The 288,358-nt window shown below is 35.1% G+C and overlaps 3 protein-coding genes across 5 annotated transcripts; 1 reads left to right on the top strand and 2 right to left on the bottom strand.

Moving 5' to 3' along the window:
* Nucleotides 1–119,323: 119,323 nt before the first annotated feature.
* Nucleotides 119,324–136,988, bottom strand: ALX1 (ALX homeobox 1). Its single transcript, XM_079305167.1, has 4 exons — nt 136,618–136,988; nt 134,175–134,479; nt 130,519–130,647; nt 119,324–119,935 (listed from the first exon to the last, which is right to left on the bottom strand). The coding sequence occupies exons 1-4, from the start codon at nt 136,847–136,849 to the stop codon at nt 119,615–119,617; spliced, it is 987 nt and encodes a 328-aa protein (XP_079161293.1). The 5' UTR covers nt 136,850–136,988; the 3' UTR covers nt 119,324–119,614.
* A 12,452-nt stretch (nt 136,989–149,440) lies between these two features.
* LRRIQ1 (leucine rich repeats and IQ motif containing 1) lies at nt 149,441–251,011 on the bottom strand. 3 transcript variants are annotated; one of them, XM_079304970.1, is made up of 27 exons: nt 250,863–251,011; nt 250,011–250,173; nt 248,891–248,987; nt 248,023–248,093; nt 246,729–246,831; nt 245,708–245,913; nt 243,775–243,849; nt 242,378–243,598; nt 241,418–241,570; nt 240,086–240,236; nt 236,038–236,231; nt 234,998–235,125; nt 228,891–228,964; nt 228,512–228,605; nt 225,635–225,811; nt 218,922–219,398; nt 216,734–216,872; nt 214,245–214,364; nt 199,061–199,150; nt 198,216–198,340; nt 197,510–197,605; nt 197,089–197,174; nt 188,873–188,974; nt 168,119–168,242; nt 166,513–166,573; nt 161,656–161,776; nt 149,441–150,446 (listed from the first exon to the last, which is right to left on the bottom strand). In XM_079304970.1, the coding sequence occupies exons 2-27, from the start codon at nt 250,137–250,139 to the stop codon at nt 150,307–150,309; spliced, it is 4,554 nt and encodes a 1,517-aa protein (XP_079161096.1). In that variant the 5' UTR covers nt 250,140–250,173; nt 250,863–251,011; the 3' UTR covers nt 149,441–150,306. The 3 variants fall into 3 exon arrangements, with proteins under 3 accessions (XP_079161096.1, XP_079161097.1, XP_079161098.1); XM_079304971.1 differs by having other exon boundaries at nt 166,516–166,573; XM_079304972.1 differs by lacking the exon at nt 241,418–241,570.
* TSPAN19 (tetraspanin 19) lies at nt 250,625–264,259 on the top strand (the record flags this gene model as incomplete). Its single annotated transcript, XM_079303110.1, is given in 9 exon segments — nt 250,625–250,763; nt 250,960–251,078; nt 255,160–255,222; nt 256,495–256,602; nt 257,818–257,856; nt 261,789–261,927; nt 263,597–263,607; nt 264,189–264,222; nt 264,225–264,259. Coding segments are annotated over 9 exon segments (687 nt in total).
* Nucleotides 264,260–288,358: the final 24,099 nt, after the last annotated feature.

Below are 288,358 nucleotides of genomic sequence, written 5' to 3'. Positions count from 1 at the left end.
GCTTTCACCAGAAGAAATCCACTTTGCCCAGCATGGGTTTGTTATTTCCATTGTAACTGGTGAGCAGAAGATGCCTACTCCTGTTTAGGCTGCTTTACCAAGCTTTTAAGAACTCTTGTGTATACATAGTTGCTTTAAGGCAGCTATGGTTTCAGCTAGTGATTTCAGCTTTTGTATAAAGATTATGGTCCAGTAACATTGCCAAGTAATAAGAGTTTCTTCCTGAACATTTTGCTCAAATAGCTTTTTACAGCCATGGTAATAGCACTAATACACCTGCTGATATTTACATTGCTTTTATGAACCTGGAAATGATTGTTTTCTTAGCATTTTACACAGAAGAGTAATAAACACTGGATGGTGCAGTATAAACAGGGAAGGTTGGTGCTGTTTATTATCTCATCTTACTTTTAAAAGGCTTTTTTGCTATGCTTATATTACTAAAGTGACGTTTTGCAATGATGTGAATTGCAAGGATTGCAATGTACTATATAGTCATCAAATATATTTAGTGGGGATCCTGTATGCACACCAGTGCTGTATAAAGTAATGAGTGAACCATAAGCAAGAAAAGAAAAAACTCTTAATTGGTTTAAAGAGTTCTTTATTCACAGGCTGGAGGTAATGCAAAAGAATTTTGCCTACTATTGCCAACCAAGAAGTGCCATTTCCAAGCAGCAACATGCAATCAAAGTTCTCTTTGCTATCTAAAGTATCACTGATAAGAGAAAGCCTAGAAGATAAGATGTTATCTGCCTTTTAAATGACTGAAGCCACAGGATGTGGATGTCATGATATTTGAGGTTTTTTTGTATCTAATTTAGTATAAGCAGTGTCCATTTTACCTTAATCATTGTTATACATAGATAGTAAAAAATCAAAAGTCTCCTTCTTACCATGTAGAATTATAAAGCACCTGACTCAAAATGGCTTTGGATTACAGTTTCCAAAAAATAACTAATGCCATGTTTTTAGATCCATTAGACAGATATTAAAACCAGAAGCTAAACCAATATGCAATTAAGTGGCATTAAAAATAGAAAGAAAATAAAAGTAAGAAGTTTTCATTCAAAAAGATTGAGTGAATGAAGCTGTTAGGACAAAATATATTTTAGAAAACCAAGAAAACCATTAAGTGACTTTTTTTTACATCAATTTCCCTTCATTTTGTCTTACTCTTTTTGTATTCAAGGTTCAGCTTAGGTCAGGTCTTCTAACTGCCAATTAAAACCTTAACTTTTTGTAAGTTCCAGGATACAGAAACCCCAGCCAAGCCTCCTTCTTTTTTAAAAAACTCTGTAGCTGCAAAGAAAAGGGCTAATACACCTAATGACTGTACTAGGATATTCTTCTACAAACAGTTTAACTGTTTTTATAATGTAGAAGATTTTTTTTGTGGAAGAGAAAATATGTGCCATTGTTTCCTTAGTACAATTATGTGATGAAATGTCATGGTATTCCATTTAAATTTTTGTTCCTTTTCATTTGAATAACTGGCATATATTAAAAATATGTAGTGCTGGTCGACACTTTCTGGAGCCATTTCTGCACAGAGGGAAAAGTTCCTTCCTGATTGGAGCTGTTAGTTTTCAGGCAATAAAGGGTTTGGTTTTGAGAGTCAAAATATATAGGAAACGTACAGTCATACAAACACCCACGAGAACAGAAAGGTCATCCACACCCTGACATTGAGTGCCATTCTCTTTGAGAAAACTACAAGAATAAGAGAGAAAGTATAGCATGGGTGGCCAATGTGAAAACTTTTGCAGCAAACTTCTTTAATGTCACAATATTTTGCATCAACGCAAGCCGGCTTCCCCTTATTCTCAGTTTGAGTTTACTTCTCACATCTAGATCCCAGGTTTAAGTTTTCATGAAGATTGTAAACCCACAGCTTTAAAAGAGCTAATATGCAACATGCGAAAGAGGAAATTGCAGTAAATTGACTTATCCACTCTACCTTAGTGTTTTTATATATCCCAGTAGAGCCTTTAGTGTAATAATAAAGTGAATGCTTGAATATTTATATTGCTAATTATTCTAACAAAAGCAAGTTGCTTAGAAGAGATTCTGTGGGCTATAATTCCATTTAATGCAGATTTATAGTCACTTACATAGAAGAAATTGCTTAGAATTCCTGCAGACTGTATGTAAATACTTTGGTGTTGGGGTTTTTTTCAGGCATAATGAACCTTTGGGATACTAAATTCCAGATGTATTTGGTGGAGTGTTTATAACCTGATGAGAAATCACTGAATAGCACATGATTTGAACAGAAGTTCTTCTCGGCCTTTTGTAGCACATAAATTAATACTTTGCTTTATCTGGAAGACTAAGCTCATTTTACAAAGATGGTAAAACTTAGCATGTTCTAATCTGATCTGTCACAATTAGCATTTACATATATTTGCAGTGCTTTTAGGATCTGTCTATAAATTTGCATTTTCCAGAAATGAGGAGAAGCATTTCTCTAGCATATAGATTGTGGCTACATGACTTCTGGAAGAGTCAGACTGAAGGGCATGAGGCATATGTTGAAGAAAAATAGTCGTATGAAACCTTATTGTATAAGAAACAGAAATTATTACATATTGGATTCTTTGCATTTCTGAATTGTACTCACTTTTCAGAATCAGAGTACTGAATATTTCTGGTTTTGAATGTCTCAATTTTGAGAATTTCTTATGTAAAATAATGCCCTCTTCTTCAAACTCTCGCAAAGCTGAATGTTAAAATAGATTATTTTATTTTATTTATTTATTTTATTTAAAATATTTGTAATTGGAATTACATCAAATACAAGCTATCATTTCAAATTGCTGCAATAGAAACATAGACTTCATTGCTTTCAAAATATCTATTTTTTATTATTGCAAAAAACCTATTAAATAAATACATATAATTTTACATAAATATTGATTGGTATTTGCACCATAGTAATACCTAAAAATTCAGTTCAGACAGATATATATAGACAGATACATGTATACATATATCTATATATATATATGTGTGTGTGTGTGTACATATATATATATATATATATATATATATATATATATATATGCATGTGTTAGAAGCTCATGACACAGTCACTGCCTAAAAAAAAGTTTAGAATTGAATATAAGGCAGGATCAGAGGCAGCAGATGAATGCAAACTTGCAGGGAAGTACAAGGATACATTATTGGTCAGCACAATAGGCAATGATCTCAACAGCCTGACTTAAAAGCTTCACATTGAAGAGATCAAACAAAAGTTATATGTGATTATTCAGCACCAGGTGACTCTTTGCACTAGAAATTTCAATAGCCTGTGGCTTGAGGAGTGTGATAAAGATCTTTAAAAAAATTTAAAATAGAGACAAAAATAAATACTTTTTAAAAAGAAAATGTTCTTTTATCTACCTTCAGATCCTTTTGATTTCTCAGCTCTTCATTTTCCTTTCCCAGTGGATGGATGGAAAAAAATTTTTCTGAATGATCCTAAGGTAACTAACACTAGGACAAAAAGATTCAAAGAAGTTATCAAGCTTTAAAATATTATATGATTAACTGTAAAAATCACAAATTTTACTGGATGCAAATGAATGTGTTTTAAAGAATGTTATCCAAACTGAATTGCCCATATGATGCAATCAATTTAATCAACATATTGTTGATCTAGGACAATTTAGGAACCTGTGTGCTGAGAAAAATACATAATCTGTTTAAGCTCTGTTCTGGCAACAGGCACCCAGATAATCAAGTGTCTGAACATTGATATTATCTCAGACTTTTCTCTACTTAAATGCAGTGATATGTATTTGTTTCCTAGACCAGGAGGGTCTTAAGTACAGAAATGTGACAAATGGGCTTTTGATCATGGATGACCATTTCATGTGTTTATAAGGTTTATTCTCTAAAGAAATAAGATTCTGCAATTAACTACCAGAACCAATAAGCCCTGCTAATTCATAGTGATTTTGTTTCATTTCAGATATATAGGCCATTCAAAGCAGGTTAAAGAACAAGATTTAGATACTAGAATAAAGCTTAGGCTGCGAAGGGGAAATTGTAATTGCAAAGTCCTGACTCACCTTCTGAGCTGGAGACACCTAATCTCTATAAGCCCTGTAACATTTGATGTTAAATCTCTTCAGTACCTATTAAGTCACTGCACGTGCCCAGAACTGTCCTGTGCTTGGCAGGCTTAAGCAGCTCAGCACTTAGATCATGTCTGAGCTCAGGTTAGATTGAGAAATTTGGAGAAGTGAAGGCTGAATCACCCCAAAACTCAATCCACTAAGCATTTCCAGAGGCCATAGAACACGGCAGGACCATGTTCTTCACAATCTAAAGTAGGCCAATTTCCAACCACAGGCAAAGAGAAGTCTTGCCCTAGTTGCTCATGCATCATGGTACATGATGGTACACTACTTGTACACATGTACAAGTACTTGTACACATGATGGTACATGGTACACTACTTACCATGGCCTATATATCTTTGAATGGCCTATATATCTTCACCCACTGAGCATGTTGGACTCCCAAATTCGGTCCCATACTTTTCCTAAAAGCTCTTAAGTGCATTCTTCCTTCAATCTTCATGTGCTACTCAGACAACAGTCTACTGAAGGGTATGAAATCTGCATGTGTCTTTTGAACAAGTCCCCAAGCAGATAAGAATGAAGGATATACTGGAAGAAGAAGTGCAGGGTAAATTTGACTTTATAGTCTCGTGGTTAGACTGCCTTGGAAGACCTTGTATCAGACTCATGCTTCCAGGAATACTTCTATATTAAGTCTTAAGAGTGTGTTTTACATTAAATATTACTTACATTTTCTGGGGTTTTTTTAATCTTACCTAGGACATCTAATATTTCAAGATCACATGGTAGAGTCCTTTCTTTTGTGCCTCATCTGTCATCAGCAATGCAATATCAGAAAATAATTTTACAGTTGCTCATAACCCATGAAACATAAGACAGACTTAAATTAACCTAAGAATTTCCTAGCACCCAGAATAGTATCTGGTGTCAAAGGACATTTACTTATTACATATTCAATTTGTTCAGCTGAGAATCTGGCCCTTCAGATAGACAACTCTGCTTAAAATCCAATTAAATAATCAACAACAAGGTTCTTCATTTTCTCAGACTTTCTATATAAATGTCTACACATGAAAATAAATCCTGACTTGACTGTAGACAAAAGCACAAAATTAAGCAGGTGAAAATACAGAAATTAATACTCTTAGTTCTCTTAGCTATCGGCAAACTGATCTATAATTCACTGGAGCTTAGTTACAGCATACTCTAATTATGTGCTTAGCTCTAAAGCCTTTAATAAAGAAAATAATTTCTTTAAATACATCTAATTAGGCAAAGTATCTGTTCTAGTTTAGCTGCTTTTGGCACCAAAATGAAAAATACTGAGAAAAACATCTTTATTTTCATGTAGGTTGCCCATTGTACTCCTGACTTTCCAATACAAATATATTTATATTTGTATAAATATAGTTATAGTTATAGTGTATAGTTATAGTTATAACTAGACCAAGTTGCACTTACAAGTTAAAAGCCTTGAAACAATAGGCAAAAAAACGTATGTGTCTCACAATAGCCACAGAACTCTGACTACCTCTTTATATCCTCAGTCCTGACAACAGTTCTGAAGCCAAAGAAATAAATTCCTTAGGACTCATGTTGGTCCTTTTCTTTCTTCTCTCAATTAAAAATATGTATCGACTCCTTCCAAAGGCCTATCACCTGCCCTTCCAAAAATCCTGTGTTGTTTTCAGTCATAACAAGAAGTCTAAGTTGTCCTAGAAATGCGAATGGCTTATTAAATCAATTAAAATTTATTTCTGACAAAATGGGTTTAGTCCCCAGTGCACACAACAGCTGAATAGTCTCTCATAATTTTTTGTCCTTGTTTGATTCTACAGAGATCATTGCAACTTAGGTATAGGTATGAGAGGTTTCATCTTGGTTAAAACTGGCTTTTTTTCAGAAATGCACTTGTATAATTGACAGCTTTAAGTTTTAAGCTTTTTAGGAAGGTCTTTTATTGTGCTCTCAGTAGAGGTACAGCACGATTGTGTTCTGATGCACAACGATATTCACAAAAAAATTGAACATAAAATTTTGAGGTAGTCTACTGAAGTTACAGACAAAGCTTCTTTCTTTTTAATGAAGTCAGGGCTTTATCTTCATTACATTATTACCCAAATTTTAGGTATAAATTAATCTAAGTAAAATATACAGCGTGACAGCTGTCCGATCATCAAGTCCAAAAAAGGAAACAAGGAAAGTTCACAGTATTCTGAAAGCTATGTTCTATGGCTCTGTTACTTAGGAGATAACACCAGTAGATGCAGCCTTATGACAAGTACCCCTTTTCTTTTTTTTCCTATGCCATATGTCCACAGTGGAAGTAGCTGAGAAAAAAAAGTCTCATTATTTGATTGACATGCATTTTAAACTACTTGTCAAAACTGTACAATTATTTAAGTAGCACGAATGTGCCAATCTCCAGATTTAAAGGAAATTTTGAACCTAACAAGTAGTAGTGTTTGTCTACTTCATGATAAGAGATTTTGTAGAAGAATCAAAAAATAAAATGAGAGTAAGAGGAAAGCTTGTTAAATTACCCACACTTTGCCTTTACATTACTGTAGGTGATACTGGGAAAGACACTAAAAAAATAAGTTGCCATATATTTTCTATTTTAAGACTCTGTTTTTTGTTTTTCTGAAGATTTGCTAAATTTATCTGGACTTGTATTTTCGCAAGAATTTTCATCAGCAGCAATTATGAACTTCTAAGAAATAAAATTTAAAAAAAAAAGAGAGAAAGAGAGGAGAAATAAGAATGTGAGTATGATGTTTAAAATTTAAGTACCTGAGAAATGTTTAATAGTTTCTCATTCTGATTTTTGGTGGTCATCCTGAAAGCTAGCACACACTCCTGTGTTAGGAGTGAGATGTGGCCAAAGCTTTCTGTGACTGTGAAGGTCCTCTGAGAAATCTCTTATACATGTTCAGCAGACACATTTTAGTCACTGACAAAAAGTATCCTATTACATAAAAAGAATACAGCTTTACAGTGGTGAGTCTTTGTCATTGAGGTAAACTGATTTTTTCACTTAACTTGTTTTATTCATATGTACCTTAGAAGACAAATAAATATAAAATATTAAATACTATGGTTAAACTTTATAGGGGAAAAATAAACTTTTAACAACAAAAATCTGTTCAGTGTTAGCCTGTAATCAGTGCAATCTTTGCTATAACATCAAGTGAGTATTATTTAGCAAATGAATATTATGTAAAACTTTAATGTTTTAAAGAACTTTAATGTCTTCTATTCTTCAGCTCTGAGAATTAGACCTTAAACCATTAACGTTCCCTATTTTTACACATAATTTTAAAGCTTTTAGTTTTCTTTCTCTATAGCCTTCAAGTAAAGATATCCCTTATGATCCAAGATTAGGGTATGTTGCAAATGAATATTAATTGATGTGCTAAAATGCAGCATTTCAACAGCTACCACACTGCATTTACTTAGAGAATCCTATCACACTCACGAAGAACACAAAAGGGAAAAATTATAAATTATAAGTTCACACAAAATTGCAGCAGTGTCCCGATTGAAATTGCTTTATAAATAATTTATAAATCTGAAACAATTCATATTCCATTTTCCTAGGAAAGCTGGCACTCCATGGCTTGGACAGGTGCACTCTTCGTTGCATTAAACCAGCTGGATGGGCAGGACCTAGAGATTGATGGTGAATGGTGACACATCCAATTGGTGACCAGTCACTAGTGATGCTCCCCAGGGTTCAGTAATGGGCCCAGCCCTGTTTAATATCTTTATTGATAATCTAGAAGAGGGGATCAATTGCACCCTCAGGAAGTTTGCAGATGACATTTGCTTGGCTGGAAGTGTTGACCTGCTGGAGGGTGGGAAAGCTCTGCAGAGGGACCTGAACAGGTTGGATCAATGGGCCAAGGCCAATTGCATAAGGTTCAATCAGGCCAAAAGTTGAGTCCTACACTTGGGTCACAACAACCCCCTGCAGAACTACAGACTGGGGGAAGAGTGGCTCAGCAGAAAGGGAACTGGGGGTACTGGTTAACAGCCAGATAAACATGTTCTAGCATGTGACCATTTGGCCAAGAAGGCCAATGGCATCCTGAACTCTTCTAGAAATACTATGGCCAGCTGTACCAGGAAAGTCATTGTTTCCCTGTACTCAGCACAAGGAAGGACACAATTTGAGTCCTGTGTCCAGTTCAGGGCCCTTCATTACAGAAAAACACTGAGGTGCTGGAGTGTCCAGAGAAGGGCAGTGGAGCTGGTGAACGGCCTGGAGACAAAGTCCTATGAGGAGCAACAGAGGGAGCTAAGCTTGTTTATCCTGGAGAAGAAGACACTCAGGGTGACATTATCACCCTCTACAAGTACCTGAAAAAGGGTTGTAGTAAAGTGAGGGACAGTCCCTTCTCCCAGGCAACAGGCAACAGGACAAGAGCAAAATGTGTCAAACTGCTCCAGGAGAGGTTCATATTGGACATCAGGGGGAATTCTGCATGGAAAGGATGGTTAAATTTTGTAATGGAGTGGCCAGGGAGGTGGTGGAATCACCATCTTTGGAGATGTTCAAGAAACAACAGGACGTGACACTGTATGTTATGGTCTAATTGTTGTGGTGGTGTTTGGTCAAAGGTTGTAATCAACGGTCTTGGAAACCTTTTCCATCCTAAATTATTCTTAGACTATGTGATTGTGTGACATCTGTAGAGTGTTGAAGAACTGAAATGTGTGTAGATAGCATGCAGGTTAGTGGGTAGTCACATGGACACTGCTTTATAGCTTTCAGAATCTAGGGATGTAATTTTACAGACGTTTTGTCCAATGGCAAAAATCTGTTATCTAGCTAGCCAGTGTAATCTTCAGTGCAGCATGGACCTTTCTTCTCTGGAGTAATAATACTATAAACCAAATCATTTACATGAAAAAGAATAGCAAATGTATATATTGCAAGTACATTCTAGTTTAAGATAAATTGCTTCTTTTGGTAAGCTACCATAATGACTTCAGAATGCCTAAAATTTGGTTGATTTGAGTTATATAAGTATTACATCTTAATTAAAACTTGATTAAAAAGCTAAATTATATTAATGGAGTTTACATTTCTGCTTTATGGGGTCCTTGACTGAAGAGTGTCTTCATCTGCAGTGATCTGTCTTGCCTGAAATAAACCTTCTTCTCTGTTCTGGTTACTTTTGACTATCAATTTAAATTTATCATTATTTCAGAGTTATTAGATCTGAACAATTTTCTACACCATTATTTCTACCAAATATTTCCTACACATTTAGCAATTTAAATTGTTAACTCAGGGATTGTTATATACTTACAAATATAAGGAATGTAATATTTTTTTATTCTAAATCTAATTCAGTAGTTTACTATCTATGCATCAATGTATACCAGACTTAAAGATTTTGAAGTAAGTCATGTAGAAATATGTGGTCTATGACTAATTTATTCACACTTCTTTTTAATCTCTCATCATAGTTAATTGTAAAGAAAATAGAAGCAGTTTCTGTTCTAATTATGCTTCTAAATGACAGAAGAAAACTGTATGTAGATATACCATTCCCAAATCTGAAAAAAAAAAGCTACCTTGGAAACATAAATTATTTCCTATCTACTGGTGGAATTAAGATTTAAGAATTACTTCCAAACTTCTGAAATAGCCATTTGTGGCTTTTATGTTGCAGCTCAAGTGTTCTTCCATCAGACTCTGCTCTGCAAAAGTGCCTTTAATGGAACAAGACTTTCTCAGAGGCAAGCTGTGAGCAGGTGTTTAGTAGTGCACCAGAAAAGGCCCAGGGAGAAGGTACACAGCAAGAAGGCAGAGTCCTAACCTTTCCTTCCTGCCATTCCAGTGTAAGGGATGTTCAACTTTCTCTAGAAATTTTATTTCAGAAAGAAGCCAAATCAGAGTCTAATGCCTTCATGTTTGTCAAGCCCCCTCTTTTCTTGCTGAGTCAGTAGACACATATGTTTAAAAAATATACCAAAAAAAAGCATTGTGGTTTCTTCTCTTCAATAGCTTGCCCTGCTTCCTCTTCCATGGTTAGATCTGAAGTATCTGAACTTTTTTTGAAACTGATGAAACTTAGGCTTGGGTGTATGATATCTGATCACTGGAATTAAGCTATGATGTTCACTCTATTTTCTGATCTGGTCAAGTTATTTATCTGGACATTAATTAAGGTTCGGGTTTTGTTAATTTCTAGATTTCTGTAATATTAAGACATCTGAATCGTCCTAGAGATCTCTATCAAGCTTCTGGATGATTGACTAGCCAATAGTAAAATATAAGAAAGCATGCAGTAGTCACTCACTAGTGCTAAGGTGCCACAAGGGAATTGGGATGCTTTAGATGGTTTTCTACTTGTAGGTTTGTTTTTTTTTTTTAATTAAATATGCTTTTTTTTTGTAACTAAAAGTAGGTACGAATAAAAAAAATGAAATTAAGAATTCCATTTATCTCAGTGAGGAAGCCTCACTGTAAAGTTGTTTCATTTTTAAATGATAAGACACTAACTGTTTGTCAGTGACTAAGACATTCAAATTCAAAATTGTCTGATTTTCAAGTCCTAGTCCAGTGAGTTAAACGCTTCAATATTTGGCTCACCATACAGATGTTTGGCATATCTGTTAATATCTATTCACCATAATTTTTAATTCATTTATAGAATATAGAGTTGGGTAATTACAATTGGGTAGACAATCTTGCTTGTGATCACTTCTATATAAAGACCAGAAATTCATTTTCCATTGTTTTTTCACATGATAAATAATAGACAATTAGAGGACATAAACAACTTATGTCTTCCCTAATAACAAATATAATTTGCAAAGTTAAGTAATCAAAGTTATGCCTTTTTTAAAAAAGGAGCCAAGTATTACATTTAAAGTCAGGCAAGAAGTTCAATTGCTTTTATTGACTATTCTAAGTACACTCTTTCAGGTGTTTATTTCATAGGAAGAATGGCTCAGTTAAAAGCCATTTCTAGCAGACATAGATAAAGAGCTAGATTGTAAAGGCCAAAGTCCAAAACAATTTGAATTTAATTATCTCTGAGTACTGCCAGAAATGTTACAGTGACCTAACATATAAACCTAGATTGCCCATGATGCAGAGCAAGATAGGAAAACATTTTTAAAACAAGAAGGGTGAAAAAATGGAGCGCATTTGTATGAATGGTATCGTAAAAAAATAAGAATGCACTGCAACACTCAGATCTGCAGATACTTCAGACATCAGCTATTTCAGCAGCTGGACTATGTCCCTCACTAGCACTGTGTGTCAAAATGTCAGTAACCTCAGCTGCAATTCTGCTTTTCTGCTGGGATTTGTCCTTCTTATCCTTTGAGGATCATAGAAACAATTCTGAGGTTTAGTGGCATCAGAAATATCAAGATATTCCCTTAAAATATAATTATGGCAAAGCCTCTGACTGGACACAAGACTTCCTGACATGTTTTCCTTTCTAGAAGTAACTTCTGAAGGCAAATATTTTCCTCCCTTTTCATGTACTTCAAAGTTTTTCTTTATACAGTCTCAAGACTATCTGAAAGATTTCTTACATTGAAACCCAGGTGTTCCTTCCACAGAAATAATTCTGAATTGACAGGATAAGGTAAACTGGATGGATTAAGTATATTGTGTTATTGTCTGAAAATTCTTGTCCTATTATTGAAGGCACTGCGTGAACATCCAGCAAATATTGGACATATTATGGAGCAGAGATCACCTCTAGGTATCAGTATTATAAAGTCTCTATTATCTGCTAAACAAATACATTAGTAACAACCTATCTGAAGAAAGGATGTAGTTCATGCAATTAATGTTTTTGCTGAGCCATCTCAGACTAATTTTCCATAAAATTTCTTCCACCTTCAAAGAAATAAATGTACTTTATTAAACAAAAAAAATCACTGGTGTTTTGCCATTGGAAATTTCTGAAGTCAAATTAAAAGTCAAATATGACAGGACCCTGAAGAAAGCTAACATTTATCTGGAAAACGAAAGGTTTTTAATCTTAACATAGATCCATCTAGCAATTGTAAAGCTGTATGCACAGACTGAAACTGAATTAATTCAGGGTCTACCACTCACTCTAGTGAAATTTCAGGTTCCTGATACCTTTAAAAAGTCAGCTATACATGTAATGCTTTTCCTCAGCTATAATAGACTACACGTGGTATCCTTCAAACAAATTTCCTTAATTGTTTGTAACAGTAATTAAATAGCAACCTAAAAATTAAATTACATCTTCAGCTGTAGGAATATTTCAGTCAAAATTATTAGCCTTTTCCTGTTTGTGAATGGCTTGAGCATCACCAATTTCTGCATGTGTCTAATTCAAGAGCACTTACCACACAATTATGCAGACAAATTCCATCTTAAGGATGGACGAATCAGTCACAATTGTCATGTATGTTGTGCTAGTTTCCTAATGATTATGGTCTGGGAGAGATGTGTCAGTGGGAACAAAAAACAGAATTAATTTTCTTCTGCTGAGAATTCCCTGGATAAATATTTGCAGTAAAATTTTCCATTTGCTAAAATTTTCCACAGCCAAAAATAATAAAATTACAATCTGGTACAATTGCTGGTATGGAAAGAGAACATTAAATGCAAAGACACGACTAAAATCATTGGTGTGCAGTGCAATGTGCAGCATACATTGTTATACATCTCTTGTTCCCTGCAGATGCTAACAGCTGAGGCACAATGTTCACTCACCTGGGAAGAAAATAGTTTTCAAAATCCTCCTGGGAATCGGAAATTCCATCCAAAGAGAGTCTGTTCTGTATAAAAGAGTGATGTGCATGTATACTAAAAATTTTAGGATGAAACCACCAAATAGTAACTGTGTTTCTATCCCTTGATACATAACATTAACTGTTCTAGAGACTGTGAGTTAATTTACGTAGATTAATAGCCTTGAGAATAAACGGGACCAATTTCATGTTTTGCTTGGATTTCTGGTTTGACTTCCAACTGTTTATGTAGCATCTCCTACTCATACAAAAGTTTCATGATTTCCAGAACCTTTGTTGAGTAAACACATGTCATTCAACCTCTAAAAAATTCTTAAGTAACAAATTTGATTCCACTTGAAGGACTAGATTTACCTTCAGATAGATAAGCTGATACTTAAATTAATCACCAAAGCTGCTGAAAACAACTTTTAGTGCTGCCTAACAACAACTGAACTCTCATTTATCAGGAGAATATCAGTAAGGAGACTATTTCAAGCTCTCCAATCCAATCTATCAATCTTTATAAGCCATTCTTTAAAGCAGGTTCTGAAATGCAGTCCTTTCTTCATTAAAATATTCTGACTACCCACCCACTCAAATGTTTCTTTCCCTCCTTACCATTCTACTTTGGTACATGAAACAAGGAAAGTACTATGTAATGGAAGTACTTGTAAATCATGGTTGAATATAGAATCCTTACACATCTGACAGCTGATAGTTATGTCACTATTCACAATGGTGGAGATGTGGGACTGGGCTCTCTATTCCAGACATCGCTGGCCTCATCATTTCTTCAGGGTTTTTTAAATACTGGTTCTCTCACTCTCACAAGATGAGATAGTCTTTTTTACAGCAACAAATTTAGCCAATGGACTCCAGGAACATTTCGTCTGGTTATAGTTTTGAATTCTTAGGTACCCAGTTTTGTAGGCATTTATGGTACTCTGGGGAAAGCTGCCTGCTCATACTGCTATAACTGCATCCTTGGTGTGAATGAAACTCCTAGTCTTATTAACTTTGTTTTGTTCCACCTAAGCTGTGTCTTTTCCTCTAAAAAGATGCCTTTTTGTCTCTCCACTGATTATTAAGGGAGTTAAAATTGGCAAAACTTTTAAATTATCCATATCAACTGGATTCCAGAAGTTGGGTAGAATGAAACCTGACCATTGTGGTTTGTTTATCAATTTGTACAAGCACTCTATAACAGGTGGTTATAACAGTTTTCAGCAGGCATGGAGCAGGGCTTACTTAATAAATGTGAGATAAAACTATCCAGTTATCTATTTTGTGAATAGAATGCATGTCAAGCATACATTCAACTTTGACTTTGAAAAGGTTTTATAAAGAGAAAGAACAGTTGGAAACTTCAATGAAAACAATCATCTTTATTGCTGGCATAAGAATAGCTCTGCTTTGCCAGGACATCATTACAAACCAAATAAGCCCAAGATTGCTCACCTGGACTCTGAATCAGAAAATTTCAGGTCTTTCAAAATTTTGCAGGAAAAGATAAACGACAGCCTACAGGCATTCACATTTTGAAACGATATATAGGGGAAAAGTCTAGGTGGTCCTGTTTTCCCCAGGAGGTGGAGATCCACTGTGATCCATACAAAAAAATAAAAGTTACTTATACCATTTAAAGTCTTACTTAAAAGGCTTTTCATTAAAGTTAATGCTGGAAGAAAACAAATAGCATGGATAATCTCATTTTCCCTTAGAACTAGGGGCCCCAAGTAATATAGCATCAAATAGGACTCTGACCCAGTAGCAGCAAGCCATGCAGATCCTCATCATAGCAGATATTCTCCATTTTGATCCTTTAAACTATTTTCTTAGGATTAAACCACTCTATACAGCCAAATATAAAAGATGTCCCCACAAGAACTTCTTGATGCACTGTTGTATAAAGGCAATGTCAAGCAGGATGTATAACCACTAGTGCTGAGCAGAAGCTGCCTGAGGGCTGTTCTTTCTTGAGGATTGAGTTGAGCTTGACCCATGGCACAGTGCTGGATGCTATCCATGCAGCACAGCACGGCACTGCCTGCCATGGCTCAGGCTGTCTGTGCTCTGGATCACTCGTTCCTCCAGGCACAGGCTTTTCTGCCAGGCAGGATCACTACAGCCTGTACTCTGAGGACCAAAAACAAGGCAAATAAGGTGATCTCAGAAAGGTATTAAAATAGGAATTTGGAAATGTATTTGGAATTGTATGTTGCAACACTGCTGTTCATTCAGTCCTCAAGTGTTACATGACTTACTGGCAAGCAAGTACTTGATGAGTCCTTATAAAAATATGATCTGGCTGGTAAAAATAGCATATAACTGAACTCTGAAGAGTATTTGTTTTCTCAGTGACAATACTTTTCCAGTGATAATGTTGAAATATACTTGTTGACAGTAGATTTAACATTCTGAATAAGCATACAGCCATGTCTAGTTTTTCACCTACTCATTCGCGTATATTTGTCATCTTCTGGAGAGTTTGTTAATGCATAGTTCCCAAGTAAATAGTGAGTCTGGAAAAGCACAATTTTCTGTGGAATTTTAACAGTTCTGTTTCTATATAAAATTCTAAAAAGAACTCATTGAAAGCATACATTGTATTGGTCTCTTGGGTGAAATTAAGTTTATCTTGGTTACAATCTTTGCTGTGAGTTCACTTAGCTGAAAGGAATGTCTATTTTTCACTCTGGTTTCATCTCCTAGAACAAAGTTATCCCCCTAATGTAGGTTTATCTTTTCTGTGTCCCTGGCTACATGTCTACATGGAAATTTCTATTTGAGTACTTTTTTTCAGTACTTTTCTATATGAATATTACTTCTTCCCCATGTCTTCCTTTCAGTTTTGTGAATTAGCTCAAATTTTCACTTTTCTGCATTTTCATGTTATAAGATATTTAATTACATGGATTGCAAAATTTATAGGGACATAAAATTATATTTGAAAAACAAAAAAATAACCAAATGTCATAAAGATAAAATTCAAGTTATAAGTCATAACACCTGAAAGATTAAATTTAGGAAGTTAATCCATGTGCCACCCACCATCAGCAAACATAAAGGTGCATGGAAAGAAACACATATCTGATGATTTTCTTTAGTTAATACTAAATTGCTCTCTTTTATCTAAACATTCTCTGTATATTGTGGGCAAAGATTTTATGCTTATGTAATGTTCACATAGTGAGGTAAAGCTGTTCAATAACTAGAAGACAATTATGGTATAAACAAGAATAGATTTTCCTAGTTCTTTAGAAATGTATGTTAGTGAAATAACAATTGTTGAACGATAAAATACTTCAGCAGGACCAGTATGTTGATATTTGAAACAAAATCTTCTTTGACACAAAAGTATTATTTTGGATTTATTAAAAAATTGAATGCTTTTCAGTCACATTGTTTCTTTTGATTTATCTGGGCGAATTATCAAGTTCAAATTCAATAGTTTCTTAATAGAACATATCAATTCTAAGAAGTATCACAGGTTCATCCAACATTTATATGCAATGAATTTAAATTCTCCTCATTAATTATGGACTCAACTGAAATAAGAAAACTTTTGTCTCTTAAAATACGTGAAAACAATGCATGTGTTCCAAACATTATGATGATAACTAGGCTTTAAATAAGCAGTAGCAATGAAGATTAAATATAGTCACTACAGATGTATGCTTATATAAGTGAAAGAACTATAACTCAGAGGGGCCAAGAGATAAAGACTTTAAATTTTTTTTTCCTTTTTGCATAAATGCAAATATATGAGTATGCTTTTATAGTCATAATTAAAGTGGAATTTATATGCTTCTCAGAAGAAAATGTTCTAAAAGAATGGCTATAAAATATCAGTCTAATCTGATATCAGTAATGTAATTATATTACAATTTTTTCTTTATCATTAACTCATTTTAGCACAAAGAAGCAACATTCAGCATCTCTTAGGTTGGTATGTGGTCTTCCAATCACTTCAGCTCTTGATCTGTGTGGTGGGTTTACCCTGTCTGGATGTCAGGTGCCCACCAAAGCTATTATATCCCCCACTTCTAAACAGGGAATAGAACAGAAAATACAATCAACAGCTATCGGGTGGAGGTAAGGACAGGGGGAGATCACTCACCCATTACCATCAGGTGCAAAACAGACTCAGCTCAGGGAAATAAATATTATTTCTTAACAATCAAATCTGAACAGGGCAATAAGAAATAAAACCAAATCTTCAAACACCTCACTGTCATCACTCCCTTCTTTCCAAGCCCAATTAATTCTCAATTTCTCTTCCTTCTCCCCTCCAGTGGTACAGAGGGATAGAGAATGGGATTTGAGATCAGTTCATCACACATCATCATGCTGCACCTTTCTCTTCACACTATTTCCCTGTTCCAGCATGGAGTGCCTCTTCTGGGAGACAGTTTTTCAGCACAGGTCCCCCACGGGCTCACAGGTCCTACCAGCCAACCTCCTCCAGCATGGAGCATACTGTCTTGTGGGTCTGCAGGCCCTGGCAGGAACCTGCTGCAGTGTGAGCTTTCCCACAGGGTCACAGCCTTTTCTGGATGCATCCTCTTGCTCTGCTTGGGGTCCTCTGAAGACTGCAGGTGTGTCCCTGCTGCATCATTGACCAGCATGGGCTGCAGGGCACAGCTGCCTCCCTCAGCATTCATCACGGGCTGCAGGGGAATCTCTGCCCTGGTACCAGGAGCACCTCCTCCCACTCCTTCTTCCCTGACCTTGGTGTCTGCAGGGCTCTTTCTTACATGCCCTCACTCCTCATTCCAGCAGTTTTTATTCCCTTCTTAAACATGTTATCCCAGAAACTCGACTGGTCTCACTGGTGTGCTTGGCCTTGGCCAGTGCTGGTTCTGTCCTGGGGTCAGCTGGCATTGTCTCTGTCAGACACAGGTGAGGCTCCCCAGACAAGGCATCCCACAGCCTGCTCTCCCCACAAACCCAACCTGGCCACACAAACCCAATACAATCTGAAATATGATCTGCTTTTCAGTTTCCTCCAGAGAAAAAGAAAAAATCACAGCGTAAAGATCAGGGTATGAGGTCAAATGCAAGAATATATGCAAGAGAAGCTGATACAAAAGCACAAAATCCCCTTTTCAAATAATTAATCCTTAATAAATGTAATATTTGGGCACTTGAAGAAAAAAAGTGGATTTCGTTTGCAAGATGCTTTTGAGAAACATCAGATGGACAAAATCTGGTGAAAGGGATATTTGACATAAAATACATGCAACTAACAGGCTAAATTGCTTTTTAAAACTAATGATAAAACACTACTTAACACTGTAATATGAATTCTGCAGTCTTTTCTCAATTTCATTATTTTCTCAGTGCAACTGACTCATTGTTTTTATAGAGTTTTATTTATCCCAAAATGACAAATATCCACCTAAATTTCAGCAGTGTAACCAGAATGACTAACTTGGTCAAATGGAATCTCACTTCAGCAGCTACCTTTGTAATAAAATTCCACTCAAAATTCTTGGCTCTGACCTGGCAAAATACAAGCAAATTTATATCAAGAGACAGTTCTAAGAGACTGTCTAATACACTGGGAAAAAAAAACATCTGCTACTTAAAAAACAGAGTATGTATTCAGTACTTAAGAGTCAAAATCCCATTTGTCTTTTACTCCCATTGGAATTACAAGCAAATCCAGGTTTATATTAACACGCATATATTTGATCAATACTTTTAAAAGAAATTTAGCTATTGATGAAGAAAAGCAAACCATAAGATGAGGCCAGTTCATCAGGTCTGCAATGGGAATAAAAACAGCACAAAAGCTAGAAAGCTATTTTTGCATTTTCAGTGCCTTTTCATATTTTCAATAAAATCTCATGGGAGTCAAAACAATAGGGTCAGTGGAAATTGAAAATGATATTTTTAAACAAGTAAGTGCCAACTTGTTGCCAATTATTTACAATAGATGATTTTCCAGTTCATGCTGCTATTTTTCTGCAATGCTGTTGAAGTTGAATTGCTTTGGACAAGCACTGCATTAATTGTCAGAATGGTTATATGTCACAATGAGGAAAAGGTAAGAAGGGAAAATGGTTGTCTAAAGTCTCCCTTTTAAATATCAGTTTTATTGTCCCCATAAAAAGCTTACTATTATACCTTTCCCCACCTTCCTAAGATATTCATTCTCAGTGGACAAACTGTGGAGCTGAAACATATTGATAAAAATTTAACTAGAATGTTCAATTTTGATGACTCAACACTTTCCTACATGGTATAACAAACATTTCCAAGTAATAGAGACAATATATGATCATGTATTCATTAGTATGGCCTCAATGCATGGTGTTACTGTGCACCTTATTTAAAATACTTAGGAAAAAAGTCTCTTCCTTTTCCCAAGATCTGCATCTTTTAGAGCATATGTCTTCATATTTTCTCAGCTCTTTGCAAGAACATTTTAGAAAGTAGCAACACGTAGTAAGTAAGAAGCAGTGTTGAGGTAATTCATTACAGTGACAGAAATTATGATGTGACCAATTCACTGTCATAGAATTCAAAAGAAGATCAGTAGTCAATTCTTCATTGCTGCACTCCTATTTTGTAACTTACTATAGGCATTAATATCACAGTATTTTCATATCACGCCTTTTGATTTCATCTTCTTTTCTTTGCTCCATTGGATTCAGTTCTCCACTGTACCAAAACTCAAAATTGGGCAATGAGGCTGTAAATGCAAACTTTTCCCTTCATTTTTCTTACATAAAAAATGAATTTTAATATTTATCACAGCTCTAATTGGTGCTAATATTTCTTCACAATAGAATAATTAATACACAAAGATTTTATGTTATCTAAATAAAAGTAAAAATGAATGTCATGAAAATGTGATAAATCATAGCCTTGTAAAGAAGATATAAGCCAGTATGGGCTCTGAAAGATCTAAAAATTTAATCCTTCAGGAATAAGACAGTGGAAGACAAGATGTTTCTTTCCAGTGTAGACAAAATATTTCTTATATTTACAGTTGGGTCCACTTGGAGAATTCTGTGATAATTCTTAAAAGTTTATTAGAACTGATAAAACCCTTCCATCATGCTAGGGATGCAGAGCTGTGTTATTTCAACAATTTTACTCGAACATTTATGCGTTGCTGATACAGTAATAACTCTACCATTATCCATGCAATATTTAATAAAAAATGTGATGATGAATCCAAAGTCATGGCGATGAATTAGATGTTTTCCTTTTCAAATTGCAGAAATAAGAGGGGGAGGAATGATTGTTGGGTAGGAGAGTTATATAAAGTTTTGTAAAACCAGTTATCTAGAAGAATGATCTGTAAAATTCACTGGGGGTTTTTTGAATAATATTCAGCTTCAACTCAATTTTTTTCCTTTTTCTTGCCAAGAATAAGCAAATTTGAGGGATTTTTACGTCGTTTCTAATTTTGCTTTGAAGAATGACTTCTGCAGCAACTTTGTGGAATATTTTAGAGTTTCCATAGAAACCAGGAGAGTAGGTACAAAAATCTTCGGAAAAATCCACAACAGGACAAGAGTTGAACAGAACCTTGATCCTGAGTGCTGGAAGAGGATCCAAAACCAACAGAAGACAAAACCTGTGCTAACCAAGACGATCTTAGTTACCAAACCATAAGAAAGACCTATATATAACAGTAAATTTCTGTTGGGTACTCTTTTTTCAGGTTTTGAATCCACATTAATTTTAACTTCACCATATTCATGTTTCTGTATCAGTTACAACGCTTCAAAAACAATGGGGAAACAAAATCTGAAATAATTTATTGTGTATAACTGCAAGTTTTCATTATACCAGTATGTAGTAGCCTCCAGCTTTAAACATCAATCACGAACATATGTACTGCTAATTTTACAATAGGTGGAGCAGCTGGAATGTTTTGTTGCTGTATTTTAAGAAGTTGATACCCAATATCTGTAAAATTACAGTTGATTTTTTTTCTTTATTGTTTTTTAAGTAAAAAGAAAAGCCATAAACAAAACAAGACACAAATAGGTACTTGACAAATCCTGTCCTGCAGCAATTACATAGTGTATTAGCAGTATGCATCTGCTGCATCTACAGGCTGGTTTTTTGCCAAGTGTTTTATTCTTGAATTCATTTGCTGTTCAAGAATGATGGCAGCAGATGGTCGAGAAGGTAACTTATTCACTGTTTAATTTGGTTCGTTTATTCTGTTGATAATTAATTCCATACCTCAGGGCCCAGTGTTTGCCCCTGTTCCCTCCATTCTCCAAGCCATTGGAGACTGTGTATTGCTCAGGAAGGCATTCTGGATTAGGGGAGCTGGTGCTTTTGGTGACATTGAGAAATCTCTCAGCTGCCTGGCTAGTGAGTTTTCTTTAAACAATTCATTCACTAGATTTTGAGTTAAGACACAATATTTCCTCCATCTCATCTCATTTTTTCATCCATTTTGTTTTGCTTTTACTGACTTTGGAAATATGTAGCCATGTCTGCTTCTTGGGTAATATGAGTTCATGTGTTTTCTGATGGTATAAGGACTTTAATCTTTTTCTTCATATAGCTTTGTGGTTTCTCTTGTTCAACAAATATTTTTAAGTTTAATATACAGGGCTAATACTGTTTGAGACGAGTTGTAAATTGAAAGGTAGAGTTTTCTCTTATATCCATTAAAATTGCTGTCACAATGCTTAATAACTTCTGTGTTCTGAGACCTGAACAAGCATTCAGGATGTCTTTGAAGAATTTGAGTCAATGCTTGAATTCTGAGATCTTAATACTCAGAATTATCTTTTTAAAAGTTGTTATACAGCTTTTCTGAAGGTTTTGAGTAGTGATTCATTACTGATAGTATTAAATTCATGTGAATTCTAGCCTGAAACCTAACAATTTCTTATCTGATTTTTTTAAACTTCCTTTTTTGATTAAATAACTGACATAAAATACTTATTACTGAAAGAAAATAAATGGAATAGTTTTAAGAAACTAAAGTAAGGTTTAATTTTATCAAGTAAATAGTATTAAATCAAATCATCTCTACCTAAATATAACCATATTGGTACAACTGCAGATATTCAGCATAATAAATTTTAAATTAAGTAATCTTGACAGTTACTGCAACTGTTGGAACATTTAATAAAAACTAAATTAGTTATGAAATAGATCAGCACTATTCTCAAAGCCACTATATCATGCTTTCTCTAAAATCCAGTGTTGTTAAGAATAGGGATTTTATTTGTGATTAACTTAGGAAAAGTCAGCATTCAGAAGCTTCACAGAAGAGCTGTTTAAATATTTTTGATGCAGTAATTTCCACTCTTGACATAAAGCCTCAAATTAAGATGCTTATGGAAAGATATTAGATTCTAATCAATTTGTGGAAGATTTATTGTTTTGTGATAGGTTACCCTAAGGATTAGCTGAAAACTTATTTTTCTTTGAAGTAAATAAAAAAAGTATACAAAAGAATTTTTGCTTCTGAAGTCTGTATTTTATCTGTAAGAAGAATTATAAGTTTTCTTTTTGTATTTAGCTCATGTTTATGGAGTAAGAAAATGCTGAAGAAAAAAAATTATATTGTGATATTACATGGATGGACCTGCAAGTGAACTCATAAAACTGTATTTCTCCCTACTAATCCCTCTTTTAGAAATTTTCCATTCTTCAAAAGCAAACAATTTTATGGCATCTAATGACAGGAAACTAAAGCCAATTAATTTTAAACATGAGCCAAGGAATAAATATGAAAATAATCTAGCTTTAAAACAATTCAATATGGATTGTGATAGGTCTTCCAATGTCATAAATATTTTATTGAAGCAGTGTGTTCTTCAGAAAGTATGTTCTAACTCAGAAAAAGAACTGATGAAAAAATCCTGTAGCCTATATTGTGTAGGAGATCAGGCTAAATTCTCACTGTGCACACATCTTTATTTGCATTCTATTAATTTTTTTTCTCCAACAAAATCTAATCAGAACTGAATTTGCCTTCAGGTTATCAGCTGGTGTTAAGGTGGCAACATCAGATTAATTCCTTTTCTTCCATATGCTATTCTTAAATGGTGTACACTAGCAAATACAATGCTGTGGGAAGTACTGCTAGCATAACTGTCATACCATTGTTGCTGCTGCTCCTCTATTCCATTTAAGCACAAACTAAGATTGGGGTCCTACTATCACCTGCTTGATCAGCAGAAAATTATTGTGTGAACCTCTTGACCCATCTCACTTCATCCCAGAACCTTCTTTCAAATTACTGTACTTATTTTCTTTGGTAGACTCAGTTTTTCTCTCACTTTGGCTGTTAGCAGAGAGAGAGAAAGGTTAAATAAAGAGATGGTCGTGAATGACTTTAAATAAAAGATATTCCTTGTCTGAAACAAGCTACTGAGAAATAAAATAGAGGATAAAATTATAATGTTGCAATAAAACCATCAATGTCAATAAGAAATACCTATATCGGACTTAGCAACCACAAAATTACTCCAAAATATTAAATTTGGAAAGGGGTTGATGGGTGTCAGTCAATGTACACCACTTTGCTTCTGCTTTTATTGTTTTGGTTTAGGAATTATGAACTGTGACAGCTTCAATATTTGCCTATCATCTCCAATAAGCACTAAAACTGAGCTAGTCTGCTATTTAGAAAATGTTTACACTGCTGTATGTCTGCAGCTAACGTCCTGCATGAGTCAAGTATTCATTTGTGTTCAAGACTCAATAATTTACAATCGAGTTTATAGCTGTCTCCTTTTTGTATTCCCGTTGCATCAAAAAACCTGAACTGTGACAAATGTAACAGAAATATTAAACAACAGCTCCCAAGGAGGGAATCACACCTACTTCTGCTCTTTTAATAAAACATATTATAAATCTTGAGTGTACCTGGAAGAAACTGTCAAGCAATATAAACTGTATCCATACTGAAGTTTAACTCAATGAAACTTTCTTTGTCATAATCAAGATTTTCTTTTGCCACTTATTTCCTTTTTGAAACTTCTCATGCAGCTTCCAAAGAAGATAGAGATGAAGTAGGATTTATGATACACCTTTCAATAATACCATTCAAGCCAACCAAGGGAGGAAGATATAAAAAGTACTTAGGAAAATGTCAGAATTTTGAAGTATACAAATGATTACTTCTTGCAGGAGCTCAGGCCTGCACAAGTTATTTAAAGAGGGAATTACTACTATCCTCTCAATAGACAAAGTTTGAAATTGTGTCAGATTTTGTGGTTCCATTGCTTGAATGGTCACATCCAAAGGGTAGTGGTGAACACCTCAAGGTCCAGATGGAGATGAGTGACAAGGGATGTTCCTCAAGGGCCAGTATTGGGACCAGTAGTTCAATATCTTCATTAATCCCATCTAGTGGCATTGATTGCACTTTCAGCAAGTTTGTACATGACACCAAGCTGAGTCATGCCGTTGACACATCTGAGGAACAGATGAGCCTGAACAAGCTCCAGAAGTGGGTCCATGGGAACCTCACAAGATTTAACAAGGTCAAGTATAATGTGCTGCACCTGGGTCAGAGCAACCCTCAGTATCACCACAGGCGGGGGAATGAATGGGTTAAGAACAGCCTTGCAATGAAGGCCTTGAGTGTGCTGGTGGAGGAGAGGCTGGGCATGACCCAGCAGAGTGAACTTACAGCCCAAAAGCCAATTGTATCCTGGCCTGCATCGAAAGCAGTGTAGGCAAGGCAGGGGATTCTACCCCTCTTCTCCTCTCTTGTGAGACCCCACCTGCAGTGCTGCATCCAGCTCTGGAGGACATGTCCTCTGGGAGGCATCCCCAGCACAGGAAGGACACGGACCTGTTGGAATGGGTCCAAAACATTAGAGGGATGGAGCACTGCTCCTGTGAGGAAAGGCTGGAGAATGGGGATTGTTCAGCCTGGAGAAGAGACTTTGTAGTGACTCTGCTGTGACTTTCCACATAAACGAAGCCTACAAGAAACACTAACAGAGACATTTTGCAAGGGCATATAACAACAGGACAATAGCAGTAATTGTTTTAAATTGAAAGAGGGTGAATTCAGATAAGATATAAAGAAGAAATCTTTTCCAAGGGTGATGCACTTGAACAGGTTAAAGAGGTGGTAGAAAACATCCAAGCTAAGGTTGGATGTGGCTCTAAGTAGCTGAAGATGTCCCTGTGCATTGCAAGGGTGTTGGACTAGCTGACCTTTATTTATTTAAATATTTATATTTAATTGAAGAATATTTAATATTTACTATTTAATATTTAATATTTTCTTTTTGAGCTTTTGATGAGTATGCTACATGTCAAAATATGGAGTTTTGCACATTCTGTGTAAGGACTAAAAATCTGGATTTGATCTGTGACAAGTTCTAGGAGAGGTTTGTATGCAGATGCAAAGTCTCATGGATGTTCAACACGAGCACGGGGTAGGCACAAACTGTGGTCTGTCCAAAACGATGTTATAGAGACATATGTACCAAGTTACACAGTGTTTAGGCTGTATCCAGAGGTCAGTGTGAGAGCAAAGCTTTATCTTTAGGTAAGGATAAACTTTATTTTCTTCTTTTCAATACTTTAGTTTACATCCTGATAATACCTATTAAAGGACACATTCTGTGACCTCTGGGAAATCAATGACTATATTTTGTTCTGATTTGTATAGCATGCTAGTCACAGCTTTAAATCTGGGCTAGAAACAACAACATTACAAACAAACATTACAACAAAAATGTCAGTTTTCAACTATCAACTGATAATGCCTCTAAATTACAGATAATGGTGAGTAGCTTTAAGAGTACTCCTAATACTACTCACATTTTTTTCTGCTATGCTTCATGTAGTACATTAGGTGAAGTCAGTTAAACTGGAAAAAGTAAGGAGCTGAAGGAAATACTGAATATCTACCTCTTTAATTCTAAAAAAAAAAAGAGTTATTAGAAAAATTATGCTCCCCAAAAAGTATTTCTGCAAGCATTAGTTTGGATTTTAAGATAAACAAGATTGTTTTTACTGTCTTAAGATTTGAAACAGTGAATGTTTAAAAGGTAAGGCTAATTTGAAAATTAATTAAACCCTTTCTTTAATGAAGTTATTTTTAAAATAATGACCTTATTTCTCCCATCCTGTTTTTAGATCTTGAAATTAGCTGTTCAGTTATATGTCAGATATATTAAGATATAATTCAAATACAATGGAGAAAAAAACTGCTACCTGGTTCCCAAAAAGAAAATATGATTCTATTCCTGGGCTTAGATCTGATTTAGATTGAGATCTAACATGTTTAACAGAGTTTCTACAGCTACCAAAAATTAAGTGCTGAGCACAAAGGTGTATTAAAGCCAAGAGAAATAGGAAAGTCCTGCTAAGATGAACAGCCATCTTGCTACTTAACGTTCTTTATATTTAACTGCAAACAAAGGAGATGGCTCAGAAAAAGTATCAGCACAGAGCATGGGTAAGTTATACTTCTGCCTGTGATCCGTGACCATTTTCAGTTCAGTGCTTCTAGTCATCTGCAGCTCTCTATGAATTCAGTAGTCCTCACCGAGTTTTTCTTCTATGAATTTATTCTGCCACTCTTTAAAGGGATTGGGACTTATGCATCTCTAATATTTGCAAAGCCACAGTAACCCTGAAGGACTATTCCCTGGAAGTAAATTCTAATTTTTCTCTTCAAAATAATGAGCATAATTTACTTTTTCTTGTAAACGTCCCTTGATTAGTGCTGAACACCACTCATGACTGGTCTCCAACACCTAGCCAGAAACAGAGTGTTGCCAGTTTTTTGTTCACAAAGGGATTCACCCATCAAAACCACTGTCTCTCCAGCTTAGAGATAAGGATGTTATGTGAGATAATGTCAGGTGCTTGGCATAAGGTAAATGACATCTGCTGCTTTTCCCTTATCTACCAATGCTGTAACCTTGTCACCAGTTTTGTCAGGTACAATTTCCCCTTAATCACCAACAACCCTTTTATTTTCTTAGCCCAGGTTCCAGGAGGAGGTGAGACTCACTGGCCTGGAATTCCCCGGGTCTTTCTATTATTCTTTGTAAAAATGAATGTTATGTTTCCATTTTTCCAGTCAGTAGGAACTTTACAAGGCTGACATGACTTCCCAAATATGATGCATAGTGGCTTAGCCACTTCATCTGTCAGTTCCCTCAGGACTTGAAGATGCATCTCATAAGGTCCCATGGAACCATTAAATATTGGAGTTCAAGATCCTTAAGACAGTGAGGAGCTATGAAGCTCTTGCAAGTTCCATGAAGGTCATCGATCACTTAAGCATTTGTTTGAATTTTATAAAATATTCATAACATATAAAACAGTATATGTACCTTCCTGAATCAGGTACTTGCTCTTCTTTCATTGTAATTTCCTATTATCATGGTCATATACATTTTCAGAAATAAGATTTTTAAAAAACAAACAAACAAAAAATTGTGCAGATAAGGTGAGTGCCACTCCAAATGTGGTGAACTGGAATGTTTGGATTTAACAATCTGCTTTTTCATAGCCATCTCTGCATTTCTCTCCAGTAAGTAAGAGGGATATTGATCACAACTGTCCTAGAGCATCTCCAGTGTGGATATTTACATATGAATGAGTCATTATAGGAATCTCTTATGGATACTAAAAAGAGAAAGGTTTGCCAGGACTCTTTACCCGACCAGTTTTAGATGTCTGACATACTGGATGAAATATTCATGTCTGGTGGAAAGGATTTGCCTGAGTAACGTTTTTAAATTAAGAACTAAGTAAAAATAAAGATAAGGAAATGGAAGAGAACAGACATGGAAAGCCTTGTCATAATCATAACATCTGAGTGCAAGCTCTAGGACAGATTTAATGACAGTAGTGAAAATACAAAGGGTAATGAAACATATTCCAGCCACAAAGGCAACAGACTTGCAACAACATTCATGTGGTTTTGACAAGAAATTTAGACTACACGTGACTCAAGTAAGGCATTTATGAGGATGTAAATGTGCCTAAATTTAGATACTGAAAACTTCCAACCTAAATAACGGGCAAGCTGGGCACCTCTCAAGATACACAACAAAATTCAGTGTTTTATTTAGGTACAGCTTATACTGCAATCTATCCTGACATGTCTACTTTTGAAAGATAGTGAATGGCATTAGAATTGCAAACCTATATTTTTCTGACAATATGAGAACAAATAATAAATGTTATAGACAAATATCTAGAGTATAATCATATAAGAAATAGTCAAAATGGATTTTAAAGAGCAAATAATATTAAACTAATCTGATTTCCTTCTTTGACAAGCTAATTTGCCTTAGGATTGCTTAAATATTCAGACTCCAGTAAATATTTAGAGTCTGCCCTATGTCAAATATTCAGAAGCTATTATAAAAATGTGAATTCATTCAAAATTGGGAAATCACTGGAAAATAGTGTTCAAAACACTCTTAGATGGTGTTCAAAACATAGTTACTGAGTAACCCTGTTAAGGGCTGTGTCTTGGAGCAGGGATTGCCTGATTTTTTTGAGATTGTACATTCCATATCATGGTGAAAAAGGCAATTCCCACAGTGGATCACTTAAACTAGATACACTGTGAGATATGGCATAATCCTTTTCTTCTGGTTAGTGATGGAAAGGCCTCCTCTGGAGCAGCACAGAAGGTTATGGATACAACAGTTAGGGAAAGTTATGGTTCAGTAAAAATGCAAAGTTCATACAAGACACCAGGGAAATAATGGTGTGATCAGAAAATGATTTAAAGCCAAGAATATATGATTAGGAAAATTGAAAAGAGATGAGTTCTCGTACTTACTAGGCAGTTGAGAGAATATGTCCTTGCACACATTTAGGGATAGAAAAGATAGATACAGGACGATCCATGTTTGTACATAAATGTCATACTGAAAAAAAGAAGAATACCTTGGGCATAACCAGAAAACAAAATCTAAAATTTCTGCACTATACTGCTACAAGGAATACTAGGTTAGACTTTCTAAATATTTCCTGCTGCCCGTAAATTTTCCTTTTTGTTATAGAAGATAAACACACATGACATCAACTGTCCTCACAGTCAGTGCAGGCATCTCTTGCATGACATCTATCTACTTAGAAGAGCTGCTAAAATTTGGCACATCCATCCCATCTTTTCTTTCTTTTTTTAGTCCCCTGGACTTTGCACTTGTTGTAATTTGATGGAAATAACTAATGGCAGCTGTGAAACTTGCTCCAGGTACTGCCTAACTAGCCTATAATGAACCCATCTGGATCATTATTCGAAAACATGTTAGTTATGGAGGTCCCTAACCTGCACTTTGCCTGCTCCACCATTAATTTACATAAATTTTCAGGATGTAATAAAAGTTTGACCAGCTTCAGTCACAAATCACTAATTTCAACCATTTCAATCAGCTTCAATCTTCTATTTTCTTGTTTGTAAAGCTAGTTTTGTGTCTGGAAACTAAGCAGTATTCTCAGTTCCAGGATGAAAAGACGACATTGCTGCTCTTTCTACTAGTATAACTCTTTAAAAAAATGTCTGTGAGCAAAGCAAAAACAAGTTTTAAAAAAGTGTTGGAACAGTTAGAAATCTGACAGTTCTAACTGTCATTTTGTTCATTTATAGTTCTAGACATTCACAGATATTCAAGACAATTAAAATGCAGTTCGTGGGGGAAAAAAATGGGATATAATTTTTTAGGATCTACTTAGCAGACTAATTCTTTTTTATAAAGGGGACAGTACCACAGTAAATTGTAAAAAACAGTGCAGTTAAACATTTATTAAAAGAAACAAAGAAGATGCAGATAATCTAGAAACAATTATGGTGACATTTTGAAACCTACATTTATAAGAAGTGGATGAGGGAAAAAAGGAAAATTCTGTTTCATTCAAGTTGGTAAGGAGAGTACAAAACTAAGTGTTTCAGTGCACCACTGGGAATTCTTTCATATCACTGTGGTATGCATTGTAAGAGATCTGTGAGGAAATAAGTGGCATAAGCACTGCAGGGAAGGAAATTCATACAAATGTGCAAGGGGAAAAATCACCTATTTTAAAATAGTGCTAATTATTTTCATGCTGTTTCTCCTTTGCTGCCTTCAGTATATGCTGCTCCTCTCTGTCCCAATTAAAGTTAATAACAGTTACATGACTTCATCTGGTGTTCCCATTTTGTATTTTACTTACACATAAGATGTTATATTTTACATGTGTAAATTTGTATTGATTACACAAAAATCCTAGCAAATACTCTGAAAAGACTTTAACTACAAGACTGATTTATTGTTCTTGTGACAAAGTTTTGGCAAGTAGCACTCATTCATTTCAGTTTTGAATTTGAACCAAAGAAATCTCACCAGTACTCAGATTTTTATCTGATGCCAGACACTGGGATAACCATGCTGATCTCTGCAACCAATTTAATTTCTGAATATAAATCTAATGGAACCAAATAAATGGGAATTTTGAATGAATTGCACTATATTTTAATCATCACTTATTATTTAAATGGTTAATGAAAAATCAGTTCCTCAAGGAGAAACAGTTTCATGCATGACTTCATTATACTTTCATTTTTTCTCACATACCAGAAATAAGACTGCTCTGCAAATAGCCTGTTAATCACCTAAACTAAATGTTAATCCTGTTAACCTACTTCCAGTGTTTAAATCTTGTTATGTTAATGTCATAGCAATAATTAAAAAAAAATTTAAAAAGATAAACCTTTTTACACTCTCAAAAATGTTTTCTAAGAGAGCTATTCATTTCTCTCAGAAAATACTGTGTATTTGCAAAACAGAAGACTGCTTTCATCTGTGTGTTTCCAGTAAATCTGAGCTTCCCCTAACCGCCTTTCTCTTTTTCCTTTCAGCTTGCAATAGGCCATCTTCCAAGAATCTGCTAACAAGTGTGAACAAAAATCAAGATCTCTCCTGAAAGTGCAGCACATGGAACAGTCCCTAAAATCAATTTCTATTGTAGTTTCAAATCATCTTTAATAGCCCAGATAAATGCAAATAAGTGCAAACAGTGTATATATGCAGGACTGTGTTAGTAGTATGCATTATGCTTTCCACAGAACTGTCAGGAATGTGAACAGTTTTTGATATTAAGTTTACAAAGTTGTTTAATAATTTCTATTCATGAGTATTGAAATAAAAAAGACTATATATGAAACACAGAACTCAGGTGCAATTTTTTTGTGAAATTAAAATTTATTCTTTGGGTTGTTAAAATTCCCTCTCCCAGTGCATTATTAATAAATTTCAGCATTTACTTAGAGTTTGTTCGAATTTTTCCAAGTGGCATGACTAGCCATAATTTATTTGGAAGCAAAATGGAGAGTCTTCTTCTGTCTCATACTAGCATATGACAGAGAAGGCAATAGTGTATTCTAGAAATAACTTCATGATTTCCATAGCAATGAAAGCTTTGGATGTACAAAACAGGCTCTATCAAACTCTGTGCAGTTTTTTTCTTTTATAAATATCTTAACTTTTTTGGTTTTTTACTCTGAGGTGTAGGAAATTAGAATCCTTAATCATTGGCTAGAATCCTTAATCATTGCTTTATGAAGGGCAGCACTGAAAATTTTAGTCTATGCTGTTCAGATAAATTAAGCTTTGTTTTGTTCTGCTTTTAGAAGTTTACATACTGTGCAAATATATTAATACAGATTAAATAGACTTTTGAAAAATGTGCACCAAGCCCACCAATTCAGATTCACCTCTCCTTTTCCAAGCAGCACTGGTTTAAACGTCTGATAATCCTGTTTGCATGGACCAAGATGCATCACATGCCCATGATGGATTGCCTTCATAACAAAATTACAAACTTAGGTACTTAGAATGAGAGAATCACATCATGGTTTGGGTTGGAAGGGACCTCTAAAGACCTTCCAGTTCAACCCTGTCATTCCTGTCTCCTAGCATGACATTGAACATTTCCAGTAATGGGCATCCCAGCTTTTATGGGAATCCTGTTTCAGTGTCTTATCACCCTCATAGTAAAGAATCTCCTTCATACTAAGCCTAAATATACACCCTTTCAGTTTATAATTGTTTGCCTCTCCCCCTGTTGCAACAGACAGTAGTAAAAGTTTTTATCCATCTTACTTATACAAACCCCCTTTTACATATTCAAAGGCCAGATAAGTTGTCGGAAACCTCTCCAGGCTGAGCAACCTGAACTCTCTCAGTCTTTCTTCACTGCAGAGATGTTCAGTCTTTCTGATCATCTGTGTCACTCTTCTGGTCCAGCTCCAATAGGTCCATGTTTTCTTGTCCTGTATCTGGATGCAGTAGTCCAGGTGACATCTCATGAGAGCAGAGAAGAAAAAAATCATCTCACCCTCCGGCCACACTTCCTTCTATGCAGTGTGGGGTATGATAGCCCTTTTGGGTTGCAACTGTATATTGCTGGCTCATGTGCAATTTTTCTGGTTACTGGTGAATGAAAAAGTCCTTTCAGTCCTTTCATTTTTCTTACTAAGGAACCAAAAAGATGAAAAATGAAATGCAGAGTCAAAACAAAATGCTTTCCAGTGCAAAATGGATTAATGGGATGGGGATGGGAATAAGATGGGGAATTTGTGCTGATTTGAAAATAGCACAATATGTGGAAGATGCACAGCACATGCATTTAGATATTTCAAAAAGGAAAAAATATTCTGCATGAAAATCAGGCCATTTCACTACACAGTACACCTTAGTGTTTGACATTCCAGCCACACACTGGGAACTTCGGAAATCTGCTAGAATGCAAAGAAATGAGCTGCAGATTTCCTTATCTTTTCTCTTTGTTTTGAAAAAGACCATAGCACTCAGTGTTAGCCAAGAATAGTCTTCCTATTTAGTGTATTCAAAAAGTGGTGATGTCGTACTGGAGAAAGACATCTGGCACAGCTTGTGGAAAGCCTATTTTGGAAGCTTAAAAAAGAAAAAAAAAAGAAGTTGTGTAATCCATGGGAAAGCTAATCTTCCTATGTGTGCTTACTTTTTGTTTCTTAGCCAGCTTTCTTATTTCTGTTCTTATGCTTCTGACAATACGTTGTAAAATGGAAACATCCCATGGAAAATTTTGAAATTTTGCACGAGTCTCACTAAGTCATTCCTTCTGAGGCTCCATAATCCACAGAACTTGTTTTGAAACTTATTACAAAGAATTCTTCTTAATTATTTTTTATTAACACACTTTAGTAATCTCTTGCAAGAAAAGTCCCATCCAAAAATACTCACAGATTTTGATTCTAAATGGAACCAGATTTTGATTATGTGTTTACACATCAAATGTTCTGAAAACTAAATACCTTCCATTTAGTGCATGAAGTAAAGGTTAGATACTGAGCTGTTAGCTTTCAGGGAGCAGTAGCTTCAGGATAGAGGCACATATGTTAAAACATGAACTAAAATAACATAGTTGCTTTACCCCTATGGGTAGCAGAGGAATTATAGCAGTCTTATGTATAGCTACTGCAGTAGATGTAACAAAACACCTAGGTGTTAACTAATCTCCTTTTACTTGGACTACCAAAGCTTCTTCAGATCTTAAGTTGTCAGTAGTATTTAATAAAAATTAATAAAAATTTCAGTGTGTTGAAAGAATATTTTAATTTGAAATTATTCTGGACTCATTTTCATAGTGGTTTAAATAATTATATTACTTCTTTAGCTTCATCTCTTGATTTTTTTTCTCTTTATTATTTTTCCCTTTTTTTTTTTCCTTTGTCCCTTATATGTTAATTTGCAGTACAATACACATGGAAGAGAAGTTGAATTACCAACAATTAACTCATTTCAAAGAGATAGCTCCACCTAGTGCCTCAGTCATACATAATTTTAAATCTATCTTTTCTTGTACAGAGTAGAACTAACAATAATTAATACTTACACTGCTGAAAAAATAAAAAATTGAGCAAACAGGTGAATGCGGCATCTTAGATACTATTCAAAAGCAATTTTAAATATATATTCTCCTTGAAGGAGCTGAATTTGCATCATCTTTTTGTGTCTAAATTTAATTCCAGGATTCTCTGATTCCTGATGCTGTTACTAGGAACAATTGCATGGAATAATCTGTTGGAGGAAAACATTCATCATCAATTTTCTAAGACATCCTATTCTGTTTTGTTTAGGAATGTTTGAAGACTTTGAGTACATGCAAGAAATTGCTCTTATATGTCCCATAAAGACTGTTCGGTAGTTATATGCAAAAGAAAACATGCCTACAAAACTTGGGTTGTGGAAATCTAATGTATTGGAGCATTGGTAATCCAACTATTACTGGTTTTGAGTATTCATTGGTTTTAAAGTGCCTGCCTATGAATTAAGTAATGGTAAAACAAATTCTTTCCCTTACATACTTGTGAATTAACTAATGGTAGAATAACTTGTTACCTCACCCTAGATTTTGCCATGGCATTTGATAGTTTGTCGAGAACTTTTTCCGGTATAATCATATTCGCTTGTGTATAAAAGCACTTTCCTGAAAACTAAAACACACAAAGAGGAATAAACAGAAAAGTTGCAATACTTATATTTCATGAGTTACTAGACCTGGGATGTCCAATACAGTATGCAAGGAAAGTGCAACAAACCCCATATTATTTAGCATACTCTTTAATCGCCTGAGGAAAGAGATAAAGAACACTTTAAATAGGTTTGCAAACAATGTTAAAGACATTGGAACAAAATTGAGAACAAGAAACAGCAAGGAGAACTAGGAAATATTAACAATGTGAAAGCATTAAGTACTGGGACTGAGAAACCAAATGAGAATCAAAATGTTGGGTAAATAATTATGTGGGACTATAATCTTAAAATAACTAACCAAGAACATTACTGTCAGGCTTAATGATGGCACTAACAGCAGATAAGTTACAGACAGGTTTGAAAATAAAAATAGAGAAGTTTTCTTAGGTCTCAGCTATAATATAAAGTACCAAGCTGTGAGAAGTGGACTTATTATTTTCTACAAACCTGTGATGATCTTGGATGTCACACTTCCTTTCGAATATACAAGCTTTGAACCCTTCCCAGTAAACAGAAACATTAGATTTTCAGAGACTTTCAAAGGTCATTGAATAAAACACATGATAAAATAGCATACTGAAAACTAACATTTTTGTCCAACTAATTTCTTAGATTGCAATCAGTAAGCTTTTCACAGCTTTGGAAGGGTGCCATAAATCAGAATTTTAATAATCTTTCAACTCAGATTTTATTTGTAAGTAATTTGTTCCAGAAATTATTTATGTGATATTTGTAAGGTTTGTAAGCAAGACATTATATACCCCAAATTATAAGTTTCTAGGAAAATTAGCCCAAAAAATTTAATGAAAAAATTTACTAATGGTATTTTATTCTAGAAAGAATAAAGATCCAGAAAATCTTTCAAAGTTAGAAAAACACTACAGAATTTATCAGTGTCAATATTTAATTTCTTAATGGGATAAATCTTGGCAGCTAAATAGAATATTCAGTCCTAGAGTACTTCCTCAATTACCTGGATAAATGCGTACATTGTCCTCAACAAAAGTCAAACTCTTGGTTGCTTTCAAAACTTATTCCATCAACCAACGGGTTTATGCGTTGAAATAATAAATGAATGCTACCAGATCATCTTCATTACATTAATCTTTTTTAGAGATATGCCTTTCTCATTTAATGCATAAATGATAAAATTATATTCACTCCAAATAGCATCATATTTTTTCCAATTATTAAAAAATTCATTTAACAAAGGTTCAAAACTAGCAAAGAATAAGAACAGCTTGTAACTGAGTTTTGTGGAAAGACTATTGATTAAATATTATTCATATTCATGTTTATATTCGTATGAGTCGATTTTAAATGCACATATTATATGTATAAGTTTACAAATATATGTATCACCTCATCACTCTCTACAACTACCTGAAAGGAGGTCTTAACGAGATGGGTGTTACCATTTTCTCTGTGGTAACAAGTGACAAGACAAGAGGAAATAGTCTGAAGTTGTTCCTGGGGAGATTTTATACTGCTTGCTAGGAAATATTTCTACACCAAAAGAGTTATCAAGCTCTGGAACATCCTCTCCAGGGAAATGATGGATTCACCACCCTTGGGGGTGTTCAAAAGATGTTTAAGTATAGTGTTTAGGTACATCATTTAGTGGTTATTTGGCTAGGTTCATGGCTGGATTCAATGCTCTTAGGGTTTTTTTCTGCCTAAATGGTTCTGTGTCTTAGGTTTTCATTAGGTAGACAACGATATTTCTACACTTGAATAGTTTACTGGCATGTAGACAAAAGCTACAGGTAAAAACATAGCCACAAGTTTTGTTCTTAGAGGAAGAAAAGAGTATTTCAAAACCTGCTGTGAAAGATGTCTAAAGGAATGACTTTTCCTTTCTAGAGGAAGACCAGACAGAAAGCTGAGAATGTGTACCAGAAATGTTCACCAGCTAGTCAAGAAATTTAAATTATGTATGCTGATTGCTGTTTTGTAATGGTAGAATTTCAGCCAGAGTGAAAGTGTAGTGTTCGTCTTCATTCCAGAGAAATATGATTTAAAGTTGAAATGCCAAAAAATACAGAATTCATTCCCACCTTTCTTAACATATTTAGTGGGAGCAACATTCTTTATAGATGTTCATACATACATATATGCATTTCTGAATTTAACTTCCCTACTCTTAGGTCCTGGACAATGATACTTGAATATTTTTCTTATAGATTAATATATTTTCCATATTTTTCTTGGATGATAATATCATCCAATGCAATCAGCTCAGCTCTCTACTACCTTTAATGAAATAAATATATTTTAAAATATTGACTGATCTAATCAGTCTCTTATCTCTCTAACGTTTTTCTTTCCATTTTGTTTTTGCCATAGTTTTGATGCCACTTAATGTCAAATCACTGCAATAGATCTTAAAAATTCTTTCCTGCTTTTTTTATATTCTTTTAAAAATGTAATCATATTTTTACTCATAATTATGGTGACAAAAATGAACTGAAAATAAACAAAATATTGAAATAACACTGGAGTGAATACGTGTTATGGGGCCTAACGTATTTGGGAAAGGAAGTTTTTCTTTGCATCAGAGTCCTTAGGGATGGCTCTGAAGACATCTGTAATTTCTTTCTCTTCTGGGAAAATTTACAAAACTTGTAACATAGTTGTTTAGACTCTAAGCAAAAATCTACTTCTCCTTCTTTGGGTCATGAGCTGGCCAAAAAGTTTTTGGAGGAATGTTCAAAAGAACAGGTCTTTGACTGTCTACCTGAAAACTGCTTATGGATGTTAGTGTCTCAAAAAAAACTTTAATTTTTGCAAAGAGCTCTAAATAATTTCATTACAGAACAGTAAGAAAAACTACTTTCATATTTTTAATAAATTATTTAATAACAATTATTTTAGTAATAATTGGATTAGAAAGAAAAAGGATAGATGAATAGTTTAATAGAATTCTGAAATGCTATAAAAATATTTTACATATTGCATTTGTTATGGTAAATGTCACTTTTAAAATCAGTCAATTCAAATTTGCAAGGTTTGCAAGATAATTCTGTACTGGTAAATTGAACTAACTTTAAAGTGCACTAAGATAATTAATGCTTGAAAAACTGATTCTAAAAATATAATCTACAAATATATTTTTTAAACTGGATAGAATATTCAAAAGCATTTATTTAAAGTCCTTATACTTTCTACAGAATTTCAAAAGATATTGTCTATCTTATTTTTCACTTTAATTAAATGTCTGAACAACACTTTATTATAATGATACTAAAGGAGAAAAAAAGTTAAAATATTTGTCAGTTATAAAAGAGAATCATTTACTGGCAAAATTTTTTATTGGATCAAGTGTTACAAAGTAAAGAAAGAAATGACAAAAAAACCACCCCTAAAACTGCAAAGCAACAATCTAAAAAGGTCATTTCATACTTGACACAATCAGTTATCAGTTGTTTTCTGTCAGTTGTCCTCAGTATTTATATCAGTTAAAACTAGAACTATGTGAAATATTTGTCCATGGACACAACTTCAGACTTATGGACTTTAGTGCATTCCAAATTAATGGGGACACAAAATCAGGTTGTCAGTGCAGAGCACAAACAGAAAATGTGATAAAAACACAAGGTATAAAACTGAAAGAAACAATAAATTATCTTATTATATAAGAGATCTATAGTTGAAGAAATATTTATATCTGAAATAAAAATGTTCTTTGACAGATTTTCAACATCTCAATCTATAGATAATACATTAAACATTGAAAAGTGTAAGTTTGCAGAAAACTATGAAAAGAAGAGAGTTGGAGCCCAAATCAGGTCAAAGTCATTGCTCATCGATATGGAATGGCCCCCTGGTCACTGCTTAACACTTCAAAAACACAGGAATATCAAAGTTGTTCTAACACCTCCATCCTTTGAGCCTCAGAGAGCCCAGAGATCCTTTGAGAACCTCAGAGATGAGAATCCTGGGGAACTGTCCTGGTTTTACCTTTTCTTTTCTGATTTTCATAAGACAGTCATTGTGGGGAAAAGGTGATGGTGTGCAGTATGTATAATGTGTACAGTAACCAAAACCATGTTTAAATTTCCCATTTTATGCAAATAAAGAGATATATAGAGAAAATCTCCTCATGCTGACATAATCTTTCTTTCACAGCTCAACAGACAACAGACATGACTTGGGAAAAGTATATGCATATTTTTGTGATTGTGTGATGTTAATCAACATGGATTTCCTGTCTTGATCTCATAATTTGAAAAACAGGTCTAAAGATGTGTAAACTGATTTTGCAATTAACTGATTTCTTTTTTCTCAGCCACTGAACTCAATTTTTCTGCTTAACAATTGGATATTAGAGAAGAGGGAAGGGAACAAGGGGAGGAAGGAAAATAGACAAAACTTTTGGAGAAATTTCACTTCTACTGCTTGATGAAATTTTGAACCATGTCTTTTGTCATTTAAAGACCCTGAATTTATTCTGAGATACTGACTATAGAACAATCCCAACTTGTCCCTAGAGTGGTTGCACTTTAGTGACAAGAAATAACTGTGGACAAAAGTAGTAAAAATGCTCATGTCTGGAGATTTTAAAGTAAACTCTTCATTTACCAAATTTAATGAAGCATACAGATTCCAATCTTTAGTCTGTATTTAAACTAAATGGGACATGGTTAACAGTAGAGGCCAGAAAATTTGCTTACTGTGGTAGCTAGGAAGCTTACTTAAGAAAATAAATATGCAGACTTACTCCATAACATAGAGAGTGAACAGGATATTTTCTTGGATGCTGGGTGAATATTTTAGATATAAAATTTTTTTAAAAAGACAAAATTGCAGTTCTTGTACTACTTCTTCAACCAAAATGGTTCAGTGAAACTTGGTCAAGTAGACAGATTTTTTGAGAAGGGTTTATGAATGACAAGAATAAACTCAATATCCTGTAACTGTTCTCTTAACACTTCATTCTGAATCACAAGCTCCTCAATCAGGAATGTCTAAGAGAGTATTAGAAAGCTTCAGAGGAGTTAAATTAATAAATTTATTTCTAGTTATGATTACTTCTGAAAAATCAGAATTTCCTTTGTTTTGTGGGAATAATGGTCCATGCTTCAAAGCTCTGCAAAGCTGAGTAACCTAAATCCAACAGAGATATTGCCACACTGTGCTGTGGGAGCTGCTGCAGTTTCTGACCACAGAGGAACAAGGGATTCAGGGAAGAGCTAACAAGCACTGCACATACAGCCTGGCCTCCAGGCCCTTCTGCACAGAGCCCTTAGACACAGGGTAAACTCACACAGAAACTTTGGCAGCAGAGGCTGTGGCACCCTCTTGGTGCTGGCAATTACACCTCGCTATATTCTCCTTATCTTCCCTTATTCAAAGAGAACATTCCCTCTGTTTTAGAACACAGAAATGTGTCAGTGTAAGAAGATTGAAAGACAGGGAGATGAGAATCTCTGCTATGGATACAGTCTGCACTTGATGTGAAGTCAGCTCTTGTATTGATGCTTTTCTCTGTTAGAAATGTTTTCTTTGATTTGCATGTTTGATTAGAGCTACAAACAAGAATGAATCACACTTTAGTATCATAGAAACCCTAGAATTTTGACACAGACATGCTTTGCTATCCTTAGCAGAATGTCTTTCAAGAAAAAGCACCATCAGTTTGGATTTTAGCCTTTCTAATAATTGTATTTGTTTATTTCTCACTAAAAACTATAAGTAATGAAAATAAAATTTAAAATGTTAAAATTATGCTATATAATATTAAAATTTAAATAACACATTATATTGTTAATTGTTTCTATATGGTTTATATATTGCAATGTATAGCAGTAGGTTGCCTGTTATTTTATTGACTTAAAGAAAAATATAGTCTAATATACTGCAACAAAACTACTAAAAAATAACAAATTACAGAAAAATGTGCTAGAGAAGAAAGATAGTGGATATCAAGTCTGTGATACTTCTATTATTCTGTACATTCTACAGAAGAATGGTCATTCTATGAAGATTTTTCTTAGAGAAATATTACAAAAGAATGTACTTTCACATATACGTGAAAAGACACAAAGAATTTTAAAAATTCTTATTTTTCTTTGTTATCTCTTCTGTTAGAAATCCAGTATCCTACTAGAACTTTACTTGACTTCATACTAATTTGGTAATATACAAATTTAAAACTGCTTTGGACATATTTCTCTCAAGTGCATACAAAAATGGATAAAAGGTCAAATGTATAAATCACTTAAGAAAAAGGCATTCCTTCACTAAGAGAGGTGTTATTAGTGAGAAGGATAAGAACATACACACTTCTGATCACAGTTTAAAGTGTGTTTTCAAGTGCCATTGCTAAGATTCAAGTTTTATAATTAAATTCCTATTAAACAAAGATGTCATCTAGTTTGCTCAGTGGTTATTTTTTTATTGATGTCTAAGACAACAGTTTATTTAAAGCCTCAGTTTTTTATAGTAAGGTATAGTTCAGATTACTAACACTTCATCCCACTAGGATCATTCCTTTGGCAAAAGGGCAACTCACTGTATGTTCAAACCTATTTTCCCTTCATATAATCTGTTTTATAACTCAGTGATATGGTTACAACACTACAATTTTTAAATTAGCTGTTTTCTTCTCTGTTTTGTTGTTTCGTTCCCCCCCCTCCCCACTCTCTTTCTTCAGTTTTCAGCTCCCTGTAGTTGTGGTCAAGCTGTCACCATGAACACGCCTCCTCTCAAAGCAAAATTTCCCGACATATATTCATGTCAGAAGAAGTAATAAATTTCCGCCTCCATAACAAATCCTTGAAAAGTGCCACTTCAATGAAGGTGAAATAAAAATACAGACTAATAAGAAGTTAACAAGCAGACAACTCAAGACATATTATTCTTTTTTATGCAGTCATGTAGTAGAGATTTTCTCTTTCTGTTTTTTTCTTTATATAAATAAAAGATATAACAAGATGCTCATATGAACTGTACCTACAGATTTAGCTTTCAATATTTTTTGAGACATGTTTCACATCTTCTGATGAGCAAAGAGATTTTATCTGGGGGTCACTGACCACAAGGCCATGGCCCATGAAACTCAGCATCTTCTGCAGCAGTGGCACTTCAGAGAGAGTGTAAAATTCTCCCTCAAATTGCTGTTTTATAGACATTAATGTAGTTCTATCTGATGTCCAGCTTCAAGAACAAAAGATTTTGGAAATATCCTGAGTGATCCTGTGAGCTATGGCAGCACCTCTGCTCTACTCTGAGGCAGATATCTCTGGTTTTCATCAAGTAGAATCCAGGAGGTAATTCAAAGAGAAATAGATTTCTTTTCCTTCAGTTTGTGGCCATCACGACTAGTTCACCATTCTGTTTCACTTCTGGGCAGCAATGAACAGTAGGAAAGAATGAGAAGATTGCTATCTAGAGATTGCAAGTTTTTTTCTGTTTGGTTTTTGTTGGTTTTTTGGGTTTTTTAATAAATTTTGTTTTGGAAACTTTTGGAAAGTTTCATGATCTGAAACTCCCTCACAGTAACTTGAAGTTTGGGTTATATAAGTTCAGAAATATGTATCAGTTTCAAAAAGATTCATACCTCCAATATTTTAGCTACAAAAACTGAGTTATCAGATTTCCTGCTGTCAGCTGCAAAATGCTCTATTTGTTTTCAAAAACTCAGGATTCTTTATAATGGTAATTTTAAAAATATTTTTCCTACACCCAAATTATCTGCAAAAGACTAGGAATTTTATAAATTAAATTATTATTTGCAACTTTGTAAGCATCTTATGACCATTACTTGGAGTTTATTTGTATTTTCTGTCTGTCTTTCCTGTTCAATTCCTTTGAATGAGAAATGAGAGAAAGGAAGAAATCAGAGTACTCTAAGAATGGAAAATACTTCAGGAGTCATAAAATATTTTTGTATTGTTTAGTTCAGTGTCTGAGACACTCTCTGTAAAATTAAGACAAATTCCTAACTAGCCACTGTAACCTAGGCAGATTACTGTGTTCAATATATGTATGAAAGGAATGTAACAGAAATCTTTTCTTTTCGCAGGCACCATATATTTGCCAAGACGGCTTATCCTATATTTTGAAGTTAAAGGTGTGGGAATGGACACATGAGTGATGAAGATATTCTTGCTTTTTCATTCAGAACCTCACAATTCTGTTCTATATGACTCCAATGACATTTTAAGCAGATGAACAGAACAGTGAATTAAAGACCAAATGCTTAGTTATCTGAGGACTTTTTTTCTTTTCTGTGATTTAAAATTCATTCTCTTCAACTGAGTCCCACATTTAAACCTTGCAGACTTTCCAAGACAATAGAAGTGCTTTGGTATAAAGAGCAAAATCATCTGAGAAAATCCACCCATATGAAAGAAGACCTCTGTTCTGAGCCTCTTGAAACCTGTTTGGATTACTGAGAGTTGGTGGCATGAAATGGATACCTGGACTTTTTGTGTTGGAAGCAACAGCCTATAATGTCTTCAACAGCAAGCCTTTTGTTTCTCATTAAGCCTATTCCCATTCTCATGTGACAGGTAAAGAAATCACTGCCTTGCACATTTTTAATTTTCATATAAAAACTTCTGTTCAAAAGATAAGTACTACATTGTCTATCTATGACTTAAAAACTGCACAACACACTGGTACTAATAACTGCACCTGATACCAGAAATATAAGCTGACTGTTGATTAATAGAAGACTTCATGAAATACCCTTATCTGAATTGCTATAGCATTGCAGAAATAGGAAATAAAGTAGATTTTCTTTGTAAATGGAGACTCTAATTTTTAGATACATTCTCTGAGTCTTATGCAATCCTCAACAAATGAATATTAGAGATCTGCGGTGTGAATAGGGAATTTCTTTCTTTCATAGAGACTATTTTTCTCAGGCTTAGGTGTTTTGCTCACTGAGGAGTAAGACAAAACAGAAATCCTACAGCTCCAGAATTTAGCACTATGTATGAATTTATGCAAGGTGTGAGAAAATCCTCATGTTATCTCTTCTCAAAAATCCAGAATATAAGAGGATAATGTCAGTTCACTTTGGACAAAGCCCACAGATAAGAGAAATATGCACATTCTTTAGGAATTTACTATAGATAGGAAATTGCTGTAGATAAAGAGTCAAAATGGAACCTTAGTCCGAATCTGGCCAAAGGCACAAGTTTAATCTTTTTGTCTATTTTGTCTTTTTTTGCTAAAACCGAAAAAACAACTTGTCCTAAAAAAGGAGCAAAATATGTGGAGAAATAAGTCTCAGTGTGAAGACTGAGATATGGTGGTCACTTTTAACTTGACTTGAGAGCTGGGAAATTAGGTTTAAACATTCCAGTGTAGATATCTGGGTGTTTAAGAAAAGTTAAGTGTTTAAGATGTCATTATCATCAAGTGAAACATATTCTGTTCCATTGATAGGGTTGGGTCAACTTGAATAGGTGCCTAATTTTGGTCAGTTTAGTATTTCCTTTAAAACTTGAATTATTGTGTTCTAGTTAAATCGATAATAAAATTTCAAAATATATTATTCTGTTTCTACAAATTATTACATTGCTATGACTCTTGAAGAACTTCCACTATTTCCCCCAGCCTTACTTATCCATCCTTGCTTTGCAGTGGGATGGGCCTCATTCTTATATGGTGTGGTACCCTAGAGCACCGTGAGAGAGTATTCAATGTTCCTGTGACTTCTGCTCTCCTCAAGTCACAGTGATGACTTTGCTTTTTCTCTGAGGCTTCCATATGGAACAGAAATCCCCAAAGTCCCTTTGTATCCTCCATCTGTGAAGGAAAACCACAAAGTTTTTTGTGAGCCTACACTAGGATGATTATGTATAATTAAACTCTTCTAATGAAGTCATATATCATGGTTAGCTCTGATGTATTTTCCAATAATATCCAAAACACTCTTTTTTAATCCAATCATTGTAGCAGAATAAATAGAAACTTTCCAAATCATTCTGCAGTAAATCCCTGTCAGGGCCCTAAAGCACACAGTTTTTTAGCTCCCTACATGGACCTCAGAGCTCCACATTTTCTTTGGTCCAGGAGCTCTATCAACACTTCGGGCTGGGCTGGCCTGAGTGCATTGCTGGTGTAACTGGATCCAGTCTTGTCATCTGATGTTAAATTTCCATTTTTCTTTCCTGAACTGATCTTGAAGCTTTCTCTGAGTTACCTTGCCTCTGTCTGATGAGGTGCCAATGGGACTGGTTGCCTCCACTGCCTTGTTCTGCTCCCCTGTGCCTTGATTTTGGGGATTACTGCCCTGCTGCTCTGGGGGCACCCTCAGCTCCCATCTCAGCTTCCCTCTGGAGTAGCCTCCCTCTGGCAGCTATGGACAGTCTCCAGGTAAACGAATCCACGTCTACCAGTATGTGTTCATAAACACAAGAAATTACTTGGAAATTTACAGAAAAATAAAATATGCATATTTTATGTACAGAAGTAGGTTAAAGACTGTGTCAGTGAATTTGGAATGTCTCTCCTTACTTCACTTTCTGAAGGCACCCACTTCATTGTCTTCACACTTCCACACCAACAATAATTTAGAAATATTCAGTTTAAAACTTTAATTACTCCTAGCTGTAATAGCAGAAATTTGTGCCTGAATTTTGAACATAAAAGTGTGGAGAGGCTATTATCAACTGCCAGACACAGCTGGCTGAATGTAAGCATGTAAGGTGACAATGATGTTTTTACTACTTTTACTATTTCTCTTGCCTAGATTCATACAACTGTCTTAGAGTTTTTACTTTTTTTTCTTTTTTTTTTTAAGAGATTGTATGCCACTACTGTACTTCAGAGTCCAACATTTTGCCATTTGGGATTTCCTTCAGTTTGCTAATATAACTTATTTGACAGGTGTTCATGTGTCACCCAGCTTTCTGCCAAATGTGGTGTTTGGTGTATCCTGCTTGTCGCTCACTTCATCTGTAGCAGAATTTAAGTTATTTGCAAGGAAAAGTGCTGGAAAAGGAAACAGCTGAGGCATTGTACAGTCAGCCAGGAAGAGTGGATAGAATAGTTACTTCTCTGTCTCATTCTCCCTACGTGGTTTTGTGACATACATGGCAGAAATGAAGTAAGAATTAAATTACTTCTGCATAAAGACCAACAAAATGTTGATTTATTATGATAATAAATTCACATAATTACTACATTCTCATGGAATACTCTGTCTGACTTAATATCAGGTAAATTATGTGATGGGAGCAGTACAAGAAATTATGCCATTGAAAATGAAGCTACCATTTTGAAACTGATAGAAGTGTGGAAGCCCAACAACATCTTTACTGTACCCTCAGATGTGGTACCCAGACCACATGGTTTTGTCTTGTCTCCTTCTTTATTTTTTTCTTTCTTTTGTTTTTTTCTCCCCGTGGTAGAGAGAGGGGAGCAGTGGCCTGGGCAGGGGTGGGTATCTGGGGCTCACTTTTTGTGGAGATTTCTGTTCATCTTTGGCTTTTAGCTGTAGCCTTGTTGGAGCCTTAAAAACTTACCTGTACACAGAGTGCTGTAACTGACCCACACAGAAACAAGAGTTAATTCAATTCAACTAGGCAATACCCCTGTATTAACTTTCAGCTACTTTTGTTGATCTTTTCCTCCTTATTTATCTCTGTGGTTTTTTTGCCCCCCTCATGCCATTCCACAATGCTGCCTCTGTTTGGGCTCTCAGGAAAGTAAGACAGACCTGCTGGATGCACTGATGCCAAGGAAATGGTTACCTTAGCAACAAAAACAAGGTGAAAGCTCTCAGAATTATTTTGCTAATCAATGTAATTTCTATTCCCAGTCTTAGACAAAGAGAAGGCAAAGGCATGAATCCACAAATTATTGTGTTACCACATCCTCTCACGTATCTTGAAAAGCTACATATCAATGTAACCAGTACACATTTCAATATTTTAAATAAGAATTCTCATTGTCTGAAAATAGTTTTTTAATTAATTTTTACCACTTTGCAACTGAAAAACTAAAAAAGCTTATAACAAGTACGTTTGTGCAGCACTCTACATTATATACAAATTGCCATGAAAAGGAAGATCACCACATCTAAGGACTGTTTTGTGCTCTATGACTAGGAATTAACACACTTTTTGGTATCAGGGTATTTTATAATTTTCAACACTAGTTATAATGAGTATTGTTTTTTTAAGGACAACATTTAAAAATTAAAAAAAAAAAAAGTCCATTTTACAGGTTTTGCAAGTGGCTATATTCTAAGAAACTATGGAGGAGATATTCCATCCTGTGCCTTTCACAAAGAACATTTATGACAGGTATGAGTTTTAAATAGGCTTCCAAAAGGCGAAAAACTAAAGAAAAAGTATTTTCCTGAGAAACCATAAGAGTTATGTATAAAACTAGGGGATTTTTTCCCTAAATTTTTTACTTATCTGTTTACTAACAGAAAAAATGATCCTTAAAAATTGCATCTTGTAAACTTGCTTATACAAGATGCCATTAGATTATAGCTGCTTACTCTGCTGCCAAAGATGAATTTGAAAGCAATGCCCATTTACTTCTTTCCTCAAGCTCTGTCAGCATGATATTTCCTCAACATATTGCTGGGTGTTCCAGAGGAAAAGCCTCCTGTTCTCAAGGCAGCAGGTGAAACATTCATACACATCTTGCCAATTGAATAACAGATGCAAAATGCATAGATTGCCTCTGCATTTCCTTTAAAGAATTTAATCCTCTGATGAAAAGGCTGATCTGATACAGATACTCTAAACTGCAGTGTTTTATGTGCTATAATATAGAATGCAGAGACACCATGTGTGGGTTTGAAGAAAAAGATCCAAAAATACCTTTGGAAAGGGAAAAAGAAAAGTACCATTCACACACACTTCAAAATAAAAAAATAAAATTTCAGAACAGAACATTTTAAAAATGAAGATGTAAATAATTTTGTTGTCTAGTGTTTTTTGCTAATTTAAAACTTGCAGAAATTTAAGTGCAATTAAAAATGTTACATTTTTTGGGTAGATTCAAAAGGTATTCTTCCAAATAGGAGTCTTAGGTCCTGTTTACTGCACCTTGTTCACACAGAAGATTTTATTAAGATAGTAATGAATCTGTTCTAGTTAGAACACAAGTCATGTTTTCTTGGAAGGTATACAATGACAATATGCCTAAAAAAATGTTTTAATATCACTTGCAAAATTCCCTCTTTGCTACAGAATTTTATTTCTTCCCTAATTTGCATTACAATTCTGTTGTTCAGGTCCCATTCAACAAAGTCTTTTTGGGAATGTTATTTTCATCATCTGCATACTGTAGGATGGAAATCAAGAATCTTCTATTAAGAAGTTAGGCAAAGGCTAAGACTGCATAACATTATCAGTATTTGTTATTGCAAGTAGTTATGAAATCAGTACATATTCCTTATACACTTATGATATGAACTAATTGGATTGTCTTGGGATATTTCTGAGGATATTAGCATTCTTGTTAAGATCACTGTTTTGCAATACAGAATCTCCTGTAATTTTCAGGCTAATGTACCTTGGGCTCATGTCCTGAAGAGTTCTCAAGAGCAGTGGATTCCTTACATATTAAATTAGATACCCTTTAATGCCACAACTAATGGGCTTCATTTATTGATAACCTTATAGTCTAGTGGTCTAAGGCTAATTTAGAACTAATCTGAAATATAAACCCCAGAAATACATCTCAGACTCACTCCTACTGCACTGCATTCCTTCTTTTGTATACACAACTTCTATATAATGTTGTATGAGAAGGCACATGTTGACCCCAATGGTGAAGTATGAACAGCTCATCAAGGGAAAAGTATAATCTCGCATCATTTTATTGATCCCATCAGACTGTGCAGGAGAAACTAAAAGAAAAATTAATCAAGACACTCTAAAATTGCCCAGAACACTATATGTTCATTGTAGTTTTTAGTTTTGTGTTGATTGATTTAGATTCATTTCAGTGATCAGGATTGAGAGCCTGATCTCAGACTAAAAATTTTGGGAAACTGCTCTAAATATTTTAATTAACTTGTCTATTTTTCCTATCAGTCTTAGATTTATATCTGGCTTTAATAGGAGGATCCTCTGTCATTTTTGTATTGCTATACTAACATCCAGAAACCCTTAAAACTTCAACAGGTATGAGACTTACTAAGTATAAAATATTACCAGAAGATGTTAACAAAACAAAACAAAACAAAACAAACAAACAAACAAGCAAAAAAATAAAAAAGAGGAAAGTTGTAAACACACATAGTTTTAAGAGAATGTGTTTCAATGAACCAGTGAATCAATGTCTAGCCACATTAAGAGAATGTGTGAGGGAATGCATTTAGGTCTGGTGAAAGTACACTACAAGTCCAAAACCACTTTGTCTTAGCACTCTCTGCATGATTCTTTGAGAGTTAGAGCTGCCAAATTGGATCAAAGTGCAGCCAAACCATTCTTTGTTTGTCCAGGTGTCATAGAGAAATCTTCCAATTTCCCTTGCTTATAGCCTGGTATTATGAAGCCATTACCCTTACAGAACTCTGATAACATTACATTTACTTTGAATGACACTAAAGAAATGCTAACTAAAATAAGATGTTCCAAATTATGTATAAAGTTGGAGTTTTTTGTTAGCAACTTACAAGATTAGTATTTTTCCTATTTTACAGAGAATTTTTGCTTTATGGCTTCCATTTTCATGACTAAGAGATGACTGAAAACTATATAGGCCCATCCCTTAAACAGCACATATGATGCAAATCTGATACTTCCAGGGATCTAAAAATGTCATCAGATATTCAGAGAAAAAGACAAATAGCCAAAATTTTCTACAGGTGTATAAGAATATATATACAGAAAGTTCAGTCATATAATAATTCTGTGTAACCCACATACAGATTATATTCCACGGTGAACATTAACATGTTTGGTGGTCAATATGCATAGATAGAAGCTAGAAATGTTTTTATCAACAATATGGCCTTGAAAAATTTCCTAGTGAAAAGCTGCATTGTTTGTAGTGCCTTGCACATCGGGATAATTCCTTTTCTGTAAAGGTGTAGAAATTGCAGAGAATTTGCCTGTAATAAGATGATGAATGCCAACAGCTGTGCTGCTGTCATAACTCTTGGTTCTTTCATGTGCACAGACATCCAGATCAACTGAGACTATGTCAAGGTACAACTACATGCCTGAGAGGATCAAAGTCTGTTTTCAGTAGAAGGAGTTCCTCCAAAGCTAAGGAAATTCAGAAACCAGGGTTTCAGTACAAATGTGATTCCTCAAATTCATTGGTTTTAAATTAAAACCTCCACTAAGAAAACACTCTACTGTCTACTTTTGCACTAATAGAGGAACTTGAAAATGATACTGAAAGCATTCATCCAAATCCTTCCATGCAAATTAGAGACCTGTGCATACTGTATTTGGGACAATCAGGTTGTGTTTGTTTGTCAGGCACTCCTAGATTCATATCATGAAATGTTGTCTATGAACCCTTGTCATTTGTAAGGTTTCAAATGAAGCACTACCAACAATAAGGCTCACTACAGATGTGTGCTTTTAAAAAGCTTTTGGATTATCCTAAATAATTTCTCACACAAAAAAATGAAACAAACAAACAAATCCCCAAACAAAAATAAAATAAACAAAACATATAAATTAATCTGAGACTATATTTTCCCCTGTTTGTTTGGGATTTTTTGGGTTTGATTTTTTTCCTTGTTTCTCTTTGGTTTATTTTGCTTTGGGGGACGTTTTGCATTTAGAAGACTTCCGACTTTTGAAAGTAATACATGCTTTTTGAGAAATAATACTGAGTGTACCACTAATTGCAGTTGGGCAGTCTCAAGACTGATTGGCATTGCTTTGTTTCAAATAATTGATTCCTTGTTGAGAGAGTTCCCAAGGGGATATTGTTTTAACTGGTATAGATTTTCAGGGAGTGATAATGGTTACATGGAAGATGGCATACATACAAGAGCAAGAGAAAGATTCAGAGAATTGACTAAGCGAAATGTCATAAGAGCAACACAGATAATGGGAGAGGAAAAGCAGAGAGATGGATTTCGATACCATCTTGCAGATAGCACCCAGTACAGCAAAGCACATTGTACAGAAAAATAGGAGCTGATGTTGCCATAGTTAAAGAGAGCAGTGATCACATTAAGCATACAGGACATTTTTTAAATCTGCCTTGTTACTTTCATGTAAACAGATCACTTGATCAGGACAGATACAGCAGTGATGGCTTTTCTGAAAATAAAATCCACTTTTTGTTCTCTTCAAAAGATAGCTCTTTAGGAAGACACAATTACTCTTTGAAAAAGTACTCTTTGGCAGAAATAAAAATAAGGGCTAACTTCACATAAACAAGCTTTCCTGTTCTGCGGACAAGAGAGGATTTCCTTAGATAGATTGAAAAGGCTTATAATTTTTTAGACCACTTCGTGATCCCACTCTTGATGGCTCACTAGATGGCGAGCACAGCCCGGCAGAGTCCAGCCCAGCCCAACAGAGCCCAGCCCAGCCCAGCCCTGCCCAGCCCCACAGTGACAGACCTGGTCACACCAGTGGGCAGGGCCTGACAGCAGGCTCTGCTCTTAGGAGGGCATCAGGTCCTCTGTGAGACATCTATGTGACAACTTTAAAAACAGCTGCCTGAAATTGGAGTATGTATTTGACAGACAGTGACTCAAAGCAATCTGTATTGTTTTCCAAGCATGAGGAGCCCTTTTGTTTTATCAGAGTAGTTCTTAGTTTTCACTTAGCTGTAAAAACTGCTTAGACTCCTGGCACTTTTAGTGTGCATATAAAACTATTCTTTTCCTCTTGGTCTCATGATGATAGTGTTTGTAAATGTATTTCTAAGTATTAAACTTGGTGAGAAACTGTGGAGCTACCCTCAGAGGCAGAGTCCAGATAATGCATGAAACTACTTTGTTTTATTGTGAAGTGTGTTGCTATTATAGGTATAGACTTCAGCTCAGCAAAACACTGACCCATAGGCATAAAGGTCTTGCAGAATCAAAAACATTAGAGAAAAAGAGAGGTGAGTGAACAGCTGAACAAGGTGTTCTGTTACCCCTCATTGAGTATTCTTTTATCTCTTTCCAATCATGTGGCAAAAAGCTACTAAGAAATTTATAGTTAAACAAAATTTTCATTTTCTGACTGAAAACTCTTGGACCAGTTTGCTTTCAGCCTAAGAGCATGGTACAAATATTCGGGATATGACCTCTCTTGGAGCCTTTTATATCAAAGTCAATTGTTTCCATTATATTTTATCTGAAAGTACTTTTGACATGGTTCACTGGCAAGTGTGGTTTGGCAGGCCTATGAAGGCCACATCTACATTATTCTGTTAAAAGGCCCCAAACACCTGATACTAATTTCCTTAGCTATCCACACCATCTAAATTTTGGCAGCTGTTACACTGAAGACAAAACCTTGGGGCTGCTTGGCTCCAAAGCATTACAGACATCTTTCTTCAGGGATTATTGATCAGAATATTCACTATCTGTGCAATATGGTTAGCCTTGAAGATCAGTGAAAGGTTATGGAGAAAAAGATAAAAGACATATATTCTCAGGACAAGGTGGAAACAACTGCTTTCATGAGACAGAGGAGAAAACTTCTGAGGGTTGAAATAAAAATGCTGCAAGTGGTGCTCAGAAAGTAAATTACTGTATAACATATGCCGATGTGTGACCACAAGGAACCATGGCTTACAAAGAAGAGCAAGGGAGGAGAAAAGCAGCAGTGAAAGAGCTGGCACATTTGCTCACCTGTGGCTGAACATCCTTTCATTGCTGTTATATGACCAGGAAGCAGAAAACTTTCTATGACTGCATCATGCCATCCATCTATGATCAAGCAAAGATCACTACCCAAAATCAGAGAGCTAGGGTTACAAAATTTGACAACACTGTACTTTCATCTTTAGAGGAGACTCCCTTGACTCATCGTCAGATAGCCTCAGGATGAGAAACAGAAGTGAGGTGTAACCAGGCTTCTTTTACCCCAGCAGTGAGTCATAGGTCTTTACTGAAGTTCATTCTTTCTCATTAACTAGACAAGGAAGAAAGAATTTTACTCTCTCTGTTCAGAAATGCATCCTTGAGAGAAGGAGCACAGCTGTTGCCTTTGCCAAAGGCAAGAATCCTGTGGAACAGTTCAGCACTTGGACAAAGGCCAGATAACTCACAAAATATCTTCACAGAAGTGCCAAGAAACAATCCCATTGATTGCACTTGTATAAAATGTCTGATCAGTCTATAAATTCTGTACACCTCGTAACACCAGTCATAGCTACTGTTAAGTGCACCTGGTTACTACCAATAAGAACATATTATTCTGATGTGTGATACTGCCTTCTGATTTTGGCATCAAGGAATTTGCAAGAAATTATAAATCTTAAGTTTCATTGCCTGCTATGAAACTTAAGAGGCTTCTGCTCTAGCATCAAATCTTTCTTTATTTGTTTACAGACAATTTTATATATGGTATATTAACCTAAATTCTACAAAAATGGACTTCTGAAGCTAGAATTTTCTGTTATAGCAAGAATTCTTAGTAGTCTCATTTGTTCTTACAAACTGGCAGAAGCTTTCAAGGCAGAACCCTCCATAGTCTTACAAAAAGCAGTTTTAAGCTTTTGCTCAGAGATATTATGATTTAAATATTCCAGACTGATGCTAAGCAGTTGGCACAGAACACTGCATTGGTGTCCATATGAAGCTGAGGGTTGATGGAGATTTCTCTAGAGGAATACACTTGTTAGCCTAAATCACTATATTTCTTCCTTGTAAAAAGGAAGAATATATATATGTATATATAGGGGCAAAGGATAAATGCCTTGGTTGTTTGCTTCTATTCTTTTAGTATATTCGCAGGAGGGCTGAATTAAAACAAAGGGAAGATTGTTGAGGACTACATCTGGTAGTGGTGCATCTATTTGAGATTGAGATACAGATGAGCTCGGGATGGGAGCCCAAGACAAGAAGCTCTGAATTCTCAACACTTTGGTTAACAAAGGGCATGAAGAGGATGGTGCCAGCCAGGTGGATGGACACTGGGAGACACAGCAGGAAAGGAGGCCTCAGGAGGAAAAGTGAGACTTTTGCCTAGGTAGACTGTGAGGAGTTCCTTTGTGGGGGTTTCTCCTTGGAGGCACCAGTCCAGGCTGGTTTTGTGTTACTGCACTGTGAATAAATGCCTTTATGGAATGAGGCATCTCAGCATTTGCTGTGGGAAACCTGGGGTTAAACCAGTCCCGAAATCTGATCTGAGTGTGAGTGGGGTGTGCAGGGCACCCGTGGGCTCACTGGAGCTGTGGAGGAGCTTTGGTCCCAGCAGTGAAAGTCTCTGGTACTGGGAGTGTGACTGACAGAGAATCTCGTGAATGGTCAGGCTGCTTCTATCCCCTCACTCTGAAGACCGAGTTCTCACTGAAGTCTAACAAAAACTCAGACATGACTTCCACCCTGTATTTATTTATTTTCTAGTACCATAGTCTAGCATACATATTTTTGTTGGAGAGAAAAGCATCAAAATAACTTAAAAAATGAAAAATGAAATTATTTATTTTAGTATTTGTACAAGTTGCCAGATAATGGCTATATAGTACTCTTTAGAAGCCTAAATTTTATCTTTTTTTTGCAACTTCTAGCATAATTTGGATAAAATTTGTGCTCAGTCTTCTTGTTAACCTAAAGAAAATTCTCATAACCCCTTTTTAGTCTAGGGTTATTTGTAGCTTTGTGTTCCCATTTCCTTGTCATTAGTATGGATTGCATGGTATTTTGAAGGTCACTGGATTTTCAAATAACTGAAACGCCAGACTCGTAGCTTTGAAAGTCCTAATGCTTACAAATTTCCAGCAGTGATCTGCCTTCTAAGCTGAAAGTCTAGCTGATTATACCCTTAACAGTGCATTTAATCTAAAGTATTTGGATCTCCAATCCAACCAAAATCAAGTTGGGTTGTTTTCAGAGGAACTGTTCAAGTACAGTTCGTGCTGATTGTGTTTCCCTTGATCTTGGTCAACCCTGACTATAAAGTCTGTTAGCAGAGTAATCTGATACCCTGACACAAGGTAAGTACATGTGGAGGGTAAGGATCCTTTCAAAGAAATTTAAGGATCACCTCAAGCTGGCAACACTTGCTCTTCATCGGTAGAAAGAGAAAAAAAAGAGATAACTTATAGTTTTAATCAAAACTAGAAAAATTTTATTTGTTCTATCAAACCACTAATGAACATATTCTCAGCCCAATGTTGAAGGTTTCACCAGGAAGGTGAATTTTTTCTGCACCACGTTATGCATGCTCAAAATCAGAAGTTCTGCTTGGCCATCCTTTAAGACAGATGCCCACAGCAGCTTCTGAAAGCCTCAGTATGTACACCCAAAGTATATATAAAACCCCAACAGAGCAGGCTGTGGTCTTTTTTTGGGTGGTTGGAGAGAGAGGCGACCAATTTCAGAACAGATATTCAGCCTCAGATATTCCAGATAGTAATCCTGACCCACTGGGTATTACTGACATTTCCAGCATAACCTTTTTTTTTCATTACCTTTTTTTTCCTTTTTATTTTTTTCTCCTCTTTTTTCCATGTCTGGTTTGCTCACATTACTATTAGTCTATGTGAACACATCTGGAGTGTTCAAATAAATTTTAGTTTTGTACCCTTAATCTTTTACAGTTTATTCACCTTCAATATAAACAGCCAAAAAAAAGAGATAATGTGGGATGGAAAGGCCAGATTAATGTTTTCATTAATTTTTTTTCTCTTTCTGAATTTCCTAATTTAATCAAAATTTCTCAGCAAAGAATCAAACCACAAACATTTTCTTTGTGTTTTGTAATTACAGTCTAACCAGGATTTGAATGTAGAGAAAGTTTTCCAAAAACCTCTTTTTAATTTTTTTTTTTTTTGTATCATACACTGGAGAAATTATTGATAGACATCCAGAATAACAAAAAATTAACTAATAGCCAATTAACTAGAACCAACTGGTGTCTAGACTTCTGATTATGCCATTAGGCATTATTGTGTGGGAGAATATTAACTAAAACAGAAGAAAGGAATAAGAATAAAAACAAATAAAATGAATACTTTAGGAATGGTGGTCAGGCAGGAATTGGTTTTAAATTTTTCCTTAAGTATATAGCCTGTGAAAAATACTTTCTTTAAAAAATAAAATACATGGTTATTGGCTGCCTTCTTTTCAAATATTTTTTCCTCTGGGATATAGCCACAGGCCATTTAGGTGACAATCAGATCCATCTGCAACTGTTCTAGGGGACGGGAGAATGCTGTAAATTCTGCCTATGAGTCACCTAGGACTTCCATAAGTTTTTGCTCCATTGAAGTCAGGTAAAATACTTTTTCCTATAGCAACTGTTCTACCAATGTTTGAAACCCATCCTTTCTTCCCCCCCAAAAAAAAAATTCAATGAAGACTTCAGTCTTCCAGAGAGGTTCTTTTATTTAATTCTTTTCATGACCACTAGAAAGAAATCTTAAAATCCACTTACATCCTTTCTTAGAAACAGGTTGTTGGGCTTTTTGTTGATTTTGGTCAGGGTTTTTTTGGTAAGCCCCTTCCAGTCTGTTCTGCTATTCATTGGTATGTAGGCATCAGTCTGAGGACCTTAGGGCTAGGTGGGGCTTTCTTCAGTGGTTAAAAACAAATATGATTATCCCATTGCATCATTCTGGAATAAATACAAAATCTCTGATCTAAGAAACCTTTTACTGAGATTTCCAAGACCGCTGTTGTTGCCGTATGGTGACACCCAGTGGAGGAAAGGAACATTCCAGCTTTAAAAATTATTTATTATGCATATATCTGAGCTTTTGAAATATAAAATGTGCTAGAGCTGTGTAAACTGTTTTATATAAAATACATATCCACAAGAAACTTCTGTTCTTATGGATTTTGATTGAAAGCAAAAATATGACCAGTGTCAGCCCAAGGTATTTTATGGTTTCCACTTTTGGTAGAAATAGAGTTAGAGCACAGATCAAACTGAAAAATAGTTGCTTCCTCCTCCAAAGACCAGGGGACAGAATAATAATTTTGTCTAAAACTGTTGTAAATCTAGCAATAATAATTTGGTTCTACCTGAAAAAGAAGCATGCTCAATTCCAGCAGCCAGAATTACTGGCAACGTAAACCTCTGCAGAAATCTGAATCTCCTGCACAAAAAAAAAGAAAAAAAGACAAAAGGAAAAAAATAAAAAAAAGAAAAAAAAAAGAAAAAAGGTAAAAAATAAAAAGTCCAGTAATCCCTCTTCAGATGAGACTAGCCAAAGAATTTTTCAAATGTTTCTTTTTATTTTCAAATTTTTCTATTTCCAAAGTGCTTTAGTAAGCCTTCTGTTGAAAAATTGCATCTAATTTAATATTCATATAATGAGAATTTTCCAGTTCTTTACAGGAAACTGTGCTGTCTTTTGTTTAACTGTGCTGTCTTTTGTCTTTTGTCACCAACAAGTTGTGTGAAATCAATGTGATCATAATATGCCATTCAGTGAGACAGAGACACAACTGCATAAAGTACTAGTATCTACTATAGATGTATTTTCTGTTTGTAATTTTAATTTACTAAATTATGCATCTTTCTTATGCTGCACTAAAGTTTCATTAAATGTGCATTTTCACAAAACAAGACCAGTAATGCCAGCAAAGAATTTCCACTGCAGCTTGCTGCAGTAGTTCCAATGCCTCTGCTCTTTAATTTATGTTATAATGAAGCTTATTTTACTTAGCTTAAGCCAGGAGAAACTTATTTTTAATTTTAGCAGTGAACATAAAAGCACAATGAACAGTGCTTAAGGTGCTTAAGATGCAAAAAGGTGGGGAGCTGATAAAGATTCTGGTTTGAAGAGATCCCTCAGACAAGTTATTTTGCTACTTCTCTGATCTCATGGTTTCTTTGTCTTGGCAACATCTCTCCTGAATACTGTTGTGAAAATTATTTTTAACTTAGCTACCACATTCCAAAAATTCTTCTGTGAGGAATAATGGTTGGTATGACTGTGTAGTCACAAGGGAGTTCAACTGCTAAGAGGTTATCTAAGACTTACAAGAACAATTACATTGCTTTTGTTGGCTGTGCATGAACATGGGCTTTGCGTTAACTACAGAGCTCACACAAACTGTTTTCATACTGCTAAGGTAGTCAGGATTTGAGTACATTAAATAATATTAAGCACATCTAAGCATGAATATGAGTGCCTAAAACTATCCCCTTGGAGAAGCTGCTGGCTCTGAGTGTAAACTGGCTTGGATGACATGGGAGACACTGAGATATTTGGTGTGAGAACAGAACAAGTATAACATACATAAGAGGATTGGCTTCATTTCGTTTGTGCGGCACTAGCACCCTCTCATCTGATTCCATGCTGCCAAGAAACTTTCTGTCAGAGAAACTGAGTACTTGGTCTTGGGGAAAATATATTTCCACCATAAGAGATTCTATTAAACGGAAGAGAAATATGTTTTTCCTTCAAAGATGTGGAAGAGAAAAGGGATACAACTAGAGATCAAGGATGTAGTCTCTACTGTCAGGAAGCAGAGCTCCTAGTCTCATCAGTCCTTCAGGACAAACCACATGTCCAGAGTCTTCAAAAGCTCCTTTGTAGTGGTTTTCTCACAGGCTGAGGAGAGAAAGAAAGATGCTACAGAGCTCATTCCTTTCCAAGCCTGGCCTAGTATCTGGTTCTGGGATCACCATCCCTGGATCCTACAGCAATATATTTACTTCTTGTGGAGTGTTTTGAAGACAGGTGCTAAACAAGGTCTGTTTTCGACTGTTGCATAGTCTTAACTCAGTGGGGCCCTGAGGGTTCAGCATGTCTGTAAATCAGGCCATTCTGTTTTTAAATTGCAGTTCTGTCAGAAAGCTCTTTGCACACTCGTAATTCAAAAACTTCTTTCCCAAACCAAAATTATGCTGGGGAACTGGATGATTCATGGGACTTGGAATTGAATATGAAGCCTTTCATCTCTAGATCACAAGTTCAAATATGCCCTGGGTCACTAAAACTTTGCCATGTACTCACTTTTTAATGCTGTAAAATTCAATGCATACACGAATGACAGATTTCTTTCTTGAGGACTATGGTGAAATTGCACCAGGAGGGAAAAGAACCCACACTGAGATAAAGTTCAATTGCTTTGCTGGAAAAATCCACATGTGTATATGTGTTATTTACATTTTAATTATTTTCTTTATTTTCTCTTTTGTTTCATTTTTCCAGCAAAGATAAATGAAACTGTCTTGGGAATCAAAAAAATGTATACATCCCTATCTAAGTTATAATAGAAGTTACAGCATGAAGTTTCCTCAGCTTTGTAGACAGTGTGGTGAAATAGCATCAGAGAGTCTGACCAAAAGAGACCTGACAAACCACAGCAGTTAAATTCAGTTAAGGCTGTGTTACTTTTCTCTTATGTGTGGGATATTTTTCTGTGGTTGGGATTTTTTAATCTTGGATGGAATAAAAATGAAACATGGAAGTTTATTTATTGCAGTTGTTCATAATTTCAGATATTTTTAAAATTTATTTACGCATATCAATCCTTGCAGAGTACTTTTGTGAAGGTAAATCATTATAGATGCATTTCTTTCAGTTCTCCTTTTCTAAAACACTGAAAAAGGGAATGAAGATCTAAGATGGAGAACAAGAAGTCAGGACACAAAATTTATGATCTCATTCAACTTCAAGACGTTATCAGTCTGGAGGAGAAATTTAATCTTGAACATAAATTGCATTTCCTAAAAAAACATAATCTTGCCTTAAGACACCAAATGCACTGATTACAGAGAATGTCTGTGTTTACACATTTGTACAGACCATGCTGACTGTATTAGTGTCCTAGGAAACAAACTATGTGCAGCATACAGACCTGCTCCAAGCACTAAGCAGAAAAAGAAAAAGAAATTTTGAAATCAGACCCTCTGATCTCTAAATCCTTTCAAATTCCTGAAGCACATTAGCTTTACTACTGCATGATGTGTGCGGTAGTATTTCCCCTAATGAAATCTGACTAAAAGTTTAAATGAGTTTAATGCATGAAATATATAAATAAAATGTGGCCTTGATTAAATTTAGACTTGATACATAACTTAAATGGGTAGCACAAGAGCAACTTCAGTATCATGTGTCCACGCTATTTTTGGCTACACTTTGTCAAAAAAGGAATGAATTTTAGCATTCCACATACCTAGCAAAGAAAAGGCAATATAGAAGAGAAGAGCATATAAAGAGACGCTGAATATAAACAGTAAGCTACAATTCAGTTAAAAAACAGATCCTTTTCCCCCCTTTTATTTTAAAAATATCTAGAAGGGGTTGCTATGTCAAAATGGATGATGTAATGTTTCTCCACCCACTTTATAATAAAGTCTGTCTAGGGCTGTCTATGACATCCAGATGACAAATTTTGTCCAAACATCTCTAGAAGTAGTACCAGTATAAGCTTTGTCATATTACCTCACTAATGTGTCTGAACCATGACCTGTAGGACTCCATTCATGGGGAAGAAGATATTTCACCTTCTGTATCCACTAAATCTTTGTCTTCTTTCCAACATCAAAATCAGGTTATCCATGCAGTCTTTTGTCTGTCAACTCATGCAATTTTACATTGGTTCCAAGGAAGGTGCTGCTTCACTGTTATACCTGAAGCCTCAGTGGCACCACTACTGCTGATTTACACCCAGCTAAGATACTGCACCCAAAATTCCTCAGACAATTTTGTGTCTTAAGAAAATCTGTATTGCCAATTTAACTCCACAATTCCCATCTCATTTATTAACTTTATATTTAGGTTATAATCAGCATCAAATTTCCATGAAAGAAAATACCTCAAGGGAAGGAGAACAGGATTCTCTGGGAAGGGGAAAAAGGTATCAACACTAATGTATATTTTCTGTTTGTCATGCAGATATTTGGCAATCACAGTCTCATATTTGGGAGTCCTTTACTGCTCTTGTGAAAGTCTTACACCAGAACTTGTTTTTCTCAGCAAGTTTCCTTGTGGTCTCCACCAATTGTGGACACAGAATCCAATTCTTGCTCACACCAGTTCTCTGTTTGCCCTGTAGACAAACACTGGTTTTCTGTAAGAGACTCATTTCTGAAATCAGTAGAACTGAACCTGTGAATAGCACTTGCTACTCACTGAGGACCATGGAAATATTTAGAAGCAAATGTTACCTGCCTAAAGCAACATTGCAAATTTTTTTCCAAATGGGTCATTGAAGGTATTTTTTACTTTGTTTAGGATCTTTGCTGTAGGCCTTGAACCCTGCAGACAGTGAAAATGCAGAGAGCAATTCCCTAATGATGGTAGACTTCACCAGCAGGAAAGTGAACTCATGTGCAGATGACTGAGGCAGTTCCCAGACACAGGTCACAAAGGCAGCAGATAAAAGGGGTGATCCTGTGTCCTACAATAGTGTCAAGTCAAAACCCCTCAGACAATCCCTTGAGGAGGAGGAATCCATGGTAGTATGCCATCTTCTGCATTCTTACATTCAGCAGCACAAGAATAATTGAAGGAGATTTGAATTTTTTTTTTCTTTAAAATCTGAAGTACTGTCCTTCTATGCACTAGTTCCAGTAGGGTACATTAGAAGAAATACACAAGAAATTGCACATACACACAAGGCTGCCCTTTAAAATTTTACTTCTTTTCAATAACAAAAGGTTCTTAAAACTAGAAATATTCCTAACACCTTTAGAGAGGTGTAGCTTTATAATAAAGCTTTACCTTAAAAAAAAGTGCATGCCCTAAACAGCTTGATCTTTTCTTTTTTTTTTTTTTTTTTTTTAAAGCTCACTTTGGATTCTGCCACTTCTGAAACGATGAACACTGTAAAATTGGATTTGAAACTACAGCATTAAATGCTTAAAATCTGATCCTTCTGTTGGGACCTGGGATAAATTAAACTGATGTACATTATTTTTAAAGAAAGGAAAATATGGGAAGCGGGTTTTGAAGCCTGAAGGCAGAGAACAAAACAAGTTATGCAGGTGATATAAACCATCTTATTTTCATTTTTAAAATACTTTTCTGCTTCCCTATGGTTACTTAGACTGGAAATAATTGTCTAGAAGATACATTTTGATATGATACCTAAAATGCTTTATATATATGTGATATGAAATGACAGCAACTTAGCTACCGACTAAAATGCACCTTTTTTCCCTCTACATTTTTTGAAGTAGTAGAGTGCTAGTAAAGGATGCTAGTCTTATGGAGATTTACCTAGTACAAGTAGGTTGGTAAATGAATTAGGTGAGGCATTTGAAAATACTTCTCATGCAACTAAATTAAACACAGGATAAAATTAGCTGGGATTTGAATCCAAATTTCAAAACTTTAAACCAAAATGTTTTTTTAAATCCCATATTACACTGCCTGTAATAATTTTCTTGATGAAATATTTGAAGGCAAATTTTTGATTATCAGCAACTCTATGAAAAAATTATTAAATTATTTTCAGCATTAATATTTAGAACTATCAAAACAGTGAAGAATAAGGCAGAACCAGGTTTTCTGGAGCTCTTCATCCCTTATTCCAAATTAACCATCTAGTCTACAAAAATTAATTCAACAAAGAAAAAAAAACTTTCTTCACAGATACTATTCAGATATTCAGGATGACTTTAGAATTTTTAATAAATTCAACATCATTTCTCCTCCTTAGAACAGGAGACAGAAAAATAGATTGTCAAATTGGCATCAGTTGCTTTGCAAAAGAGCTATGAAAATGCCCATTCTTCTGCCTAGATTCTCTTGCAACTATGAATGGTTTAATATTTCCTGGCAACCCCTGTAAGGCAGTTGCAAATCCCTTCAATGTGCAGGATCCACTGAATATAGCAATTCATAAGCACAGATGATGCACATCTCACCCATTTCACCATGCTCTTTATGGTGAATTTTTTCACATTTTGAAGCCTCATCATGCCCTAGCCAATGGAAATTGTTCATAACCAGAAAGTCTTGAGAAGAGCAAAAGATAGAGCACTCAATGAGGCTGTTACTGCTTAGAGGTATGCTAGCAACTGAGAAAATCAATAGCTTTTAGGTATCTAAAAAGCCAAAAATAGGTCAGAGAACATGTAAGACTAGCTGTAGGCTGCAAATTTTTCTAACCCTGTAGGACCATAGGTGAAACAGATCAGTATTCAGATGGTGAATGTCTAAGGATTGTGAAGTGGGACATAATGCATCAGTTTTGTACAAAGATAGCAGAGTCAGAGATGTTCTGGCTCTTACTGATCCATGGAAAATGGTTTGTGCTCCCAGCCTGATCTCAATTCCACAGTCAACAGGATTAGTGGTTTTAGCACCACTTTTCTACCTCAGATTTACCAGAACTGAATGAGATTAAGGCAATCTTGGAAGGAAGAGAGAGGAGAGAGGAAGGTGGGTGAATGGCCAGGGTCAGTAGCCTGGCACAAGGCTGAATAAGGTGTAATAGTCACTTCCTTTGGCTGGTGCTGTTGCTCTGATCTCAATTACCTAATAAAAAATCTATTTAAATAATATGATCTCCAATGAAAATTCATAGCTATAAAGATATATTTTCCATCACATTTTTATAAAATCCAAACATACTTTATACAACAGAAGTCAGAAAATTAATTTATAAAAAAGTTTTCAATTTTTTTCTTTTAAAAACAAGGTTAAAAAGAACATTCCCCAAAGAATTACCACTTTGCTTGTTTTATATTGCTGTATCTAAACACCAGAATATAAGTGAATTGTGTGTGGTTTTTAACATTTGTCCACGCTTTCAATAATCACTGAAGTCATTTTTGCCTGCAGCTATTTCTGGTAGTTCTATAATCTTTGGGAAGGCAAACAGCTGTGAAAGGCCTTTTGAAATGTTTCTAAATTTCTATCATTAAGAAGTGCTGTGTATTTTCATTTTATACAGAAGAAAATTATCATTCCCTCCAGCCTTCTCTTTTTCTTCAGAAACCCTTTGGAGTAACAGCAATTTAAAAGGCAATTAATAAAATCTAAGATAATCTATAAATCAAAACAAAAAACCCACACTGTGTCTTTGCTGAAAAATAATGTAGGAGATGTGAAATTTCCTACTTTGTCAATCTTCTTTTTGAAGGTCAAAACTGCAAAGCAACAGAATCATGTTATTGCTCTTGGCTTTGCACATGCCCAACAGAAAAATCTTACCTCATGGGCAACTGCCACCCTATCTAGACTTTCATGGATGTAAAGAGAAAAATTAGGGTTTAATTTAAAAAAAAAATGCTTAGTATTTATATTCCATAGGAAACTCCACAAAATGACTTGCCGTGCTGCCATTTGTCACATCTTATTATCTGGCTACACTATGGTAACTTACAGCAAGGATGTGGCTAACAGTAACCACATGTAATGCTACACCAAGTACCATCTTGTCTGCTAAGGAAATTTAACAAGGCATGGTTTCCAGATATCAAGACCCTTTTTGTAATTGCAGATTTTAGTGGCTGGAAGACAAAAGTGGGGAGCCTTTAAACCATCAACAATCATCTTTTGTGCTTCAAAGGGTTCACTGCTTCTAAGTCTCATGTCCATATATGCAATCTGTTTGATATGGCAAATTTACAGTTAAAAGTGGAAGGAAATGTGAAACCTGATCTTGCCTTTCTGCTCATTGAAATCAATGGGCAAACCTGTGCACTTTACTGAAAGAACAGGATCCCATCAGCCTTAAATCTAGCTGGCCTGTAAACCTGAAGTAGACATTGTTGTTTCAGGTCTTGGAATCCTGTAGGTGATTGATATGATATGATATGATATGATATGATATATGATATGAACCCACTATAAACAATACATGATTCCAAAGTGAGAAAGATCCTCATATCAATTAAATTTCCATTAGCACTAAGGATCATCCAGTCCTTATATTAGCTACTGTTCCATAAATACAGAGCAAAGATATGATTAAGCATCCTAAATAGCTAAAGTCCCCCCAGCCTCTGTCTTAATTAATACGAAACTTGCTTCTTAGACCCTAAATATAATCAGGAGGATAATTTTTCTAGGTACTGTTAAAATTGCTATACTTTTTTGACAGAGTTAAACCATTTCTTATTGATGTGGAGAGGGTACTAAAAAGACATCTCGTAGAGAATGTGAAGATACATTATAGATGATTGGCATCTTGAGAATGAAATTGCATCTAAACAGTTACTATTAACTCCTATTCACAATTTCCTTTTATACATACAGTTTTTCCTGAATATAAAAACAGACTAGTTTTGTTATAAACCTTATCTTTTTTGCAACGCATGAAGTAATGAGTTTCACTGAAACCAGTTCAATTTCACACATATAAGCCAAGGAGAGTGGCACCAGTAATTGCTCCTATTTTCAGGCTTTACAGTGATTCAGATTCCTAGACTTGTGTAATATTTGTCTCACCAAAAGTATCACACATACTGCAGATGTGACTTCAAACTTATATAGAGATAATTAGTACACTTCTTAAAGCCTTTCTGGCCTGTTCCTTGTATAATTACATTTGGTATTGCTGGAAATCTCAAAAAGTTAGAGCTTAGAAAATGAAATTTTGAAACTAAATCCACAAATCGGGGATTTGAGTTTTCAGAACATAAAATAATTCAGTTACAATGTTCTTATGCCACCACCATCACTCATCTCAGCCAGTGCAGCATTTCCAGAACATAAGTGACTCAATTTCACTCATGTTCCTTCCTGATTCCTAAGAGAAAAAAAAATTTGCTTTCTTCCCACTCTGTTAATCCATAAAAATATTGACTACATTAATAACATGGACATAATTGTCTCTTTTGGAAATTTCTGCCCCATTCTGCTTTAGGCAATTCAGAAAGTTATCAACATTTTTGAGTACCTGTAATCCCTCAGCTAATCAGTTTTCAGTTTATTTAAATAATGCATACAAAGAAGGAAAAGCTAAAATAGATCAAAGCTGTACTAGGTGAAGGGATACTTTGGTAGGTGTATAAATGGCATGACTGACTTAATGTGCCCAAAATTTCCTTTCTACATATTTAGAAAATTATTTCTTCCTCTCTTGGACATCAGCTTCTCTTTTGAAGTCATGCTTTATTTGCTTTTTCTTCCTAAGCTCCTATAATTTAATAGAGGACAGCAGAGAATACTTTAATCTTTGGATTATGTTGCATAATTTATGTTGCATGAGGAGCATATTAATTTATGTTGTCGTCACTATTTGGTACACTGGGTCTGGTTCTGCCTGATGTGGATTAAAGTTTAGTTTTGAAGTATTTCAGAGAGCTCTTCACAGACCTCTGGTAGATTTTCTGGCTTTTATCCTAACTTTGCAAAAATTCTTAGTCCTATTCCCAGAAAACTATCTCCTGTGATGCCATTTTGTTTTTGTACCAGTTGTGTCTGGGAAACAATTAATATTCTTCAGAGCAGCATGTATGCTGTTATGTTCTAGATTTTTTTGCAAACAGTTAACACACCTCAGTTTCAGGTACAGCTGAGCAGTGCTCACACAGCTTTAAGGGCCTTCCTGCCCCCTATGCTGCCCCACCAGTGGCTGGGTGTGCACAAGGAGTTGGGAGGGGACACAGCCAGGACAGCTGACCATGACCAATCTCACATGATATTGTGCCTAGCAATAAAAGCTGAGAGAAAGAGGGAATGAAACAATTATAGCATTTGTTTTCCCCAGAAACCAATAGCATGACAGAACCTTGTTTCCCTGGAGGTGACTGAACATCCCTCTTGATGAAGGTGGTGTGTGAATTCCATATCTTGTTTTACTTGTGGATGTAGCTTTTGCGTTATCTATTAAGCTTTTTCTCAACTGATGAATTTCCTCCTTCTGCCTTCCAGTTCTCTCCTCCATTCTGCTATGGGGCAAGTGAGCAGATGGATGCATGGAGCTTGTCTGCCTAACAGTGATGACCCACAGCAGTTAATACATTTGATGGCCATGCAACTAAGATAAAAATAAAATAGCTCATGAATGGTATAAGTGCATCTATCTTGAGCTGAGGCTTCTCCCAAGTATAGTAAAAGATTTCCATCGTAACATTTATGCTTTACTGAAATAACATTTTTCCAAAGTGACAAAACTTGCAAAGTGTAGAAGCTCAACCAGTTAGCCAAGGGCACAGCCTCTATCATGAAAGATTCATGAAAGATTCATTCTGTCATGAAAGATTCAAGTTGATGCACCAGGTATTACTCAAGTGCTTTGAGCTGAGTTCTCTAAGATGTTCCATGTAGGGACTCTACATGCTTTAATAAAGGCAACCTATTGTTTCTTCTGTATCCTAAAGGAGAGGGAACACATCACCACTACTATGGAACACATGAAATTCCAGATGAATGTCAATCGATGGTTTAACTTCTAGGAAAAATATAAGTGTGAATTCAGTAAGGTCTTCCTGGCCCCACCCTGCCTGCATGCAATAGATCAGCAGTAGTCTTCTTTATTTATTTCATTCATCAGCATGTTAACCATTGCAGTATTTACAATACAAAGAGATTGCTTTTCAAATCATGTCACTCTGCATTACATTCTGGAGTTGTACCTTAATTATGTTCAGATTCAGATTTCAGGAGAAGATAATGCAAATGAATAGAAATTGTAGAATTTTTAAGGTCACCAGATCATTGATTTGAGCAGAAAGCACTTCACCTTTCTGTAATGTCTATATATGTCATTATTGTTCATAAATATAATTGAAAGTATTAGATTGCTAATAATTTATTTAACCTATTTACATTGCATGGAAGTAAATTTTCAGTAATTCAAAACAGAAGATATTATATCTGTCAAACTGCATTTCTGTATTAATTAAGGTTTTCCATTGTTTTTTTAGTGCAGGATAATTGATGGAAATTGAGGAACTGACAAAACAGAGGAAAGAAATCTGATAACATCAGTAAGTTTCAGTAGTCTCAAATCTTATTCCTCTGTAAACTTCAGTGATCTATTGAAAAAGAATCTTATGTATGACTAAATTTGGAGATTAATTGCTTATTCTGACAGAAGTACAAGTTTAGTACTATATTGGACTTACTAAATATTATATTTTTAAAATGAAATCATAAATTGTAAATAGTGAAAAACATGTCACAAGCTGTTGCCTAAATAATAAGAGCTTGGAAAGACATTTCTGAGATGGAAATTCTCTGGGACTTCATGTTTCTTGCAATCTGCTAAGGCTGGATATCTGGAGTAGCTAATCTAAGGTCAGATTTCTTTCTCTTACTTGTCTTGCTTTTATCTAAAGTAAGGTGAACTAATTTCATTAGTAAATTGAACTAATATGTAAACCCTTGTAGTTGTGTAGAGTCAAAACTGAGAATTCCCAACATACACTGGAATTTTCAGTCAGTATATCTATTTCTGTTATTGAGAAGAAGTATTTGAATTATTCTGTGCTACCAAAAGACATCTTTCCATACAATATAAACTTCTTTCTACACAGTATAAAATTATTTTCATATGCAAATAATTTTTATCGAGGTGGTCAACCAAAGCCTGGAAGAAAGGAAAAAGTACCATTGCATGTTTTTATTTGGGATTTTCTGTGACATAAATCATAATATCAGTAGAAAGCTCTTCTTGCTTGGACATGTTTTGTTTGGTAAGGCAAAAAGGAAGTTAAGCTCCTCTTAAATGCTGTTAATTAGAAACAGGGACATTACAAGAAAGGATAAATTAAGAATTCAAATGAGTAAGAAGTCCCAAACAAGCCTATGCAGTTTTTGTTTATCCAACAATACTTTAAATAGGAATCTGACACCATCAGTGTTACATTTCACCAGTTATCTGATAAACCAAAACAAGAGACACATTGACACACTGGGTAGTCCTGTCAGTCACTGCTAACTAGTATACAAATAGCTCCACAGGATATCCAGACTATTCAGATATATGGTTTAATCTGGTGGGAAGGAAACAGTTTTTAAATTAATCTTTTAAACATGTATTTTTAAAGATACATTTCAGTCCATTAAGTTAGACCTCAAATTTAAGTCTGAATAGATAACTGAAATTTTTCTAACCAAATTTTAATAATACACAGATATCCACACAACTTTTGTTTTGGTTTAAATTTCAGAAGTGGCTTTCCAGGAAAAATAAGTCAGCAGAAAAAAATCCAGAAGGGGAAATCAACCCTTCTACCTACGCTTCTTGGGAGAAAAGGAAAAAAACAAACAAAAAGAAAAGAATGAAAGAAAAAGGGGGAGCTGTTTAGTGGTGTGAATGGATCTCGAATGCTGTTACCAAATGGAACTGTAGAGGAAAGGCATTACATGTAAGATGACAGCATGTCCACAGGGAAATAACTAAACTCGTTAAATTCTTTTCAAAGTGAACCTTGAACTTTCATGGTTCCCTTTTTGCTCTGTATTGTAACCTTCTTGGTTTATTGGATGCTCTTACATCTATTGTCCTTCATCCACTGAACTTTTTTGTTGTTTTTTTGCTGTTTAATTTAGTAATTGTATGAATTATTTTGGGTTTGGCCCTCAGTGTTTCTGGATAGTAACAAAGATCTTTTAAAAGGAATTTTGGGTGTGGATTGTTTTTTTTCAAGGAAAGCTTGGAACTCTTATTAAGCAACTATTGCTTAATCAAAATTAAAAACCAAAATTAGCCCTAATAAAAACTTAATGGTATCCAGAAATCAAAAATTTTCAGACTCTATAGTTAAGTAAATGTTAGGGAAGAAAATGAGTAAATTAATTTCAAAACTACCCCCTTAATTTGCATTTGTCATATTTAGTCAACAAATTGAAAATAAGGTACTTTGCACTGACATTAGCATTTAGGTTTTTAACTTGTCTTTTTTTTTAACATATCTTGACAAAACCTTCTGTCACAAAAATTTCCCATTGATATAATTCAGATCATAGAAAGAAGAATACAGACTGGATTATGAGGGATATTTTTTGCTTTTTACAGATATATATATATATATATATATATACATATATATGTCATCATCTAACCTTTCAGAGAGTAGATCCACATGACACAAAGCACCAGTAGGTGCTTGACATTATCACATTTGCCATTTTTAGCATCTATGCCTCTTCAGCAGTGAGGGGTTCTAGCTATAAGTGAGGAAGGAAAACAATGATCTGAAGTAAAAATCTTAATAAATACAGGAGAAGGATATTAACATCTCTGTGAGATTTTTTTTATTTAATCTATAAATTTTTATTTAAAACAGAAATGGTATAAAATTTTTCATAAAAACTTTAAACTAGCTTTTCTATGAGCTCTGAAGATAAAAATTTTGCATAAATTAAGAAATTTTGTTAGACCAACTTTCATTGTCCTGTAATATCTGAGTCTAATGAAGCTAATGAGTGGTTTTGAGAAAAAAGTGGTCATTCATAATGTATCTTTTATTAAATTTTATTTTCATTGAAACCAAAAAATCTCAAAACATTACTGTTTTCCATATCTTCCCAGTAAAACTTTAGAAATAATATTGTAATTTTAGTAATTTTTATGTCCTGAATGTTAAAATATACTTTATTTATTCATTTACACTAACAGAAATACAAAATTTAGCTCTTTATAATTCCAAAAGCTTACTCAATTTTCTATGCAATACAGGATATTGAGTTTACTGAGAATAATAAAATCTTCTTTAAACTGTGTTTCCCCAGGTTTATTTCCCCAGGTAAAACTAAATTATTTTTCTTTTTCTTTTGTTTCTTTAAATGCAGCAATATTGCAAGTCTTTCTTGAGAATTGGTTAGATAAATGGTTAGATAAATAGAAGCAATTAAAATCTCTTCCTCTTCTCTGAACAACATTTAGTTTCTCATTAGATCAAAAAAGCAATAATTAGAATTCTATATCTAATTTAGATTTCAGCCCTTCAAATCCCGTGGTCCATTGCTTCCTTCTCCTCCATTATGGTGTTAAGTAGCAATAATTACACTAAAAGTCTGCTTGCAAATTCCACAGGGCATTACCCATAGCATATGGTTTTGAGTTTGAGTAGACTGTTCCCTCGTTTCAAATGGAGTGCTATATGGTATGAATTTAGAGCAAATATTGCCGCCTCAAGACGAAATATATCTATCATTTATAGCTAGAAATTGCATAAAGACCCTTTCCATAATACATTTTTTATTATTCTGTAAGAGAGAGTAGTAATTTCACAGTCTAATAAAACAGCAATGATATTCCTCACATATGCATGACCCAACAATGCTGAACATGTCTTTTCCTGGCATCAGCTGAAATCAATTTAAATCTCTCATTAACAAGAACACCACCACAAACCAAATCCATAATGTTAAAAATTGGTTTTCTAGCAAAAAAATATATTTTCTTGCCCAGTCATAATTGATATTCCTAGCCTTTTTTTTTTTTTTATTTGAATCAATTTAATAACTAATTATTGCTCTGGAACTTATTGATTATGTAGGTTTTTCATAACCAAACTATAAAAACCCTACAAATATTGGTTTTAATCAGAGCCATATTTTATCTACTTTTCTATTCTTCAAGTTTCAATAACACATGCATTGGAAAGGAATGTGGATGTTTATTGAAACAAGAAGTTTTGTTGCTTTAGTGTTTTCACCTTGAGGCATCTTGATTGTTCTGGTATTACAAGCTAAAATTGGTCATAGGACAATGTTGGTTGCCCCAAGAGAACATGAGAACAAAGAGGCAAATCACAGATTCTGCACTGTGGTCTGAACATGGGTGATCACTGCAGTCACAGTCAGTGCTGGCCCATGAATCTGCAGAGCACAGCATCAATATTGTTTTCACTCAGATCAGTTAAATGTCATACAGGCTGATACATGAGAATGTGTGAAGGTCAGCAGTGTTTTGGAAGTCAACGAACTGGATAATAGCTGGGGAGAAGAAAAAAATCCTAGTTGAAATTTTACTAGGAAAGGCCTGGAGACTTGTAGCACAACCAGGCACAGTAAATCTTCAATTGCTTTGGGTTACAGTAGTGTTCAATATACTGAAATTAGAAATATAGAAACCGTGTGCAAACAATTGTGTATCTTTACAACTCTGTTACATCACACTTTATCTTCCCAATCCAATTCTTTCAAAACTGGCTAGTCAACTGTTGGGTAGATGTATCATAATTTTGCTTGAGGGGGTGAGGAAGGAAAGATCAGAAAAGTGCATTGTGAAGTCTTGCATCAGAGTTGAAGGGAAAGAGTGCTGACATTTTAACAAAAATATCTTTTGTCCAGAGTCCTTAGAAGTTGGAAAGCAGTCAGCAGGAAAAAATGGACCTAATTGCTTTATCACCCTCGGAAGATTGAGATGACCTCACTGAAGTTAATTCATTGGAATGGTAGAAAACCATGAAGAATAAACCTTGAAAAAGCATTTTTTCTTCAAAATTTCCAGTGTAACACTATAATTTGGGCAGAGATGTTAATAACATGAAAAGAGCTTCTGCCATATTATCTGCAGTCTTTTCAAAAGCTATATTAAGCCATTTCTCTAGGAACTTGATTCATCTAATTGAGATCTTTCATTATGCAAATCAGTGGAGACAGGCAGGAACAGCTCAAATTCATTCTATCAGAAAGTAGAGCTGTAGTCTCAAATAAGTCAGACAAATCCTGCCTTACAAGTTCTGGTTTTAATCCACTAGTTAGTATGGTGTTTAATATAGTTAACTCAGGTAAAGAAATCGGCTAGGTGCCCACAGCCCCCAACACACTCTCTTTTAGGAGGCCACAGTATGTTTCGGTGATTTGTATGCATATAAAGGAAATCATTCTTATTTCTTTTTCCTCTTTGCTCTGCAGTCTGTGCACAAGAAAGGAGCAAGAGAGACACCTAGGATGATACCTTGTCTCAAAGCTGATAATGAAATGGAAAGTCCATTCTTGTTTCCCTGATTAAGTTTTCTAGCTAAATCATGCTCCCATATCTATTGTAAACATTCTAAACCTCTATCACTTTGGTATAGTTTTACTAGGAGTTATCTTTAAATGCTCACAGGAGAACATTTCTATTACTCTTGGAAAGTGGCTTTGGGCTGAAATGGAGACTCTCCTTCCATGTTTCTCCATAAATTTCAAAGGAATTTTTAATGCATCAGCAATGCAGCAGTGAATATTTTGTCTGCTGTTAATTGCCCACATTTTTATAACTACCACATGACTTGTTTGACAGATCATCTGCTTTACTGAGGGTATAAAAGGAATGTGTTATTTAATAAGTTTGTTGCATTCATTTCTGATGTGTAAAATTTGCTTATTACAAAAGAGAAAATAAATATGAACTGAGAATTGAAAAGTCTCATTTTAAAGTCACATGTTGTTTAATTCTGGAACTCATACAATACTAGTTATGAGTATGAGTAAATATACTTACTGCTACACAAATATTTTAAAATCCTTAAGTAATGGGGTTTAAGACAATGGGCTTGAAGCATTGTATGAATTTTAATTCAAAGTGTTTGATACTTAGAAGCTAGATTTACCTTAGCCCTACAAAAAAAATCTTAATTCAATTAGCTCATCAACCAAGCCCAACCTATGAAGTTCTTTTGGACAGATGTGCTACTTAATTACATTCTGATTTACTATATTAACTTGATATCAGGTACTGTAACAAAGATCTTAAGCTATTTTTTAATTAAATGGAAAAATATGCAGACATGAAATTGGTATTGTAGATCAGATCTGTTTAATTTAACTTCTTGGCTTTGTCACATCATTTTCCTTCTTTGAAGCATGCTGAGTATGTGTAGTTTTCCTTCTATAACAGGGGTGATTCCTAATAGAGTGAGGGAGATGGCTTTTGGACTGTTTCTTCCCTCAGCTCTGTCTGTCTTCACATCATCACATTTCCAGGAAGAAGAATTGGCTGAAAAATGACTCTGAGTAAGCCCTGCTTAGTGCTTTTTCAGTGTAAAACTTAAAAGTGACATTATGGTATCAGGCAGCTGCTTTTTTTTTTTTTTTTTTTTTTGTCTTTTTTTTTTCCCTCCCCGCCAGATGCAAGGGCAGTGATATGAAACTGAAAGAAACCACAGCTCAATCGTCTGCCTTCCACTTAATTTTTCATACAAATTTAAGGTCAGGTTGTGGCCTAGTAACCAGTGAGGTGTATGTAACATTAGAACAGTAATACTCTGAAACTGATTATGAAGAGAAGCCAGGAAGAATGGACAGGAGCCTGCTCTTGGTTAAACTAAAACTAGACCAACTCTTTTACTGTATGAAGCAATGGACCTCTTCCGATTTTTACTATTGATAAGAAAATTCAGAATCCATCAGTGGATAACAGTGACACAGTTATGTTACACTTTCAAGAAAATGATCTTTTATATTCATGTGTATGTATTTCATATACTTTGCATATTATATATGTTATGTGTATAAAAGACATATCCTCATGTATCTGAGCATCTCAATGTGACATTGCTGCATATTTCTGACTAGGTAATAAAATAATTGCTTATACTAGAAAACATGTTATTTACACAAACAAAAGTATCAGTAGAGCAAGGCTTTGAAAGCTTCTATTGGTTTTTACCTTTATTTGTTAATTACAATACCTCCTTGTGCTGGTTCCTTGTGAAAACATTTACACCTCTACTATTTAAGAAAATATATATGTTAGGGCAAAATATTCTTGCAGGCAATTTTTTCAGACTTTTTTATATTGTTAAATTTAAAATTTTTAAGTGGGTAAAAAAAATGAAAAAGTAGAACATATTGCAGGACGCATTTGGATTTCTGTTAAATCAGTTCAGAAAAATCTTCAGATTAAAGCAGAGAACATTTAAATAGAATAATCTCTAATGCAATATTTACTGACTTTTCCACTCCTTTATTCACCATATCTTGAATAAAATTTATTTTACATTACTGCCTGTTTACAATACCATTTAAGGTAAATGAAACCCTAAAAGGTCAAAGCAGACCTCAAAAAAGGGACCTTGATAATATGCAAGATAAATTTCTAACTGAGTAAGAGTCTCATATTTATTCCAGCCAGTTGCAGCAAGGTTCAGTCGACAGAAAAAATTTACAATGAAGTTAAAGACAGTGAAAAAAATAACCAGCTGGAAAAGTACCATGACTTTCTAGTGAGGTCTCTAAATGAGTGTTCTGAAGGCAGAAAACTGCCAGTGTTAGATAACATTCATTCCCCTCTCAATGGTCAAAGCAATAGTGGTTTTATTGCAACCATATTCTCCAGTTTGCCTTAGCAAAACCTCAGCGTTGCTGAAATAATTTTGAATTTTGCCATTAATTTTTCTGAGGTTTTCAGTTCCCCTTTTAGGCTTTTAGTACAGTGGGAATGTTGTTGACATTCATGAAAGGTGAAGATATCAGTGAAAAAAAATAACCCTTACATTGCAGAAATTCAATAAAATAATGCATCACAGATGAACAGAATAGCTTAAAAAGAGTGAATTTCCTGTTTAGATATTAAAGGAAGATCTAACATTTTGAGCACTTTAAGCAATACTGCATATAAATTTTGTAAGGGTATAGTACATTCAGCTTGTGAAAGTAGTGTATTTTATGTGAAAATAAAAAAGTCCTGACAAGCAATAGCTCACTAATATTTTCAAATGTACTATTGCTGTTGCACACTTTGTTTCAGTTCTACTTGATAACTTTCTTGTTCATCACTGAACATCCAAGAATGCAACCAAAAAATTGCATCTGTTGCTTGTAATTTTCTCAATCAAACTCTAAACTCTTTCCTTAACATTTTCAACAATTCTAGCATGTGGTACTTGAGATAATCCTGAACCCAGTATGTTTTCCTGATGGCTAGATTTGCCTGTCACTAGTGTTTGCTTACCAGCAGTATCATATGAATGAGGTGAATTTTCATTGGAAGAAGCATATTGAAAACGTGTGTGTATTCTGCTTTGTTAAATCTGTGTAAAGTTCCTCCCCCTCCCAATGCAATAGTTTTTACTTTCTTTTAATCTTGCAAAGAAATGTAAAAATGGAATAGCTGACCCCATGTTCAAAGTCGTTGTCAGAGACAATGAAGTCATAGGCTTCTGTTTTTAATAATGTCTTGCAAAACACAAAGCATCATTAATCAAATTCAGAGGATAAAAGACACACAGATTTCCTAGTCTCAAACTTTTCTGAAGCACTGAAGATTTCAGTGTTGTAGATTCACACAGATAACATCCCTCTGCACAGAAAATGAAATCAGCAAAGGAAATGTGAAACAAAACCAGTTTTATTCCAGTATACAAAAACTGAGACTGTCTTTTATGCAAAACAAAATAGACTAGAATGGCTATTCTGCAATAGCAGTTCAACAATAGAAGACTTCTGTAAATCAATTCTCTTATTCCCCCTTTTGGGATGGATTCAGTTAAACTACACCTAGGAACATAAATAAGAATGTCTATAAGAAATAAGACAGATAACAATCATACATTATAATCATATATTAACTTTCTTACTTCCTTCCCAAATGTATCCACTGCCAGTCCTGTGTTTTATTGAGTTTAGATGAATGGCAGAAGCAAAATTGGCTTACAAATTCCTCTAAATATTACTGGCCTATCCAACGGTCCAGACTTTCATATCATGCTGAATTCTGCAAAATCCAATTACTTTAAAATTGGAATCACTTTTGCCTGGAAAAGTCTTAGTTCATCTGCACATTAAGACCACAGGAAAATAATTTTGCTCTAAATGGAGGGAAGTGCAATAATACAGTTGAAATTTGGCCCTTTCCAACACAGTGTGTGCCAAGCTGGAAAGAAAAAGTAGTCATGATGATGTGTTTAGAGATGTTCGTTCAACGAGGTGTTTGAGAATAGGCTTCACTCTGGCTTAAGTTTAAACATGTGCTTAAAATGCTATGGTAAGTTAGGACTATGTTAATGTGCATGCAAACTGACAATAAGAAAGGAAATGTATAATACATGCATAATATATGCTATGTTTGCATTTTTCTGATAAGTGAGAAAGAGAAGACTCTAACTTGCCTACAGTTACAGATCATGCTGTCCCAGACAGAGGGAGGAACAACTAGTCTCAGTGTAGTCTGCAGGGTGAAGTTCAGCCTCTGTGAAAGCCATGTGAGATTTAACACTGATTTGAGAGCAACCAAGATTTCGCTTTCAGAGTGACACCACTTTGCAATAAGATAGATTTATTCAATGAAAGATTTCTCCCCACTTGAGACAGCTAGAGAATGCAGTGTAATGCTTTCAGAGAAATTGGGTGGAATGGAGAGGACGGTCGCTGGAAGTCATCAACAAAGTGGTGAAATAATCGCTATCAGTTTTTGTAGGAAAAAGCCTCAGAGACATTTCCACAAATTAAATGTTCCCACCCCATCTGCCAGAAACTGAGACCTCAACACTCTCAGTTCAGCACTCAGCGGATCCCATAGACACCAGTGCTCCAACATCCACTCACTGTTAGAGTTGCCTGTCTAATCCAGCTTTTGGGATTGTCTTTATGTACTGAAGTAGTCAATGAACAATATGATCTATTACTAGGTCAATTTGCACTATAGCATCATCTCAAGGTACTATACATCATTTGACGTAATAGATAAATTGACAGATTTGTAAGACATCCAAGGTTATATCTGGAAGAAACAACCAATGATATGTTATCAATAAGATAGTTGCACCACTCCTAAAAAGAGGGATGAAATGTAAAAAACACAGATCATCATTCTATCTTGTCTAGGTAACAATTTTTTTAAACTAAGACACATAGAGTTTTTTGTCACAAACTCTCCTTTCTCACTGAATAAATGAAAATTAAAATCATTTTGCAGGATTACAGAGTCAAACTGGTAATGATGAGATCTTCATATGTGATCCAGATTCAACAGCAGACTCTGGGTTTTCAAAAAAGAGAAGAAATCTGCTTGTGAAAGGTGAGTTTCTGGGGACCTCAGAATGTGCATGGATGTATAAAGGAACTGAATAAACAGGGTGACTAAAATGGGGATGGGAAATTAAACTGTAACACTGTCACTTATTCTCAAGTGCTTATTTTCTGGAATTTCAAAAAGTTCTTAGGGCATACAGCAAATTGCTTCTAAGTCAGAATATCAGTTTTCATTTGGGAAGTGGGGATTTTTGAAGAGAGATGGGGGTTGGAGTAGTTTTGCTTACATTTGATTTTTGTTAATTTTATTAAAAACTCTGGAAAAATCTCTTTCCATTTTATCCAAAGAAACATTTTGCTCTTACATTTTTTGACTAATTCACCATGCAGGAGGCCATTTCTTTGTTTCTTGTATTTTAGCCCATGACCAACCTTGTGATTTTATGTGCCTTGGTACCAAAGTGCTCAACATCACTTCAATGGCAAATACCAACTCATATGAAATCATGTAAGTCATACCAAGCCATACCAAGACTGAAAATCATTGATCACAATTTATCATAACAATTACATCCCTGTGGGATAAGTAACACATCCCAGTGTGTATGTGAATATAATAGCATTTTGCATTTGTCCAGACACTTGTGCATGAGGTGTTGCATAAACAAGGCCAAAGACTTGGCCTTGTACAGTAAATGTACAGTCTAATTTAAAAAGTGAATATGAACCAGTTTTCTATACTGGGATCCAACAGTTCTGCAAGAAAAAGTGTTGATTATTCATGGATTGCCCTTAATCAATGTTTTATTCCTTCCTGATTGTATTGGATTTCTTTGAGTCTTTTAAACGACAAAGATGACAAAAAAAGGTTGGATTTAAGCTAAACTACGAGTATTTATATAATCAAAGCACAAATGAAGAGTTCATGGCAGGATTTTTTTCTTGGTTATCATCTTTAAATTACAGCTTTTTTTCATAAAGTTATATTACAGCAAGCCCAAATAATAAGGGTAATATCATGATGTATTTGTGAAATCTTTTTCATCCAAATTAATTTAAATAACAGCATCTGTAAAATGAGAACCGCAGAACAAATAAACACTCTCCTCCCTCCCCAAAAATAAAAAAAAAATTTAAAAAAGCTAAAAAATAAAACCCAAAAAACCCCTCCATACTTCACCTGGAAGGATGTGATAATGGCTCTCTAGTCAAAGCATTGGAAATACAGAGATGACTTTGTGAATGTGGAGCAATAGGGTTGTCACTCACAATATCATCATATTTTTAAGGAGGGATTGTGAAAGGGAGTGAGATCACAAAATCTCATTGCTTCCCTAAACTGAAGTACTATTTTCATTTCATTTTCCACTTCCCAAACACTGAAAGTAACTGAGATTCAGTTCATGAACAGTATATTCCAATATGTCCTAATCTTGTCTAGAATTGACACAGCCTACAGTCTGTTCATTAGGGACAACACCTGACTTTACTAGTAGAGTGAAAAAGCAACTAGAGTGAATACCTCTGAAGTTTCAGAGAAGTTTAGCTTCTTTTGAGGTTACCTGCACTTTCGTTTTTCACTTAATAAAAAAGCATGTTTCTATACAATGTTTGTGCAGGTTTACTGGATATAAATGTGGCAGAGTTGTTTTCTTAACACATGGCACAAAGGTCAGCTTTAGTCCATTACCTTTTTTTTATGGATGCTTGATTACTGCTTGCTGATTTGTTTAACCTTGAACCACATAAATCAGTAAATCTTTCTGAGAACTGAATCATTTAGTAATGCAATGTTGAACATCTGTCTCTACAAAAACTGTAAGTTTATTTTATAAAGAGGTAATTCAACATAGCTAATAAATATGATTTCGTGCCTTTTACTTTTCAGCTGCTTCCAGATTCTAGAGTGTAATGAATTAGTAACTCTTGAAACCCATTGTAAGGGAATAAGCCACTAAATGCAAGCAATATTTCTTACTAATAGACTTCTACCTTACAGAATTATTAGGATATATTTTTATCTTGGGGGCTAAATATTTGAGGCTCTGAGTTGTGTTGTACTGACACTGCTTCTAGCTGGTATAAATATAAATGCCCATATTAACTACAGTGAACTTTATTTCCACAGCTGATATTTATCACTACAGCTGTTTTTGAATATCAGTTTGCTCTATACCCTCATACCATTAATTAAATCCCAGATTTCCTAAAGAAACATGATAATAGATGAGAAATAAATAGCAAGTGAAAGACCACAAGTGGAAAGGTTGTCCAGACTTTTATAATCAGGAGAGAGGAGCAACCACATCCAAACTGTGAAACATTACTTCACAGGGGTGGTACTTGAAACAAGCTGATAAATCCTGCTGTGAAATCCCTTTTCATTCTTCAGATGGTAAGAGACAAGAATGACTCCTCCAGATCTACCCCAGGGCCTGAAATGTGGCCAACAAAAGTTAGATAATGTGGATTTCTCAGTCTGTGTTGAGAATCCACCACCTTCAACTCAGTGTTGAAAAAGTGTAACTTCATTGGAAGCGGGGAGAGGAACAAGAATTATTTTACTTTGCCTCAGTCCTCTAGCCTTAACATTCAGTTTTTTACTCAGGTTTATTCTACAAAATGCATTTGTTTTACATGTAAATATCCTTTAAATATGAGAAGAATAATTCCAAACATTATTCTTAACTTTTTTCTAGCCCCATTTGGAGACTACTTTTGAAGTATGACGGCATTTCTAAGGAATTTTGTAATTTCTCATTATATTATTTTAGGTGTCAGTGTTTGGTCTTGGCTGGGTTAATGCACTTAGCCATGCCATGCCTGCCAACATTCAGGAGCATTAACCTGAATTTGCTGTCTTTGTTTTCCCAGGGGTGAGATATCAATTAGATGCTTTCTAGTCAGAATAAGAGGGCGATTTAAGGCATTAACACTTCCTTTCCAAAGTGGGAGCACCTGCTGAGTGCTCAGTGGTAAACGTGAAATGGAGAAAAACCTCAAAATATTTGCTGGGTAGATACTTTGGGTATCTACCTATCCTGGCCTGTCCATTAGGCTTAGCTGCAATTAGAGTGTGAGTAGCTATCACTGTCCTTAATTCGCTAAGAAAACATGAATTCTAATTAGCTTCAGCCAAAATTAGAAGTCTCCCCAGAGGGATTCTAGGTCCACGTGGAAGTTCCCAGTGGGATACAGCCTGAACATCCTCCAGCCTCGTAGCAGGAGATGTTGAAGCCTTATAGCAGGGTGGAGACAGAGCTTTATTAGAAACATCTCCTTTAACCCACTGCTGTGTCTTCAGCACCACAAATAACAGCACATGGAGTGCATTTTTTTATAAATTCTGGGTTTGGCTTGTAAAAAATCCAAAGGATATTTTATGTTAATAGCAACATTATGGAGCCTGTCTTCTCAAGATTTACTGATGCCTTACATGGCAAAATTCCCATGGTCTTGGGTAGGTGATTTGCCTTTGAAAACTGGGCAAATTAGTTACTCAAATGACTAATTTAAATTTTCAGATTATCCATAAAAACATTCTCACTGCATTATTCTAAACTATTTTGAGGGGTGGTTATGAACAACCGATGGGTTTTTATTCTTAAGATGTTCACAGTTTATTTCTTGGTCTGAACTGCACAAAAGCACTACTCGAGGTTTTGTGATGTGATTGTCATGCTAATTTGATAACAGCATCTCTGTTCATTTTTGAGTCCCTACCCTGCTTTCCTGTGAAAAATGCCTTAACAAAAAATTCTGAGTTTGAGTCTAGGTGTGTTTTACCAAAGAATGCTGAAGTCTGTCATTGCCTGGGATTTTTAGTGATTTAATGGTTCTCTGAATTCAATTATTCAGCTGATGTAGTATTTTATCCTAGTTTTGGAATTAAACTGTTTTCCTTTTTTGGGGAAGTCCAGAACTCTTCTCTTAATTTTTAATTTGGAAGTATCAGAGAAGAGATCTGAGTGCAGGGGGGGTCCATGGTGAGGTCCATGTATTTAAATTCTTGGGACCACAGAGAGGACATCAGGCACTTGCATTCCCCATCCCAAGTCACTTCTGCCTTGGAAGGACAAGAAGAAAGTATGTAAAAAAAGGAGAGGAGAATACTGGAAGCAAGCTAAAGAGTGAAGGAGATGGGAAGGGCAGTGAATTGGCTTAAAGATTGCACTTTGTGCTATGACTGCTTGGTATTTGTTCTGTCATCTTCAAAAGAAGTTTTACGCAAATTCTTCACTCTCTTCTTAAATGTCAGTTGTTGCAAGTTTAGCAAATAATTTAAATCTCCATCTAGTCTTCTTAGCTATCCTATTAAACTATTTCTGTCTCTCAATTTCTTCCATAACTGCTGTTTTATGTGTTCCTCCTAGTTTCACAGACATGTGATGGCAAAATCACCTGCTGTATTTCCACATTCCTCCCACTCCAGTTATTTTCTTTGTTTTGGCTCTCCTCAAAACTTGGATTCTATTAATTCAATACATCTCTTAACCTAGGCCAATCACCCACATAATGATCAAGATCTTTTGCTTTTAATATGGGACCTCAGAGGTAAGGCAAAACAAAGGATGGGAGCTTTTTTTCCAACATAATAAATACCTGATAACAAACTGAACTTAGTGTTAAAGAGCAAATAGAGAGAGAAAGTTATGAATCAATGATCTGTGGTTTTCCAGAACCAGCGTTGGTCTCTAGCTTTTTATCCTAGTCCATGTAACATTTTTAGAAATATTTAGTCCATGAAGACTGACAGTACTATAAAAATAATAATTAATAATAATAATAATAATGCAAAATTATAAAAGGGAAAAGTTCTAGAAAACTACAAAGAGCAATGAACTAGATAACCTATCAAGCCCCTGCCAGATCTAGTTTATTCTGTAAAATAGTAAACAGAAAAAATAATTTAAAAGCAAAAATTCAAGGAAGTGGTCAATATCTTTTGAAGTCAAATGCTCTATGAGTTGTCAATCTAGACACTAAGAAAATTATTTGCTGCTGAACCTTTCAAAACTGACCAGCAGCAATTGTCAATAGTTTGTAGGGAAAGATCAATGTTGTACCAGCCAAGGAGAAGGAGAAAATTAATTGTTTTCTTACTACTCCCTCTTTTTGATTTGGACAGAGACTTTGATGTAACTCAGTGTTTGGAATGCTTAAGGTAGTCTAGGCAGAGATGGATGAATGAGGAAAGCAAAGGTGGATGATAAATGCAATTTATTTCCTGACCACATATGTGGTACATACTTCTTTGGGATCAGTCTGGCAGTGCCCTAGGTATTTACTATTCATCAGTTTGCTCTATCAGATGACTGTAGTTTTGTTTTCATTCTCCTGTTAGTAAAATTAGAGACTAGTCAAATCTGTAGGTAGTATTCCGGGCTTCCGGGCTTCTATATAATTTAGCAATTGTGCTATGACAATTAAAACTTTTGCAGAATTCATATAAATATTCACTCAAGTAATGTTTTTAACTTGGTGAACAATATCAGTTGTTTCAAAACAAAGGAAAACTCAAGTATGTTCTGCTTTTGGGTAGAAAGAACTGATGAGATTGTCTTGATCAAAAACCAGGAAAAGAAAGTGCATCATTAACTCTGGACCCTCTCTTTCAAGCCATTCTCATTCCTTATTTAAGATGCATAACTGCATAGCCTGCCCTTTATGCAGGGTGCCTTTACTGTCAGGAATGCAACTGGCTACAGAAGTTCTATATTGGTTCTTTGAGGGCCTGCAGAATTCAAGGTAAAATGTACAATAAGCTGTAAAGTGACCAGCATCCATTAAATGTTATGGGAAAACAACAGGATTATGTGCATGAGCAACACCAGAAATTAGTTTTTCATGGATGGAAAATAGTTCCCCAGGGGCAAGAGAAGCTAAACAATATAGAAAAAAATACAGTAATTCTGGAATAAGAATGCATAACCAAATCATTTCCTTACATGTATTTTTGTTCGAACCTAATTCATGTTTTGAAGGACTGCCAAAATAGTCCAACTTCTCTCTGTAAAGTTCTGTGTGACTCTTTTTGGAGTGGGTGTGGAAAAGGGAGTCAAATGAGGCATGCTATCAGGTAACATATATAGTTTACAGTGTTTTGAAATTGTGGTACCTTTATCTGACTAATGGAATTTTGCCAAGTATTGACATGAAAAGAAGGAGGAATTTAAATAAGATTGTCTCCTAGCCTGCCAGAGGATGGTTCTTTATAAGCTCACCCCAAACCTTCAACCCCAGTATTTTCCTTGAAAAATATTTTGGCTTCTCTCCATCTAAAACTTTTACTGATCCACTGTACTTGGCACATTAATTTTTTCTGATTATTTTGGCAGCCATTAGACTTTGCCTAAACATACCATAGGGAAAAAACAAAGAAAGAAAACATGAATATGCTTGACATGGGATAATTTGTTCCATTACTTTTGTATTAGTGATAGTAGGTTCCACTTCATTTACAACAAAACATGTGTAAGAAAAATTATGAAAAAGAGATTATTTTTAGTAAAATCTTACCATCTACTTGCTGTTAGATGCTAAGAGTAGTTGTTCCAAGCTCTAGTATTCACATCACTAATAGTCTACACAAAATTAATAAAGTTTCCCCGGCATTGAAAGGAGAACTTGAGCCTGAAAGAGACCTCAGGACAAGTCTGTTTGGCTCTTAATTTTCAGGTTTGTCTCACAGGAAGAGACCTCTCGTGGCAGGCACATGAACCACCATCCTGCAAGAATCTTGCAACTAGAAAAAGTGGATTTTAGTCAAGCCAAGTACAAAAGGAAATAAGGCCCAAGTAGGGAAAAATGTTAAAAAAATTTCACAGTATTTTTATAATATCTCTTGTTTTAACAATAGAATGCCATGCAAAAGAAGTAAATAATAATTAGGTGAAAATCTGGGGTGAGAGGAATGGGGAAGAAAAGAGCAAATTTGGTGAAAACTATCTGAAATTTCCACTGAACTAACTAACTTGCCCTATAGCAAGATTTAACAATTTTGTGTTTCTTAGTCATTGCCAGTGGGTTTGGGATACAGTGCTTTAGTCAACAAATTCTAAAGGAGGCTTTATGCCAGAGCTGGGCTGGTAATCCCTCCACAGCAGCCATTCTGAATCCATGTAGTATAAGGCACCTCTTGTGCATCCTGCTGATGCACATGAAACACATAAAACAAGATAAGACCAAGCAAGTAAAAGCAGTTTAAACAAAGCAATCTTTTGCTTGTGGCCTGACTTCAAACTGCCTTATTCAAATAAAGAAATTGCTGTTTAAACACCATCAGTGGAGGAAACAATCAAATATATCCTGAAACATGATAAAAATAAAACACATTACAGCATGTCAAATTACTTCAACACCCATCATTTTCAGCCAGTAGAAGACAGAGTATTGTTTATGTGTGTTTCTAAAATTGGTGTTAATACCAGTTTTATGTTATTCACTGAGAAAATAACTACTTTGGCCAAATTCTGTTAAAACCAATTCCTCCATCTTTGAAGCAATTCTCTTGCCAACAGAAGTTCTAAGTAGAAATTCCACAGTTTAGCCAACTAAGAGCTTTTCTTAGAGAAACCACTGCTTATAATGCATTTCTCAGCAATGTCACTTGTAAATTTAGATGGAAGCCAGAAAGTATGAATGAGATCTCAGAATAGCCAGTAGCCCTCAAGGTTAGAGAAATTTTCCTGAAGAGCCAGGTTTATGCATTTTTTGAAACTTAATATTCTAGAGAAAAACACAGACTGAGTGATGACTTTGATGTGAAGCCTTTCCCTCTTGCCCAGCATATTACTTCACCCTGGCTTAGTGAGTTGCTCGGTCTTTAAAGTACTCCCATTGAAACTATTTCGCCCTCATTAAATATTCATTAACTGGTTTTTGGAGAACTCCATGCCATACAGCAGACATATTCATTGCTCTGAACCACATAATGTTAGACCATGGACATTAATGAATGTGCTACAACTCAGGTGGGTGTTTACTGGCTTTCTCTCCCCTTCTTTACTTTGGAACTTCTCTTTTTTGACATCTCTTCAGGTGGAACAAGAGAAAAAAAAACAAAAAAAAAAAAAACAAAAACAAAAAAAAAAAACCCAAAAAACAACTAACCAACAACAAAATACCTATGATTAAAACCTTGGAGTATTTGTGTCATTTTTCATTCTTTTCCATTGAGCTGCAGCAAATGCCATCCAAGTTCATTCCCTATTCTAGGGAAGAATGGCAAAAAATTAGAAAGTGTATTATTCCATCCTTTTGATGATTTCTCAGCAGCTTCTGACATTCAAATTATTTTCAGACAAAGACAATAAGCTAATGACTGGTTTATGCATAATAGTCAATTTCCTGAGTTTTCCATGTTTTCATTACTGTGAAGCTGCAGGAAGATATTTCTTTCTGAGTATTGGTTCTAGTGTATCCAGATTTGATAGGAGTGCTCTTATTTCATAAGAGCTGTCCTCTAGGCAGGCCTACCAGGATGTATAGGTGACAGAAATTCTGTATCATGACTCCTGGTGTACATCTGTGAGCATGATCACCTCTGTGTCGGAAATGCTGTTTAAGCTCTGCAAACAGCCAGCAGCAGAAACACAGACAACCAAAGTCAGCCAGGGCAACAAAACTGAGGTGAACTTCAAGTACCTGAAATTTGGGCTTAGGGAACTAAACAGTGAAATTGTTGCCTTTGCTATTTTATGGCTGTAGCTGCTGCATTACTTACTCACTTTATAAAATATTACCCTGAATCTTTAATCAGGGTCTCCAGATATTACTGGAATATAAATGAACCCAAATTATTTTGGTGTGTATTAATTCTCAGAGAGGGTAGCCAAAAAGCAGTCATTTTTTTTAGTGCTCTGCCAGTACTGTGGGGGGTTTTTTTGTGGTTTAGGGTGGTTTTCTCTCTCTTTTCTGCTGAGTTTCTCAAATGAAATAAGAAGAAAAGTTATGTGACTGTGATAAGCACTTCTATACTCTGACTGTGGACTATGCAGTGTGTCTCACTATAACAAAATGTGAAGAACTAACCCTTTAAAAAATGAGATTATAAGTGATGTCTTGCTCTAGGAAAATAAACACTAAACAAAGCTTTTGGAGATATTTCCCATGAAGTTTTTGTGGATAATTATCAGCACCCTTAAGAGAGCCAAAATATAAAATCTTGGAAAGGTACATATATTTCATGTTACCAAATTTACTTTGATGTCTCAATAGGAAATACAATTAACATAACTCAACTTATGAATCATCTTTCAAGTTGTTTATACTTATTTCTTCCTACTCTTTTTTTTTCCCTCTAATTATTTATTCAATATTCCCACAGAGATGTAGAGGAGGGGGAAAGAATTATTTATATAATAGAAACCACATACTGCATAATGAAACATTTCATAAATAGCATACACACTCTTGTCCTTCATAAGTGTTCACAAAGAATGGTTTTAGCCTCCATAAGGCAGGTTTATCCAAAGTAAACAATGTCCTTCTCGAGGAGTGTTATGTTGACATGTTTGTGAAAAATGCACGCAGTATGCAGGAGAGACATTGCCCTGGATTACAAAAAAAAGCCAGTAAAGATGGATATTTTTATAAGAGATGAAGAAAATGGTTGCATTGAGAATATAATTCACAGTAAGCTTATTAAATGGAAATCTTTATCTTTAAGAAAAAAATGCAACATGTTGCTATTAATCTTTATTTTAAAAGGGGGTACTATAATAGCATTATGATAAGTGAACTGCTTTAATTCATTGTAGAACCAGTTGGGAATTTTTCAAAGAAACTTTTTTTTTTTTTCCATATCCATGCTTCTCATTGAGAGCTAAATCACATAATTCTACACAGTGATTCACTCTGTCATGCAGGTGAATCTGTAAAGATTCTAAATAAATATCTGTAAAGATATTTATCTTCATCTTGTTTCTCTGGTAAACCCTTTTATTCCATAGTGGCTCACTTGCCCAACAGTCATGGTCAGTGTGTTTGGAAGCAAATTCTTATTTAGGAGATAATTTCTTTCTCAGGATAACTATTACTCTGCAATTATTAAATGCAAAATCTTTGAGGAAAGTAATAATTCTATCTGAAAAGCTATAAGTTAAGAATTTATTAGATTTTTTCACATTTGAAAAATGCATCTTTTGAATGAAAATGCTCCACAGAATTGTTGATTTTGTAAAATTAAATATCAAAATCATGCAAAATATAAAAATAGTTCTGTCAAAATATGGTCCCTGTTTTCAGGACCATTTTTTTCCTCTTTGAGTGATCTCTATGTTCTTTGTTGGGATGGAACATTCTAGACAAATTCAAGTAAAATGTTTTCACTGAACAAAAACAAAACTTACCCGATCCTAGCCATTTCATTTGTAGACTATATATAATTTTTGAGATGGGGCTTCACAGATCTGCACTTTGTACCTTGTTTTCTGCAGTTACGCACAGGCAGTGAACATGTGCTCACAACTCCTGGTTCTGTGCAGTCCTCAGCTAACAGCAGCTCTCCATGCTGGGACAAATTCAGTTGTGAAGTCCTTGCCCTCACTTGCATCCTAGAATTCCCCTGAAATGCCCTTTCTGAACTCACTCTCTAGCAAACAGCCACAGAGTACTCCAAAACTGCAAGTGATCTGGAAAATCAGGCATCCTGGGATGTGATTTGTATAATTTCATTCTATGCATCATTTGAGTAAATTATTATGATGCTACAATTGTTAATTTATTTCTAGGCTAAAGATCTGGTCAGACAGTTCCTTAAAATTAGCGCGCAAAAATTTTATCAGTTTCTTATGCCACTAATTTTCTATTTCATAGAATGTTTAGTCTATTATTTAAGAACTTTGCACATCTTTGAGAAAATCTAGGCATTTGGAGATGCCACTCTCTTAGATATTAAATTTTTTCAAACATAGATTTTCTTTCTACTATTTTTTTTCTATAACTATATATATTTAGTAAGTTTATAGTGAGAGATCTCTTGAGACATGTAAGAAATACACTTCATGAGATGAATTGGCATAGTTCAAATGAAGAGAAACAAATGTCCCGAGGAGAAACTTTTGGAATAGGATCAGAATCCAACCACAGGTTGTTTGGAACAAACTCCTAATTATGATGGGCTTTATAATTTATCATGGTATTAATTACTATAATTTACTGTCAGAGTACAAACCTGAGAAAAAACTAATACATTTACGTAATTACAAAATTTAAAAAATATTATGAATCTCCAAAAGGATGGAATAAAAGGGTTTGGGTTTTTTAACCTAGTCTCTTCATTGCACACAGCATCAGACTTGTTCCCTTGTGCAGGTCACCATGGAAAAGGATTGCACAAAGGAAAGACCTTCACAATGGTTTCTTCTTTGTTTCATGTATAAAAAAGTTAAGATTTCTCAAAGGAATTAAAAGCATGAGAAGCCCATCTGTTAGACAGAAATCCTTATGGTGCCATCCACATGGGAATGAATTACACTTGATACAAATAACCATAAAGCTGTTGTAATTAACAAAATCTTTAGTCAAAATAAAAAGTGAAAATATTCACTTGCTAGATTATGTTTTTACAAGATGCAATTTAGAATAACTTCATATAACATAGCATAAGACTTTGATTTCAACAATGCTTTTGATTCTTTTCATTGAAATCTCACCTCACTAAGTTTATTAAAAAAAAATAAAGACTCATATCACCTAGTTGAAAGTTAATTTGTTGAATTCTTTTGGGATTTAATACCTTCCTCAGCCATATTTCGGAAAGATATCATGTAATGCTAACATCCAATGGATGGACCTTCAAGAAATGATGATTCAATGTACCATGATGGATGTACTACCCCATGGACATCACTTTTCATGGTTTTATATTTCAAAATGTAAGGGCTTTTAGAAAAAAAAAAGTATTTCTCAAGTCAAGTATGTTTCCTTAATAATTTTGTGTAATTGCCTGGGAGAGAAACTCAAAAATTAGCTTCAGGGTTTTTTTATTTTTGAAATTTAAAATCTATCCAAACTTAAAAAAAAAAAATCAAAGTACTGTTATGAAGTGTTGTCATAATGGTTTTCATTTACAGCCAAATGCCCTTTCAAGCTTTGTTTATTACTTTTAAAATCTCCCAAATTGATTGTTTGCTTGTGTGCATACGTAGGAATTTCTGTATATCGTTTGGAGGTGTTTTCTGCAGGGGAAGGTTAAACGTTTCCAACATTTTCATGAACTACCATCAGATGTCTTCCAGATCACTACTGGTTCCCAGAGCACAGATTGAAGAATACTGTGTTAAAGGAGACATTTCCTTTTCCCATTGACTGGGGAGGGATTCTGAGGGGATTTGGCACCCCAGGCTAAGGTTAACCTTTGTGAGCACCATCTGTAGTTTAATTTTAGTCACATATTTTGGGGGATGGTGTTATGTGATCACAAATGATTAACATTCATGGGTAGGCACTCCTTAAGCAAACAGGGCTCCTTCTAAGAAAGAAATATAACACAGGGGGCCAGTGAAAGCTGTTATATAATACTTGCACCAATATTAAGACCTTATTGTGGTCCTTGTGAGACCACAGGTAAAAGTGGCAAAGATGACTGGCTAAGGCTGGGAAATTACAACATTTTCTCTTTGGGTATAAGAAATACTGTTTGGTCTGTGCTCTTGAACCTCTTACATTTAGCTTTTGGAGGCTCCCTGGGCATCCCCAGACCTTTCAGAGGGGCTGCACTAGGGAGCTTGGCTGTGAACAGAACTACATTTTAGCAAATGAGTTGTCATGTTTCTGATAAAAAAGTGTTATCATAATGACTACTTTACAGTAGGTCTGCTGGGTATTTCCCACAGATAGGGATATTGTATTGTAATTAAGCAATTAGGCTTAATTATTGTAATTATGGCTTTCAGGAGCTTACAATAATTTTCCAGAAAGCTTCCATCTACTGTACTAGTGCTAGCTCTCAAACCAGTAGGATGGGGAGCTAGACCAAGTACATCTGAATAAATAGAAGCTACTAGAAGAAATCTTCCTGCTCTTTTCACAAATGCTCTAGAAAAGCTTCAAAAGTACAATAGCAGAGCTGGAATCGTATTCAGCTCAGTAAAAGTCTCACAGGCCACCAATTATTGTATTAAAATTCAATATCATTTGAAGAAGGAAGTAAAAATGTTAAATTAGGTCTGAGAAGAGGTAAAATTCACTATTCACATGGGACTTCTCTCCATGAAGTGGAAGGTAATCCTCTTTTTGCACATGGAGTGGGTTTATTTTGTATCCAGAAAAGAGAACCACTTAAAACCCCAGCATGATATGAATAAGTGGTCAACAGTTGGCATGTATAACATATTTAATTTTTCTTTCAACATTCCCCCTTTCCCGCACCCTGGGTTTTTATGCTAGGTTCTGAAATACTCAAACACTTACTCTGCTGTTTCAAATTCTCACTTCATCTAGTCAGTAGCCAAGAAGCCTGATGTGAACTACCAATATGAAAATTTCAAATGAAACAATGGGTTTGAACTGTGTTTCCATCTCTGTTAAAGCACTAGGGGTAAAATGCATTTTTGTACTTGTGACAGATTTTTGTTACAAAAAATAAAAACTTGTGTTTTCATAGGCGGTATAGTATGCGATGTGCAAAGATGTATATACCATCTACTTCACAAAACATAAAAAAAATAATACTTCCTGTGTATGAATGCACAAATGAAATTAATCCTTAACTGACAATATCCATACATAATATGTGAGCATGTAGCCAACATACAGCATAATATAACAAATGACATAATGTATAGCATACAAATCATTTTTATATTTTTATATTAATAGGCTTGACATATTCAAAGTTGTCTAAAAGGAAAAGGAACAGAAAAAAACTTTCATTAGTTGCAGAGCTCACCCTAAAGATATATGAGGAGGATAGGTATGAAGTGTTGAAGTACAATTCTGCCAGAGTTTATCAGGGTTCAAGTCCTGACTGACAAAAACAGAAAGAAGAGACAAGCCCAACTGGGCTTCAAGATTCTTAACCAACAACACTGCACTGCTGAAGCTTAGAAAGATTGAGTCATCCTCTACAACTCACTAAGGAAATACCATGTTTGATAATGAACATTAAAGCAGGTAAAAGACGAAAAAACAAATATGATCTTTTGAACTTTTCAGCAAAATACCTGATTGCTCCTGGGCTGCTGTTTCTTTTCATAATGACTTCTGTTTTTAGAGGCTGCCTCATCTCTACCCTGTCCAGCTAACATGTCAGCAGCAAGACTGATGGAGCAGGTTATCTGTGGCCTATACGGTCAACATAGCATACTCTTTGTATATATCATCTGACACTATATTTTGCATTTCTCTGAAATCTGGGAATGTGCTATACCATAGTTTCAAGACACATCATATGAGAAAAGTCAATAAATAACTAGAGAACAAATCATTATTATTTAAACTATCTCAGACTATCTAAAATTTCTAAAATACAAAACAAAACAACCCAGAGTAAACTGTAAAATATTAGCTAATGTATATGTTTGTAATATAAATGCAAATGGCATATCTGAAGGGCTTCTGAGCAATTAAAATAATGGAAAGTTTTATTGTGAGACAATGACAAGAAGGGAAGTGCTATCATTCTGGCTCAGCTCATAGGGAGTCTGAAGCCCTGAAACCAAAGGAAAAAGGCAAGTCAGCCTGTAATATTACTTCCATAATTGCTTTTATATGTACCAAAGCCACATGCTGTTCCATTGACATTATATCATACTCAAAGGTGTTTCATTAGAGTATAAGAGCTTCCATCTATGAGACACTATTTTCCTAGCTTTAAACACGTGTGCAAGGTTTGCATGCAGGCGTAGGCTTACTGGTCTTCTTGGTACAATTCATACTGGCCAGGATGGGGTCCTGAGCAGGGATGTTTTCTCCTGCGGGTACTTTTTGAATATATTTTATGCATGCTGCAACAATTCCCATCTCCACACCATTTTCTTCATGTATTTATAGCAAAGGAGTGAAGATGTGGTTGATTTTGTTTGCTCCAGGTAGGAGAAAAGATTTCATTCAGATGATGGGAAAAGAAAAATATTTCTACCCAGCTTTTCCTCAGTTAATGTCATTTTGGTTCATGTGTGCACATTCAAACTCTATCAATAAACAGATGAAGAAAAGCAATGATTAAGTATTTGTGAAACAGAAAGCAGACATTTGAAGGAGTCATTAAAGACAAAGACAATTAGTCAGACTGAAAAAACAAAACATTGAGATATGTATGTCTAGCCTAGATACACACAGTAGCTGCAGTCTGGAAGTATTTATCCTTGGATTACTTTTTTATCTATTAATAACATTTGAAAAATTATTCTTATCCTAAGTTATTTTCATAAGGCAAATGTGAAAATGTAAAAACTTGCACAGAGTCTCAAATGCAAATAGGAGCTTTGGATTGTACTTGAAGAACCCTCCATATGTTGCATTCTCTGGAATAAGGCAGCTCCTAAGAAATAATATTTCTTAAAATTAAGAAAGAAATCCTCTTGTCCATTCTAAACAATAGATTAATTGCACATTTATTTTATTTTCTTTGCTGAAATTAGCAGTATCTAGAGATGAACAGCATTTAAATAGAACAATAACCTAAAATGCTGTACCCTAAAAAGGCATTCATAGCTCAATCCAATGCCCATTAAAAACAACCAGCATCCTCTCACTCATCTGATTGCATTTTGAATCAGAGCCCTAGCCAAAAAAGTGCAAAATCATGCAGAGCTAACTGCTAGTAGATTATTTTCTTTTTAACTGAATCATATGAAACTGCATGATCAGATTGACAGTGAGAGTATAATAATGAGTGGTGAGGGAGAAAATCCCAGAAGAGTACATAATGTGGCAAGTCAAGTTCTTTAGAAGATCAAAACCAAAGGAAAGTGCATAAATCAATAGGCAGCCTTGGTTTCAGCTCTGGCTGTTAATGCAGGTTTTATTGCAACTCCTTGCTGTGACTTTCAATAAAATAAAAAAAATCTGCTGAATTATCAGCAGTATTTGATACACTGGCCCCAGTACAGAGCACCTTCTGAAAGAAATGTGATCACCCCTGAGCAATTTGAACCATTGAATCTTTTACTGCATTTTAAAAGACAAATACGTTCTATGTAATTCAATCATTTCTCCACTTCTTTCTTTTCCCTTTTTTCCATTTTTTCTGTCTCCTTTAGTGTCAGAGTTTAAAATGTTATTGGTTCCTAAATCAAAAACATACATATTGTTCATAAGATAGGACACATAAGAGGAAGCCTGCAGATGCAGAACAGTAGCAATATGAAATATATAGCTTTTGCATTAATATTGAGATTTTAACTTCTTAACCATTCTTTCTATAAACCCATTATCAATATAATAATGAAAATGAGGTAGAAAAGTGTGCTTTTCAACATCTTTGAGGGAAGGAAAGTGTTCTGTTAACCTGAGTATGTTTCCAATCTATTTTTCTGGTAAATTGTCCTCTGCTTTTGCATCTGTAGCCTCCATAGAAAGATACCTTCTTTTTCCTGTGTGAGCAACCTGAACAGAACAGAATATCATCCTTATGGAAATCTTTGGTGCTTCTTGAGGAACAGACAAAAGAAACACTTACTCATCATAAAGCAGCCGTGGTTTATAAATGCATAAGCCCATTCCAGCACCATGGGAGACACAGAAAAGCACTGTCAGCCCTCAAGTGGCCCTTCAGCTTTTTGCTGTATGTGGTCATCTGTCAGCTTCTCAACAGTGCTAGAGTTAAAAAGCAGGACCAGCAGCAGCCTGAATTTGATGGCAAGTCCTGTGAAATGTGTATTATCTTTATTTAGAGATGCAACATTACTAAATCCTGAGGAAGCTGGTAGTTGTTTGGAATATTTGACCAAACTGATGTAGTGCAATGTGTCCCTGTCCATGTGTCAGGGGGGTTGGAACTGGGTGATCTCTAAGGTCCCTTCCAAACCAAACCTTTCTATGATTCCACCATTTACAAGTGGACCTAATAAATACACAGAGGTAAATCTCTCCAAAAATGCATCTTTAACTGTAATGAGTAACCACCAATAAAACTCTTTGAGAAAATTTCCTCTTCTAGCAGCTTTGGGATTTTTTTATGTGTAGACTAGTATGTGCAATTAAATGCAAGGCTAGGATAGGTAAGAGAGTTAAGAGAAGGCCAAGAGCCAACAAGGTTGTTTTGCTGATTTATCGAGGGAATCATAGCAGCTAACAACAGCCAGCAGGAAAATAGATGCACACAGCAATTCAGTAGTGAAAGCTACCTCAGATGTAGCTGTTTTTCTTCAATGAGCAGGATGAGTTTAATACAACTTTTACAAACCAGAAGGCTAGAGTTTACAGCTGTAGTAAATGACACTTTGAAATAATATGCACTGGTGAGACAAACATGAGTTTGTCCAGTAACTCTGCTCTCACTGCTACAGCCTAAATTAAACCATGTTATTGTTACAGGATGATTTAGCCTTCCTGATCTGGAGAGCTGTTACTGGTTTTCATTTAAAGAAGTTGCTAGGAGAAAGACACAAGTGGAAGATTGCTTGAGAGAAGTGAATGGTGTGAGCCAAGTGTTTTTTAGCAGTGTACACGCATTTTATGAGCTGGGGTTAGAACTTGGATCGAAAATCATAGCTATATACTCTGAAATAAAGACTGATGCATAATGTTGCATAGCTTAAACACCTGGATTTTGGCTTGAAATTGGGCTATAACAGTAAACATTTTTCAACAGGGTGCTAGGTCAAAGAGATATAAGTAGGGAAAATACCTGATTAGACAGCACCTATTCTGTTTAGGAAAGAGATTTTTTTGAGGAGATGGGACCTGTTTGATGGGTTTTTGTTCTCAAACAGAAAAAACAATCAAAGATAATTCACTCTATAATTTCTCTTTCTCCAGATGGAATAAAAAAAAATCTATTTGTGCAGTCTTGTAATCTTAAGAGAAGATAAAAGAATACATGTGTTATTCATAATGGTAACCAAACTAACATATTGCAAAAAAAATCTTCAAGACCTTCAATTAAGTGATAATTAAAATACTTATTAACACACCTCTAAAACAGTGTAAAATCCCATTTTATTCAGAATGGGAGACATTTAAAAAGACATAGAAATACAGTTGTTATAACTGTGACAATCCCAAAAAAAGAAAGAATTGTGAACCTCAACTTTTCCAAAAATTATCAGTTAATCAAATAAAATTCCCTTTCTCACATTTTTGTTTCATCATTACATTGAAGTAACTACTCATGTATCAGAATTTTTCTGATATCAAAATACTTGAGAAATCCTCTTTTAATCATGATATAAAACCAGAGATCATATCATCACATCTGTTGGAAACAGGAACTGTCAGAAAATCCTAATATAGTCCTAAAAATGCTTGTCAGGCAGAAGTCTGATGAAACAAACTTTAGGGACAATTCAAATTTTGAAATCAGCATAAAAGTGGTTTTGGCTCTGGTGACATTTCATGTTCTGTATCTCCACTCAATTAATATACAAAATGTTTGGCTTATTTTAAAAAAGTAGTTGGTATAAAACTATAACTGTCGTTTCTTTCTTTTAACTTGTTTGGGTGCCAAGGTGTAAGTTGTTTTACTGCAATGAATGAAGCTCTTTAATTGAATAATTGCAGTTCAAATTTTACAAACAAGTTAGTTTACATAATTACCTTGCAAAGCTCCTTCAGAATGCAAGGTGAAAAACAGCAAGTATTCCTGATGTCAACTTAAAGTAGAAAAGCATGACAAACATTAAAATGCAAATAAGTGTGTTCAACTTCTAAAGCAAAGGGAAATTTTTTTGTAACTACAGTGATCCCATAGAAAAGCTCATGTAGAAAATGCAGTAGCTTACGTTTACTTAGGGATTCAGGTGAACTTAAGTTCCAGTTTCATTGCTTAATCAAAACCTGCTTTTTATGAGGTGATTATTTTTTCAGCACAGGATAAAACCATTACCTAACATATCTACCATACATCAAGCACTAAGAATAACAGCATTTCATTTAACTGATATGTTCATTTTAGTCCAAATACTTGAGTAATGAATAATTATGAATTTATAAGTCTCCTACCACAACAAAATGTTACTGCACATGATTAAACCAGTAATTAATTTCCTTCCAGTTTAGTTGCACACTCCCACACCACACATGGATGCACAACAAATTAGACAATGTTTCCAGTGGTTATAAATGGGAAACCTTCAGCATTTTTTTTTTTTATTGTGACTAAAATAAAACAATCCTGTTTAACACAATTAAAAATATATAGTTCTGTTACTTCTCATGACATTTGAATTACTGGAGACATTCTGCTTTCCTCTTCTAATGAGGTGCATTAGTCAAGAGCTAAAGGACCTTTGACCCTAGGATCAAGTGCTTACCCTGCAGGGACTGAGCTCAGTATATGGGATTATGGGTTGACAGGAGGCAGCTGGAAGAAATACCTAAGAATTCACACTTAAAAGTAATCCCTGAAAATTGAATGTAGGTATGTGGAAATAACAATTATGTTCTCTAGTGAAGTTCTCTAGTGAAAAGCCTTATAAAAACTTAACTAGGGTTCTGGGACCCCATCAATAGCTGTCCCAGTGAATGAAACAATCAAGCATGTTTAACACTACACTCAACAGGGACTTAAGTTTTTGTGAATGAGCTTAACGTCCAGTTGATTTTATTGCTGACTCTTTTCCTCTGCTAATGATGTCCTGTGTTGCATACTAGTAAAATGTCACAGGATTTACCCATTATCTGATAGGGGAAAACCCAATGGTTTATTTGTAAAGGTTTTTCAGAAGAAAGTGGTGGCAAATGCTTATAACTCCTTGAGACACACAGATTGACGGATATGTGGCAGAATAAGAACATGGCTTAAATTTTCTGTGCATGAGAGATAAATTATTTCTAAAAAGTGCTGGTATTTTGTATATTTCATAATTTCAATTTAAAAAATCAATAAAATCTAGCTACCTTTTTTGGAGGTTTTTTTCTGTCTTTTTACACTAATTCCTGTTTTATGACTAGAAATATACCATTTAAAAACATTTAATATAATGTCTGACTAGATTCCAGCAAGATTCTAGTTTCTTATGGACTGATAAAGTAAAAACATCAAATTAACATATTTTTGGGCCAAATTAAAAGATATTAATGACAAAAAATCTTTGAAGAGTTTTAAATTTCTCAAGAGTTTGATTAGAATAAGCATGTGATTTCTATTAAATTTTCAAGAAAAAAAAATTTCCTCTGGGGAAAGAAACTCTTAAGATCTCTAGTCCTTACACAAGTTGAAATAAGATGCCTCTGTCTGCATCTTGAAACTAATACAATCTTTCATATCTTTTTTTTTTTTTTTTTTTTCATTTTTCAGTTTGGACATCAATGCCATGGCGTGACATTTTATTTGTTTCCAGTGAACTAATCTGAGGCTTTTGCTCCTGTTCTGTACTTGGAAATTCTCACACTGCTTCAGAATACATTAATTGCTAAAGGTATTAGGAAGTCTAAAGTGTAGCCACACAAGACAGAAACATTTCTTTGTTGTCCCTCTGTTCCAACATGGAGGTGAGCAGGCTGCAGATGACTTTCTTCTCTGACAGGCTCTCCTGCACTGGGACAGTTTTTCATGCTAAAGGACAAAGCAATAAATCCTGCCTGAGCAACTACTACCTAAAGAACTTACCACAAAATGAATATAGTTAATTTGGTAGATTGTATGTCTACTTACCTTAATGGTCCATTTACATATAGGTTAACTCAAATTTGAATCAGACTCTTTACAAAATAAAATTACATTACTGATATCCAAAAGTCACCAAAGGTCCTGGGAAGGTCCTTTAGGGACTACACAGCCTTAATCTTCCCTCCAGTTTCTGGGGGAAGAGATGGTGCAAAACCAATCTTTCTGATCAAGGTAGCCAGAATTTACAGGCAAAAGTTTGCTTTCTTGCCAACACATTTTGTTCTTTTGTGTTCAATTGCTGCATGGCTGATGTGAGCATGAGGTTATCTTGACAGCCTCACTGAATGTTCAGATGTGAATGCCATGAATTAGTTTATCATGGAAGAGTACATCATTTTTCAGATATTGTATATAATTTGGAGCTGCCATTTTAAAAAATCAACTGTTTTAAAAACACAATCAGGATTTTGCCACAAATGATAGATTACTATCTAAAGCTAAGTGAACTTGTTCTGTGAGAATCCTTTAAGATCAACAGCTGCCTGGCTGTCTGGCTTACATTGGCTAAAGAAAACTAAATATAAATATATATTGTTCATTATTATAATTGCAAGCAAAGGAAGCAAATCTATCCCTCTTTCTGAAAAACAAAATAAATTTGTGGCAAGGAGCAGATTTATTTACAATTGCAGCAATCACAAGGATAGTAATAAAATAAATTCTGTAAACAGTGCAATTATTCTGTTTATTGTAAACTTGACATTGCATTTGGAATGAACTCCTGAGAGAGTTCCCTTCCCTTCCACAGCTAGTGAGATGGATTTTTCTGCACACAAAATGAAAGTCTCTGTCTTTGTGTAGTGCATGTGTTGTTGGGTGTGGGTGGGAGTACTTCAGTTCCTGGTACAGAAACTAGTGGGTTAAAGCGCAATGAATTTAAACTGACCAAACAAAATACTCCACAGAAGAAATTCATCGAATAGTTAAATTTAATCTGTAAAATAAGACAATTTCAGGTAAATTTTTTAGTCAAAATAAACATCAAAAATGTGGGATATTTAAAGCATTGACTGAATGAGTATTGAGGCAACCCATTTTTCTTTAGTTGCACCTATATAAATACTGGAGTGTGTAAAAAAAAAAACCCAAGAAAGAGTGATAGAAAGAAGAAAAGCATGATAATAAGTACAAATTATCTTTATTGTGCTCTCGGTGTGTGAGGCACAGATGGACCAACTCTGCTCAAGAAACAATCATAAATTCATAAATTTTAACATATTGAAAAGAAAGGTAAATGGCCATTTCATCCATCCTTCAGCGTTCTCCTCTGAGATATTACATGTTTCTCTTTGGGTTTCCTGCAGCTTTGCATGGGATTCTGATGATAATCAGTGTGAAGGGACTATAGCTGCAGGATCACTTAATGGAATGAATAACCCAGAATTATTTCAGATTTCTTTAGTTTAAAGTGGCTAACAGCAGCCCAGAGGAAGTCAGCATAAGCCACTCATGTTGCCAGAAACCCACTTTGACCCTGAAGCAGAAGTGCATGAGCTTTTCTACAGCAATCCAATATCTACCAAGGATCAAAATATTAGCAATGCAGGAACATTGTGGGGGAATTTCTAGGTTATTATTTTGTGGTTTGATAGTCCAAGTATCTTGAGCAATTACACATGTATATTAAAAATATATTTTTGTCTCTGCCACCAACTCAAAGACAAGAACCATTAGACACATTTTTAAAATATTTAAAAAAATATTTTGCCTGATAGCTTTCAAAATGATGCTTCTAAATATTTAAAAATACATACAAATATATTCATGAATTAAACTCTGCCACTTCTCCTTTTCATTTCTTCTTTTGGTAAACAGATGTGTATATCTTAAACTAAGACATCATCTCTGTTGATTAGCATGATTGCAATAAGTCACTTAATAGAAACTCATCTACTGACTGGTCCAAAACTTGTAACCTCCAGAGTTATAGCAGCTTTTAGGAGTGTATTCAAGAATCCATCACATCTGTAAGAAAATTGCTCCAGTTGCTATTTGTCTTGTTAAAAACATTTTTATTTCTAGCTAGTGAAATAGAATGTGTGAAATAGTGATGGCTGCAACTTGCTCAATTATGCTCAAGGCAATGAAATGTTATGGGTGTCAGTTAAAAAACATGACTGTATTGCTATCCTCAGCAGCTACATCTCTTTGTTTGTTTATCACCAGTTGCAAGATTGAGCTCTTTGAGTGCAAAAGCTTTAGAACAAGAACATTCCTCTTCTATATGAGACCAAGAAGAAAAGAACCCTAATCCCAGCTTCACTGCTCTATGATAAATAAATAATAAAAATACATTCACAACAGGAGTGAGGAATAATGAGAGACAATTAAATACTTCAGCAATATTGGAAAACTAAAGAGAGAGACACCAACTACTTTGTGCTTTACCTTGGCATTCTATATGTGCTTGAAAATTGTTTCCTCTGTAAATATAAATGAATCAATTTTACTTCAGTTTTTCATGATTTCTCCCCCCTTGGTTTGCCTTTTAGGACTGATGTAAGTGCAGCTGCGGTTTTTTAAGAGGTGTTTATGCCATTTCTTGGACACAGCTCATCCATCACTCTCTGCTCAGATACAGCAAGAATTCAAAATGCAGCCTGACTGGCACAGGCTTTTGCCTTTCATGAAGTGGCTTGGCTGGACCTGGAGCATCAGTGTGTCACCAACAGTGAATTCTGGGATGAATGTTGTGGTTTCTCCCATCTTCCAGAACACGTCAAAGATCAGAAATGCTAATGTTTACTTATGGTGTAGTGAAACCAGAGGTTCATGCTGGAATAACACCGCTTCATATGCACCACAGGTCATATAGGGGCTCTGTTCCAGGTGCCATCTTTGGTACAAAATATTTTTCTTTGCTCAAACTTATTGTTTCTAATTCTTCCAAAGATAACAGCTTTTGCAAACATATAAACTGTTTTTCTATAATATAGGAGATCATGTCTCTAATTAAATCCTAGGTTCAGATATTTAATAAAAAGTATATGTTATCAGTTGTTTCCATCTGCTGCTTGACAAGTCAACCAAGTGTGTCCAGAGTGGTGTCTCTGACTGGTTTAATTTTATCAACTCCTGCTTTATGCTGATTGGAAGCTACAGTTTTAGTTTGTATCTAAAATGGCAATTCACGAAAGCATCCCTTCACCTTTGTGAAGTATGAATTTGGTACCACATATATCTGCACATTTCAAACTATCAGCAAGAGGAGACAAATTCTGAAGCTATGGGATATTAAAATTAACCTAAAAGCATCCCCCAATAAACACTACATTTCATGCCTGCATGCTTCATGGCAAGAAAAAGGCAAATTTTACCTGTATTTCCTCCTCTCTTTCTAACCTAGGTTAACATCAGTAGTGAGAAAGACAAAAATAAACAGTAACTAAAAATCAGTTAAGCTATCAGTTAACAATATGGAATTCAAAAATACAATTTTCAACAATAATTTGAGATAATTGCAATGATAACATAGTTTAAAATAAAAAGGACCAAAAAAAAAGGAAAAATCAGTCTTAAGTTAGGTCACCATCTAATAACTAGTGGGAAGCTTAATGGGTGTACCAGACATAAGTCAAGGGAAGTGGACGCCTCAGACTGTTTTTCTAGGGGTGGAATTTCAAGTTTAGTTCAGTACTGGATGTGCTTTCTTTCACCTCTGCTCACAAAGGTGGCAATTTCATAAGCACTCCATTTAGAAATTAGATTGTTGATGCAGCTTCATGTTTTAAACTTACATACTGAGCCTCAAGTTCTCTAGGAAAAACGTGGATGGCAGTCTTAAATAGAAGAATATAATATAATTTTTTTTAATCAGAACTCAGAGCAAGTAAATGTAAATTAGAGATGAACAAGTGCTACAAGATTTTCTGGTCTCTAGCAAGTCTGTTGAAGTCTCTTGAGTCTGTTGAAGCTCAGATCAAGAAGTCTGGACTTCCAAATGTAACCCTAAGTGCTCCAGCGTAATTCCAGGGTACTAATAAATATACTTGTCACACAGGAAGTATCTGAACAAAACCTTCTATCTAGATAAGACTAATTAGAAATAATAGCAATATTTATGAAAAAGTCATTAAAATAAGTTCGAAAAAAATCTAGAATGCTGCTTAGTTATGTGTCATTTACCTTATTGTGGTCTTACCACAGAATAAGTGTGGGATAGTGTTTCCTGCATTCATACGAGCAAAGCTGGTGTGCTTTACACTTCTGGTGTGAACCAGACATTAAGAGGCACTCTAAAGAAAAGAAAAAAAAAGAGTGGAATTTTTTTTTTTTTTCTGAGTGATCAATTAAGTTTAAAGTAATCAACTGACTTTACATCAAAGAAATATTTTGTATTGTGTGACCATGGTGCTTTTTATCCAAGAGCTCAGAAAGCTGGATTTATTATATAATCAAAGTGTAGAGCTTGAGGAGAGAGCTCTGAGAAGCAGGCCTAGCATGCCTCTTCCCCATCTGTTATCTCTGAACCAAAGCACTGCAGATGATGATAGTTGTTTCATTCCTGAGCACTAAATGTGTGGTAATACCTTGAAGAATTGTTTCAACAGAATATCTTGCCAAGCGGTTTTTGCATCATCTAAGTTAAGCAGTGCAATCCACCTTCTCTTGTTCACAAAGTTACAAGCTTTGAAAAATGTCCTAACAGAAAAAAAAGGGAAAGAGGTAGCAGATATTTTATAATGTTCAAAGAAAGAACACCCATAAAAGAAGAGGCTACTACAAAGCTGATTCAGCTATAAATCTGCAAGTAATAACATAACAATTAATTTCAGGGCTTGACAACAAATCATTCTAAGTAGAGAAGAACTGCAAAACCTTTTGCATTTGGCCTGTGGAAAACAATTTAAGCATATAGAATAACAGAGATGACACAGAAGAAGAATTAATTAACATATTAGGATTCAAGGGAGGTTTTTCTTTGATTTCAGGATTTAATCTTGTCTGTTCTGTATATATCTTACAAATATATAAAAAGAGCATTGAAAACTTCAAGGATATTCTATTCCATGTTCCTGAATTTAAGACTTTTAAAATTTGTTTCTAGGTTGCAATAGAATAAATCTGTGACCTATTTAATATTTGGCACTAAATTATGTTAGTACTTAGACAATTTCTTTTTAAAAGAAAAGGTAATCACAAACCAGAATATGCCTATGTTTTGATTAAGTTTAGTTACAAATATTCGGCTTTGATTGCTCTTGTCTCCAATTGCTTTATGTCACTTTCTACATAAAGTTTCAGAATATTTCTAAATTTTGGAGAAATGCTGAGTTATAGCCATATCTTGTCTATCTTAGGATTTAAAATTTAACAGAAGCATGTGTGTTCGTCCTATAGTATGGAAATGGTTTAACACCATGATTTCACTATACATGCCACTTCAATTTGTTACCCAGCAAAAACCTTTCTGTAATCCAACCCAGAATGGCCAGCATTCAGCCAATTTATCAGTGGATGGTTTTGGGGGGTTTTTTGGGTGTTTGGTTTTTTACATTGTCAAATGTAGATATTTTATATTCTTATATATAAATATAGTATATACATATATATATATATGCATATGTATATGCATATAAATCCATTACTTATGGCAGCAGGTCTGCAACAAGTACTACTGTGTTTTCTGTTGCCTATATCTGGGAAACAGGAGTGTGAAGTTACACAATCAGTTGAGAATGAAGCACTAGATGCCTTTCCTGGCACTGGTAGCTGGGCATGTCACTTGCCATGGTTATGGGTCAGAAAGACAGGAACTGAATTGTCTGAGACTTAGCTGGATGCATCGATGTGAACTCTGAAATTACAGATCTCTCCAGCATTTCCCTTAGTTCCAGCCAACTGTGAGACAACTTGGAGTGAACCAGGTTGGGCAATTTTGATTTACTGTCTGCCAAAGCTATGTTTCTTTATATGGACTTGATCCTATGGGACTTCTTTTTCCTTTTAGTGTTGCTTTCACGTTTTGGGGGTTGATTCATGAAAAGGTATTTTATGAAGATGGATAGAATCAAAAGACTCTTGTTCCCTTCTCTCTTGTTCCCTTTTTTCCTTTATCCTTATCTTTCTTTATTGGCCTTTTATCTTAGAGGTTTTATTACATGTTAGCTAGATTTTTGCTTCTAAATAAATACCTTTTTAAGAAGTATGAAAAGAAATTTATTTTTATTTACTGTACTGGCAATTATTTACTGTCTAAGCCTATATCCTCTCCCTTACATCTCTTCACATAGATTGCTGATTTCATTCAATCAAATTAGAAAAGTTGCATTTGATTCTCTCTGTTCCAGTTAAGTTGTATTTAACACATAGACTTCAGGGAAAAAAATGTTATTTAGAAGTTATTACTGTTTCTTCTGATCATCTGAGCACAGCTTGGGGCCTGCCTGCCCAAGACATAAATTAAAATAGTCTGAAGATCTGTGTGGAGCTGACAGTAGTAACCTTAAATAGCTTCCTCCACTGTTGTTGCAAAAGAGAGACAGCCTCCTTGATCAGCTTTGTGTTGACTAGAGAGTCACCTTACTTCAAAGGCATGGTAAGATTGCAGTAAATCACTGCAGCAGCTGAAAGGAGGTGTATGAAAAGACATACTTGCAAATTTTATTAAGCTGTACCTTCTATAATTATTGTTACACATGCATGCTACTCAGTATAACTATCTGAATCACAATTTCAGGGAGGAAAACCTTTCTAGTTTGTAATGATGTCTAGATTTGTTCATCTGGATTCCTGGTTTATGATTTTCTTGCAGTATATATCATCTACTATATGACTGGTACCCAACTACAACTAGAACTTTAACTGTGTGGGTACATTTATTTTCCTTGAAACAGACAGAGATCCTCTTTCTCCCACCTTTCTTCATCAAACTGAGATTTCTGAGCAAAGAAAGCAGGGAAAAAAGTCATGGTAAGACCTAAGGGTATCTACAGTTTTGGCATAAGACAACGTTTCTTTCTGAGAACAATAAACTATTGTTCCTGACCCAGTGCTGGAACCCTAGCCTCTTGTCTGCTATGTGTCTTCTGTACTTGGTTCTACTAGCACATTTTTTAACCTTTGACTAGCTTCCCCTAGCTGGGAAACTGAAGATATACAAACAAAGAGAGGCTGGATAATCAAATTTATAGCTGTAGTGCATAATTTTGAATATTCAGCCCACATATAAAAGGTTAAATTTCACCTGTCCTTAGGTGAGGTGGTAGTTTTTCTAAGACACCTCTCTTTTGCTGTGAGACACTGACAAGTGTATGTTAATGTTTGCAGGGACTCTGAGAGGTAAGGAGTCATAAAATGAATCCAGGAAAATAATAATGTCGTGTGCACTATTGCAAGAGTCAAAGCACAAGATCAAAGGCTCAGGAAAAAACAAAGTTTGACAAAAAAGAATCAGTTGGGAGTAAGGGTCACAGCCAAACAGGAAGAAAAGAATAAAGAGCAGAAGAAAACATCTGCAAGCCTTGCTTGTGGGGAGGGAGAAGGAAGTAGGAAGAGGGAGGAACCTTTCCACATACTTGCCCTCAGAGGTTTGCATATTTTTGAGTACTCCAAATTGTTTGAACCTGATTTATAAAATAGTTAAAATAGTTGCATTTCAGAGATAATGAACATCACAGATGACCTCTCCAGAGGGTTTTCCCATCCCCTCTATGGACAGGGGAGAGAACTTGCTCAACACAAGAACATAAAGACCCTTAGGAGCTTTAAACACCTAAGTCTCAAAACTTTTGTGGGATATGTTATATATGTGCAGAGCTGTGAAAATCTCCTTATTTCCTTTCTACTTTCTCATCTCAATCTATGTGTGTGGCTCCAAAAAATAGAGAGGGCAGGACCACAAAAGAGAGATCCAGAGAAGGCACATTCATTTGGAGTGAACAGCACCAGACTTGTTCTTACACCTGGCAGAGGTTTGGAGTTGTAAGCTCTAACCTGGACAATGGCTGAGCACTCAGATAGGGACAGTACAGAATTCACCTTGTTGCCTTACTGCCCATAATCATCCTGGGATGGGCTGCAGAAAGCCACTGTTAACCTAGGGACACTTTAATTGATACCAGTCACTCTTGCAACCACCTTTCAATCTCATGACTAAAAGCCAGAAAGATATCTTCTGCTTAGTAAATCAGTGGTGAGGCTTCAATAGAACCATTGCTTTCATAAAGCTAACTTCAGATAAGCAAGGCCAACTTTCCTAGGCTTCCTCCACAGCCAGTGATGTGAAAAATACTGGTTAGGAGTTTTCTGTAATATCTATGTTTAGTGTCTGAGGAGACTCACACTTTCCACTAATATGAAAGTTTCCTGTGCAGAAATACTCTTTTTATCCATATAGAATATTGCTGCTTCCTTATCTTGCCACACTCATTTCCTGCAAAAGAGATTAGTAGCAGTAGATTAGTACGTCTCTGTGCCATGTCTCCAACCATCACAGAAGTTAAAAGGTATTACATAACTTATCTTTTACTCTTTGCATTTGGTCATGCATCAGGAAAACATCCTTTACATGTGTTCTCACTCACAAGGAGTTAGGATAGACAGAAAATCTTTAGCAGGTAGAAATAGGGCAGAAAATAACATCCATTAAAGGAATCATTCTTAAGACTCCCTCTTGCATGGTTGATTTGTTTTTACAGGCATTTTTTGCAACTTCTAATATTTACATGGATATATTTTTGTTCAGTTGCTCCTGAGATAATACTGTACTTCTATTTATGACTAATGTGATATTTTAAATAGTGCCATTTACTCATCAAAGACCTGGTTCTGCAGTATTCTCACTCCTATACATTTTTGGACTAGTTTAATTCCTCACTATATGAGCTCTCTGCAATGTAAATGCTCATAACTGCTTTCAACAACTTCCATTGTTTTGTAAAAAAAGGTGAAAGAGTAAAACTAGGAGATGATCTTTCAAAGATGTGAAATTAAACACAAAATAAGAAAGATCTTTTCTTCAGGCTCTGACTCAGACTTATGAAACCTGTTTTTCATCCAACACGCCATAAATGGGTGTTAGATGTGGTCATCAAAGTAATAATGGAAGAGTAAACTACCCTATGAAATTAGGGAGCAGTTTTTCCCAAACTGGGACTGATGAACTTTTTTGAGAAACAATAAAAAAATGTTTTGTACTGGGAAAGACTGAAAAGTGAAACAGATTTGTCATGGGCAGTGGAAGACTTTTAACCCCTTGAAATCTTCAGTTTGGTGACTACACATCATGTCTTAGACCGAATTTTTTTGGACCCAGAAACAATTTGATTTTTTTAGTGTGTTGACATTGTCTAAGGGCCAAATTCCCACCCAGATGCTCAGTGACTCCCCATCCCAGCACAAAGTGAGGAGAAACCAGGATTAGAAAGCTTGCACATGGAGATAAAGACAGGTAGATCACCTACCAATTACTGTGCTGGGCAAAACTGTTTCAGCTTGGGGAAGACTAATTTTAAATTTAAAATTTTGTATTTAAAATAGAGTAGGGTAGTGACAAGCAAAAACAAACATCAAAACAACTTTCCTCCCCAGTCTCCCAGGCTCAACTTTGCTCCTTCACTCCCAACTCCTGTACAAACCCCAGCAGTGACACAGGATGAGTGAGGAGAGGAGGGTCAATATGTAATAACTCCTCTCTTCTCCTCCTGGTCCAGAATGGATTCTCTGCATGAGTTTTATTTCCATCAGTATCTCTGCCCAGTTCACTGCCCATCTTGCAATGGATAGCTGTTCTGGTGCCCAGAGAATCTCCACATCCATGCCCTCCTTCTCCTTTTCCTCTGGTCTTGGTGTTCCCTCAATTGTTCCTCAGTCTTTTGACACCTCCTCCTCCTCTCTCTGCCTGAGAGTTTTGCCTTTTCCCAAGTGTTTTTTCCAGACACCACCAGTTTCACTGCTGGGCTCAGCTGGGCTGTGGGAAGGGTTTGGCACAAGGCAGATGCTGCCCTGCCCCTGCAGAGGTCTCCTCTGCAGCCCCCACTGCCAGAAGCTGCATGTCTGCGCACAGCACAGGTTTTAACATGAGGAGCAGGCTAAATCAAAATCCAATGGCTGGTACTCAAGTTTGAGAATCAGCACTATGACATGAAAATTTAGTCTTTGTTAATAATATGCACCAAGTGTTCTCATCAAAGCAAGTTCCAACTACCAGTGAGTCACTGCTTCCATCTAGAACTTAAACTGCTTGCACCACTGATCTGAGACCTCAGGTGGAGTACAGAGAGGATGTTTTCTAATTCCACCTTGGAAAATCTTATTTGTATTATTTATTTAGAAAGGTGAGAGGATAATACATATTATGTATCTGTGGAACAACTTAGAAGAAATGATAACTGGGAACTTTACTTAAAATTCAAAGAAAAGGTAAAATAATAAATCATGACTACTAAAGTTAACAGAAGATCTGTTGTGTTCTGTGATGTGCAAAAGCAATGTGTTCTATATAAATAAAGTACTTAAAATCTTAGCCATCTGACAGTATATATTTCATGTAATTCTTCCCTTTCCACCATATTTAGCATACTATTTTTTTTTTTAATCTGTTTGTCGGTCAAAGCTGGATGAAAAGGATCTCCTCAGGAGATACTTCTGCAATAATAATGGAATCAAGTATTGCTTCCCAATGGCTCCTCAACTTTGCAGAAGGGCAGCTGATAAATAACTAAGCAGATCCAGAGAGATGTAAATTGCTTCTCCTCCAGGATGAACATGAAAAAATATAAAACCTGTGTTACTTAATATGTTTCTACTGTGATTTTCCCAGTACCAATATATTTGCAACTGGAGTTTGGTACTAGTAAAAGCTAGATACTGGCAGCACTTATGTGGTAAACACTGAAAGGAAGAAGTCTTTGAGTATGAATCCCATATGACACAGCATCAGCAACAACAAAAAATGCACACACTTAAGTGGAAAAATATGTTTCACAATTCATGAAAACTGTATCAAGACTGCAAGCTGAAAAAGGTGTAGACCAATGAAAAGAAGGATGTAGCTGAGAAAATTGAATCAGCATAGCATTAAAGACAATTAGTTTATGACAGACAGGTAGTTGAATAGATGGAGAATATCAAATGGGAAGTGAATAGGGAAGTTTTCTTCAGAATGAGAACTAAAAGTGAGGAAACAGAGGAAGTCATAAATCTGGTGACCTACAAAAATAATTTTACATAGCTGTTACTGCCAATCATTCTGCATAAAATTATGGACAGTTCCTGCTTTGTGATGTCATAAACTGAACATTCAGGAAAATAAATGGCACTCCATCATATTTGTACAAAACCATATTATCCTACGAAACCAACTTAAAGGACTAATTTTTGGGTTAGACACATCATTGCATGGGAGGGCTTAAATACCACATCAGGGCAGTGTAAAAGGAGCATTTAAGTTGCCATGCAACAACTTTGCTAACAACCATGAAATAGAAACAATAGTTGAGAGCCAGCTTGCATATCAGCTAAAGGAAAGCAGAGTTGTATAAAGCCTGAAGAGTTAAAGCAAGCTTGATTTTTCTTTGACATACTAAAGGAATGCAACAGAACTATTTTATATAAAAACAAAGAGCTCTAAAGTCAAACTGGAAAGTAGCAGCAACACTTTAAATATGCATATTGGATGCCAAAAAGGAATGGAGGTGGAGAAGTTAAAATAAATAAAATGTCTTCTGTAGAGAGCTATTGCAGTTTATAAAATTCTTGCCTGTGACAACTTCCCAGGGACCCCCATCTGAATACTGACACACAGAATAAATGGGAAATAGCCCTTAGTATCCTGGTCTGTGATTTACAGCAAAATCAATAAAACTAAAAGACAATAGAAATGTGATTACTCTACTAATCCACAGGACCAAATTCAGAAGCCAAATATCCTCTTTGTAAACATCCTAATAAATTTTCAGGCAGATCAAAACTGGGAGGGTTGATGTCAGGATGAATTAGCTTTTGGAGAAATTTCGAGACCTTTCACTAAGTGTCACCCATCTTGGATGCTTACTGTCTGGTGCTAAAGTGAAGAGAGGGACAGATTTGTTTATGTTTCATTTAAGCAGATAATAAACCATGTTTTCTTCTTTTAAAAAGAGATAAATTTCTTCCCAGGGCAATAAAAATTCTCTGTGAACTTTGATCTTCCTCTTAGAGAGTGTAAACAGATGCATGCTTATAAAAATGTGAGTCAAGACAGAGTTATACAGTAGTACTCTGTCACTGGTTCTTTGCTACAATCTTTCTTTTTTTCGGTAAATTATATATTTTCAGTATATGTATGCTTGGTTACAGTTCCTTACACTTCTCTAAATCAGAGTGGAGAAGTGATTATAAAGTAGGAAACTAACATCAGAACTGTGTGCCTAATCTCCATCTTTGACTCAGGAACTCCTCTCATACACACACATAGAGGTGCCTGAATAATGAATGATTGATACAAGAAGCAAACAAGTGGCCTTTTCTTTTTTCTCAACCTAACAGCAGAAGACCTTGAGAACTTGACCTACAGGAAAATAAAGCATAAATCTGCTATGAACATATGCAATATAATGCCTTTTAAGGACTTGGGAAATTCTTTTCATTGCTCTGACCTCAAGAAGGTCAGAATTGTTATCTCCTGGCAATGAAGCACAGACTGGCAATGGAACAAGTCTGTGGTCTTGGGTTTGAACGATAAAGAGCTTCTATGATGAAGCAGACAAGATTTGGCCAACAGGTTTCTCCTAAGCTAAAATATGTATCAAGCTTCTGGCTACTCATATAAGTCTTGTTAATTAGGGAGTCTCCTGAAAATTTTGGGAAATTTCATGGCTTGAAGGGCTCCTCCCATACTCTATTAAATTTCTAATATGAGAAGACCTCCTTCTCACTGTCATCGACCCTATGATTCTAAGGCAATACCAACAAAGAATAAAATAAAATATGAACACTTATGCAGACTTATTTCTGTAGTCTTTGAAGGAAGTAATTGCATCTGCAACTACATCTCTGTTTGGATATATGCCACAGGAAAAGTGAGACAAAAAAACCTGGACATTCTGGTCAGTTCCCTTCTCCAAATGCACCATGATTCTCTTTTTGTAAACATAAAGGAGATCATAATAGCTCTGCTAGCATGATATAGATGCAGAGGTAAGTCCCAGAAGTCATAGTATTTTTTTTAAATTGTACTTTTATTTTACATATCTAATGAGTCTTTTCTTCACTTTATCTCTGTGGCCTTGGACTGGCGCAGAGTATTCTCTTTCCATAAAGCTGGATTATCTGAGTGTCTGAATGTATCTGAATGTCCTAATTTTCTCTTCCTTTTTTATGATCACTGGACAGAACAAAAATATTTGAGCCACTGCATTTTTGCTACCACTAATAGATTATTCTCACTTAAAAAGTATATGTGGCACAGAGTTGGGAGAAGGAGAAATAAAATTCCTACCTGCAGTTTAAATATCCTGTCAAAGGAAGAAATGTTATTGGTATTAGTAGAAGTATAATCTGATCTAAATAACTCTGTAGCAAACTATTGACTCTTTATATTCCTTTTCTGATGCTGGAAATAAAATAGACCCACGCTGAATTGCTTTTGTTATTCTGCTAGTGTTCTGATAGGTAGATATCATTCAGTTTTATATTGGACACTATTATACAAACAACCACATAACAATGGCACATTGAAGTATAAATATGTTCTTTGATACATATCTAAACTTGAAATGAAGATAAAACTTGGGCAGTAATCAGCAACTTTTAACAAGAATGAGAAAGCAAGGTGGGTAGACATATTTCTGCACAGCCTCTAGGGAGGGAAGTAACCCTATGCTATCCAGTGTTTCTAGGTACATCTGTGATATCTCTCAGCACTCTATATTTCAGGAAGTCAGCCTGTTTATGAAGTTATTGTAAGGTAGCAGCGGGCATAAGTAAAACACTGCTAATATAGTACTTGGCCAAAAGTAGCCTCCCCTGTAGGAGTTTGTTTATAAATTGCTTTGGTCCACTTGACAAGGTCAAATCCATTCTCTTAATGATGAATCTCATCTGTTCTGGTGCAGAAAGAAATGTTTTCTTTCACTTCTACGTGTGGTAAGAGCTCATTCATCTCTGTATGTTCTAAAGCAAAATCTAGCTACATCAGAGAGAGAAGGAGTATTCAGAGGGCAACTGATGGCCAGGAAGATATATTGAATTCACTTTCCTGGGACAGACATTCAAATGGTAACAAGTGATAGAAAACAGCTCTATATTTCAGCATGATGTGTGCTCTCTCTCTCTTATGATTAAACCCCCTGTGGGCCATCTGCATTTAATGGGTTAGAACTACTTTGTAGCTGGAGTTTTTTCCTTCCATGGCTCTTATTTATTTGAGATGAGACCAAACTGCACTCTAAAAGTGCAGCATGTAGGAAACACTGCCAAAAGAATGAGAACAAAAAGGCAAATTTATGAGCCAGTGTTGTTTTAAGCATTTAACAGTATAAATAGAAAGTGTAGATAAATGTGGACATGTAAGTGACTCTGTTTATCTCAGTTACATTGTTTTGCCTTTAATTCCAGAAGAGAATTAGTCCAATTAGTTCATACACTTAAAAGGATTAAAGCGTCTGCACTAATGATTTAGCATATGCATAGACGTGTTTTCACACTTAAACTAACAGTCCTCTTTAGTATACATCTCCCTAAAAACAAAAAGCATTGCTCAGTCTGTTCTTGTCTCTCTAATTCTGTAAAAAACATCAGGCACAAATACAGAAAACATTGTATCAAATCAGATGTAAACCACAGATTTAATAATTTCCATATTTTAAAAATAGCTGAATGGGCTACCTTAACAAAAAAAAAAAAATCATATAAACTAAATAAGTAATGTTGTTCCAGGACAATTCAATTTAGCATAATAAATCTATTAAGTGTTTATTAGGGATCATATCCTACTCCCAAGTGAGATCACTGGCAAAATTTCTGTTAACTTCAATTAGGATTTGATCATAAGGAGGTTTTTGAGTAAAGAAAATTTTATTCCTTCTTGCCAACACTGAGTTTTCTGGCTCTAAATATTCAATAAACTCCCGGCCAATGAGTGTATTTTCCTCTTTGCTCATTGTATATACTACTTAAGCATTTGCTAAATAATACCCACTAACTCTGATCTCTATCCCAGACCTTTTTCTAAAAGACCTCCAAAATCATTTAACATTTTATTTACCCTATGTGTTTAAGTAATATCTGACAGGTTTTTCCATATATAAATATGTATTTCATTATATACTAAAATGTTTATAACAAGTAATGAAGAAAATCATTCTAAGTACACTGGAAGCAGAGTTGTTCCTCCAATATCACTTTGAAATTAACATATTTTATAGCGTTATTGTCCATTAAAGATCTCAGCTGTTTTCCATTTTTAATGATTAAACCAAAATTATTTCTGTAAACACACCTGAGTAAATAGAGTCTTACAAAGATTATTTCTGTCTGTCTTGGAGTATGCTGTTTGACAAAGTTTCATTTTAACGATGGCTTTTTCTTCTTATATGGACAAAAATATTGTGAAAGTGTTAACTAGGACTTTATCCCACGTACAAGCAGTTTGTTAATTGTAATCACACTGTATTCAGACAAAACCAAGCAAATTAAAGAGTTTTAACAAAAAAAAAACCCTTTAGACAACTTGGTCATTCTTCTCCATATCAATAACTAACAGCGCAGTAATAGGATCAAAAATCAAACCTCTTGCAATTACTGGATTAAAGCAGAAGACTTTGTCTCACTGTAATGATGGTGAGACTAAAGTAAATTGCAATTAGCACATATAAATGGATTTTCTCAGGGGAGTGCAAGTCAGAGAGGATCAAGTGTATTTCAATTATTTTTCATAATTAAAGCATTCAGCTTCTGAGAGATGAAGAAGACAACTATTAGAATATGGAAGGTTGCTATAGTTAGAACTAGAGCATAGAAAAGCATTCTTGTAACAGCATCTTGTGAACCATCAATTTCCACTCTATAGGCCAGTCAGAAATTATGACTTTTGACCTGATCCTATAATCTACACTTTTTGAAATTATGTTTTTCATGCTAACATCAATTACTTTAACCAATATTATTTCCTATACATTGATGTATTTATTAGTCTAGTTCACTAGTTATTCCTTTGGGACTGATCACTGTTATGAAGCTGGGCAGTTAGAATCAAGCTGAAGTTGAGCTGTTGTCATGTGTAGACTGTTTGAAAAGATTTGATGAGGAATTATGTAATTTTTATGCTGTTATTTAAACATATTAAAAATAATTGGCAAGAGCAGGCCAAAATCTCAAATCCATTTTATGTGGTAGTGTTGTTATATATTCCTTCATTTTCATGCCACAGCCATATCCAGAGAATTTCTGTACTTCAGTAATTTTATGAAGTCACTGTTTCAACCATCGCTGTGCTTTTGCTTCAATGTTCTGTCCTCTTGTTACCTCAAAAATGCAGGAAAAAAAAACCCCTTGAAATTCATTATTAGAGATTCTTCTCCACAAAACTACTCTTAATTTCACAGTATATATTTATTGCCAATGACAATCATACACCTACCAACCCCAGCTCTTCAAGACTTACTCTTGATTCTTCATATCCTTCCTTAAACCCATTCTGGAAAGGTGGCAATAAAATTAGCCTTATGCTGCCAGGTCCTGGTGAGATTCAGGAGGAGGGGTTTAGGCATAGAAGGAAAGGAGGGTTCCCCCCTTACTCCGGTATTGTACTCTGACTCTCCTGCCAGAAGATTATTCTGTCCCCAGCCATCATACTCCCATTCACTGCACACTACCTCAACATTCTAATGCCAGACAAATCTAAAAAGATCGCTGCAGATGAATAAGGAGTATGCATTCTGGGAATGTGAGAGCCACTTCTTTTTTGGCTATGAAAGTGATGGGGAAATGTGTTGGTTTTTGGCTGGTGTAGAGTTAACTTTCTTTACAGTGGCTGCTGTGGCTCTGTGTTTTGGATTTGTGCTGAACAGAGTTGATAACACAGAGATGGTTTTCTTATTATTGAGCAATGCTTGCATGTAGCCAAGGCCTTTTTGGCTTTTCATACTGCTACCTTGGCATGGGAGTTGGAGCCCTGGGAGCTTGGGAGGAGACACAGCCTGGACAGGTAACCCCAACTGACCAAGGGATATACCATACAATACAGCATCGTGCTCAGTATATAAGGTGGGGGGACAAGAAGGGGGACATTTGAAGTGATGGTGTTTGTCTTCTGAAGTCATTGTTACTGTGATGGGGCCCTGCTCTCCCAGAGATGGCTGAACACCTGGCTGCTAATGGGAAGAAGTGAATTATTTCCTTGTTTTGCTTTGCTTGTGTGCGTGGCATTTGCTTTCCCTATTAAACTGTCTTTATCTCAACCCACGAGTTTTCCAGCTTTCACCCTTCCAGTTCTCTCCACAATCTCTCTTATGTGGGAGTGAGGAAACAGCTGCGTGGGGCTTGGCTGCTGGCTGGGGTTAAACTACTACAGGGAACAAATACTTGCTACAGAAGGAACTTCCCCTGAAAATATTTTCAAACTAAGAAAAATAAGTGGTTTTAATGGATTCTAACTTTGATCAGACTGATTTAACTCTGATTTTGAAATAGCAGAAGTATTTAAAAATTTATCAATAAAACAACCTTTGTAATTTTGGAAAACAACACCTGTAATATTTTTTTGTTTGCAAAACAAAATAACTTACTTATATCATGCTAAGCTGTCTTATTATTAAATGCACAATATAGGTCTTATTTGTTAAATTTTATACTTCAGGGTGTTACCATAAAGTTCATAGTCAAAATAAAATACCTTTAACATACTGAACTGATTTTTTTCAACACTTCATTGTACAAAATATTATGACAGTGAAGAAGTGAAATGAGAAATATAGTTCATTTCCACTTATTCTTAGCAACAGAAGATGCTTTCATTGATATGCTCCGATGGTATGTAACACTGTTAAACTGCAGGTAGAAATAATTTTTGTCAAACTTTTCTGACCATCTTGGTCATAAGAAGACTGTATCTTGCTAAATGCAGTGTTGTCCATCACCTATGAGTCTGTGAAAATCATAACACAAAGAAGTTTACATTTCATAGGTAAATTTACATTTGTTCAGAAATTTGTTAAAATGCAGGCTTAATATTTTCAAAATGTTGACGAATCAATCACAGGAGAAAACTCAGTTCATCAATAATTGGAACAATATTTCACTTTCTCTTTTAACAGGATAGGGACTCTTTGCCCAGAAGTTCTATAAATTTACTTTGCAGCATAGCATGATGATCACATATCTCAAACATTAGTTAACATGCTTGGCAGGAGGGCTATGTAAATCACCTCTTTTTGTTTTTAGTGCATTTTCCACATGTTCAAGAAGCAGTGAAAAGATTAGTTGCTCAAGAGAAAAAATTATTAAGTGATAAAATCAAAGCACAAGAACACAAGTCCTGTCAAATGTGGGAGTATAATCCAGTAGAAAATAAAATAATTTCCATTTCATAGAAACTCACTAAAGTTATTTACATATATTGAAATGTCTCTTTTCTAGAATTTTCAAAAAAAAAAAAGAACACTACAAATAACCCTGTTGATTCTATTTGCACTATTTGTGGAATAAGGAGCTACTCATCTTGGTTAAAAAATCTGAGTCTGGCCTTCAGCCAGCACGGGCCAGATTCTGCCATCCTTATAGAGCTGAATAGTACCTTAAGCTGGGCCTGATTATGAGCCGATCACTCATGTTGTGCTGAGGGGCTTTTTTTCTGCATGAATGGGACCATTGTGAATAAACATTTACAAGTGATTCACAATTTGGCCTATGTGAGTGGTCTCACTGCCATCAATGCAACTACTCACGGAGTAAAGCACTACTAAATAAAACTGGCAGAATGTGACCCTGTTGTAGTACTTGACATCTAACACGAAGATACTTTTTCATTAGCTGAATGAAACGCTGCAACCAACAGGCTATCATTCATTCTTCGAGACGAGGCTGATGCAAGATCATGACAAGCTTAATGCAGGCCTGCAACTTATCACACCTCAGGTTTAATGAGTGGTTGAATACCTATTTATTTAATGTAGAAAGTTGTGCTAGCAACAAGTAACAAAAAAAATTTCCATTGCTAGATTTGAGGATGAAGAATTAATTAGAATTGCATCCCTTTCACTTAATTAAAATCAGCAGGAAGATGACATGGGCTTTTATTTTCCCCTTTGATTTTGGAAGCTTCAAACATCTGAAATTGTTGCAATATTTTGAAAACGGGTATTTATTGTGTAATAAATTTGCAGTTACAATAAATTCCTCAGAATTGTTGCATTTTACTCCTGACACAAAAAACATTGTACAAACTATTTTGGGGGGATTTCAGAAGAAAACAATAGCAAATTCTGCTATGAAAATAAATAAATTGAAAGAGTCAACAACAAAATGGATCGGAGATTACCAGCTAAACTTTTCCTACTTTGTCCACTAATGAAACCCTAACAAAAAGTTCTGTGCATCACTTTGGCATGTTCTAAATATTGTACCTTAAAAAATAATTATGTGAAAACTGAATAAAATATAACAAAAAAAAAATTAACTGAAAACAGTTTGCTAAAAAATCCCTTGTATTTCCGCCACTTTCATCCTTCTGCATGCAGCAAAAGTATCTATACAAAACTAATGCCTCTACCTGTACCAATAAAATTCTTTTTTTTTCCTTCATTGCTTTAAATTATAAGCTTAGTTTTACTGCTGTATAAACAGACCATAAAAAATGAAAAAGATAACTTCTGGCCAGAATACTCTTTTCCAGGTCCTCAGGCCAAAATAGAAGCTAATTTTTAAAAGGAGAATCAAATCAGGAAACCACAAATTGGAGTATATGTATGTGTTAAAATTTGAGTTTATTGCTAGTGGAAAATAGGACAATTTTCCTTTCAGCTGTGTAAGACTCTGCTGTAAAAATCCCATTTTCAGTTGATCCTGATGGTTTCAAAGTCAAGTTTGTTTATTTCCTTGAAAAGCTACAGAATGAGTCCATCTCCTATTTTTGTTTCAAGTTTAGCCCTCCTGAGTGGGAGAAAAGCTGGGGATTCCTGTGTGTTTGTTTTTGTGAGTACTGGTAGTTCTGCAGTTGCTGTTGTGAAATCTGCTTCCTGATCTTCCCTTTTTCCCCCATGCTCTCTCTGTTCCTAACTAATGGCCAGAGAGAAAAGCAAGAATGAGCAGGGGGTGCCCCGAGAGTTGTATCCTGTTCTAATCACAGCCATGCAAGTCCTTCTTTATTTCAATTAATTTACTTTGCCTTTATGAACCTGAGAGTCTGTTGCTTTCAAAGAGGCTGACATTTCACTCATCTGAAGGAGCTTGGAATGTGACAGGGGAAAGGGAGGAGAAGTAAATCAAAGCAGATATCAATTCTCCAGATGTAAAGTATTTTTCTTCTCCTCTATTTTTTTTCCACCAAAAATGTCAGAAAGTCTGCTGACATTTTAATTCCTTTGTGATAGGCTGGGAGCTGAGAGCCAAATCCTGCTGCCATTGCAGTCAAAAAGATTTTTCTTATATACTTTAAAGGTAGCAAACTAGTCTTACACTCTGGAAAGCATATAAGCAAAGTTTCAACAAAATATAACTAAAATAAAATGAACAGTACTCTAATATAATCTTAAAAACAGTTACAAACTGAAACTGACAAGCTCTGTTGGGCTTTTTTTTTGCTTCAAATTGACCACAAAGTAGCAAAACCCAATAAAATTGACTGTACTGGAAGTAAGACCCCAATGTTTTGTTATTTGGGGTTTCTCCCTAATCTGTATTCTGTTAGAAGTGTAGGAGTACTATTCTATGTTGTCTTTTAGTCGCCTAAGCTTCATGACACCCTATCAATAACAGTTAAGATTTAATTTAAATACTCTAGCTGGCACATAATCTGTGCACATCTTTGGAAACTCTGTTAAACACTGTGATCCTACTTTTAGTGTTATATTTGACCCCAAAAATCTCATTATCCTTAATAGAAACACACTCAAGACCATAAGATAAAGTAGGATCTTCTGCTCTGATTTCATTAGTTGTTCATTGGTATAAATTCAATAAGCTCAACATACATTTAGCAAAACAGCAGAGCTGGCTTAGAGCAGCAGCTCAGTGCTGAGAGAACTCAGTCTACAAATTCTACTGACAACATGAATGGTCATATATTTCCTTCTTTGCATGGTGTGCTTAGAGATTTACATCATGGGTTTAGTATAATAAATTTATTATCTTTTACCAAGTTGTTCCTTTATGAAGTATTCATTTGTAAAGCACAATTTTTTATACAGGACTGCTAAAAAACATAGAGTAGACACATTTGCTTAGTAGTTTTATTTTTTTTCTTTTTCAGATTCTATAATCATATTTCATCAACTGTTACAACAAAACATATATAAAAAGCAAAACAAAGAGGGCTTGTTGAGCTTGATGCATGGTAAATCTATTTGGTTTATTCTCAGTTTATTTTTAAATATTATATTGCATTTCTTTAAGCAGACATCGTGTATATTGTGATTTCTAGCATTCCACACACAGCAGCTTATTTTTGTTCCCTTTAAATATGGGAAATAAAAATGGTTTTAGTTTGCTTTAAAAAAAAAAAAAAGAAAAAAAAAAAGAAATTGAGAGAGGGTATTGCTATATTACATGGCCCAAGAAATATTGGCAGCATGCTCTTTGGCTTTCATCCGTAGAACTGCAATGCTGGAGGACCTTCTTTCAAACTCTGGCTTGGTTTCAAAAGCATGTCCATTGGTTGCCCCAGAAAGCAACGAGTCAGTGAAAAAATTATTGAGGGGCATGTGGCTGAATTGATTCTGGTGGTTTGAAAAGCCTGTGTAGCCAGAATCTGTCCGGGGTGAATGGGAGTAAGGTGTCATACAGGAGGACGTATCTCGTGGCAGCATGCAGGAGGTAACCACAGAACCACTGGCCGCATTCCCTGCCCACAGATTGTTCTGAATCTGGAACATATAACATGAATACAATTAAACTTAGAGAGTTCATCTTTTGTTTTCTACAAGGCTTGGTTTGCTTTATTCACACATAATTAGTTCTCCTCTGAAACAAGCAAGAAGCATTTAGCAAGTTCTCTGCAACCATATTAGAAAATTGTGTGAAGAGATCACGAGTCAAAATAAGAGATTGTTCTCTTAAGAGCAAGGGCTGATGAGTCATGTTCCTTGCTTTGTCATCCATTTGTTCTGTAACTCCATATATGATGTCTAGTGTTGAACTCCAGGATGCCATCAGCCCAGCCAGTCAATAAAGTGAATGGAAACACACAACCGACATCAGAGAAAAGGTGTCAAGACTACAAGAACACAGATTGTTTTCAACATAAAATGCTTCTTCTCATTAGAAAAGGGTGAACAAAAGAAACCAATTCAGATTTCTCAAGCGACAAAGCCCAACAACTATTTGAAAAATTTAATAATGAGAAGCCTTGCATAATTGCTTTAAAACAAATGAAACCCTAAAACACAGGAATTACTAATAATACATTCAAGACTTTGTCTTAAATTCGTTTCAAAGATAGATTTGACATAAAATTTCTTTTCAAGATTTTTTATGTGAAATAATAGTTTGAGGGCATTTCTGTTTCAGCATCCAGCCTTAAGCTGCATTGTCCATCCCTGGAAAACATTGCATGACAGACTAGGAAACAAACTTTGTGGTTGCCAGCAATGTCTGGACTGACCATGTATTCAAGCTTTGATGTATAATCTTTTCTATACTTGGCAGTCATTTAAAGCTTCATTCTGAGTCTCAGGCCTTCTACCATCTATGTATTGATGCTATTTATGGATAGGTATTTTTCACTTGTTTGTTACTAGATGAACAGACAGGAACATTTTTAAGACTTAAGACAAGTCAGCTCTTGTTGTTATCTCAGACTGCATGGTCTTTCATCCCTGCTCTAGTCACTTTGATTTGATCAAACTTCACACTCAGCAGCTGCCCTTCTGTTTTTCAAAACTCTCTACTCTCTCTCTACCAGTACTACATGAATATGATATAATTTCTGACATACTCAGATTTCCTCAGTCATTCCTCATTTGAACACACCATTATATAATATACAGCTTTATATGTCTTCCCCACTTTTATCTATATATCTTTCCTGAATGCTGATTATTTTTAATGTACAAATAACATCAGGCAAGACATTTTTAGCCCTCATTCACAGTACAGATCTTGTCAGCCAGCAACTATATCCTTTCCTATTTGTTTTCCTTTGCTAAATTTGTCTTCACTCTAAACATCTGTTGTCTGTTCAGTGTATCCTTGCCCTGATGCACTGCGATTGAGCCCACGTGTCTTTGTTCTCTGTAGCATGTTGGAGCAACTCAATTACTCTTCAGCTAGCACTGAAAAGTGAATTCCCACTTCAAACTTCATATTACATTCACATGCCAAATCCACAGACAAAGGAATTTTGACTTTAAGATAGAAAGGTTATCTCTCTAGCTGAGTGATATTTTCCTGTCAAAGTAGAGGTCAGGGGAAGTAATGAATTATGACAGACACACACATATGCACACACAGAATGAAAACATGTTTCTAAGGCTGATGAGTTGTGTTTTCTCCCATTGTCCTATCACTTTGCAACAGCACATACCAAACCACCAACAAGCTAAAGCGATAAATTATGGTTCACTGAACTCATCTAGCTGAGATCTAGTGCAGATAGGAAGGATGAAATAGTCTTATTTTAAAAGTTAATATTTTAAACAGTTGTATTGGCAAGGTCATCAGGAGCTGGCAAACTAATCTGTGCTCCTTGGGAATTCCAGCAGGAAAAAAATAATCCAATAGATGCCCCATTTTGGTTTCCTGCAAAAGCCTGGGGGCAAATCACGATAGAAATACCTCTCCCCAAACTCAGGGTCTGCTCAGCTTGTTTACACAGACATGCATGAGTGCAGTTATAGCTGCACACTGTAGTGGTTTTTGTTGGCCAATCTGAGATTTCCTGGCCAATGGGCAGGACACTCATGGGCATGCCTTTCCACGCATACACATACACCCACATGGCTGGGGGCACTTCAGGCTTCTGCTCCTGCATATTTTAGGGGGTCTGCTGGGAGGCAATGGAGGGAGTAAAGAGTCTGAGGAAGGATGTGGAAGACCTTTCGTCCTTCTTGTGGGCCTCCTGAAGTCTGTATGAGGAAATCTAAAAAACGTTTCAGAACTTTCCAGTTGCCTTCTCCCATAATCACTTCTCAGAAGACTCAAACTTCAGCCCATGGGAGACTCTAGTTTGATATGATTCCCAGCTGCCTTATTACTCCTTAATTAACCTACCTGAGCCAGCTTTCCCCTGGGAGAAACTTGTTGATCTACACAGTGTCAAATACACGACCTGTTTCTGAAGGATGCCATAATCTCCAAATCTAACTTCCATGCAACAAATTCTTATTTATCTGACTTACTGAAATTTATTTCTAAGAAATCCTATACCAAATGCTGCAGTCACCCAGGCAGCACAGATATAATTATGGGGGGAATTTAAAATAAAATTAAATACAAACATGAATAAGTTTGCCTTTAATACAGTAATGATGGGAAGTCTTCAAAAGGTTCAGAGGCTCAGCTAGAAAGTGCCCATTAACCTATGTGGTCTGGAGAAATCACAAAATCATTCTTTCTTCCCTTATTTTGAGTAATTTGGTTTGCAGTAAACTATGTTTAGTAGCACCAATTTTCCTGATATTTTTATCCCAGACAAATCTCTTTCAATTTAGGTTCAGTGAGATTGCACAGGTGTAAACAAGAACAGAATTCAGCCGCAAATCCTAAAATATGTCAATGTCTTTTTAAGGAAATATATGGACAAGCTATTAATTTCTAAAACTTTTAAAGGAGTGCCCTAAGTTTCTTCCTTAGATAAAGGAATCCAAATTATGAAACTTAGCTTTAGGAATGCCACAAGACTCCAGGAAAGCTTTACATCTTCTCTCATGAGGCAGTTATGCTTTCCAAAATAATGTTTCAATCATATCAATTTTCTATTCATTTTAGTTGGTTGAGTGACTTCACATTTGCTATTAAATTTTAATATCTTTACAAGGATTTACAACATAAATATCTTGTAGTGAAATTTAGGTGCAGAAGGTATCCCTGTATTAAAAATAAATACAGTAATGTTTCACAATGAGTCAAAATGATCAGACCTTCTTCTGGTATGTTAGAAGGAAAAGCAACATTATGTACATGAATTTAAAGAAAATATTTTTCCTCTTAAAATCTTGTGTGATCCATGAACTATATAAAAGGCAATTCAGAGACTGTGAATGAGGCCATACATACAGCACATCTCTGGTTTCTGTTAACATCACAAACAACATGAGCTTTGCTCTTGTGGTTACCATGAAATTACCAGAGCCCTTCAATATATTTACCTACTGTATGTTTTATACACACATACACATGCACACACCCCCTTCCTGATAGAAAAAGAAATAGGATTTCATAGCTGTGACAAGAACATAACTGGAGAATTATGGTTGTTAACATGGTTATGATATAATTTCCTAGGCACATGACCTTCTGTTAGACACTGCAGAGGAAAACGAGCTGAGGTAATTGGTCATCCCACTTGGTGTCATTGCTTTTTTTCTATTAAACTTTCAACTCCCTGAGCTTCAGCCTTTTTATGTGGCATCTGGAGAAATCACATAAATTCAAAAATCAAATTTTTCTGGGTGTTTTACTATCACTTCCCTAGCTTTATTCGCCTATCACCAAACTCTTGGCTCATGTTATTTCAGTCACCTGCTTATCTAGACTAGAGACTGTCTCCAGCAGACACCCCTGTGAACATACACAGCTTCTATTTGAGTGCACTTATTTTAGTGCTTCATATGGGAAAAAAAATTCTAATATTTTAAGATCTCTAGATATCAAGAGATGTTATTGTTATATAGATGCTATATCTGCTGAATGTTATTATAATTACTGTAGTAAGTAATTGGAAACTACACATTTATTCTGTGAAAACAAGAGTGACACTAAATGAAGTTAAGAATTTATGTAATTATAGAAAACATGTGAATGTCAGACTGATTTGCTAAACTTTTGTCACTGCTCTCCTTGCACTGCCAGAAAATATCAAATCTCTGCTAGCACAAGGAGCAACTTTTGGGGAATTAAATAGCTGTTAAATTGCTCAAAACTACTAGTTCATAACTTGTATCTGTTGTCGATCTAGTCCATCAGCACAATTAATTTGGTCTGTAACTTTTCATATTTTTTTTTATCTAAAGAGTGCCTCTTTAGAATATCTGGTAGAAATACTGGTAGAAATTTGCCTGTACTTCTTAAGTTTGTAGATTCTCAGAATAATTTAAATGGATAAGAGCCTCTGGGATTATTTTTCTAAACCCTTGCTTGCAGCTACTCTCGAATTTAGACAAGGTTACTCAAGCCCCATCCAGCCATGTTTTGAGTGGCTCCAGCTGCAGGGGGTCACTAATTTCTAAGGGCAACTTGTCCCAGTGCTTCACCTCTCTCGCTGTATCTTTACATTTATATCTAGACAGAACCTCTCAGTGTTTAATTTGTGATTATTTTGTAGGAGCTGCTGGACAAGTGCACATGGAAGATCACCTGTACTGCATTGGGCTCATGTATGAGATGCAGCACACAATTTTCAGATTAAATTAAATGCTAATTAGCACGTTAGTGAGAGGTTTAATGACACAGATGTAAAATATGTGATAGATGCCTTCAGTCCACATTTGGCTTACACATGGTGAACAAAATAAAAATCTGACCACTAGATTCCTCTCTTAAACAAGTTTGCTAAGCTTCAAAATAATGTAGGATTTGAAAAGTCATCAAGCTTTCATTCTTGTATGAGATGTTTTATAAACTGTAAATTCTCCCTACTGCAAATTCAAAGCCATTTACCATATGGGTTAATTATATTTCAACTCTATGATGCAGTTAAAAGACAATACTTCATACTTTGAAAAATACTACTAAAAATTGCGTGTATCTTAGAAAAAAAAAAAAAAAAAAAAAAAAAAAAAAAAAAAATTTTCCATATAATTAAGTCCCAGCAAAGCCATTCACACTTAAAGAAATACATGTTTCACAAAAAAAAAAAAAAAAAATAAACAAACACATAGCAACAAACTGAATGTTGAGAGTATGAGAAGGCCCACATACAGTGGTGGTTTATTATTTTATTACCAAGAAAAAATAGAAGTGCAGTGCATGTGCTACTCTGTGTGGAACAGACACCACCCTGAAAGATTCACTCTTGTTGGAAGATCAGCCACAGCAAGGCAAGTGAGCACTTATGCAGCAAGACACACACCATGAAGGTGGTGGCTCCATGCTGCCACAGCTAGACAGAGTGAGTGTGTGATAAACCTTCTTTGAAACTAGCTCAGATATGTCTGCCACATCTACTCATGCTTAATCAGTGCACCCATACCGTTAATGAACCATTGTGATTAACTGTCATTTATATGTCTTCTACAGTTAAAAGAAATTTTAAGTCATATAACATGTGGTGTCTAATACATTCCATATGAACACTTAATTGGAGCATGTAACTTTGATTATTGCTAATGAGGATTAGCCATATGTACTGAGGCTAGAGCAAACTATAATGATGATCCAAGGACTTAGTACTTAACACGTGTATGCTGATACCACTTCTACATCTTTGACTGCCAACACATCATGTGATGCCATGCTGTTCAACATATTAATTTGATTTATCTTTCTGGTGGATAGAATGCAAACTTCAGCCTCTTCCTTCTATTTCTGAGATTTCAAAATTTTCCTTTCTTTCTACACCTTCTATATCGTTCCTGTTCCCATAATTTTGAACAGCTTTTGTTGTCTTAGGATTTCCATCTGCACTAGGTTGGGTTTTTTCTGCTAAAACAAAAAATTAAATTCTATCCTACCCAAGTCTTTCCTGCATTTTCAAGAAAATTTTTAAAGCACCTAAACATTTTATATACTATAATAAGAGGAAAGGTAGAGTGGAGTGACAAAATTAATCCTTTTAAAAGAACTTCAAAGAAAAAACACAATAAATGAACATGACTCAAAGAACAAGTAAGAAGGAGGAAAGATGTAAAGCAAGGAAGGAGCCTAGGTGAGAGAAAAATGTTGACCTTTTTTGTCTGCTTTTCAATGATGCAATGTTTATTTGCATACTGATGCATTTTTTATAAAGATAATATCTTTATCCATTTATCAATTTATCAATTTATCAATTTGATTCATACAGGGAAAGCTGGAAGTCTGTATGATAATAGCATAGGCTCTTGTGTGTAAATAAGGAGGAGGTAAAATGAAATTTTGTCTCAGGTTTTCTTGTTAGTTCTCATAATGATCATTGAATCTGATGAGATCAAATACTCTTTGTAACAAGAGCCTTCCCACTAACACAGGATGTCAGGAGTCAGATAAAGACAAATAAGGTAAGAGAAGAACAAAGCTAAAGAGGCTTTTTATCCTTCCTTTTTCAACATATCATTTATATATCTGTGTAAGATAACTACAGATGACTACATCTGAACCAAGTATCAGAATAAAAAAATATTTAGAGATCATCTTACCTATTTTTACACCTTATGTTTTAGGAATAAAAAATTTAATTGATCAGATTTTTGACAGCTGTAAAGGGAGCGCATATCTGGAATAAAAGTCCCTTGGGATAAGTTTCCTAAATACAAATGTCTAATACTTATCTGACCATGGCTGCCTAAAATGAAGAATGGATCCTTCTTTTAAGTCCTTTTCATCAACAGTTCAACAGTGCCTCCGATAACCAGAGACATTTTAAGTAACATTCTAAACTGTATTTAAATGACTGAATTAAGTATTGCTTGTTTACTAATTCACTCTGGTGGAATGAAATCAACTTCCCCATGAAAGAAAGTTTTCTCATTTCCCCACTGATGTTAAGATGTTCCACCCTCACTTTCACATCAGTTGGATATTGCTAGTTAAGCTAAAACTGTCTAGGATATGTGTTTTCCTGAGTACACTTAAGATGACTTAGACCACAATGTGTTGCATCTGCAAGAGAACCTTGAAATTCAAACACTGAAACTAATGAAACTGAGAACTTGTAGCAAAATGAATGAAAATTACTCTGCATAAAATTTTCCTAGAAAAACCTTATTTTCAGCATATTGTTGTTAAAGCCTTGAAAAAAAAAATCCGAATAACAGATAATTGTTCTAGAATATGGTACAAACTGCCCTCCTAGGTAACCCAGGTTTTGACAGTATAATTAATGGAAAATGCATGCCGAATTTGGCCAGTTTAGGAGATATTCAATTTCTTGGCAGGTAGACAAGAAATTTAAAAAAAAAAAAGCAATATATGTAAAAATATTAAAGGTTAGACTGACAGAGCAATGCAAAGAATTATTATCTACAAAAAAAAATCTAAATTTTTATTATTGTGAAGATGTGGAATTTAATAGCAAAATTAGACTGGATTACAGAGACAGGTGTTGGACCAGACCACCTTCAGACGTCACTCCCACCTCAACTTTTCTCTGATTCAGAGACAACCTTCTGTCTGAAATGGAAAAAACCTTTCAGGTTTATTAACACAATGCATAGCAGCATTAAATTCTTAATTTGTATTTGATGAAGGTAATTGCTGAAGAGAATTTAGCAGAAGCCTCCAGGACATCCTCTGTTGACTCTAAGAGACTGATGCTTCTGCTGGAATGGCACATAGATGTGTTTTCTCAACATATCCATGGCTGGACTCAAAACAGAAATCTGCAGGCTGCAAATCCTTATAATGCACACCAGAAATTCATACTTGTTCCTTCTCTTTCTGCCATAAAGCTGCAAACTTCTCAGCTTGATTTCATCATTTTTCAACATTCAACCATTTTTTTTCCCACAACAGGGAGTGTGTTTTTCTCCGTGTTGATTCTTAAATAAGATCTAGTGATCCGTATTCCACAATCCACATGAGAAACTATTTATTTAAAAATAAGGCAAAGTTTGTCTAATATTTTTCTATTTCATTGTCACAAGAGAGGTGCCTGTGGTGGTGGTGGTATGGGAATAAAAGTAAAAGAAAAAAGGATATTTGTTTTACTTTCTTACATTAACTACAATGAAATAAAGGAATTGTTGGGGAAATCAATTTATAACATTAAAATGAAGCACATTTAAATATCTTTTCTGCCTGAGTTGCAGGATAAATTGATGAATTTATCGCAAGCCAGGCACAATATATTTATTTTCTGTAAGTTAAACACTTAATGGACATCTAGTTCAAAATATTTTAATGCAATGATGTTAGTAGTCACTGTGTTTTTAAAACAGATTTTCATTAACTCAGGCATTCTCACTGGAGTCTGTGGTTGTAGGTGAGCACGTCACGTTGCTTGTAAATGAGTATATGTTTTGTATTTTTACACGTCTTAGAGATAATTGATCTAAGATTAGAGGACCAGCATTTGCATTTCATCTTCTGGTTTTCAGAATCTATTAATTAGTGATGAAAGTATTTGTCAGGCTGAAGCTTAGTTGTGTCATATGTCTAGCAGAAATTTTTTGACAAAAATATAAACAGAAATGCAGTGAATTAGTCTTTCTAACAATCTGAAAGTACAGAATAAAAAATTTATGGGCTTAGAATTTTATAGAAAATATTATCATATAGATTTAAAATGTGGGATTTTTGAAGAACATTAATTTTAGGACAATAATTTTAAGCACTTACCAATTACTTATATTATTCCATTATCTTATACTAATGAAAATTTTGTCACTTAGGAAAATGCGTAAATGGAATCCTACTAAAAATGCAAGATAAGCCAGCAGACACAAATTTAGTCTAGAAATCCCAGTTTCAGCACTGTTCCTTGTATCACTTATTGCTACCAGAAAGTCAGAAAGACCTTCAAAGGAGAGTTGACCACCTTGAATGAGATCTTTGAATGAACGCATATCTATGTTTTCGTGAATCTATCTGGGGCTACCTAAGATTGTGTCCACCTACCTAAACACAGACATACAGTGGTTGATAATGCAATCTGGGTTATTGCCCTGCTACATTTTAAAATAAAACTGGGCAGACTTACACACCAGCTCAAGTGATTGTGTCCATGTTCTGAGTTGCTGGAACACAAGCCAGCTCTGGCCAAGACACCAAATGTAGTAATACACAACCTCTTCAGAGGTAAAGCACATTAAACTGAGTATATTGCACAGGAGTCAAAGACCCCTGGTTTGTAGCTAACCACATTCATAGAATCATAGAATCACCAAGGTTGGAAAAGACCTCCATGATCAGATCAAACACTGCCATACCAACTAAAGCACAGCACTAATTGCTATTTCCAGTCAATTCTTGAACTCTTCCTGGGATGGTGACTCCACCATTCCAATGCTTAACCACCATTTCAATGAAAAAATTATTCCTGAGCCTCCCCTGGCTCAGCTTGAGGTTGTGTCCTCCTGACCTGTCACTTGTTCCCTGGAAGGAGAGACCAAGGCCCACCTAGCTACAATCTCATTTCATGCAGCTGTAGAGAGTGGTAAGGTCTCCCTTGCACCCCCTTTTCTCCAGGCAAAAAAGCCCAGCTCCCACAGCTGCTCCTCATATTACTTGTGCTCCAGTCCCTCAATGTCCTTCTCATAGTGAGGGGCCCAGAATTGGACACAGGGTTTGAAGTGTGGCCTCACCAGTGCCAAGCACAGAGGGACAATCACAGCTATGGTAGGGCAGGATGCCATTGGGCTTCTTGACCACCTGAGCACATGCTGGCTCATGTTCAGGTGCAGTCAGCCAGTACCCATGGGCCCTTCTCTGCTGGGTCACTTTCCAGCCACTCTTCCCTGACCCTGAGGAATACTTCATTCTGCCAATTTAGAGCATGACCAAAGCAAGCCCACATAGAAAATGAGCATATTCTTAAGGTTGGCAGAGACCCTGCTACCTAATGAAGCTGAAGAGTACAAGAACACCAGTAGTTGAAGGGAACCATGCAAGATTTCTTGCTTTGCAAGGTTCTTTTTTTAATTAATTATGTGGTAAAAGCAATATGAAGCTGGAGACATGGAAAAAATGGCTCCAGAACAAAAATATCCAATGTGCTAAAACAAGCAAAGAGACAAACAAAAGCAAAGAGTGAGGCAAAGCAGTAAACCAAAGGACTGGAGAACAGAGACAGAAGATTACAACCTTATTATGCAGTATACATTACTATTTACTAATAGGGAACTGAAAAGGAAAAAAAATAAATTAAACCAACTGCAACTGTTTGAGAGTGCTGTTCTCTCCCTGTGCCTCTCTCCCCCAGCAATATACATTCAGTTCTGATTCTACATGGCTATATTACAGTTTCATGCTAGTAGGAAACTTTTCTATTTAATGGTCTGTTGAGATCCATAAAGAAATGGTGCATATTTAACACATCAAACAGAAGCTCTGTAGAGATCAGATAGCTCATACCTCATCTTAGTAAAGTATACAAAAACAGAGTTATTAAGATAGCTGCCAAAGGTAGAACCAAAGTACAGCTTGGTCTTTACCATACCTGAGGGTAGCTGTCAGTCCTTGGAAGAACAGATATATCATAGGTGGCAGCAAAGTGGCTTTTAGCTTGCTGGATCTGACCATAACGTTCTCTTTTTCTCCATTTTGCTCTTCGATTCTGGAACCAAACCTAAAGTATACAAGCAAAGATTCATCAGGGTAAGCAAAATTATATACTGTGCAAAGGGTTTTAAGAAAATAAGAGATTTTGGACAGTGGCTATGAAAATTTCTGTTTATTTACAAAAGAGAAGTTTCTCCACCTAAAAATTAATTTTTTAATGTTTCAGTCTTGTAAATGTCACATCTGCTTAACTTATTGCTGGCTATTTTAAACATACATATTGTTTAATTTATATTATCTAAAAAAACAAACAAAAAACCTGAAAAAGATCAGTCTCTAGCAAGTAAAGAAACATTCTCTTAAATTCCCATGCCCGCTGACTTGCTATGACTACCCATAATCTGCCTCCTAGAGGTGTCCATAGTCTTTATCAAGTGCAGTAATAAAAAGGCAGGAAAAATTGGCACAGTAGTCTGCACAGCAGGAAAGGTTCCTATAAGGAAGGCTAAAAGGCCAGGAAGATAATAAAAAGTCACCATGTCACAGGCAGTTTTTGAACTGTTGTGAATTTTTTTTCATATTGGTGTTAGGTGATATCTGTTTCTTATAAAGGAAGACAAAATAATTGCACTTTAGACTATGGAATAATTTTAGATTTTATGCTTAAATTTCTTTATACTCTTTGGTCTGTTCTACAATATTTTGAGTGTCAAGTATTATATCAAAAACCCATTATACACCCATTTCTTTCTGTTACTGATAACTGGCATTGTCCCATGGTCTTAATAATTTATTTTTGTCTTTAACTTTAGTTTGGACTGGTTAGGAATTATCCTGATGAATTAGGATTACTTAGAAAAATAACGCTGTGTAAGAGTAATATACAACTAGTCATTATTGTTCTGGTGTAAGTGAGTTCTCTGAGACTTTTTTAAGAAGTCACACTTTTAACTGAACCATTATTTGTTTTAAAGGAAACAATGGCATTGGTTAGTTGTCCTCTAAATTGATCATTACTTCAATTTGATATGTGCATACATGAATGGTATTTTTTTATAGATAGTTGCTTCCTTTTTATAGATATTTAAGGGATATTTTCTGGTTCTGTATTGTGGGATATTTAAAATAACACTGTTTAGTTTATAATTTCATTCTTGCATTGATCTTTGGAGAACTCAACTGTCTTTTGATACTGCTTAAGCAATCAAAGCATAATTTTGCTCATTTTGATTCCCAAAGAATCAAAATGGCAGATATAGTATGTGCAATCTTTTAAAAGATTCAGCAACCAAAGCAAGGCTCATGAATATAACTCCTCATATATTGTTAGGGACCTTGGTGGCAAATTTGTGTTATTTATGATGCCTGAGGCTCAGCAAAAAGAAAAGGGAAGGCAACAAAAAATCTGTCTCCACAGGAGGCATCAAGGACATGATAAGGAAATTTATTCATGAATTCCTTTCCTTGGAAAAAGACCTTGACAATCTTCTTAAAATGGGCACCAATTACTGAACTGACATGCAGCAGGAAAGAGAACAACTTAGATAAATTAGGTTCAGGTTGGCTCTCTCTGCATGTGCACAGGACAAATATTAAATTGGATGTTGATGAAATGGTGGTGAAGGGAACTGTGGGTAAGGTATCCAGCTGATCACTCTGCTACACTAAATCAAACAATTTGCTTGAATTCATAGAAGTAAATGAGAAAAGGCACATATTTTTTTCCTTTGACAATCCCCCAAAATGTTTCTGTTTACACCACTTTACTAGAAACTTACTCTTGGCAGAGATAAAGTAACCATTTGCCTCCACAAAGCAATGTAGAAATCTGCTGCTTGTTATCCTTGAATTGCCAGATGCTTGCCTTTAATGACGTAAGGCCTTGCAAATTGCTTAATCTTGTGATGGAATACTCTTGCTACTCTGGACAGAAATGATCAACATGTTCTTTCATATTTAGCATATGAGAAATGCAAGTAATCTTATAAGAAAAGTAAGAACATATTTAAATGAAATAGAAATAAATACTCTATGAGAGTCTGATGTAGACATAATTTTTTCATTTATTGACTTCTTTTTAATACTCTTACCACGTGAAGCCTCTAAATCTTAGAAAAAAGATGTGATAAAAAGTCAGATTACACACCTCAGTTCAATATTCCCCTACTTGTTCTCACTATTAATTTGTTCTTGAAGTAATTATCTTTATTCCAGAATTATGTATTTCTTAAAACAATGTTTTAACATTATGCTACCCTCTTGTTTTTAAGTCAAGACTTAATCCCAATGAATAGAAGTCATACTCAGAAAGCTGCACCAAATTCAGGAGATGGATTGTGCAGAGCCTAAAGAGTTAAAAGCCACCGAAACAAATTCCACTGACATTGCTGATATCACATCGATGTAACTGAACAGTTTTGGACTCTGCTTTCTGATGACAACAGCAAATGTGATGTCTGCTTGAATATACATGAAAAGAACACTTCTTTATAAAATTAATTAGCTGACTTTCTTTCCGAAAGTGTTTCTGATTTAATTTCAGTTTGTATGCATGTGCACTGACGTCTTTTTCTTTATATGCATGTGTGAGTATGTGTTTAATTACAAGTTGTGAAGTTGTTATCATATTCAAGTCACTAAATTAAAAAAATTAATCCCAGTCTGTAAGAATCAACAGGACTGTTATTCTCTAAGTTGAAATAATGATTATTACCAGAAGAGGGAAGATATCTAAAATTAAGATAAGCTTGCAAATTGTGGCTCACACCCTTTCCTAACAGAACATCTCTAAGCAATGTAAAGGCTGAATTCCCTGGATATTTAGCTTCTTTTCTTACCATAACAGAGAAGCCATAAATATTATTGAGATTACTATATGAGCATGTACTGAATAAATCATATATGTACACAGTTAAATAATGTGCTAAGCGGTCACCGGTATGTTTTGTTCCAAAAATTAGAATAACATTTTTCATCAGTTGTAAATATTTTAACACCAGAAATTGTACCTCCTAATTTTGTGATTTCTGAGATCATTCCATACAGAAAAGATGAAAGGATTATGCCCTTGTTTTATAAGGGCATAAAACACACACATACACATATCTATGTAAATATAGGTGCATATTTATAAATATATTTACACATATTCGTGTATGTGCAGATTCACTTTTTGGATAGAAACAAGGAATTTGGTTGCTTTTTTGGACTGTAATTTGCCATAACACACAGAGAATCCTGTGCATCTGAGTTCTGCACTGTCATCAGTCTGAACGCAACAAGTCTTTAGTGGGATCTCTACACGCAACAATTTATGTTTTCACTGCCTAGAATTCTACAAGAGATCAAGATAGCTTTACTATTGATGTTGTTTTCTCATCCTTTAAACAAGTGTTCAGACCTGCAACACAAGCTATTTAAAAAAATAACAAGTTATTTTAGCACTACAGCATAACAGCTCATGTTCGTAAAGAAATGAGGCAAAACGAGCTGTTTACTTTAGCTTTACAGGCTTTTGTACAATCCCCAAGACTGTAATTTACTCATTCCTACCCTGCACAATTTGTCACAGAAATGCTGGAATCTGGTTCCTACCTGGACTCTGGCCTCAGTGAGCTCTGTTCTCAGAGCTAGTTGTTCTCTTACATAGACGTCAGGGTAGTGAGTTTTCTGGAATACTTTCTCCAGTTCCTCCAGCTGCAAACTGGTGAAAGTTGTCCTGTGTCTCCTCTTCTTACTGCTGGAGACATTGCTGTCACATTTATCACCAAGTTCATCCAGGTCCCCCTTCTCCTGCAGCCCTTTCACTGGAGACATCCTGAGATTGTTGCAATTGTCCATGGGCCTGCTCAGCTCTGTGTGAAGAGGCTGTCCTTCCACTTTAGTAATCCCGTAGTTCACTGTGTACAAGGTGGGTTAACAGCTGGTTAGTAAATGATCAAGGGGGAAGGAGAGGTGTTTAGATTCAGGAGTTCATATAAAACAGTTTCACAGAGAACAAGAGTCCATCGTGGCAGTGTTCTTTCTACAGCAGCTCATTGAAGAGGAATTTGAAATATTAACTACAGACAGAATGAAAGTGCTAAATCACATTGAATTTTAAATGAGAATTATATGTGAAATAATCGTCTGAAAACTTAAGGAGTAAGGAGACTCTGCAAGAGACTTGAATATTTTCACTCTGCTGCTACTGCTGCTAAAGTAGTTAACAATCCATGAAATCAGCATCAACTCGAGTTGTACAGATAAGGAATCTTAGCACAAAACAGATTTTCATAGAAGAGGCACAAAGCTATTGGCAAATGTGTCTTTAAACTTGGGAGCAAATGTAAAAGCCTCTATTTCTATAAAAATACAAACTAACAGTGAAATAAATTTAATAGCTGTAAACTGACAAATCAAGAAGCAAATGAAATCAAAAATTAAATTCATTTTTAAATTCAATAAATTCCATATATATTCTTTTGGATTTATAAAGTGGAATTGTTTCCAATGAGGTTTGTTATGGTTACAAAATACAGGGCATTACTGCAAAATGTTAACTTATTAAAAGAAATAATTTAATAAACTTTGTAAAAGGATTGCAGGAACTACTTGTCTTTAGGTAAAACTTGAGTGGTAGAGATAAGAAATATTTCGCAGCAGCTTCTTAATAAGAAATGAAAACATTTCCTACTTTTCAATATTTTTATTTATCAGACATTACTGGAAAAGTAATAAGTCAAATAATTCAATTATTTTTTCTTTTCTAAGGAAAAGGTGGGAAAAAAGATTTAAATTCTATAGAAATTAAAACTTATAAACATGCTATGTAACATAATGAACTGGCTTTGAATTTTTATCACGTTCTCAGTAATTTCTTTTCTTTCAATTCGAGCTGGTTGTAATGAAACACAATTTTTAGATACTTACCATCAACATACACAGATAGGAAATGCCCCAAAGCCCTCGGGGCACACAATAAATTAGCTAATTAAGAAAAAATTCCAATGTATAAATCAATTTTATATAGGTTTTTCTTTTTTAAATTACGCTTGAAGAAATCTATCAATATATCTCACATTTTTTTCATACAAATAAAAGAACTTTCTCAAAAAAAAAAGAAATACTTCAATGACTACATGAAATCAAAAAGCATATGATATTGTTAGTCTTATTGCAGCTGATCTTAACCATGTTTTCCAAGTTTTATAGAAAATATATTTTTTTTTTCTGTAGCGATTTTCATCACTGGAATAATAAGAAAGATTTTAAATGTTTAAAAAGAAAATACTCCACATCGTCCTTGCCCATAAGATAGAAACTTTTAGTACTTGATAAAAAGTTTAATACTATGCATTGGTTGACCGACGTGGTTTTCAGAAGAATCACTTTTACGCATCGTTTGGCAACACGGCAAAGAGCCCGGCTACCGTGGCAGGGCGATATTTGGGGGAAGCAAGGATGACCGAGCGACTTTCCGTTCGCTGCCTGGCTCGGGAGAGCGGCCGTGCCCGGTCCCTCGGACCCCGGTCCCGGCGATGCTTTTCCCGGGATTTTGCCGGGTGAAAACGCCGCGGCTCGCAGCGGGGGCGGCCGGAGGGCGGACAGGGGGTTCCGGGGCTGAACAGGGTGAGCCGGGAGGTAGCGGGGGGCGGCCGTGCCCCGGACACCCTCCGGGACCCGCCGGCTCTCGGTGCCCCGGGCGGGCTGTGCCGGAGTGCCGGAGCTGCGCTCTCGGCCGGCCCGGACACGGCCGGGAAAGGTGGGGAAGGCAGCAGCTGAAGGGCTGCACTGAAAGGAAAAGAGCTCTTCAAAGGAAGCGCTTGCCTTCTCCAGGAATTTTTAATAATAGTAGTGGTAGTGGTATTATAGCAGTAGTAGCAGTATTATAGCAGTAGTATTGTTACTATTTTTGTTATTTTACTACGACCTGACAGCCCCTCGCATGCCCACATCGGAAGGCTGCACAGCTGCCTTTGGTCTCCTTGGGCGGGAGAATCCCTGCCCTCCCCCGTACATCTCCAGGACGGGGAATAACCCCGAGATGACGACTCACCGTTGTTGTCCTGGCAGGGTGATGTCCTCTCCAGCCTCACATGATGCTCAGCTCTTTGCAGAGGGTTGAAGGCCTGTACACATTTGCTGCCTGACGTTTTGCTATAAAAGGACTCATTGTCCAAAGTTTCCATAACGTGCTCCAAACTGCCTCCTGCTCCCATATAAAAGTCACTGTTCTTGCTCGGCTGGCTCTTCAGGGCAAACTTCTCGCTCAGAAAATCCATAATCATCTAAGGCTGCTTGAGACAGCGGCTGGACTGTGAGCAAGGGAGGGAGAGCGAGTGGATGGGAGGGAAGGAAGGAGGGAGGAAGAGGCGTTCAGTGCTTAGGGAGCTGTTTTGCCTCTGAGCCTTTGATTTGTCTTGTCTTGAAAGGGGAACCCGAAGTTGCTCTTATATCTTGAAGCTCAGCAGGGCTTCTTGTGCAACCTCCCATTTCTAATGAATATGAAAATAAGCAAGCAGTCTAACTCCACCCCAGGTCCCCCAAGACCTAATCCCAACACAGGAGGGAGTTCCAGGCCCGTTTTCGACAGACAGATCTGTTTCAGACAGACACACACAAGCATTCGGGGAGGGTGAGGGGAGAAAGGGAGGGAGGGGAGGGAGGATAAATAAAAAGGACATTTCCCCTCTGCAACCTATTCTCATTTCTCCAGGGATCCTGGAAGGAGTAATCCCTCGCTTCCCTCCCTCTCCCCCCAGCTCCCTGAGAGGCTTAGAGCGAGGTAATTTCAGGGGCACATACCCTCAAGTAAAGGATCTTCTTTAATCGATTTGACTGATACGTCGGTAGCTGAAGTCCTGTTCTCTGAAGCTGTAAAATTAAGAACCGGTGTTCCTTCTTTATTAATCAGCTCAGAATTTTGTCCTAGAGTTAAACAGAGGAAGAAATATTGTAGGCAGTTGTTTGTGTAGAGGGAATGGAAAACAGAGAAACTTTAAACTAGAACTCTCTCACATCAGAAACTGGCCTAAAAGAGAATTTGTCTGCTATGAAACAGATCTCAATCAGTCTGCCTCTGCGTGTATGGGGTTGGGGAGCTGTGTGTGCCTGTGCAAAGTGGTTTAAATGGACCTATATTTTAAATCTCCTGAAATATTAGCATTTAAAAACAATACTGTTTCTAAACGAAAGTTGTTTTGCTTCGAATTTTTTTTTTTTTTTTTTTAAGTCTTCGGTAGTAAAGAGAAATGAGCCATATTTGCACACATTCCTATGGATATTGGGAATGCGGGTTGTTTTCGCCAAAAGTGTGAGCTTTGAAGTGTTGAATTCCTTGGTCCTTTCGCACATTGATAAGATTAAAAATAAAGGCGACAGAGATAGCGGAGTATTTCGAAAAGGCACGAATTACAGAAAAGACCTTCCGTGTTTCCTCGCGAAAGGAGTACTCGGTGAAGTGAAGTAAAGCAAAGCCGAGATGGCAGTCACTCTAGATGAGGATTTCGGCACCGTGGGCCCGCGCTTGTCTTTTCTGCTGGGGGTATTTTCGAACCCAATTCGGTGGGTCCTTCCCCCGCCGGGGCGGGGAGGGGAGAAGAAGCGCGGCTTTAATGAGTGGCTGAAGTACCGGTGCAACCCTGGTCAGTCGGGGCTGTGGAGCTGCTTAGAGACCTTTCCTGTGAACCCAGTCAAAGGTGAAGGGAAGGCCAGTTCGGGTCCAGCATATTTCCAGGCAGGCAGCTTCCCTTCCTTCTTCAGCTGGTCTCTATCTTGATATTTCGCGGGTAGATGGATGTTTTTTTCAGCTACCACTGTCGAGTAGCTGTGGGCACCATCCGCCACACGCACAATCTGCCCTTCCCTATCATCTGTTAGGACCGGGCTGCTACCCCCACATATCTGTCCCATTTCCCAGCGTTATCTGCTGCCATCACCGAGCCGGGGCTGCGGGAGGCTCGGAGCCCCGTCGTGACAGAGCACAGAGGTGGTGCTCGGGTACTTGGGGTGGGAACTTGGGGTTTTTTTGTGGTGTGGGGGTGTCGCTTTGGCGGGGAGCGAGAGGTGGAAGATGTTTCCGTAATCCCCAGGGAGACGAGAAATCGAAGGGGAGCGGAGGACGAGAAGTGCCCGCGGTGAGCGGCCAGGTGCCGTGTGCCCAGCTCGCTGCCTGCCCCGGGAGACGGGCTGGAACCTGCCCCAGGGGCCGCTTCAAGGGCAGGTTCCATCCCCGTATTTCTCACGAAAAACGACACGTTTTCTCCTTGCACCTTCTGGAACAACGTCTACTCCGGACCCCGGGAAATAGATCTTCTCCCTCCCCCCGCATCTCCGTGCGCTGGCACTTCGGCAGCGTGTTTATAACTGTGCCTTAAAAGCACTAAATGCCTTGGGGAAGGGAAAAAAAAAAGCAGGGGGGCACGGGGGGAAGTGAGACAGAGACAAGGAGAGAGAGGGAGAGGGAAAAAATAGAGTTCTAGATGTCTTTTAAATGAAAGACACGTGCAAAGTTTTTGCAGCCTGCAATCCACTTTTATCCCAATAAATGTCCCTCTCTAAAGACAGCTATTAAACTCCAGGAAAACCGAGGAGAAGGAGCATCTCCTGTGACCATAAACCCCCCAAGAATTTCCAGGGTGGCTGGAGGGAGCGCGGCTTCCTCCGTGGGATGCTCGTGTCCCGCTGGCGAAGAGGAGCCGCGGCGGCGGCAGCGCTCGCTCCCCGCCGAGCGGATCCGCACCCCGGCACCCCGGCACCCCGGCAGCCCCTCCACCCTTCCGTCCCGGGAGGATCGGGCCATCCCGGCTGACCCGCGGGGCCGTGGAAGCGCCGGCCTCCTCGGGGGACCGAGCTGGGGACGGGCTGCGGCGCTCTCTGTGGTCTTTACCACTGCTCCTCGGAGAAAACACGACCCTCCTGCAGCATCTTCGCCCCAGCGAGGACTTCTCTCTCATATCGCCCCGTCTTTGCGAAGCTCTCCCCGCCGAGATTAGCGCCAACATTTATATATATGTGAATATATATACTTAAAATATCTGAGTATTAAATACGGAGTGCGATACCAACTCTGACCGGGTCTTAAAATCCGTCCTTCCTCAACAGGAAATAATAAATAAATAAATAAATAAAAATCAGAGTGATTCCACATCACCGTTAGCTCCAGGGACCAAATTCTGCTCTCATTTACCTCTGTGCAACTCAGCGGACTTCAAAGGAAAGGAGAGATGTAACCTAGGGGAGAATTGGCGCCAAGTATGGCATTCGTTCTCCTTAAAAGCTTGAAAAGAGAAATCTGACTTCAGCGGGCTAAAACCATTTGAGAGGGGTTGGACAGACCCCGGGGGAGAAGGCGGCAAAGAGAAAAAAATTCTGTGCTGAGGTGAGACAGCTTTGAAAAGCATCTTTCTTCAGGGACCTACTCCCTCCGCCAGGCAGCCCCATTATTAAGAGCTGCATGCAGATGTGCCGCTGTGTTTCCAGAGATGGAGTATCTCCCAAACCTTCTGTGAAAGGGTGTTATGTGTGATGGAGAGACGTTTCGTGGCCAGAGGTGGTGTGAAGGAGCTCGCCCCTGCAGTGCATAGGAGCTCCTTGGGGGAAGCCTGTCCACTGGGACGAGCCGGGCGTGCACACGGCGGGATGCTCCGCGGTACCGGGGCTCTCCTGCGGGGACAGCAGGCTGCCTTATCCCCGCCGTCCTGGCATTTCTTCCCTTCCTGACACCAGAAGTTACAGACCAAGCGTAGGAACGAGGATCCCACATCAATTTCAAACGTCTCGCTGCCGAACAGTCAAAGAATTTGGGAAGAGAAATGTGCGACTGCGGTTCGGACCTCCGTTTCGGGGTCTGCAGCCGCTGCTGCTCGTGATGGCAGTTTCCAGCCGAAACACGGCTACTGCATGTTGAAGGCATCTCCTCACACCCTTGCATTTGTTTAAATAAAGTGAGAACGGCAGCAATACGGGCGATGATCTCCCTTTCAAAAGTCCAGGAATCCCTATCCTCTACCGTCCCTCCTCCCCATTTCTAATATCGGTTTTTAACTATGGATGGTAGCACAGAAAAAAGATGTTTACTTTTAAAATTTTTTACACCAGCACTTCTCTTCCCTCCATAAGAGTTAGAGCAAAAATTTATTTAAGGATTGAATGGGAGGAAATTCCTGCTACCTGTGACTCGGGTAAACGAATTTTGGGAATACTACTCAATTCCTTCTACACACTCCAGTTGTCTGGGAGATGGAAGGTGAAGCTATGAAGATAAGGGCTGGATGTTCCCGCGGGAGGGCTGGCCCCGCAGTGAGGGGCAGCTGAGGGATGGTTATAGGGGAAGAAGGGAAGCATATATGTTTTCTTGAATGGGATCAAGCACCTCAATACCCGCCGGGTCGGAAAGTGGGGAGAGTGTGTGAAAAAAGAAGAGAACTGTCTATCTTGAAAAACAGGTGCTCAAATGGTTCAGTATTTCCACAAGCCTTCTGGTCGCTTTGCTGAGGCTTTACCTAGGAGTTCACTTCATATTCAGACACGGCGATTTTTTTGCATGAGAAGGGCATGAGCTCCAGAGAGACCCTCTGAGAAATTAGCCTCTGCCACTCGGTTCTGGGAACTGATCTGACGTGCGGAAGCAAAAATAGGTGTAAAAAGACACTCTGTGACTCGCTCCATATCTCTCTCCCAGTGGAACGTGGCGAATTGCAAGTTACAATCCAAAATCTAGCTTGGCTGAGTAATAATTTTCCAGACATCCTGTTTATGAGAAGAATCATGTGAAATATTCTTATTGCCAGCAAAAAGAAGTGCATTACTCTCAAAGAACACTGAAAGAAATTGAGTTTTGCAGACTGTTGGATTTCCTCTTTTTTTTTTTTTTTTTTTTTTTTTTTTTTTTGGTTGGGGGGGTCGTTGGTTTTTTGGTGGGGTTTTTTTTGTGTATGTGAAGCATCATTATTTTAATCCCTGAAAATAAAGATTGTGTTTCGGATTTCCGCAGCCAGGCTGCAGAAGGTCCCAACCCAAGCCCCCTTTTAACGAACTTTCTTCCGAACAGGCAGGTTTTGTTCACCTGAGCAAACACAAATCGGATCTAGTGTACATGGATGGCTTTAAGATTTTCCGTTTGGAGAGGAAATGTTTAATGGACAGTGTTTGGAGTGATTTTACCAAAAATCTGGGATCTTTAGCTTCAGAGATCAGTGAAAGTGTAGGAGCAAATCGGCTACACCTCTACTCCGTAAAATTCTGCCCCTCTCACCTCGCACAGGGAAAGTGGTGTCACCTCTTATTAGGCTGGGCCCGAGCCTGGAGCTTTTCCCACTTCCCCAGCCAGGCTCGAGGTTCAGACGCTACCAGGTCTAGTCCCCAGAACAGTCCGAACGTAACGACAGCAACCATTTCACGGTTCCTGGAGTTTGGCGCTTTGACAGTACCTCAGCTGCTCGGGAGATGTCCTGTATGACACCTGCACAGACAATAATGAAGATTCCATTCCATGTGCCTTAAAGGCATAATCAGGGGACAGGCAAGAAATTAGGTGAATGGGGAAGTTAGTCCATTAAGAGCAGGATTGCTGTCAGGGCTGGGCAAACCTCAGCAATTTCCTTCTTGCAACAGGTAGTGATGCTTCTTAAACGTTTTTTTTTTTTTTTTTTTTTTTTTTTCTTTCTTAAACTTTTTTTTTTTTTTTTTTAACTCAAAATTGAATGAGATAATATTTAGTGTGTTGATTTAATCTTAGCCCCATAGGAAATCTCAGCAGAGATGCTCTATAAAAGCATTAATCTCTTATCTTGATCTAGTTCAAATTATAATGAATCCTACTTACATATGTGTTATAAAAACAAATCCTACACGAATTTAATCTATGCTTTATCGGACTGCTATTGTAGCCCTTTATCAAGTTTAGAAAGGATTTGAAAGTTGGGTGGTGGGACTCAGCCCCGTGTAGTTTGGAACCACCAGAAAGAAGAGATTTACTCCTAAAGATGCTTCCCAGGTCCGATATACATATTTTTTTCCCCTCCACTCCCCCGCCGCCGCCGCACATGGAGCAAGAGTAGGATCTGGCTTCTGGATGTTGGGCAAGGCGAGCACAGAGTCGCTCTGTGCGCAGCCCGGGGCAGGCGCTGTCCCCCCGCCCTCACCGGGGGACAAAGCTCCTGGCGGCTTCGGCCGAGCCGGGCTCCAGCAGCCCGAGCGGCTCCTCAGAAGCCAAATCCTCGCTCCCTCCCCCTCTGCCAAGCTTTCCAACAAATTATAGACATATTCGCCAAGCAAAAGACAAACACCGTTCTTCATATCACGGAAACAGACGCCTTAGGAGAAAAATCTAGACAAGAAAAAGCACGCTGTTAGGTTTCTACGGGTGAACATTTGCTTCTCCTCCCACCCTTACCCTTGGAATTTATTTCCAAGTGGCGGGCCATCCCCCAGAGGAGCCGATAGTGAGTTTTTAGTGCACAATTCTGTCCAAATTATCCCTTTTGCTCTCCCATCGCGAAGGACGCTGGGCTGGAGGGCACTGAGCATTAGCGTACCTATGCAAGGGAGAAAATTAAAAGCAAAGCATTCCTTCCCAGCCTTCCCCGATGGCAGTTTGATTGGTCCTAGGACAATTCCGAAAATACAAGGGCTACATTACCGGAGCGAACCGAGGCTCTGAATGTACCGAGAGGCCTGGAGAGTGTGTGGGGGGCTGCCTTGTCATCTCAGATGAATTGATTTCTTCTAAGGCATGAAATATGGGTCGACATTGTGGTTTCTAAGCACGAAGGTAAAGGAAGGTGTGAGACAGAATGGGCAGGGTCTGAGAAATAGATCCCTGTTCAGGTTGGAGGTACTAACAAATGGATGCATTGAGCTGCTTTGACAAGGACTGCCGGTTTTCAAGGCTACCTCATTTGAAATAACCCTTGCTTTTTTTTTCTTTTTTTTGCATTTTTCCCCCCAATGCGATGTATGCTAGATGAGATTAAAAATGTGTAATTCAGCGATGCTGAAAGCCACAGAGCAATTTTATTCAGGTCTTTCAGCACCGCCTCTGTACAGTCTCAGCCTTATTTTGTCATTTGCTGAGAGCTGCCTGTATCTTTTGAAACGCTAGCCTGCATTAAGGAGCATCTATCCCCGAGCCTTTACACTCTCTGCCCTTCCTCCCAGGAAAAGCTAGATGGATGCAAAAAAGAACTTAGTGGTTAACCGATATGATGCTAATATTTCATCCGCGGGCCTCCTTCTCCTCCTTCCCTCCCCCCTTTTAAAACTTCAACTCTTGGAAAAACAACATATTTTAAGCTTTCCACACAAATATTGATATTGGCAAATAAAGCCAGCCCCCAGCCTTTGGTAAGAGACAGTCTTCTTTTTGTTTCTATCCAGCGCAATCCAAATTAATCCACTGTATTACAAATTGCCTCGAAATATTTTACTTTTCCTGACAAAACCCATACCCGACATATGTCACCACAAGAGACATTTTTCCTAGTTCGTTTGTGTGCTGGCTCTTTCTAGGGTGTATCAGGCAGCGATGGGCAGTGAGGTGATGACATGACCCAGCAGGAAATTCTCTTATTTCTGTTTGCGTTTGTGCTGTGGCAAGGCACAAAATGCTTCATGTTATCAAGTAATCAGGTAAAGCCAGAACTAAGCTAGCTTGAATCTTTGCCCGCCTCCTGTTCGCAGAGCAGGAGGTGCCAACCAGGTGAAAGCAGGTCCCCTACTTCGACCATTTGCCACCACAGCCAGCGCATCTCAAGCATCTGAGCTTAAGCCGGCACACGGCCAGACTGACATTGCACAAAAGGCAACTTCCCGAGTCATTACCTGAAATTAAAAGCGAATGAAAACGGCACAAACATGATGGGGCTATGCAAAATGCAGCTCTTTGCTATTGTTTTTGTTTTGTTTGTTTGATGCTTTTTAAAAATTTATTTTCGGTCAAATGTCGCATAGAAATCCATGGGGCTGGACCCGCACTGGAGAGTGAAGCTGTTGCTGGTGGAATGGAAGGCAGGGTCTGTGCCGGCTTCCCGGACACAGCCCCTCGGTGTCGCTCCGGAGCGGGGCTCACGCAGCCGCACCTCTCACGCAACCTGAAAATTAAAAAGCAGACTGCGAGGCAAGAGAAAGCCACCAGAAACTGCCACTTCTTGAGATTGCAAGGCCGATATTTTTATTCCCTTATCGCCTAGTTGTGTTTTTCTAATCCCGCAACAATCCTTCTTTTCATGTACAGGACAGCATCGTCTAAAGAAAAACTGTTGGAGAACTGTATTAAATCGCACGAATAGTTACGGATTAGACAAACGAGCCAAGTTTACGGCTGACCCGTTCTCTTGCAATGAATAACCTCTCTAACCTCTCTTACCCGGTAATGGTGACAAAACCCACACAATTTGGACAGGACAGTCCTCATCTCGTGATGGGAATGTAGCCTGAATATATAGCTCACTTCATTTGTGTACTTTTTTTTTTTTTTTTTTTTTTTGTAATTAGAACACGGCTGACAAGCACAAAAAATTGTGCCGATTTGAAATATAGACATTTATCTTTTATTAGAATTTGTCTATTTATAGGACTATGGCTTAAAAAGCTGTCTCCCGTCTCAGGATATATGTGAAACACCTTGGCTATGATTCAACTACTTGGTAGTGCTTATTTGCATTCAGGATTGAAGTAGTGCCTCGCAAAAAAAAAAAAAAAAAAAAAAAAAAAAAAAAATTGCTGATCTTTGATTTCTTTCTATAAGTGTAATTTAACAAATGAATAAGTTAGGAATAAAGAAAACCCGATCCTTAGCTATTAGAAAACATGTTATTTGTCACTTATTAACTTTGTGAAAACGGCATTTGTTGTTACCCTGTCTTACCCACGAAAAATGCTCTTACCTGCTTTATTGATAAAAGTTATCAATTAGCTCAGTTAGAAGTAATTTTATATCTTCTTAGGTATTTGGCTTATTTAATGTTTTACAAAAATAATAAAAAAAGGCCCCATATAAGTAGCAATCAATCAACTAAGAAACTAAGAAAAGGTTACTAACTCCAAACAAATCTATTTAACATTCGAATGAAGAGCAGGGGAGGAATAAATGGTAGTCCTTGGCAGCTCGTTAGGTACTAACCTATTGTGTAGACATCTTTGACCAGAATAACGGAGGAAGTGCTCATAGAAGATAATCCACTTGTCTAAATGACCTGTAAACAACAACGTAGCTCATAATGTCATTAATTTCTAGTCCTTGTAAGGATGGTCAGTCTGGGGAAGTTAGACAATATTTCCATTAAAAATCTCTTTGCAAATCCACTCCCTGTTCATTTAGCATAATGGAACTTCATGAACATCTCTCCAATGGGTATTTTATTCCTCACAAACCTTCAGCACAACTTGGTACCAGAAGGCACCAGAAAATGCCTTCAGGATGTATCCAAGGGCATGTGATCAGCATTTTTCTGTCCATCATCTCCCTTGAAAACTAAGGGAGTAGTTCTCCATGAGACCTAACTCTACTTTATGTGTACTGTTACTTGCAGGCCATGCCTGTCTCTTTCCCTATACTTGGTATATTTTCTTGACTTCATGTGAAAAGAGAGATGTCCCATTCCTATTTAACCATACCTACATCCGTGACCAGCTGACATCATATCTATATAGAAATAGATATATGAAAATATATGCAAAAGTATGTATGAAAGCGTATATGAATGTATAGATGCACATTTCTCACACAGGATAAAAACTACAGCAACTGACACAGACTAATATTCAAACACAACTGTTTCACAACTTCTATAACAGTTATTTTTTTCCACTTATGACTGTAGAAAGAAATAAACAAAACATTAAAACCCCAAGTCGCTGGGGGTTGGTTTCTTTGGTTGTTTTTTTTTTTTTTTTCTCCAGCTAATACAGCTAAGTACAAACTGCTTGGAACTCAGATGTAACATCAGGCAATTCAATATTTTATAATATAATTAAGAGTTCTATTACTGCTTTTTCTGGGCCATGTGGTAATAGCTACTTTTCATGTGTTTTTCTGACAAAAGAAAAGCATATTAAGATTGCACAGTATCCCAGAATATTAGTCTGGCTTCCCTGAATGCTAATAGAAGGAATTTCAGTATGCATCTGTATTCAGTATGTATGTAAGGAAAGACTGTACCTTTAGAAGCATCCATTGCTGTTATCATGAGAATCCGAACTTAACATCAAAGTGATATTGATCCAATATATTCCTCATTGTGCTTCTAACAACTGTAATGGAATATCAAGAGACAGTTTTGCAACCATGTGTCTGAGGCCAGATTTGGATGTTGCCTGTGGCAATTTTTTAAAAAAATATCAACACTATATGCAGTGGACATGCCTTTAATAAATGCATGTTCAGATACTAGGATGATTAATGATTAAAGATAGTGATTTACTAAGTTAACGTGTAACACCAACTCACCCTGCACTAAAGCAATGTCTATGTCTACATTGGCTATTTACATATCTGTTAAGACACAAAATGCCTTTGTGCAATTACCGTTTGGGTCAGCATGGGTACTGTGTCTGAAGTAGGCAAATCTGCCCTTTATTCAGCGAGAAATATTTCCTCATAGACTTTTGTCATCCAAGTGTGGGTGATCTGACATTAGCACCTCATTAACATGCAGACTATGCCTTTTGGGGAGGTTTGTTTTTTTGTTTTTTTCCTGCTGCTTCCATCAAGTATTTTTCCTGATGCCCCGATTGAAACAACAGAGGGTTTAAAGAACTACTGAGCACACTTTCAAGTAAGTAGCACAGGAAAAGACAGTCCAGGGATCTGTTCAGGAGAGCTTGTAGAAAGTTCTTCAATCTGCTTTGGCGAGTAACATCCATCAACAGTTCAACGCATAAATGCATCTCGTTTTCTTCTTTGTTTCAAATGCATGCTTTTATACATTCGAGTATCAAGCTTCATACATACAAGGAATAGTTCTTAAAAGAGTTCACAGGTACAAAGTCCCTCCTCCTTTATGTTAAAGGATCTTCAGGGAACGGAAAAAAGGGTGGAGGAGATGATGCTAACTAGCCTGGGAGAAGCCTGAAGGACTGCAAAGGCAGCAGTGCATCCAGGAATGCAGTTCCAGAGTTCTCTGATGTAAGTTTTACTGGACTGTCGCTGACTCACTGCCACTCCAGCACCAGAACAGATTGACAGAGAAACTTACTTTTAAGAATATGTACTTGTCCTAAATGGAAATTACTGCATCAGGGGGTGGTGTGGAGGGGACAAGGAAAAGTGGGGGGAAAAAAGAAAACAAAAAACCCAACAAAATGAAAAATAGAGAACTAAAAGAAAAGAAAAAACACGAAAGACACACCCCCCCCAAAAAAAAACTGCTTGCAAAGTAGGGCTTGAAAAATTCGTGTAATAAATATCCACCAGGGGTATTACCTGTGTTACCTCTGACCTTATGTACTCTGTGATGTGACTGAACACCAAGGCATCTTGGTTACTTCACCTTACCTCTGAATGCAACAAAGATCTTTCTGCTAGCTTGAACAGAAGTTGCACCTTGCACGTTTATCAAAACACAGATAAACAGTATTTTGAACACTGCAATTCTGAGAAAAATGTGTTGGATACAATAAGATCTCATCTTGTTACACATTGTGTTGTTATGTAATGAGGATAGCAACATGTTTTGGCAAATTTTATACCTTAATTTATGTTGGGTATATTACTTAACTTATGTAGATTAAGCATATTATGAACCTAAAAGGCCCATCAGTGAATATTGCCACTCCAACTTATAACTTAGCAAATTGCATATTAAAAAGCTACTATTTATTTTTGCAAAATAAAAGGATTTGAAAATGTTGCCAAACTATATTATTTAGGCTGGGAGGTATTTCTCATTCAGAAACACCCTGAAAACAAAGAGATTAGGTACAATAATTTTTATACAGCAGACTTTTTTTTATATGTAGATGTAGATACAGATGATACAGATATAGAAAGAAGCATAAAATCTGAAATATTCCTTATTTATAGCTTTGGTGATGTGCAGTGTATTATGGATACTCTAGACAAATAGAAGGGACAACCTGCAAGAAGAGTTAATCTATTAACCTCTTGATTTTGTGTTTTGATTTCCAGTTAATACCTGTAACAGTGGCTACACACACTACAGCTGTAGGGGCAGACATTTTTAAATAAGGAAGTTTTTCTGACAAAACTTATAACCTTGATGTTAAAAGCATAATCAGAAAAGCTCCAGTATTTGTTGGTAACATTTAAAAGTCATTATATTGCAGACCCTGAAATCAATCTGAACAATAACTTCATGCATTTGGAAACTAACCAGGTAAGATAAACATCTACTGACGTTTTACACCCTTTTGACAACCACACCATTTCTATAGTTAGGTCAAGCAACCATAATTCTCTAGAAAGGCAAAGAAATCTTTTCTGAAATAGGGTGCACTGACTTTTCTATGGCAAAGTGATAATAAAAACAGGACAGTGGTTTAAACAAGCAAAATTATTTACTGAAGGTTTTCCATGAGATCGGCCATCTTTTTATCTGAAAATGAATGCAAGCATTCACAAAAATGAAGATAAATGCTTTTAACCCATAGTTAGATATGTTAGCTAAAAAACACTTTACAAAATAGCACAACATATTAATTTAAGTACATTGTAAAAGCAGCCTCAATGCAAGAATTCATGTTCTTTACTGACTGACGTTTCAAGCCCCATTACCCTTTCCACCTCTTTCTGCACTTACAGGGGGCTGTAACTTACAAAAACATACAAGGAAATACCAAAGATAGCCTTTTTTAGATTAGCAACTTATACTCTCAAAGTGGAAGACATTAAAATAATATTAGGCCTTGAAATCAAGGAACATTTTCTGTCCTATATGCTGATGGATAAAGAATTGACTAGAAGTAATGAATTAGATACCCATGAAGAGTTGAAACAGTATTTCTTTTTCTCTAGACTTCCTTGCACTACAAAACATTTACACATGGGTCTGAAGGAGCCTGTCAATGTAATAAAATTAAGTTGGGTTAATAGTGACAAAGAGATCTAATTTTACATTATCACAGAACAAAACAAGAACCTTTTCTCTATTTTTCTAGAATCCTGTAGGAAACAGAAGTATTTGAAAATATAAAACCATAACAGGTTGCTTTATCATATTATGACAAGAATTTATGATGAAAGATGTCAAGCACTACTCATATTCCTAATAAAAGGTTATTTACTAGTTCAGTAAAATATTCTAAACAGACTTTCTACGATTTGCATTGCTGGCTATAACTGCACACAACATAGTTTGCAAGCATGTATTTTATTTTGTGAGAAAATGAGAATTCAGTGTTTCAATATGTGACATAGATAACATGAACCCTTATTACATTTGGACTTCTCATGCAGTTCTTACAAGCAAGTCTAAACCTAGTCACTGCACAACAAATCTTGTAGAGTTAATCAGTTCTGCATTATATACCACATGAACATACAAGCAATTGAAAACACAAACTATGATAACTTACTGACAGGTATAAAATACTTTGACCAAAAAATCCCACAAATCCAAACCACTGTAACCATGTATAATAAAATAAGTCAAAAGCAGTTAACTGAAACTGGTTTATTGGTAATAAATGAAAATCCAACAATTGATATTCAGAAGTTTAAAAAGAAACAGGTCTCCATATGCTCTCCGTGTTTGATTAAATCAACTAGTTAAGGAATCTCCAATATTCAGCTAATATTTTTAAACTTTTGCCTTTTTTTGCCTGCTCCCCATCCTCCGCTTAGCTGCACTGGATGGTCTCGAAATGATATTCGTTCTCTATGAGATGGACCCAAGCATGATTTTTCTGGAGTAGAAATATTATTTTCTAAACAACAAAACAGACATAAAATTAAAAACCAACCAACCAAAACTCCCCTAAATTTCACTGTACCATATTCTTTTAAAGACAATAATATTTCTAGGTCTAATCTGACAGAACACAATTTTTATAGTTATGTATGGCTCACTATTTAAAAGTAATATGAGTATTTTCACAAGGTAGTCCTTTAAAAAAAAATAAATTCCTTATCCAAAAAGATGGTAAAATTACTAACCAAAATTACCATACTTTTATAAGTGCCATTATCTGTCCATTTTGAACTTAACACTTACAGAGTTACTCAGCGTTTGACACAGAAACTCATCCTTGAAGTGGATGAAGAACCTGTTCGATCTAATTAATAAGTTTTTGTGATTGTATTAGACCAAATAAAAGTGAGATTTCTTCAAAGCTCAGAAATATTTAAACTTAGATGCTGGATGGTGCCACAGAAAAATTTAAGAACACATATGAATATGTGAAACATCCACTTTCATTGTCATGCACACAGATACTTGAGTAATTTAGGCAATAGTTTCCAAAAAACTCTTCAGACCATTATTTAAATAAAATAACCAGTAGAAGCAACCAAAGGTACAATATCTATTTAACATAAATGAACACTTAACACCTGATATTTTTCTTTGGCCTCTGTAAGAAAGAAAACATCTGTGGAAGACAACCCAAACTTTGCAAGAGAGTGATATACTGTTCACAATACAGTAGTTCATGCTGTGTATATATATATATATATTTAACATACTAGCTTATCAAACAATTTTATGAACAACTCTTTGCCGCTTACCAATGGAAAACAGAGTGACAAAAAAGTAGAACATCATTCTATGTACCAATATATAAAACACAGCTATATACTCAAAGACTAAGAGTTTTTTTGCTTTCTCAAGGATGCTTTCCTGTAGCCGGCTAGATCTAAATGTCAGGAGGTTTTCCCAGCCTACAGTTCCCTTTCTTATGAATTCTTAAATTATTGTGAATGTATGTTGCTAAACAGTTCTCTCTTTGGGCAACCAAGAGCTTTCAAGTATTTTTAACATTGTCTCCATTCATCTTCTTATGGCTCTACTGATGTAGTAAATTGTTTTATTTTCTTTTTCTTAAAATATATAATTAACTCTAGATGTATCTCCTAAAGATTTAAAATTCTAATATTTTGCCTTTACAGCATTCCCAGTTTCCTTGCCTTTGGATTATTTTATTTAACACCTCAAATAGTAGCAGATATCTCTGGTACAGAAAGGCTTTTGTTAAAGAGCAAAGAAAATATTTAATCAGGCTGTAAACTTCCCATCAATTATTTTGCTTGGGAACCATAACATATTCACTGAAGACTGAAACCCTCAAATTAGTACATTAAGTGGTTAATTAGTGAAACTTCAAAATAAATCTAACATGGTAATTATATTTTTAAAATTGCATGCCTTTAATTTAAAGAATTATTTTATGAAATTGAAAACTTTAAACAAAAAAATTGTCTGGAATTTTTTTGTTAAAATAAAAGCAAAAAGGAAATAGCTATTGCATATTTAAAGTGGAAAACAAAACTGGAGCTAACATATGCTTTTTCTGAGCACTCATCTTCAACATGGTATCCACAATAAAAGTAAACAAGACATATTATTTTTTTCCTATATTTTGACAAAAATTACATTTTATTACATTATTTTTAAAATAGAATAAAAACAGATAGTAGAAAGAGCCTATCTATAATGAGTTTGAAAACTAGTCTAGTAGTGATAGAGATAATATAGGAAGACAGTCAGTCAACCTAATCCTAACTGTCTGATCTGAATTATTTCTGGACTAACCTCACTTATTTATGAACCTATGTGCACTGCTAAATAGTATTTTCATGATGGATTTCAGTAATCTGTATATGTAGGTTTTTTGCCTCTCCACATGTAATTATATACAATATATTGGAAGGAATATGTTGTCCTTAAATGAGTATGCAATATGTGGTATTATTCCATTTAAAAATCCTAAAGACCTCCTGTATGCAGGTTTAACAAATCAGAGTCTCTCCCAAAGTCTAATAGTCACAGGTCTCTTTTTTTTTTAATCTAGTCTCATCAGACTTCATAGCATCTGCTTTAAACTTTATTATACAATTGTGACCTAGACAAACTGAATTGAAGCACAGATTAACTTTGTATTCTTTCTTTCCATGCTTTACACAGTTCTCAGCTCTATTCAGCCAAAGAAAACAAAGCCATAAAGAGAATGATCAACTAATTTGGAATGAAATATCTCCAGATGGATTTGTTGTAATTCACTGCAAATCATTCCTTTTGCATGTCCCATCTTTCCATTTTTGAAATGGGTATAATTATGTTTGCACTTCTGATAAAGCACTTCTGATATCTACCAAATACTGCTAAGGGATGGGTATTATTATCAATGTTGCTGTTCCAGTTATTGGTCTAACTGGAGTGATGAAAGACAGAGTTGGCATGGAGAACCAACAGCCTATTCCCTGAAGAAGAATTCTCAAGGACAGATAAACACAGCAAAGTGCAGTTTGCTTACTCGTATTCAGATCACAGTTATTTCTCAGATGTTACATCAGTGGCTATTGCAACTGCTAGTGGTTTAAATATTTTTAATGACTAAAAAATGGTGTCCTAAAGCAAAGAAATCTCCTTTATAATGAAGGTATTAGTTAAATATGAGATAGAGTTTTGCTGCAGCTCTTTATCCTAAAGGGTAATGCAAGACCAAACAGAAAGATTAATTAAAACAAAAGAACAGAATCACAGATTCATGAAGGCTGGAAAGAACTTCTAAGATAATAGAGTCCAACCATTAACTCAGCACTGCCTAGTTCATCACTAAACCATGTCTCTAAGCATTAATCCACTTGTTTTTTGAACATTTTCAGGGATGATGATTCCACCATTTCTCTGCTCAGCCTGTTCTAATGCTTGACCATTTCTTCTGTAGAAAATTTTTTCCTAATATCTAATCCAATAATGATAATCCAATAATGAATGGAATGCGTTGAAAATATAGGACTTACTTGATTGATCATACATATGCCCACAAATTACTATGCTTACTTTTAATAGTAAGCTATTCCAATGAAATCTAGGTATGAGTATTTCACATGTGCTCAAATAAGAGCAGCTTTGCACTTAAGTGTAATGTAAGCATCTAGGTAGAATCTTGCAATAAATAAATAAATAATAAAAAAGCACATAAACAAAGAAACCCTCAGTGACTTTGCTGTCAATACCTGTGTTTACAACATATTTTCTGATTCTGATTTTCAAACAGGCAATTTTCTTTCTTCAGAAATATTCAATAAGGACATCTCCATTAGGAAATGGTTAGAATTTTGTCAAAATCAAGGGAATGAGAGAAGACAAGAGAGTCTGGTAAAGGATGACAATGGCACTTTGAATTAATAGACTGAACCTAGAAATTCTCCTTAAAAACACAGTCTTGTTAAAAAAAAAAACAATAAAAAAAACCATAAACCAGGAAACAACCCCAAGTTTGCGAAAACCTGTAAAACATATAAAAATGAATCCTTATTATATTCTTTCCTTACATTTATTGACTTGGGGTTTCTTTTGAGGGACCTTACAAATTTCTCTGATAGCATTACTAATGATATGAACAGTTTTTTATGGCATGCTTGGATTTGCATTATCTCCAATTTCCCCTAAACTGCAATGTGCCCTGCAAATGAATGGTTTACATACTAGCATATGAGTGACTCAAAATGCTACTGTCATAATTTCTTAAACAGTAAAATAAAGGTGACATTTACAGTTATCTTGCTATAAAGAGGCATATATTTCACTAATAAGCATACATACACACTCAGGTATGCACATGTGCATTTGTGATTTATGAATAATTGTAAGCATAATCACAATACTTTTATTTCATGTTATGTTCCTTAAGTGTATTTCTAGTGGGCCTTGCTGAAAGGCAACAACAGAAAGATCCATACAGTTTCAAGAAACTGTCTTTAGTATCTTTACTAAATAGAATTAGGTATATATTAAGTGCAAACTAACATGTTTACTAAAGATAAATTGGAACAATTACATTAGGTTTACTATATACAGTACTGATATTTTTGACAACAACTATTATTATTATTACCATTACTTGTACTAGAATTAAATAGAACCTGGCAAGTATATTAAGTATAATTTAACATGGTACATAGTTATTTTAATAGCTACTGATGCGGGAACAAAGCTTAGCCAAGAAAACAATTTAATTTCTCCTATACTAAAGCAGGCTCTAACACTTATTTACTGTGCATTCATTTACTTGTAGCAATTTAATATATGAAGCTTCAGTACGGTCTGAGAGACTTTCAAATGCCGGTATATATCAAAAAATATTTTGAGTATGTGCTGAAAGCTTGTCTTGGGGTAATGTCACAAGCTCCTATTTCTAAGCAGTCACTTTTTTGGTTGTTTAATCTGTTTTCTGCTATCCATTTGTTCTGGTCTTTTTTTTGTTAAAGCCTGGGTCTTTTAACAAATGTCAAGGTTTACATATCCACTGTTTTGATAAGTAATGCAATATGTAAAATGCTTTGAATGAAATTCTTGGTGTCCAAGAAGAAAAGCTCTGTTAAAAAGGTTATGATAGAAATTTTATGATGCATAGTAGACGTCATAGGGCATTTATCGATCCACCTAACATTGTGAGTCTGGAGATATAATTTATTACAAAGTCCTTACCATATTGTATTACTTAAAAGCAAATACAGCATAAGAAGGCATGGAGAAAAAAACCTCAACATTTGAATGAAAGTGACCAGAACGAATCCTCAGCAGCAAAGCATTTACATCAATTTAAGCTCTGGAAAGAAGGTAGGTTCAGTAGGTCTGTGAAAAAGGTAAATGCTGCAATATCAGAAAAGTTAACATTTTAATAATGTTACTTATGGCTATATTGAATTTGGATTTTTTTTTTGTAGTTGCACTGTTTGCATAACAATATTTATTGTGCTGCAATTATACATTCTATTTTTAATTTTAAAAATTCCATTTAAATAGCATTGAAAAGTCTGAGGATCAATTTATATGAAATACCTCATGATATGTAAAGATCATATGTATCTCCTTTTTGTATTGAAATGCAAAGAAAGAAAACATCATGATTAATTTTTTTAAAAAGTAAATGGTGAATTTTGTTTGTAAATGGTGAATTTTGTTTGTAAATCTGCATGACTTCATGTTGGTAGGACTAGACACTTCTAAAATTTTATAGAAATTATGAACTTAAATTTCTTTGTTTATCAAACACTGATGCTCTTCTAACTAGATCATGCTAACAATTACATACTTGAATAATCTGAACTCTAAAATGTGACTCAGTCATATGGAGTTGAAAAAGAAAACCATTTACAAGAATATATTATAATAATTTATTAGTTACCATTCCACACAGTTAAACATAATAAACTTTGTGCTCCAAATGCATTCCTGTAAAATACAACTCTTTTCTAACTACAGAGGAGACTTTCAGCACCACTGCTTAATAAAGCTCAATATTTATTTTGTGTCTCATCTTCTTATCTATTTCCCCTATTTTGACCATTTAGGATGAAATCTGAGTGTCTGCCTGAAATTTTGCAAAAGGTTGGTCACTTCTAAGAAAATATGTAAAATATTTATGCTGCCCTTTGCAGAGGAGACTTGAAATATACTTAATAATAGAACCTTCTTTTTAGGATATGTCCAAATTTAGATCAAGTATATATGAATTGAAGTTTTTCCATGATAAGAGAAGGAATTCTTGATCTTTTGGGTTTTTCCACTAAAATACCAGTCAGTATGGAGACATGCTTCACCACTATAATATATGGAGCTAAGCAAGGCTACTCCTAGAGATAATGTTGAAGATCATGCTAAGTCAGGGAACTTAAAAGCCTGCTTGTTTCATGCTGTCTGTGGCAGATGGAGAATAACTACAGGAACCATGAAGAGCATAAGAATCAAAACTCCTATAGGATGAACACTGAGAGAAGAGAAAGGGCTGCAACTAAAATCCAAGAGAGAAATGAGACTGACTCAGAATCAAGGTGAGAGAAACTAAAGCTTACTTGGTAAACAATGCTCTGGCACACTTGGCACAAGAGACTAGAATGACTTGACAAAGTCCCTGACACATAGCAGGCAGAAAAACATAAGGAAGAAGAAAACTGTAAATTGGCAAAGGGGAACAGTATAAGAATAAAGAAGATGGACTACAGGGCACTAGCTGGTTCCTAACTCTCAGAATTAACAAAAGTAAAAGAAGTGAAAATACAGGTAATAATAAGAAAGAACACAAAGAGTAAGTACATTAAGAGACTGGACTCAAGATCTGCCTATACAGTACACTAAACCAAGCCATATTTGGAGGAGGTCCAAACTAGAAGATGATGAATCTGAGGAATACTGTCAGGAATAATCTGGATTCAGAAAGAAACAGAGAGCGAGAAGAAAAAAGTAATCGGACCAGGATCTGTAAAAACGAGCAGAAGACTGACGGTGTATGTGGGAAGAAACAGTGGATGGGAGAAGAAGGTTAAGCTGCAGTAAATTGGAGGACAGAAACAAGAACCATTCACAGTAAAATAAAGGATTATGGAACACAGGTGTGGAAAAAACAGCAATGAAAAAGATACAAACTGGAATGAAAAAAGCAAGGAAAGAAAGAGTGCCTTGGGGAAGAAAATATTATGGACACATCTTTACCATCCAGTGTAACAATCTGAAGTAGCCCAACATAAATTACTGGACCTTTCAGTGCACTGACTTGAGAAATATTTTTTAATTTACTTAACAAAGATCCCATGGCAAAGGAAACCTAAAATTGTTATTATTGACTCAAATAATAAGACAGAAATCCTTATAGTTGGTCTAATGGTTCCATGGTTCTAAGTGGATATCAAAGTGAACTACAAGCCAATGTCTTGAAATGGAATTTCTTTTTTAAGCTGGTTTCTCTTCAAAAAAGCCCTTACTGAAGAACTCCCAAACCCTAGTAGAAGAGTATGAGGCTGCAAAATTAAGCAATTAAAATTTAGAATATGCCTCTGTACATCTGTTCTTGAATTATTTTCATAACTGGAAACACAGATGATGAAATTGCATGACATCATGTATCATTTTTTTCTCCCTAGCCTGTTAAATTCAATGAAAGCAAATTCTACATGCCTTTTAAAATCTGCATTTAGGTAGCTTTTTAATATGCAACCTTAAAGTGAATTAAGCAGCATCTTGTAAGATGTCATTCTGTAGTCTGTTCAAAAAGATTAGGTATATGTTGTTTGATTGTTAACAAATACATAGAAAAAAATGTATGTATGAAAAAAATATGCACAAGAAACTGCTTGGTAAAATATGAGCAAATCCACAGAGAGCTTAAAAATGAGTTGCTTACTACACAGAGAGAGTTTACAAATCCTAAATGAAAGACAGCAGTCCTTGACCTAAAATATACAGACAATAGTGATGTTAAGAACAAAGAAACAGGAAAGCAGGAATTTTTTGAGGTGAAGCTTCACCATACACTGCTTATAACAAAGTTGAAAGGTTTCTAACAGCTCTCATTATGCAAGAAAGGGAGGCAAAGAAAATCAAGGTGTGGATTCTGTCAAGAGCAAAAATAATTGAGTAAGGATTAAAAAGAAAGTGAAATAGAAGTTACAGTGTTATTTTTCTGAGTTGGAAGAGTTTTCACTATAAGAAAGGCATAATTAAACTTCATTAATTTATTTTCACTGACTAGCAGAATATAAAGTTTGCATTTACTGGAGAACTAGAACTGATAAATGTTTGTTAGTGGAGCTATACACTAAATGGGTCAATTTTTTGAACTAAGGGTAATAAAGGAATGACAAGGCTAAGGTTCTAATTTATTTAATTTTTTTTCCTGGAAAGCAGTTTTATGGATATCAAAGGCTTCCTGAAAAGCTCGAATTCAGGGAAGAGAAGAATTAAGAATTCTGGGCAGTATTTTAAATAATAATTAGAGGCACAGCTCCCATTGCATTTCACTTTCAAGTTTGGTCAGGAAATTGCAGTACCCAAGGCAAATATAATGAAAATAAAGTCTAAATTTGCAGAGAAAAGAAAACCACAAAATTGTGATGACAGTTAAGACAATGCAAATGCATAGAAGACTTATCTATATGTCCAACATTGGTTGGCTAGAAACAGATTAATATGAGAGAAGGTAGTTGAAAGTAATAGCCTACTCACAAATTGGATATTAGGATATACAAAAAAAGGTACTTTCTACGTAGGTATAAAAAATTCTTAACTTCTAAGTCTTGCAAAATATTTCTATGCCCATCTCACAACTCAATGCTGACTACAGTACTAGTGCTCAAGAAACTATTAAAACAAAAAATACAATCAGAAATTCACACCGATGTTTTGTGGAGTCAATCAAAATTATGAAGAATGGTTAGATAACCCTGCCCCCCAACCAGCCCCACCCAAAAAAAATAAGCTCGAGAAATAGAAAAGAAAAAATAGTTACTAGTGAGCAAAAAGTAATACCTATGAAGGAATACTATATTCCTCTAGAACATAATATAAGTATGTTCTTAGATCATAATGTACTGGCCATTAACAGAAGTAAAGTTCTGAATTATACAGACAATGGCGACTCTTTCTTTAGGCTATACATTTTTTTGAAACATTTGGTCAATTTAATGAACAGTTAGTTTTCCCTTTGAACATGTAACAGGGAAGCAAATCAAATACTTTAAAGTAAACAAATGCTTTGCTTAAACTGAGATATACTATGTTAAAAGCATTCCTTTTATTACTTAGTTAATTTAGCTTTGTCAAGGAACAGAATTAAGTTAGTTTAGGATTAATGCATCTCATCCAAATTTTTCAGAAAAAATCAGGAATTCTGCCTTTTAAGAAAACTTAAAATTGTTTAATCCAGAATTCAAAGAACCTCCCTTTGGAAAAAAAAGGTCTATAGAAAAGGTATATAAAAGTTAGGAAGTTCACAAGAATATTTCTTAAAATCTTGACTTAGCTTTCTAGAATCCCCTGTGAATTAAGAGATAATAACTTTGAAGTGTTATATGTCTTTCTTAACAAAGACATAATAATTCATACATTTCCCTATATATAAAAAAAGTATTTTATTTCAGTTTCACATGAATTTAAGAGGGTTTTTTAGTAAATATATTTAAGAATCCATTATTTTGTATTTCTAGACTTCAATTTTCAGCCTGTAACATCTCAACAATTTATTGATACAATTTCTAAATTACAAGTTATATATAAGGAACATGCATGATACTCCCAAATAACAGCATTTGATTCCTAAGAATAATTGAATTTTGAGGAACAACCATAACTATGAATGCTGGAAAGTGAACTCAGTAATATTTATTAATCACTGCTTGTCAAATCATTGAGGTTGAGATCTCATGAAAAAATGGTACAAAAACTTGATATAAGAATTTATTGAAATTACAGCACCTCTAAGGCCACAGCATCTTTATAATAACCTGCAATACAACTGCAGGTTAACTCAAAGGGAATACACCTACTAAATCACTGAAACATTTCCTAGGCATCTTAATTTAATATTTCAGAAGACAAAACCAAGAGAGATTATTGAACAAGAAAGCATTTTATAACAAATATATTCTCAGTAAAGGCAAATTTATAATGTTTTCAGATTAAAGATATCAGAGGGCTAATGATTTATTCTGATAATTGAAAAGCAACAGTCTTTGGCAAACAGAAAAACTGTAATAAACATGTTTCTATACTGCATGTGAACTGTACAAAGGTGACAGTAATGTTTGGTTTTATATATCATAAATGATATAATTGAATGTAACATTGCTGTTTAATTTCTTAAATCCGTGATGATAAAATTTATATAGACACATATGCAGAAACAAATTTTAAAAGACATAAGACCTGGGCTTTTTTTCCTTAGTTCCTGGACTACTGAAATAAGAACGAATACATGGTATGGTGTAGTAGATGTATATTTTCTGAAAGTATACCTATATTAGCAAACATTGTAAACTCTCTTTCTCCCTTTACCCCTGCCCCTTCTTTTATAAGATGGCAGGCACAAAGACAGAATTATGTTCTTTCTCCATTGGTACAATCAACTTAGACTGTGATGATAAATTTTCAGTAATCTAATTTTAGGAATGTAAATCAAATTGATAAACATAAATATATTGGATAATTATTATTTTTTTACCTATGAGCAGTAATGTAAATAAATCTTCATTCTAAAGCCTTTACAAAGTATGTCAGAAAAATAGAGATTTCAAGTATTTTCACGTTTTCCTTGAATTTTAATTTTTTTTATTGAATTCAGCATATACGAAAACATAATCAAAAAGTAAATCCAGCAATTAATATATAAAATCATATTAAATATCTGATTTCTATTTTGACAACATTTCAAGAAACTTCATTACTTAAAAAGTTTTAGGAATTTTGATAATTTTGCCAAAGTCATTTAATACAGCTTATATCTTCTGTAATGTGCTTTTGGGAGTTTATGTTTTTATTTATTTGAAAAAGCATTGTACACAAATACAAAAATATACTATGTCATATTATCAGAAATATATTACCATTTCTTCAGTAATATTACACAAAAAAAGGCATGAAACTTAAAATTCTACAATTTTCATGGCATTAAAAAAATTTTTTTCTATGCATAGATTCTTTTGTTACCTTCTACAGTACTAGAGTTGTAAAAAAATAAGGCTTTTAGAGGGTCTTGTACTACTGAGCTGTAATAAGTTCAGTAGGATCATATTCTACAGTATAACTGGTAATCAACATGACAGAAATCTGTGCCTTGATTTGTGATATGTATTCTGGTGCTCAGGTAACAAAACATGCATTTTTCAAAGCTCTTTTGGAAAAAAAAATAAAAGGAAGGTTAAGAAAACCTTTTTCATACTTTAGGAAAAAAAAAAATCTCAGAACTTAGACATGAGAAGACCTACAGTACATCACAGAGAACTTCCCATTAAAATCACAAGAGGTAAGTCTATCAATATTAAAGTTTTTAAACAGAACTGCAGTAAATGTGTGAAAAGGCTTTAGATGAAAAAGAAACAGAAAGATAAGCAGTATATGTTATTAAGGATTCCAAGCATGCTCAGTTCTACCTAGCATTTTAGTGATCTTTAATACTGATATTGAAAAGCACCATAACTTACTTGAGGATCTTGCTGAGTGTCTGTGTGGTGGCTTATTTTTTTCTCTGTTCTCAGTCAAAGCACTTCCACTGGTCATGGAAACAAGGTCTAAATCCATGTCTTCTCTGCTTACAGGGCTTGCCTGGAAGCAGTGGGAGAGAATGTACACAATCATGAAACAAAATATAACATTTTCTGAATGTAGCTCACATTACTCCAAATAAACAAACAGGGTCTGTCAAACAACCTTCTTCAAAATGATACCACAATCCTTTTTTGTTGCCTAGGCTGAACAAATGCACTATGTCAAAGCATTTTTGTAAATAAGAGCCGATCTTAAAATTGTGGTTTGTGATCTGAGTCAATGCAACAACAAAAGAAAACATTTTAGTACAGTAATTTTGAAGAAAATCAATCTTGCAGAGGGCTGATGAAACCTTAAACAGCTTAAGATCATTTACTGACCAGTCTATAATTTAAGTTATAATTGAATGTCAGAGATGTCATATTGGATTATTTCCTGCAATATTTATGTTTTATCCAGGACACGTATCACTTCAATCAGACATGGGCCCAGTGAGTAATTTAATCTTTTAGGTTTTTGCTAATTAACCATAACCATCAGACAGCATTTTAATTATACTTTAGGCAAGAGTATTATACTAATTATAAACTTTTAACATCCAGTGGTGGTATGTTTTGGCATGAGGCATGTTACCTGAAAATCGTATTTCATTTTAGCAATGCTGTTTTGGGAACATGTAGGGCAAAGTTTAAAAACCAACCTGGAAGACACCACCCACTGTAAATTGCAGATTGTCATTTTTGCAGAAACAACTTCACATTTACTGAAGAATGTAATGAAAAGCTATTCAGCACCAAAAGCAGCCTCTAACAATAGCTAGATGCTAAGGACCAGTAACAATGATGGGGAAAAATCAGACACTGCTGATGAACAGTCTACAAAATCTCCAGCGTAGATTCAGTCAGCTGGAAGTTCTGAATATAAGGATAGTCTTTGGACCTTCAGAAGTGAGGTCCAGAAAAGCAGATTAAGTCTTTCCTCTCTCTGGGCTGAAGAGCTAGATGTCTTTCAGAAGCTAGGTGTCTAACTTGGTATTTATTTTTAACAGAAAAACAAACAAAACTACGGAAAAGGAAAGACCCTGCTAGTGGTAAAGTCACTAAACTTTTGCCTAACACTGCAGTAGCAAGACTGCTCAATCAGGAATGTAGAGACTGGGTCTCAACTCCTTCCTCAGGGGGCTAAAGCCCACAGCTCCCTTTTTCTCAGGAAAGTGCTGTTACTGTGAAGAGTCAGGCCATTCTGGAGGAGACGATTTCCAGACTTCCTGTTCAAACTACCTCACTGTACCAAAAGCAGCACTGCACCAATGCAGACAGGCTTTGTAGTCCAGTTTAACTTAGAGAACTCAGATGAAATGGAGACCTGTTTCATTTCCTTGTCTTTACTCAGTCACTGTTTAATGTAAAATTCATTTAAAAGTCCATGCATTTTCAAACCAAAAGCTCCAAAGATACCGAGATTTTACACTCTTCCTTAGTGATTGCAAACCCTTTGTGTCTGCACAGAAACTTTATCCCTTGCTGTCTGATGCTTACCTTTCATATGTTTAATGATGGGGAATTTAAATATTTGCTTTGCACAGCTAGTCTTTATTATTGCTGTTAACATCAACATTTTATTTTCTCTTCCATAGCAGTGCAAAGAAACTTGAAAAAAAATTGTTTCACCCTATCAATTATTTCTATTTTTCTGGCCTTAATATTTACAGTTTCTTTAAGCTTGTGAGAGCTTCCTATATTCCAAACTTTTTAAACTGAAAGCTTTTAGTCTTTCATTAGTAGAAATAATGCAATGATTGTCATGCTCAAAGAGACTCAAACCAGTATAATTGATCATTCTTATTTCTATCTCACCTGTTTCAACACACAACAAAAGTTTTTAAAAATGTTTTTCTCAATTCCTAGAGATCCAGCAGGCCAGAGAATTTTATACAGAAAGCCTTCCCATGGTAATATTATCCAATGCCTACCATCATAGAAACTAAGGATTCATCGTTTTGCAGAAAACAGTATTAGGGTTATATTCTAGATTTTAATAAGGCTGTCTTGATCTCTGATATAAAATATTTGTTACTTTATTTCAAATAAAGATAAGTGTTTTCACCCAATTACAGTCAGAGTAATATTTAACATAATTGTGTTTTGTTAATCACTGGAGCAAATTTATTTTTGACTTTTTAAAGAAGCAAATTAAAACCTTCCCTTTTTGGTTTATGATTTAAAATCAAAATTTGGGAGTAATTTAAGATTCTAGCACAGTTTTTCACAGACTGTAGTACTGGACTTCTATCTGTAGTGATCACCATAGTTAACTCTTCAGAATTTCGGTCATTTTTTTATTACCACACACCTTTCTTGCTAATTGAAAATTAGTATCAATCAGGAGGAACCTTTTCCTTGAACACAGCTTTGCATCTGAATCTTTGTCTATTTCTAGGTAGAATTATGAAGATGTTCTGTAACCTTCAGAGATAAAAGGTGCTTTTGAATTCAAGTTACATCTAAATGATTGAAGATACTAATCAATAATGAAGGGGTTAACCCTGTAAATAATTTAAACTTCATACAAGATGAATCAGGAAGTCCATCCTACCTACTATTCCATGAAATAATATTAATTTAAAATAGTTTAAACTATAAGTCATCATGACTTCCAAAGCACTTCTATGGTATTACTAGTGAGAAAAAACCATCAAAATGACCAAGATTGACATAATAAGGTCTTTGATTTACTGCAGGTTGCTACAAAGGAATAATCCCCAGTGAGAAGACTTTATTATGCAACCATTGAAATGCAATTTTGTATCCATGAAAAAGAAAGTCTTAAATTAGTGGAATGTGCACAAACATAATTTAGAAAAGTATATGAAACTTGCAGAATGCAGGCTTTGGAATACATAAAAAGCAGGGATTGTCTAGCACATCAGAAAACTTCATGTTCAAGTATAGGGCATAGGAAAAAAACTACTGGAAATGTCCAGGAATGCTTTCCTCTTCTAATGCTTGCTCTCTCTTGCTCTTTGCTTTTAACATATATTTTCCACTTTTTTTCAGTTTACAAGAATTTTTTTTTTTTATAATGATTGCAGCTGTTAACTTGATTTTTATGATTTCATAGCTTTTAAATAATCTCCTGTGCCAAAGCAGTAGGAGTATGCTCACATTTCAACCTTTAAGAGAGAACTCATATAAATTTTAAAACCAAAATTCTCCAGCCATCTGTTTGTACAAACCACATTATTATTACACTGCCTGTATAGTACTGCTCTCTGCATTAGAAATATGTTTTATTCTATTTTCTTATTTTTGAGCCCTCTATTGCATTTTTCTCTGTATTTCATTCATGTGGAACAGCTATGTTATTATGTGGCACAAGCTGTGACAATTCCATAACTTTGCCAGTCATGTGGGCACACCACACAGTACTACTGTGGGATTGCAGCAGTATTTTGTGGACAGAACTGCTTAGTGTAAATAACATACAATCTACCTATATGCTCATATGCTTACCAGTAATTACATAACATGCTATTTAGATAACATTATTAAATTATGATTTGCTCAAATTACTGTTTTAGACTCCACCTAACAAATAACTATTGGTGCTGCCACAATCAAACCCTACAGCAGTCATTTGGTTCATGATTTCAGCCTTTTAAATTTTAGAAGAACCTAAGAATTGGACACACTTGCCAGAGAAAAATATTTGACAAAATCTGCTTTAAGGAAAACAGAAATAGTAACATGTAAGTCTTAAAAGCATTTTTTTCAAAGGTGAAATATATTCATTTCCAAAACATGCAAATTGTTGTGAAGCTGAAGAAGGAAGAAGCTAAAAAGCGGCTCAGAGAACAAAATGAGGCATATGACACATCATCTAACTAGGAAATAGCTTTTATGCAATATTTTACATCATGTATATGAGTATAAAACACTAATTCTGCCTAAATAATAAATATTTGCCCTGTTTTTTAAATTGTACAAAATGTTATCAATAAGAACATTGCTAATTTGGCATTAAAATGTAAAGACTATATATATAGAAATTGAATGAATATATATTGGCCTGTAGGCAACACAAATGCTTGCTATTAGAGGAATTTTTGGGTATCTCTGACACAACCTATTTTGTAAATCTTCAAATTGTTAAATTGCTCATATTTCCCCCTCCTGCCAACTAACATGACTACCTGTTTCAATAAATCAAATTTTTTAGAATACAGTGAAAGAAGTCAATCATGAAAAGAGCAGAGAGTTATTTAAGACCTAAAAAAATATTAGCAAGAAGTTGTAGGAATAAGTCTGACTTCATGCAATGTTTTCAATAATGTCACCATATTAATATGCAATTCCAACTCACTATATTTCAACAAATGACATTGAAAGCATATTAGAATGATTTAGATATGTTATATACAGGATTTGAGAATATTTAAATTTGTTCAATTGATAAGAATACACATTTTCAGTAAAAAACGTAGTTGGTACTGCACCATATTTCATTTTATCAACTTTTTTTGAAAATGCAGGATTAGTAGCTTTAAAAAGCACACATTAGCATTTGATGTCAAAAACAAACTCAGTGTCAGATTGTGAAGCTAGAACCCAATGCACCTGCATGGGGTTTTGTGTTACAATATTTTCTTCTGATCTCCACCATGGCATGACTTGATCGCCAAACAGAGATAACACTACAGAATTATATTAATTAAAAAACCTCATGTTTTTACACCAGGTATGGATTGGAAACACCTGAATTCTGCAAAATCCCACAAAGAAACAGGCTCTTACCACAAGTTGTACTTGTCTATTGTCACACACCGCAGGATCTAGCTCAGGCAAAAAACGACAGCTGGGAAAATATAGAATAGAAATCTCAGTAACTCCCACTGGGCTCACTAATATACCTGGTCTGAATCTTTTCAGGAAACAATCCTGCTTAATTATTAAAAATAATTCCATGATTAAGATGTATTATAGAAATTAATATTAACTGACAAAATATCAGAGCAATTACTATTATTTTTTTGTAGTTGATTTAAAAAAATAATTAGTAATTGTTTATTCACATGATAGAACATTAAGCTAAACTATTGTAACAAGCATGCCTTTTTGTATGTGTTGACATAAATTATAGAAAAGCCAGTTTTCATATTGCTTTTTATAGAAATAAAATTTTTTTAAATTGAATAAATATATCAGCTATTCCAAATTGTCTACCAATGAAGTTTGAATGGAGAACAGTTGGGCTTTTGGCAAATTAAAAAATTATATCATAATCCTTTCAAAAGTCAGCAAAAATTCTAGGGCATAGCATACACTTGCAGGCGAAGCACAAGAGAATTTAAGAAAATTCTTTTATAAATTTTTGTGTCTTCCTGCTTTCAAGCATCATTAAATGTTGTATTCCAGTGTTTTCATTCAAATTAAGAGTCATGGACGTTATCTTAAACAAACACTTTGAGTATTTATCTATTATGGATAATGACTGAAAGGTAAATATTACTGCAAAGCCAGATAAATATTTCCTAAGGAACATGTTTTTCATATCGTTTCTACAGTCATTGATACAAGTAGGATATGTGGCATGTTTTTCTGCACAAGACAGAACAATTTGCAGCCCATTTAATAATAAATACATTTTTAATGAAAATAATGATAAAATTAATATACTAAACCCATTGTTTGCCTGCTGACTCTTTGTTTGGTTTTCTTAGAGATGCTTGGCATTGTGTCTACTAGTGACTTCATTAAGATACTAAAGCCTTATATTGACTTTATGACCAAAATACACTTACAGTGTCTTAATATTTATTTAGGTAATATGAACCTTTCCCTTAATTGTATTGAAATTTTACCTGTTTAATAACCAAAACTGAATATAGAAGGAACATGTTTATAACATTTTAGTTCAGTGTGTATAAAGATGTAAACTCTGGGTTTATGTTTTGAAGACAAAATATAAATACACACTATTTAGTTTAAAAAAGTATTTTTTTACTTCCTTAATTAAATCTGACAATATAGCTAATATTACATTTGATTTAATTACATAAAACCATAATATATATCAATAACATTATAAAGCATATGATGAACAAGCACCTTTTTCTACACTCTCTACAGTCTAAAATCCATTGCATTGCTAAAGTAAGACTAAACAGTTATTTATTATAAGACTGTGAACATTTTATAATTTCAATTTAAATGTGGAAGAAATATCTATACAATCACTACTAAGCCAGTTCTAAAGGGTGCCATATTTGGGACATGGAAATATGGTGTACTGTCTGCTAGCTGCAAAGTCATGTTTGTTTTAGAACCATTAACTTAGGTTTCACTTTACAAGACAAATTTAAAATAAAAAAAAAATCTAATTTAAAGGCGATGACCTCACCACTTTGAATTTCTGGAACTGGCTGCTTCATAATCCAAAAGCTGTGCATGAAGCCATTGGTATGTGAAGTCTTTTTTCTGTAAGTTCTCATCTAAAGCAGTATCCAGCAGAGAAATTTTTTTACCTGGGGAGGAAGAGAGATACCCCTGTCTTTCATCATTATTTTAAAATACATTTTCTTTAAGATTTCCTAGATAAACTTGGAACCCATGGCTTCTTGGAAAAGAAAAAAAGGCAATTACTTCATTTTCATGCAGAGTCCAACTATTTAAGATTTCTTCAGATATATTTAAGAAATACTTTTATATTAGTTTTAATATTATAGTTTGTTTTCTCTTTTGGGTTGTAATACCAGCCTTCTGAATAAATTTATTTTATTTGAAAATAAATCTATCCTTTGTTTTGAAATTAATATAGAAGTATATATTATCCATAAATTGCTTGTCATAGCTGTCATGAATGTTGCTTATTGTGCTATCTCCATAATTACAAATATACAGTCATTTATACTTACAATTCTACTTAGTAATCTATAACCTTAAAAAAACCAAATCACCATCACATGCAAGAGTCAACACATGCAAATCTTATTACTTTTATCTGTCTTTTACTGATATGATCTATTAAGACATTTAAGACATTTTAATGGTAATTTCTGATTTGGATTCCAAGGCAATTGCATCTATGATACTATTTTTCAGAAATGGATTTTTTGGATGATAAAATACATCTAAAGATAGAGAATAAAACAGTAACATTATGGGGGGGAACAAAAGTAAAATTCTGGAGATCCTACGGTTTTCAGACCATTCTGCTGAATAACAGACATGTTTAGAAGCATCTGGAAGAGGATGCCAGAATTGGAAGAGCTTTTAGAGGAGCCATCATTATTGCAAGGAGACATTCATGGATTAGAATAATTTTTTATTTTCTACTCTCATACATCAACTTTATAGGTAATATCTTTTTAGCACCTTCAACTCAGGGCTTTTATGAGACATTTGAGAACCTTTTTCCTTTTTTTTTTTGGTACAAATGTGTTTTTGCTTTTGATGTCACTTCAGATAACACTGAGTTATCATCCTGTTGCTAATTATTCCTTTTATTTTTCTTACAAAGATTCATTTTTCCTCACTGATAGATGAATATGGCAGCTACTAGAAAGAAGGTTGTTATTAAACTGCAAGAACACTTGAACCAGCAAAGATCACTTAACATTCAAGTCCGTTTGCTTATTATGGGTGATTTAACTTTCAGTAAGTTCAAAGGGATGGCAGGGGGTGGGGATGGAGGTATCAGAAGTGCCATAGTTTTCATTTATATTTTGACACTATAAACTGAAGTTACAGGATATTCACACCAATTCACCTTTTAAGGGGTTTGATACATTACCCGCAGTATTTTTTTAACTTATCATTTACTTTGCATAAAAGTGCAAAATATATCTCCTCACTGGCATTTTACCTAGCCTTGCCATGAGCTCATTGCTTTCAAATTTCAGCTCTAAGATATTAAAGTATCAAAGCTGCTTATTTCATAGTCTGAATGCAAATGCTTTTTGTTTATTTGTCTTAGTATAGGGAATCTCTCTTCAAAACAAATCCATTCCTTAGGCTGAATGTGTTCAAGGCAAGGTCCTGGTCCAGAGTATAAAGTTATATATGCCTTGCTATTCACTAACAGACTAGAAATTAGGTAGAAGAATTTATACTTAGTTGATGTAAAAAACTCTTATTTACATCCTTTGGAAGCCAGAAAATGAAAATCTTGGATCGACAGTCATTGTATCTATGCAAATAAGGGTGCAAGGGCTGACTAAAAAAGTCAAGCAGTGAATTACCTAATCAGTAGGTAAAATATTAAAAGACTGATAATTACACTGTTCATAAGCTTCCTTTATTAAAGTGTGAACTATTTCTAAATTTATGATATTGCCTTCCTGGTTCAGGAGTACAATTATCTAAGCTCTATATTTTGAAGATTTTTAGGTTCCAAGTCCATAACTACACTGGTATCCTTACAGCTCTTAATTTGAAGACAGATGATGATTTGTAACAAGAGTAAGACACATTGGGAGCAACTTCATAAGAGCTTCATTTCATCTGGAGATTAAGCCTTCCACGTATGTTCTCCAATGAGGAATAATCTCCCAAGAAGACATATTTCATTTTTTTTCTTATCTGTATTTACAGAAAAGTAGTCCCAATGTTACCGTCTTTCTAACGATAAATATGTTTTGCAATTAAAATTATTTGTATTATTTATGCATTCACTAAAGTGTTTTTATCTTTTCTTTTATTAAAAGAGAAATCAATATAGGGGATAGACCAGTATCAGAAGTTCATGCCTCAGTTTGTACATCAGCGATGGTTGAAAGAAGATGAATGTAAAATAAGCTATAATAAAGCTTACAAAAATATCAATTCTTTTAACTTGGCAATTAATTTTCCAAAATTATTTTTAACAAATTTTCTTTGTTTCAGTTTCAATTTTTGATTTATATTTGAAGAACTACTGGTTTAATTTAATAAACTTTTATTTTAATTTATTCTTATTTTCATGATGATTATTGAAACTTGACTGAAACAAAAATGTCACCAAGATAAAAGTGCAAACAATAGGATTTTCTTCCTGAAAATTATATATGTTATTACATAGAATATTCTTGTTCATATTAGTGTTAACAGGGTTTTTTTTTTTCTCAAATGGGGAGATGATCTTCAATAATTTGTTTATAATGTTGCAAAAACCTATTCTATTCTCTTATTTGGAACATACTGATATCCTTTATTTTTAAAAGTAATATCTAGCTTTTTAATTCTTACAAAAAACCTATGTTATGAATTAAAACCCTGCATTATCACTTTTCTATTCCACTTATGAACATCATTCATTTAAGAATCTGGTGTACCAGTATAATTAACATGCATTTGCTGGTAGCTTTCTTAAATAAGGGTCCTATGTTTTTTAGAAACCTGGACCTGATTTTGTAGAAGTATTAACACTCACAGAAGTTCCAAAGAGCTGCAAGCTTTTTCCATCTTTGAAATGGATCAGACCCATAATCTTTAATTGCTAAATGCAGACAAGTCTAAGACTATCAAAGAAAATAGAAATACATCAAAGAAGGCATCAAAACCCAAATTAATTTCAGAGGTATTTAAAGTATCATACTCTCATTAGATTATCATTCTGAGACTTCAATCTTTTTGACCTTTTTTTTTTTTACATGACACAGATGTTAATAATTTAAGACTGGAATTGTCTTACACTTGGCATTAATACAGTAATGATTTTTAGGTGTTGCCAAATAATCCACAGAGATACTGTGCACTTGGGACAGATACAATGCAGCAGTCGGGGCCACCTACTGGCAATTTCCTACAAAATTTGAGCATCTAAATAGGGAGAACTTAGAAAAGCCCTAGCGTCTGAAATATCTTTGGAACTGCATGTTATAGGAAAGTAACAATTCTTTTCTGGGCCACCAAAATCCACAAGCAAACCTGTAAGACCCTGAACTTTGAAGAATGTCACCCTTCACCAGTCAAATCTGTGTGCTCTGACACAGTACGACTCACGTTCAGTTTAAAAAATGGATGTGACTATTCACTTCAAATTAGACTATCTCTGGGTAATGTGTTATGTGAGCAAAAGAAGAAAAACAAAGAAAACATGAACTGCTTCAGGTGAAGTGTCCTAAATTCTACATGGAGCCAGTTTTCTTTCTTTCTTTCTTTCTTTCTTTCTTTCTTTCTTTCTTTCTTTCTTTCTTTCTTTCTTTCTTTCTTTCTTTCTTTCTTTCTTTCTTTCTTTCTTTCTTTCTTTCTTTCTTTTCTTTCTTTCTTTCTTTCTTTCTTCTTTCTTTCTTTCTTCTTTCTTCTTTCTTTCTTTCTTTCTTTCTTTCTTTCTTTCTTTCTTTCTTTCTTTCTTTCTTCTTCTTTTCTTTCTTTCTTTCTTTCTTTCTTTCTTTCTTTCTTTCTTTCTTTCTTTCTTTCTTTCTTTCTTTCTTTCTTTCTTTCTTTCTTTCTTTCTTTCTTTCTTTCTTTCTTTCTTTCTTTCTTTCTTTCTTTCTTTCTTTCTTTCTTTCTTTCTTTCTTTCTTTCTTTCTTTCTTTCTTTCTTCTTTCTTTCTTCTTTCTTTCTTCTTTCTTTCTTTCTTTCTTTCTTTCTTTCTTTCTTTCTTCTTTCTTTCTTTCTTTCTTCTCTCTTTCTCTCTTTCTTTCTTTCTTTCTTTCTTTCTTTCTTTCCTTCCTTCCTTCCTTCCTTCCTTCCTTCCTTCCTTCCTTCCTTCCTTCCTTCCTTCCTTCCTTTGCGATACACGGATCTTGTGCCCTCAGCTGTAGCTGTCACTGTTAAAAGAGGATTGAAATACAGCCAAGGGAATAGCTTGGCATGTGGAAGCAGGAGATTCAAATCTTATCATGATAAGGAGTACTTGAAACCCATGTTCCCCAGTGCTAGGACAAGAGCTGTTAACAAGCCAGCATAGAAAAGGAAGGAGGATGGTTACACAATGCCTGCATTCAGGGTGAACTCAAGTTGGAAAACACCAACCCTGGGTATTGTAAATGACAGTTGTTCCACTCTTCATCAATTCATATGCAAGAAGATGCTCAAGAACACTTGATTCAATACAGTAATTTTTTTTCCAAATCTATTTGTTGATGAGGGGAAGTTAAAAGTTCTAATTTAATATTTCATGATTCTTAATAAATATATAGAGAAGCTTGCACTGTACTTAACCTTTAAAATCTTGTGTTTAGAAAGTTATTTAAATCACTTCAAACCTTGCTTCATAGGGAGTGCAATACAAATAAAAGACTAAGAAACCTAAGACTACAGTGTGAAAGAAGGGCTAGGAAATTCTTCATCATTCTAAGTTTTCCTCCCCTGAATAACAAAAAAAATCTGTGACCAGAGTTAATTTTCTCAATATGTATTCTGAAATCAGTGCTCTTAAGATAGGAATAAAGCAGCTGAACTTGGGTATAAAATTATTGCTTATGCTATTAATATATTTTTCTTCTCTGTCAGTATTGTGGCATAAATTACAGGTCAGAAAATACATATAATATGTGTGTAAGTATGTGTATGAATGCAGAAAATAAAATAAAAATTCTTATTGAAAATTAAAATTATTTACCCTGTGAAGTTTTATAATTTCTATCCTCTTCTACACAGTTATATAATGTGTGCATTACACATTTATAAATTGGCTTGAAATCCCAAATCTAAAATCCAACTTATGTCATTTTTTCACATGTTACAACAACAACAACAAGACTTATTTCTGACATATCTGTACAATAAACACAGAGCAGAAAGTAAGAATTATATTATTTGTTCTTGCTCTTAAGGCAAAAAAGTGAAGCATTTGGAAACAGATAGGAAAAAATTACAAGCTTCACTGCCCTTCAGCCCCAAAACCCATCTGTGTACTAGAAAGTAAGAGAAATGAGAGGAATTTCTTTTCTTCTACAGAGAACTCAAAACATTTGTCAAAAGTACTTTGTCAGGAGTGACTAAATACTGCCATCCATTACATAGCAATCACAAGAGGCTCCAAATTGTTTTGGAAAAAGAATGGCATTTAGAGTGGTCTTTAGCATGCTTACAGGTATTTTGTGAATACATTTATAGTAGAAATATATATGTGACTTCCAGACAGTTGGCAGCAGCACGTGGCAGAAATTGGTAGAGTTCTTATTACGTAAAGCACCCCCATATAAGTTTATCTACAACCTAGGTCAGGAATTTTCAGATAATGGGGTACATACATTTCCACCTTAAAATACCTCCTTTTGAAAGTTAGTTAATTTTTTAGTTAATTTTAGAAGGTATTTTTTCATCTGAGTGACTTCTGACTATATTGACTTCCATCTCTAGGACCAGAAGGAATGAAATAAAAACATTTATAGTAGTGTCTCAGTGAGTTTACGGCTGAATAAAAAATGAAATAGAATTGCATTAAAAGAATACTATCTCAGGTTATGACTGCATAATTTTTGATGCTTAAAAATGCTTTATCAAATACTTCATCAATTATCAATCAATAAGGAGTTTTGAACATGAGAGTGTTCATCAACGTACAAGAGAATGTCTTTCAAAAATTTAAAAGTAGCTAGTGAAAGGAAAAAAAATATTTTAGGGTTTTTCCCCTAAAAATTGAGCCCTTTTTTCTTTCTACCAGGTATTTTGTATTTCTTCAAACTACAAATTAGGCTTACTATATTACTATTTGATCTCCAAAACTCCTTTTCTTCTCAAATGTCTTCACCAATTATTTAGTGCATTTCAGCAGTTATCATATTTCAGACTGTGCTTTCTGTGTTCTCTCTCTGATGTCTTATTATTAGATTATGCAAAAGCTGCATCCTTTAGTTGAGATTCCTAAACCACTGAAAAAGTACAAACTTCAGCTTTTCAATTCAAGGAAAATAGGATTTCATACCTGTACCTTCCCATTATTTTCTATTTTGCTTCTTATTCCTGCCCCTGCAGAATATACTACTACTATTTATCTGTCCCCAGCTTACTGTATAAACTCAACATTCTCTTTTTCCTACATTGAGGCTAATCTCTTATTTCACCGTCAATGGCATAATTTTAAAACACATAAAGTTATTTCTATCTACTCATATTCCAGTAGTATCAAAGAACTTCTTCCAGTATCTCCTGATTACTTAACTTCTTCTATTGCAACCCTCTGATCATACAAATACATTGCAAACTACTGTACTAAAATGCTCACGTCTCCTACTCCTCTTGGAACATGGTACATTTCCACTTGAATTGCTTCACAAGGTTCATTTTCCTAGCACTGACATCAAGACATCATTAAAGACTCTTCCTTCCAATTTGATCAACTCTTGCAACTTTTATAGGCTGCTATCACTTCCTGTACTGCTCCATTTACATTAAATACAATTCCTTATAATTTTCTTTGCAACAAACAGCAGTTTCATATTGTGATATTTCCTAGGACATTTGACAATTTTCTGCATGGATGCATACACCTAAAAAACTATCTCACCTGGTATGTACAGGAAGCTGCCACAAAAGCTACTGTACATTTCAAGGTTTTTTTTACTAATTTATGACTGTTCAAATATGGAATTGCTTTATGTTTGAAGCTGATTCTTAAAAAAACCCCCAAAAAACCCAAAACATCCCTTCCAAAACCGAAAATGAACAAACTACAGAGGTGATACTCTATCCAGAAGCAGAGTTCCTGATGTAAACTACTTCTACCTGCAATCAGCATGCTTCAGATCCACCCAGCTGTTTGCATTTCCAAAAGAACATAAAAGACTTTATGGTGCTATACCATACTTTCACTTCATTCTTTTGTGTTCTGTTGTCTATAGAGTACCTGCTTCATCCACTCTGCAAATTTCAATAGCACTGCTGAGAAGTGAATCTGGAGTATGGCCAAGAGTTGCCAAGAGTTTGGATAGTCAAGGCTCTTGAAGAACCAAAGACATCAAGAAGAGTAAAAAATATTTTTGAAATAGTATGTTCAGCATTTCAGAGCTCAGTTATCCATCAGTAAGTGTAAGATATAAATAAGATGGAGGTAGATTGACCCTATTTTGTTTATCCTTAGTGCCTACACACAAATTTCAACTCTGCCTACTACACACCCTGTCTCTGGTTTTTCTCATAAACTTTGGGATTTACTAAACCCCCTAATGATAGATGTTCTCTACTGAACAGAGAAATTTTGACTGTTGATGAGAAAAATAAGACATGCATTACATAAAACCCCATTTTTTATAGAATATTTTGATAGATTTTATTTCTATCCATTCCCACTTCTTAAAAAGAAATAACCGAAGCAATCATGAACTTTAACAGAAGTGTTTAGTTGTGCAGTGATGAAACTGTGTTTCCAAGCAAGGAGAGATATCAGTTTATATGTAGTTCAAACCAGAGGAATATCTTTCTCTAAATTCAATAAACCAAGTAAAATTATTTAAGACATAAGATCCTCCAAAGGAATTCTCAAAATAACAAGTACAAAGAAACATTTTGTAGGAGTGCAGGAGGTCTAACTACTATGTTGTTCACTATAAAGAGGGCAAACTCTACACAACACAATCAATTTTATTGAGTGTGACAACCATTAAGGTAGGTTTTGTTTGTAGTGAAGAACTTAAAAGTACAAGAAAGGGACTGAAAAATTCAAACCCAACAAAACTTTTGTAAAAATAAAAATTGTAGGCTTATATGTGACAAGAAGATACATATGCTAAGTATTACAAGCAACAAAAAACCATCATTACTCAGGAACAGCATGAATTTAGTCAGTAAAGCTGACTTACATCACATTAATAATTATCTCATACTTTTTATGAAAAATTAAAATGTAATTTTGCACCACAGCTTCAGAATTTTTATTTAAAAAAAGTCTTTATTATGCTTATTCTTAAGAATACACATTTTTTCTAGAAAGTTATCTGAATAATAGAAGAACTTGTTTTAAGAACTCATCAATGCATATGATGTGCCCAACCACCATGCAGTTTCTGGCTTAATTTCTGATGTTGACTTGAAATACCTATTGGTATTTGATGAACATACTGTGCAACAATTCACAGCTCTGTCAGCACAGTAATGTGAAGCAGCAGAACTATTCTCCATTGTCAAATACACACATAAAGTCTACACTGAGTGCAAAGCTGCTGTTTAATTTACTTCATAGCAAAACCAAGAGGTAACACTGAAGATCAGGCCTATCATTATGCCAAACATTGTGTAAACAAGACTTGATTTAATGCTCATTGAATTAAATGGAAAAAAGTCTCAGATACTTTTTGTTAAGACTCTACATCTAAAATTAGTTAATCCCTAATTGTGTGTATTCTTATATATTTATATCCAGCTGAAAAACAACCATAAATACTAAACTTATGAGTGTCTGTAAATAAACACAGACATAAAAGTACTAATTTTTTTATTGAGTTATATTTAATTGGTTGATACATCATGGAAGACAATAAACAATGTGAAATTCCAGGGTCTTGTAGATCCATTAAAAAAAATCAACCTTCCATTTGTTAAGAAGGTCAGGCAAAAAAAAGCAAAAGAAAACCACAATTTGCTTATGAGTTGCCCCAGGTTAATTCTCAATATATATGTCACAAAGAACTTAGCATTTGTATAGATTTCTTCATTAATTACACTGAGATTTCCAGCTGGTAAACACCTGAAAACTAACAGGAATCAAAACACTGTATATAATTATAGAGAAATCAACATACAAATTCAAGTGTATCCCCAGGTACGGAACTGACTTAATTACATTGATTTTGGATCAGTTATAGTCACAATGGCACAAGTTTTCTCTATCCATGCAGAGAAAGTTTGAATTATTTACCTACTGAATGAAGAAATCAGTTGAAAAAGGAATAAATTAGCCCTGACTCCTCCTGTTCTTTTACAGAATTTTGTTTAGATCTTTATTCAAATTATTTTTTAGTGGGAAGATGAACACAAACCCCCCAGTTCTATTTCTGAACATAATTTAACTATCCCTAATCTTGAGTTTAAACAGTTTATGCTTATTGTAGGTGTGTTTAAATTAGTTTCTTTTTCTTAAACTTTTCATCTAAATAACTCTCCTACTCACTGACTTTAAATATTTATTGCTAAAAACATACATACAAAATTTGTTTCAAAAGGAGAAAACAACCTAAATACCATGATGACTCCAAATAGGTGAAGTTGCCTCATATGCATTCTGTTTATATTTGCAACAGCTTTTAAGACAGCCATAACTAATTAATTTAAAAGTGTAATTTGTTTTACCAGTTGTCTAACAACAGGTTAAAACAGTTGTTCACTTGTAACTTTGCTTGTTTGCAGCTATGATCTAATCTCCTGCCAATAGCACAGGAATTTACAGAGCATTAAGGTCTGATCCAGAAAGGAGTGAAATCTCATAAATTTCAATTAGTTAGGCAAACTCTCACTTAAGATTAAAGAAATTCAGTAGCTAATCTTATATTATTTACTCCAGAAGAAGGAAGCAGATGACTATTCTGTGATTTTTAAAACCTTAGAGACTAAATTGAGTTATTGAAATTGCATAATCTTACATGAATTCATCTACCAAAAAAAAAAAAAAAAAACCAACCAAAAAAAAAGAAAGGGAAAAAAAAAAGAAAAAAAGAAAAAAAAAAAAAAAAAAAAAAAAAAGCCAAACCGAGATTTCACTTGATTTTACTTCACTGTAAACTGTCATGAAGAAGAAGGAATAGAATTTCTTAGCCAAGTTTGAGTGTAATAAGAAAATACCCACTTTCTGCCTTATATAAAACTTGTTTTAAAAGAAAGATCCTAATATAAATTTCATATAAAATCAAGAATTCTAAGAAAAATTAAACTGATTGAAAAGGTTAACAGGATTCTTTAAAGCACATGAAGAAAAAAAGTATTAAATGACAATATTTACAAAAAAATTTAATATAACTACAAAAGTAAGCCCAAAGGATTATTTTGTTCAGCAAGATTTTTCTGCTCTTTTCAAACAATAATATTTTTTTTAGAAGCACTAAGTTATGGGTGCTGATACAGAGGCTAGAAAAATGGGTCCATATCTTCAGTAAGAATACAGAAAATGCATGTAAGTAAATACATAAACTTTTCAGTAGCTTGTATCACAGTTCTTGAGACTTTCTTTCAATCTTTAAACTTCTCCATATTCTCGTTCAGTAAATGCATCAAGGGGTACTAAAACTGGAGAAATGTCTGAATAGCATCATCACCCTCAAGGCATCCAGGTCTCAGAACAGACTCTTCTTCAGCATTCTGGCTAGAAAAGGAGGAAAACAGGAGAAAAGAATGCAATGATGTAGCAAAATAGTCACTAAACCCAACATAACTTATTTTCAATTGCATTTAAAATGCCTTAGTTCTACTCACCTTATCCTGGATTCCAAACAGATTCTTCAGCTTTCACCTGACTGGTCACTGCACCTTACAGTGCTCTGGGTGCTCATCAATACTGTCTTGTGTGACTGTACTAATTATACAATGAGAAAAAGGGATTGCCCCTAATATTTCTACAATGAACAAATACACTGTATGGGAAGTCACAAAAATATACAACACTTTTATAGGGGAAATAAGATTAGGAAGTAAGAAATCAGTATGATGCATGGATAGCATGCATGCTTAGTAATTTAGTGAAAGAGTACTATCTGTACAAAGGTAAAAAACCCAAAAGTCCCAAGCAGCCACAAATGTGAAAGAAATAACTTCTAAAATTTATTCCAAGAAAGATTTTATAAACATTTGCATTTGCAATAAATGAAAGACGTTAGAAAGAGAATTTCCAATACAGTGCACACAACTCACATGGTATGATGACAGCCTATGCAGTGTTTTAGCATATGTAGGCCAGACTACAAGCAGAGTCTGACAAAACCTAAGAAAGCAGACCTGGCTAAGAGTCAGGAGTCACGCTTATTAAACTGAACTCTCAGGGGTATCATGCAATCAGAGGTCACAATCGAGGCAACAGAAGCAATGTCACGATATCAGAGAAAGGGCCAATTCAGACCTGCTCCCCGACAGGCAGCGAGGTCACGGCTTGCGGCAAATAACTGTATTAAAAGGGAATATTCTCTGCACACTTTTAGAACTGTCATCTGAACAAACAAAGCCAGGTCATTGGTAGGTTAAATCAGAACTTTCAGGCGTACCGGCACATAGCTTCCTTTCTTTTTACATTTACTGCTAATTTCTCAATTACAAAATATACATCAGGCACTAAAGCAAATACTCAGTAAATTTAACTTAAAAATACACAGTAGAGTTTAAATCCCTCCTTTTTAAAAGTCACATTCTATCTCTCACAGGAGATATCACTGGTCTCTTCATAAAGTGAAAACTGCTGAGCTTGCTTCTTATCAGAAAACAAAAAGCATGCACGTTTTAGAGAAATGTCTTTCCACAGTCAGGGTCTTAGCAAGCCTGGTACTCAGTGAGCATTTAGGAACCATTACGAATAACTACTATTTTGAATTAAAATAGTGGTTATTCACAATGTACTGTGAAAGTGAAGATATTTTGTCTGGGTACTTAGATTTCTTTATCTCATTATCTGGGCTAGTTTATCTACAACATTCTATAAATGGGCTAATTTATGAAGTTACATCCATGTTGGATTGGGAAACTGACAATAAACCTGCAAAGAGAGAGCAATTCTAGAATGTTATGTGAATGAAATAGTATTCAAAATTACTATCTTGAAATGCAGCCTTTATTACCAATATGAGAAAAAATATATAACTGCAGAATTCAGTATTTCTACCTTTTTTATACTCACATGCCAGGTAAAATATCTGCAGTGCACACATCAAACTAGCACAAATTTACAAATTTCCAGAAATTGTTAACATGTTTTGATAAGAATTGAACTGCAAAGTTAAGAAATAGGAAAAATTTACATTACAGAAATAACACACCATAAAAGCTACACAGTTATCATTGCATGATTGTACATTCTTATTAAAATACTTGAGTTACTTGGAATTCCTTGTAAAATTATGTAGCTCTACCAAGTATTCAATTCTGGATTACATGAAATAAAAGCTAGAGAAATTTGCTATAAGAGTTAGTACTGAGCAGCATAAAATTTTAGATTCCTCTATTTTAATTTTAGAGTGTTGTTTTAATATTTTGCTCAAAAAATGTATCTGAACATCAACATTATTAGTTATAAAAACATAAAGATATTTAAATGTGTTTTTAGTATTAAACTTGTGAAAATGGTGTCTTTGAAATGCTGTCGATCTCTGAGCTCATTGATAATAGTAATTCTCCATAACACTACAGTTCCCATTACAGAATATGAAAAAAAGAAATGTCTATAAAACTAATTTTAATAAATAATATTTTCAAAATTGATTAAAAGCTCTGATGTGAAGGCCTTCTTTTACTTCATCTCTGAAAGTGCTTAGAATAATGCAATTATTAAAATCTATAGCTACAGGAAATATTCCTTTAATTGTGATTTAGAACGTATGGATTCCAACTGAAGCAAGATTTGTACCTATAAAATATTTTTAAGACTATCTTATATTCCCTATTCATATCATCATACCAAATGGAAATTCTTTTCAAGAGGAACATTTGTGCAATGTAGCATTTGTGGCACTTTTACAGGCACAGAGTCTATGCCCTATATTTAAAAGCCATTTGCATAATAATATGATTTTAGTGCTTGAAACACACATTTTGGAAAGCACTTTAAATATATCTGATATGCACTTTTAATGGCCTCTTCATTAGCAATTGTTTTTTGAAGTGCAAAAAAAATGCATTTGGTATTGTTCAGTGAAAGTAAAGCAAATAAACAAACTACCCCAATATTGACCACAGTCCCCAGGCATCCAAACAAGACTGCAACAAATGCAATAATTACTTTTAACAGGACATGCTAAATACAAGTTTTGTAACACTTTATTTAAACGAACTTAGCCAAACCTATTCTTCCTTACCCCTCCAACCCAAATCATTTGGACTTAACTTGTTGCTAAAATTATCTGTCTTTTGCACTCTAAGACCTGGGTCATGACCTTACTTAGGGACAGGAAATAGTTACCAGGTCACTGAATGGTCAAATGAAAAAGGATTTGAAATGCTTCGGTACTCAGGGATCTATTCATCCAAAATGATTGCCTTATGCAGTATTAAAAGCTGAAGATCTGAATGTGGAATCAACTTGTTTATATTTACACTGGCTGAGATGCAGATATCACACTAAAAAGATTTTGGACATAAGATATCAAGAAAAGAAAAAAAAAAAAGAAAAAATTGAAGGAGATGAAAATAAAATTATCTGAGCTATTATATCACATTATTCAAGAAGGAGAAAAAGTAGTTCTCAACCTGTGATGACATTTTGGGTGAAATCTCTCTCCTACTGAAGTCATCACTGCTAGTTACAAGAAAAGAATAATAAGATTTTTTTTCCTTGTGCACAATCCCTTTTACTTTGATAAAAACCAGCAAATTAGTATCACACAGAATCACAGAATTATGGAAGTGCAGGTAACCACCTACACATCATATAAAATCCTAGTTTTGAAAGTTTATTGGAACAAACAAACATACTCTCTAGCTTAGAGACCGCATCCATATTGATGCACTAATAAAATCCTTATGCCACCACAAATTACAACAGTCTGCAAAATAGCAGAGTCTAAGACAAAGTACACAGGCAGGTGAAATATGTGGTCAGAAACCTTGAAAATATGAATACAGGAACCCTGACGACTAGAAACACAATAAGAACTCATAATATAGTGGTATGTATCTATGGCAAGTATCTCTTGTCCAGGAACTTCAGGCAAATAGGGTTTTTTTGGTAGGTTTTTTGGGTTTTTTTAATTTGCTTGTTTGTTTTTGAGGGGGTGAAGTTCGGGTTTTTTTGGTTGTTTTTGGGTTTTTTTGGCATTTGAATGTGAAAAGAAAGAATATTAATAAAAATCTAGTATTTCTAGATAATTTATAAATACTCAGACACGGAAGTGCACTCCATAAATGCACGCAAATTATTTTTTACATATTTATTTTTAAACATAATTTCAGGATTGCTTCAATCCATGAATACAGAAAAAACCCTACACTATCATTGACAGACAGGAGGCCAGAAAATGAGGCACAGATTTTATTTTTCGGTTTTATTTTATAATAAGAAACTGGACCAGTAGAACTATGTAACCAAAGCTGAGTGCGTGCACTGTAAGGCCCCTGCAGTCCTTTACAAGTTTTCAGCGCACCGCTGCTGTGAACTGGGTTTGCACTCTGCCAGCAGAGCAGCTCTGACCCATGGAGAGCACTCCTTCAGATCAACACTGCCTCAGGCTTTGCTGCTTTCTCCAAGAAGTCTTACATTTCAGGCATCAAGTTGAATTTCTTCTGGAGATGATTAACCCAAACCCATGACAGATTTTTTCCAAGATATCCAACTCCTTATGTTTATTTTATCCTGGCTCTTTTTGGATGTACTGGACACAAGTAACCTACTCATTTTACATGTTGAAGGGCTGGTGGAGAGCCATTAATTCCTTAAAATGAGAAAATATTTCAATGCAAGAGTTCTGTTGTGCGAGCTCAAACTAAATAATAAGAAACAAAGCCATAGAATTATGATTTTAAAAGATAGACCCCCTTCTGCACTGCAAGTTTCTGTAACACATTTTCATTACATTTCAGGAGAGATCTTACATTCTCTGAAAATGCATTATTTTGTCATTTTTGTCAGTGCTGTATGGATTACAAACTGCTTCCCTAATGTGGCATACAAATTTAGAGCCTGGGAGATATGTAATAGTTACACTTTACTGTAAACATGGCAATTCAACTTGTAGAACTGCAGGAAGGCCAGATTTCAAATGTGTTTATTAATCCTTTTGGACAACAGATGACAGACAACTTACTTTAGAAATGCATGTTTACAAACACTGTGATTCCTGGGAGCTGACGCCATTAATATTTCTCCATTAAAACTAGCTAATTTCTAAAAGATGAAAACAACTAACACAAACTATCACTTATAGTTCAATGTCCTTTTAAATGCCTCTTAAATTAAAAAAATAACAAAATATTTAAAGCCCATATAAAGATGAATATTAGCATCCCAGCCTCAGTACCTTCTCTTAACTGTCATGTAGATGTGGTTTGTCAAGCATCAGTGATTTGAATCAATATGAATTCCACAAAATATCATACATTGTTTTTTTCAAAATTTATTAATATTTTATAATATGGAAAGTCTAAGAAACTATGTTGATCAAGTGCAACAATATTTTAATGAACTCACAGAACTAATAGCTAACCTTAAATTCCAACTTTGTCACATTTGCACTTCCAATTATCACTAGTAATAATAATCTATAAGAAAGTTTTGCAATAACTTTCGCTTGAAGCTATAAGGAGTTTCATAATTAGGAACTATTAGAAGGCTGGAAAAGAGATGACCAAGTGGATTCCTTGATATTTATCTTCCAATTGTATGATAAAGTCACAAGCTCACTTTACTTCTTATTCTTGAAAAATAAATGTTATTTCTACTGACAATTTCAACGGAAATAAATAAATATTGGCATAATTAAAAGTCACTTGAGAAAGCATAATCTATTAATTATCAAATTTGTTTTGCTGAAATCGGTCTTAACACTATACCCATTACATTTTTCTTGGTCACCATGAGCATAAAATGGCAGGAAATACAGTACTTCCAATTAGAACGACAGGTTCCCAAACTACAGCAAACGTATCTTGCCAACACAACCCAGGGCACTTTTAATATACTTAAATTCCCAGGCACAAATCATATTCACATTTTTAGGTGAAGTCACATTGCACCGTTTTCACTTTGAAGTGTATGTTATAGATGTGTCACTAATGGATATGGATATGATTAAAAATAAATATACCATATATGCCAATAAATCACCTAACCTTCAAAATTAAATAGAGCACAGTCTATGGAATTCTGTGAAATAAAGTGAATCATAGTCAAATAATACTTAGATAGTTTGAATGGATTTTCAGCTGAGCTACTGCATTCTTCCAACTAGCTCTACAGATTAGAATTCAGCTTCCCATTCCACTGAAAAAATTATTTGGACAATCCACCAAAACCATTGAGGAAACTGGATTAAAGAGGACCCAAAAAGACACACACTGTTTGCAAAGTTTGTAGCAAAAAAAAAATGTGCTTGGCCTTAGGGCTCATTCTTTAGTTTTCAGCTGCTATACTGGGACTAAGTATTCACACTGTTGGCTAGAAAAGTATCCTTCCTCTATGCAAATGAAATTACAGATCCTGTAATTATGGACCCACAGATGGCAGAGATGCTCTGCTACATGTTCAGCCAGGACTAATTGGAACTTCCCAAGAGGAGTCAAGGATAGATTTTTCCTTCAGTTCCTGATGTACTTTACCCAAAACAGTCAAGACTATTTTACATTAAATTAACAACTGAAATAGCCTCCAGACAAAAAGAGGACAAGCAGTCATAAAGCCTTCTAAAAAATATGCTTTGATGCAAAATAGGAAATTATGACAATTATCTGTGTGCCTTACAAAGTTTCCAAAATTTTGAGATCTTTGAAATTTCACCATCTTCAAGCCACAAAAATATTTCCAAGAATACTCACTGAACCGCAATATTCATTAAAGAAGGCATATTTTGTTTGTCAGCTACCTGACACTAAATGAAACTCAACAACCATGATGGAAGCATAACCTTATCTCACCAAAGAAAGTAGTGTACTATACACAGTCCCAGGAAATGTCCAGCCAATCATCAGGAGTACATCAAGTCAGGCTTTCATCTGTTTTCAGGTTTTTGATCAGGGTATAATTTGTTATGAGAAACAGTAAATACATATTTATACTTGCATATTCTATGGCTTGCTTTACAACCTACTCAAGTTAACATCACAATTCAAGCATCAAGATTCAAGCATATTTTTATTTAACTAATAGTTTTAATGTATCTATAATACAATGACCGCATGCATTAAATTAATTTCAAAGAAACTGAAACTGCATCTGACAGAAAATGTTAAGATCACAAAATGCATGCTGATACTAGTAATTATACCAGAGATTAATTGTTCATAATTTACTTCCTTTTCAAAATATACAAATAAAAAGTTGTAAGTGCTACATGTATTGAATTATTATACCTTATACTCATGCTTATATATTTGTGTGAATACAGACATATGAACTGGATGTAAATGTATTGACACACATAGATACATATAAAGCAATGCATTGAAATATGTGTTCATGGTTTGCGCCTTCACATACTGCTTGTATTTTAAATGGTAAACTTTTGTCTGTGAGAGCAATATTTCCTCATGTTTTTGGCATGGTGTGTATATTACAAAGGGATTTATTTCTGACTAGCTTCTGTTTGCTTTGATTCAAATGTGAAATTATGGTCCCCAGTCAGGACTTGCCTAACATCAGTGAGTAAAGCATGATGACTCATCCAAAATTTAATAAAAAATTATTAATAAATTTTGAATACTTATGAATAAATAACTCAAGTTTTGTAAATGTATTTTCCTACAACATGCATGTAAACTTAGAGATGTGTGCATTATCCTATGGGATTATAGTTATGCACAATATTTCAAAATTTGTTATCAGCATATTGCATATCAGGTTATCAAAACTTTTGTAGCAAGAAAATAAGAAGGCAAAATATGACAGAATGATAATCTCAGGAAAACAAAAGCATCAGATATTAGCCTTATTTATTTGCACTATTTTTATATCTCTTATGCTTTTATTAGTTTTTGTCTTCTTTGGGGTCTTACACACATGAAACCATAATGAAGACAAAAGACATTCATCATACATTTTAACTAGATTTCTTCTTAAATATTCATTACCATGATATGTTCCAGTTTGAAAATCTAAAACTGTTCTAATTGTTTCACTTCCTAGGGCATCCCCTTTCAAAAGTAGTGATTCTGTTATTTAACAGATAACACGTGTGTACTTGCTGTTTTGTTGTTGACATTGACTTCTACCCTCCATTTTCCAATTTAAAGAAATAAAGAAGAAATATATAGAATATGCTTTTTTTTTTTTTTCTTTTTTTTTTTCCTTTTAATTAGTTGTTTATGAAGAAGATGGAGGTCTGGAATTCAAATTTTCTACCCAAGGACTACTACAAGTCTGTGAAAGTAAAAGGACTTGAATGGAGGAAGTTTATTTCCATCATGCAAAGGACAGGTCTGGGTTCTATCCACTTAAAATACAACAACCACAAGATTTATGGATACAGAGTGAAAACATTCCACCTTCTTGCTACACAAAGAACTCCAATGACAGAACAGAACCAAATAGATCTATTGCAGGCAAAAGAGGAAGAAACACTTAAAAGGTAAGAGGGGAAATGGGAAACTAGAGAAGGCATCTCTGATAACACCACTCTGTGAAGTTATTATGCAGGTGCAAAGTGTTACTAATTCTAAATTTAGAAACTCCTAGTTTTGTCTGATGATACCTCATATACATATAAACAAATGCTCTCTGTTGCACTCTCTTCCTAATTCACAACCTAGAATTTTCTGGGCATAATGTCTGAAGTAGCAATGCACATGGTAGGAGGACAAATTTATATTCTGGTCAAGCAGAATAGTATTCCTTGTCTTCTTGAAGGCTCAGCAGAATGCATGTGAGCAGTCACGAGTGGTGAAAAAAAGTTTCTGTTTATTAGCTTGCTAGAAGAGTAAAATGGTCCTTGAAGTGAAAGATAATTAAGAGCACCACCACTACACTTGCTTTTTGATATCCAATCTGCCTTGGTACCTTCTCTCCATAATTTCAAAAAGTAATCTCAGTAATATTTAGAATGTGTACATCGGCTTTTCAAAACAAAGGGAAATGTTTTCAGGCAGGAACAAATAAACTGGTGGCTGGAAAGCTAGGCTAAACCTACACTGACTTTAGGGTACTGAACTTGTAATCAGGCTTATCTCTGACATGGTTTTGAACATTCCTACTATTTTTTCTGTTCTTGGACATTCACTTTTTCATAGGCAGCCTGTATATCCTGTTTCCTCACAATATGATGCATTCTGACCTTTATAAGCATATGCCACAGAGACATAGATGAGATACTGTGAATGCTCATCCAGGTGCAGTACACACAGACTTTCCATAGTCGAGCTAATTCACACTTGGATCTAAGGCAAATAATAGTGCAAAAAAATTTCCTCTTCAGAATTCACCAAGAATTGCTTCCAAACAAATTTGAGCATGGACTCAGGAATGTGAGGCAAATCTAGGCTTCCATACAGCTAAGTTAATTGACTGAATTGCAATTCACATACACTCAGATTTATTTCACACCTGTTTCTGATATGTTCTAATTTTTATCCTCGTACAGTGAATGATAATACAGCATAATTTATAATTTTACTTTGTGAAACTGTGAATGGATCAAATAGCATACCACTATGTCTTTGAAAAAGATAAAAAGTTAGAGGTGACAACTTTCTGAGTACACTATTGACTTGCAAAAAGAACCAAAACAATATAAAAACAATGTTTCTGGAGATAATTGTCTTCTTACAACAACGGCACTTTAAATAGACTTGACCTTATTTTAATTGTACAGAAACCAAGGAGTGTTTTAGCATGAATTTCAACAGCAAAAGTGATACATCAGTATTTAAATTTTTGTGAAATATTTATGAAAAAAATTTAATATTTGCATGCTGAATCTTCTTTCCTTGCCTTCGACAAATGGTGGATTTCTGGGGAATATTTGTGAAAGTACTTTCCGAAAAACATGTTAACAATATTTAGGAATTAATGTCTAGCTTCAGAAAAGGTGGCAATTAAATGAAAAATTTGAAGTGATGTTTCTTTTATGAAGTTTTATTCCAGTACTTTGCATTTTATACCTCTCTGACATGTTGCGACATTTTTCATTATAAAGATTTAGTAATAACATAATAAATAAATAAATTAGGCTCCATCTCCATACAAATTAAGCTCTAGGAGAACCTCCTGCTCTCTGCAATGAATTAAAATTGAAATGTTCCACTGCTGCACTGCTTGAGATACCCAGGAACAGATAAGCTCCTTAAACTTTTGCCATTTTCTATTTGTGCATATTGTTTTATATTTTGAGTAGGCCTGTTTAAAAGACATTGCAAAATATATAAGCTTATATGCATAAAATGAAATACTTATTCATACCTTCAAAGTAACCAGCACTTATAGGCTGTGTCTTCCCTGGTGGTTTCACAGAAAGATGTTTATTTTCATTGTTTTTGAACAACGCCAGGCGCACAGCTGGGTCTAGATGACAAGAACAAGTTAAAATCAAAGGTCAGACCTGGCTCATTCATTCCTTCAAGCAGTTTTTCACCTTTTAGCCACTTAATAAATAAAAATGCCTTTAAAAGTAGGTTTTATATTCACAAAGGATTACACTTTCAAAAATAAACCCATATAAATACACATGCAACTGAGAGTAAAAGTCATTGTTTTGCAGTTTTAACACTGTTGATCTTTCAGCTCACCTCCAAATTAAAAATAAACTCTGAAGCATGTATTTGCAAGAAAATATTTTTTAAAAATCTAGATTTTAAGCTTGAAATTAAAGCAGAAATATTAACAGTATACATATCAAGCAGTGTTTCTAAAAGCTTTGGGTCAGAATCATTCAGCATTCTATATCAAGACATTTACACCTAAAAAATGTTAACAGGAGACAGCTTATTTTTTGACTCTGCACTTGTAGATAATAAGCAAGTCTTCTTCCATCTTCCATCCTAACTGAAATTAAAAAATACCCCAGAAGTCTATATGTTGAAGTGTGAAATCTTAATTAGTTTCTTAACTGCTACTTTTAAAAGCTTGCAAAGAAGTAAAGATGAGCAGATAATTGTATATAAATCTATATAAGACATGTTTGTAGACTGGAAAAAAAAACAAACAAAACCCAAAACTTAAATTAACAAAAGCTAAACTGCAAAACCCCATGCAGATCAGGAGAGGTGATTTTCACATGTTATTGACAGTATGAAGGAAGAATTTTTTGCTTGACACAGGAGCAAAGTAAGAGTTTAAGGGAAACAGTGCTTTAGAAGGAATATGAAAATTCTGGGCACAACACAGAATAAACCAGTGGTAATACTAAAAAAAAAAATAAAAAAATTAGGGACAGAAAAGAATGTAGAAACAAAAGCAGATAGACAATTATGAGCAAAGTATAGAGAGTTTTGTAGGTATGCCATGGAGTATGGTAACATGGGTAACAGAATGTCAAAGAAAAGATAAAAGAGATATGTTTGACACAGTAAAGAACACAGTAGCCCAAACAGATATATCCACTCTCAGGAATATGTGAGGCAAAGGCAGAAGAAGCTTGTCTACAACAATTACTAAAAACTGTCAAAAAAGGGTAGAAATTAGTATCAAGGAGAAAAAAAGCATTGGAGCTCATCAAGAAAGTAAAAATGGCAAGGGAAGGATCTAGATTTTCTCAAATAATGTGCATGTAGCAAAAATGAGTATATGAGACACTGCCAGAACAGACAGAGCAAGAAAACAGGTTATGGAAAGATTCTAAGAGTATTCAGACTGAATAAATTGAAATTACCAGTTACATCTGGTGCTTCATTTTGAGTCCGTTACATGATCTCATTATTGTTTATTGAGAGAGTTTATAAGACCATGACAGTACTGCAGCTAATAGCTTTTTTTGTTTGTCGGTTTTCTTATTTCTGAATGACCACAATGTCCTGTTAAGGTGGTGGGCAACTTCTTATGAATTTTAACAACAATTTGAAAACTTGGTTTTGACTAGCCCTCTACAGTTGTGGTAGACACTTCAATTACAAACTAATAGAACGCAAAGGGATCCTAAGAGCTCAGTTTTTCCCAGAGAGCAGGAAGATCAAGTACAAGCCTGGAGAAGATCTCTAATGGGATGTGGCACTCTAAGAGATAACGCAGAGTTCTTGGTCAGTCCATACTGCAGCAGTACTTGATTGACAAAATGTGCTTAATGGTACTAATCTCTCACAAAGCAGCAAATTTGACTAATGAAGAAATCGTGGCAAGTAGGGAGGGAATAAATTAGACCATGCTTTCTTTACAAAGAAGAATCAACAATACCTTACAATTTGTTATCTCAAATCGGCTAAGAGCCTCTCTCGTGGTTGTAGGATGATTATAGCTTTCAGATTAACCTAGAAGATGTAATATTTAAAGTAATTTTGACTCACTTTTACTAGCTAAATTCAATAAAACTATCCAAGAAGCAAAATAAATAATTAATAGTTCCATTAGTTTCAAAGGGATATTAGAATGATTCTGACAATGAGATAATTTTATTCACAAACTTTTGTCAGGTTTGTAGATTCTTTCACTCTGTATAAATGGATAAAGTAGCCTTCCAACTAAGAAAAAACGTGCACAAAATGTGCACAAAGATGTCAGCAGCAAAGTCTTCCATGAACTGAGAAGGGCAAATAATGGAAATTGCTCTTCTAAGAGATTTCCATCAGAAGATTTATCTTTGAATCTTTGCAAAATAACTTAAAGAATCTATATGGATTTAACAGTGCCAGACTATTTGAATTTGTACCTACCTGGCTCACCTCAACCATTGCCTACAGCTCTTCTGTTATTAAAAATTAGTCCTTTTCTTTATCTAGTCCCAAATGTAGGCAATATTACATAGATTACTTCATAATACTAGTGCTTTTCAGTCTCTGAGTGAGCTAGGGAAATGAACTGCATGTATGCTTTGATGACAAGCAATCAAATGTTTTAGATTTCATATAGAGAACTGTGAAAGAATCCAACAGTTCAAAATCATAAAAATATCTTCCTGGATTCTGGCATACTCATTTAAACGTGGTTTATCAGATGCTAATCTGTGCTCTCAATCTAGAAGTCAGGGAGGTAATCTAATGTACATTCCTTGGCTGCCTCCAAATATAGAAGTTAAGTTGGACAAACACAAGATACCTTATGGAAACAATATGGAAGGAGTAGTTACTGCCTGATTGGACACCACATTCTTAAACTTCTCATTAATATGTCAAACTGAAAAATTAAAATTTTTGCTATCCATTTGTGTTGTGCAGCACCTGTAATTAGGAAAATATAAACATAACCTTACAGCTTTAACGAGATAATAAGACAAAGCTGTACACAGCAACAGATGCTTATCTGGAATATCATTTTGAAAAAAGACCAGATTTTTTTCTCACAGTGGCATAGCAATTAAAACTCCAACTTATCCATGGCTGGAGTTCCCAGAAGATTCTTCTAGGTAGAATTGACAATCACAACAAAAGTAGCTTTTTTCTGTTACTAAGAAAATATAGATCAATGGACATTCATGTAATGTGCAATAAGGACTAATAATATGTCCCAAATTTTTATTCTGACAGCTAAGCCGGATTATCTGTTTTGGGGTGGTGCATGTGCATTTGAGGAAGGTGGGTTGAGTTTTTTACTGTTTTTTATTTAATTTTTTAACTAGTATTGCATTGCTGTCTAAAAATTCTAAACTTGAACTACAAATATTTGCTGACGTCTATGAAATATCTTTATTATTGTGTTCTGATTCTAGTGATCAAGGTCCATTTCAGCTGCTTTTACCTTTTAAATTTTTCTTTTCCTACTTATGTGGCATCAAGTATAGAACCATAGAATCATAGAACCATTAAGGCTGGAAAAGACCTCCAAAATCATTAAGTACAACGTTTGACCAACCACCATGTCAACTACAGCAGAGCACTAAGTGCCATATCCAGTAATTTTCTGAACTCTTCCAGGAACGATGACTCTACCATCTCCCTAGGCAATCTTTTCCCATGCTTAACTACACTTTCAATGAAAAAAAATCTTGCTGATGTCCAACCTGAACCTCTCCTGGCACTGCTTGAGGCCATTTCCTCCTGTTCTGATGCTGGTTGCCTGGGAGTATAGACCAACCCTCAGCGGGCTACAGCCTCCTTTCAGGGAGTTGTACAGAATAATAAGTTCTCCCTAAGGTTCCTTTTCTCCAGGCTAAACAACCCCAGCTCCTTCAGCCACTCCTCACAGGACTTGCGCTCCAGACCCTTCTCCAGCCTTGTTGCCCTTCTCTGGGCATTCTCCAGCACCTCAGTGTCTTTCTTGCAGTCATGGCCCAGAACCAGACACAGCACTCGAGGTGTGGCCTCACCAGCCAAGGACAGGGGGACAATCCCTGCCCTGCTCCTGCTGCCACACTATTGCTGATCCAGGCCAGGATGCCTTTGGCCTTCTTGGCCTCCTGGGCACACACTGGCTCATGTTCAGCCACTGTCACCAGCATCCCCAGCTACTTTTCCTTTGGGCTGTTCTCCAGCCACTGTTTCCTAAACCTGCAATGCTGCCTGGAGTTGTTGTGATCCAAGTGCAGGACCCAGCACTTCACCTTGCAGAATCTCATGTAATTGGCATTGGCCCATCAATCCAGCCTATTCAGATTCCTCTGCAGAGCCTTCCTGAGCTCTAGCAGATCAACTTAGGATCATCTGCAAGTTTATTGAGGGTGCATTCAATTTCGCTCCCTGCACCCCCACCCCCATCATCTATTAAGAGATGAACAGGTCCAGCCCCAATAGGGAGCTCTGGAAACCCCACTAGCAACCAGCTGCCAACTGATGGAGCACCATTCACTACTGCTCTGTGAGTCTGACCATCCAGCCAGTTTTTAATCCAGCATAGAGTGCACCTGTCCAAGCCACCTTCTCCAGCAGAATGCTGTAGAAGGAAGTATCAAAGGCTTTACTGAAGCCCAAGTACACAACATCCACAACCTTTCCCTTATCCAGCAGGTGAGTCATCAGTTCATAAAATGAGATCAGATTGGTCAAAGCAGGACCTGCTTTTTCTAAACCTGTGCTGGCTGGGCCTGATCCACTGACAAGAGAACTTTTTTCTTGAGAGGAAAAGGTTAAACAAGAAGTTATAGACCAGTGTAGGAGAGACAAGCTTCCAGCCATCTTAAAAGAAAAAGAATTTAACTGAGATGCTAATATAAAATCCACAGGATGAGGGAAATTCCAAGTTAAGCAAGTTGGTGCTATTGTGCCAAGACATCTTTAGGAAGCTAAGACTGTTATGAGTCACAGCCACTTAAACATAGTGAGGTGCAATAACGTCTGCTGTATTTAGATTCTGAATAAGAATTTCTATAGAATATTATGTACCCAGGTCAACAGGAATATTTCTGACTTTATGCCAGTTTTACTTGGCTGCAAATTTTCTGGTGTCTTGCCCAAATTTTTTGTATTATCTTACTGTACAGTAAAAAATTGTTGAAGCAGACACAGCATACATATCATATCATTAAAATGCAGACCACAATTTTCTTTAACTACATAAACAAGCAGAATAACAGAAGTGGATTATAAATAAATAAAGTGGATTATTAATAAATAACAGAAGTGGATTAGAGCATACAGGCCTTAAGGCCATTAGTTGGTGGGACTGGTCTGCTGCAATATAAGCCTTGCCTGAATCACTCCCTATTATAAGGCCATGCTACTTTAAGCTCTCTCTCCCTTGCAATACAAGCCTCAGTATTCAGTGTACTTGATAGTATTTTCCATATTTTTTTCTTTACTGAGAAGATATGTGGGCAGACATATGAGGTAAGATACTTCTCAGTTACTTCTACATATCTAGAGTTTAACTTTGTACTTCAGCAAGTCACTCTAGATTTTGTGTCCAGGCAATGGAGAACTGTAAGTGCTTTTACAGTGAGACTCAAGTAGCCTCTTTTTGAATTATGCTTTAAGAGGAAATTTCTTTCCATAAAAGAATGAAGATGACTAATTCAGACTTCCATAATTATCAAATGGATATCATCACTGTTGCACTAGTAGAAGACAAATGTTTTATATGGAAAATAAAAAGGAATAAATTTCCACACCTGAGTAAATTAAGGATCAAGGCTGTTCAGTGCTGTCCAGTCCAGGTTCCAACCCAGCAGACATCTTGACAATATTAAAGATCAGTTGTATAACTCTCTGAATGCAAGCTGATTTAACACTGTATTTGTGAATCTCAGGTCTAAGGGAGAGGACTTTGACAGCATATGGAACCAGATAGTTTGTTCCAAAGAGATCTATCAGTACCTTATCATTACCTGCAAATAATGAGATCCTTACACAGAATGATCAACAGGATATAAAAGATGTTTGGGATAATGCTGCAATCTCAGCACAAAAGCAATAGGTTTAATGTGAAGAGTTTATAATTTCTTTGAATCTAGAATCTTTAGAGTTGCTGTTGCTTTGCATTTTCTCAAAGCTTAAAATTTTGCTTCTAAGTCAGATGTGTAACTATATATAACATTGAAAATTGCTTCTTTATAATTCCCACTTCTAAGTGGCTGCTGATTACTTATTTTCTGGTGGATATGAATGTTTATCACAAACAAAATTATTTTCTTGTACTTAGCATACTTAAAACTACTTTAAATTAGAAGGAAACAGTTGCAATTCTAACACCAAAGACCTGGAAATCCAAAAGAAAGAAGAGAAATAGTAGTGCTAAAACTAAATTCTGCAACTTTCCATATGCAGTATCACTAAGTACAAGATAAATGAACCTCATTTACGTGGAGATGAAGGCAATAGGATGGTAACTTCCATGGGACCATTGAAAGACAATGTTGACATATATTTATTCAGATGAATTTAAATGTGCTTTTGAATATTAGAAGGAATAAAACCTCTCTTGTAGTTCCTGCTGACCAAGAAAGGACTGGCTGTCAGTGTGCTGTATGAGAAAGAGTAGTCAGCTTGATAACCTTTTTACTGAAAAGGGATCATTTTTGGTACTGGAAACTGGTTTCTGTTCATCTGAAAAAAACCCCCGTGATTGTAATGACTGACAGAGAAATCCATATAGGCAAATTATATATACAGGTTATTTTTTTGCTTGATGTAATAGTCAGAAAGACAAAAAAAAAAAATCTATATGAGGTAGTGTCAAGAGGAGAAAATTTGAAACTATAAAAACATTGGGCAAAAGTTTTTTCAATTTTTTTTGAATTAGAAATGTACTTTGAGAATATTCCAAGCATTACATTAAAAAGCTCAACAACCATACATCATATTGAATAATCTGAACAAAGTGAACATAAACATATCCAAGAAATCCATTAGAACTACAACAAAAATAGGATAGCAAATTTGATATGCTCAATCAGACATCTATGACTGGATTAATTACTAACATAAGACAGACAGCATATGGAGAAAAGAAGATATAAGCTAATAAGTTTTATTCATTGAAAAATTATACAGAGGTCAAAAAATGGAATATATATATATATATATATATATATGTAAACTTTAGCTGCATGCCAGATACTCATTACTTCTTTATGTTTTTAATGAGGTAACATAGCAGTACCATAGAAAGCTATGAAGATTTCAATATAATAACTTCAATTTCTTATCCATATACTCTAATTTCCACAAAGCATGGTTTGCTGATTACCTGTCTTTTTGTCACCTACTCCTTTTATTATTTTTAGATATTTTTTGTCATATTTAGTCTTAGTCATAGGCATGGTATTTAAAGTAGAAAAAATATACAAAAAAAAGCTTTTCCTACATATATCTGTAGACTGATTTTTTCTCTTCAAAGAGCAAATACTTTTCAATATTTTCAACACTTAATACAGAAGAGTTTTGCGAAGTTATGCAGAAGAGTGTAGCTTGTGATGCAAAATATAAGTAAATAAAGGTGCATTTTCTAAAGACCATTTAGGTCTTTATTAAGTCCTATTGTCAACTAGGGTCTTAAATGTTTAAATGTTTCTTGTACTATCAGTATTTGACTAATATGTTTATTAATATATACCAGCAACATTTCTATTAACATATCATATCAACAATTAATGGTTCTGAGAAAGGTTTATTGACATTAGAAGTACCTGAGAAGAACCAGAATACAACTGGATGAGAAGCTGGATAAGTTTTATCTATTATCACAGTAAATACATAATTTAAAAAAAATTAATTATTTACTTCCATATATATCAAACTGTTGTTTTCATAAATAGTTCTCGCATAAGTCAAAAATTTTAACCTAAGATTTTCCCATGAAGAAAAAACAAGAAGCACAAAATGCAGAAATACAAATTCCACATCTAGAAAATGAGATACATGAACTGAAGAAATAAAATTTCTGTTTACCATAGCAGTCATATACTCAACTTCAAAATCCAGTAGAATGGTTTTTAAAATCTAAATATGTTGGTTTAAAATGAGTTGTTTTTACTGCATCACACTTCACCTTTGTTCAAATGAATATTTAATATGCAAACAAAGCTTTTAAAAGATAAATACTATTTTAAGAATGGAAAAATTACATCAATATAACCATTATTTTAAGAGCTGACTTACCTAAACTTTTATTATAGCATTTTTTAGGTTTCATTTTATGGGCCCTCTTCAGCATTAGCTGTGCAGTAGAAATATCCTTAAAGCCCCTAAGGGAAGAAAATAACTTACTAAATATTTCACGTGTATTATGTTACACCAGCTGCATATTATTGTATAATACACTTTTTGAAAAGAATACTGGTGTGTAGTACTGATCCATAGTATGAAAATTTCTGAGTTACAGAGATAGCTGCAATTCTTAACATTACATTATTGCAACTTATTAAGATAGTTTCCCAGACAAAAAAATAATTACAATAATTTTTAATTTGGTAGAAAACAGATTCTTCAAAAATGGAAGTTAAAAAAGCAAGCAAAAACAGCCAATCATATTATACCTATTTTTTGGAAGTCATTGTGTAAATAAAAGAGCTTAACATACCATTCTTCTGATATTTTCTCTTCTTTTTCAGACATAAATAAAAATTCCTTTTTTTCTTTCCAGTTAGAAAGCTGCAACATTGTTTCCTTCCCTGACCTGGAAACAAAGTATAAGAGCAGTATTGAAAGGTATATAAGTAAGAAAGGGTCTGGGTTTATACTATTTTGCAGCTTTTGTTATACTGCAACTTGTTTGTGCCTTTTGAAGGTACTTTTGAAGCTCGAATATAATACTAAAAAAAATAAAAATCCATTTTAATACTCCATGAAGGTTTTATCTTGGAGAATAATAAAAGTCTGCCATCAATTTGAAATGTTTACATTTCAATTACTTGAGGCATATTTCAGTCCTTTCACAGAATGCAGCTGTTTAAGAAATCCCTTTTAATCTTTATCTAGTCTTAAAGATCTCTATTTCAACATCTATTTTAAAACATATACAAAAAATAGAAGTTTTATGATTTATAGCCAAACTAAATAAATAAAACAACACATATATATTCTTATATTTCTAATTATGGTAGTCAATGAAAAATAACAACTGAATTGAATATATTTGGTTTTAGGAAGTAAATATATTTTAACTCCATTAATATCACATTAACCAAAAGTGGCAAAAGCATCAGAAAATAGCCTCTTCTCCTTTTCATTTTTTTGTCAAATTCAAATAAACTAAATACAATTTAAAACAATATAATTTAACTTACCTTCTATGAAAATGGATTTTTTCTGCAGAGTATGCATGTGGTCTGTTAGCACACTGACAAACTTCTTGTGGTGCTAATGGCAAACTATTTGAAAGTCCTCTGGAATCTGAAGGCCCAAAAGACTTCTAAGAGAAAGAAAAGGAATGCAGCTAATTGTCCCTGTAAGTTTGAGTTTAAAATATACAGGAAAACCTGCACCAGGTTTTGCAGAGTTTATCACTATAAATGAGAGGATTCTTAATGGTGATATGCCCATTACAGACCTCACTTTCAACTGACTGAATAGGACACAAAGGTGACTTTAGTTACACTTAACATCCCCAAATATAATAAATTGTACATTTATAAGACTCCTTTCTTTCTCCTAATTGTAGGAAACAAAACATTAGTAATACTACGCTTGCAATAAGAAGACAAAACCCCACAAACACAAAAAGCCAAAACTTCAAAGTTTATCAAATATCTAGCAGACATTAGAGTTCGATGACCTTTAGCTGTTTTGAAAACATTCAGCTGTTGTCATATAATGCAGATCTTAGAAATTTTAAAGTAGTTTGTCAACTAGTAATTTTTAATCCATTGCCAAATGTGCAGATGAAGCACATCATCTTTTTTTCTGCTACTGTGAAGTAAAGTGTTGAAATAAATCCAAAATAAAGAAAAAAATAAGCAAATGAAAGAAAATCTAAAAGAAAAATTGCATCTGGAGATGAGGAGGAAGTCTGAGACTTCTAAAAGTAATTGTGTTTTTAAGTCACTAAATTGTCGTATTAATCACCCCAGAATAGCATATCCTTAAGGAATGAATAAAGACTGAAGACTAAGTTGTTTCTGTGACATGTTACCTTTGGCCAGTGCAGCTGGTTTGAGAGCAGGAGTGTTTTTGAAGGGAAACGGGTGGAATCTAGAGTTAGCCATTCCTTCTCTAATGCAGCCTGCATGAATGAGCAAAGTCAAACAGTGCACTGATAAAATCAGTTTAGTTTTCATAACTCTTGCAAACTCTCTTTTAAATTGTCCTACATACTTTGTACACCTTTTCAAGCTGTATATCAGAACTGCCACCTGCAGAACAACCACACTCAAAGCACCTCTGGAGATGCTGTTTTATTTTAAACAAATCAGATCAACAGTACTTGAGGGTTGTGGAGGTCCTTTTAGGATTTTGGTTTTGCATAGGATGCAAACCCTCTTTCTCAAATTCCTGTATTTTATTCCAACATTTTCAGTAAATCCAAGTTATTATAAAAGAATGCCAAACTTTGAAAAAATACAGACCTAAAATACTTAAAGACATAAGGAACATGAAGAGCTTTCTGTTCTTTTTTTGACTAACAGAATTTTATGTCCAGATGTAGGTGTCTGATTCTGTCAAACTTGATTTTGTTGAACTGGCGAGTAATTTCCACTGAAATGTGGGACTAAAAAAGTAAATTCTATACAATGCCACACACTTCAATTACATAGTTTTATTTCTGATGTAATGGATTAAATGAGGAACTAAAATAATGGTTGGAATGAAGAATTATGATAGAATTTGTTACCAACTGGTTTCCTTAGCATTTTAAGATAGAATTCAGTTTTCTTTAATAAAAACAAACTCTAGACTATGTTTCAAACCTATATGACTTGTTTTTCTTCTAGGTCCTTGAGGCTTTTTACCATGTCATTTCAATATATTCTGATAAGAAAGAGAGTCAAATCATGACCACACAGTAAGCAAATATCACTGAAGAATTTGGCTTGACTTACAGGGCTCAGTCATTCAGGTTCTTCTTCAACAGTAAAGAGCCTGGGGTTCATTCTTTTGAAAACGTCTGCTTTAAAAAACTGAACTATCTTTTCACCATTCGTAAAATATTTCAGATTGTACTGATTTCTGACCCTGAGAGATGATCCCAAGTTTGGATACCTTACTCTGTAATTTGTGTAAAGAGGACTTTGTGTGGCCTTAGATTGGTGAACAAGATCTTCCAAGGCCTTTGAAATTCTGAGAGACAAAAGAATCATATTCCAGGTATTTTGAAAGGCTAGTTCAGGCACTGGTCACACAGTTTGGTGGCTCTAAAATCACTCTTTTTGCATCCATTCTGACCAAGCTTTGAAAAATAATGCTTGATTTTATTTTCATGTATTAAAATGGATGAATTCTTATATCTGATTGATTCCCTCCTTCTGGAAATCCCTGTTATTTGATAACAGTGTGTTTTGGGTTTCACTCCTTTATTTAATAAATCTGTAAAAATTCTATGCCCTCATTATTAACAGATAACTACTCTTCCCCTCCTCAACATTTCAATTCATGTCAAATATATTAAATTATCCATTTTATTATACCTCCTCTCTTGGGTAGTTGCATTGTTAAGAAATCTATGTAAATAAACTGCAGAGGCATGCAACAAATAAAATATATCACTTTCTTTAACTTTTACAGTTATCTGCAATCCACTAATTTACCTCTCTTCAGTGATATGATTATTCTTATGCTGATAACCACTGAGTGGTTTATTCACACAATTTTCATTTAAAAAAAATCCACTCCAAAAAGCAGACTGCAGCAAACCAAATCCCAAAGGTGATCAGTTGAAATATGTGACATCCATACAATTTGAACATAGAAGACTGACAAGTTTGTATCTTAGCAGAGACAAAGCTACAACAATTCAAGTTTTACAATTGCCTGGGCAGAAAGGTTAAAAAGAAAAGCTATGATAAAGTAAAACATTTGACTAAAAACTTCCAGTAAAAATAGGTATTGTTCCTCTTTGTGCTCTTTAAATTTACTTCTCAATTGCACTATGCAAATAATATTTTTAATTTTTCAGATAAGAATTTTTCACTTATTTTTCAAGACTAGGCATATAATCCAATCAACAGTGTTGGTATATGCAGGTATAAGAAAATAGCAAATTTTAGAAATTTTTCTTCCTCCTCTATTTGCAAAAGAATACAGGTGGGAGAGACGTAGATTTCCACTTCTTGTACAATTTATACATCAGTAAACTTAATCTGTGTGTACAATGATGTGTCCCTTATTTACCTGAGTACTTAAATGTCTTACAATAGCAGTGAATATTATCCAAGCTCTAATGTCAGATTTCAGGGCCAAGCCTCCATGCTGGCTAGTTGAAGTTTTACCTCTCTAATGAAATAGTTTGTAAAAGAAAACAAACAAACAAACAAACAAAAACCCCCAAACCAAACAAATCCCCCAAGCAAACAAAATATCAAAACAGAACAAAAATCCCCATGAGAAATAACACCCCAAATGTGTAGCCAATTTTTTTGGAACAAGAATCACTTAGGAGTACACTGATTGAATCCTTTTGCTTTATAGTTGTACCACAACCCAATTAAAGTTCATTACTCTTAACATTTTTGTTGAAACTTTTCTCACTAATATTTTCCTAGCCCAATGTTTGCCATTTATTAACTTAGTACTACTAGTGGTTTTATTTATTTTGTAGCCTATAAAATGTATTTCAATATTCTAAATGTTGAAAAGAAATACCAGTAATAATAAAAAAGTATGAACCAAAGTTATAAATATGCACAACAACAACAACAACAAAAAAAAGACAACTGATTTACCATTAAGTGCCTCTTTTACTCTTATGAATGTACAGCATATCATAAAAATATACCACACTGATGTTTGCTTTGTCCACAAAAATAAACACATAATTGATTTTCAAACACTCCCTTCCACTATGTTTGCCTGGACATTTTCACAGCACTAAGCTCAAGGAATTTCTGCATACATCTTCCCTATAAACAGTCCTAATGAAAAGTCTATCAAAGATTTACCAACATTTAAGGCTTAAAACTAAATCTGCTTATACTGATATTGTTCACTAAGATTAAAAAACAAACTGAGATGAATTACAAAGCAATTAAAATGACAGTTTTTGATTGCATGGTCTACACAAACAGCTATAGGTGTGCTATATTTATATTTATTTCTTAAGTCAAATTAAGTAATTTCCTAAATACTGAGGTATACAATGTGGCTTTACATATTTGTGCAAATCACATAGTTGATTTTATACATATCAGTTTATCTGAAGATATCTTTTATGCTTTCGTACCCTCCATACTTTATTTCTAGTGTTTTTTTCAAAAAGTCTGCATTAATAACTTTGTTTCAAGTTTTACAAACACAAAACATACATAGACCTTTCTAATCTTTGTTGCATCTGTTTTTTTGTTAACCCATCTGGAACAAATATTTTAATTTTCAAACACAACACAATTATCCATGGTACCACTCTTCAGGAAGAAGGAAGTGTGAACCTATTTGATGTTAAGAGTTTTCTTTCTAAATTTTAATAATGAAACTTTCATATTATTAGTTATTTACATTTATCCATTAGGATCAAGAATTTTTTATCCTGATTCACAATGCATTTTTGTCCTTTGAGACACTACTACTGCAGGGTTCCTCCTTTGATTGTGTAGCTCATTAATAAACTCTAGAGACTTGGGGATTTTTTTTTTTGTGGCATATTATATTTTTCATTTTGTTCCTCCTTCATTTTTCAAGTATTTACTCAACTGCTTCCCTTGCAAAATGTAATGACTGTTTACATCAAGCATCAAACTTCTGTAGGCTCAGAAACAGAATCCAAACCAACAAGGAGCAAAGTTATTGAGAATGGTTCTGCTAATTGGGTCTGGATGAGCTGCTGAAAAGTCTTAGTTGCAAATGTTATTTACACAGTCTAATCCTAGACATCTTTTATATGCTCTGGATTACATTCTGGAGCTAAATAATCTTTTATAATAGATCATGACTATACATGTAATTAGGGCTGTTCTGAGTCACATTTACACCATGAACAAAAACTAGTTCTCAGGACAGTGTCAAACTTACACTCAGCTTTGAAGTGCTTCTACAAGTAACTGTCCAAACTGTGAATAACACCATCACATCTTGCCTTTCATCTCCCTGAGATCAAGGAGGATCACAAGAGCATAATCGAAACCAAACCAATTCCTGAAACTGTACTATGGCTTGAAGCAGAGGATGCAAAAAGGCATTAACAATACAGGCTGAAAAGAAAGGCCAGCATTTGACATGTAACTGTTCTGGTCAGAGCAAATATCCATCTACATCAGTACTCTGCTTCCAGAAGAGTTCAGTAGCAGCTGCTTATGGAGAGAATGCAAAAAGCTGGACATGATGAGGACAATCCTTCCTTTAGTACATTCTTTTAGACCTTGGAAACTGGTAGTTTAAGGACCTTCTGCCAAAATCTAGGGAAATATTCCTCACCCTAAACCAGTAATCTAATTTCTAACAACAAATGCAACTATCTAGTCAGCATGTTTGCCATGTCATCTCTATGTCAATCTACAAAGAATGACAATCATGTATACGACTCAGGATGTAACTGCTGAAGTGGTGGAGATTAACTCCAAAAGGACATCATGTTGGATGCCACGGGAGGTTTCCAAGCGTGGTGAACCTCAGAATCACCACCTAAGAAAACAGTAAAAGTATCTTTGAAAATCAGACAAAAATCGCTCCTCGTATTTCCTTTCTTCTTTCACCCCCTCATTGACTCACTGTTTTCAGGACAGCAATGGTTTAGTCAGGAAAAAAAAATCATTGATATCTAAGTGCATTTATTTATATGGTATTTTAAGATAAAAACAAGTAATCTACCCAAAAATATAGAAAAGCAGAAGAAAGCTAATGTCCAAAACACACTGTTAACTAAGAGTAATGACTGGCTTCTGATCATTACAACCTAACAGGAAGAATGGCAAGAGAAAAATAAAAAGGATCTTCTATTAGAAACAGTATTTCCACATTAGAATTTCATAGAAATAGTGTGTAGAATCCTCTGCTTTGAAAAAAGATTCACCTTCATCCAGTTCACCTGCCTGGTTTTAGACAACAAGTTTTCCTGTATTTCTGCTCCCCTCTGTGAGGCCATTAGTATCATCCCAAGGAGGAATAACCAATTTTCAACCAGATGTTACAAAGTATCTGGCCTCTCCATTCGGTTTGTTTTCAATGAGAATACCATGTAATTAAACAAATAAATTAATCAGAATCAATATTTCCATTAGTCTTCTCTATAGAATAAACATTTTAATAAAGTTCTTTAGGCTAGTGATGTCCTTAATTCTACTTTTTTTTGTGAGTGTTTTTAAATAATGCAGTTAAAGTCTTGTTTACTGAAAGACAATAAAAAAGGTAAAAGCAAAGACAAGAGAAAGGCAGAACCCTCAACACCATTCCATGACTATTTTAAATAAGCTTACAAAAATTCTTTTGGGGCAACACATTCCAGACGAAGAACTGCTTTTCCTGATGTTAAACATCCTGTAGGTTAGATACTTGCTTAGGCTAGGAGGAGGCGTGGTGAGGCAGAAGGATCTTATACTGAAGGTTAACCCTCTGGATACTCACAGCCAGCCCACTGAACTGTCTTTCATCTGGCAGAAAGCCGTAACTTTTTCTCTTGGTTCCTGGCAAACATATTTCACTCTGTAAGATATTTCACTTAAATATCACGCTAGACCAGGACAATGTATTATATTTCTTTTAAAACTAAATTTATTTCTGCCAAGGCCTGAGTATTTGCTGGGAATTTCTTCTCTTAAATTCTAAATAAGTTTTTAAAAATTTCTTAAGAAATCACAAATTTTTAGCTCTTATAACTGAAACAGAAGAACCAGACTGCTTTTCTATGCTCTTTTGTATATTGTTGATAGACTGTGATTGAAAACTTCCTTTGAAATTAAAGATCTGAATATATTTGTGTATTTAGCTTTTTCTTTCATCCAGTCCTTTGAGGAATCAGATTACTCTATGGACTAGTTTTTCTGTGAAACTCAAGTTCATGTGTAAAGCTTAGTTCAATGTTAGGACGCTGAACAGCAGTTCAAATCCAGACTTTAGAAATAACTTCCAAAGCTAAAAAAAAGGTCAGATACGAACATCCTCAACTGAATCTTCTATTAGCTGCAATATTATTCCACTTAGGGTACTACAAAAATTCAATCTAAAAGCTCCCATTCACAAAAGCATTTAACAATATTATAAAAAAAAATGCAAAATCTTTTAAATTAGCTTAGAGGACATACATTTTACAGAAAATATATCTCCGAACTTCAAGCAGTAGGAAAAATAGTCCTTTTCTCTGAGTTTGTCTTCCAGTATTTTCCACTTATTTTATGTGCTAAAAATAAATAGGTTAGCACCCTAATAAAGGTTATTTTAACCTTTGGCAATGCTTCTCTTTCAACCTTGTCTTTATAAAAGACAATATATATACATTAGAAATCTGGATACAGCTGCATTCTTATGACTGTTAAAACCAAACAAAGTTTCAAGCCAAAAAAAGTAGCGAGTATCACATGAATTCCAGGGAAACACTGCAATGATTAATTGACCTCAGGAGATTTTATAGACTTCAAAAAACTGGTTAATTACTAGAGTACATTCTTGTAGGAAAATAAGAGGACAAGAAGAGTCAATTTCTAAGGAGGATGTATTAATGATTACTGGAAAAATCACATTCTGTTAACAAAAACATTGAAGAAAATTTTATTGTAGAATGCGTTCTCCAAATGTAATTTTTCCTAACTTTTTAATAAGCTTGAAAAACTAGCTGTTCTCTAAAATTCTAATGCATATATATATATATATATATATATATTTACATTTAATGCATGTACCAATGTGTTTACTCTACACAAACGGAAATAAATGAGAAGCCATTGTGAAAAATTAAATTAACAATGAAAATTTCGAGGAACACAAAAGATTTTGTTCAAATAAAAGGTTGAATCTCTATATACATAATTAAATCTCAAAAAGTCTGAATCTTATTGTAGTTCATGTCCATCATTCATGACCTATGTGACCTAAACTTTTCTAAATTGCATTTTCGTCTTACACCTGACAGTGTTCAAAGGAAGCTCTGTGTCCTTTCTTTGAACACAGGAATAAAAACTAAAGATGGGTATATGGTAACCTCAAATTCAGAGATTAGACATGATTCAAGTAAGCATCAGAAATGTACACCTGAAAAGTCTTTTGAGATATAAATCCCCACCCATCTCAATAAGCATCAAGCTCTTGGAACCTTCAAGCCCCCGTCTCAAAATGAGTCTAAGACCCCAGATATTTCCCCACTAAAATAAACAAGAACCTTCAGGACTTCTCTCTGACTCTGGCACATGACAGAAATTTTTGCTGCTCTGTCTCTATAAACCTTTTCCCAAGCTTTTATACTTCCATGAAAACAAAGAAACAAAACTTTCAAGAGGCAATGAATTAAAAACTTTTAAAAAAAACAGCCAACAAACCCCTCAACCCTATCTCTTAAATACTGTGAATTCAAAGAATTTTGAAGGAACATAACCCAAAATGTTCAGCTTAGATAATGAATACTAAAACACAATAGAAAAGAAAGCTGTGCTTCAGCTTGCAGTTTTGTCTAAGGAAGGGAAGTAATACAGAAGCACAGGGTAATAAAAAAATAGACTAGTCCCAAGTTTGTAGTCATTTAACCTTTAACATGTTTCAAAGTTCAGGTCACATGAAAGTTTAGATTCAATTTCAAGACAACTTTTCCTTTTCGCTTGAAGTCCCTATTTCGGGAACAAGAACAAAAAAGGATTTGGAAGCTAAAGAGCAAAGAAGGGCTAAGTTATAAACATAGATTTTAGATTAGATTAACAAACATCTAATTACACTACAAAATCCTTCATTCTAAAGAGGTACATCTAAATCATCTCTCAGATTCCCTTATACTGTCCTCCTTATATGTCTGTAGCACCGTCTCTTGTATTTGAAATAAAATATCCACAAATGAATCTGCAAGTTGAAATTTGTTCATTCATAACTGTATTCTCAAGAGCTTAAATCTTTAGGGACATGTAATGATTCTTTGGGATCTTTACCTGGTTTATGAAATGATCAGTAGCTACTCCTATATCCATATTTAAAAAAAAAAGGTTTTAAGTATTTTTCATACCAAAAAATTACTAGACTGAGTAGTAGGACAGTTTTTATCATTTAGGACTCCTTAGCACACTCTATTCTGGACAAACTAGACAGAAACCTAAATAGTTCTCAGCTAAATTAAGACTGTATTATAGCATATGAGGTGTTTGGTGTTTTTTACCATTGTTTGTTTACACTGTTAGAAACTAAAGCACTGCATGAAATGTCCATTATGACTGCACATCCCTTTCTGTGGGACTGCTTCCTAGCAAGTCAGACCCTAGCCAGCAGTATTGCTCATGTACTGGACTTTGCACTTGTTTTTGAACATTATGAAGCTCTGGTCAGCCTGTCTATCTGGCCTGTGCAGATTGCTCTAAAGAACACTCTGATCCTGAAGCATGGCAACCACTGCCCTCAATGTAGTGTCACCTGCACACTTGAGATGGCATTCTGTTCCATCATACAGGTAGCTTATGAATTTTTTTACTGTTTTGGTCCCCCTACCATCCATGATGGGCTCCATTAATTGCTGTTCACCAGTAAAAATGTGCAATTTTGCACCACAAAACACAACTATTTGAGCCTGATAGTGAAGTCAATTTGCCAATGACCTCATTGTATACTTTTCCAGCCCATACTGCAATAACTTTTGGAATAAGACTCTGGGAGACAGTCAACTGCTTTGCTAAAATAAAGGCATGCAATATGCACTGTACTCCCCTTATTTCATAATGCCAGTCACCTTTTGACAGAAAACAATGAAGGTGATGAGTCCTTGGTAAACCCAGGCTAAATTTTCACAATTACCTTTTTTCATGGGTTTAGAAATGGTTTCTGAATGTATTTACTCCAAGCATTCCCAGAAAGTGAGATAATGTTGATGGCTTCTAGTTCCCTGGAACTTCTTCAGTTTTCTGAAGATGAGTGCAATCTCTGCTCTTTTCCAGTCACCAGCAACCTCCCCATTTGCTGTGATCTTTCGAAGATGATAGAGTAACCTCAAAATGATATCAAGCAGCTTGTTAAACCCCCTTGGATGCATCCTATGTATTCCTTTGGACTTGCATATGTCCAGGGGGGTTAAGTTGTGCTGCAATTGGATAACATCTTCCTTCTTCTAAACCCAAAGGATTTCAAGCTCCAGGCAATGAGACATGCAGAGAGTTAAGTGTAGAGGATCACAGAAGCTGACATCTCACATTCCTCTTTGGTTCCTCCATAAGAAATGCAATTTAACTCAATAACAATATTCAGTGAATCAATGGCTTATTTTCACAGAGCACAGACAAATCAAATAGGTAAGCTCCAGAAATCTGTAAATAGGGACTATTACAAAATCTTTTTTAATGGAAATCAATGTATGTGGACATGTTAAATATTAGGCATTTAACAAGATATTTTAAACATAATCTATATCTATACCAAAACAGTTTCAACATTACATAAAAATTAAAGAACTTAGGGAAGATCTATTCAATGATAAAAGATCCTTAGCTCAGCTTTTAAGACACTGCAGATGGAGATGTACTTATTGAGAAGAACCTATGACTGTATTATTGCTTCCATTTATAATGACACTTTTGGCTTAGAACAATTCTCCTTTGAGGCTACAGTAGTGAGTAGAAACTTCAAAGAACTAAAGCTTTTTTTTTTTCCACTTACATATGTTTTTCCATTGCTTGCCTTGCTTATTCAATTTTGATGGTTCTCTTTAGAAATACAAGAATAGGAATAATAATTAATGATATCACTATTCTTTGGTACGTCATAGAAGCTAAATGTAATTAAGAAAGGCACTACACCATTTGCAACATATAGGTTCCAAATTATACCTGTAGTTCCATACATCCCTAGTAGGCTTTCCTTAGGGAAGTATTTGTTTGAATCTGACTATTTAACCACGAACTGGGTAGAGACAAGTGATGAAGACAGGTTTTGTTTAAAAATTAACAGCATTTCAGGTGGTAGGAAGAACTGAGATCTCATGGTGGAAGACCAGAAAGCAACCAGAGCACATTGTTCATGAGCTGTGAAGCTGGAGTGTTAGTGACAGCTTTTAGTAGCTATGATTGTGTTATCTGAGACAACTAGAAAATTACACTATCAGCACTGCTGAAAAAAATAGAAGTTTTATACACCTGCAGATGCCACAGACTATAAAAGGCATGCAATCCACTAACACAGCAGCTGAAGCAACAGGAACATATCAAGTGATTATTGATAAACACTCAAGAAAACAGATTGATCCTCCAATACATTGCTTAGGAGAGAGTTTTTTCCTCCTTTTTAAAAGAAGGGTACGGATCTAATGAAATTTTCAACAGACACTTTTTTGCTCTTCTAAAACACTGTAACTTTACCTGAAATTTGATTAAAAAAGGATCATATTCTTTGCAGTATACAATACAGAATGCCTGAATGCTGATCTGACATTTTTAAGCAATTACAGGAGCTAGGCATACATAAGAGTGTCAAGATACAAGAAATATTATGGGGATCTTCTAATCCATGGGCTACACTTATTTCCTGGCACCAGCCAGAAAACAGGAATCACTGTCACAAGCTCACAATCATAAGCTCCAGTCTGAGACAAACCACATTATGGAGGATTATCAGAAAAGAAAACAAAACACATCATATGGGTCTAGTTTGGACATATGATAAGAAAATAAAAGATGGGAGACATGAGGAAATTATTTTTTTCTAATTACTGTTTACTTATTAAGAGTTAGCACACATGAGGTAGTTCTTACTCTTCCCACTCCTCAGAAAAGAAAAAATGAGAAGAAAGAAAAATGAAACAGCTACCTACTGTGGAAAATAAGTAAAAATTAGGAATGGCTATGTGTCTGAGTGTGGAGAATATGCAAAAAAAAAAAAAAAAAAAAAAAAAAAAAAAAAAAAGAAAAAAGAAAAATCCTGAACAATAATTTCAAAAGCTGTCAAAAAGAATAGAATTTAAAAAATCTATATAATCAAGCTCAGAAAAAGAGCAACACTGTAGGCAACAGTATTATCTCTCTTGATGAACAAAGCAGCGATGGATTTCTATTTTGAAATAATATGACTAAAGTGATTCAAATTAAATTAAAAATGAAGTTTGAAAATCAGAGTACTTACTTGGTGTGCCATGTAATCATCAATACTGATATTTCTCTTTATGAAAATAAGATATTCAGTGTAGGAAAACAGTAATTTAATCAGCGGTCATTGCTCAGGGTAAAGAATTGTCTAAAAACTCATCATATTTAATTTATTCAGCTTTCTGACACCTTGGCAAGTTTAGACTTTTGCATTTGGCTCACATCATATTTACATTCAAGAAAACAATAACACTGATATTTAGTAGAAGTAAGAAGTAAGAGCTGTGTCAAGCAAATGTGCTGTCAGATTTCATCCACCAGAGGTAAAGTGAGCTCTGCCTTGTAGATCATTTGCTACATGGATGGACTGCTGATGAAAGGTTGCCTTAAGATCAGCCTTCTGGAGCATGTAGGCTGGAATTCTCCAAAGTCCACATGAAAGACGTGAAGATATCACTAAATACCAAGCTCATACTTTGTGAAACATCTGTTGGCCAGATCTTTCATGTCATCTGGGACAGCCTGTTTGACACTGCACAATCAAACACACACAAAACAATACTGCCATCATTGCCTCTGAATGGCTTCAGCAATGTATGGGACCTGATATGAATACAAGAAGGTATCAGCAATGGTTTGGGTGAAATGACTAGTTTTCATGATATTGTTAGAATGATAAAGCCCATTAGTCTACTCCATTGCATGCAATCCATTTTCCATGTGATATGGTGTTTAACTTGTACTAAAAATATACTATTGTTCAATGGGCATAAATGAAGGGAAGACCTTTATCAAAGACTAGGGTTTCCCCTATGCTGCTTCACAGACTCACCTTCCATGGAACACTGGGTACATTGAGTTTATAATGAAGATGTTAAACTTTTTTTTGGTGAAGACTGATGCCTAATGACTTTTTGCACTGTGATATTTACAAAAGGTTTAGATAGGTGCTTTCTCAGTAATGATTTTGTAGAATGTTACATAACTGAATAAAATCATGACTGAAACCTACACAACACAAAATAGTGAACTATTCAAAAAAGCTTTTAGACAAGACAAGACATTTGTATCAGTTTCCAATAGGGAAAGGTTTTTCTGCCCTTCTCTCTCATTTCACTCGCCCTATAGAACACTGAAATCTGCAGTACAAAATGGTATCCAAATATTTTTCTTTTCCTTCAAACCCTAGCATATGGGATCTCTTAGCCCAGCAATATGTACTCCTCCCTTTTGAGACACAACAGATAGCCACTGATACCATGTGTCATTATTTGGCTCTGCTTCAGCACTTTGCTATAGAACACTGAGACCAGAAAGAAAGGAATAGGAAGTATAGACTGTTCCAAGTTTCTGTGCTTGTTTCTCCAGAAGCAGGAAGTCCACGTGATTTGGTATTACCCAACTGCAGAGAATGAAACAGCTACAGACACATGGAAACAGATAACCTAGTACTGAGTAGCTAGTCTGGGCTATACAGAGTAGAGCACATGCCCAGTATTGTTATGCCACACATTTCTCAAAGTCAACATTTCAGCACAGAAAACACATACACTTGGAAAACAAAAAAAAAGAAATAAAAAAGAAAAAGTCAAATATTGCAAATAATTCTAGTTGCAATTATCGAAGTTGAACATTGAAATATTCACTCAATGAAAAAAAATAACCTTCACAGACATATACACTTTAAATTTATCAAATACACTGCTCTGTAGAAAACAGATGTTGTTATATTTCTCATCAAAAGAAGCTAAGGTTTAAGTAACTTATTTGACATCAGTCCACAGTTCAACCTTTGAGCCTGCTGTGCAAATTAAAATGTCAACTCATTGTTCACCTGTCATCATCTGAACCTAAACACTTCCTGAGAATTTCTCCCTAAATCCATGTTTTATTTCATTCCTGATAAACCCAAAAATAATTTTGGGGAAAACAAAAAAGATAGTGTGGCAAGACGAGAGGGTGATACAGTACAAATCTCTCCAAAATCAGCTGAGTTTCTTTCTCCTGCCTTCTTCATCCCTTCCTTTTATCCCTGGCCTCAGGAACACCTGTCCAAACTTGATTGTCTTGTTGACAGAAAGATGGAACAAAATTGTCTGTGTAGTTTTCAGTTAAGCAATTAAAAAAATCCCAAAACCAAACATGACAGGGTTATTTGGACCAGACAGAGAGAAGCAAGAATGGCTCAACTGAATTACTGTGTGTAAAACTCTGGCCTACTGGCTGAGTAATTCAAAACAGGATATTTTCCTTCTTTAACATATGAACAGATACTTCCTTCCTGTGTGAAGAAATAAAACCTTCAACATTCTGCTTTTTATTATTTTAGAAAGAAGCCAGGGATCAGAGAACATCAACTAATGAAACTGTTTTGTATATGTATTTCAAATTAAAATGAAAAAAAATCTTAAAATTTAAGCCAGATCTCTATGTTACACACACAATTTTGCTGTCGATCAAATGATTCTTGGAACTTCTGCATCAAACCTTTTGTATGCTCTTAAATAAAGCAGTAATTCTGAAAATGTACCTCAAAATAGATGTTAAAAAGGAGAAGAAAAAAGTAAAATTACCCTAAGTCATCACCTCATTGGCAATAATTTCTCAGAATGCCTAGCTATTTTCTATGGAGAGGAACTGGCAAAAGAATCCTGGTATCAGATGAGCAAAGACTGATCAGCTATAAACTTCACTGCACCAACCAACAGCAAACTTGGTTTCATTAACTCCATGATCCATCCAAACATTGAATTATAAATGGGACCTAGTCCTGCCAGTAGCAGGGCTATTGCATCAATCTCCTTTGCAACATTACTGTGGAATATTGATAAATGGCTCTTGCAAAGACACAGCAGCTGAATAAGCACATTCAGAGACAAGGGTTCATGAAAAAAAATCTTAGTTATATCCTCTTAGGTCTCAAAAGGCCATATTGCTGTTAGCTTTCTTTGCTTTACCTGAAAGCACTGAAAAAAAAAAATAGGCAACCAATGAACGTGAACAATAAGAGAAAGCAGCTCTCGAGACAAGCACATAGGCGACTCATCAACAGCTGCCTTGTTATTTAATATACATACTAGGTCTAGACCTTCCTATATAAATTTTTTTTGAGACTATGAAGAAAAAATTCTTCAAAGATTCTTTTTTTGTTCACTGAATGGCAATATTGATCCCATCAACATTTTAATTTTTTTATCTAAGTATAGCCAAATTCAGTTCTGAATGTCATTTTATTCCTCGAATTCTTCTGGAGTCCACTTTTATTTCTTAGAATGGAGGCTTCTCATCCAGTTTCAATCCTTCTGAAACTGAAAGAGCATTTCTAAATCTATATAACTTGTAAAAATAACTAGTAACAATTTCTGATTATTGGGTATAACAGAGCTACTAAATGAGGGCTGTGGGGTTTTTTTCTGATTTACCCATACTTCTCTTCATAATTTACTACTGTATTTAAACCTCTGATTTTTTAGCACACTGCACATGAAATAATAAGCCTGCTTCACCTTTTGGTTTGGGGATCTGTTTTTTTTACTGGAATATAGCTGACATTCCGTGACACAGTATTTTCTAAACTGATCTCATTCTATCATGAAAATTAAGAAAATTCACATTAAAACATTACTGAAATTATAATTTTTTACTAAAATACTAAAACTATAAACATTTTGGAACAAAGGGAACTGTTTCCTTATTCTCATTGCATTGCCCTTTAGCTGTAAAAATACATGGCATTCTACAGTGGGTGTGACATTAACAGCACAATAAGTACCAAAGCATCTCAAAGAGCAGGAAGCAGTTAATCCAAGACAAATACATTTAAAACAGCTATAGATAAGAAATACTTCTTCATTTCTGGACATCCAATGTGTTAATTCTAGCCTTGGTAGTACTTTCCATTTTTTTTTATTTATTTCCAACATCTACATGATTGCTTAAGAAGAATAGCAAAGACTTTATGTTAATTACTGTGCTTACTTCAGAAAACGTGAAAGCATCCACATTTATTTCTTCATATTCATCTTCCACTTCATCATTTTTAACATCTGCAAGAGCACTGGCCAGTTTCTTTCGCAAAAGAAAACCCTTCCAAAATGCCTAAACAAAAAATTTAAAGCATGTTATACATAGCCATAGATCAAACCCAAATCCAGATTCTCTATGTTATCCCATTAGGAAGATAAAACATCTTGGGCCTTTGTTTAATAGCTCAATGATCTGTTTTTTGAACTTTATGTGACATTTAAAACTACAAGACAAATTAAATGCCAGCATATGTCTAAAGCTTAGAGTACTCAAGAGGCTCTCCACTAGTAAGCAGAAAGGAATCCTGCAACTCCCTCAACTACAAACCTGGGTCAACTAATTAATTATTTGACAATTCCTTCAGGGACTATTATAAACTGAAAGGAAAGGCTACATAAGAAAAACCTGAGTGCCAACTTTCAAATTACTGAGAAAAAAAATACAGATGTACTAAATGTCTTAGTTTACAAGTGGCAATTCCTGGAGACATCTCATGTAATTGATCCAGGTCAGTTACCCTTTTTTAACTAAGGTCTTTATTTAAAAAAACTATAACAATAAAAAGTATAACAATCTCTAAGAAAAGGAACACATTAGAAATTAAAGTGCTAGAAAAATAGAAAGGCTGTTAGGAACACATGCCAAGCATAGAATCGTGTCCAGCAAAAACACTTCAGAGATCAAAATGAGATAGATGGAATTAAGAAAACTCTATACAAGACAGCAATTTCCCCCCAAATCAGTATTTGACATAATGAAAATTCAAGATGCTTCAAGTTTTTAAAACACCATATAAAATATTCTCACTGTCACAGAAGTGGTGTTGTACACCTTTAATGGCTTTGCAATGAAGGCACTAAAATAGAAAGGGTAAATCTCATATTCTGTCTTAACATTTAGATTATTAATTTGCAGAAAAAATTTGTCTAACCACAAATTATTGAAAAAGTTATTATTTTACACACATTTCCTGATTATTATAAAATGATAAATGTTTTAGAGTTGCTTTCTTATATTTTCATGGTTGTTATTTTCCTACAGACCTGCATAAGCATCCAGATAAAATACCCTTACATTGCTGAGTGATCAAATGACAAATATATTACATTCAACAAAGACAAATAGTTCTTACAGATTAAAAAGAGAAAATGAATCCTAACGATATATGCAGAAGGCGAAATTGTGAGGCAGCTGCTAAGAGAGATGTATGAAAGCACCATGTCAGGGCTCAGTCATGATCAAAAAGAAAAATCACATGATTTTTTTATGCTTTTAAGAAACATGTTTTTAAGAAACAAAATAAGAGTTTCCTTACTGTATGAATTCATTCCATATCTGTCTATGGATTTCAGTTCTTGTTGCTTCTTTTAATGAGATTGTGACAGATTGTGGCAAAGGTCCAGAGAGGAACAAAAAGATAAAGAGAATTACGAAGAAATGTGAAAAGAGACTAAACAGACTAAACTTCTATTTCCAAAAAGTGGATATAAGGATGGATGTATGGGAGATCTAAAAACCTGTAATATGCACAGAAAATAAACAACAAATTACTTTTCATATGCACTTTGGGAATTACCATGTTTGAAACAGATGAAAGGAAGCACATATTAATCATTATGCAGATTTGTTAAATGCACCACTTTAATATATAGTATAGGTCAAATACATAAGTAAGTTAAAAAATGGATTAAATAAGTCTTTGGAAATCAATTGTTAATATGCTAGCTACACATTTTACTCCAATAACAAATTTTTGCTTCTAAATCACCTTATCATTTTTGAAATTTGTATATAAGACTTACTTTATGGAATGTTTCCACATAAACTTGAAATATGAAATCGACAGAGTTTACTTGCTTCAACTTGGCAGGCAAATATTGGTTAGCAAACTAAACAGAGTCAAGATATGGACTTCAACTCTTGGTCATAGTAATCCATTCTGTTCAACTAGCTCAGTATCTACCATAGGACAGCCTAGGCAATGGGCTCTTCCCAAGGACAATACAGATAAAGCAGTCCTGGGTTTTGAAGATGAGAAGAGAAGGAAAGAAATGGATAGGTAGGATAAAAGAGAGAGGGGAAGATTATTTAGCCACACAGATATCACACACAACACATTGGTTACACAGCAACCATCAGTTTCATAGCATAGACAGGCCCAAGTAAGAACATGGGCACAGAATCTCTTAAATATAACATTAGAATTAAATCAAGTAAAAATAATTTAGGGAAATACTTATGAAAAAAGGGAAAATATTTTTATATTTCAATAAAGCTTTTTGTAAAGAAGTATCTGTTTAGAAAAAGCAAGCTTATTAAATAAAACAAAGATGTTTAGTTATAAAACTTAATAAGATAATAAGCAAAATAGAAGATGACACACAAAACCAGAAAGATTTTTTTGTTATTCAACTTACAAAAAGAAAACACCATAAACCAACCTGGATTACTGTGGCAGCTGCATGTTTCTCTCTCAAACTTTCTACAAACTGATGATTCTCTGTTTCCTTGCAGTCATGTTTCCTCTGAACACGGTACTGCCGCCAAAAAGACTGGATCGTGGATGCTGCCATATGTAATCTTATGGAGAAATAAATACATTTATGACCCACATAGCCTCATTAATACAAGTGGATTATCATATCTGCCAAATTTCAACCATAAAACATAGCACTGTGCTTCGAGACAAATGAGAAGTTGTGCCACTAAACAAGAAATTACAATCCAGATGTGACATATATATTCAGAAACACTAGAGAATATTCACATCACATAACTTTTGAAATTCAGTTATCTAAGGACTAATGTCCACTGGGCTCTACTCCATGAATAGTCACAGTAGAGGAGGAGTCCTCAAAGGAAGGATTAAGAGCAAAAGTGGTACAGCAATGACTGAAGAAATTACTGGAGGGGTCTACTTATTTCCATTGACTATACAAAAAAGTAAAAAAAAAAAAACAAAAAAACCCCAAAAAACCAAACCACCCCCAAGAAAAACCAAAACAAAAAAAACCACCCTAAAACCCACCAAAACAACCCAAACAAACAGAAATAAAACAAGCAAACAAACAAACCCCCGAAAAACCTAAAACACAAACACCAAGCACTAAGAAGGACTAAATACTGAAAACTGCATGGGACAAGTATTTTCAACGGAGTAGACAGGAAAAACACAGAATGTGGAATTTCATCTTTTGCCTGCTTTTACCCTTTAAGACTTATGACTAGTGATTATATGTATACATTTTCTAGTTTGCTCATTTTTTTTAACAAGCACTAAGTACAGACTAGATCTCTTAAGTGATTCAGATTTCTAAATATATGTTCATATATGTATATAATTCTTACTGATAGAGAAAAAGTATAATGTCAGCTCTGCATTATAACTTTACTATCTTTACTATAATGGAATTCTTTTCTCCACAAAATACTCATTTCAACTGGATAGTGTATTAAAGAAAAGATATCTGAATTTCCAATCGTTATTTAATTCCTTTCCTTGTGTAGTGCATCTAAATAGAGGACTACTAGTCAGGAAAAAAAAAATTAAAAATTACACTTCAGAGGTCAAGATAAATACAAAAACTGTTTTGCATTCTGTTTTAAAAAGAAAACATACTTAGAGAATTTATTTGAAATGTTAACAAGAAACTAATTAAACTCTTTCACAAAATTTTTAAAGTACTCATCTCATGCAATAGACTAATGTATTCTTGCTTTCATCTTGCTGACAGGTGATCATGAATTGCATGGTCTTCCTTAATCATACATTTTATGACAATTAGTGCCTTAAGTACCTACAGAGCAGTTTCAGATTTTCCATAAGCCTAAACCGCTCAAATAAGCACACCTGCCATGCTTGCTTTTCATACTATTCTCAAGATATCTGTTTTTGAAACTGAATTCTTACAAAATTTTAACTCAAATCTTGCAGAATTCCTGCAAAAAAATCAGCTTCTCCTTGCCTTGTCTGTACATCCAGAACCATGCAAATCAGTAGCAAACACATTCCAAAAAGGTAACAAACTAGTCTGGCTCATGGAGGAGAAAATCTGGGGACACATAACAAGCTGAACTGGACTCTCACCCCTGCCTCTACTTTTAAGAAGCAGGTTAAGGCATGTTGGAAGAGTACCAAAAGCAGGGCAAGCCATTAGCTCTTCAGTCATCACAACAGCAGAAAAGTGGCCTAAATCAAGGGATTAGGACGGTAGATTTCAGCAATTTTTCCTCTTGCCTTCTAAATGGTACTGACTGTAAAGTTTAGGCAGATGAATCTTAAATGTCTAATGAATAATTTTGGCAAAAAAAACCTTACACTAGTTTCTAGTTGCAAAACATTTGGCATTTGCATTCCTAACTCTGTATGTGTCATTGAATTGGTGTCTCAATGTTATTTGAAGAACATAAATATCTATATCCTAATATACCAACTGGGAGAATACCACAAAGGATTCTTAATGGCTAACATGGAAGCCTAATGTGCAACACTTGAATATAATGATTTATTGTCTAATAAGCTCGAAAATATTATCTTACAAGTTCTTTGCCTCTATTTTAAACAAAAAATCCTCACTCTTATTGTCTATCTATATAATTGATTTGAAAGCAACCTGACATCTGTCTTACCTTTCTATATCATTCCCAAAGTGCTGGAAATTTCTTCCCGTATCACTTGCTACTATCACTGACTGCTGCAATGTGAGTTGGCCTGACATGTTATTATTGCCTTTGCTCTCCACACTGTAATTAATACAAGATTCAGTGCTCTTCTGCCTAGCTATCTGATCTTCTCTATTTTCCTTCTGCTGCACAGGTATGGAGGAGTTAATGACTGTGGCCTGAATATCACCAGTAGTAATCCATCTTTTGGAAGGATCCAACAAGACCTGTTTATTTTCTGTCACACCCATGATAAAGAGGTTATTTTCCTGTAGGCAGCCAGTGGATGTTTGCTTTAAATGATTTTGAAGTGCTTCTGGTCCATCTCTGTCAGTAATGCTGAGCTCACCATACTCATGTACATATCGATGTTTAACACTAAGTTTCATCAACTGATTAAAATACCAGCATTGTCCCAGTGCAGAATCAATAGAAGAGGCAACTCTGAAAAAAAAGAAAAAAAAAATGTCTGTTAGAATGCTTTTAAAAAAAATCCCTCTATTATTTTCTAAAATACCTTGTATTTTCAAGTATTCTTAGATGTTTCCATATTCTTAGAGCAAATAGAAATTACTCCTAATGGAAAGCCAGTTTCAGTAATCATAAATCTTATTAGATTTTGTCTTCTTTTGGACATATTAAAAATAAAATCACACATACTTCTTATTTTACTTTGAGTTTTTCTAAAAGAGTTTTCAAGTTGTTTTTTTATAAATAGCCATTATAACATGTATTTCACTATTAACTTTCTGTGTAGTTAGTGGCATGTGCAGTCCAAATTTTCAGAGTATTTGAAGCAATTTTGCCTTAATAATCCAATCTTACCTGGCAACTATGAAAGCTCATATAAAAATAACAGCAATTTTAAAATTTAGATAAGAACTAAAGCAACAGAACCCAAACTTAGATTCAAACCAACAAACTACAACATCAAAATAAAATTCAGGAAAACATAAACTTTTAAGTACAAATATTTTTATCAATATAAGAGAAAGTGCTAGACTGAAGCAATAGTAATCTATGAAGTCTGGCTCTCATTTGTTCTTTGTGCATATAAATATTAAATATTTTAATATTTAAACAAATCTATATATTTGTTTAATGATCTAACATACTACATAGTAAGAATAGCAATTTAACAGAAAATACTTAAAGCATTAATTATTTAGTTAAATATATTGAACTAGTTCAAGTATTTAAAAAATTTAAGTCTGGTACAAGATCATTACCAAATTTCTGCATAAAATAATATGGTAAGACAAAAAAGATTTGAAAAATTGGAAAAAATCCATTCCAACCTGTTTCTTTCCTTTTCTTTGCTTTATTTCAATGGTTTATTTGTTTATGGAAATTAAAGTATTGCAGAAAACCCCAGAATGTTTTACATATTGAGCAAAAAAATTCCTGTGAAAACTATATCCTGAGTATCCTTGTTCATTGTCTAAAGAAAGAAAGAAAGAAAGAAAGAAAGAAAGAAAGAAAGACAAACCACTATAACAGTGAATCCTCTCCTTTGACAGGTGCAGGTGTATCTCAAGAAGCTGTTTCATCCTTCCAGTAGCTATGAATATGTTAAGCAGAAATGAAAGGTGAAGTTCAAAAAGTGAAAATTCAGACAGGGAATAATTTTTTGTGTTAGGTTTTTTTTATAGAGGCTGCTTTTGGATAGTTTTCCCAAGCAGTGGCTGCAAAATACCATCTTGTCACTGTGGGCATGCATCCACTCCCATACCTTCTCTGGCAATCCACAACTATATTTTGATTTTGCAGGATTTTTAGGCTGCTGTCTGTATCAGTAACTTTTTGGTTTAGGCAGTCATATTAGTTTAAAGAAACAAGAAACGAAGCTGAAATGACATCTCAGACACTGATGTGCAATGAAGAGGCATGGTGTGTTTGAGGTTCTCCTCAAATGTAAATGAAGGCAAAGCTCCAGTGCACGGACACCAAAGGTCATGATGGGGCCTGAATACTAACTTGGTGGTTCCCTTCAGTGAACACGGATATCAGGCATCCTATCAACACATTGCAACTTTCTCAGTGTCTCAACAGCACTGCACTCTTGATGCCAGAGATGTGTTCCTGAAGACTGCTTATTCAAACCACAGAAAGGAAGCTGCTGTAATGGAAAATACACAGGACTGGTTTACCTCTTTAATGGTAAAAAAATCATACAAGGAAAGAGAGAAGACAAAGTAAGAAATATGACAGTATTAAGACTTTTGATAGCACAATATTTCCTTTTCAATTAATGTAAACTCACTGTTTGCATTTCAGACCTTTTCCAGTGTTATTGGTCATACTTAACCTGGAACTGCTTCTTGGTTAAGGTTTTAAGCATAAATTGGCAACAAGGCAAAACAAGAAATGGAATTATCCTATGGAAACACCAGTGTCCTTAGTGTCTGGCTGCTTAGCATGAGAAGAAATATAGATAAATATGGTGGCCTTGCACCAGCAAAATTTTTATGGCTTTCTGCTTTCACCAGCACATTCCTTCATGTTCAGTTGCTGAACAAGTGAAAGTGATTTATACCATATGCAAATTTAGCATAACCACAAAGCATAACTATTGCTTTTTGCAGTGGGAGAAAGTGGTAATAAGCCAGAAGAGCAAGGGATGAGTCTTGCAGTACTGTACAAATGTGCTAAACTAGTGGCCCTGACACTAAAGACCCACGTATTTTCACAAAAAAAAAATGCTAAGAGCAAAAACCTATGTGTAGCTTTTTTGTGTTTGTTTGTTTTTTAATCAGATACCTCTTTATTTGTGCTAGCATTTTCTAGGGACTTTGAGGAAAGATAAAAACATTAGAATCAGATTTTAATCTATTTGGAAATTTAAGTCAGGCATTCATTAAGGACTGTTACAATTTCAGTCGTCACATCAATTCACAAAGAGTATCCATCACTGTCCTGGTTAATTTAAACCAAAACCTGCTGAATTCCCATGCAGTGTTTGGCAACAGAGGAGTAGACATGAAGGGGAATAAACCCCACTGGCAGCACCTAGGAAGCATAAGGATCCATGCACAGGCTGACTTAACAGATATAGAAAAGAACAAAGTATTCATGCTTTAAGACTTCCAGTGAAATTTAAATCAGCAAAAATGTGGCTAATTAATTTAAAGCCATGGCAGAGGCTTGCTTGTAAAGCTAATACATTTTGTATAAATTTTCTACTGCCTGGTCATTCAAAGAACATAATTTTCTCAGAATGAGACAGTAAATCTGGAAAAGTCAGCAGAACAAATCTCTTAGAGACAAAAGGGACAGCTTGGAAAAAACAAGCCAGTTCTGATCAGGATTGGCAGTTTTCTCCTGGCCCTTGCAGTTAAATTATAATTAATATTCCACCCCTTTGTATACTAGTGTGTGCTAGCTAAAGCCTTGCTTAGTATCATGTTTTTCCCTACTGTGAAATTCATAATTATAATACATGGAATATTCAAATAGTACTCCTCAATGTACGTAAGCTTTCATTTGCAATAGTGTGGGGTAAAATCTAATGTCTTCAGGGAAACTTCTATAGGCATCATTACTGATGTTCACTTCCATTTACCAAAGTCCCTTACAAACATGAAACAGGTCACTGTTGACATATTTTTTCCTTGCAACACCATTTATGAAATTCCTGTCATTTTCACTATAATATACATACAATAATATAATAATAATATAAAGTTCAGGTTCCAATAGCCAGACAACTGCACATCTGATGGCTGAAAACAAATTGCTGCAGCACATGAATCATACTATTTTTTTTACACGATTACTTATTACAAGTCATCTAAAAGTTATGTGACAGAAAACACTTAGTATAATAGAGAAATTAAATTTTAAAGTCAGTTTTACTCTTAAGCATGGCATCAACAGAGAAGTTTTGTGAGAAACAGCACAGAGAATTTAACGGGGCAGCAGTGGTGTATGAAACAGATTAGGGAAGCAAGCAGTGATTACTTTTGGCAGCTTACATACTTGAGGTCGCACCTACAGGGGCTCATAACTTAGCTAGATGTGAAACAGATAGAAGTTTGCTCTATTGTTGGCCTGTTGTTTAGCAATGCCACATTAATTCAGTCAAAGTATTGCAATATGTACATATAATAGCTATGCCACTAAGGCTTATATACAAACAAGTTGTTTAGAGTTTCTTTTATGAACTGCAGTTTGCAATGGTTTTCAAGTCATCCGTAAATTTTACTTCAGTCAAAATGAAAGATAGATGGTTTTAACACACAATAAATTAATTTTAAGATCAAATTTGATACAAGATGCTTCAATCATGTCATGGCTACCCATTTAAAAGATCACAAATGAATTCTCAAAAGCTCAAAAATCCCACAACCCTCCCTCTGCACTCCCTGCCCTTCCTCCACCCAAACCATAAATTCAGGAAAGAAGAGATGTTTACATAATCACCTCTTTCCACTCTTGCTCTTCTCAAATATCTGCAGGTTCTTTCAAATATTTCTCTTTCAAAATTTACATAGAATCATAGAAAAATTCTCAGTTGAAATAACCTCAGGAGGTCTCTGGATCAACATTCTGCTTCAGAGCTGGGCTAGCTCTTAAATTAGACCAGGATGCTCAGGTTTTCATCCTGTCAGGTCTTGGAAATCTCCAAGAACAAGACTGCACAACCACTCTGGGCAGCCTATTGCAATTTATCACTATACCACCCTGAAAAGGTTTTTCCTTACATCCAGTTGTACTATCTCTGCCTGGAATGAATTAATTCACACTGCAGTTGCCCATATAATGCTGTGGTTCAGATTTGTGATTGAAACTGTATTGATAAAACACTAATTTTCTCCTGAAGAGTGCTTGGACAGCTTCAAGGCCTTCTCTCTTCCACTCATCAAGCAGCCTGGGAGGGACCAAAAAGCCTCCTTTCTTTACCTTCTTCCTAGGGAAAGAACTTTGCACTTGTCCTTGTTCAATTTACAAGGTTCTTGCTGACCTATCCTCCCATCTTGCCTATGTCTGACTGGTTGCCCTCCTCTCATCAGCTGCCTTTGAATCCTTCCACCTCCTGCTCCCAGTCTTTGGTGAGAGACATTAGAAGTACAAGTCAGCTTCCAGAAAGTAGCATGAGCCCCATACCATTTATGATTAATGGATGGTCTGAGCCGAACGACCCAACGCATTTCCAATTTATCTTTCTTATGTCCATTCATGCAGAATAAAATAAAAAATTAAATTTTAGGAATATCTTTCCCTCTCATTTCTACCATCTTGCAGAGATGTATATAAAATTTAGGTCCTTAGATTCTACTACAGTTTGCTCACAAGTCATATTGTAATTATAAGCTTTTTTTTTTTTTTCTGCAAAAGGATAATGATGAAATGTCTAAATATCAGACATGGAAAGACTTTCTCAATCATAGAAAAAAAAGAGATCTATTTTATTTCATGAAAAAGGAAGGAGAGAACACCATTTCAGGATGGTAAATAAATTACAAAATATCAGCTTCCCATCTGCAAACTAGAAGCCAAAAATCACAGAAGTGGAGAAGACATATCTTGATGGTTTAATGGAGAAACATATGACTTTTAGGAGCCACTTACACATTACATCTGTTATAGAAATATGCACTATATAATTTCTCCCAACTAATTTCAATCTAATTGTTAATACAAATTTATTTTCAAATTAATCTGATTCTGAACTATGAAGATTTTATTGCAGCTTAGTAAATGCTGCAATAATACAGCAATGTAACAAACTGTTAGCTAGTAACAAGATACCATGGATATATAGGCTTACATGAAAACACCAGAACCACCAGATTCTGAAAAGTGCATACTTTTCCTGAACCAACAAAGTATGCAAGGCAAAGTCCAAACTAAAGCAATGTAAAACAGCACATGTTTCACCTGCTCTGGGATAATGTTCAGTACCTGGCAGAATCAAGAAAACTACTTTTCCAAAAATTAAAACATAGGCTGGATATTCAAAGGACTGTAGGAAATTAAAAGGGACTATGAAACAAACAAAAAAAAACCCCATGCAATACAATATTACCCTGTGCAGAAATGAGAATTTTGAGATATTTAGACATTACAAAACAATTAAAACATAGCATGTGTAAGTGATAAATTACCACTTGCATGGTCTAAGCTGAAGTTACTGGACAACTAACCATGGTAACAATGATAAAGGTAGCAAGTATAACAAAATTAAAGACCTGTAAACAGAACCATCTAATTCAGTACCTTAAAGAGAGAAGAGGTTAAATCTTTTGCAATTATTTAGTGTGAATAACGCACACATGGAAAAAAAATGCACAAATAAAAAAAGAGCATATTGAATCAACAGCCAAATTCAATTTGATTAAGTAAAAGTTAGAAATCATGATTTTACAACTTTCAGTATTTAAGCTACAATTTCTGCATAGCACTGTACTATGTTGTGTCTATGAATTCATTCAACTACTAATTGCAGGTTTTGAACCACCTGTTTTCTCAAACTTAAAGAAACAAAACTCAAGGCCCTCATAAGTTAATATGTCTAAAACAGATTTTGCTCTGAAGTCAACGATTCTAATCTCTTTCTTAGCCTAATACATTTCCAGGCAAAACACCCCAAGTTTTGATTCATATGACAACAAGAACTTCAGCAACAACACATAAAAAAATTATTTCTGAATGTAATTTATAGTCACATAAATACGTACTCCAATTCAGCAGCCTTTTTTTTCAGTTGAGTAATTTCTTCAATTTGAACTTGACAAAGTTGCAGAAAAGTTCCTAATTCTGATGCTTTGATTTTTTCAGTTGTGGGTAAAGTATGAAGGGTTAAGATTTCACCGTCAAGCAACTGCAAACTAGGAAGGATCTCCAACATGGAAGACCTTAGGGGGAAAAAAAATATTTTTTTAAAAAAAATCCTTACGCTAAAACACCCGTTTTATTGATACACTCATGTAACAATACAGAACACGAAGATAGTTCTCTAAATGTTTCAGTGTATTTGTCCTTATTTCATATGTTAACATAGTAACTAAAAATTTATACTTATACTAAAGAATAATATAAAGAATAAAACACAGAAGCAAGATTTCTTACTACTTCGTTGGTATAAAGAGCACTGTTGAAAAACTGACAGCAAGAAAGTCTCAAATCACTAGAGCTAGAATTTTACCTACACAAACCTTAATGTGAAAATTTGACACACTTGTGCATAGGCACCTGTAATTAATTCAGTTAGTAGGCAACAGCAAACTAAATCATAGGAATAAGATACAGTAGTGATTTTGTTGATGCATGAAAAAAATGAAATTTTAAAACTGCTAAAAATACTAAACCTTGCCAATTCTACTCCCTTTATCAATTGCATATACCACATATACTGACCTGCTATTTGGTATGCCTGACAGGAAAAAAAAAATCTACTTTTGAAATAATGAATTCCGATCAGTGAAAGGAATGAGAGCAAAGGTGAAATTCCCTTGCTATAAAAAGGACAACTGTGGCCACTGATGCAAGAAAAAATACATATGAGTAACTTACCTAATAAAACAAACAAACAAAAACATTTAATTATCATCAATGTGGTCTCGTTTATGTTACTGAGAGATGCAAACTGCTACTCCAATCTTTTTTCACATATTTCTTGTACCAGACCAAATTTGTAGAAAGTTTGAAGACTGCAAAATTATATCAACTCTCAATGTTTCCATTAACTCAGTTTTAAGTAACACGAACTCTTGAAAGAATACTAATTGCAGGCTGTAAATCCCCCTATTATGGAAAAATATTGTATTGTTTTCAAAATTTTGGAACTCCCTGACTACTCCCTGTGAAGCTAAAGGATAACTACTCAGCTCAGACAACATACACTAAGCTTAAAATCAGAGAAAGTCTCTATGACTGTATTATAGTATTCCAAAAAACAGAATAGAATATCAGTTTTTGCAAATAGGAAACTTTCCTTTTTCCTTTTCTACAGTCCATTAATGAGGGCTAAGATCATCTGAAGAACATTTGGAATAAAAATATGGGTCTAGATCAACAGTTTCTGAACACAGAGAAATTGCTAAAGCTGATGTTGAATAACAATACACCAAAACAGTGACATATCAAAGTTGATCAATGATGGAAGTTTTGTCTCTTAGAGCTGTGGGATCTCAACACTCATTTTTCCAGCTGGTTTCTCCTGGTGAAGGGCTGAGTCAATATTTCATTTAGTGAAAACTTCCTGGTGAATATTCTGTCACTTAAGAGGCTCTATTAATCATTACAGCATTGAAACATATTCCCCTAGGAGTGCTCAGACTGATCCCAGGGTTTAATTTTTAGAAAGAGATTTCTTACTACTTCACTTTTGTTGGTATTATCACTGGCTGGACATGAAAGTACAAAACCAATTGGGAAATTTTACAACTAATTCCTTTGTTGGTATCAAGGGGTTATGTAAAGTTCACTGGAACATATTGTCTGAAGTTACAGTCAATGCTGTATTCAGCAAATCCATATTTCATAGTATCCCATACTTTAAATCCTTTAGACAAATTAATCTCTTGTCTAATCATGAAAGCTCTATTGGTTTAAGCAATCTAAAGTGTCAGTTCTCATAGCTAAATTGAAATTCAGAAAGCTTTTCCCTCCAGGTTACAAGTGAAATAACACTTAGTTTTGTAAAATAGTGGGAATTCAAACAATGGGAAGGAAAATTTAATGGTCGCAGTCACTGAATTTTATGAATGAAATTACTTGCAGGACCCATGCGGTGCAAATAAATTAATAAATTAATAAATAAAAATTAAATTAAATTTAAAAAATAAAAAAAAACCAATCAAGAATGTACTTGCACAGCTATCTGTTAAACTACTCAAATACTTTTAACTAAAAGTCTGAAATAGTTGGGTTTTCTCTTTTGATTAGTAATCCTAAATTTGTACAAAAATCTTCAAATGGGGGATATAAATGTGAGGGTGGTTTTGGTTTTTTAGGCTTTAGTGTGGACAGCAGAACGAGGGCAGTGATCATACCCCATACATGGCACTAGGGAGACCATACATCAAGTATTATGTCCAATATACAAAAAATAATACAAAAAGCCTATTAATATACAATTTTACTCCTATGGCTTACAAATTGATGTAAGTACTTTTTTCAGGAATCATGGTTACTGCACATCATTTTGTATGTCAAGTTTCTTTTCTACCCTACTTATTTTTTTATATAGGACTAGCTCTTTGATTTTTTGGATTGTTATTCCAGTATTATACATCACTGAAGGGAAAGTGACAACATTACTCTCACAATTCTTTCATAATTTTAAGAGGAATTAAATTCTGACATAGAGATAAGGAATTTGAAGAAGCATAAAAACCACTGATTTTCAACTACTAAGGAAAAATCAAACATTCATCATGACCTTTTCTTTTAACAGACATTACACCTTCACTAGCTATGTGCAATGTAAACCTGTCACAGCAGCAAGACTGTTCAGATTATGTGGGAGTGTCTCTACTATTTAACTAAGATACATAAAACAATCTATTACCTGATTTTGACTTTTGATTTAGCAAATTAAAGTATTTGTTTACCTCCAGTTCTTTTCTTGGAGAAGAGGATTCCCACTCAATGACAACTCCTTTAGTTTATGGCAGCCACTAAACCATGCATGGACATCTTTAAGATCTGTAGTATAGCAGAAAGAAACCTAAGTATGTCTGAATGCAGAACCATCTTATTTCCCATAAAATCTTACATGAAAGTAAAATGTACCAATATCATGAAGTCCTAAATGCAAGACTGCTATCCATAGAGTACAGTTTTAATTAATATCTATAACATTAATGTTGGGAAAATATTTGTATAAATATAAATACATGTGAACAGTCCCATTCAAAGCAGTTTATAATTTAACTAAAAAGGTATTATTTGAATGGGGGTTTTTATTTTATTTTTTTTAGTCCAACTCACCTGACAAGAAGTTATTTTTGATATCTAGCTTTTCCAAAAATACAAATGAATTTAAAGGCACCAGGTCAGTTAATCTAAGAAAAAAACCCAGAAAATATTTTTTAAAAAGTTGAAATTTAAACAGCAGTCCATCAAAAGAAAGACACCAGAATCTTTTGCAGGTATGACAATTTACTTATTTGTATAAGAAAATGCCTATTTATCTATCCAAGATGCTAGGACTGATTACTGACATTTTAGCTTGGAAATATTTATTCATTTTCTCAGCATCTTAGCTTTTAATATTTTATCTTCAATGTTTTTTTATCTGATAAATATTTCATTCTCTTCCCTCCACTTAGTGCTGAAGATCTAAAGACTTATAAAATTTGCACAACTTAGCTGGCTGTTCTTTAGGCACCATAACTAGAATGGTGCTAATAGAAGGTCCTGATTCTGCAGAAAAAGTAAAATTTGCTTGGCTTCTTTCCTCTTTTCTCATTGCTCAGACTGCTTATCAGGTTTTTTCTCCAATCAGCACATTACTTCCTAGATCCTAAAACTAGGATAACTGTTGTCATGGATGCATTTTTCAACAGGTCAAGGTTGCACTATCCTGTAACATACTTTTAGTCTTTCCTCTGTGTTACTACTTCTGTCAGATTGTGTCAAATAGGTGCTGATTATGGAGAGAGTTATGGAACTGGTAATGGAATAGCTCTTCTTGCATTATCAGAGCTTTCCTTGAGCAATAATGCAGCAAAGCAATACTAAAGACAGGACAAAATTCTTGTTTGCAGTATTGAAGAGTAAATGTAAACAAACCAAGCTGACATTCATCTGTACAAAGGGACTAGGACTTTAAAATGTGTGTTATTGTTACTTCTAATGGAGTAAGGCTCAGTGCTATTTCTTTGCTTGCAAACTTTCATTAATGCAAGAATGAATGTTCAATGGTTTGTTCTGCTGCCAGGCTATGGCTAAATATTAACTTTCAGATTAAAGTTTATCTCGGTTTATGCCAAATATGAAAGAGACAGGAAAACGTAAAAATCAAGATGCAAAGAATCCCAACTATCAACTAAAACTAGAATGTTTAAGCACATTGTTCACTAACTATAGCTTTTTAAAATAAATACATGTTTAGGTAACATCAAGGCCCTAGCATAGCAAGAGAATTGTAACAGAAATGCCACTGTATGTGGTCAATTTTTGACTGCTAATTTTCACAGAAATTAGTATTTTCTGAGGATGTAGTGTCTTTGAAAGGGATAAATCAGAATATTTTTGTTTGAAATATGACCCTACCAAAAAAATGTAATGTACTCAAAATTGTTTAGAGACATAAATGCGTCTTCGTTGCTGAAATGTATGAATACATTGTGTTTTCAGCACAAGCTTTACAACAAAAGGCAGAGCTGAATTTTACTCTGGTGCACAAATTATGAAATAAATGTTGGTTGTGGATTACTTAATCTTACTGAAAATACAACCAAATTCAAAACAAAAAAAAATTACCACATTTAGTTGAGAAGTATTTCTATATGGCAACATAATATTTTAAGAGTAAATTCAGAGAAACAGATATAAAGACAACTGAGTACCTGCCACTACACTTCCACTTCTTTCTCTTTAAAGTTCTCATGGTTCTAGTCCTACTTAGTTCTACTTCCTTTGTGCTGTAGAAGTTTCCCATGGAATCAAATAACTATGAACAAGTATTGACCCTCTAATGTATTAAGCCTTGTATGTAGATCTGTATATAGTATTACAAATTTCAGCATTTTTCAGCATTACAAAGTTCATCATCAGTCAACAGTACATAAATATACTTAACATTTGTAGCAAATATCATCATAGATATTACTGGCTAAAAGTATGGCTGCAAAAACTGAACATTCCTGACTGCAGATTCATATATTCAGAAAACCAATGTCATATTTTGCATAAGGGACAAAAGACATTGCAGGTGTTTCATTTGTAATGAGTTCTCTGGATCTTCATCAGCATATGCTGTGGTGAATTAAAAATTGTCTCCTGGACTGTCCTTGCCTGCCACTGGCATTATGAGAGTTAAAACATTTCTCTGTCATTCTATAGCCTTCCCTTTACCGACATTCTTTGTTAATTTTTTTCCTAAGAAAATTCAAACCAGAAAGACAAAGGACATTACTGAAAACTTAATACTACTTGACCTTGTCACATTAGCCCTGGGCATAAGAGAGATATAAATTACAAAGAAGACACAAAAGTAAAAGATATTCACAAAAAAGCAAGCTATAGCTTCCTTTTTCTGCTCCCATTTAAGAAGCTACCAGAGCAGGTCAGAGATAGACTTTACGTAGTTTATGTGGCTGCATCAGAAAACAAGATCTAAGAATAGTTGCAAGCATGCATCAGAGAAAATAAAGATTGTGTTTCTGAACATGAATAACAGTTACTGTTCAATATGGTCTAAATCCTGCTGTGCAACTGCTTTTCCCCAGAAAAATTAGCACTGATGATAATAAGCAGTTAGCAAAAAGCAGGGCAAAATAACTAAAATAAATTTATCATAGATCTGTAGTCAAAGACTAGATTTCTTTTTCATTGCTTAAATTAAAGACAGTTTAGTTTGCATATTTATGCATATTTATGAGCGGCAAATACACAGAATACAGGAAATCTGTCAGGTAGCCATTTCACTTATTGAATACTCTAGTAGGAGTACTTCAATTACAATACCCATGATGCCACATACTTAGAGATAACCTTATCACCAGCAAAGAATTACTGAAAATTATTTTAAAAAATCTAGAGTGGTAAGGATAGGATGATGAAAACCACTATATATCTATAGGTTTTTTCATTAATCACTTATTTCAACATCCAAAGACATTTAGATTTATCATGATAATTCTGGAAAGCTGGTCAAATTCTCAAAATATTATGGCTTGCTCAACTCTCATATCTGAGAAATTCAGTAAAAATACAGATATATTTGAGAGAACAATGCATGCCAAGAAAGAACTTAACCAACTTTTGAGCATTTCTAATAAAAGCTTTTCAGAAATAATATGCATCTAGATGCAAAAACACAGGAGCAAAGTGTTCACAACAAATTTGACTTGGGACAAACCATTTTCCCAAAATAAAAAGAAACTTTTGAGATCACTGTATTTTTTAAAAATATTAAATTTTTATCTATCTCACTTAGGTTATCTTTGTGAAAAGCAAGAGATAGCAAAAAAAGGAATTTTGTCTTACTAGTACCACATTAAAATAGGAATGTTAGGAGGGATTTTGCCTTTTTGAAGTTGAAAAAAAAGGGCTACCTGAACAGCACATTTAGTGTCTCACTGTAAAACCTTTAAATGAAAAAGACATTACTAGTAAGCTACATAAATTAAATGTATTGTAAATATAAATGCCACATGAACTCTTAACACATATTAATAATTTAAAAATTTTACACAAGGACAAGGTTGTTTTCCCCTACACCTAAATCTTTATCCACAGCAGAAGAAAAAGGAGTATGTCCCTTTTTTAAACTAATTTAATAGTTGTGTCCTCAGCTGCTATAAAATAAAGAATGGATCTTCATAGTCCCAATTCTGCAGGAACCAAGTCAAGAGAAAATTCATCATTGCCTCTGTTCAATTGCACATCGATCAAGAATATTCTTTGTATATAAAAGTCACAATAAAATACTTAATAAAAGCAGCAGTGGTGAAATAGCTGTCTTTTTTCTATTTGAAGGAGTTAATTACTACCTGTTTTAATTCCTTTTTAGACTGCAGGTTTAAAACAATTTAAAACAACTAATTTTTGGAGTTTTACCTTTGACAATTTCAGGTTTATGATGCAGACAAAGCATCTCGGGAATAAAAGTGTCCTGTAAATTAGTGTAAGAATTTTCTTTTTACAGTACCTTACTTTCATAAATATACAGATTCATAGCATTATCATTATATTGGCTTCCTGCAATCAGTAGAGGAAATGGCACTCACTGCACACTTGGAAAAAATTCATAAAATCGCACTGGCTGTAGGATAAAAGTAAAGAAACAGTTTTTCTTTCAACAGCTTACTCCATTACATTCACTGTTTCTATGGAACATCAAGTTACTTATGCTATAGCACACACATATGGAGCTGCTTATAAGTGTACATAAAATGACTGTAACAGAGCAGGCTACTGAAATGCCAGGAATTTTGAGGCTTTTAATATGAATTTAAGGCTATCTTGTCCTGTTTGTCACAAAGATTTGACATAAGCTATAGATTTATCAAAGAAAAATGGGGAATTGTTTGGGGGCAAGATGTATACTTATTTTCAGCATATCCAGTCTGTTGATGGAAAAATATCTACTTTCTCATAGCCCAGCAAAAGGAATTCAGCAGACCAAATACTACATCTCTGCTTGGTTACTGGAACACCAGAGCAAACGCTACAATGGACATTAAGAACTGTAAGATGATGGGATAGGAAAGTGACTGAAGGTACATCCACATGGCCAGTCCAGCACAACCTAAATCCAGAGGCTGCATTCAAGCTGTTCCTGAGATGTGGTCCCCTGGAAGGCATATGAGATCTTCCAGTTTTGCAAACACTTCATTACACACAGGATAGCTGCACTGGAGGACGAAGAGGAAACTACAAAAATATAGAACCACATTATTGTGTGTTCCACAAAAAAAGCTAAACAGGACAAGGAACAAAAACCTAATTAAGAATAAGAATTAAATCAAGCAGTGTGACTCAAAATCTAATGCTTAACATGTAATGCTCTTGCTTAATCACAGGCAGAAAGCACTTTTTCCAGACTCCAGAAGAATTAATAGGGAACAAAAAATCCCAAACCCTAGAAGTCTGAGCAGGAGTTGAAGATTAGTTTCTGTAGATATTTTATTTACATCCAAGAGTCTCCATGAATAGTATTTCACTAGAGATGTTATGAAAACAATTTGAAAAGTTTTATAAAAATATAGGTTGTATATACTTAAATCATATTCAATTTCCATAAAGGACATTGCTTATGAAAACAGGACTCAGTCTTACACATCCTTTTTCCCACAGGCTCCCTGACACAATTGGCTCTGCTGAACTAAATGTCACATAGGCTGGGATTCTTCTACTCGATGTAGGCACCTACACATGAAGTGGTCATTTTGATTTTTTTACTAGTCAAAGAAGATGAACAGGCACTTTTAGGCTATGATTAGTCTCAAGGCAGGCAGCTAAAAACAGCAGATGAATCACCCTTTAGAAACATCTATTCACTAACAGGAGACTGAAGTAATTAGTTGAGAGTGTATTTCTATATATGGTATGTAGTATTCTGTTTGTTAAGCTGAGATCAGTCTTATTCAGAATAAAACAACCACAGCATAGAAAAATAATAGATATTAATTTAAAATTAATTTTCCTATTAACATACTGAAAATTCTAATAAATGCTTCATATTTTTTTTAGTAGAATTTAAATTAATAAAAAGGGGGGTGGGGAAAAAAATATTATTAATCCAGGATATCTGGTCATTCTACCTCTAAAGACGTATAGCTTATCTTAGAAAACAAACATAAAACTAATTACTGAGACCTTGAGTGCATGATCCAGTTTTATGCTGCTTGTCTCAATCCTTCTTTATTTTATACCTTTTAAACAGAACCATAAGAGTGAAAAACTAAAGCAAATATACTTGTTTTGGAGGGTATTAACATATGTATGTAAAATAAAAAACATTCTTATTTGTCCTTTCTAACTCTAGTACTTGCCCTTAACTTAGCCTTCAAAGTCTGTTTCGAATAAGCTAGCTGTGAAATATGAAGTTTGACAGACATATTCTAGAAACAATTGCTAAAGAAAGAAAGAAACCCACCATGGTTTTAATAATGCCCCAATGCTCAAGAATTATTTTCACATAACATCTAAAACAAAAAAATTAATTTACATAGTTAATGCTGTTTCAAATTTTCTTACATAGAGGTAGCCAATGTAATTACATGCCAACCACATATTTTTATTTTTAAAGAATATCCCAAAAAGATAGTAAAATTTCAGTCATATTGAGAATTATACTTTTCAGACAAGTCTTATGTTAATAAATTCTTCTGGATCAGTTCTGTAAGTAGAATAATGTTTCTTACCTATTTTGAGACAGCAAAAGAATCTGCAATAGAGGCAACCAATATAAAGAAAGTATTCTCATAGAAGAAATGCTATTGTCATCCAAATACAGCTCTCTTAAGAGAACATGATTTTCCAGTCTTGGAAGCTAAATAGAAAGGAGATGGTTATTTAAGATTAATATAAATTAGAGAAACAACAATGGAATGCTTACCAGATGCTTTTCATAAATCATTACTAAGTACAAGCAAAACTTACATTTTGGATATATGTATCATTTTCTTATTACATATGTACCAGTTGGCACACATAATCTCTATATGTCAGGTGGTAAAAACTTTTTAATGTTTTCTATCACACCAGAATGTTTTCTATCACACTAGTCAACATAAAAAATTTAAGGAAGAAAACCTCAGGAGCCCAAGAGTCACACCCTTACTATGTTATTCATGCAGTTACTTGCTGCTTATTGACAATGCTTTTCATCACATGAATTCATAGGAGAATAACTGCTAGTAAATACAATTAAGCACACAGCTAGCAAACAACTTTCCTATTTTAAATGCTGCAGCACAAAATACAAGTTTTGGAGAATCATCATACATTAATTAAGCATGATTATTATCAGGGTAATAATAATGATATTATCATTACATACAAGTAATGGTAAGAAGCAATCACTTACATGTAACAACAATTATATCATTATTACCAGCCTGTTATAATTATCTTAATATTATACCAGGACTTATAAGTAATAATAATCTTTTGTTACACAAAATCAGAATCATATAATATAAACCAAAAACTAGATGCTATAAATGAAGGAGGAACTATAATCACTGAGAGTCCAATTTTTCAAGGACTTGGGAGTAAGAAAACAATTAACTGCTAGCCATTTGTATTTTTGAAAAATCACACTCTGATAAGGGGAAAAAAAAGTCCTACTTAAGAGCATGAAACATCCCACACCAATCAAAGAGCACATGCTTAGAATGCTGAAAAATATGCCTGTTAGCAAAGATGTATGCACAACAGCCACTAAATTCAAAGCTTTTACCTCCTGGAGGTTATTGCCCTGCAACTTCAGCACTTGAAGTAGGCCACAATTCTCAATGCCTTCAACTTGTGTGAGATGATTGAAAGAGCAGTCCAGGTGAATGAGAGTAGGTACCTCACAAAGACCTTTTGTGCTGATTAACTGATTATGATCCACAATTAATTGTTGAAGATTTTTCAGTGACTCTAGACCACCTGAAAATTCAAGATTTCAGACACAATGAAATAAAAATCTCTTGCCATACAAATGCTAAGAAAAACTCAGAATTTTCTGTATATTTTCTGATGTAACAATATTTCTTCAGCATAGGGTTTAAAAATAATTACTATATTTTGACCCTATCACATATACAGTGCATATGGTTCACACATTTCTGATTCAGTTAATCAAGCAATAATAACAATTCATAATCTCTTTGGTACTTCTTTTGGAAGAGAATATTCTTTTAGTGATAAACTAAAAGTACTTACTATGCTTTAACAACTTTACAACTGCTCTGAACTCTGTGAAATGCTAACAGTCCTCTTAAAAATCATCTATATCAGGAAAAAAACCCACTATGTTTAAAAGTTAATTTTTATTATTTCATTTTTTGAAGGTTTTTTTGTTAATGTATTATCAAGGTTAGAAAAAAACTGCATTAAAACTTAGGCCAGTAACACTGCTATTATTTAAGTTAGTCTTGTTTAAATAATTATGAGAAAATATTTTTAATTAAGAAATTTATAAAGAAAATCTAGGGCCTTTAAGAACAAAGCTATAGTACTATAGCCATTCCACTCTCAACACATTTACTCCTGCCATCTACATTACAGAGCATGCAATCTCTACACAAAAGAAAGGCAAAAGAATTCCCATCAACATCTGTTTGTTTCATAGAATGTAACCCAAATCATCCTTACAACAGCAAAAATTACATTGTCTTCCCACAGTCTTACACATGCAATGGCACTGATCCATCTAACTTGCTACAGGACTGAGCAGCTTTTCTGTATCTCTGTAGTAAAAATTCCTGTGAAGGGATGTCCTTTACAAAACATATCTAAAATAAGGATTTTCTGATTTTACTTCTGTGTCATGTATTCTCAGATAATTTAGTTAATTTAGGATTATTTGAGGGAACACTTTGCCTCATCTTTGCCACCCAAAATTTCACAAGTTCCTCAAAGGAAGCTGGATGAGCTTTAAAACAGTGAATCTCTTTGTGACTATCCTCTGAAAACAGACTAGACTATTAAACAGAGATCAGTTTGCACCATGGAGTATCAAGAATACAGAAGTAGACTTAAAACTGAAAATAAATTACAAGGAGAAAACTGAAGCAAAAAATTAAATACCAAAACAGCAGTAAATTTAAAAAAAAAATTTAAAAAAAATTAAAAATGGAAAGCACTTAGTAAAAAGAATGCAATTGTCTGACATTAAAGTGATATCATCATAAATATAACACACATGTCCTATAATGTAACTTCAAAACTGCACTTTAGCAAATAAATGTACAAATCTTTAATTATTCTGAAAAATTCCAAACATGCCCATGACATCACTACCTTGATTGCAAGATCCTGATCTGTATTTTTCTTTTTTGCTTTGATAAAATTAAAAAAGGAACCAGCACCATCTAGTGGTTTCAGAAACACTTTCATGTTCTCGTGTGTTGGCTGCCAAGATTTCCTTGTAAGAGCAGCTCTTACATCTCCACTTTTCAGTTACCAGCTTAGCAGTAGTGGAAACTTAAAAAGCACTCTATGAGCCTGGAGTGGGACTTAGAAGAGAGATTGCATACACAATAAGACAAGGAGGTAAAACAGGATCTGGAAATTTTCTTCTCTGCATGCTGCAACAAAGCACCTTTTTTTTTTACTCTTGATCACCTGAATGTCATTCAGAATATTCTGGAATTATCAAATGCAGTCCAACAGAAAACACACAGAGAGAAGAACGTAATACAAACAGATGGTATTTTACTGGTTCTCCTGCCTATATGCAAAATTAAATATAAGCATAAAAGTCTTCTGCTCATTTCCACAAGATACTGTGTGATTTACATACAATGCAACAAACAAAAGTTATAGCAGCCACAGGAAAATACTTTGTTGACAAATACATGCAAGATTCAAGGAGAACTTTTACATAAGTTCTCAGCAATTTGCAAAGTGCAGCTGAAGTCTGCTAGCAAGGGACTCTCTAAGCTATTGATTCAGTTCTGAAGTCACTTCTGTGTGTGACAAAGACAACTAAGAACAGAGTGAAACCTGACAGCGAACATAAAATGAAAAAAATAACCCCAAATAAAGCCCTCAACAAAACAAAACAAAACAATTAAAAAGGTATCTGATGAAAAGAAATCCTCTCTGGGCAAAAAGAGTATATTGAAACAGCATTTATGATCATCCGTGGTTATGCATTGCTCTTCTTTGAGCTGCCGGGATTTTACTCAGCATTCTATGGGAGTATAGATACCCTACAGAAGTGTTTTCAAAGACTTGAATCAGAATGCTATTACTTTTTGTGCATGAAAAATTTTAAGCAAAACATTAATTTTCAAAATACAAACATATGCACTCAACTTCAGCGTGTTACTGTCACAATTACTTAATTTGTGATCATGTATTCTTACGAAAAAAAAGCATAATTGAGACTATTTCTCTTACTGCTATTTTTAAGAGGTTTTTGGCAACTCTAATTTTCCCTCTATTGATGCTATATTTCAATGACAGGAGAAAATAATAAAAAGAGAAATAACAGTATGCCAGAAATTTCCTACTACAAATCATTAAAACTTAAATATTATAAACATAAATAAATTTCACTGCATAGTACTGGAGTTGACAAAATTGCTAAGGGACATCCTGCAAGATTTATAGATGAGAGGGATATCCTAACTTTTTATAATCCACAAATCCATTTTTATGCATTCTGTGCATCTACTTAATATGTTATGATATGAAATAAATCCTGTATTATGCAGCTGTTTTAACCTAAAATCCTCAAAGCAATTCCAGAGAGGGAAAAAATCCCACATTTGAAGATTTGTGCGAACATTTATTTACCCACATGAATTTATTAGACTCAGTAACTGTAGCAGTTCACTGTACAAAAGAGAAAGTACTGGAGGATTTTACTCCACTTGGGGTATATGAAGTTCCAACACTCCATACCAATGCCACATTCTTAGTGTCATCCACTAAAACAATGTCATTCTTACAGTAATCTTGCAGACATTTTTATCAAATGAGATCAATCTGAATAAGAATCTTATCAAAGACTATTTGCCACAACCACACAGATTAAACTTTTTAACCATTTTATTATACTGTTCTTCATTTGAGTACTGATATGCTTTTACAGATAACATTGATTTCTCAACACTTTTATTCTCACATATTAAAAATTTTCTTCATGAGTACTAACATTTATACATATTAGCAAAAAATATTGATAGTATCTTCATCAAAATCTCTACATCTATAGATTTTTTTAAGCTTTCCCATTTTTGCACCCTTGCTGTTTATCACAGAACTGTATTTTCCATGTTCACAGGGTTAATTAACAGTCTTAACAGTGGAACTACTTCTTATTTACAAGTCTTACGTGAATGTGTTTTGTCTATGAGCTTAATAATTGTTTTTAATTATTTTCCTACTGTCCAGCAGACTCGAGACAGGCAATACAATTTCTACATAACTACTTACTGTGCCAGTCAGGAACACCCTGGAATTCCCTGCAGCTGCATAGTTAGGCTAGCTTTGCTTTCATTATGTCTGTAGATAAGCTGAACTCAGGCTACTCACATATTCCAGCTAATTTAGTGAAGATAATATTAGTGGCCATTTCAGAAAGATTTTAATTCTCTCTGACTGACAAGAGTTACATGGCCTGCTAGATGGAATACACAGCAGCAGCTAAGTCATGCTTTAAGATGCAGGTTTTTTCCAAAGTCTGTCTCCTTGGGCTTAGCAGTTGACTGGCTCTAAATCCAAGGGATGTATAATTCTGAATATAAGCTGCAAAACTATTGTTATGCAAATTTGCATAATTTTCTTACCAATTCGAGTGATTCTATTGTAGGAAAGTTCAAGATTTTGGATATTTTTGCATCCATCTAAGCCACAAACTGATGAAAGACGGTTCTTACTCAGAATGAGAATACAGAGATTTTCCAGATCTGCACAGTCAACTACCTGAATGTCATTCTCCTGCAATAAAATAAAATGAGAATATTAAATAGTATCTGATATTAAGTAGTAGAACTAAGTAAAAATATAGCAGATTGCCTTCATTGTTTTTTATCATAAATGTATTTTTATCATAAATTCTTAGTTAGGAGTAAGGGCATCTCTATTTTTCCATTAGGAAAAAAAATCACGAGTACTAGAAATGACCTTTTGTGTTCTGCTGCAATAGAGTAAGTATATATCTTGAACTTCATTCTGGCTCTGAAAATGCTCAAAGTTGAAACAAAAAAAGCATAAAAAGAAATTAAGAACAGAACAGTCTCTTCCATATATGTTTTCCTACCTCCTGAAACCCTGGGAAACTGAACTAAAAACTGCATAGAAACATCATATTTACTAGATGCTAATGAAGAAAGCTGTAATTTTGCTGGAATCCTATTTACTAATAGCAAAAGTCTGCATTTATAGATACTTTGGCCACAAACATTAACACTATTCTATGCTAATACTCTTCCTCCAATGGATCCTTATATTTAAACATTCCCTTCTCCAGATCATTATAATAATTCTTCCTCAGATTTCTCTTTCACTATTTGCTGTGCTTGGTCTTTTCATCTGGAACATTTTGTTGTTAAAACACATTAAATTAAAAATGTGAGCAAAGTTGTTTCATGTAAATTGCCAAGTTCTGGAACAAAGATGTAATACAGAGAAAAAGTTTTCTTTAGTCGTTAGGCTCATTTAATACATTGGCCAGTAGCAAATACCTAATCACTAGACCTCTAGTATAATTCACAATAAGTACTATTCCTTGTGCATATATGTTACTAATTTTAATTAATATTCAAGGTGTACAAAGGACACTTCCGTCTACCTATTTTTGCTCAAGCTGAGCACCTGCTACGGTGAACAGCATTTGTCTACACATCAATCAGAGACTGAGGTAATGAAGATCTATACTAATGTTAATCTTTGATATTTTCTCAGTATTGGTTGAATCATTTGCAGCATGTTGTATTATGCTATTTGTACTGTAAATCTGCTGGTATAACTTTGTTCACATTTGGGAGTATTTTGTTGCTTTTCCTATGCTCTTAAGGCTAAAAGTTATATATTCAGTTGTACATAACTACATAATCAACTAAGGAGCAAAAATGGCAGTTGTCCTCATTTTATAACAGAGAATCAAATATGCTTGGTACCTCCACATTGATATACTTCAGGTCTTTGCAGCTACTTAGTCCTTCCAGTGCAACCAGTCCACAGCGCCTCAAAGTCAAAACTCGAAGATTTGAACACTCAGATAAGGTTGAGAGGCTACAAGCTGGCAAATCTTCGAGAGTAAGCGTTGTGACCTACATGCATTTATTGATAAATAAAACCAATGTTTTGTATATTGAACATTCATTGCACAACATCATATATGGTAATTTTCTTTAAGATGAAAAGGAGAACGAAACTATAATCTAGTAGCATCTTATAAAATGCAACCAACGAATGATAATCTTTTCATATAGAAAAGAATGGCAATGATAGGTTTGATTTGCTCAATGGGAGAAGCTAACATGAAAACGATAGTCACAGTACTGTAAAAAATGAGTGTAGAAAAGACAAAAATATTTCAGACTAGAAGTGTGTGTAGCCTAGTAGGCCATCCTCAGAATGGATATCAAGATGAGACCACAGAGCAAGCACACAATGATAAGTTAATAAGTGTTAAGTAAAATAAGTCCAAGCAACCAGGAGATGTCCTTTATGGCAAAACACTATCTATAAGCATATCAGTAACATCTTGTTTCTAGAAGAGACTGTTCTTCTCAAAATTCTGAAGGGGCTAGTTGAGCAGGAGCTGAAATGTGGGCCTTTATACAAAGGCAAAACTTTGTTAATTTAGCAGAAAGTAAGAGTTCTTGCCTTTAAAGTGTTATTAGTTATTAATCATCTGAAGACCAATACCCCACCAGTCTGCTCCACAACACTCACAGGAATTCAAAAGTCATTATCATTGCCCTTATTCTGCACCTGGGCATAGGAACTCTCACAATATCTATTTCCTGTTCAACAATAAACAGCATTCTGTCAACATTCCAAAACAGAAAAAAAGCCAAAAAAAGGTGATACGTTTGTCTCCCCATTTCATTCTCAAACTTTCATATAGCTACCTGTTGCAAGGTCCTCCAAGGGCCACTATGAATTATCTTTTCTGTACTTAGTGGAGGCATCTTGATAACTGAACTTTTCCTTAGTAGTTTTCTTATAGTTGCTTGTTTTCCTTGGATTTCTTCATATATTTTAGACCAAGATTTGCATGTGTTCATCCAGTTTATTCTCTTCTTTTCAATATCATCAGGAAAAATTACTTTACTAGAAGAATCTGCCACATCTTGGCTACTGTCCCAGGTGTGTCTGACTTCTTCATTAGCACTTTCCATCAGAAATAAAGTTTTCTTCATAGTTTCATACTGAGAAAATCGATCTTTAATTTCTCTGTTATTAGCATTTGGCTGGACTTTTGGTGGGCTGCTGCATATGCAGTTGCGCAAGCAGCATATGCAGTTTGCCTTATTTTCTACCATGTCATTAGCACCAAAGTTAAGAGGTTCACCCTTTGAAATATGACCATTTGAAGCTTTATCAAGATAACTTGTTAGTGAGTACTTTTCTTCTACTTGTGTTACTGAATTAATGTATAAGTTCTCATTATTCACTTGAGAAGAGTGTTCCTCCTCAGAGCCCAGCATACTTGGTGTCAAATTTCTTTCTGCTGTAATCATCCTATTATTTGTTTCATCCATCATTTCAGCATGTTTTTCTTTTGGTTCCTCTACTTGTTTATTTAGTTCCTCCTTCTCTTCTCTTATTACTTTCATATTTTCTGTCTTATGATCCTTTTTTATGTTTTCTATGCTATTTTCTACATTTTCACTCATCACAGCTTCTACTCTTTTTTGTTCTATTTCTTCTTCTCTTCTTATTTGCAGTTGTTTTTCTCTTTCCAATCTCAGGCTTTCTTTCTTTTTCTCATATTCCTCACACCTCCTCAACTGTTCCAAATATTCTTGTCTTTCAAGTTCTTCTTGTCTTTTTCTTTCCTCTTTTCTCTTTAATCTGTTTTCTTCCATTTGCCTGTTCAGTTTTTCCTCTCTTTGCTCCATTTCTCTTTCTATTTCCTCTAGTATTTTCTGCTTCTTTCTCATTTCATATTTCCATTGTTTTAAAATGGGAGCATATTTTTTACGGACTAAAAATGCTCTAAATCTAGCTTGGATTTTCACAGCTGCTATATTCTGTTGTTCAGCCAGTTGCTGTCTTTCTTTTGCTTTCTGTTCCTCCAAGGCCTTTTTCTCCGCTTCCATTTGCAACTGTAGCTTCCAGATCAATTCCTAGGCCAAAACAATTAGGATAGACTTCAACCACTTTTAAAATGGGACAGGTATTGGCACATATTTATCATTAATAAACAGAATCTAGTATAATAACTGTTCTTGTATATATTTATTCTGAAACATATAACAGCAACCTCACAGTCTTTTGACAAAATCTCATTGTACAATCTTACCTTACGTTGCTTCATTTTGTCTCTCCAAGCCTCCTCTTCTTTCCATATCTCATCTTCTATTGCAGCTTGGCGTTTCTGCACAACAAATTAACTGAAATGAATACTGTACAAAACTCAGAACAATACAAAACACCCTCTCTCCAATCTCACCCATCTTCTTGACTTTCCAACAATTCAATTTTGTGAATTCCTGAATTTAAATGAGAATGTGTGGATCAAAATAAACAACAGGACACTTGCATCAGTAATGTAGCTTTGGTAATGTACTAAAAGATGCACATCTTCAGAAAGTCAGCATCTTGAACTGACTCAAACATCTGCCACCTTCCTCTCCAAGATCTATACTACTATTGAAAACTGGTTACTAAACTACTCAAAGTACAGGAAGAAAACAGAAGCATATTTGAACAACAGCACAGACAATCTCTCTTTAATTGCACTGGTATGTACTGATAATATTAAAATCATTCAAATGGGAATTTTGCTCAGTAAAGCTAAAGAAATTTTTGTGACTGAAATTGCTTCTCAATGGAAAATGAAAGTTCAAGTCTACTTTCTCACCACCTGAAAATAAATGGCATTTCCCTCCTTGCCCAACATAACCTCAATCAAAAAAATACTCTCAATGAGACTGTAAGTTAGCAGCCAGAAAGTTAGTTCCATAAGTAACTAAAAAACAGGCTGATCCAGAACCACGTAACCCCTAGTGGAACCAAGATATATCAACCAGATCAATTATGGAGGATCTGAAGGAAGTAGTTGAAAGAAATCACTTTCAACTTGGAACATGAAGTCTCCCAGATGTCTAAGCACTGTTTTTCATGGGCATTCAGAAGCATGCTGTTCAGAAAACAGATCAGGCATCTAGATCCTTCTGCAATGTGGAAAGCTAGATTTTACTTCTCACCTCAAAAGAGCGTTCCTGCAACAGCAGTATCAAAGAGCCTAAACGTGGCCATGCACTTCTTTCTCTAGAGAAAGCCACCCTATATCCAAAAATGATTTGTGACAGCAAAAAGTCAAGAAGGCCTCTTAGTTTTTCTGACCTTTTGAAAACAGAGCTATAGTGAACACTGAACTGGCCTTCAGAGATCAAAGGCCTTTTCATTTACTAAGCCCTTCCTTACCATTTGTGGCTTGAATTACCTTGCTGGTGCCAAGGTCCCCACCTCTTCAGAAAGCCACAAATTAGTTAACTGAAAATGTAGTGTTAATGCACCTTTCAAAACACACTTATTAAGGCTAAATAATAAAATTCTGTGGCTTCACAAGTACTGAGAGTTACATTTCTTCATGTTCTTACACTCCTTTATCCTTTATGATGCTCCATCCAATATAGCCAAATATGACTAGATAGTCTGAGAGTGCAACTAGTCAGTGTGTTGAGTCATCATCTGTTGTGGCAGAACTCAGTAGATGAAGCCTGATTAAATTTCACAGATATCCCAAAGATAGGAAAACCAAGGATTGTAACTTTTACCTAGATGAAGAACAACACCAGCATTGCTGAAATGAATAATTTTGGTTCTGATTACTTCCATTAAGATTTTAACATTGAAATGTGAAATTAGGTGGGAGTTCCAATCTAGCTAAGTATTTTCTATTAGGGCACAGTAACCAGTTTTCATTTGTGATTAATTTCAGCATGACTCTCATTTCTGGTACTTTGACTGTTTTCATAATATAAAAACTTTGTAAAGGCAAAGCTTGAGGAATAATTGAAAATTTTGCATAGCAAATTCACTCGCTACTGATTAAACAGTAAAACATAAAAATCAATGGACTATACTTAAATATGTTTCACAGCTCACTGGCAACACAAGTAGACAGTTTAGGACAGTCATACAGTTTAAGATAGTAGTCTCTTTTTCACATTAGAGCTTGAAATCAGGTTGTCTTGACTGGAACATATTGACTTAATATCATTCATTACCTTATAAAGGAGATCTAACTTTATGCTTTCAGTCTCAAATTGCTCCAGATGCTGCAACTTTCTTGCATGTTCCTCTTCATTCTTTCTTTCCCATGACTCTCTCTCAGCTTTCCACTTTTTCATCTTCTCATCTTCAAGCTCAAATGTTGGTCTACACTCTTCTTCTGCTTCACAATGTGCAAGACTTATGTTCATTTCAAGACCAGCTATTAATCAAACAAGAAAACATTTAAATTAATTTCCTAATAAGCACTGGGGAACACTAAACAGTCTTAAGGTATTTCACAAGAAAAAGATCCTATGTTGATACAGCCAGCAATATATATCTGATTTCTATATATATTATATAATATATACAGGAAATCAGAACTACAGCACAAGTGCTTGCCATCAGAGAAGTTTTATTATTATACTGAGCACTTCATGACTCTGCAACTACTATGCTTATTCTAAAAATGTACAATGCAGGATTGCAGAGGGTGTATTCTGTAGCTGTTAGTGGGGCCTTTAGCACTGATATGCTCCAGATCAACTCATCCAAAGGCCTTGGGAAAGGAACATTACCAGCCAATGTGTCTACAAAAATACAAACCAAACAAACTAAAAAAAACACAAAAAGAACCCCAACCAAACAAAAAACCAACACCAAAAAAAAAAAAAACCCAACAGTAACAACCAAAAAAAACCACCCCAAAACCACCAAAAATCCCCCCACCAAAAAAAACCCCAAACAAATAAAAAAAAAGTTGTGATCAAAGTAAAACCTGCTTAGTGCCTCTGAGCAGCTTTCATTGCTGAGTGGTATTTTTGGATACTAATTTCTATGATGATTTTGTGATCTTGAAATGAGATAAAAGTAGATGTGTACACTTATGTCCAATTCATCAAGTATCAAGCCCTGTTCCATACTGCAATGTGAAATTCTTTAAAAAGAATGCCGTGCTACTCACGACAACAGAAAAGCAGGAAAGAGTGATATATTCAAGATCAACTCAACCATATGAATTATGTGCTTGCTTACCTGTAAGAAAGTGGTCATTAGTGTCCACTTCACCACTGATGGACTGTCCATAACCAGGTGTTCCAGCAAGCTTCAAGTCTTCATTTTCAACTTCAAGCAGTATCTAACATAGTTGAAAATTTTTATTAAAAAACAAGAAAGAAAATTGAAAAGCAGAACATTGTAAAAATCTTCCAGAACAAGGATGAGCTTTTAGCCATATGACAAGTACAACAATGTGAAACTTACTACTAACTGGAATCCTTACACATTGAATAATGCAAACATATCAGTCAAAATATTGTTTCCCAGAGTAATAAATATTGTAATATTTATCAAAATACATAATATTTCAATGTATTTTTAAAATATATTTAATATTTTGACTTAGAAAAATGAATGTCTTGCATTTGAGGTTTATTTTACTTTCTGTGAAACCAAGCAGTATATGCATGAATATTGTTATGCACACTGGGGAAGAACCAGTTACAGAGCAAATTTTTAAGAAGGCTATTTCAAAATAATGTAATGGGCACAAGGATTGCTATATTTATTTCATTGTTCTTTACTGGCAAGTAATCTATTCCTCCTCATTTATCATCTGTTCATCACATGCTTTGTGCCTATATTAATATTTGTAATGCAGTTGAAGTCACATGAAGTAATTGTGCTGTTTTAAACAATGGTCTTCTGAGAACAAAAAAAATCATGTTTGCAAGAGTGCTCACTAATAAAAGCCAGGCAGAAAATTAAAAGTGACTAAATTAAATACAGTTTTATATTTTTCTAAGAAAACTTCAGTGAGTTATTAGTCAAATTCTGTGAAAATATAGAAGCACTCTTGTTCATAACTCTTGATTTTTCTTTGAAAAGCACAGAGATTACTATGTTTATATTTCCTGCAAAATTATGGAATATATTAAGAGCAAGATTAATAGTAGTCTATCTTCCTGATCATCATAAAAAATAAGATTAGAGAAGCTTAAAAGTGCTATCATAATATTAAGATAATATTCTGCAAACAATTAGAACTAAAGGATTATTCAGTTTTGTTTAATTTTGTTGATTTTTGTGCTCAATATCTCATAATTTATTTCAAATTTGAATGTTTATAGACATGGTCTATTACAGCTGATGTCCTAATTCCAAAGAATTTTATATGGAAACTCATCTTAATAGCTTACGGATAGCCTGACAGAAAAAAAAACTGAACACATGTATAGGTCTCCTTAGGAAGCCACTAAAGCAAGTTCAAATTATCTAGAATATTTAATAGAATTTTCTTCACTATAAACATTGTATAAATAAAAAATACCTTTTCATTAAATTGTTTTGAATCTTCATTTGATTCAGAAGGATGGGAAGAAACTATTCCATAAATGTCACCTAAAGAAATAAAAATTAGTTCACAGAGAAAAAATCCCTTACCAGTGCTCACTTTTTCATCTACAATGTTTACCTAGTCCATTTGTTTAAACTAAAACAAAGGGGATTTTTTTTTCCTTTCCTTCTCTCCTAGTTTTACTTAAAAATGTATGGGAATTATTTATCCACATTAAAAGCAGAAAATGTGTGCAATAGAATCATGAAACACAACAGAACATTTTCTGTGCAGAAGAATACAGTAGCACTGCTATCAGATAAAACAATGAAAAAGAGTAAGATTGCATTACAAAAAAATTATAAATAAGGATGTTCCTCAGATATCAAAATTTGTAGTCAATGTTGAACAGCACCAGCTCACTGACATACAAACTATGAGCTTGGCTTCAGTCACATAGATGACAGAATTTTTTTTTTTGGGGCATCTCTCAAGACAAACTTTAAACATATCCTATGAGAGTCAATTGTATCTGAACTCTATTTCAGCTCCTACTGACTTCATTTTAGATTTTCATGGAGAGTCTGGCCTGAGCTCTGTCTCAGAGAGTAATCTCACCTTGCCTTCTTCAACTTTAGATGAGTCTTTAGAAGTTTAATTTCTGCTCAGATGTTACTTCAAGAAGATAGCAATATTCCTAGAGATTTTCATCATGCATTCAGAAGCTGAATGGAATAGATTTCACTGCTTCTACTTAAAAGTTTCCATTATTTTACTGATGTGTGTTGGTCTAACTTCCACTGGCAATATGAGGTGTACAGACATTTCAACTGTGACTAATGCTTACTTGTACTTTGCTCACCTTCCAAGTCCTGCAGTATAAACCTTTCAGCATCTTGATTGCTGCTCTTGATAAAGTTTAAATAGGAGAGAACTGATTCTGGTAAGTCATCTGAAACCTACAAAAAAACCAACCTTTGACATATATTCCACATTTTCGTCTCACAATCTTGAAAATAGGTAAATGTTTGACATAATAGAATAAAGAGTTGTTTTGGCTTCTCTTATAAAGCAGTGAGAGGTGATAGATGGAGATTTAGCAGCAATTTCCACCAACTTTTTTTAAATTCCTACACTCCTCTTGTTGACTTATCACCCAGTGAACAATTAATAATTCTAATTTTAATTGCATTCTAATCAAATTTTAGTAATGTATGTTGCACCAGCTCCAAAAAAACTATCCATCTTAATTTCAATAAATTATACTTTCTATTCAAAAGATTGTCTTTAATGTCAAAATTTTGGGAAAATGATCTGCCTTCTCTCAGATGTGCAAATTGTGATAGATACTGGTGAAATTCACTATGTGAGTGCATACATACTTATCACGAATGCCTTTGTCTATGTCATATGAAACATGATTTATGATCAATATTATCTAGCCTCATATGCTACAAACTAATCCCTTTCCTATGAATCTGAAAGATTAAAATTGCAGAAAATAACCCAAATAACTGATTTTATTTCAAAGGAAAGAAATAAGAAATTATTCCCAAAATAAGAAGTCATCCAAGAAAGAGGATTTGAAGAACCTATTTATATGAAATTAGGATCTGGAAATCTTATAAGAAATCTCTTAATCCAGTCTCTTGTATGATTAAAATACAGATTTCAGTGAAGAATTATCAGTTTATTCATCCAGATTTAATCTACCTCATAAAATCTTCCAGCTTCAGAGGATGCTAAACAAAATCTCCAGGTCTGATCTTCTCAAGCAGAATGCTGATAGTCATCTCTCTTATTGTCTTGTCACCACTGGAGGTTACACTTTTCATGAAGCAATATTACCAAGACTACTTTTCAGAAGAAATCCTCAGGTTAGGTGTGTTCACTCATCAAATGGGCTTTCCAATGCCAACACTACTTTTGTACTTTTTGTACTTCTGCACTGCAGAAGCAGCTTTAGCTCACTGCATACTTACTGTGTCACTGTCACTCGAGGGGTCATCTGGTACCTCTGAGACAAGATCATCTGTTCCAAACGAAGAAACACTGATTCTGTCTAATTCCATTTCTACTTGTTTTTCAATTTCTTCAATATCTTCTGACATTCTACTTCCCACAGTGTTTTACCTGTTTTGAAAGCTACAGCAAAAAAGAATACCTTTCAACAGAGCATGACCCAAAATGAAGAGAGTCCTCATTTAACCTGAGTTCATTCAGATGTATTTATTGAACAGTTGGCTTAAAACATGAAAACCTCATTCCATATCAACAAGCAAGAAATAAGAAAAACTTTTTATTGTGATAGGAGAATCCTCCTGAGAATATCCCTTAGAGTTTTGCAAATATAATTAAATTTCAATACTGAAAATCTCCACCTGCCCTCTACTTCCTCACAAAGATTTTTTTTTCCTAGCCCGAGTAGCTACAAAGGAAAAACAAACAAACAAACAAACAAACATTTGAACAATAAATAAATATCAACAATTACAAAATCAGGCTCAGATATAGGAAGCACTCGATGAAGTTTTAATGATACAGAGAAAGCAATGAGAAATCATGTAACAGAGAGAAGTAAAAAACTTGTGGATGGATGCAAGCAGGGGGAAACCGCGCACACACAGCGCATTTCTGCCGGGAAGGCGGGAAGCAGATCCAGGCTGAGAGGAAACTACACCTCCCGAAAGGCACCGCGCCCAGAGGAAGCACCGCCCACCCTTGCTTCCTGACAGGTCCGCAGCACCGCCCCTTTGCATGCTGGGAGTTGTAGTCCACTGCTCAGAGTGCCCGCAGTCCTCCGGTCCCCCCATCTACTTCATGAGCCCACTCACTTGTAGTTCAGTCAAGTTCCTCACGGAGCCTCCGCCTTTCTGGCCGCCTCTGGAGACAGGCCTCCCCTGTGCCCTGAAATTCCGCGTCTGCCAACAGCGAACGGTGGGGAGCTGCAGAGAGGGAACGAGAACCCCGCACCGCGCTGCTACCGCGGGAGAGTCACCACGGCAACGGTAAACAGTGGCTCGGACGGGCAGCGAGAGGAGCCAAACTTCGTGAGGAGTTGTCGTTTCGCGTTCTTGGGGTGTTAGGCAGTGCCCCCCGCGTGAGACGGTGCGCCTCGCTCCACCTTTTTTCGTGGGTTGTTTTTTTTATTTGTTTGTTTGCTTGGTTTTTTGTTTGGTTTTTTTTCTGTTTTTTTGTTTTTGTTTTTTTGTATTGGGGTTTTGTTTTTTTGTTTGTTTGTGAGGGTATTTTTATTTTGGTTTTGGTTTGTGTTTGGGATTTTTTTTTTGAAGTCATAGACTGGAATTTAGTGTTCACAATAAATTGCAAAAAATATTTAACTGGGGGAAGAATGTAATTAAAAGCATACCGAAACCACAGATTAAAACACTGAGTGTTTGCTTCCATTCTTGTTTGCCCAGAGAACTCCAGAGTAAAGAAAAATGAAAACACACGGAAAATTCCTTCTGCCTTCCCATTCTGGGGCTCGGTCATGGCTCAGAAGGGCTGGCTGGCTCTGGGGCTGGGGCTGGACTCTGGCACAGCCTCACAAGGGCAGGGGACCAGTGGCTCAGCCTGGGTCTGCCAGTGCTGCAGGTAGGACAAAATTAATAGGAGTTTAAAAAAATTGTGAGAGAAAGGTAAATACAAATACAAATTCATAGAGTCATAGAATGGTTTGGGTTGGAAGGAACCTTCAACATCATCTCTTCCCAACGATCTGCCATGGGCAGGAACAACTTCCACTAGACCAGGTTTCTCAGTGCCCCATTCAGTCTGGATGGTGAAGTCTGTAAATAAAAAGTCTTTCTGAATTCTTCAAAGAGAAACCAGAGTGCAAGAATTGAATTAAAACCTTTGAATGAATTGAAGTATATTAAGCCACTGGTACACAGCATAAACGTGTAAGTTTAGGTTTTAGAATAAGCTAGCAAGGAAGAATAAGTCCTAAGTGCTTTAAAAAAATGAAGGTTTTGCATACCAATGTAGAAGCATGAGTTCTAGTAAAGGTTGAAAAACGTAGTCCTAGATACTAGTGTTTCTGTAAAGACTCCAGAACATAATTTTAGACATAATAAGACTGTAGTAAGAGTATTGCTTAATGTTTCTTAATGAAACAAGATAGACCATATGCTTAGTTTATATATAAACTGGCTTGCTAAGAAACTAAAATTCTAATACGTTAAAAAGAAATGGTTTGAGTTTGTGTTTTTAGCTTGTTAAGTAATTTGTGTATAAAAATCTATGCACTGGGGAGAGATTTGCTTTGCTTTTATTCCTGCTCTCCTGGTTTTCTTCTCTCCTCATCATCTCCAAGACAGGAGCTGCCACAGCAACACCAGCCCTGCTGGAACCTCCCTGCTGGAACGGGAGCTGCTCCTACCTCTGACTGAGGCTTTGCTTCTAATTGAAACTCCATATCAAAAAACTTGAGCACGGGCTTTAACGCTTGTGACTCTTTGCCTTTCAAGACTAATGTGCCTTTGCAATAAACTACTTTATAGCAACAGATAGCTGCTCAGTTCGTTAAAGAAAATAACCACAACCCAACACCGGGCCTTGAACACAGGGATGGGGCACCCACAGTCTTCTCTGGGCAACCTGTTTTCACAACTCACCACTCTTGGTGGTGTAAAGAATTTCCTTGTAGCATCTAATCTAAATCTCCCCTCTTCTAGTTTAAAACCTGCCCCCCTTGTCCTATCACTGTGTGTGTAAAAGTTCCTCACTGGTTATTAAAAGCTGGAGAAAATATCCAGTTACTTATAGACTTATAGACTTATAGAGACAATAGAATTCAGTCTAGGAAGAGTTAAACAGATCAGGCAGGGTGCAGATAATAACATTTTGTGTGTTTGTGGGGAGCAAATCTAACCCTGTGTCTGATGAGGAATATCAAGATGCAAAAATAGGTATACCAAAAATTAAGATCTAGAAATTTAGCTTTTGTTTAGAGAATGTGTGTTTTGGGAGCAATGGGAAGGATCTGCCAAAAATGGTAGGGGTTTTCCCATCCATTTACTGTCCTTAGAATAAGCTGAGGACCTTTCAGAAAGTTTTAAAAGAATTAAGCAAAAAATATTTGCTTCAAGGGCAACTGCTTACAGTTTTCTCACCTATGTTATTGATAAGCAGGATATTTAAATATTTAAAAAAATGGAAGCATATCCACTTGAAATCATCCCTTTTATATAGTCATGTCACTGGTGAACTTTTCAATGTGACCAACTCTTTTTTCCACTGATTGAGTGTGCAGTACATGCTTCTTTTGTAGTGGAATTATGCTGGGCACATACTGAATAAAGATCATGTCCAGCGCAAAAATTTGCAAGATAAAAGAGATGTTTCATAAAAATCATAGAAATATTTCATTTCATTTCACAAAATGAAGAATTTTCGAATCACTACTCACTCAACTGGAAGGCTAAACTTAACACTAATGCTTACCATAGCCCTAACCCTAAACATAACCCTAAACTTAACCCTAACACTAACCCTAACAATACAACCCCCATCCTTATGGGTGGTCGAGTTTAGAGAGAAGTAAGAGCAGCAGTATGGAGACCCTACTGGGACCACCTTGCCATTCATGTTACACCCTTATTGTTCCTGCAGCTGTGGGCTCTTTGACTCACTCAACACTAACACTAGCCCTAATCCTGATCCTAATGACATCTTGGGACTGTGCAGAGGCCCTCATCACCATGGGTTGCACAGATTGAAAGATGTGGATTTATCACTTGTGGCACCCTGCCCTGATGCCCTTGCAATGCCTTTTGGGTTGCCAGTGTCCCTGAAGCTGTAGGTTCTGCAGCTCTCTGAACCCTCACACAAACCCCAAGTGTAGCTTGTTGTTGCTGCTGAGATCCCCATCACAAGTGTTGGCACTGATTCCAGCTTTGTAGACTGAACAATCTTGAACCTGTGCTGTAATGAAAATTCTTCATTTCACAAATTTGGAAATGAAGGGAAAACAATTGCATATCATGGAATGACAGGAAGTGCATCAAAATGAGCCAAAACTTCCTGAAACCTGTTGCCACACAGGTAATGTTATTAATAAGAGAACTGTGCAGATTCCAGTTTTTAGGTTGAATATATAACTGTTCAGGGGGCTTTTTCTTAAAAAAATGCACCACATCACTGTTTGAATGCATTCTATTTTTGAAAATAAAAGTTCAATTACTCTTAAAAGTAGTAAAACTTCTCTAGAGAAGTTGAAAAGCCTGTTGTCTCATACAGTCTATAATTATACTAGGTGCATTATTGACCCCATTATTGACTCCACTCCACTGCAGAGCTAGTTTGAGAAGTTTACTACAGCTTTCTTCATGCAGAAGAAAAGTTTTATAATCCAGGCATTGAGGATCTTGACAGGGCAGGCTAAGCTTGTGTTTGCTGAATATTTTTTCTAAAAAATAAAATTTGGTACATATATAATGTGTTTTCTATATAAAATAAATTGTTAATGCAAAATAATTTTTGTCTGCAGAAGCTTCACATTTGTAATCTGCTTGTTTCAGCTGCTATCCTTACCATTTAGTAAGTGCACTGAAGAATAGAACAAGTGTATGCCAGGCTATGTAAATCTTGCCATAGAAATCTTCCAAAACACATGCTGCTTCCAAATGTCTTTATCAGCTTAAAATAAACAAGACCAAAACTGAAACAAATAAACAAACAAAAAAACAAACAAAAAAAACCCCCAAAAACAAAAACAAACCAGCAAAAAAACGTGTACAGTGTAACAAAGGCAATGGTGACTATACACCATCTTGATGCTTTCTACTGCTCCTATTATTTTTGTTCAATGTATCAGTGACTGTTAAAAATTCTAAAATATTACCTGGAGAAAGGAAGTTCCATTGTAATTTATAAGAGCATTTATATTTGTTTCATAATGAACTGAATATATGGTTATACTTTCAGCTGGGATCCAAAACTGAAAACAGAAGAATAAAAATAAGACAAAAAAACCAAATACAGAAGTTCTATTTAAATATCTTCAGTGGAATTTTCTAGGCAAGAAACTCTGTTTTCTTTCTTTTACTTAGAAGCTTTATTTTTATTTTTTTTTAGATGTTCTTAATTAAAAAAACAATCCTTTGCTTCTCCTCCCCTTCCCATCAGGCTCTGGGTGTCATGCTTTTGACATTTGGCTTATATTTTTTATTTGACAGAAAGAATTTCTTCAGTGTTTTTTTCTGCATATAAATAGAATTTTTCTTCTGTTTTAAATGATTAAATGATTTAAATGATTTAAAAGAATAAAAATGCCCCATCCCTGGATGTGTTCAAATCCAGGCTGGATTTCACTTGGCCTAGTGGCATGTGATCCTGCCCACGGCAGGGATGTTGAAAGTAGGGGATCTCTAATGTCCCTTGCAAACCATTTTATGGTTGCATGGTTCAATGTAAAGGACAGAAGAAGCAATGGATTTTCACAAGGTGGCAGTATTGCATTAAACTGCATGGTAGTAAGGTTTTTTTTTTTCCTCTTGAGTTTGTTTTCTCTCATTATGTGGTATGATGATCAAAATAGGAGAAAATGTATTACTATACCTACAATTCAAATATTGTTATAATTTATGCAAGTGATTTATTTCTTTCTCTTGCTGTGCAGCTTATAGATGAAGCACTGAGAAATAAATCAGCTCTATTCATCTTTTCTTTATATCATTTACCAGACTGGACTTGACAAGGTGGTAGATCCTTTAGGTGAGGATATGGCCTCTCCCTATGGATAGCCCTTTTCCCCATAATGTCTATTTTTTTTTTTTTTTTTTTGTTTCCTCAGAAAAGTATGTTTTGGGTCACATAACAACAGATGTGCTCTTAAAGAGCAGCTTGCCTTGGTTATGTGAAGAAGTGTCAGTTCCAAACTAATGGCATAGGAACCATCCAATGCAGTAATTCTGTGAGAAAGCATTTGGGCTCAAAGTATTTAAAACCACTTCTACTTTCCATATCTATGCACAAATAGTTGGAATGCAAAGGAGTAAGTGGCCAGTTGCAAAGAGGGAGGACAGCACTAAATCTTTAATTTATTGAGAAATATATATCTATCTTCCTGTAGTATCTGCATGTCTTAATAATCCTTGGCAAACAGAAAAACAAAATCTGTAAGCTTAAACTGTAATTGTTCACTGATTTCACTGTGAGTGGTTCACATTGTTCAATTGAGAATGTTCTGTTTATATGTCATATGTTATTATCATTGTCTAAATTTATGAAAATCTTCTTTCTTTCAGTGAATGTAGATGGTAATAATAACAATAATAACTATAATAATTAGAAGAATAATAATATCCTTTTATCATTCTATTATTTCCATTTTTTCAGTAATAGTGTTGCAAAGATAGTTTTTCTGGAATAAGTTGCCTAAGTGGAAGTCTCATAAAAATAAAAGGAAAATAAGTATCAGTACAAATGCACTGTGTTACAGTTTCTTCAGCCAAGAACTAGCTAGTAACATGTCTTTCTTGTATAATACTTGGCATTGGATCTGTTATTACTTTTACATCAGCCATGGGAGTCCTTGGAGTTGTGGAAATCAAATGTCTGCTAGTTACAGTAAGTGGAAAGTAGCCTTCAACTTTCTTGTAAAATGAGAGAGAATTTTGTGTGCATGAAAAATGTGATCTTGTCCTGGTGTGATTTGCACATACAAATTTGTTGATAGAAAGACATGTTTAGATAAAGTCTTGGCTCAAATGAAATCTCAACACAAGTGAAGATCTTTCCATATCACTACATGAAGGTTTCCAATGCCTAAATATTTGCAGTTTTATGCAGAAAATATTTTAACCACTGTATTTATTAGTGTAGATGTTTTTAAATACTTGGTATGTGTTGAAGAAATAAAGAAAAGACTGGTCCAGAATATTGCAACTTGAAAGCACAGATAGGTACAGTATGGCTATAATATTGAAATATCAAAGTATGATTAAAAAGCTATTACCTATGTAGACTAAACTGAAGGCTCTGTGTTTATACACAGTTCCTTCTTTTTAAAGGCACAACACTTTTATTTCTGCAAAATTGTATAGTATACATTCTTATTATCATTTTGACACCTTTTTTCCTCCATCTTTTGTTTATCCCTTCTTGAGAGATCTGTTTTAGGCTGAAGCAGAGAACTTCACTGTTGATTCATTTGTTAAGCACTACAAATATAAATTTGCACAGCAGAGTGAAGCCCAGGTGCTATAACCAGGAAACTTCCTTCTTCCCCCTGCTGCCACCTAGGAATGTAGTGTGTGCCTCACAGTTTGTAAGGTGATGAAAGAAAAACACGTGCCTCATTTCCAAATTCCGTGAAATCATCTCCATCACAGTATCTAGATACTGTGGGTGAAAATTTGTTTTCATTGGAAATAAGCAAAATCAACTATCTTTGTATTTTGTGCCTTATAGCTTGCAGGAGTTCTGAAATAGGTGTGGGACTTAGGGACCATTGTCTTTCAAACAGGAAATAAATTAATAAGAATTTTCTTCAGTGAAGCAGAGCCACTTAAAAACAGCTTTTGTTCTTCACTTGCAAGAAAATTATGGCTGTGTCTTTAATCAAAGCCCAGCGAGTTGTGTTTTGCTTGAAGTCTGCTTCTTAGACTATGATGTCACTTTCCACAGGTTTCCAGGAAAAGAAATTCTTATTTTTGTTGAAATCAGTCTAAATAATAGTCATGAAGGATTGTATGTGAGGTTCTGGAATTTTTTATTGTATTGGTCACTTATTCAAAATGATATTCACACATAGTTTAGCTGGCTTTGGGCATTTTTTTTCAGTATATGAATTTTCAAATCCTAGTGTTTGTAATGCAGATGGCATTATTGCAATTATGAAAAAAGAAGAGCTATGCAAGTAAATTATGTGGAACTGCTGATAGCTTCAAAGATGTTTTGTGCAATTAATTCAAAAGTATGTAATAGTCAGTTCTCACTGTAAACTGTGTTACCATTTAATTGAAGTTGACTATTTTACATGTTGACCAGGAATAGTAGAAGATGTTAAAAACTTAATTTGAGGAATTCAGAGTGGTTCAATATAGTCAATGGCAGTGCATGGAGATATATTTCCAATTTCTCCCCTGCAAAAAACCATAGTCTTCCTACTCAGGAATGTGGAATCAGCAGTGGAAGGGACAGCTTTATTCCTTATTGAGGGTTTATTCAGGGTGTCAATCCCTCCTTCCTGGGTATCTGTAGGCATGGGAGGAAGCATCAGATGCTGAGCTGTGTCTGTTAGTGGATGACAGCAGTTTCCCCCTGTGCAATTGATAGTAGGACTTACTGGTATCATGGCATGCAAACTATACCAATGAATTACTAACCTTATTGTTTGAACCTGTATTTTAGGTACAAGCAGAGATCTAATCTTAAGGAACATGTATCTTCAATTTGGACAGCAGCAATCCACTATAAATACCAACATAGCTGTTGTCTCTAGTTACTGTTCCACTTTGAAGCTTCATTCAGTCATTTGTTTTTTCTACAGATAGCAATTGCCATAGCTTGAGTAGTTCTCACAGTGTTATATGGAAGGTAATCTGTACTGAATCAATACCAGCCTGGCCACTTTTCTATTCCATAATTTCAAAAGCTATGGTTTAAGAAAACCTCCAATGACAATGTTCTCGTAAGGTTCATGTGGTTCTCCAAAGTCTGCTGCTATCCAGGCAGAGTACAGCACAAATGAAATACTTTTAGGGTCCTTCAAAGAGCATCTGTATAATCGAATTTCTTTATCAACTATTGATTAATGATGACATTTTCTGTGTTTTATACAATGTTTTTATATTTTGAAAGATTTAAACTGTCAGGAATAATTGATTCTGTAGTCAGATATTTGTGCTGGAAAAATTGATTGAAAAATTGAAGTTAAATTTATTTTATATCAGCTGTAATTACACTTGATCTTAGCCTTAATTAAGTGTTGCTGATGGCTACATCGTTCACTGTGAAAGCTTTTGAGTTTTGATTTCAGGATGGCTGTAGCAAAGGAAATGAGTTGGAGAAGCTTGATTTTTTTTTTATTGCTTTGTAATGAAACATTTTAGTCGCCTAGGATTTCTGTTCTGCATACACTCCCTGCTACAGTCTCTCTAATCAGACTCTTTATGATGAGTTTGCCTGCTTCAATTACTATTGAAGGTGTATTTTACCAGTCTCAGCAAAGATGCGTAACCTAGGGCCAGTATGAGCTGTTCATTCCCCTAGCCTACAGCAAAACATCTTCTGGCCAGATTCTGTGATAGTCACAGAAGTTTGTATCACATTAAGTGATTGTTATGATATAAAGTGATTATTATGATATATTGCTGTGCTTATTAAAAGTACATATGAGAAGTAAGATTTAGTATTTGAGGACAGATCAAGTGGAACTAAAGTGTTTCCTGGCCCTCCTGGCTCCATCTTCTGCCTGCCTGTGCTCTGTATGTGATTTGACTTGCTTCATTTATCCTTCCCTTGGGCTTACAAATTTCCTATAGTGCAATGGCTATGATGCATCTTGGATCATATTTGGCAAATTGATTAGAATGCTGCTGCTTGCAAGTAATCCTCGAAGAAGTCTGAATGTCAAAAAAAGATCAAGGATTGTACTATCCATCCACACTCTTACCAATATATATATATATCAAATGCTATAAATATTTATTAACAGGTTCACAATCAAAGAAACAACAGAATTGATGATTTTATTTCTGTATAAAGGAATGAGAGTCTGACTGATCAGGAATCTGTGTGGAACATGCCATGCAGCATGATGTAAGGAAAAAAATCCCACAAATATGACGTCTAAAAATACTGCATTGACCAGAAATGTGTATACCAATCAGAACTTATTTTAAAAATCTCATTTAGTAAAGGATTAATTTTTCAAGATCTGCTGTTATTATATGATGTGGGTTGGCAGATCCTTTGCTGTTATATGGGTCACTATGGATGAGATTAAGCTCTTGAAGAAATTCTTATTTCATGTAGGAGCAGAGGGTTCTGGTCACTGAAACCTGAAAAAATTCGTGCAGCTGAAAAAATGGGAGTCCTAGTATTTTTTACACTGCTAGATAGCACAAAACACTTGATCTGCTTAGGTCTCAAGGCTGATGTGAACTAAGCAGAGATGTTATAAGGTCAAAGTTGAGCTCCTCCTGTAAGAAAATTTGTATAGGTTTTGCACTGAGACTCTCAGAAATACTGCTTGAGGTCTAAAGTGAGCTTGTAAATTAGTACTTTCAATACACATATTTAGTTATCACTCAAAATATTTCCTGTGGCCTGGCAGCAGGTAATTTGTTTGCTTCTTTAGAATAGTCCTTTAAAACATTTGGATGGTATCAATTATTTTGGAAGTTGTTAGGAATGTTTTTGACCAGTGATGTGCTATTCACCTTTGAAATTAATTCCGCATTATGAGCTTTTAATTATAAACACTACAGTTTAACAGCATAATTTGCTTTAATATGCTTCTACAGATCAGCTATGTGTCCCTTAATATAACTTCTTCCAGAGGTGAGTTACATAATTTTTAGTGAGTGCTGAAGATAATTGATGATTCCAGATAATTCACAAAGCATATATGTTTAGTCTCAAGATTACAAATGCATTTGCAATGTATTTTTAAAATCTGTTCTTTGAAAATCCATTCATTGCATTCATGATTTCTCAAGTGATTAGTGGTGACCCCATTATGTCAATGGTGCAGCTGGACTATGTGCTGGTATACTTGACTGCAGTTTTATTGGACTCTCATAGGAGCACAGACTCATCACCTACCCACCTATTGGAAAAAAAATCATTGGCATTTGGACAAAAAAACCCCGAGGATCATTAATAGTATTTAATATATTCTTGGTGATATTTAATATCCTCCTTAAATTGGTGACTATTTTAACTAAACCTGTGGAGTTGTTGAAATTGAATATTTATACAGGGATAGGACAGCTTTCGCCAAATTTGAAAGAGACCTTCAGCATCATCTAGTTCCAACCCCTCTGACATGGGCAGGTACACTTTCCACTAGACCAGAGCTCCATCCAGCCTGGCCTTCAACACTGCCAGGGGTGAGGTATCCAGAACTTCTCTGGGCAACCTATTTCACTGCCTCATCAGCCTCAGAGGATCTGATCTAATCTAATCTAATCTAATCTAATCTAATCTAATCTAATCTAATCTAATCTAATCTAATCCTACTCACTCTCAGTTTGAAGCCTCTGCCCTACATCCTGTTACTACATGCTCTTATGAAAAGCTTTTCTTGACATTTCTTGTAGACTCCCTTCAGGTATTGGAAGGCCACAACTAAATCACCCATGAACCTTCTCCAGGTTGGTTAAAATTCTCTCAGCCTTTCTTCATAGGTGAGGTTCCTATCCTTCTAATCATCTTGGTGGCCTCCTTTGGATTCAGTCTAGGAGGTCAATGTCCTTCCCATCCTGGAGTTCCCAGAACTGGATGCAGAACTCCAGATGCAGGATAAATACTGGGTGCAGGACTCCAGAGCTGGATGCACTTCCTTTCAAAAATATATTATTATGTCATACTGTTGCTGTCTAGACTATCCAGTGTGCATCATAGGAAATGATGCATATGCAAGGGCAAATCATCTCCTGTAGAAACATTTCTGTATTGAATACAGAGGGAAAATATCCAACTAATTTAATCAACTACTTAATAGCTAGCACTCATCTGGGTGAAAATTCCTGTATGTGACAGTCTTTATAAGTGTTGGAGTTACATGATTTTGATTTCTATTGTAGATGGAGTACTGTGGAAGACACAATGCTACACAGTGGGAAAGGAACAGAACAAAGAAAAATAATACTCAGTTCCTGTGCTCATGCACAAAATACAATCTGAAGAAATGGTTTTGTGATGTCCCAGGGGATTCAACATACAGTAAACTTCTTGAAGAATATAACTTTTGTTACTAAATAAACTTTAGAAAATAAAGTATAAAATATATTTTCCTTCAAGAAGTGGCTTACAAATGCTGAAGTTCTAACAATATTCTTTGTTTTGTCTCTGGTTACTTAAAAGCCTTACCTTTTATTTGTTAGCTGTCAGCCATGTAGGCAGTTCTAAATAAGGAATGCTTCAATAGAAAAGGAGTTGTGCCTGATCAATATCACAGGGAGATTAAAAAGTGGTTTAAGAAGCATCTTGGCATAAACCCATGCTGTGCACATCAATGATAATGGAAAGCATCAGTATATAAAAAGTATACAGTACATTTCCCACTTGTAATTGTGAAAAATGTCTCCACTTGTTTCTATTATTTGTTTCCAGGGCCTCTCCAACACTTAACAGGATAAGTAGAATGAGCAAGACACTGAAATATGATGTGTTTTTTAAGACTGGTCCATTTTAGGGTTTAATATCAAGGGACTGGTTAGTATAGGACCATCTGATATCACCACCTGAGCTGGAGAAAAGTGATACCTATTATCATCTTTTAAAAACCATGCAGTGTTATTAGGACTAGCAAACAAGGACAAAAATGCAGAGGGCAGTGGTTGCTTCTTGACAATGCAGAATAGTAAATAATGGGAAGTTGTCCAGTGACATCTGCTCGTCTTGTTTTGCTCATCAGTTCTGAATTTCCCCTGTTTCTACAAACCCTTCTCATTAAAAAAATCACTTCTAAGTATAGAAAGCATTTATGTATGTGTTTTATTGTATTTGTACCTATTTTAATCAACATAATAATTTGACAGTTGTCTTAAAAAAACAATATAATAAATATAAATTTTAACCTGGAAGATACATAAATTTCAGCATGCATAATTCATAAGAATCAATGAAAACTTAAAAACATTCTTTCTAGCATTTACTTTTAAGTTAATGTCCCAGTTAAACACACACAGAACCAAATTCTGTTATGATTAAATCAGAAGTTCTGGAACATTTCCATTGAAAAATGTCAAATTTCCTTAAGAACAAGCTGTTTAGTTCAGATAATTTAATTATTAGCTGTAGCTAATGTTCCACAATAGACATAATTGATGTTTTTGCTTTCTTGCAAGTAAATACAAGAACCTAACATACCATAAAGAAAATTCTATATATTTTAAAAGTATCTTCCTATAAAGATGCAATATACGTTCCAAAATTGACATGATTTTTGTTACTGGGAGTAAAAATCAATCCAGTGCCATTCAGTTTTGACATGCTCTACAAAATTTTTGAAGATTTCCATCAATTTTAATTAGAAGAAAGATCAAGCACTGTTTACCAACAATCTCCCTTATATTCAAACACCATCAGAGATTATGTTGTCCAAAGCTTGTAAAATGAAGTGATTGACCAAATTTCTGAAAGCAAATAGCACTTCAAGGTCAGGAAGTGGTTAAAGAGCATGTAAAATTTCTGCACTGAAATACCCTTTTTTGTCCTCTATTTGTACAGAACCTATTCCATGAGTGTACTAAATCAAAAAGGCAAAACAATGAAACTCTTCTCCCACATATCTATGAGAAAATTTTGTTTGACAAAAAGAATAGAGCTTTCAATATCAGAACAAAACCACATGAATAATGGCAAAAAGAATTGATTGTTCACCCCACAGATACCCTGAAGGTAGGCAGAAGGCAAGAAGAAGGATTTTTTATAATATCTAAAAATGTAAGGTTGAATATGAAATCAGTGCATTTTTACTCTGACAATTAAAAACATACTCTATTTTGCCTCTTTCATATGTTGTACCTTCCTGTAGATGTACTTAGTGATCCAGTTCAATAATAAAAAAGTTTCTTTTTTATACACAGCTAATCCTCACTGACATATTCTTGTGAGATGGTAAAGAACTGTTAACCCCATTCAAGAGCTTGGGAAAGACCTTTAAAGTCATTGTATCCAACCATATTTGGATTCATAGGGTCCTGAAACTTTTAACACTTAACACTTAATAATGTGTCACTTGAAACAGATTTCAAGATACTTCAATTCTGTGAATTGGGACCCAAGTGACTTGCTGGACTTCACACAGCAAATCTGTATGGATGCAGAAAATTCAGCTTGTGTCTTAAGACATCCTGATCATTCTCCTTTATATCCTCTGCATTTTCATTCATAGAAGCCCAGTTAGCAGTCAGATTGGCTCAGTCATAAGTGAGTTTGAACACTTTGTTGTATTTATCTCACCCTTTTTCCTTTCCCAGATTTTTTTGATTGCACTCCCTGGCTATTTGGAAAATTCAGGAAGAATAATATTTGGCCAAATGAATCATGAACTCTCATGAGCATTGCTGTGGTTCTCTGATCCATTCTTATGACAGCCTATGAAATTACTTGCACTAAAATTTGGATCAGGCTCTGCTTGTTGTAATCATGATAATATTAATATTTGGGCTTAAATGTGTTTGGGTTTTGCTCATGACTATGATTTTGGTAGTATGTAACAAAATTTTCTGTGCTAAAGTTTGAAGTACTATATTATTCACTCACTGGTTAACAAATCTTACTGATTAGCTGAGTATTAATTCCCTGAGTACCTGGATCAACTTGTTCAAAGTGATGTAATAGTACTATATAGTACAATCCACTTTGAAGCAGAAGAAGCCCTTTATCAGATTTGATCAAGAAAAAAACTTACTAAATGTTGCTTCCTTAGGCCTTTACTTTTCCTTCCAGTCCTTCTCTGCTTCTCTTCCTTTGTCCTTATCTGCTGTGTAATTTAATCTCAAGAAATTTCACTGAGTCTTATAAATATTGGAATCTTCAAGTCTGTTCCAAGGAGTGTTGCTGTTGGCATCTTTTTTTCTCACTCGATGTCTCTTGCCAATAATTTAATCAAATGGCTTCAAAGTGGCGTGGTCTTGAAACCTTAAAACATTCTTTATCCACTGATCAATAAGGTGACTTGAGATATCTTGGAAACAGAGGAAGGAGTACTATTACAAGCATATGTAGTAGCATTTTTAATTTTTTCTCAAAAACTTCCCCTTCAGTAATCAATTTTCTAATCTTATACATTTTCTAATCTTATCATATCTTCTTTTTATTCAGAATGAAAATAGTTCCACTTCAAGTGCTTGCCACAGGCTGAATTTTTTCATCTAAAGAACTTCAAATTCAGGCACTCCTTCCCTCCAAGAGGTACATTTTGGGAAGTATACAATACTTCAGTGTGAAGTATCTCCTGCAAATGTGCAACTGCTTCTATTCAGTCCACCTGGAAGTGTTCTTCACTATTCTAGCACATTCTTTCATATGAATTACATCCAAATCTAATAACTACCTATTCATGTTTCAGTGGTTTGTTACACTTGAAATAATTAATCATGTCTCCTGTTTCAAAAGGATACTGAGGATGGGATTACCTGGCTAAGTGCAGCCGTGTGTAACTGGACAAGTATACAAGTGCATGTGAAGTGTGAGGTACTCCTGTAGAGTAGCAATTAGTCCTTTTTCCTACGTCAATATTATGGAATGACATCCTCTTAGAAATGCCATTATTCTGCTGGTTTGTATGAGAGCCAACTTGCCCTAACTTACAGCTTTTAAAACTTGAAATGGTTAACAACAAATGAACTGGAGCCCACTTCAATAATATATGGTCAAGAATTCAGGAAGTCCCAAATAAAGTTACGTTTGAAAATTGCATTTGTCCCTAATGTATCTTCATTAGAGAACAATTGTCAATTATGTGCTCACATAGTGGCTTTTCACAATAGGCTGAAATCCAAATTCTTTAAAAATGTACTGTGGTTTGTACACAAATTATTTTAGGATGGACTGAAGCAACTTCTAAAGTCCTAAGGAAAAACTTGGCATGTCCAAGTGAGAGAAGAATGTGACTCTGTATGTAAGGAAATGCTCCACAATACCTGAGAAGACCTGTATAACCATCCACAATTCAAAATGGATGCCAAAATCTCCAGCAAGCACATGGATAAGTAGACAATAGACAAATGTGTGTGTGCAAGAAGATTATATATAAAATTGTCAATACTGCCACATAGTCTGCTATGTTTACTAGGAATAACTATAATATACCACTATTATTGTAAAATTCAGTAAAAAAAAGGAATAAGAATGAATACAAGATAAAATTTATAGGAAGGAAAACTAATTATATTTTTAAATATTTTGAGATACAAAAGTGGAAATTATTTGTTTGCTAATTTATGCAATTCTGATAGGTGGCCGCTAGAGGACACAGGGAGCTTAAGAATAATGCAAGTGATAGAGAAAATAAGCATAAGATTTGCAGACTGCCATAAATGCACTTTATACATAGTCACAGTTAAAAACATATTGAGTAAGTCGGAAGCTAATAGCCACATGACACTGTACTAAGAGAATATTACGTTGAGAGACTGTGCTTCCAAGGAATGGTGTGGCAAAGAGCTCTCAGTAGGTGTGTTAAAACTGTAAGCTAATGAGCGGATCCAGTTCAGCTAATTAAGAGGTTATGTCACTAAAATTAGGAGATGTCCTTAAAGGAATTATTAATGCAAGTGTTAAGGTAGAAATCATAACTGCATAAATTCTCTATGCAAAGTAAAGAGAGAAAACAGAGACTGGGGTTGCACAGTCACTTTCATTTGACTTAAAATCACTCTTCTGCTGCAGAGTGGTCCCACTTCAAGTCCTTAGCCTTACTCCCATGCCTGGCTGGGCACTGACACTAGTAGCCATGCAGCTCTGTGAGAAGCTGATCCAAGGCTATGATGGGTCCAAAAAATAATCCTGCAATAAAGCAGTGGTTTGTTTTATTTTTCTGTTTGCTTGGTTTTGTGTATTTGCTTTGGTCATTTATTTTGGGTTTAGATTCTCTAGTTTGTTTGCTTGTTTATTTGTTTGTTGAGTCTTTTTGGTCAACACTTGCCCAGTGTAAAATATATATATGGTACAGTTTGGAATTTCTGCTCTTCATCTCTGTACATAGGGAGCTCTAAACCCTGCCCTAAAATTGGGCTGTGTCTTGTGCTCTTAATACCTGCCCCACCTTTTTATGTGCCTGGATGCACAATGGTTAATCTTCAGTAAAAGGGCACTGAATCTTACTCTCAGTGCACTCTCAGTGTCTCATGACTTGAAATTTTAAAATGATTTCAAGCTTTTGAGTATAATGAGACTGAAAACACGTTGCCTATCTCTGTAATTGGTTTCCCAGTTATTATAACATTAGATAATTTAAGGGAATGGGATCAGCGTCAGCATTACATCAAATAAATAGTCATGGTTTTCACTGTGACTAATGCTTGCAGAATTCTCTAGGGGGCTTAAGAAGAGTTCAGGTGGCTCTGCATAAATCCTACTCTGCTCGGTTTAGGCTTGAATTTTTATAGGGCTACAGGTACAAGCTAGCTGACATGTAGAAATGTAGCAGGCACTTTGAAACTGTGCAGTCACTGAAGCTATGAGAAAGTTTTTGGACAAGATAGGAACAAATTAACTATATGCCTGTCTACATGGCTAGGAGCCCTAGAAAAACAGTGGTGTGAGTGCCACCTGATTATTTTGTTTTCATATTCTGAAGGAAATAGAAATTGCACTTATTTGTTTTGCAATTATATTGCTCATACTGCTCAGTTCCTGAGGGAATAGAATCTGCAGTTCCCACAGGACATTTGTAATTATACTTATCCAAAGTTAATGTAATCAATGTCAGTTCTGTGGATGTCATGCGTATGTTCTGAATGGGGAGCTCACAAAACTCTATTGATAGAGCCACTTCAACATAAAAGTCATGGGGAAGAGGTGAAGAGGTTTACATATTTTAAATGCTACTTTGGGCTAGAACACTTTGGGTGATTTCAGGTGTGACATCCAAAAATTTGAGGGTCCAAACTCAAAAGAACAGGAACGATCAAAGAGGTAATTTGTTTAGGATGACTCTTTGTAATGAAAGTTTGAAACCATATTTTATTATACGGATGCTACCAGTTGTAAAACTATCATGCATTGACAAAAAATGTCCAAAACCAAAACAAACCAAAAAAAAAAAAAAAACAAACAACAAAAAAACAAACAACAGGAAAAAAAAAAAAAAGAAAGAAAAGAAACAACAAAAAAAGGAATATATAGCATAAAAATACAAAGGACAAAAGTGAGATGAGAATATGAGAACAGATTTTTTTTTGGTAAGTCAAGCTTGCCAGATCTTTTAATAATCACTAGCCAAGCTCCCATTCTCCATTCCTGTAAAAAATCTAGAATTCCAAGAGAAGTACAGTAAATAATAACCTTTTTACTTTAGCAGGTGTAGTGACATTAACATATGATCCCAGTGATCCAATGATGTTTCAGAATTAAAAGTGACCTTTCTTTCTTTAAAGAACATTCTAAAGCCTCAGTTGGGCTAAATACAAATGCAGATAGTCTTGTATAATGCTTTGATCACAGAACTTATGAAATATAACAATATAATATAACTATATGACAATAGGGTAATTAGAATGATCTGTATATTTCATATATTTGAACAGGACATGTTTACAGTTCAATTTTTCCCAGCCTGAACTATTTTTAGCTGCATTATTTTTTTTTCAAATAGTGAATTAAATAATGAGTTTCCAAAGATTTAATGTCAATACTTCTAGATCAACCACATAAACCATTTCAATATTGTGAAAAGCCATGATTTTTTCCCCCTGAAGCTTACTGGAATTTGAGGTTCCAAAAATGACTTTCTAAAATATTTTTATGTTCAAATAAAAATCAGTGTTCTTATGCATTGTCAGTTAAAATCTTTAATTATTGGGAAGTAACAACAAAATTAATTTAAATTTACCCAAATGCAATTCCATTCCAGTGTGCCTAGAGATCATGAAGTGTAGGGCAAACTTCAAGGGCCTCCTAGAGCAGGTAAAAGACATGATAGCTTTGGAGGAACAGGTTGTCAGTATTAGCATTATTAGCATTTATGACATCTGTGGGAAATGAGGGAAATGTATCTCTCCCCTTTTTGTTGAGTCTAGAATAAAGAATATAATGATGTTTCAAATGGCTGGATGGTGCACCCCCAACCTCTTCACTCTATGACATAAATACCAGTAGTTTACAATTTTTAAGACTCAGAATCCCAGTGTAATTGAGCTGTTTATGTTGGAAAAAACCTTTAGATCACTGAGTCTTATCATTAACCAGGCACTGCCAAGTCCACCACTAAACCATATCCCCAAGTGCAACTCTACATGCATTTTAAATAACTCTAGGGTTGGTGACTCAGCCACTTCCCTGGGCAGCCTAGCTAGTCACACACAGATCTCTGCCTGCAATTCCACACTTTCCAGTATTGTACAAGTCACAAGTTTACTCTCTGGCTCTCTGTCCTATTTTGATACATATTAACATAAAATATTGCAGTCTAGTGCAACGCATGATTTTTAGACACCATGTTATTTGTAAACTTCATGAATTGAGAATGAGTTGATCCTGATCAGCATCATTCTCGTCTGACTGTCCATGCCAACACCCATCTATTTGAATGGCTACATTGAAACTGGTTCTGGTTCTTCAATGTCTCCAGAGCATCTTGGCAAAACAGTGTTTCATTTAATAGCTACAGTTCCAGGAGAAAAAAAGAATTGCAGAACGTAAATGAAGAATTTCTTAATGGTTCTTGAGTCTGTGCAAAATTCAGATTTAATTATTTGATCAACATGACTGTTAGTACCTTCATTAGCTCACCTTCAACATGCCTGGGCTGGTACCAGTTCTCGTGTCACATGCATCATGCTCTTATTTATAAATAATTCCATTCATCAGTCATTATCAAAGTGATGCTTCATATGTTTAGGTAGATTAGATACACTTTTAATATTTCTGTGGCACCATCTTATTTCCTTTACTAGTTCAGACACAGGTGCATATCAATCGTCAAGCAGCTCAGAGGAATGAATAAAAAGGTTTGCTAATATCTCTACATTCACTGCAGGAAGGAAAAACAGCAAGAAGTAAAGTTGAAATATCCCTAGCCTCAATCTTGCAAGCATTTTTCTAGTCCTAAGCAAACCTAGTTGGAGCTTTTCTTGCTCTTAGGCATCGTGACAATTTCTTTTCTGGATCAAGTCTTATGTTTCTAATCAAGGGTGTGTTTATGTAGCAGCCCTTCCTCTAAGGGAATTTTTCCTATCCTCAGTCATCCATTTTCAATACTGTAGGAAGAACACTAAGATTTTCAAACCTTTCAGACCTTCCTCTGGAAAATACATTTGAGAGTGGTAACAGATGTAAAAGGCCTGGGGAAGGAATGACAGATGGGCACTGGGGCAAGGATGTGTCTGCCTGTCCCTGTGTGCACACTTGTGTCCACATGTACTCACACAGGCACCATTACAGCAGGGCTGTGCCAGCAGGTCTCCTGCTCCTAAAACATGGCACTGAAAATTTAGACTGTTAGCACACCTCCATCTGCTGCCCTGTACCTCTGCATGATGTGATTCCCACACTCATCACACTGGTGATGGCTGTATGGAGGCAGCTTGAAATACAATATTTTCATTTGCCAGGAAGGAAAGTATTATTTTTCATTACTTCTGAAAGAAAGCTAACTGTGTGCATGAATAATATTCAAATCCTCAACATAACCCCAGTAAGTTAAATATCCTGTGGAAATTTACAATAGCTAAGAGTCTAATCCATATATTAGAAAGTAGTTGTATTTTAGATAAACTAAAATTAATGACTTAAAAGCAAATAACAGTCACTGTTATTCTCTTTACAAAGTGCTTTGTCATGTCACTGCTAAAGATCATAGATTTCTTAGTGATTCTTTTTTCAGTGCAGTAGCTGAAAATCTCCAAGTGGTGATATTTTTTTTTCTGGACATACCTATTATGTTTTGCAGAAATAATAAACACAAATGCAAAAATCTAAGAACAAACATATTTAGTATGTTGGTATGACTCTGCAAACATGAAAAGGACAACTGGAATATTCCTCCCTATTTATTTATAGCCTTTCCAGCTTCCTCTCCCACCAGAACAAAATTACTTTAAGAGCATCATGAATATATGAAAAAATATATTTTGCATAATGTTGTACTTGGCTTATTTTCATTGCATGCATTTCATTGTGTCTTTTATAGCCCTAAAAGTCAAAGAGGAATTCTTCAGAAAGGCCAGGTTTTTCTCTTCCTCACATGGGTTCACACACCTTACTCCATCATATTTATTGGCATTCTTCAAGTTGGAAAATAGTGTGAGCAAGGACAAACCATGAATCACAAAGCTTTCTCCAGCTTTCTGGAAATGAGAGATCTCTAATGATCTGAAGAAATGTATTCCTTTTGCTACATTCATGAGATGATTATTTGTTCATGGTCAAATTGAGATGAGAGAGTACTTCCCATAAAAGATATCATGTAATATACTGCATGGGTTCTGTATATATAGAATGGACTATTGTGAGGATTATGAGAAATGTAAATAGAAATGAGGCATTTAAAAATCTAAAAAAACTAAAAAAGCTAAAAAAGTTACTTGAAACCACCACTGAATCTTGATTTAGAAATGAACTGTTGAAATCAGCTTTGAAGTTCTGCACTTTTGACAATAGACAGAGATTCAGAAATTCTAGGTTTAGAGTTTTTTCTGCCATTGACATACTGAGTCACTGTTGGCAAATCTTTTAATCTCTTATAATTTCAAAACCACCAAATGAGATAAGAGCCCTTCCTCTTTGCCTTCATATGACTTATTTGTTTGAATTTTTAAGTCTTTTGGATATATGTTTTGATTTTTAACTCTGCATATTTGTTTAGTGGTCTTTTTTGGGAGTCACTGTTATAATAAATAGTAGTTTCACTGTTGGCCAAAAGGCTTGGGTCAGATTATCCAATGATAAAAGTCAAAATCCACTTGTAAGGATCACAATAAAGTAATTTATAAAATTGAAATGAAGCTGTCTAAAGTCCAGCCATCAGCAAACTGTGTCTGCTTCTGTCAGCAACAATCAGTTCTTCTGCTCTCTTGCAGGGAGAAAGGTGTTCAGCTCTTTTTTTGAAACCGGTAAAATCCAGACAAGGGCCAGACAGCTTCATCCACAGATTTGCCAAAGCTTATACCATCAATAATAATTCCAGTCTAAAGAGACACAAGTTTGGATAACATTTCTGTTTATATTAGCAAGGTATGGCTAACAAATGTATTTTACTACTGTACTGTTAGGGTAAACAATTGTGGACATTTTCTTTAGCATCTATCACAGAAAAACAAGCAGTTTAATGCAGGCACAGAAAATTAAATATTTCTTCTGAAATATCTACTGTCAGATATAGTACACTGGAGAAAATGCTGAGATAATTTTTTGGTTCCTGGGTGAAATTTAGGATTTTAGCTGTCTGGCTGTTTATTTTTGCTTTGTTCTGCAAAGGTGCCTTTAAAGATCTTTTTCAGTAGAGATTATTGATTTCAGTATCACTGATATATTGCTGATAGAGTATTCTGGTGAAAAAGATCATCTGAATGCTTAACTAACCTAGGCACAGGTCTGAAAATCTGAACTCTTGCCTTTTTATATTCTAAGTCAGACTTCTGACCTTATGTTTCGTAGAAATTATTAACTTTTTGACAAGTTCACCTCAAGTATCGGAGAACTGGGTCAGATAGCTGTCAAAAAAAAATCTTTAAAATGCAGTTTTTAAAGATTTTCATAAATAAGTTTACAGAATTTTTTTAGACAAGAGCTGTGTCATGAGAACTCCTCTGGAAGTATGAACACTGACAAACTGGGAAATTCTTTTGTATATCTTTCTTTCTATCTTATTCTTTCATTACCCTGTTGGAATGATTCCATAAATAGTGGCCAGATTTGGTTCAAGTCAGAAAAACTTTAACACCATTTTTCAAGTTATCTGGACTTTTTTTCTTAGTTCTGAAACAGATTTTTTTTGCTTCACATGATCCCAGAAAGGCTCTCACACAAACAGTTAGTTTCCAGCCATTATCCTGTTATCCTCCATTTTCATGAAGGAAATGGAAAGTTGCAGCTCAGATTTGCCATTTTTGAGACAGAAGTTGCAAACTTTTTTTTTCTTTTTTCCCTTCTACTTGTCTAATAAAGGTGAAGATAAAGCAAGCACTCAGGTGCTTAACTTAGAGACATACTGTAATCCTTTTGAAATTTTATTGTTAGAACTTGATTATTGCTACAATCTCAGATCTCAGACTTGTAGAGCTAATGGAATCCTATAAGCATACTCAAGTGTTTTTTTTCTCACTTGAGTGTGTCAAGTGATACGTTAGCACAAGTATTTCCCAAATCAAAATTGTGTTAATATTGTATTTCTTAGCTCTGTGCCCTCAGCTTCTTTACTGTAATTCATAGCATGACTGGGTTTTTAATTTTTTTTTTTAATTAGTGTGCTTAGGAAGTGGAGACATCAAATTTTTATTTTTTTCATCTAAAATGCTTTATTTTGCCTTTTGACATTTAAATGCACTTTAGCATGCTGTTCTGTAGAAAAAAAAAAAAGTGTTTAACTTTTAAACTTTTGCTTTGTGCAAAATGAAAGAAAACATCTGTGAAATCTGTGTGAAGTAGAGCTTCCAAATGTGAGAAAAGTCATCAGCCAGCAACTAACTCAACAGGACAGTTTATTGAGTTGTGGTGGAAGGTCAGCCCCACTAGGCACTCAATAGTTATCTGCAAAGACCAAACTTGCAGACAAATTGGAAATACATATAACAAACAAAAAAAAACCAAAAAAAAAAAAAAACAAAAAAAAAAAATTCCCTGCACTCCGTGATGACTATCAACTGTGTTTCTGAGAGTGTAAATTATGTCTGTAAGATCACACACAGAGATCCAGGCCATAGGTACATTATGCAAGAGACTGCAACTGCAGAGTGCAGCAAGCAATGTGGCAGCAAGAGCAAGCAGGTTTGAACATGGAATGAAGAGGCAAGAGATTGAGACCATCCCTATGAAGAGTTTGTTCCTTAACCTATACCTTAATGGTAGGAAAAGGAATTGTAGCCCAAATCTAATGATTTTGAATTTAAACTTAATTTACTTGGCCATGATCGCGGGCCAATATTGTACACAAGAGGGTGTGTTCCTAAAAGCAGAGAAATTTGCCTATGACACAAAAATGAGGTACTGGACTGTTTCATGGCATTAATGAAAAAAGATTTTATGTGGTTTCTAATGAGTTTTAACCTGTTCAGATAACATCACATAGTAGTTTGACATATCTTGTAATTGTTTTCAGTAATTATAAACCAGCCTTAAGGGCAGCTGACTAACAGCATCTCCCAACGATTTTCTTGCATCCACAGCTACAGAAACACATTGAAACTCCAGGATGAGAAGGTCAAATCCTCTGAAAGCATGAGACTACTTAAGAGAAGATAAGAGAAGCATCTATAAGGTTTTGTTCTAGCTTCAAGTGATTTTCCCAAACAGGACCATTTTTCTTCCATGCTCCATAATGCAGAGGTTTAGGATCCCTGCATGATTTCTGTTTACATGGATGACTCACTGCAGTGATTCTTTGCCATTAAAGGTACCTTAAAGAATTTAAGCTTTGCTAAAAATTACCTTGAAATGTATTTGCACTATACCTGTCCTATGCACTAAAACAAGATTGAGTGCCTGCTACGTTTTGTTGAACGTGAGTAGATGACTTACCTATCCAGTGATGCAGTGAGGCCCTTGAATCCTGACATTTATAAATGACTGATAGAGAAATCTGCTAACAGTGAACAAGACTTTTCTCCCACAAACTGCTTACCCATTAATCCTGCATGTTTCATTTATCTGTGGATATCTACTGAAAAATTTTAACTCCTCACAGTCCCTGAAATGGGAATAATAAATGGAATCTCTCCCAGAAGTTCTGATAAACTCCCAGGTGTTTGTAAAACACATTTGAATCATGTATGCATAGACATTTTTCTCTGTATCCTTCTGCCACAATCCTGGATTCTATTCACCATCAGATCAGAGGTCAACAGCAAATTCCCTCATGTTTAAGAGTTGAGGATAAAAATTTATGCTTGACTAAGAACATAAAAGGTAAGGACATAAATAGTGGAGTGTGGAATCACAGCCCTTATTTAGCTGGGGAAAAGTCCTGCTTTTGATTTCAGTTGTGTTACACATCATAAATGCATTAAAAACAAGTCAAAATCTAGAAATTGTGTCATTTAATGGAGAAAAATCCTGAGAAGTAAAACTGAAAACAAAATTATTAAAATACCTACCATCAACTTTGATCTACATAAAAATCTACATTTATTTCCAATTGATTTAGAAGATCAAAACAAATATTGATTGATAGAGTTTTGAATGTCAAATAGGGGGCTTTACTACTTGATGCTATTCATATTCTTCAAAAAATTAATGCCATTCTCCTATTACTGCACTGTCTTTTTTTAAATGTATGGTGGATATGGTGGAGACGGGACCAGGAAATGAAGCTCTGCAAAAATGGGACAGAGAAAGCAGTGAGGTCATAGGTTTGGGGTATTTTTGGGGTTTTTTTTTTCACCAAAGAAGCAACTTTCTCCTTTCTCTTCTTTGCCTCCCCTCTTACCATGACAGAATGGCATCTGGAAAAGAAGGGGAGAATTAATCTCAGACTGAACTCAGAGGTAGGGACATGCAAGAATGTGCAACAGAGCTCAAATAGGGGAAGGGAAGAATAGAAAGAATAAACATTCCTATTATCAGCTGAAGAAGTTTGAGCACCTTGAATGGCTAATTTTGTATTTTCTCTGTATGATAGAAAGGAGGAGAAGAGCATCAGCAGTTCTTTGTGCATTTGAGTACACAGAGATGGTGCATACTTCTGGAATAAGACAAAACAGTAGGTGGAAGCAAGTAAGTAGGTGTAACAGCCTTGCCTTGTCTCCTGCTTGTGCACCCCAAATATTGTGTCATTTTGTTCCAGAACATGGCTATTCCAAAGGTGGAGGTCAAGTTTGCCCTCTTGCACACACTTATAAACTTAATGTGTGGCAGGCAGAGCCCAGATTCAGCTGGAGGATTGGTAGGTTATAAGACAACCCTCAGGCAAGGGAGTCTAAATGTTTAAACCACTCAATTATCATCATCTACAGCTGGATTTTGGAAGGCAGGAACACACTGTTTCATCTTTGACAGAAGGACAGAGGTAACCTTTAGGAAAGAATTCAGAGGCATTGTCTTCCAAGGGAAAGAAAGTACCTTCTGATAGTGTTAATTAAGGTTAAAAAAGCCACTCAGTCTCCCAGCTTTTGCCATTTCACTTTCCTGCACAGTGTTTTCAAGATTTAACTGCGAGGGGTTACAGTTTTGAGTAACAAAATTTGAGTTGCAAACTTTAACTTTGTAGTTTTTTATCTGCAGAATGTATCTGAGGAAAAGTTATAGTATAGACTTGTTTAGTTTTTAACCAGGAGCTGTTCCTGTAAAGAAGGTAGAAATGCTCAATAGTTTGAAGAATCTCATACTAAACTGTATTCTTTGCCTCTGCTCACATTTTAAAGGAAATCCATTTTAGGATATCCTCCTAAAAAGCCTCTATTTTAGGAAATCTGTACTCTCTTGGGACCAGGAAAAGAAATTGAACCTTACTTTGTTCCTGCAGGACAGCACAGATAATGCTAGGTCTGGGAGGTAATGGGACCATTATACCTGTCTCCCTTGTTCTGCTGATGCAGCTGATCAGGAAGTGGGTAGGTGGCAAGGGAGGTTATTTTATTGTCTCCAAGCATATGAAAATCACGAGTGAGGCCTGAAAATATAATTTGCCTGACCTGATGATCACAAGATTAAAAAAAAACAAAACAAACAAACTAAAAACTCCAATCCCTCCCCTCAAAAAAAAAAAAAAAAAAAGGAAAAAAAAAAAATCTCACTTAACCATATAATTTTGGAGAAAAAAAAACTTCAAAGTAGGAAATACACAAAGTTGGCAATAAGGCATGGGAACCTCCAACATGGAGCTGATAGACCAACAGGCTGCTAGCCAAACTAAAATGTCAAGAAAAGGGGATAATTTGTCCCTGGCACAGTACATTGCTGTCTCAGAAAAAGGGAGAGGTGGAAAGACATGCTTGTCAGTCTAAGAGGAAATTCTCAAAAATCAAAAGGAAAATCTGTTTTCATAACAGCTTGGTCTTACAAGCTCTGTCCCTGGTGCTCAGCCCTGTGCTCAGCCCTGAGCTCTTGCCCCATGGCTGCAGCAGCAGAGGGCAGGTCAGATATCATCATTTTCATGCTGGAGTTGGCAGCTGTCCCATGGTCTGCTGCTCATGCCTGTCCTTAGAGCAGATCAGCAGAGAGCAGGATGTGGAATCTGGGACCAGCACAAATCCTGCTCCCCTTCAGAGCTGTCCCATACATTTCAGCTGCAGCAGGGAGCAGAGAGCCACATCTGCACCTGTAACCCAGGGCAGAACAGATGATGTATACCTTATTCTCTGCTACCCAATGTATCAGAGTAAACATTTCCAGCAGCACAAAAGAACAAATTACATTTTAAATCAGTGAATGCAATTTGTGGTAGAATTTACATATTTTTTTTGTGATGTATTCTTCCCCATATTTACAGGAAAAATATGTAAGAAAACATTATTCATTATACTAATTACAATAGCCTTTTGAATCAATTGCTAAAAAAAAAAAAAAAAAAAAAAAAAGTTGTGGCAAAATTTCCTTTTCCTAATGAAAGATTTCTTAGACCAGCACTTTCAGAATGCTTATGGTCTTGTTTTAAATAAAAATCATTCTTACTGAATGATGCAAAGATTTCTCTTTGTGTGTTCAAAAATAGAATAAATATTTACAATATTGCTTTGTTGCATGCACAAATGCAGAAAAATCTTATGTAAATGCAGATATTTTTCTGCAGGACTGTAAGTTTATCCAGCAACATATACTATCAATTGCCTTTTCATCCCTAGAAGATTATTGGATTTGACTTTGTGGGATTGTGTTATGAAACCACAGGAAGACATGATCCTTAGTCCAAAGATGCAAAGGTCAATGGTAGCTTGTCTGCTGCTGTATCTTAAAACACTTCTCAAAAACTGTAAAAATGTATCAGAATGGAGTTGTAGATAAAATAGTAGGGCTGACACAGGGAAGGCCAGTGGTCACATGTCAATGTGATGACCACAGCAGGTCATCAAATGAATGGCAAGAGACACCAACTGAGAGGAAAGCAGAATTTTTCAGTTCCTACACTGGCTACTCTTTTAGCATAGCAGTTGCAAAAATGGAAGGGTAAAAGCCAAGGCACTTCCATAGCCTGGTGGCTGTGTCTGGGATAAGTGTATGAGATTCTTCCTTCCTGCAACATTAGAGCAGCATGAAGTACAGAGCTTGAAAGCGTGTCTGCTGAGGGTATTTTCAGCTGAAATGAAGTTACTTCTTAAGAAAACAGGAGGCTCAGAAGTGCCAATATTAATCAGAAATACTACTTTCAAATACAATTTGCAGCTCTTGCTTGGTGAGAAGTGATTCTCACCAGGTGAACTCTCCAGATCATCCATAAATAAAACAGCATCTTATACAGCACTGATTTCTTATCAGACATAACACCTTTCTGAAGACTTGAGTTTGACTTCTGATGACATTTATGGAATAATCATATTTTTAAAATCATCTGCTTTATAATAAGTAATGTATATTACAATTAAAATAATATTTATAAGAAAGTATTTCTATGTTTCTTCTACTGTTACTTCAAAGGGATTTCAGCTTCCTCAAGAAAAAAGTTCTACACATTCTTGCTTAATGTGTGAGTTCTTGTGGTGGCATGTTCTGTTCTTTTGAATCTATTTGTAAGTATCAAATATGAAAGTGAAACAGAAGCCTCAAAACTTCTTTATTCATAGAAATTGAACTTTTCTGAAAATAAACAACTTTTACAGAGGAAAGTTTCTCCAAACTCTATATTGCCTCCGAAGTAGACACCGAAAAATCCTATTCTCATGTAAAATTGAATAGGAAAATTTGCTCCATAATTTCTGATTCTGACTCAGATAAAATATTAAGCCCTAGTACAAAACCAACAAAAACTTTTTTTTTTTTAAATTTTTTTTTCTTTTCTTTTTTTTTTTTTTTTTTGTTTGTGTGTGAAAAATGCAACAAAATTGCTTTCTTTGTTCCTCCCTTTCTCCACCACTGCTGAGCAGATTTTGTGCAACATCCAATCTGAAAATAGTGCAGTCTAAATATGGGTAGCATCTTTACTACTCGGAAGTGATGGACTAATAGTAGCTAAAGAAGTTGCTGGGCATAAAGACAGCATAAAAAATACTCTATAGAACACTTACTCTATAGAACACTTACAATAAGAAATTTAACTTCCTCAAGTAAAAAATACACATGGAAGTGTCATCAGCTAACTTAATGAGGGGGCTTTCAAGCCTATCATCCAGATCATTTCTGAAGATGTTGAATAGGGTAGGGACAAGTATTTATACCTGTGGGGCCCTGTGTGTGACAGGTGGCCAGACTGAGTAAAAAGCATCAGTCAGCACCCTCTGTGAGCCAGTTTCCAATCCATCCCACAGACCACCTGTGCAGTCAGTATCTTGACCGCTTGCATAGGAGGAGGCCGTGACAAATGCCTTGAAGTCCAGGGGCTTGAACTGCTTTGACCATCTCTTCTCAGCCTGTGCATCTCTGAAAAGCATTAAAGAGCTTTAGAGGACACTGAAATGTTATCAGAAAAGAATTAGAAAAGTAATTGTGTTTTTTCCATTTTGGTGATTTCTTACGTTACACACCTTTGGGAATAATTTTTAGAATTTAGAACAAAATCAAGGTTTTTTGGTACTGAATCTTGTGTATCTAGAGAAGATGCAGAAAATCTGAAAATAAATTAGAACTCTGGGTGTAAAGGCCTTTTCTAGTTTTAATTTTTTATTAACTTTACTGTAAATCTAGTTCTTAAGTGCCTCCAAAACTCTGGCATAACTAGTCCTAAGTATGGTTATTTTCTCGAAGCCTACTAACTTGCACTTTGCCAATATAAATGCAAATCACAATTATGTTACATTGTTTGGACTGGATCCCCTGCAGTTTAAAATTCCTAAGCTATGAGAAATATATTCAGAATGCATGTCAGGGAATGTTCAGGTCCTTTCTTTGCAAATTATTTTACCTATCAGTTTTCTGATAAACTAGGTTAAATGATAAAATGATATCATTCTGCCTGGCAGTAGATTCTTCAAATGTTTTTGATTATTGTTCATTCATTATAAACATTATTTTAGAGGGAAACAACAATCCAAAGGTACAGTGTAACTTGCACAAGTCAAACCAAAACCCAAGATTCAATTATAAATTTGGTAGTTCACCAAAATGTTGTCTATATGAACCTGAGTGATGAGACTTTATTTAAGGATATGAAGTTACAGAAACAGAAATGCAGGAAGAAACTACCTGTCATGTAAAGCAAGTGCATTTGTCACAATCCTTTCTGTTATATTTCTTTGTAGGGAATAGGTACTTTTATGTTCATATCCCTGTATGCTCATTCATGTACCTATATATATATATATATATACGTAGATCTGCACCTGTTATTATCCACTGTGATTTTGTACCAGTGAAATTACTTCAGCCTCCCGGTGCTAAACTGTGTGGAACTTTAATAACTATTGGACTTATTATAACCATATTATCTTTTCCTCCTTTGATGAATGTCCCAATTATATGATACCATGAAGCGGGGAAAATGTTAAAAAAGTGTTGATGGTATATTAAAGTCAAAGCATTATAGGCTACTCTTTGTGCTCTGCGAACAATCATGAAAATAACATTGGCATGAGATATAGAAAGATTCAGAGAATTGAACTGCATAATATTATGGCTCTGAGTGAGTGTGGAGGGGAAAAAAAAAGCCATAATAATTCAGTTTCAAACTGGTATCTCACTTTCACTCTAACCACCATTTTGAATGTAACTGGCTGGATGTGCAGCATCAAAATTTCTCTTACAAGTGATTTCCAGTAATGATGGGACCAAGAAAGCAAAAAGCCTCATGAGAAAGCTATCTAATTCATAAAGTAATGGAAGTCTTTTCATATCACAACTATTTAGCTTTGATGTGAAATAATGTTCTGTGGGGGGTTTTTCCTAATTATATACATGCTTTGTGCATTAAGCCAGGTTCTTTCCATTTCTTGAATCTCTACATTTAATGAAGAACTGTGTTTATTAGCTAAAAATATGCAAGTTTAATTATATTTTAGGTATTTTTTTCCTTGTGGAAATTAAGTTTTGAGTGAAGCACTTAGCTCCCAGTAAAGATTAAGTGGAGAATTAGATGCTTCAGAATAGGATCCAGAAAGGAAAAGACACTGGTAAAGGGCAAGTCTGCATAGCACACTGAGGAACCATGCATTTGAAATAGTGGTTTGCTGAAGAAAAGTGGCTCCTCAAGCATAATTTATTTTCAAAAGATCCAGGTGAGTACATATAAATGGTGGCAGAAAATTCTATCCAGTCTTTTATATGGCTGTGGAGTTTACTGTTCATTAGAAGAAAGAGAAGGGGAGAGAAAGAGAGTGGTAGGGAGAGAAAGAAAGAATGGTGAGGTGGTATTTTACATATCTTTTAGAAAGTGTGGCCTGTTTGGGTCTGAAATTCTTGCTAAGAGAGGCTTAAGGCCATAAAGCTTCATTATAAGGCAGCAAGGCCATACATTCAGTGAACAACAATTAATATACGTGGTTAGATCTCATTTCTCTGTCCCTGTCCTGTGTCAGGACACACATACACACACTCTCCACATACTTGCTTTGCTTCTGTTCCCTCAAATAACCTACACCTTAGTTCTTACATGACGCTCCTGGGAGGTAGGTTATGTCAGTTTGAATCCCTCAAGCAAAGAAGAGAACTTGATGCAGAGTGTCTCTTTCCTGGTTGGATGTTTGAATGTCTGTGGCCACTGCATTTCCCCTCAGCTGCAACTGGAAAGAAAGCAGCCACAGCATTTTTGTGAGGTTGTGTCAGCCTGTGTCAGACCCTACTGGAGCCTGGCAGAGAAATGCCTTTTTTTAAATCTTGCATCAGGTTTAGGCAGGAGATAAGGATCTCCTGGGGCTGAGGATGCCCTGGGGATCCACTGAAACAAAATTTTAGGTGCTTAGAGAATGTTAAAATTAATCAGGGAGAAATCAACTGATCTTAACAGCTTCCAGGTTAAGACATCATCGAGTGGGGAGTATAAGGGAATTTTTTTTCAGCTTAGGCATCTCAGATCTGCCTGCTTAGGTCCTCTGCTACATCTGATGGAAAGGTCCTGTTGAGGACCAAATAGGTTGTTGAATACTTGTACAGTATAATGGTCAGATGCCATTGGTTTCTAGGATTTGTGTTTAATTCTGTTCTTGCAACAGATATTTCTGTTGGAAAAGGGCATTTCCTCAGGGAATATTTCTATTTTAAAATAAAGTGTATAAGTCTAACAAAGAAATTGTTACTATTAGAAATGCGACTCTGATGAATACAAAAAAATTAAAGTTGCTCCAATAAAATGCTTCAGACAAATTTATTTAAAGTGCCTTTTCCATCAGACATTGAAGTGATTTTTCTTCTCTTGCTGTTTGAACATAGTCCATAATTAATTATAATAATATCTACTTGCTGTCATATACTCATAAGAACTTCAAAGGTGTGGGTTTAAGTATTTCTGTCAGACATATACATTTGCAGAAAGAATAGAGCAAAAAGACAACATATTATTCTGTTCTTTAACTTAACGAGTAAATTTTTGCTGCAAGCATAAGGTTATGAGCAGAAGAGGAATTTAATTTCTGCAGATGTTTGGCAAATCATACTTTTGTGTTTAGAAAACTGATTTAATTATATCAAATTTAATTTTAAAATTATTAATAAATTATAAATAATTGACTTATCATGTAAAAAGTATTTTGAACAAGGACTGAAGGTAATACGTTATCAAAAATATAACATTTAAAAACAAATTTAAAGATTTAATTATGAGGCAAAAAAATTGAAATAATGAAACATGCAACATGGAAAGAATTCCAGCTTGTGTGGCTACTGTGACTTGTTATATTGCAAATGATGCCTCATAAAAATCTAATGCATATAATTTTCTGATATAGCAATATTCTACTTCGAGTTTTTTAACCTAAGCATATCTAATGCTTCTAAAGACCTACCAGATTTAAGATGAATGAAAAATGAAATTGATGATTTAGAGTTTCTGGGATATAGCTGTAGCATGCCATTGTGTCAAGCTGCAGATATATGGCATGCACAGTAGGCTAATGGACATTTATTATCTGAATAATAATATATCAGTATTATATCTGAATTATATCAATAATAATTTATTTGAAACCTATGAGCACTATTTGTCAGCACTCTTTTTTTTTTTTTTAAATCATTATTTCAGTGCCTGAGGATAAAAGAACACTGAAAACCTAATAAATCTTACATTTTCTTCTTAAAACTTTATACATTCTACTTCATTCTTTAATTTCCGTACTAAATATATGATGATTTCTCTGTTAAATGTCTTGGTCATTCTTTTTTCTTACATTATAGTAGTCAAAGAGGGAAAAAAAAAGCAAAACCCAAGCTAATGTACACTTGCTTGATTTAATTTTTTTTAATAAATAATTCTTGGAAATACATCTAGAAAATTAATTAGAACTGCTCATAGGGGTTTTTATGCCTGTCCTCTTTTCCACCAGAATTATCAGTCCAATAAATTACTGTGACATGGTGGGAAACTCTTCAGCTGACCAAAGAAGAACTGCAGTGCTGCCTCTCAATGGCTGGCTCTGGTGGCTGCTGCTGCTGTGGCTATCATCATCAAATTATAATTTTTGAGTATTCACTTAAAAATTGCAGCCAGCTGAACACGTTATTAGGCAATGGTGTTATAGGTTGAGGAACACTAAGTTATACCTCTCTGCTATCTTATCTGGAGAACTGCTTCATGTCACAAATTAAAATTAATTCCTTGATACTACTTTCCTGTTAACTGGCTGTAGATCCACATTGCCATAGTCTGCGTGACTGTCAGTTTGCTCGGTGGAGGTTTGGTTCTGGAATAGCAAGGGCAGTGCAGGTCAGGCGTGCTGTGTGTTGGCAGAAATACAAGACCCAGTTCTGAGATGACCTTCTGTCACCACCACAAAAATTAAAGGGAGTATTATTGGAAAAAAATACGGTTTTCAGACTTCTTCCTAGTTCCCTTGTTCCTTCACTCGTTCTCGTTCATTCTTTCACCTTCCCTCGTTCCTTCCTGCACTCCTTCTTTTCCTCCCTTTCTCTTTCCCTCGTTCTATCCTGCACTCCTCATCTTCCTTTCTCCCTCATTCCCTAATCCCTTCTCTTCTCCTCTTCCTTTTTATCTCCTTCCATCGTCCCTACACTCCTCCACTTCCTCTCTTTCTTGTTCCCATGTTCCTTCTCCCCTCCTCTTCATTTATTTCTTGTTTTTCCATCCTTTCATTCCTTCTCATACTTTATTCCTCGTTCTGGCATTCCTTCTCTCCTCCAAGTCCTCTCATTCTCGTTCCCTCGTCCTTACACTCTTCCTCTTCCGTTCTTTCTCCTTCTCTTGTCCCTTCACTCCTCCACTTCCTTTTTTTTCTCATTACCTCCTCCCTTCACTGCTCTACTTCTTTGGTTTCTCGTTCCCTTGTCCCCTCAATCCTCTTCTTCCTTTCTTTGCGTTCCCTCGTCCCTTCACACCTCCTCTGATTTTCTTTTACTTTCCCTCCTCCTGTCATTTCTCCCTGTACTTTCTTTCTCATTGCCTCATCCCGTCAATCCTCCTCATCCTTTCTTTCTTGATCCATCATCCCTTCTCTCCTCCTCTTGTTTTTTTCTTGTTCCCTTGTCCCTACACTCCTCCTTCTCTTTCTCTTTCCCATGTTCCTTCACCCCTCCTCTTCCTTTCTTTCTCGTTCCCTCCTCCCTTCTTTCCTCCTCTTCCTTTCTTTCACATTTCCTAATACTTTCACTACTCTTCTTTCTTTTTTCATTACTTTCAGGTTCCCTCACCTCTTCCCTTCTTTCTTCTTCCCTCAGCACTTCACTCTTCCTCTTCTATTCTACCTTGTTCCCTCGTCCCTACACTCCTCCTCTTCATTTCTTTATTTTCCCTCGTCCCTGCATTCCTGCTCTTCTTTTTTCCTCGTTCCATCATCCCTTCACTCCTCCTCATCCTTTTTTGTCTTTCCCTCATTCATTCTCTCCTCCTCATGGTTTCTTCCACTTTCCCTCCTCCCTTCAGTCCTCTTCTTCCTTTCTTTCTCATTCTGTCTTCACTTCTCTCCTCCTGTTAAATTAATTTACATTCCCTTGTCCCTTCTATGCGCATCCTCCTCTCTTTCTCGTTCCGTCTTGCTTTTCATTCCTTGTTGTGCTTTCTTTCTTGATACATCGTCCCTTCATTCCTGCTCTTCCTTTCTTTTTCTTTCATTCATCACTTTCTCCTCCTCTTCATTTCTTTCATTTTCTGTGGTTCCTTCACACCTCCTCTTCCTTTTTCTCATTCCCTCCTCCCTTCTCTCCTCCTTTTCCTTTCTTCCTCATTCCCTTGTCCCTTCACACCTCCTCACACTTCCTTTCTCGTACACTTGTTCCATCCTACCCTCCTCCTTTTCATCCCTTTCTTGTTCTGTCATTCATTCCTGCACACCTACTTTCCCTCTTGTTCTTGTTTCTTCATTTATCCTGCATTTATTCAATTTGTCCCTTTCCCATTCCCTCATCCCTTCCTGCACTCCTCCATTTCCACCCTTTCTTGTTCCCTCTTCCCTTTTCTGTACTCTTCCTTTTCCTCTTTCTCCTTCCCTCAATCTGTCCTGCACTCCCCTTTTAAATATTTCTTCTTGCCTCGTTCATTCCTGCACACCTCTTTTTTCTCTCCTTCTTGTTCCCTTGTTCCTTCCCGCACTCCTCTTCTTCCCTGTCTCGTTCTCTCATTCTTTCCTGCATTCGTAATTTTCCCCCCTTTCTTGTTCCCTCATTCCTTCCTGCATTCCTCATTTTTCTCTCCTTCTCATTCCCTTCTCCCTTCATGCACTCCCCCTCCCCCCATTCTCATTCTCCTGTTCCTTGCTGCACTTCAGCTTTACTTCTCTTTCTCATTCCCTCGTACTTTGCTGAACTGCACCTTTTCTTCACATTCTCGTTCCTTTAATTTTTTTTTCACTCCTCCATTTTATCTCTTTCTTGTTGCATCTTTCTTTCCTTCACTCTTCAATTTCTTCTTTTTCTCATTCCTCCGGTCCTATCTGAACTCCTCTCTTCCATCCATTTCTCCTTCCCACGTTATTTCTCGCACTCCTCATTTTAAGCTTTGTCTCTTTCCCTCATTCTATTTTGAACTTGTCCTCTTCCTCTATGCCTCATTCCTTCGTTCTTTTTTCCACCCGTCTTTTTCCTCCCTTTCTCGTTCCCTCGCTCCTTCCAGCACTCGTCTTTTTCCTCTCTTTCTCGTTCCCTCGCTCCTTCCTGCACACGTCTTTTTCCTTTCTTTCTCGTTCCCTCATTCTTTTTTGCACTCATCTTTTTTTTGTATTTCTCGTTCCCTCGTTCCTTCCTGCACTCGTCTTTTTCCTATCTTTCTCATTCCCTCGTTCTTTTTTGCACGCATCTTTTTCCTCTCTTTCTCGTTCCCTCGCTCGCTCATGCACTCGTCTTTTTCCTTTATTTCTTGTTCCCTTGTTCTTTTTTGCATGCGTTTTTTTCCTCTCTTTCTCATTCCCTCGTTCCTTCTTGCACTCATCTTTTTTCTCTCTTTCTCGTTCCCCTGTTCCTTCCTGCAATCGTCTTTTTCCTGTATTTCTCGTTCCCTCGTTCTTTTTTGCACTCGTCTTTTACCTCTCTTTCTCGTTCCCTTGTTCCTTCTTGTACTCGTCTTTTTCCTCTCTTTCTCGTTCCCTCCTTCTTTTTTGCACTCGTCTTTTCTTTGTCTTCCTCGTACCCTCGTTCCTTCCTGCACTCGTCTTTTTCCTCTCTTTCTCGTTCCCTCGTTCTTTTTCGCACTCGTCTTTTTCTCCTCTTTCTCATTCCCTCGTTCATTTTTGCATTCATCTTTTTCCGCTATTTCTCGTTCCCTTGTTCTTTTTTGCACTCGTCTTTTTTGTATTTCTCGTCCCCTTGTTCCTTCCTGCACTCGTCTTTTTCCTCTCTTTCTCATTCCCTCGTCTTTTTGCAGTCGTCTGTTTCCTCTTTTTCTTCATCCCTCTTTCCTTCCTGCACTCATCTTTTTCCTCTCTTTCTCCTTCCCTCGCTCTTTTTTGCACTTCTTATTTTAAACTCTTTCTTGGTCCCTCATTTTTTTCTGCACTCCTTCTTTTGCTCCCTTTCTACTTCTCTCTTTCCTTCCTGCACTCCTGCTTTCCTGCCTTTTCTCGTTCCCTCGTTCCTTCCTGCACACATCTTTTTCTTCCCTTTTTTGTTCTTTCCTTCTTTGTTGATCTCCTCCATTTCCTTCCTTTTCTTTGTCCCACCATCTTTGCTGCACTCCTGCTTTTCTGCTGTTTCTCGTTTTCTCATTCTTTCCTGGACTCCTCCTTTTCTTTCCTTTCTTGTTCCTTCATTCTTTTTTACACTCCTTCATTTCTCCTCTTCTCGTTCCCTCCCTCCTGCCTTAACTCTACCTATTTTTTATTATTTTGTTTTTTTCCACACTCCTCCTTTTCCTCCCTTTCTCATTCCCTCATCCATTCCTGCACTCCCCCTTTTCCTCCCTTTTACATTCCCTCATTGTTTTCATTCTTGCATTCGTCTTTTTCCTTTCTTTCTCGTTCCCTCGTTCATTCTTGCACTCATTCTTTTCCTTTCTTTCTCGTTCCCTCCTTCTTTCTTGCACTCTCCCATTTCTTCCTTTTCTCGTTCTCTCATTCTTTCCAAAACTCTTCCTTTTCTTCCATTTCTCGTTCTCTCATTCTTTCCAAAACTCTTCCTTTTCCTCCCATTCTCATTCCCTCGTTCTTTTCTGCAGTCCTTGCTTTCTTCTCTTTCTCCTTCCCTTATCCTATCCTGGCCTCCTCCTTTCCTCCCCTCCCCTCATCGGTTCCTCGTTCTTTTCTGCACTCCCCCTTTTCTTCTCTTGCCCGTTCTCTCATTCTTTCCAGAACTCATCGTGTTTCTCCCTTTCTCGTTCCCTCGTTCCTGCCTGCACTCTTCCTTTCTAACTCTTTCTCGTTCCCTCATTCTTTCCAGCACTCCTTCTTTGATTTCCTTCCTCGTTTTGTCATTCTTTATTCACTCCTCCATTTCCTCCCTTTCTCGTTCCCCCTGCGCTTTCCTGCACATTTCCTTTTCCTCCCTTTCACTTCCCTTGTTCTTTCCTGCACTTCTCTTTTTCTTCCATTTCTTCTTCCCTCCTTCCTTCCTGCACTCCTCCTTTTCTTCCCTTTCTCCTTCCCTCGTTCCT

This window comes from Erithacus rubecula (assembly GCF_903797595.1).
Source record: "Erithacus rubecula genome assembly, chromosome: 4".
NCBI lineage: Eukaryota > Metazoa > Chordata > Aves > Passeriformes > Muscicapidae > Erithacus > Erithacus rubecula.
This window is presented reverse-complemented; position numbering and strand designations above follow the sequence as displayed.

What these genes read in the sequence shown, in the direction of transcription:
- ALX1 (XM_079305167.1), bottom strand. Translation starts at nt 136,849, where the DNA reads ATGATTATGGATTTTCTGAGCGAGAAGTTTGCCCTGAAGAGCCAGCCG. An exon ending in TCACTGAGGCCAGAGTCCAG is followed by an intron (nt 130,648 to 134,174) that starts GTAGGAACCAGA and finishes TGTATACTTTAG; the next exon opens with GTTTGGTTCCAGAATCGAAG. An exon ending in GGACTGACAGCTACCCTCAG is followed by an intron (nt 119,936 to 130,518) that starts GTATGGTAAAGA and finishes TATATGTTCCAG; the next exon opens with ATTCAGAACAATCTGTGGGC.
- LRRIQ1 (XM_079304970.1), bottom strand. Translation starts at nt 250,139, where the DNA reads ATGTCAGAAGATATTGAAGAAATTGAAAAACAAGTAGAAATGGAATTA. An exon ending in CTTGGAGGACCTTGCAACAG is followed by an intron (nt 241,571 to 242,377) that starts GTAGCTATATGA and finishes AAATGCATGTAG; the next exon opens with GTCACAACGCTTACTCTCGA. An exon ending in TTTGGGAATGATATAGAAAG is followed by an intron (nt 216,873 to 218,921) that starts GTAAGACAGATG and finishes TTTCTCCATAAG; the next exon opens with ATTACATATGGCAGCATCCA.